Below are 244,827 nucleotides of genomic sequence, written 5' to 3' on the forward strand. Positions count from 1 at the left end.
TACACAGTTGAGTGTGTCTTCCAAGTGTTTAGAAAGAATTTAGACATAACATCTACACAATACATTGTCTAATTTCATTAACATTTTTTAGAAGCTGCTACACCTATTACACCAGTGTTATTATGATTTATAGACAGGGTGAAAGATATCAAATTTGCTTATTGTCAGAGAAGTTGTACTATGAAATGACACCACTGTGAAATTATGTTGTTAATGAAGTTGTAAAATATATCAATGTATATATCTAATACTGTGATATGAAGAAATGGGTTAAGTAAAAGCCACTCAGAGGAAATTATAGCGAGGACAGTCTATTAAAGTAAATCTTTATAGCTGAAACTTATTTGAAACCTATGACCTGACTCCAGCTTGTTCTGTGAGTTTACGCTTGACGAGGATAGCGTGTAAAACTGAGACAGGACAATGCCTAATGATTTCGGTCTGCCAATGTCTCACAAGTTAAGGTCAAACATATTAGAGAGGTTGTAACCTATTATTTAAAGGTCTATATTTTCCCAACAAGTTCATATAACGATTGAACACCATGTGAAATTATAAGCTTATACATTAATTGTAAAAGTAATAACTCTTATCTTTGCTAATGATGTTGGCCTGAACCCAGGGTGAAATGTATCTGCAACTCTTTTCACACAGTCACAACTCTGCTCTGATAAAGGTTGTAAAAAGGGTGTGCAGCAAAGCTTTGCCAAGCCTGGGACAACTTGGACAATATGACCTCAAAAGCCAGCAATTGACTAAATCCACGACATTCTTATGCAGCATTTCTCCCATTCTGCTAACTTCACCAGAAAAAAAACAGTGGTTTCCACAATAATCAATACCCTGAAGCTTGTGGTTTCTTCATCTGGGGAGGTTTTGGGGTGATAAAGTGCAAAATGATACGCAACTATTCACGAGGAAGCCTGAGCACAATCTTCATGAATGTTCCATGAATCCAGCATGGCAATATAATCATTCTGTATGGTCCAAGTAAGTCCCTACATTTTAAAACACAACTTACACACATGCACATTAACACACAGACACACACACATACACAGATAAACTGACATCAACAAGCTTAAGATTTGCCCAGGCAAAAATCTTCTGTGGTTAACCTCTAATTAACTAGCCCAACAGTGAGTGTGCAGTATTAACCACAAGATACTGTATCAAATGGGCTTGCAGCTGAAACTGATGTAACACTATCTAAGGAGAAGTCAACCAAATTTTTGCTCAGCCGGCATATCATGGTACAGCTGATGAAAAATGTCCACCCAAAGCATTCAGGTTTTTCCTGTAAGAACTTAGTGGCAATTAAAACTAGAACATGTATGTGGGTGTAAATCCATAAGATATGTGAATATAAATATCCAAATTAGTGAAGTTGTGAGGCTTTCTCAATATCGTTTCTGGTTGTGAAACCCTGGTGTTCAAACAAACCACTTTAACAAAACAAATTAATCTAAATGAATCAGTGTAGTGCAGTGCAAATGTAGTGTAGTGCTGTGATGGTTTGTTTGGGTCAAAGAGTGTGAATAATAGGGAGATGTAGACGAAGAAAAAGAAAGACAGAGATCTGGAGAACTGACAGGAGAAGACTGGCGGGTCTTCAATCAGGAATTCCTGCAAATAACTGAAAATAACAATCTGCAAATTCTCACACAGTAAGGTCAATGCAACTCAAAAATAGTCCGGTGGATCACACTTACCAAAAGTTTGTTATAGGCTAAGCATATTTAATGGTCATCACTGTTTCATATCATAGAGCAATGAAAGTTCAGGAATGTGCACTTTAGCGTAATTTGGCCAAATGGTCCCACTTACCAATACGAGCTACAGTTACATTCATAAACCCTGATTGCTTCTAATTTCCCGCTATTCCAATTGACCTTGTACACAACCTCAACTAAAAGATGCCCTCTAGTGCAGAGTCCTTTTCTGCCATTAAATATGGACCATGTGGTGTCTAACTTGCCACACACAGAGGAATGATCAGATTGGATATGACACAGTCATTATGATCCCATATTAGCATCATTTGTCATCATTCACATGTGCAAAGGCGCCTCACTGATATCTTATCAAGAGGAAAGGCAAACAAACAGAACTAGTTAGTTCTGAAGTGCTGAAACATGTTGCTCTTTCTTGGAGGACTTTATAGCAGTGACAGATCTGGTGCCTGTTTGAAGGTAATATTTATATCCGCTCTTCAAAGGCACCGATCACAATGACATGAAGTGTTCACGGGTTGAAATGAGGCACGGCTTGACTTGAGCCCTTGACCACAATCCCTTAGGATGCCAGGTCCCGGAACATGTGCTTGCATGGAACAAAGGCCACAAATCTCAACCAGACGTCTACATCTAACGGGTCCTGCGAGGTTTCTACTCGGCCTATTGGTCAAAATATTGCATCCTGATCCTTAGTGGTTTATTCCAGATCAGTCTCTGCCTATACACCAAGACAACAAGTGAGCCCATTCGGAACATGCATTTCCACTATGGAACGATACAGAATTGTGATGGAGCTTAAAGTGCAGTTGGTATTTTTAGTGGTTCAGAGCACTTTCTTATATTTAATTTTATGTTACTATAAACATGCCATTACCACCTACACCACATATTGAGTGGGGCAGAGATCACATATATGCACCATATATCGCCAGTAAAACACTAGTGTGTATTGCATTTGTTGCTAATAAAATGTCAGGTCAGCAAACTCCAAGACTAATAGGCTGCTATACACTGTGCATTAGAGGTAGGCTATTTATATTTCTCTCTTACTCTGTGATGTAAGAGAACTTTGCTACAGTTCCAACAAACCTAACAATATGAGTATTATAATAAAACCTTATTTTTTGATTGTCGTGAGTAATCAGATTGAAACAATATTTTGTGCATCTTAAGTTACAAGCATAGGCCTATCTTGCATCATAGTGCCATCAACTATCAGAGAACTACAGACCATGGGAATTTTAAGCCACACAGTTGCCTGTGAAGGTGTTGACTATACTGTGACTGTCAGATCAAGACCAGACCAGGGCCAAATCAGGAGACAGGAATACAACAGATCAGAGCCAGAGCTATTTTAGTTGTTGCTGAACAGAGACATATTTGTGTGTCGTCATTTATTAAAGGTGAATCCCAACTATCCATGATATATTTTTACTTCCACAATTGTGAAAAATAAGAAACAGGGTCAATTTAAAATACCTTTAAAATCTATATGAACAACCTATTTTCAGTTGATATTTGATTTGTTGATTAGGCCTAGATGATTTTTAGTTGATGATCCACAGCCTTTTTAAATCTTTATTAATTTGATTTTTAATCTGTTTTAATTAAGCCTCGTAGGGTCAGAAGTCTTTCAGAGCCTGTATTGCAGAATCAGATGGCTTAATCCCATCCTGTTGTTCCATCCTCTTATCACCGAAATCTTTCAGGTTTTCATCACACAGGCCTTTTTTTTTTCCTCACACAGGCCTAAGAAAAAAGTTAATGAGGCAACACAAATGACAAGACACAGACCTACTTTATACAGAGGTGGAAAAAGTATGAAAATATTGTACTCAAGTAAAAGTACCAATACTTTGATTAAATATTACTCAAGTACAAGTTAAAATACCGATCTGAAACTGTACTCAAGTAAAAGTAAAAAGCAGTTCATTTAAAATGTACTTTAAGTAAAAGTTACTTAGTTACTTTTTTTTTTTTTTTGAGGGGGGGGGGGGGGGGGGGTACCAGAACAACCAGTTTTACCAGAGACTTTCTAATGAGGAGATATAGCACTCAAAAAATCCTCCATAGTAATGCATGGGGTTAGTTTGTAACGCCAATATGGCAGTTGTCTACACATATCACAACCCTTCCACGGCAAAACGTCGACATGTGAATACATTGAGCCAATCATGTGGTGTGTTGTAAAATACATTGAGCCAATCATGTCATCTGTTGTGATCTTGCCGCTGGAGCAAGATTGGTGTCGTGAAGCCTTACGCACACGCATTTCTGCTGAAATAGATGCACGATAAGTGCCCAAAAAGCGTTGCAATATGGCCTGCCGAGTGGAGGGACTTGCCTAAAAGGACTTGGGTCCTAGCTCGAGTTGCTGCAGCCAGCAGCTAAGGCAGCAATGTTCATGCTCCCAGTATGTAGCGCTGTAGCTGGAGCAACTCGAGCTAGGTAAAATCGAGTTTTGTTCATACCGACAGTACTCAGTGACGTTGAGAAATGGAGATCTATGTGAAAAAATGTGAAAGAGTTCTCCTTTAAGTTTGAGCAGTAGTTGATTTTCAAAGTTAGCTGCACTCATCTTTGATCGCTTTGCAGTGAACAGTAATCCAGCACAACTGAAATGCCTCTCACAGGCAGCTGAGGCAGGCAGGCCAATGTTGAGTTGCAGAGTTTTTTTAGATTGGGAAACGAGCAGAAGGTTCAGCACATTAAAGGGCGTCAGACTGGGGAAAGTGGGAAGTATAGGGCCCCAATGGAGGAGAGGGCCCTTGAAAAGTGGAATACGGGGGGCACAACATTTTCACCAGGCATTGGTAATAACTCAGGTAATCCACACATAAAAAATCCAAACAACTCCATAAGTAGAGTCATGTGTAATGAAGTGGAATAACACAGGGAAAAAGTATATTGAACATGATAAGAAAAAGCACTAAGGCAAGGAAAGGGAAGGAACGAGCTGGAATCTGTAAGTAGTTAGAGAGTAGTTATCCTTTCTATCTGTGCAAATTAATATAAGCTTGGTTAGTAGCCTACATATTGATGGGCTATAAAAAGGTTTTTCATTACCAAGGTGTCACACAAGAAACATTTCATGATGGATAAAAGCAAAAAGCTCCCCCAAGACCTTTGCAACCTTATTGTTGCAAAACATATCAATGAAACTGGTTACAGATGCATTTCAAAACTTCAGAATCTTCTAGTAAGCAGCATGGGAGCCATTATCTGCAAGTGGAAGGAACATCACTGCATCATCAACCGGCCATGCATAGGATCTCCTCGCAATATTTCTGACCAGGGAGTCAGAAGGATAGTCAATTCCAAGGGCCAAGGACCACTCTGAGAAAGCTTCAGAAAGACTTGAAGGCAGCCAATTAAATTAAATTAAATTAAACAGTTCTGGAAGTAACTAAAGATCAGGATTCACAAGAGGGACCCCTGGAATCTGTTTAGAACAATGGGCCAAAATCACACCTGATACTGCGACTAATAAGTTTTGTCATACAGGAAATGTCTTGAAGCTGTCATTACAAACAAAGGCTTTTCCACCAAGTATTGAAGAAATTTCAGTAGGCACGTTCAATACTTTTTTCCTGTGTCATTCCACTTTATTACACATAACTGTTATGTTTGGATTTTTTATACAGTATGTGTTAATATAATGTGTAGTGAAAAATTTGAATAGACTCACTAACCCTAACCCTAGGAAGTTCAGGCTAATTACTGAAAAAAAAAATTAAGTGTTCAATACTTATTTCCACCATATATTTATTTTACCTGAATATTTTAACTTCCCAATTAAATGTCAAAATGACAGGACTGACTGGATTTTGTATACAAAACATAGTGAAAACTGTCTAAGGTCACTCTCACTCTCCCTTGCTAAAGAGCTAAATGGTTCTAAAAGTCCGCCTGCACGATAGTCTATCTTTTGTTTATTTAGTTGAGCATCGCTAGTAGTGGACCGCTAATTGTTGTGCTGCTGGTGCAATGTCTTTCTCCAAGAAAGCCAAGTCAGGTTACCAAAAACAAAGGCCGAAACAGGAAAAATAGACATCAAAATGAGGGGAAACAACTAATAAACTTCTTTCCAAATAAAGGTGAGCACAAACGTCAAAACACGAAATCCCATGGTGTTTGCTTGAATAGGCTATCTCCGCAATCATTAGTGCTAAAACGAACTGAGACAACCCATTGAAATAGCGGAAAATACTGTACACTTTCATAGGTTAGGCCACACATGTAATCTGAGGCATCTCGTGATCCAGCTCCATCTCCATCACTTTCAGAAAGACTGCATGGCGCCAGCTTGATTCATGTCCTGTTGTAGGGCGCGATTTTTTTCTCTCCCTTTCTGTTTTCGTTAGTCTTAACTTTTTTTTTTACTCAAGTAACGGATGGGATTTTTACGACGGAGTATTAGGGCCACACATGAAGAGAAAAAATATTTTTGCCATGGCGAGATTAAACTCGACATGTTGACTTTAAAGTCGACATGTCGACATTAAACTCGACATTTCGAGAATAAAGTTGAAATTTAATGTCGACTTTAATCTCGACGTGTCGACTTTAAAGTCGCCATGTCGACATTAAACTCGACATTTCGAGAATAAAGTTGAAATATCAATTTCTACTTTAATCTCGACGTGTCGACTTTAAAGTCGACATGCTGACATTAAACTCGCAATAGGCCCTACTGTTTAAACATAGCCTCACAGTTTAAGCTATGTAGCCTACACTAATACACAATATGTTACATGAAAAATGGGCTTCAAATAGGTGTTATTTCAGATAGATTGCAGATATTCAGATTGCGTCTTGTCTGTTAACTATCATTGCCGTCATCGTGAAGTGCTGTCTCGCGGTTATGGAAATACTATGCCGTTTAGGCTAAATAGCTAGAAAAATATATGTATCCAATGATATAATGTTTCTATACAAAATGTTATTTCACTCTGTTTTACGTGGTTAAGGCTACTGCACATCCAAATAACTGCCCTTGATGACCCACGGGCGTCACTCTCCATAGGATAACATGGCAAAACTCATTTTTCTAAAACTGCTTTTCCATGTCTCACCTGCAATACGTAGCCTATAGGAGGCTAGAAACACAGGTAGGCCTATAGCTTAAGCATATATACTATTTTGATCCCGTGAGAGAATATGTGTGCATGCACTTCATTTATGCACTTTGTGTGCATATGTGTGTAAGTAGGCTATTAGCCTACATGGGGTGGTCGGGAGGACAGCTTCATTCGTCCCTCCATAGACATTCAGCAATGGGCTGTTTTGCGTCCATTACAAACAAGCAACGTGAAAGTCTAGGATTGGGGAGAGCGCCTAGTATGCCTCTAGTGCATAAGCATGAAGTTGAACATTCAGATGCAACAACTAAATGTTTAGAACAACACTTTAACTAGATGTACCGCAGAGCGGTACAAAATATGACCGCCGCCCAGTCCAGCACATTTTTTCCACAAAAAGAAATCACGCTGAAAGGCCTATATGATTCTGTCTCACTAAATTGCATTATCCACACTCAATTCTCACTGGTATCTGCTAGACAACAAGTACCAAAACATGATTAGTTCATAGATTTCACATGTAAAATTCATTTTATACAACCCCACCTCCATCTTGCCTGTTCATAATTCTGAGAAATTCTTGATTGTTTGTGTTATGTTTATGTTATGTGTGTGGGTGTGTGTGTTTGTGAGTATGTGTGTGTGTGTGTGTGTGTGTGTGTGTGTGTGTGTGTGTGTGTGTGTGCCTGCGTATGTGCCTGTGCATGCAAGCGTACATATGTCTACTGTGTGAGTATGTGTCATACATATGATTACTGTGAATGTATGTGTGTGTGTGTGTGTGTGTGTGTATCTGTTTGTGCACATGTGTGCACATGAAATGGGTTAACATGACCCCTGGAGGCAAACATACGGAAAAAAATGGTCATCCTAGGCCCTACAGTTCTCAAGATATTCACAGAGAACTGTGTCTGCCCTACCCTCATTTCGGGGGGTCCAGTCCAGCGGGGGGGCTACAGATCAAAACGAAAAATGATGGTTCCATGCTATCCATGTGGGGGTACATGCCCACCAAGTTTTGTGTACCACGGTCTTTCAATGTCCCGGGAATCCTTGTTGGTGTACGTCACTAAATGTACACATAAATTATTTTATTGTAAGGCCCCCCATGAACGAAAGTACACAAAACTTGGCATGCATTCGGAGGGAGTCATAATTATCCTACACTTTTAATTTCGTGCAGTTTTGACCTTGTCAGCCAGAGATATTGTGATGAAAACACCTAATTTTTTGCTTTTTAATTTTTAACTAGGTGGCGCTATACATGAAATAAGTGGTAATGGGATGGGTTGACATGCCCCCTTAAGAACAACATACATAAAAAAGGTGGACCTCCTAGGCCCTACGGTTCTCGAGATATTCACAGAAAACTGTCTCCGGCCACCTACAGGCCAGTTGGTGTATAGTAACATAAATTAATTTATTGTGTGGCCCCCCATGAACGGAATTCCACAAAACTTGGCGTGCATACAGAGGGTGTCATAATGATCCTACACTTCCAATTTCGTGTAGTTTTGACTATGTTATGTCACAGATACCTTCAATTACAACACCTCATTTTTACTTTTTTGTGTTTAACTAGGTGGCGCTATACATGAAATGAGTGGTTATGGAATGGGTTGACATGGCCCCTTGAGATCAACATACAAAAAAAATGGTCCTCCTAAACCCTACGGTTTTCGAGATATTCACAGAAAACTGTGTCTGCCCTACCCTCCTTTCGGGGGGGTCCAGTCCAGCGGGGGGGCTACAGATCAAAACGAAAAACGATGGTTCCATGCTATCCATGTGGGGTTACATGCCCACCAAGTTTCGTGTACCCCGGTCTTTCAGTGTCTCGGGAATCATTGACGGAAATTTGGGCATGCGAAAAAGAAAAAAAAAAAAAATCTGACTAAACCTATATGACCGCCGCTTCGCTGCGCGGCGGTCATAATAATAGGCCTACAATAAATAAATAAACCGCTATGACCTTTAGGCTACTTTTGACCATCGCATTTATCGCCTGTAACTCCGTGATAAGGACCTAACAGCAAAGTATTTGGCTGAGCAACGTAGGTTAATATGTTCTATGTTTTGTCCACATGATATAGGCCTATGTCTAATCATTGTTGCACTCGAACACTCTGAATCATTGTTGCACTTGTTGCATTGTTTCATTCGTCCTCCCTTTCAATCGTCCCGAGCGGTCGTTCTCTCTCCAAACTAACTTTATTCTCAAAATGTTGAGTTTAATGTCGACACGTCGAGATTAAAGTCGACATGATATTTCAACTTTATTCTCGAAATGTTGAGTTATAATGTCGACATGGCGACATTAAAGTCGATACGTCAAGATTAAAGTCGATATTACATTTCAACTTTATTCTCGAAATGTCGAGTTTAATGTTGACATGGCGACTTTAAAGTCGACATGTTGAGTTTAATCTCGTCGTGGCAAAAATATTTTTTTCCTTCATGTGTGGCCCTAATACTCCGTCGTAGATTTTTGATGTAGCGAAGTACAATACTTCACTCAAAATGTAATCAAGTAAAATTTAAAATACCAATTTTATAAACTACTTAAAAAATACAAAATACACAGAAAAACTACTCAATAAAGTAACGTGAGTAGATGTATTTCGTTACTTTCCACCTCTGACTTTATATCATAAATAAGATCAAGGTAAGCTATATCTTTGCGACTGTTGTTAATCTTCATCACAAAGTGGTTCACAAATGACACTGCAGATGGTGCATTTAGATTGCCTATCCATGTGGTCATGTTTTTGAGTGAGAGTACCATCTCGTGGTCAAGAAGGATAATGCACTTCTGTTTACAGGCCTTCACATCTGTATACAAAAACTATATAGTGCATTTTCGATAGTTTAGTTGAACGGTCTGTTGCTCTGCATTTTTATGCATGTAAGTCTATAACTACTAGGTCTAAAACTAGCCTAGATAGAAACCCCCTTCACGTGATTTCCCCCATTTGCCCCATTCTGGAAAACACCTGCAACTGAAACGGACCGGGGCCTGATCTGGCACGGACCAGCCGAATTCGTTCCAGACTGCGCCATAGCCTAGTTATCAGGGGCATAATAATCAGGGGCACTGTGCCTGTATTCCACAATTCCTCAACTCGTTGTGAAAAGAAGCAGTGAAAAAGCCAAGCCTTCCAGGGTCATGCATAGACCTCAGAACCGTTGCCATGACAACACCACGCTACATAAGGGAAAGCCTTGGCAGTCCTAAACAAGAACAACTCGCTGCCCCACGGGAATGTATCTGATATGAGACATGTCAAAGAGTAAGGTACGAAAAAACACTTGAAAATCACTTGTTGTTGGCCTCTAAGTAGCAGAACTAGTAGAAATGAGGAACTAGCATTTTTAGTAGAACGTGTTGTTTGCATGGTTCAACCATATCCAGGTAGAAGCGACAACGTTAACGTTACATCACCACCAAATGCTTGTAACGTATTAGCATCTATCAGCTCTAGCTTTTAGGCCTAACAAATGGAGACGTGTCAGTTTTGTATTTCCATGCACAGTAACAAGTTAGGTATTTTGATAATTATCGTAGAATTGAATGGCAAAATACATATTATCCGTGTGTGTTTTAATTATTGTTTCTGCAGGCAGGATACAAAGGTCCTTATGCTCAGAAGAAAAAAGAGGGGTGAGATTTATGTTTGATGGGCGTATATTTAGGTCTACATTTTAAACAAATTCGTTTCTGAGGTGTAAGTTATGTCATGAAAACGGGTTTGACCATACATTTACCTTCAGGGAGTTACGGAGCACTGTAAGGTACAAATGTGGATTAACCAACACAATTCAGGATGTCCTGCGTCAAAGGCCTGGGTGGTTAGAGGTCAAAGAGTAAGTCTATTTTTTTTGTAGATATCACTGCTTACTTCTTTGTGGTCAAACCAGTGGGAAGTTACTGTATTTCACTCAGCCCTGTGGGGTTAATGTACTTTCAGTGATGGTGAGTGGGACTTCAACTGGTGTGATGTTGGATGGCTTAGAGAGAACTATGACCATTCCTACATGGAGGAACATGTGCGAATATGCCATTTCCGCAACCACTATGAGGTAAGAAGTTATAGTAGGCTATAGGTTATTATTTACTGTTTTAGTCATCTGTTTCTTGTTTGCATTGTCCCCACAACTCAAAGCTGTGCGTTCTCTGTTTGAGCAATAAGCCACAACAGATGGGGTCTTGGCCCCCCTCTTGACTTTTCAGCTAACAAGGAAAAACCTCATGGTGAAAAACCTGAAGAGGTACCGGAAATTCCTGGAGCGAGAGTCTGGCCGCTTAGAGGCGGCGAAGTGCGACTTTTTCCCACGTACCTTTGAACTGCCCAGCGAGTACCATCTTTTTGTGGAGGAGTTCAAACGCACCCCCGGCAGTACCTGGATCATGAAGCCGGTGAGGATAAATCAACTGTAAATCAAACCCTGAGAATGGTATGAATGCCTGATCCTAAGAGACTGTCTCATTGTGATCTACCCCAATCCTCTGCTGCTCATAGGTGGCTCGGTCTCAGGGAAAAGGCATATTTCTCTTCCGTAAGCTAAAAGACATAATGGACTGGAAGAAGGTAAAACTGTTATAAAAAATGGTCATAGATGTTTGCTTAATGCACATGTCTATGCATCTCACACTCAACAGTTACAATATATCTACTCAACACTAACACCCAACCAGATGGACACTCACATCTCTCTTGGCCCCATGTCAGTTTAATGCACTATTACTAAATGTTCAGTGTTTTATCATTTCCAGATTATGAAATGATCTTGCTTTTATTTGGAAAATAAGGCCTTTCAAGTAACACATACACACAACTCTCTACCTCTTTCTCTCTCTCTCTCTCTCTCATACACACACATACACAGAGAGAGAAAGAGAGCAAGGACTACTTTTTACTTTCCCATCACACACTTTCTTCTTGAAAGGCGAGTCAGACGCTTTTGTGTCTAAAGAAGGCCAGCTAACTCCCGCATGACTTGTAACTTGCGTCACTACTTATGTTTTAGATTAATTGCATGTACTGAACAGGGCCACTGGGCCCTCACTAAAGTTTATTTTCAAAAAGTTCCCATTCCTCACACTGAAAAATGTACACATCAATGTTGTTTAGTCACACTTTTCACCCTCTTTTGGAAGGATGGAACACGGTCAGAGGAGCAAAGGGACGAAACTCAGGTTGAGAGTTATGTTGCCCAGCGCTACATTGAGAACCCTTACCTCATCAGTGGTACTGTACCATTTCCATTTACACCACACACAGTTAAAGGTGTAGTCAAGTGATTTTTGTTGTGAAAATTTGAAAGACGTGGATGACATAGACCTGAATAAAAGCACTTGACACTTTAATTTAAAAATGTTCTTCACCATTAAGAAATGTTTTGCCTTGTGTGTCTTATTTTGGGTTAAATGAATATGCCACTGATTTTTAATCTGTTCTTAGGAAGGAAGTTTGATCTGAGAGTCTACATTCTGGTGTCTTCTGTAAGTTGAATTACTGACCAATGTCATAGTGTAAAGCATTAAGCAGTTTGCAATAAGAGTTCAGAACATCACCTCTATTGATTACTATGTCCTGGTGCTTCAGCAAAGACTTGGCCATGTCGAGCACAGCAGTAGACTCTTTGAACCTCTAGTTCAAGTTTAACAGTTCACTTCTGAGAAAACTCTTTGATTTTTTTGCTGTCATGAACATGGCCTCTGACTGTGTGGCTGTTCAGTATATTCCTTTAAAGGCCTGGCTGTACCGAGATGGCTTCGCCCGCTTCTCCAGCACACGTTTCTCCCTCAATAGCATCGATGATCAGTGTATCCTTCTGGCAGAATCCTCCCCAGTTTGTGTAACAAACAGTGCTTTTGCCTTGTTCTTGTGTGTGACGCAAACATGTATACTCCTCTGAGGTTATTTGGGTTATTTGTAACTTTAATATTAACATTTTAATGATCACTTTCATCACTTTAATTAATTAATAATTAATTCAATTTAATTCAGTTGATGCTTTTTTTTTAATGAAAGTTATGTGGTAAAGCTGACTTTGGCCAAAAAACATTTTGAACCTTAATAGAACCACTCACAGATGTCCATCTTACCAATGTGGCAGTGCAAAAAACAGCTCCAGATTATGACCCAGAAAAGGTCTGGTAGCATCAGCACATTATTTGATTCATTTCTTTAAAGATGCTTGTTAGTAGATACAATTCACACAATAAAATATGAGAAAGAGAATACAAATCATAAAAAAGCCAATGACCTTACACCACTTCTTTGCCAACACATATGGGAAATATGTGACTAATTTACATTCCTGGTCATGCTTACAGGGTTGCAAATGGGAGATTCAGAAGCTGCGTCGGTATCTGACCGCAAAGCACGGCTCAGAAACTGTAGAATCTCTCTTCAAGGAAATAGACAACATATTTGTGCGCAGCCTACAGAGTGTGCAGAAGGTCATCATCAACGACAAGCACTGCTTTGAGTTGTATGGATATGACATTTTGTTGGACCAGGACCTAAAACCGTACGTTGTCTTGATTTTTGTCCTCCTACGCCAATTTTTTTCTGTCATAGAAAAAATTCCATGGTGGAATTTTTATAACATAAAAATTCCACCATGACCCCTTTAAAACTCAGATAATGTTATCTTTGTTGTGTGTCTTTAACCATTCTTTCTCCTTGAAAATGTGACACAAGTATTAGCAACAAATGATCAGTGGCTGGCTGCATTGCATGTACTGCTTGAGAAGTGGCTGTGATGACCTGAGGTATGGGCCCTTCTCTCTTGGCAGATGGCTGATTGAGGTGAACGCCTCTCCCTCTCTCACTGCCAGTAGCCAGGAGGACTATGAGATGAAATGTCGACTGCTGGAGGACACCCTGCACATAGTGGACATGGAGGGCAGGTATTTAAAGGGGAACTATGCAGGTTTTTTAGCTTAATTTATCCTAACTGAACAGCTACGGAGTCATCGAAATGGCTATATGACTTTTTTCGGGTTGAATGGTGGCCGTGACAGAAAGTCTCGCAGCCTTTCAACGTAATGAATTGCTTTACTGCACTACACACATACACGCCAGGCACCGGCTAGAACAAGGTAGCGATGGAGTTTCTCAGACATTTGTCATGGTAGAGCCAGCGAAAAGAAGAAAGCGAGCCAACCGTCTAAGGAACAGGGAAAGAGGAAACTGCAGACTGACAGATTGAGGAGTGTCGTACTGTAAATCATATATACTCTGAAGCTGTAGGGGGAGCTCTGCAGAGAAACCTGCGAGCAAAAAGCAAGAAAACAGCGAAGAAATTGCCAAAACGGCATAGTTTACCTTTAACATGGACTTCATGATACCCAGAACAATGAAGTGTCCTCATGACTTGATGAAGCTGTCCTCCTAGTTCACACACAGCATGATGTAGCCTTGACTTAAAGGGGTGGTTCAGGATTTGGGACATAGGACCTAATTTCCAAGTTAGCAAGTGTGATATTTATCAGTGGAGACCGTTTTCAACACATTTCCTCCCGTCCTTCTAGTTGCAGAGTTCGCAGGTGCTAAGCTAGCAAACTAAGTCATCAGTATGTGTTAGCCTGCCACTAAAAACAGTCTTACCCACTCCACAGTACACCCGAGGCAAATAAATTATAATGCCAGACTATCGATGTAAATGTCTGTGTTGATAGTTTTATTTCTAACATTATTCTATCCTTGCATGTTATAATTAATTGAAATACATTTCTTAATATGGTTCCTTTAAAGCCTGACATATTTTTCACTTAGGTCTTTGATTTGTTGACTCTATTTTATTTGTGTAAGGTAAAACAAAACATACCAATATCTGCAGGTCTTTACCAATGTTTATTTTGTAAGATACTGCAAATGTCTCTTGATTTAGACTCACAGGCCGGGAGAAGAGGGTTGGAGGTTTTGACCTGATGTGGAACGATGGACCTGTTTACCGTGATGACGTCAACTTGGAGACACTGGGTCTTTCCTGTTTCTCTGCAAATACACATCTAGGTACCTGATAATATGCAACTCCACAATTTTTAACACAACACAAATCTGCTGCAGTGTCTTCGAAATGCAAATGCTGTACAGTACATGCCTGACATAGAACTGAAATGTCATAATAAAGTATAAATAACAGGGTTAGTCTTTTGACACACACACAGCAGTACACTGTGGACTGTTCCACTGTGAGCATTTAAGGTATTTATTTTTATCACCTGCTTCAGGACTTAGGCAAGGTAAAAGGCACTGAGTTTTCCTATTTGGGTCCCTCATAGGCTGCATCAATGACAGAGAAAAACAGCTACGGCAACTTCTGAAGCCCTTTCCTGGACAAAAGAAGACGTGAAGGAAACGGGCCAATAATGAGTTTGAATATACAATATTTAACTATTAGCAATTATAGCATAGCAATTTCAGCATCAGTCTGAAATCATGTGTATTTTAATCAGTATTCCATTGTAAAGTGTGTGGAATCTAAAAGTGAAATCAAGTATTACAAATGCCACGCATGCTTTCAGTATTCTGCAAACTGTTTCACAAATAGTTGTGTAAATATTGCTACATTATATGATAAATTACATGCTGGTTAAATGGAAAAAAATACATGGAAACATGATGTCATGGCATTGTTTTATTTCCGAGTTTGAAAAAAATATCTAAAGTATTCACAGTCCTAGATGAGAATGACACTGAGGTATTGTTCTACAATCAACCACACTGATGACCATGGAGATGTCTAGTTTCCCTGATGAGTTTGACACAGCTACAGTGCATGTACATTAAGATCTCTGTAATAATATGCTGCAATGCAATAGCTTGGGACACCTCAACCAGACAGTATTTTAACAATGCTACTCCAACAGCATGTACATTATATTTCATAATAAAATAAAGTTAACAATCAAATACTAGGAACGATAGAGTCCTGTACTATTTTCCTTACAAAACTGTGTACATGCAAAACACATGGGCAACAATATAGCATTCAATGTAACCTTTTCTGAGACAAGAAATTAGTGCAGTTATTTTCCAGTTTCAAACTGGCATACTGTTAGTATGTACAACTAGTTTTAAAAAGCAAAATATATTGTATTTGTGGGAAATTCATTTTTATCACAATTTACTTACCACACACTACAACGAATACAGAAAAATATACATTTAACTTCATTCTTTGCATCATGTTCACATCTTCTGTAGTGACCAGGTTCTCCTTGCCAGTCTCAAATAAATATAGCATTGTTTATCATAAATAGACTTGTGATGTAGAAAATCCTAAAATATACATTTGGGGCATTTGCAACTATCTACTGAGGAACTCAAACAAGGTTTTATAAATTAAAGTACACAAGCCACATTGAAAGCCCTTAAAATATGAATGCAGTAAATATGAGGAAACATTACTTCAAGGAAACATTATTCATCTTAAAAAAACATACAATTCATAATCATAGCACTTACAATCCTATGATCACTTACATTTAATGAGCTGAAACAAAAATGATACAGTACCATTCTTTATTCAATATGGTTTCCTTATTTCCTTATATAAGGGCAGGAAAAATATCTTGACATTTTGGTAACCAGTTACAACTGTAAATAGTGCACTTAATGCAGCTTATAATCAACATTCATAAATGAAAACATCCAATGTTATTATGCACTACATAAAGGCTTTCACATGTGCAGTTATGAGAAATGAGATCATTTTATTAGACACTGACCGTTCTTCAATTTCCCGCTGGAGCGTGACGCAGGTATCTTCTTCGAAGGTGGACAATTCTCTGGTCGTCTAACACCTGATTTGACCCATCTGGACTCACCACCTTGTCTGTCCTTCTCGCACCTTTTCCCAAGACTCATCTCCTGTTTGTTGGTCGGGGTAGTGCACTTCTCATGAACACTTTTTGTCGCGGTATTATCCCTCTGCCTGTCGAACTCGAGAGCCTTCCCTCCGCGACCTTTTCGGCTGGAAGCAGCCACAGACTTCCCGTTGGCACTGGCGTCGTGAGATGGCCGGCGGAAGTTGCCAGTGGCCTGCATGTGCCTCAGGTGGCTCTTGCCCGTCTGGGGGCTGCCGGGGTCCCTCGGCCCGCGGGCATTCAGCTTGCTGTCTGACGTGGTGGCACGACTCTCGCTGCTGCTCCTCTTCTGGGAGAGAGGGGGCGTGGGCAGCGGGGTGGGGGAAGGGGGGGCCTTGCGTTCCAGGAGGGGGCTGAGGCGGGAGTGGCGGTGGTAGGCATACGAGTAGCAGGTCCCGTTGCAGAGCGGGTAGCGGATGTGGCAGTAGGGGCAGATGGGGCGAGAGAGCTGGGCAGACGAGGGGCTGGGGAGGGAGGAGAGCAGGGCGAAGGGCAGGCCCCGCTGCTGGTTCTGCCTGAGACTCTTCGGGGAGTTCAGGCGGGTTGGGGGCGCCGTGTGGGGCCGCTGGTGACCGGAGCCCATGGGGGAGGAGGACGAACCGCCAGCGTTCCCCCTGGAGCGCAAAGTTGGGGCTACCTGCCGTCCACTCTCAGTCTGGACGGTCTGCACCTGATGCCATTCCAGCTGCAGCAGGCGCTCCAGGTACTTCTCCAGCTGGCCCACTGGTCTGGGCCGAGGAGCGCCCTTGCCCTCCGTGTTCAGGAAGATGGCGAGCTGTCTCAGGCTCCAAGTGTTAAACGGCGGGGGCAGGAAGTCTGGGTAGCTGTAGGGTTGGTCGCTGTCATGATCCACCACCTCCGTCCTGGGCCCCGGGATGTCAGGAAGTAGGTCGACAGAATTGATGACCTCCGCACGCAGGTTGAGCTGAGGTGGCGTGCAGGGCGAGGGCAACACTGGCAGCCTCTCCGAGTCCGATAAATCACTGGCGCTGTCCGTATCGTCCTCCTTGGACTCGAACAAGTGCAGGGACTCAAGGGTAGGAACCTGCTGCTGCTGCTGCTGCAATTTCTGCAGTGCCTTGTGGTGCAGCACAGTCTGGGGGGCCAGAGGCAGGGACAGATCACGACGACTCTTGGCCGGGGCCGTGTGGTTTCGGTCCCCCTCGCCACAGCACGCAGGCTGCTGCTGAGCCTGTGTGAGTCGTCTCTCCTCAGGCCCGGACGCCGGGGTCCGCCTTGGCTGGTGAGACTTCACATCACTCTCTGCCTGTGGTCTGGAGAAACACATCCATGTACATTATTTTAGTCTGTCAAAAAAATTATGAAAGATATGAAAGGACTAGAAAGGACTAGCTCACTTTAAGAGTAGCTCACCTTGGTATTTTTCTGTTGCCAGTGAGAGGACTAAGATCAGCTTTAGCTCTATTTCCACAATGTTGTTGCGACCCCTGTAAAAGTATCACAGCGGGTATTACATAATTATGACATAGTCCCTCTGAATTAGGATCCAAAATCATCCTTAATTTGACCAAAGCAAATGAGCACAATCCCTTCAAACCTACTCACTTTGTCTGTATTTGGAAAAGATTCCTTGTCCTGGCCATTTCTAAAAGAAGTCCCTGTCCTCTTTGGAGGCCTTTGGTTCTGTATCACCTTGCTGCCTTTCTTAGAGCTGTGCAATGTAACAGATTAAGTGAGAAAATTAGTTAATATACACTGCAGTAATCAAAAGTAAAACCACACTGTGAATATAACATAGCAAAATGAAATGACATATTTTGTCATATTGATTTGGAAAAAAGGCATGCTTCATGAAACATATAGTCTTTTTACCTGGAATTAACAGCTCCCGCATTTTCAGCATTTTTCATGCGTATTTTGTCTTTAGCTGTCACCCTTTTGAGCGAAGTTGACGCTTGTTCCTGCAGGATGGGTCCCATTGCGCAGTGATAAGCAGGAGCTGCTTCCCCTCCTCCTTCTTGTACTCCAAAAAAGCTTGTCCTTGCCTATTGAGGGCATGCAGTGCTGCGGTTTACGCATAGCGCTTCTTGAGCATCAGGATACCCCACCATTTCAATAGGCAAAAAGGATGTGCTGTGCAATGCACCTACAAAATAACAATCAGCTCCCATGATAACAGGAAAAAATGAATACGGGCACGGTGATATTTTCCTGGCTTATCAATTGCTCCATCGCGCATCATTGTTAAACGTTCGATTATTATGTTCAGGTTTTTGCTGACACGCTAGAAATAGATCAGAAATATATTTTCCTTAAGTCAGAGATTACATATGTTAGTATTTCTTATCTCAGCCTACCTGTACGCATCGCATTTCTTTTTTGTTTACCTGCTCCTGCTGCTGCGACGTATGTTCGCACACCTCTGTCATGACCGCGTCATATTTGGCATGATGGGATTTGAAGTATCTCCGGGAAAATAAGCTGTGTCAAAAATGCAGAAGTGATAGTACGAGAACCGCAGTTGTTCCCACAGCTGACATGTCGCTTTGACATTGTAACTTGCGTAACATTCTATATAAATGGCAGAAATGTGAAGACATCACAGTCGCCCTTAAAACAACGTTTCCTGTGTAGTTTCCCCTTAACATGACTGCGTTCCCGGGCCAACGCTGAGAGATCCGCTATCAACGTCACAATTGTGCTGCATGCGCACAGTGCTGCTCTTCAGGGCACCGTAGTTTTAAAGTGCGCTTTATTGGCAATCCACATGGTTTGCAATGCGGCGCTGCTTACATGCCATGACTTTAGGTTTTCCAGCGTTTACAAAACGCCCACTGTCCTGAAACAAATGGAGGATTAGCCTACTGGATAGACTAATCTGTTGTAAAAATTGCATCAACAGTCTGATGAATGTGAGGTAATTTGAATACAACTGTCACCGTACAACTATTAACTGAGTGCTACAAAACAGCGCTTTACTAACAAAACATGACGAGTCCGTCCCTCTGTCTCAAGTTACATATGATTTTAAAATAGATCTCATGCGTTATAAAAAATCGCGGTACATTTGATGTTTTTAAATACTTTTGGATTTGATGTCAGTTCTACTGCATATGCTTTTTGGTATTGGAAACATTTTACAAGGTCAAACGAAGTAGAGAAATAATGCCAAAGTGTTGCATTTTCATCAGCTAACTACAACTGCGTGTGTCATTTTGTTGTAGGCATTCAAGGCATGGCCTACTCTGCGGAGTGGTGGCAAAAAACATCAGCGACGTCCACTGCACCCCACAGGGCTGCAGGAAGTGCTCCAACTGAACATGTCACTCTGAGATTAAGGGATGAAGTTGAGGAGAGAAAAAGAGTCCAAATCCGCCCCCCAAGCCCAAGGGTCCCGAGAGCATCACCGGTTCTGCGCCGGAGCTTCTCTTGTGAGCCCAAGCCCAAACCAATCATTCGAAGACGAGAGCATTCCTCACCTCCCGAGAGGAGGAGGATGGCTCAGAGAGCGGGGGTGCGTTTTGTGGACTCTCGGGGTATGCAGTTAGAGGATGTGAAAGTTTTTAAAGCCAGCGAGGGTCCCCTTGTCCCAGACCATGTGTTGTTCAGGATACTGATGAATGCCGAATTCTCAAGGGGAAGTAACCTGGAAATCTCTTTGCCTTTGATGAAGCCAGTGTTTCCTGAGCAACCAGGTGATCAGCCTGGGTACGCAGAGCGCGTCTGTCGCCAGAGAGTGTGCCTGGAGAGAGTTCTGTGCTTTGAGGATGGCATCGTTGGCATCGTGCAAGTCCTCAACCTGGCATTTGAGAAAGAGGTTTGTGTGCGCTACTCCTTCACGGCCTGGAAGAGCTGCTCAGAAACACGGGCGTTCTGGGTGTCCCATAAACAGCCAGGCTGGGACACTTTTCACTTTCACCTTCCAGTGCCCCCTTTCCTTCTCCAGCCTGGGGCCCTGCTTGAATATGCTGTGTGTTACAAAGTGCTGGGGACAGAGTTCTGGGACAACAATGAGGGGCAGAACTATAAGCTGGCCTGCCACAGTTACACGCTGACTGTACCCAAGGAGTGTGAGGATAGCATGATACATTTTATCTAACGACAAACAGAAAACAAAGGACATTCACACACTTATAAAAGCTATAGCCACATCCTGAAATGGATGCACATGCCATAGAAAAGCACAGATTTTTGACCCCATACAGAATTTTTTTATGACCTATTCTTTTCTGTGCTCTTTCAAACTTTAATACAAAATATTTTTTTTTTAGAATTTATAATTTGTTTATCTGAAAAGTGTTCCTGCAGACATAACTGTGCCACTTTATTTTTTGTTACTAACAAAGCACGCTAGGAGATGAAATCTGGTTTGAAAACAGCTGTCACAATTGTGATGTTTGGTTTTAGTACATGGTGAAGCAACTTTTATGTAGTCATTAACTCATCACAATGGGAAATGTCAGAATAAAGTGAAACCAGAGAGATGGGGAAAAGTGGGACGGTTGTTTTGCATTGTTCCTTTGTTTGGTTAATTCAGCAATCCTACTGACACCAATACAGTTACATGATGAATTAGTATGACTGAACAAATGCTTTGAGAGTGTTTAGATGTGTTCATGTTGGACATCGAGTAAAATATTGTAAGATCCACATTATTTGGAGTGATCATGAGCTTCTTAATTGAATCCTTAAAGATCTTGGTAGGATTTTACACCATACCATCTGTTCCAGTGCACAATGACTGAATAGGCCTACCGTTTAGAGGCTTTGCACTTAGTGTCACTGCTGGCCAGGGGTAGATTGGATCGCCAACTGAGGCACAGTTGCAGACACGTCTCTCATAATGAAAGCCATTCATTATGAATGGCTTTCATTGTTTTTAAATGAGTGAAAAACAATATTTAGTCTAAACTTGACATGGTCCTGGAAAAGGGTGATATTATTAGGGTGATTTTTTTTAGCTTATGTTTTTAGCAGAATAGGGTATGGACTTCATTACAAGCAGGCAATAAAACGATGGATACATGCCAAAGCTGCTGCACTGTTGCTCTGCTTACTTTACCAGGTCACACCAAGGCTTATTTATAGTTGTAGTAGGCCTATATGTTAAAGATTCTGCACTCACTGTCACATCTGTCAAAGTTTATGATCTATCTCCTATGTCATTTCACCAGCGTGTACTGAACTAAAATGACCGTAACAACATGGTGCGTTCATGAGCAACAGGGAAGTGGGGGAATTCTAGAGTTTAGGGATGGGGGTACGTCACACCTGAATTGGGGACTTCCCCAGTTTGAAGTGGGAGCTTTTGGGAGAGCCCCCAGGAGAATGTTTTGAAATCACTCAACATAGGGAACGCTCTTACTTCGGAAGTGGGGAGTTTAGAAGTGGGAACCTTCCAATTACCTTCCATTAGGATAATGTACCAACTTAAGCTATTAATGAAAGACCAAGAATATATCTTTCTTTTTTTTAAAAAACTTTTCCCCATTCCCAAACTGAAACAGAAGTCAGCTAGCCCTTCATTTTAGTACAATGTCACAATTAACAGGCTATTCACAAATTAGGCTAAAATAAAAATTTAATTTTTAAAGTTTTTTTCCTCAAAAGACCTTTATTCGCAAACTGTACCCAGGCACGATTGAGCTGCTGTGCTCTAGAATCTTAGGCATGATCATAAGCCCAACCGTGCTACTGAGACCTTGAATTTCCCCTTTGGGGTTCAATAAAGTATATATCTATGTATCTATCTACAACCTCATATACTTTGCCAGCCAAGGTATCACATTCAAAAACAGGTGGTCACATTTTACAAAAATACTAATTATTGATTGGGTGCTGCTAGAGAATATGTACCCCATGTCAAAAAAGACTTTTGGCGCTTCCAAATGCTAGAGGGTTCAGGGCATGCTCCATGCTCCCCTGTGACGGAAATGTTAAAAAAATAACCCCTTAAATGATTACTTCTGGTAAATTTTGTGGAAACTAAAAATTGATTTAAAATATATTATATTATAATATATTGATAGCATATTACAATACAGTCTATAATAACTTACACAGGTATATTCAACTCTTTTTAAGTAAGTCTATTGGGAGTTTTATCATCACATACTTTTCTGCACGCACGGAATTCAATTCTAGCGCGCTTTAGAAGTGCAAGGCTAGCAAGAATGAACAGAGTCTAATAGGAATGAACCATAGAGAGGGGTGACATATAAGGGCTGCATCATCTTGCCTATCCTCCTGTGTCATTGAAAACCGATGGCCAAATATTTACTTTTTTTGGATGACAATGACAACTGGTAGTAACATTAGACATACTGATAGCTTTGATTAAGCCTGAATGACGCATAGTTATGTGGAGAGACACTGTAGCCTAGCCCTACTTGGCCGAAGACACTGAACCAGACAGTCGACTTTTCCCGAACATACAGATTGCCAGTCCGCTCCTCCTGGGTAACGTTACTGTAGGCTACGGATGCCATAATGTGTACGTCCTGAAACAGTTTGACTATTTCACGAGAGATGGGCCTAGTTATTTAATCGGCAAATGTTACAAAGTCTACATTTGGCTAGTACTAAAATTGTCTAGTTTTGTGTAGACTAATGTTCAGTGACATTGACAATCTCTAAGCTCGCGCCCAACATAATTCGCGCGCAAAACATTAACAACAACCGAGCCCATCTCTGACAACAAGCAAACCTTGTCTTCTGAGTCATTCAGAGATTTAGCACTACTTAAGTTACTTATTTTGTGAAGTTTGTAAACATCCTTTGTTAACAGGGCACCTTTTTGCTTGTTTTGATAACTGTGATATAATCAGAAAACAGATGCCTTCAGGTAAAAGGGGAAACTGAATTGCGAGTCTCTTACATTACCATCAGGTAATATATAACAAGGTTACCGTTACATATGACGATATTCTCTATGGCTAACTTTAATTTAGCCAGCTAGCGTTAACCTGCTAATCTTACCTTGAATTGAACCGATGTTAACATTAACAAGGCCTCACACAAGACAGGTATAACTTAAATAAATCTAACGTTACTGTTTAAACGTGAGAAAGCTACCTACCTAATATTACTTATCTTCATTTTCTCTATTACTTTCCTTGAGAACTGTGATATATAGCTACACAGAAAATCACCAGTGAACGAATTTAGACTTCATTGGCTAAGTTAGCTGTAGCAGCTACCTGCTACATAATACTAACCTAGCTTAAATTAACGTTAGCCTACTGACTAACGTCAACTGATAGCATAATATGGAAACGTTACACTGGCTAGGCTAACGTTACTGGCATATTAGCCAAGCAAAGTTGATAGAGAACAATTAGAAACTTAATGGTAACTTATACTGAATTAACAATGTTTGTAACTTTGTTTTGATAACATTACTAGAGTTAGATTTACTAAGTCTAGGAAACATTGTGAGTAGAGATGAAGTGGAACAGATACTTGAATTTCAAAAAAAAAAAAAAAAAAGTAAAAGAATTTCACTGAATTAACTGATTTATTTAGTCTATTTACCAAGGGTTCTGAAATGTACTGAAAGGAACCCTTGTGAAGGAAATTTTACTGGCTGTTTCTGGACAAAGCTCACCTCATGTGACAGTAAAAGCTGATAAAGACTCAAAATCTTGACTCAAATCTTAATTAAGCAAAGACCAATGTAGGTCTGTGTAGGCCTAAACTTTGCTAGTCTGAATTTGTTAGATGTCAAGCCTGCCATGGCATTTTCACCTGATGTTCATCCACAGACACTTCTTTTATTTTATGTAATAATAATTGGCACCATGGTTCCTTTGTGTGGTGCCCCTGTTGTTAATCAATAACTTCCGATGCATAAAAGGAAAGTAACAATCCTGTTTTGAAAATCTAAGGAGTATAAAGAACCAATATTTCTATTTCTGTTTAGATTTGGGGCCTTGGTGACTAGCACATCATGGCACCTCGCCAGGACCAACAGGTAACCCATGTTAATTTTGGACCATCATACTAGAAATTCATAATACCCAAAAACATTCTTGCACAATATATGTGCCAAGTAGTTTAAAAAATTTTGTTCAAACATATCAATGTTAAAAAAAATAAATAAATCTGCTAACGGTTCTTTTTACCTTTTCAGATTGAGAAATTATTAGATGTGGCACTAAAACAGTGTAGGTTTCAAGGCCTGGAAGACTTCCTGAATGATAAAAACAACGAGACACCTTCAAAATGCTCAAAACAGTTTATCACTAAGTTGGACAAATTTATGATCAGGGTGAGACCTCTAGCTTGCTGGTTCGTTACTGGTGGTTGTCAAAGATTTACTAAATTTCATAAGGTTATAAAGTAACCAAGTAACCTTAACCTCATGCTGAACAACTTCAATTAAACAGGAACTGGATCAAAAGCGTGTTAAAAATGCTTGTCTGGGTCTTACAATCCTGCATACATTTGGATGTTGCCTTGTCTCTCCTGGAGGTGAAGGGTTGGCAGGGATGGTGTCTCAAGGGATTGTGGAAAAGATAAGTATTGTAAGGCCTTACCCTGACTTGCATGTTTTTGTTTCTGAGAGGCGCCGTTGCAATGATTGCTTTATGGTTCTTTTTATGTGTGCACATGGAGCAATGGTTTGAGAAAGCCTGTCACTTATGGGTGGAGGACAGAGCTCAGGGTAATGAGATGCTGCTGCATCTAGAAGAAGACTTCTTTGATGCTCTCATGGTGAGTGAGTTCTACTGTCTGACAATTTAATTGCATAAAATCGAATCTCTGATTGAGATTTATTCTGTGAGTGAATGATACAAATAATCAGCTTTGGAGCAGTTCTAGCTGTATTGTTATGTGCTGCTGGAATGTGTTGTGTTACATGTATGTAGAAATTAATGTATGCATAACATGGTTGTTTGTATTTTAGTCAGACTGTAATGCTGACAGTGTTGTATGAATACTAATAGTGCTGTTATTTTTCAGGCTATTCATGACAGTGGAAAAGAGGGTATGTCTGTCCTTAACAGAGCACAGTGTTTTGCAACCATAATATCCCCAGTAGATTACACCCTGTCAATGCAACCAGTCAACAAGTGTAAACGGTTATGACAGCAAGGGTTTGCAGTCTCTGGGGCTGTCACTAAAATTACAACAATTTGAGAGGGAATATATTCTGTTCGCCTGACCCATAGCCCATATTTGTCACTATTCAGTGTATCAACAACATATTTTTTGATGTCCAAAGTATAAATTATGACACCAAGGATGCCTTAACTGTAACTGCTGTATATAGTAGATGATATGGTAAGCATATCTCTATATCTTTGAGTTGGATTTTAAAATCAAACGTATATGTAGCTTCCACCTGCTCTGGATCTTACATTTATTCCTCATTATACCTCAGTTAGATGAGGTGTTATAAGTATTTTGAAAACCATATGTATATTTTTTTAAACCATATGTATATTCACATATGTGAATGTTTTGTAAGCCTGTAAAATGTATGGCATGTTATTGGCCTGATTTACTATGGAATAGCTGGTTGATTTTGAAATGAGATATATATATATATATATATATATACTTACATACTACATTACATTATTTACATACTATAATAAAGGCCTTGAAAATGGTGACATTTATGTAATGTAGTATGTATAGTATAATATGTAATAGTCATGTCAGAGCTAATTTTATATGTGATTTCAGTCACACTATGGCATTATATGTTATTTTCTAGGTTTTTCCGATAGCCAACCAGAATAGAATGTTATTGGAAGGGTTTTCTAAAAGCATAACTGTTGGAGCTTTGACACTTAACACTGAAATCTGTTTTCCTCAGGGACTTCTCAGGTGACCGAGTCATTCCTGCCCCTCATTGGCAGGCTGGCTTCTGATTCCCAAGTCCACATATCAGTGCAGAAGGAGGTTAGAGATTTAGCCTTTTCTATTACAGTACTTATCTAGTCATAACTCTGCTTTTTACTGTAACTGTATTTCTTTTTCCCTCATAGGCAGTCCAAAAACTTAACATAATCTTGGATGCAATGCCGCCTGAACTGAAGAAAGAAAGGAAAATATTGTCAAAAGAGGCTTCAGTTGTTGTGTATGTGTGCACTCAAAATAAACATTTACTCAAAAGAATAGTGTCTCACTAGGATCCTGCAAGCAGTGATAAGAACAATGAAGGATGTTGATTTGATGCTTTTTCTTCTATCACAGAAAAGAACTTGCTGGCAGGATTGTTGAGGGCGGAGGTCAGTTGAAGAAAGACTATTGTGTCTTAAAATAAGGACAGAAAAGGGGTTTCAAAATGAACTGCATCTTTTAAAATCAGTGATTAAAGATGTCTGTTTTCTTGTAGATTATGATCTGCAGGCTGCCATGCTTGAAGCCATTTACAGGATGACAGTTGCTTCCCAGAGAAGAGAATTTGTGCATAGTTGGTTCACCATGGGCTTTGTGGCCTCTGCCTTCCTGAAGATACGGGAACCTCAGTTTGAGACAGTAAGATTATTCCTGTCCGCTTCTGATGAGCTGGTGGATAATAAATAGCATGCCTCACCTGGAGCGCACCACCTGTCACTATTATTTATTTATTTATTCTTTTATTTTTTTTCAGGATTGCAGAAAATTTCTTAACATGGTCAATGGCATGAAAGGTGATATGAGAAGGTATGTAACTTCAGCTGTGTTAAGAGGGCATTGGGCTTCAGTTTGTGCTCCATCTTGAGATAATTTTTTTCTTGTTTGGCAGAGTGTACTCCTACCCATGTCTCGAGGTGTTTTTGGACAAGCACGAGGTCAGTCCCACTTGAGATCCCAATGCGGTAAAAGTTTAGAATAAAATTTATGTCTCTGACTGCTAACACTCTGGGGAATAAATTGTTCCATTTATTAGAACATTATGTAGCTCAAGTGCATTGTGTGCAGCTGCTGATGCCATCTGATGAAAAACTGGAGGAATTCTGGATAGACTTCAATATTAGAAGCCAGAGCATATCATTCTACTGTACCCTAGCCAGCGATGAGACGCAGGAACCCAGCTCGACTGTGAGTCTCTCGCTGAAACATAGCTGGATGCCACAGTGACACTTATTGGTTTTGAGCATGATTGAAGACGATGATTGTAACCTTGTCTTTTATTTCAGTGGGAGACATTTTTCCTGCCCAACAATGAAGTGGAGAGCTATTCAGTGGATGGTAATCAGTTAGCTGAAAATCAAAAGCTTAACCTTACTGTTCAGAACAAAATGTTTGCCGTGGACTGCTTATTATCCAAGGAAACTATTTATTCTAAACTATAAAAGCTTAAAAAGAGACAAAGACACTTCTCATCTGGTAGCTGAGATGCTGGAGTTTGAAGACATGAAAATGGAAAATCCGCACACTCAGACCTGTGCAATATGTATAGTTAATAATGTTACAGTATTATCTAAACGTGCTAATTACCAACCATTTCGTTCGAAAATTCTTAAAACAACGATGATTTTTTAATACTTCAAAATAACATTTGCTAAATTAACCTTACATTTTTCAGTAGCCATACAGTAGGTGTGTAGATTTGAACAAAATCTACAAATCTATCTAATTTGGTTCTTACCGGGGCTTTTTCTGCCTGAAATATCCGATTTTGTTTACAACGCTCTGAGTTTAGTGCTTGGCTGGTGGGTGCTTATTCCCAGCCTTTGTCAGGCACATGAACGGTTAGCCCGAGAATTCTCGTCGGCAAATCAAAATTCCACAGGAGCTCCAAGCGGATTTGTACACGCAGCCTTACAACACTGTTTACAGCTCTTCGAGTCACGGTAAAATGTAATTTTTGGTACATAGCTACTTTAGATAAACTTATGGTGTGGGTGCTTGCGTTTCTTTAGGAATCCGCCGTCTTGGTTTGTATAGAAATGAATATTAAGTGATACATACAAAGCATATGCTCATAGTTCAGCTTTGTTGTTCATGTATAGAGTTAGACTTTTATCAGGTCTGTATGGTTGGTGTTTGTGTTCTTTTCTGTGGTCTATACGCCTCAGTTTGTGTGCTCAGGTCTTGTGTGCTGTTGTGCTTTGCAGAGCAAGAGAACAAGAAAATCCTGAGTGTGCTGCTGACCAGCCCACGCTGTTTAGGGGAAATCTCGGGCTCCAGACTCTCCGTCCACTTCAGCTCCTCCCTGGACGTCCTAGAGGCTGCGCAGAAAGTGTTTGGAACTGCGAAGAGCAAAGTAGGTTGTGTCGCACTACAGGGTACACAGAGATGGGAGCAGGTTTTTTGTTTTGTTTTTTGTTTTCAATTTTCCAAGTGCCAGACCAAACTTATGACTCGGTAATAGACATAATACCAGAAAAGGCTGCATTTCGCATAAACTGATTTTTCGATTAGAATGTCTATCGCGCATGGTTGTTGACAGGTTGTTGACACCTAAACATGTCTGTGCAATAGATGTACTACAGAATAGCCATTACTCTCATTGTGCTTTGTTTTAGTTTTGGGTTCCTGAAACTGTGCATGTGCTTCCTATTTGCAGACGTAGGCACCTATTTCAAAAGTATATAGATATTTTTGTTCCATGAGGTGCATGTCAAGAGGTTTACTGATGACCCCCTTGGCTGATAACGAATATATTTCTTTTTTATTTGTCCACAGGGGGGCATAAGAGGTCTTACAAAAGTTAAATTTGATGTTAATAATGAGCCCCTACGGCCTCAGTAGCAGGTTTTCATGAATTGTAAAGGACTCAATGCAGTGAGATTATCTTTCGCCTCTCAGTGAGTGCCTTTGAGTGGCCCAATGAATAATTTAAAAGGCAGAATTAATTCATGATAAACACTCCTTTCAGAGATTTGTTGGAAAGAAGGGCACTTCTGTGGTGAAGACCACTGTCCAGATCATCCTGGATGAAACCAACTCACAGGTAATCTAGGTGAACAGCTTCAGCTGTAGAGAACTTTATTCCAAAACTACTTCATCATCAATAAACATATTTAATTTACAAGATCCATAACAGTCCCCTAGTTTGATTTGTGGCATGTTTTTTTTTTTGCCAAAGTCAGTGTATTATCTCATTGCAAATGCATCCTCCAACTGAGCTATTCAGCCAACATCATAATCTGTGACAGTCCCTTGATTATTCTCCATCATACCCTACCGACATGCAGGCTGACTAGCCAGCACCTTGATCTGTGGCGTGCAGTCTTTCTTACCAATATGATTTGAGGCAGGCTGGCTACCACAATGGGTTTCATAGCCAGAAAAACAAATCAAAAAGATTTTCTGCTTACAGCTGACTTTTGTTATTGTTTCCAGACAAATTGCACTTGATTGCATTTGATTTGAATTGTCTTGTTTTGGATTTAGTTTAAAGAAGTGATATTTCCATAAACTGAAGTCTGGGGTGGTTATGCTTTTGTGTCAATAAAAACAGGTCCTCATTCCAGACAGCCAGATCTCCCTCAGCCAGCGTTCAGAGAGAGAGCAGCCAGCCATGAACATGTCCACCACCTGCAAGCCGCTTCCCCCTAGTGTCCCTCTGCAGAATAGCATCCCCAAACCCCAACTCCCCAAGGCAAGATTACGGAGCTGATGTCTTTGGCTGGGCTTTCTCTGCACAAACCTACCCAGTGTTTCGGTTTTCATTTGTCCTGCTGTTTCAGTTCTGAACATCACTTTTTTTTCCTTCTCTTCCCTTCGCAATGTTGATCCTCCTGCTTTTTCTCCCCACCTATAGAGTGTGACTCCGGGGAGGCCGAAGATCTCAGAGTCGTCAATGTTTATCTCCAGCAGCAGTGGCGGCCGTAAGCTGAGAGGAGACCCCTGCACAGCTGTAATGCCCTCATGTGGGTGGCCCTGCAGCACGTCCATTACACACCTTTCACACAGATGAAAAAAGAAGGCCGCTTTTGTTTTCAAAGCCGTCAGATCAAAATCCCTCCTCAGAACAGGGTGTACTGTACTCTCCTTCTCTGCCCATCCCACCCTCTCTCTGTGATTCGTTTACTGTCTCCCGTACTTCTGTCTTTAACACCTGAGGATTTAGGGTTGTTTTGTTCCATTCCTCAACAGCAGAGCTGTTCTTTTCCTGTGTATTTCATAACGTGTGTGTGTGTGTGTTTGTTCCCTGACCCCAGCCACCCCCAGAGGGAAGGTGAAGCCAGCCCTGCAGATGATCAGCTCAGTGGAGAGGAAGCACGAGCTGAGCCTGAGAGAGATGGTGGTGACCAAGACCTCCCACAGCATGAAGCTCTCTTCTGAGCTCCCAGACACCAGCAAAGAGCAGGTAGCCATATTGCACTATAACAGAACCCACAAGCCAGAACACAGGGGTGTGATTCTTCCATTTTTAAACGGAATTCCGTTTTTTTCGACTTGAAAAAATAACACAGGCCATTGTTATGTAGGCTATAACAGGCCGCTGACAATGACGACGGGTTTTGTGCTTCACATCTTTCCGAATATCACGCCGCAAGTATTCCGTTTACTAGTGGATTTCATTGAAAGTGAAAGCAGACGGGTTGATCAGCTTCGTTCTGAAGAATGCTTGATTCAAGTGCAGTGTGTGTGGCGAACTAGTTTCTCAGCAGAAGCCATGAAACGGTAAAGGTCAACAAATTGATTTAAAAAGACATGTATGAAGTTGTTTTTTTCTCGTTTTAGCTTTGCATCGGGTTCGCTGTCAGGATATTCCGATAATGAATCTCGTGATGCTGATATTTTAATTTCTGCGCGTGTAAGCTGTGCTTGAAGTTAGCTGTGACAGACTAGCCTAACCTTGCAGGTTTTCATAGTTTTAACCACAAAGCCTGTCTACCTTAGGCCTTGTTTAATTACTTGTCATTTCGCCTTTGTCCAGCCGTTCACCTCTGTAAACCTTGCTTGAACCCGGCTTGTCTATTATTTCAGGATGCCATCTCACCATGAGAAAACGTAACGTTATGGTGATAGTGCCAAGAGATCAAAGCTTTGGCATTCTTAGTAAACATTGGTCTTGCACATAATATTGAGCTGAATATTTAGTGGAAATAGCCTACTGTAGCATTGTGCTGATAGATAAAAAGTCGCCTATTTAAAGGCGCAGTCCGCATTTTAACCCTAGTGCTCCATTTAGTGTGTGCGCTTGTAAAACTAGTGTTGTAGCCGCTTAGCCTACACAATCCTGGCGCAGTAGCTTAAAACAGTAAGAGCCTACCATTTATTTTAGGAGGAGAGGTGTAGGACCTACAGTGTTACTTTGGGAAGAGATGAATCGATGTAATTTGATTCTCTTTGGAACTGAAATATTAACAATCTTCAAGTTGCAACCTCTTCAATCAGCATCAATATCAGTAGGCCTATCACATGATTCACTATTTTGTACGTAGGCCCAGAGGACTGTTAGGGGGCAGGCTATATATTATTATCAAGTAGGCCTATAGTAAATAATTTAGTCAACATTTTAACTCAATATTGGTTTAAGTTATAAACAAAACATGTTATAAATTGAAAAAATCCATGGTTCTGCATCACTGTTGGCAAAATAATCATGATGGCCTATATATTTAAGCCATATTTGGTTTAGTCTTGTGTAGGCCTAGGCTACTTTGCTCTATCATAAATGAGTTGCTATAATGTTTGAAATATATGTATCTCAATGTATCAATACTTCCCATAAAAGTCATCAGATGTCATCATTTAAGGGGTTATTTTTCAACATTTTCTTAGTATTTGGCCCAAATATATTTTCTTTAAGGCCCTTTTCCAGTGCCACCCCTGGGTCACTCCGTGCTACGTATATTTTCCTTTTTTTTTACCTTTGCCAATCACACCCCTGAGAACATGAGAGAACGGACTATACCGGAACAGGCACACTTAATCTGCGTGCACACCTGAAGCAGCGGGGTGTCCAAATTCTCTCTGGCCTCCCTTTATACTTGAACCTATAAAGTATTCCAGATGCTGGAATGTTCGATCATATGTTGCATTTTTAAAGGAACCGTTAATTTCTTTTACAGTTTTTTTCAGTCGCTAACAAGCACTTACCCATACTTCAGATACTTTTTCTAAACTCTTAACACAGACTCACACCGACAAAACACAATTGGCCAAATGCATAATTTTCTTCTCAAAAACACTTTTTGTTAAATATATTACTAACACATCTTTCTCTGCACACACTAACTTTGCCCAAACACAGTTGGTAGGTTACGGGGACGCTGGCGAGACACGCCGCTCCGTCTGGCATCATGTTTTTGTTTGTTTTTATGTAATGTTCGTAATTTTATGTAATGTCATGTTTATTTTTTGTATTGATTTGTCTAGTTAAATGTTTTCTCTTTATTTACGTTATTTTTGATAGTTTTCGTGTTATTCTCTTAGTCCTTTTTACTGCTTTCAAGTTGGCTGATGTTGTTAACGCCTGTCCATTGGGAGCTTGCTATGGCTAGCTTTTGCCCTGGGCCTCTTACATCCTTCCCATCCATCTGTGAGCCGGTGCTGCACTTCGCTGTCTGGTCGAGGGGATTTCTCGGGACTGCAGCTGGAGCTACTCTGCGAAAGATCGATCTGCCGAGGTCGCCGAGCTGTTTCTGACCTGTGAGCTGCCATGCCAACTGCCTGGAGTCTGGATTGAGCAGACTAACGTTAATGTTAACGTTGAAGAACTCTGCATTACGGACCAACAAACTGTCGCTGTTATAAGTCCACCGAGTTGCTGATCTACAAGATCGCCCACGACTTTCGGACTGGTATGCTTCCAGTGATCTCCAGACTAACAAGGCCTAACGTTCACGTTATCTCCAGACTGCCAATGAGTGTAAAGAACTTTGTTGGCGTTGCATCGGTTGTGGAGACAACAGCTGTGTTTCACGCTAGTCATCATTGCCCTTGGACATTTTCAGCCGGTTGGAAATTGGACTAATTCTATTTTTATTTTTTATTTATTAATTTGTTTGTTGTATGTCTTGGTGTCACGGGTACGCTGGCGACTACGCTGCTCCGTCCAGCATCTTTTGCGTTTGTTATTTCTTAAATGTAGTTCTATGTCTTGGTGTCACGTGTACGCTGGCGACTACGCCGCTCCGTCCACTGTTGTCTTTGTTAGTCTTTGTGTCAATGACAATGTCTTATATGTGGAGCGCTTTGGGTTGCACTCTGTGCATGTTAAATGCGCTATACAAATAAAACTGACGACTTGAAATCTGACTCAAAATTAAATTATTCTGTCAAAGAATAACACTTGTTTTCACTTCACAAGGTACATGCAGTCAATCAAAGTACACCAGGTTTCAAAATACTGGCTATTGTTGACATTACAAAAACTGCATAGACTTTTATGTTTCAGTTTTACAGGTATTTGCATGCAATTTTTACACTAAATTTCTTTGTTGGGAACTGTATGTCCACATGTTATGTTCACATTCAAAAGCATTCCAGTAAAAAGCAAAACATTTTTTTTCCTTTACTGTTTACTACAGGAGGTACAGTAGAAATACTGTTTACAGTATGATAGAGCAGAAAAAGTTTTACAGTATTGCTTACAGTGAACAAAATATCCATGAAACACAAGCATTCTGAACAAAAAACAACAGCAAAAAGCCCAGATAAAAAGGGAGGAGCTAAAAAAAAACGAAGAAATTACTGTATCTAATCTGCGATATTCAGGCCATATGTTAGGCCACATGTTTTCATCAACATCGCATTGATTACATGGTCAATGATAGTGGCACGAATTTCATCACTGACAACAGTTCTTGCAGCCTTTGGAATGCCACCACCATGCATTCTTACACCTCTACCTTGCCCTCTCTTTGGGCCTGCTCTTTTCCCTGGCCCTGCTCCTCTCACTGCTCCTGCATCTCTCACTGGGCCTGCTCCTTTGGGCCCCTTGCTCTTACTCTTCCTCGTCCAGACATTACAGTGTTTGTCTTTTTCTGTTTCTGTTTCTAAAAACATCACTCCTCAAAGTCCTCCTTTTACTGAATAAGTGTCAATGTAATAGAAAAAAATAACCCCTGCCACTGAGTCTAAGCCAGACTGGAATCAGCTGTGTTTGGCCCAATTTACCCAACATAAATCACTTGTGTGTGAATTATTCAATTGTTTGTTTATTATCAGCTGAGATATATTGTTTTTGAACTGTTATCATTGCAGAAGCAGAGGTTTTTATACTGTATCTAAGGTTTGGAATATTGCTTTTGCTATTGTGGGATGTTGTGTGTTATAACATTCGTAAATACTGCAAAAACAATCCATAATTTTGTTGGGAGGTATAGCTTGTCTGTTAAGAAAATGTAAGCATTGTGGAAATGTGTTCACTGGCTGCATATCGTGTGAAAACGACATGAAATGTGTGAATGGTATGGCCACAAAAGACCGATGCTGTGCTAATTGTATCTAGAGTTTTGAAAATGTGACAACTGGTTGGACAAACGCTTGTTAGCGACTGAAAAAAACTGTAACTTTTAATTAACTTTTAAGAAACATTTAATTGGGCTTGCCTGAATTTTGATGCATTTTGATTTTGATCACATCGGTGTATCTGATATAGGCGGGTCAGAGGCGAGCTAAACAGATGAGAATCATAGTGGTACCCAATTGCGTTGAAGCGTTTGGTAACTACCTCGGAAGGTACAGCCTGTGTATGGTAACTTAATCATGTATTTTACTCATACAGACCTGGAAAAAGTTTCAAATGACTGAAAACACTTACTGGATCTCTCCTCATTATTGCCAGCACAAAGTGGAACAAATGTTTAATGGGAACTTATCACATAGACTTTGTTTTCTCAACTGCTTACATCTATTTTTGATTTGGTTGCCACCATAGTTAACTGAGGCGTGGCGTGAGTGTGTCAACTGCGTGGTGTGTCCGTTTTCATTTTGGCTCCCATGCTAGAGGTTTGAGGTTAGAGGTTGCACACTGCCTGCATGACATGCACGTCTCAGGCACGGCTAGAGCCGCGCTAAAAACGCGTGCAAGCTTGTTGCAGCCGCCACACAACAGACAGCCACAACAGGCAATCGGCCTGATCAGACTTGATCAGACAACTGTCTACCAACGCTCTGGCTGCCCAAACGCAACGCCAACGGTCTCGCCGCTGCTCACCAGCGGGAGACGCTGGCTCTCACATAGAGCTCTCTTCCATTCGTCAGGACGAATGTAGACGTCCTGCGTCTCATCTCATGTGTCACACACAAGTTCTTTTAGACGTCATATACCCGAAATTGCGTTGTTGAAGTTTGAGTTAGCTCTGCTGAAGCATGCTGTGATGCACATGGTTAGAGTGGTAGCGCAGGGTGTGTGTGTGTGTGTTTATATGTCTAGCTGGAAAAAATCACAGATGTGTGTGTGTGTGTGCTGGTGTATGTTATTTTCAGCAGTCCATCCCGGTATCTGTCCCTCCATGCAGCGCCAATCCAAGGCCCGACCCAAAGAGAGGCCATGAGGCAGAGAAGTTCCGCAGGGTAAGTTAAGAGACTTTTTCTTTCTCCTCCACGTCTTTCTCCTGCTCCTCCTTCTCTCCATCCTTTTCTCCTTTCCTCCTCCTATGTTTCTTCCTTACCCCTCTCGCTTTCCTCCTCCTATGTTTCTTCCTTACCCCTCTCGCTTTCCTCCTCTTCTTCACATTGCTGTTTACGTGGTTACATGTCACCATGCTCCACGTGGTGTGTACTGTGTTTGTATGTATGCATGCACTGATGCTTTTCACACATGAAGTTTCTAACGGAGAAATAAAGTTCTTTGAATTTTAATTCTTTCCCTTCTCTTCCTGCCAAGTTTGTTTTATTTAACGGCACTCTTTTTTCTCGCTCGTTCTTCTCATCTCTCCATCCCTCTTCTGTCCCTCCTCCTAATCCTCCACCTCATCCTCATCTTGCTGAATTTATTTTACTTAGAACTCCTCTTTGCTATCTGCCCCCCTCTCTCTTGCTCAGCTTCATACCCCTCCCCCTCTCTCTCACTCTTTATACTTCTCAGTTTTTTTTGCCTCACGATTCGTGGTGTGTTGTTGTCTCCCCTGCAGCACATTCCTGTGGACAAAGTGCTGGAGATGGTGCAGACACAGGAGCCCTGTGTTGCAGAGGAGCCTCTGGGTACAAAAGCCCTTATTGCTGCTCTCTTTTATAGAAAGCCAGTTAGCTTGTAATGTCATGGTAATGCAATGGTTGTATTTTCATTCAGCGTAATTACTTTTTCTCATTTTCATCCCTCAGATGAAAGCATAGTCCCAGACTCCCAGCCTACCAACAGAAAAGAGAGCAGCATGTAAGACTACAACATTTCTTTTTTTTTCCGCTCATAGCTACAGTAGGATTGTCTCTGTATCTGTTTTCATAGATGTACAATTACAGTTATGCAATTTGTTAATGCACACTGTTCTCATCCTGTCCTCGTGAACAGCCAGATAATTGGTTTGTGTTCAGTCAGTTGGTGTTTGTATGTGCATGTGTGTGTGTGTGTGTCTCAGGCTTCCTGGTCTCTGGAGCAGTGGCTTCTCCAAGCAGAAGTGGTCTGTGTGCGACTCAGTGGTTTCAGGACGGAGGAGCAACTCCTCCCTGGGTGCTCCCAAACCTGGTGATGGTCTCTGCTCCACCCTCACACCAATGCTAATACAAAAAGCAGTTTTTGCCCATCGCTTACACACTAAAAACGAATGCTTAGACCAAAGCCTCAGTACCCAAACTTCTTGTAACATACCTTAAACATAGTGTAACCATAGCTTAAATACATGTTCTGCTTTGCAAGTTGTTTCCAATTCTGCAACACACTTATTGTAAAACACTACACACGGTTTCTTACTGTATATTAAAAAATGAAATTTCCTACTATCATTGGGAAAACACTTCCATTCAAAATGCAAAACACATCTGGTAATGGTAATAGCCAGAAAAAAGAAAAGATATATGCACACTGTCGTATGCTCCCAATTTAATGGTAGGCTACAACGTTTCAACCACTCAGGTCCTGTAAGCTGATTAATGGAGCATTTCTATTTTTGAGTTTCACAAAAGACTGAGAAAATTACAATACAGATAGTAGATCAGAGTGTTTTGTATAAAGCACATCAGTGTGTTGCTGCTGATTTGAAAGAGTAATTCAATATGGTGCATATGTGTATCATTTTGTTGTAAGAATAACATTTTTAGAAAGGATTGTCGATTGCAGTGTTTCTTTTTTGCATAGAAGTGAGTTGTTTATCTCTGTTATAATAAAACTTTATTTTATTTGTAATGCACTTTACATTCACAAGAAATCTCATCAGATCAACAGTAAAAGAAATACAGTAAAATCACATTTGGATTCCATAAAAAGGCAGCATCCATCAGGGTTAAAATCAGCAGCTAGTCAGGTTAATATGTAATCCAATATATTTTTTGTCAGATTCAGCTAATTTTCTAGCTCTTTGTTCTTTGTGTGTGCTAAAAAGTCCTGTATAGTCCTGTGCCATAAACAGTTCTAGACAGTCAACATACTTCAGGAGCATGGAACAGAGGTGTGTGATTTGATTGGCTGTTGACCTAAAATATCAACCAGAATTGTAGACTCTACCTTCAAGCATTAGAAGCATTTGAGACCAGATTACAGTTTTTAACAACTGTTTACACACTGTTTATTTTTTTCAAAACTCTACACACAAACCCCACAATTGCTCACACAAAATGCAAAATGCCTCAAATCCCCAGCAAAATGATACCCTGGAAAAGAGTTTTCGCGGGAGCACATTTTTGAATTTGTTCAGCGAGTCACTCTGGCAATGAGTAATGATGCTCATTACTTATGTCCCTTGCATTGTGGGACACCAATCACATCGGTGTATCTGATATAGGCGGGCCAGAGGCGAGCTAAACAGATGAGAGTCATAGTGTTATCCAATTGCGTCGAAGTCCGGAATCAGTCAGTAAACATTGGTCGTATAGTGTTATCCAATTGCGTGCAGTGAGATTTTCAATGCATGCTTGGTGCCGCACCTGGAGTTGGGCCGTTACATTTTTCATGGCCAGACCATTAATCTTTCGGATTTGGATCTGGAATCTCCAGGCTAGCATAATGACACACAACATTCAAAATGTCATACACATCTCTGAAGCAAAAATTTGCCTCACATTTTAAACACTTTTGTCATAATATGACATTTTGGATACATCATAAACACACTGTTGCTCTAAAACTAAGGCTCTTCTGTCTTTCATGGGCTTCTATGTATATTTCCATGTAAAAGTGAGTCATCTACAGAGAGAAGTTGAATTACACAGTAAACATGTAAGCAATATTGAAACCAAAGATATGGTGTTTTGAAAAAGCTGTTTTTGGCAAAGACAGAAATTAGTGTATTTCCAAAGAAAGAAATGACTGACTACTATCAAATTACTTTGCTTTTTCCAAAGAAAATATATTACTCTGTGTGTGTGTGTGTGTGTGTGTGCATGTGCGTGTGTGTTTTTGGGGGGGTGTATATTCATAGGCCTATAGACCCTTTCAGCTGCAGAAACAAACGTGTTTTCTTAAGGCATTTCCAGAGGCACAGAAAACAACATTGAGCTAATGGTAACTTGGGGACAAAGGACAGAGGGGGGACAAGTAAAGTCAACTTTTTGTAGAACTGCCCCCCTAAAGTCCAATTCATTTTTATTTCAAAGTATCTGGATTGTTCTGAACATTTCAACTGTAAATCCTCTAGGAACAGATTGAAAGGGTCTACTCTATACCTATATAGTATATATATATATATATATATATATATGTATAGAGTATATCTATTCATAGGCCTATACTAATGCAATGATCGGATGGTGTTCAGTAAAGTAATGAGTGTTTGTACAAGTACATTGAGGACTGAGTGTGAATAAGTATCGAATAAGTCTGGCATTACTTCCTGTTAGATTTTTGTGTTGTGTCACAAGCAAAGATTTAATGTGTAAGCAGTTGAAAAAAACTGTAAATGTTTACAGTTTCATAGATTGATCCTACTGTGGAGTGAATGATTTATCAATAGGAGAGATGTAGGCACTTTCTTAGAACAGGTGATTTAGTTCAGGTTTTTATTTACATTAATTCTGTTATCCGAAGTCTTCTTCTTCTTCTTCTTCTTCTTCTTCTTCTTCTTCTTATTACAGTGCATGAAAATGCACTGTACTGTTCTTCCTAGGCTTCTTATTATTATTCCGCTTACCACTTTTTCCACACACAATTTCTCTTGAACAGTTTAACTTAGAAACTTCATTCAAACTTTGTAACGTAGGTCTTCAAACAGATCGGGTTGCTATGTCTTTTCAACTTTGAAACTTTTATACTTTTTAAACTATTAAAGAAAAACTTTTTAAAAATCCCCATAGACTTAACATTGCCGATTATGACATCATAATACGGCCATTAAGCAATTAGAATCCTATGGCAGGTGTTCAGGCCACCTGCAGCCTCAGGCTTTAAGAATACAATCTGGGTCAAAGACTACACATCCTATTCAACTGTTTCCTCTGCCCAAAATTGTTTCAAAATAAAAGTCCTCACTACAATAATCCACTGTTAAACAATGTAACCCATTAAACTACTGAACTTTTTACATTCAACTTAAACGGTCTACTTTTAAACTATCTATTAAACTAGCTGTCTATCAACAACGTTTAAACTATCTACATTCAACTTTTAAACTATTAAACTATATACATTCAACTTTTAAACAGTCTACTTTTAAACTATTATTAAACTATCTATTAAACTAGCTGTCTATCAACAACTTCTAACTTGTCATCAACTATGTCAACACTTGTCATCAACTATGACTCCTACCCATAGACAGTAAAAGAAATGGACGAACAGACTCCGTCGTTTTCAATGGGAGGGCACTGAGTCAAATAGAACGATTTTTCAGTTGGTCCCCCCAGTACTGCGTAGACTCACACTTAACTTCGTGACGTTAGCCATCAAACTGAATCTTGTAACTCATATGATAGATACAGAGAAATTCTTCTCACACTTCCTTCGCCTTCAAAGTCATCAAAGTTAAACATTTATTTATGTATTATTATTAATATCATCCTCACCAAGTCGTGTTAATGTTGAAGCTACCATACATGATCATCTTCAAAAACAGTCATGCTAAAACAAAACAAAAAAGTTACAGCCTTGAAGCTAATCTTCTTTCCACTTTCCGACCTACGGTCAATCCATCGAAAACCTCTGAAATGATTAGTGCCGTTTTTAAAAAAAATTAGGTTTACTTTTTTACTATTATTAGGTTGCCTCTGTGTAATGCTTTACCTTAACATATGGTCGTGTATGCTAGGTTTTGCTTATGAGTTACCGTCATAGACAGTAAGGTGGACTGAGCTTCTTATCCAAACAATACGGTTATCTCCCTACGGCGCGAAAGAGAGATTACGTCAAAGCTAGCTTCCCTCCAACCGAACAAGCTAACCATTCTTCTTACGGGTAACCAACGTTACGGACGAGGTAGTGGAGTCTGTTTTGCCTTTCTAGTGTTTATGTGGATTACACAGAAGCTACAATATCGGTACAGGATATATGTTATATGAAGTTATGGTATTTCAAAAAAATCCTAGAATGAATGGACTTCTATGGGAGTTAGCAGAGAGGTGGTCCCTCCAGCCTACGTCGATTCTTCTACTTCCGGGAATTCGTTAGCTAAGTAGCATGGTTAGCATTGCTAGCACTGCTATAAAACATTAGCTAAGTAGCATGGTTAGCATAGTTAAAAATCTTAGCATAACTGCTAGCAAACATTAGAGCCATTCCAACTTTCAGTTATCGTCAAATATCTACCTATACACAGCCATTAAACTATTTAAATATCAACATTCATTAAACTTCCAGTCTGTCAACAACTTTTAAACTATTTACCTTCAACTTTTAAACGGTCTACTTTTAAACTATCATTAAACTATCTATTAAACTAGCTGTCTATCAACAACTTTTAAACTATCTACTGTCTATCAACAACTTTTAAACTATCTACATTCAGCTTTTAAACAGTCTACTTTTAAACTATCAACTTTTATTAAGCTATGCAACCACCATGTCTATCCTAGCATCACCGTAGTAACCATCTCTGTATTATCTGTTTTAACTATACATGATATTTTACATCACAACTTAAGCATTTTCATGCACTGGTAATTCCTTGGAATTGCATTTCTAGTTATTCTTCCCACCAAATTTCTGCGTCTAATTCAGCTTTAACCGTTTAACGTAGAAACTTCGTTCAAACTTTGTAACGTAGGTCTTGAAAAGGACACGTGGGGAATGTATTTTTCACTTTTGCAAACTTTATACTTTTTGAGATATAATAAAAAACAAGCTTATTTTTCCCCATAGACTTTACATTAGACTATGACATCACAATGGACTAATTAACTTGATTTGCACCTGTATCAACTTCCAGCTGCTCACTACTAGGACCCATCAAAGGGCCAGTTAAACTGATTGCACCTGTATCAACTGCTTTCTGCTTAACTAGGCCAACTCTCTGTGTCTCTCCATTCTACAAGGATATAAGGCACATTCCATCCAACTTTCTATCCATTCATCCTCTTCTTACCTTGTAACATCCACATAGTTCTGCCAAACTTATGCTATCCGTTCGCTAGCTTGTAAACAAATCCATGTGCTTTATCGTTACCTTTTCCCACAGTTTGAAATAGCTTAATGCGCAATTTCTCCAGCAGAGGGGGAAATCCTGCCAAGTTTCCCTTTAATTCAGTCAATACAGCTCATTAAACTGAGCAGTGTCTGTGCACTTACAGTGTATTTTAAAGGTATTTTAAATTACCCTGCCTATTGAGTCAGTGTGCTGTCTGCCCGGGTTTTTTTTATTGACATGCAGCCAGCAACTGTTTATATCTACAGTATAGCCGGTAGTTGATTTAGTCAGTGCTACGAATAAGAACTTGTGAAGTTTCTTCACACTTTGGTGTCTTAGCATGTTCCTGTGTGTGTGTGTGTGTGTGTGTGTGTGTGTGTGTACGCGTGTGTACGCGTGTGTCTCATCACATGTGCTGTCTGTCTGTGCCCTCCAGACCCTGCCCCCAAGCCCACTCCGGAAAAAGGAGAGCTGCAGCCTCAGCAGTGGCGGCCCCCCTTAGCCCAGCGCAACTCCAAGGAGGTCAACCAGAAAGAGCTGCACACTCAGCTTACCCAGAAGCTGGAGGCCCTGGTCAAGAAAAGGGAGCAGGGCACGCCGGCCAAGGGGCCCCTCACTGGCACAGCAGGCTCCAGCCAGTCCCAGACACCCTGCCGAGATGGAGCCGGAGCACCAGGCTCAGGTAAGACCAGAGCTGTGCCTGGGATGGTGCCCGTGCCGAAGTCTCTCAAGCAAACACCAGCCAAGGCTCTGTCAGAGAAAACAACCAATCCTAAAGCTGAAGCTGCTCCGTCGGACGTCACCAAGAAACCGGCCCGAGGGAGTGCTGCCAAAGAGAAGGCGAGTGTGTGTGTGTGTGTGTGTTAGTGTGTGTGTGTGTGTGTGTGTGTGTGTGTGTGTGTGTGTGTGTTACTGGGGTTTCATCCAAAACCGGGAGCCTACAGTGGCCCCATAAACTGCACTCACTGGACAAACAGAAACAAGAAACAATAGTAGTAGTGAACACTGTGGTAACAACGGGCTTCTACCAGCCAACTGGAGGTTTGAAAGCAGAAAGACAGTACAGACGAGGGTCAAAATATCAGCCTTTCAGTCCCTCGTGTTTATAGTGTGGGACCTGCTCTTAAATCACTGCTGTCTTGAGATCTGAACTCAATTTGATGAATGAATGAATTTTAATTTCCTTACAAATTGTCTGACTCGCTGAATTTATTTGATGTGGTTGACTAGAAATCAGAAGAGATGACGGAGAATATGCTGAAGTTTATCTCTAGCCATTACCAAGGCACAGGCTGTGTTACTGCAAAGGATTCTGGGCTACTGTCAGCCAATGCCACCAACAAGAGGTAAGGAACCATCTGTTGTGATTCACACATCGACCCTCAGACCTTTTTTTATCAAATCTGTTTATAAGAGGTATTAACAGTATTCAAACTAATTCCTTTCTTTTAATATTCCTTTTTTGGTTGTTAGGTCTTTATTTGATAAATCTTGGTACCTTAACAGCAGCGTGAGTATTAAGCACAAAGATGAGGCTATACATATTGAGATGTACAGTACAGTATATTATCATATTATGTATATATGTTTTTATGTATGTTTGTATGTATAATTATATGTATATAATAATATGTATTTGTAGATAAATAAACACTTTACAGTCTACACCTAATGGCTTAGTGCCTAAAGACTTAAGTTTTCCCTATATTATTTTTGTAGGTAAAAGGAGACCGTAATGGCTCAGGGTTTTTGAAATCATTTGACTTGTCCAAGAAGACTGACTTCACAGAGTATGTGAACCATTCTTATGTATTACTTGTTAGATGTTTATTAGAAATGTCACTTAAAATAAATATTATTTACCTTCTTTACCTTCTTTTTTTTTTTCTTTTTTTTTAAAGGGATGTCTATGCATTTGAAATGAACAGCCCAACTAGTACAGGAGTAAGGAAATCTTTTTTGCACATTAATAACATACAAGCGTGCCTTATAGTGCCAAATTATTGTTTCTAACTCATATTTTATCTTGTAGAAAAACATCAAAAAAGCCTCTAATAAATCTGTGATGGAGTCCAGGTAATGATATTTCTGATTTAATACTTCCCCCTAGTGGATGAAATATGGTATGACTAGGAGAAAGAAAAAAAATGAGAGTCTGCTTCTGCGATCACAACTTTTCTTCTAAATGTCACTGAAGTTTTGACTTGTCCATATTAATGTAATAAATGTGATAACTGATCAGAATGTAAAAAATAAAGATAACAAATATTGCATTTTCATAACGAGTAATTATTGTTCCAGTGCTATCAGCAGCTCTTTCACCCTTTCTGCATCTGCAAAGAAGCCCCCTCTTGAAAAGGTTGGTTCAGCTGTTTCTGAAGTGGGCTTGCAAGTACTTGTTACTATCAAACAGTAGTATACAGTACATACAATACTTCGGTGTTCCAATTTATGGGATAAAAAGTGATTGATAAAGGATATTCAAACTTAGTTTATGTATATATATCACTAAGTTTATATGGGTCACAGGTCATTGTGTCTGTTACCTGTTGAGATGCCTCCCCTCTCTGAGCCTCATCTGCATCTTTTGCCTCTCAGGTGTTCAGCCGTCACGTGGCAAAGCACCTGTTCAGTGACACGGACACAGACAGGGACAAAGAGAACGCCACGGACGTCAGCTGGCTCAGGGACTCCGCCCGCAGGCCCAAACCCAAAGTGGCCGACTACAGCCGCCAGCCGACCAAAGCCTGCCCATGTGTCTCAGGTGGGCCCACTGGGGAGAAGGGGCAGCCTGGGGCTGCAGGGACAGGGTCTGTGGGCTGTGAGGGTGCCTCACCAAAGGGACAGAGTGAGAGTGTGGATAAACCTTTTAGCTCATTTATGACACTAGTAGAGTCGTTTTTTGAAATATACAATAGGGAATTCAATGCCATGCTCAGATTTAAGATCAAAACTAGAGAAAATGCTTGAAATTAATGTACATGGTTAAAATTGTTGTCTCGGATAATTAATAATTCATGAAAAAAGAGGACCATGAAACAGGTTGATGGCTTTCTGAAGAATTTACTTGAAACATGTTTAGAAGCAAGGTTGATTACCATATTTTAACTATCTTTATATTATTTATCTGTATTTTAACTATTTATTTACCGTATTTTCCGGACTATAAGTCACACCTGAGTATAAGTCGCACCAGTGAAAAAATGTGTCATGAAGAGGGAAAAAACATATATAAACATATATATGTTGCACCTGAGTCACAGGACCAGCCAAACTATGAAAAAAAAAGTGCGACTTATAGTCCGGAAAATACGGTAGTATTTGAATAAAATGTTTGAAACTCTTAAGCTAAATGCCGAACTGTTACTACTAGATTTGCCTACTAATGAAATATTGTACCTGAGGCTATTGTTTTGATGTCCAGTGTGCTGTGATGACATGTTTGCCCATCCCACCCCTACCCTTACCCCTACACACACAAATACCCATTATGTAACCCTGAATGAGGCCACACCCTCTACCTATACACTGAGGAGGCGCTTGTGAATTATGTTGCTCCCCTCACATGATGCTCAGCAGTAACAGGTAAACTATAACATAATATCATAACAATTTGTTTAGGACCATGTAATACGTCTGTAATAGCATGTGAAGATTGTTATGTGAGGATTATGTATAGGCTAACTGAATAATTAATATATAAGAAACTAAAAACACGTTAGCTAGTTAGCCTTTGTGAATAGGAAGAAGCTAACTAGAGCCTCCACTCTCCAGGATGTGGGCCCCTTCTTGACAAGATGTCGCCCACAGCATTCAAGGCCCCCGGCACATGAACTACTCTGAAAGAGCTGCACTGCAAAAAATGTGCACTTCTAACCAAGTGTTATTGATCTTATATTAAGATTAAAAAATCAATTTGTATTGTTTTTAGTATGAAAAGACTTACCTAGCGCCCTCTCAAAAGATAATTTTGACTTAATTTAAGAAGACTTTAACTTATTTAAAGGAGGCAAGACAAATTTGCTCAACGCACTGGCAGACAAATTTGCTTGTTTTTAGGACAAATTTGCTTAACACACTGGCAGACAAATTTGCTTGTTTTCAAGATGAGATGTCTTAAAATAAGTCAATTTTTTTTTTTTATTTAGTCAAATGATTTCACAAGAAAGCGCTAGGTAAGTCTCTTTATACTGAAAACAATACCAACTAGTTTTTTTTATCTTGATATAAGATTAATGACACTTGATTAGATTTTGCTAGATAAGCAGTTTTTGCAGTGTGAACAGGGGATGAGCCCAGAGCCACAGGTCTGTCGCCAGGCTGCAAAGACCTGGAGACCCCAAGCCGCTGTCGGTCCTCACCATCACATGTTGGCCTCTTAGCCACGGTAGAAAGTGCCGGAGGGTGAGGAGAGCGGCCCTCAGCTCCAGGATATTGATGTGCTGGGATAGCCAAGCAAGTCCAGAGACCATTGATGCCCTGACCATCGAGAACGACGCCCCAGCCTACTGGGGATGCGTCTGTAAATACGACCCGGCGACGAATCACCAGTCCCATGGCACTCCCCCTCTCGGTGTTGGCGGGATCTCTCCACCAGTGTAGGGCCCTGTGAAGCCTGCGGGACACAGTCACCTTGGCCTGGGAGGGCCTTGGGGCACAGGCCTAGGCTCAACAGGCACCTCTGGACTGGGCACATGTGAATGAGGGCAAGGGGGACTACCTGCACCATTGCCACCATAAGGCCCAAGAGGCGAAGGTAGAGTTTCCACTCCACCTGGGCGTGCAACGTGAAGCGACTGAGACATGCGGCGAAAGACTGCTGTCTCGCCGGTGAGAGAGTCACGGATGCCCTCCTGGAGTCCAGGACCATGCCCAGGAAGGTGGTGACCTGGGAAGGCTGGAGCCTGCTTTTCTTGGGATTGAGGCGCAGGCCCAAGTCCTGAGTGTGCTTCAACAGTAAGGCCACGTGTAGGCGGCATTGCACTTTTGAGGTTGCACAGAGGAGCCAGTCTTCTAGATAGTTTAATATCCTGAGCCCCCGCTGCCTCATGGGTGCAAGAACTGCATCCATGCACCTGCTGAAGGTTCGGGGGGGCCAGAGAGATTCCAAATGGGAGGACTTGGAACTTGAAGACCCGACCCTCAAACGCAAACCTCAGGAACCGCCAATGCCCCGGCCAGATCGGTATCTGAAAATAAGCATCCTGCAGGTCGATGGTAGCAAACCAGTCCCCTGCATTGATGGCCTGCCGCACCCTCGGAACTGTGATGAATCTGCACCTCAGTAGGGCTTTGACTTTTGCCCAAAAATCATATTCGAAGTTTGTTTGTTTATTAATATTAAAATTTGAATATATTCGAATATGTATTAATCCTATTTTAACCATTAAATGTCTTCAGTAAGACCGATATTGGTATCAAACTTAAGTTCTATTTGTTCTGTCCACCAGAGGGCAGTGTATCAGTCAATGTCAATAGACTATGTGCACGAAAGGCTGAGTATTTATGCGTGTGTCAAAATTGTTATTATTGAGCATAGGGCTGGGCGATAACGATAGCGATATGTATCGCACATGTAATCGATATCAATAAAAAATATGTTCAATAGAACATTCATAATTAAAAGCAACACACACCTCCTGCCTTATGTTGTCCATAAATAAAATAGGCTAAATATATCTTGCATTGTAGTATGTCAAACTCTACCAGAGTAGCCGGTAGAAGTAGGCCTAACGTTACCTCAACACAGACTCTCCTTGCCCCGTGCACTCTCTCTCTCCCTCTCAACAGGCGCATCCCTCCTCAGCATGCACATGTAATCCAAACATTAATCGTGCAAGACGACTGGCTAAATTGCTATTAAATCCGGTTAGCATCATTAGCACGCTTCACGAATTTGTTCAAAACTACTGCATTCAAATTGACTGCTAAATTCTAATCATTTCAATCCCAATGCAAATGGAAAAGTATTTTCCAAGACTCAAACGGGCCTGTCCCAAGGAGAAAAAGTATTCAATTGAAACTTAAACACACGTGGGGAAACTGAACAGTCTAACCATATACTATGATAAACTAGCAAATTAAGCTAACGTTACTTTGTTTACAATATTTCCAGGCTTCAACCAGTGCTGCTTTTCATTCAGACTTATTTATTTATTTGAGTGTTTTTAATGATTGTGTTGCCATTTCTTTTCCCTGTTTGCTTTGATTGATAACTAAGGTGATTAAAATCAGAGGAAGTTATACGTTTAAAATAAAAATGTCTATGTGGGAGCTGAGCTCACTAAGCGCGAACCAGCCAGGATGCTAACCTACAGGAGCCCAGATGGCCAATAATAGCCTTGCTAATGAGCTCGCGATTTCACTTCAGAAGGCGTGAAAAAAAACTCTGAATCTGAATTGAAAACAACGTTTAGGCTACAACCAAATACATTTACAAAAAAATATTTCCATAGGCTACAGGTTCGAATATTAAGAGATCCCTAAAATTCGTTCGAATATCTTTAATTTTTAAAATAATCGAATTATATTCGAATAACGAAGTTCGGAGTCAAAGCCCTACACCTCAGGGACCGGTCTGAGGTCTGAGCGTGCATGGTACTGCTCACCAAGGTAACCGTAGGTGCCCTCGTCACACAGAGTTTGGTCCTGAACTGCAGGCGATACCCATGGGTCATGGTGGAGAGCACCCATGGATCCGCTCCTAAGGCCAGCCAAGCCTTCCTGCATCGAGCTCAGAGGCGAGGCTGGCTGGCCCGCAGATTGTCAGGAACGATGAGGGCGCCTGGAGGGGCCACGGCCACTAGCACGCTGGCCCCCCCGGGGATGCCTGAAGCCGCTGCCTGAAATCAGTCGGCCCCCAAGACGGATGCCCTGACACCTCTTCTGCACAGCGGCGGCTGTCACGCGCCTGCTGCAACAGTGTGGTTGCCTGTGGGCCGAACATGGACCCAGGCTCCACCGGCACTCTCAAAAGACGCTCTCTGACTGCTTGCTGGAACTGAGATTGAGACAGCCAGAGATGGTGTCTAGCTAGCCAGAACGGAACCAAGGAGTGGCCCGATGCCACTACCTGCTCCTTAGACACTGCAGCAAGGCACACAGAGGCTGACTTGAGCTCTCTCAAAAGAGCGGGATCACTGGCACTGCTTTGCAAGAGACCAGAGAGGTGTCGAACATACAGTGACTCAATGGCCGCTGTGTTAGCCAGGTGGACTTGCATCGCTATGGGCCTATGCAGCTTACCCAGCAGAGCCTCCATAGTCCTGCCATTGGCACTGAGGCAGGAGGGACCACCAAAGAGGGAGTTGGGAGAGGAGAAGAGGGGCTCCAAAGCTTGATCCACTGGGAGGAGCGAGCCACAACCAATCAGCCCTTCGTCGTGCATGTTGGAAAGCACCTTAGCCTGTCCAGACCACCTACGAAAAGTAGTTGGGTAGGAAATCGGGCGACAGACCAAGTCACTAAAGTCTGGTAGGAGAGGAATGAGCGCCGCCACTGGGCGCTCAGTCATGTCTGTGTGGAACCTAGACGCAGAGGCAAGGGGCTTCTCTGGAAGGGGAATATCAAAAGCCCTGGATGCCCTGCCAACGACCTCCTCAAACAGAAGGGCCAGCTCGCCTCCCACGGCTTGTGTGTATAGGCATAATAAAACAATTCATGCACGATTGGGGGTGTCCCTTGCCTAGAAAGCATGTTGGTGGCCCAAACACAACACACACTTATCATGGCCATCCAAATGTGGATGATCAGTTAGTGCCACAGCTACTATCTCTCACCAATTCCAAAAGCTTGTAAGGAGATCACCTCCTGTGGCTGCTTCAAGGGATGTCTAAGCCTGCGCTGCAGTTGCAGGAAAAGTGGCATGTTATGCATGGAGTCATGCAGCTGCAGCAGCACCTTTCAGAACACTGCTGGAGAGGAGGAGGAGGAGGATGATTAGGATAGCCTAAGTGTGTAGCCTACCTCTTCATACCAAGAAGTTTCAAGAATTGAATAGAATAGAATGGATTAATTACTAAATAAATAGGAAAATATGCATTATTAAATAAATAGTTAAAATACAGATAAATAGATAAAAACAGATAAATAATATAAATAGATAGTTAAAATATGGTAATCAACTTTGTTTCTAAACATGTTTCAAGTAAATACTTCAGAAAGCCATCAACCTGTTTTATGGTCCTCTTTTTTCATGAATTATTCATTATCCGATACAACAATTTTAACCATGTACATTAATTTCAAGCATTTTCTTTAGTCTTGATCTTAAATCTGAGGATGAACAGACAGCTACAGACACGGAGCGCATAGTAGGCCTACTTTCAGTTTCTGCGCATATTCACGTGAAAGATAATTATTGACTGGACGGACCAACTCTGACTTCAATTAAACCCCATGCAGAGACACACACACGTGCGCGCGCAGGACCACTTTGGGGGTGCCTCTCTCTCTCAGCAGGATTTGTCACCGCTAAAGTCAAATTATAGCCTAGCTTAGGTGCTTCTACATCAACCGCTATCGACAGGAAAGGAAAACAAACGTTTAGCGATCAGGACAGCAACACAGAAGCATGACAGCCTATAATATAACGCGAGAGAACATGGATGTGTTCTCCATTTGAGGAACGTTATAATCGATCGCCCAAAATGCTTGATTGCATTGCATTCTCCACATTTTTAGCTAAATTTTCATGTATCAGCTTTTTTGTTCAGTGAATCTTTTGTAAAATGCTTTACAATTACCGTCGGGCCTACAGGCCTATCGCCTGGCTTGCTTCAGTCAAGTCTAAAACTGCAACTTTTTCTCTCTCGTGAGCATTTAATCTGCTGCCAGCTTGTGACTCCACATCGCCCAAAATGCCTGATTGCATTGTATTCTCTGCATTTTAGATACATTTTGGTGTACCACATGGCATTTTCTTTCAGTGAATCTTTTGCTTTGCAATTACCTTCCTGCCCTCCTCTTGGCTGCCTTCACTCCTTCGTCTTCATTAACATTAATCTTTTTGGCCTTAATAATCCAGTTACATAGTCTATGTTTTTGGTTTTGGATTTTGTATTCAATTTTATTTTGTATTGTATTTTGGATTTTTGCGACCATATAAAGTAGTAAAAGCTTTTGCAGAACTGAGACCTGACTGGTAACTTCTTTCGACTCCAAATGATTACTTGTGCTCAGTAAAACATTTCACTTTCCCTTGTAGATATGTCCCCAGACGAGCCTGCTCCGTCTCCCAAACCCGCAAAGGAGCAAGCCAAGCCAAAGAGGGTGAGTTAATTAGATATCTCTGTAATGGACCTGTTTGTTTCTCCTCTGTATCAAATAAACAACATAATCCAGCCATCTGTGTGCAGCACACCATCTGCTCTGCTCGAGAAGCAGACAAACCACCATGCAGATGAAGTTACACAATGTACCAGAATGCACCTGATTAAACCAGTGATAGATACTTCATTAACATGTCTGGGTTTGCAAATATCAGACTAATTTAAATGCTGTTAAAGCATTACGCATGATCTCATAGTGACGCAATATATTTTTAAGGAGGATTGTGGCACGATACACAACTTATGTATGTAGCTTATCTGAGATGCCTGTGTGGTAAAAAATACACAGTTTGATGTGGTGTGATTTCTACCTTCAACTAGATGTACCGCATAGCGGTACAAAATATGACCGCCGCTCAGTCCTGTGGTGGTGATTTGATGTGGTGTGATTTCTACCTTCAACTAGATGTACCGCATAGCGGTACAAAATATGACCGCCGCTCAGTCCTGTGGTGGTGATTTGATGTGGTGTGATTTCTACCTTCAACTAGATGTACCGCATAGCGGTACAAAATATGACCGCCGCTCAGTCCTGTGGTGGTGATTTGATGTGGTGTGATTTCTACCTTCAACTAGATGTACCGCATAGCGGTACAAAATATGACCGCCGCTCAGTCCTGTGGTGGTGATTTGATGTGGTGTGATTTCTACCTTCAACTAGATGTACCGCATAGCGGTACAAAATATGACCGCCGCTCAGTCCTGTGGTGGTGATTTGATGTGGTGTGATTTCTACCTTCAACTAGATGTACCGCATAGCGGTACAAAATATGACCGCCGCTCAGTCCTGTGGTGGTGATTTGATGTGGTGTGATTTCTACCTTCAACTAGATGTACCGCATAGCGGTACAAAATATGACCGCCGCTCAGTCCTGTGGTGGTGATTTGATGTGGTGTGATTTCTACCTTCAACTAGATGTACCGCATAGCGGTACAAAATATGACCGCCGCTCAGTCCTGTGGTGGTGATTTGATGTGGTGTGATTTCTACCTTCAACTAGATGTACCGCATAGCGGTACAAAATATGACCGCCGCTCAGTCCTGTGGTGGTGATTTGATGTGGTGTGATTTCTACCTTCAACTAGATGTACCGCATAGCGGTACAAAATATGACCGCCGCTCAGTCCTGTGGTGGTGATTTGATGTGGTGTGATTTCTACCTTCAACTAGATGTACCGCATAGCGGTACAAAATATGACCGCCGCTCAGTCCTGTGGTGGTGATTTGATGTGGTGTGATTTCTACCTTCAACTAGATGTACCGCATAGCGGTACAAAATATGACCGCCGCTCAGTCCTGTGGTGGTGATTTGATGTGGTGTGATTTCTACCTTCAACTAGATGTACCGCATAGCGGTACAAAATATGACCGCCGCTCAGTCCTGTGGTGGTGATTTGATGTGGTGTGATTTCTACCTTCAACTAGATGTACCGCATAGCGGTACAAAATATGACCGCCGCTCAGTCCTGTGGTGGTGATTTGATGTGGTGTGATTTCTACCTTCAACTAGATGTACCGCATAGCGGTACAAAATATGACCGCCGCTCAGTCCTGTGGTGGTGATTTGATGTGGTGTGATTTCTACCTTCAACTAGATGTACCGCATAGCGGTACAAAATATGACCGCCGCTCAGTCCTGTGGTGGTGATTTGATGTGGTGTGATTTCTACCTTCAACTAGATGTACCGCATAGCGGTACAAAATATGACCGCCGCTCAGTCCTGTGGTGGTGATTTGATGTGGTGTGATTTCTACCTTCAACTAGATGTACCGCATAGCGGTACAAAATATGACCGCCGCTCAGTCCTGTGGTGGTGATTTGATGTGGTGTGATTTCTACCTTCAACTAGATGTACCGCATAGCGGTACAAAATATGACCGCCGCTCAGTCCTGTGGTGGTGATTTGATGTGGTGTGATTTCTACCTTCAACTAGATGTACCGCATAGCGGTACAAAATATGACCGCCGCTCAGTCCTGTGGTGGTGATTTGATGTGGTGTGATTTCTACCTTCAACTAGATGTACCGCATAGCGGTACAAAATATGACCGCCGCTCAGTCCTGTGGTGGTGATTTGATGTGGTGTGATTTCTACCTTCAACTAGATGTACCGCATAGCGGTACAAAATATGACCGCCGCTCAGTCCTGTACATCCGTTCCGCGAAAATAAATCACACTTCAATTTGTCTCCATATTTTACTCCATCCCCCACTCTTGAAACTTTTGTGTATGCTTGTTTGGCATGCCTGAGTGTGTGTGTGCGGCTGCACAGAAAGTAGCCTACTGGTGCTGAAAAGGTGAATAGATTGTAGAATAGCCAAAGAAGATGTAGCATTGTTATAAAACCTTTAAAATCTCTAAACAATCACAAGTAGGGCAGTTCATCACAGTTCATCCATTGCAACTGGATTGATGAAAGGTCACTTACACCTGTAGGCTACATTGTATTTGGGAAAAGCAAAAGGTATCAGCATAATGTTATTTATTTATTTATTTTTTATGTATTTATAAACAAAAACATCTCTGTCAGTTCCATGCCGTTTTCAACAGCTATCAAAAACAAAGGTCATTTTTGGATGGATGGATTTTTTGTGAATGTTTCTTCTTCTACATAAGATTTGTGTCATCTTTAGCTCATGTAATACTTTATTGTCAATGCACAAATTAAGTAACAGTAGTCTGAAACGTTATTGTTAATGCACAAATTAAGTAACAGTAGTCTGAAACGAAATGCTGTTTTACATCTAACCAGTGGTGCAAATAACTGACATGTCCAAATGGGCCTTGATGAAATGCGTCGCTAGACTGTTCATACACATTTTAACGGGCCAAAGTTGAAGAGCTTTTGTCCGTTATTGTTCGTGCAAATATAGGCTGATTCATGTTCCCTTGCATTGTTTAACTGAGGTCTATGGCTAGTCTGGCTTTCATCAGACCAAGCTCAATCTTTTAAGAAATCAAAAAATAAATAGCGGGCAGATCAGGCTGGGTTCACCCAGCCTAGTCCATAGGCACCCGATATTGTTTAATTTTCCGATTGAGATATACACGCTCTGGCTATTCTAAATGCAAAAATGCATCAGGGAGTTATAACAAAACGGTAACTAACAAACTAGATCCTAATAGAAAGCTGTTAGCTTCCCTAAGCTACAGGTAGGATTATAAGGTAGGCCTATTTACAACATAAATTGTCAATAGGCTATGCTGGCGACACAAATAAAATCTCCTTTGGAAACCAATGGCTTACGCCTTACAGTATCAAGCGGACTTAAATGGTCATATCGTGGCGAAAAGTTGTAATAACATTCACGCAGCTCCATGAGTCAAGGAAAGCGCGAATGAAGTAGCCACTTCTAAATGGGACCCACTACACAGTAGCTTAAGGTGTTTTGCTAAAGCAGCCATAATGAAATGAAGGTGTCATTGTTTGGATACTTCACACACACGTGCTTTTTAATTTCACAGACTACAACTACCAAGCTGTAATCAAAGCACATCGATTCCCCTCTCACACCCTGCACGCACTTAAAACAAAATAAACAGGCGTCTCAGTCTCACGCATGTATAGGCAAAACTGTATCAGACCGGTGTAACGTTGGTAAATCTTCCATTGCACAGAATGATTTTGTAGCACGTGCAATAAATGACAGTCGAAAGATACAAACAGTGCTGCTATACATTTGCTTGGTATAACCGCATTTATAGTTTTCTACAAATGCAATCAATCAAATGCCTCCATCACTCAACCAACGCTAACGGTAACATTACCTAGGTCCTTATTGATATTACAAGATTAACGTACCTGCAGTAAAAACCAAGCATGTCCGATAAACATCCTCAGATTTATTTCGGCTTCAAGAAGAAATGGGAATTACACTTCATGTGAACATCGTCCTATCCTTATTAGATGTTCGCTGCGGTAAATTACAGTCCTTGTAGGAAGCGTCCATTGTTTTTTCCAACCCACTTTTAACTTCCAACAAAATTACGTCTCACTGCAACGATGCGCCATCTAGTGGACAAACGACTACTTCTCGCCAATACTGAAAATGCAGCCATGATGATGATGATGAATATTTATTTTGGCTTTCTTTTAATCCTACTGAATTTGTAATTATGTATCGGCCGTTCTAATACCGATAGTATGTGGGTGCCTGTGTGTGTGCATGTGTATATGTGTGCACCGCCATTTACAGGCCAATGAGTGTACAGTCACTAAATGTACACATAACCTAATTTTTTTAGACCCCCCCATGGATGAAATTCTACGAAACTGTAGTGGTGGTCCCCGGGGACGAAATGAAATTTTTCCGTAAAAGTCTAGTGGGGCTACATACCCACCAAATTTCATGTATCCCGGTGGTTCGGTGTCCCGGGTATCAATGACCAAAAATTCAGGGAGTAGATGACGGGAAAAATTCTTGAATTGTGTGCATGTGTGCGTGTACAAATTTATGTTTATGTGTGTGGGTGTGTGTGTGTGTGTGTATGTGCGTGCTTGTTTGTTTGCCTGCGTATGTGTGTTTGTGCATGTGCATGCATGCGTACATATGTCTACTGTGTGAGTATGTGTCATACGTATGATTACTGTAAATGTATGTGTGTGCGTGTGTATCTGTTTATGCACATGTGTGCACATGGAATGGGTTAACATGACCCCTGGAGGCAAACATACGGAAAAAATTGGTCATCCTAGGCCCTACAGTTCTCAAGATATTCACAGAGAACTGTGTCTGCCCTACCCTCCTTTCGGGGGGTCCAGTCCAGCGGGGGGGGGGGGGGGGGGCTACAGATCAAAACGAAGAATGACGGTTCCATGCTATCCATGTGGGGGTACATGCCCACCAAGTGTGTACTCCGTCTTTCAGTGTCCCGGGAATCCTTGTTGGTGTACGTCACTAAATGTACACATAAATTATTTTATTGTAAGGCCCCCCATGAACGGAAGTACACAAAACTTGGCATGCATTCGGAGGGTGTCATAATGATCCTACACTTTTAATTTCGTGCAGTTTTGACCTTGTCAGCCAGAGATATTGTGATGAAAACACCTAATTTTTTGCTTTTTAATTTTTAACTAGGTGGCGCTATACATGAAATAAGTGGTAATGGGATGGGTCGACATGCCCCCTTAAGACCAACATACGTAAAAAAGGTGGACCTCCTAGGCCCTACGGTTCTCGAGATATTCACAGAAAACTGTCTCCGGCCACCTACAGGCCAGTTGGTGTATAGTAACATAAATTAATTTATTGTGTGGCCCCCCATGAACGGAATTCCACAAAACTTGGCGTGCATACAGAGGGTGTCATAATGATCCTACACTTCCAATTTCGTGCAGTTTTGACTATGTTAGGTCACAGATACCTTCAATTACAACACCTCATTTTTACTTTTTTGTGTTTAACTAGGTGGCGCTATACATGAAATGAGTGGTTATGGAATGGGTTGACATGGCCCCTTGAGATCAACATACAAAAAAAAAATGGTCCTCCTAAACCCTACGGTTTTCGAGATATTCACAGAAAACTGTGTCTGCCCTACCCTCCTTTCGGGGGGTCCAGTCCAGCGGGGGGGCTACAGATCAAAACAAAAAACGATGGTTCCATGCTATCCATGTGGGGTTACATGCCCACCAAGTTTCGTGTACCCCGGTCTTTCAGTGTCCCGGGAATCATTGACGGAAATTTGGGCATGCGAAAAAGAAGAAAAAAGAAAAAAAATCTGACTAAACCTATATGACCGCCGCTTCGCTGCGCGGCGGTCATAATAAGAGAGTGGGCAAATGGTGGAACGCACTACCAGTTCCTACCAGAGCAGGCACGTCCCTCTCTACCTTCAACAAACTCCTGAAGACCCAGGAGAGTACCTCCTTTCCTAGCACTACCAACAACCACACGCTAATTCTAGCACTAACCACTAGACTAGACTAACCCCCCTTCTAGAACTGACATTTGACTCTATCTGAGTAGTACTTATTGCTGCACTAACATGTCCTTGTCGCATTGTACCTTAATTGTTGCAGTCGTTTTGGATAAATGTGTAAGCTAAATGACTAAATGTAAATGCACACAGTCTTTGTCAGATGCTGGTACTACTGACAACAAGATTAACACAAAAAAACAGCAACTCAAACAGAAAATCAGCACAGCACACTCGGTGTATATCCTGTTGAGTTCTTGTAATCACCAAATGGACTTTTAATCACTTGAATGAACTTAAACTGAAGAACGTAAATGGCATTGAGTGTGTGGTACTTTTTCTACATTATTTCCTGGTTGCTCCGTTACCTGAACTGCACATGTGAAATCACACATGTTGCAGAAAAGGCCTCAGAAGAAGCCTGTGGAGCAGAAGGCTGCTGCCAAGCCCTTGGCAGCTGCTAGAGAGACTGCAGCAGTTGCCAAGGCGACAGAAGGGGTTACCAAAGCGACCGCAGGGGCTGCCAGAGCGAGTGGCAGAAGGCCCCGCAGGGCCGCGACCTTGGAAGTGTCCTACAGGGATCCCTCGGACCAGTCGGAGTGTGAGGAACCTCCAGCCTTACCGGTGAGGTTTATACACAAACAGATGCCTCTTAGAGATTGATGCCATTTTCTTGTACAGTACAGGAGAGAAGAAACTTCTATCCTGTGTTATTTGGAGTTAAATTTTGTGTATTTGTCTTGATAATTGTGGGTCTGTAGGAATATGGGTTTAGTTATTTTAGTTTTTTACCTCGAGCATTCTGCTTAGTACTAGTTGTGGATTGCAGACTATGAAGTCAGTATCAGAAAAGTATCACTAGTTTCTTGTCTGATGTTGCTGGTATTCTTTTGAACTCAGAGCAGGCGTTATATAGGAGCAGGCATTATATATGCCTCTCACAAAGTTAGTTGTGTATTGTGTAGACCAAGAAGCGCAGGACCAGTGACCCTCCCGAGGTGCCTGAGAGGCCGCATCCGTATGTGAAGAAGACCAAGAGGGTCTCTCCCCCACTGGAGAAGCCGAAGCCAGTGAAACCTCCTCAAGAGTCCTGGGCCAGCAGAGTGGCCTCCTCCCACTTCAGCCCTCGCCCGATAGAGAGGATGAGATGTAAGGACAGCATGGACGCGCCAGACGTGTTCATGTTTCAGATTTAGGGGTTCCAGGTTTTACACAGAATCTGATCTGTCTAATGAATTGCTTTGTGAAACAACTTTTCCAGTTCAGAGCAGAGGTCTAATAAGAAGTTTAAACTTGACTCATCAGTACTCGCTATATAAGACCATATTTTTAGAGCAGTATGTGTATCGTAAACGTGCTAATTACCAACCATTTCGTTCGAAAATTCTTAAAACAACAATGTTTTTTAATACTTCAAAATAACATTTGCCAAATGAACCTTACATTTTTCAGTAGCCATAGGTGTGTAGATTTGAACAAAATCTAGTTTGGTTCTTACCGGGGCTTTTACTGCCTGAAATATCTGATTTTGTTTACCGCGCTCAGATTTTAGTGCTGGGCTGGTGGGTACTTATTCCCAACCTTTCTCATGGCACATCAACGGTTAGCCTGAGAATTCTCGTCGCAATTCAAAATTCCACTGGAGCTCCAAGCGGATTTGTACATGCAGTCTTACAACACTGTTTACAGCTCTTTGAGTCACGGTAAAATGTAAATTTTGGTACGTAGCTAACTTAGATAAACTTATGGTGTGGGTGCTTGCGTTTCTTTAGGAATCCGCCGTCTTGGTTTGTATAGAAATGAATATTAAGTGACACATACACGTAAGAGGTTGTACATACGTGACGGTTGGTAATATGTGAAGTTCCTATACTTTTTAGAATCAGAACCGAAGAGCCCTTTTTTCCTGTAACATGATATGTGGATTTTTAACGTAGGGTTTTCTGTCACATTTGTTTTGGTTTACAGCTGCAGGGATGTCTCCTCCATTAGCCCTGTCCCCCTCCACCCCCCTCCTTCCTCTCTGCCTCTCCCCGGTGGCCCGACCCTCTCCTTCGCCCACCTTGGAGATGCCCAAACCCATGATGGGCATCCAGGCCTCGTCCTTCTACAAGCCCGCAACGGGAGGCAAAGACAAAGAAAAGCAGAAGACCCCCTCCCTGCCCACTCCTGCCCTACCGACGCCCATCGGCATGACCCCCTCCATCGCCAGCTATCGCAGGTCATGCGCCTCAGAGGTCAGTGCTGGTGTACCAAGGGTCCCTATAGGCGTGTTAAAGGGTCGGGTGATGTGACGTGAAGTACAAGTTTCACATATACGTGAACACAGCGGCTTGTATATTGTGTAAGAAAACAGTCCAAACCGAGAGGTATGATAAGTGCTATAATCATTTTATGTGAGGTAATATGTAGGTAGCAGGGTTTCTGTTGTCTGGTAATTGCCGGACATTGGCCGGAAAAAAAATGAAATGTCAGACAAAATTTAATCTCTCCAGTCAAATTGTCCGATTGAAATTGGCTAATAATCCCGTCCCCCTAACACAATCTGAATTTGAGAATAAGCCTAAAATGTAGGCCTATACTAAAGCAAGAATACATCCTTTGGCTATGTTTTAAAGGAACAGGCTCTATCGTTTGAAAGTTATTAAACAACACGCATGTTGCATTTCAAATAGGAAGCGCGCGCTTAAAACGTCTGTTTTAACAACGATCAACAGTTAAATATGGCCAGGCCCAGGCTGCAGGCAGACTAGCCTTAAGCATTTTTTAGAGGATTTTTTAGAAGCCTCAGATGTCCCGTCAGCTCCACCACCACCAGAGAAAAAGCAGAAGTGTCGAGCGTATCTGTCGGAATCAGTGACGTTGGAAGTGGAGTTGCGGGGGGTGCGGCCGCACCAGACACATTTTCTGTGTAGACAGACCCATGGCTACACTGAACATGCAACTGTGTTCTGTTCCCAAAGCATGCTTTTTTTGTCTATGATCTGCAGGGTTAGGGCCTAATCGACGAGGAGATTGCTGGTCCGCGGATAAATTGCGGCACAATCAAATGGTTTCATTGAACCGTGGACCGAACGAAAAAGAAACTAGTCATTTTCCAGAATAGGAAATATTTCTTAATTTAGTGTTTTCAAATAAAGAGGCATAGCATTAGGGGGTAGCGCTCATTCAGTGTCTGTGCCATCTGCGCAAGTGAAACTGTTGAAACACTGGAGATAACGTGGGTAGCAGCAACAAACAATGTCTATTTAAAACAACGAATGAAGCGGATTCTTGCTGTCCATGAAAACAGCATAGAGACTGGCAAGATCTTTAAAATGACAGTAGTTAAGCATGCTTAAGTTAGGCTAATGAACATGTTGCATTTTATACGGCCTGATTGTGTTATTCTTTAAGCTACTGTACATAGCCTGTCTCCAGTTTTCCTCAACTTGATTAATTAAGAAGCGATAATAGGATATTTGACCGCATATCATCAAAATGTCCGGAAAACTGTGCTGGTCGCTTTGACCGGCACCATTTTTTTCAAGCGGAAACTCTGGTAGGTAGGTAACTGGAAGCAGGTAAAACAATAGCTTACTTGACCTCTATGTGATGTATAAGTATTGTCAACTTTGCCACTTTACTGCTGAACATGTGAATGTACAGTAACTAGTGCTGGGTTGGATCAGGTTTTTTGTGAATAACAGTTGGGTTTGGTTCTGGTGCCATATTCCTTCCCGTATCATTCCCAGCATCCTCCACTGAGCCCGGTCCACTCCCTGCACTCCCCAGCCCAGCCGCTCCTCACCTCCACGGCCCTGGACAAGTCTCCGGTAGGCTCGCTGCTCAAGTCCACTGACCTCGACCAGCAGCTGCGAGACTTTGTCAAGACGCACGGGGGCTTGCTGGACGAGTCAGACAAGGAATCTGTCATCACCATGGCGACCCTGAGTCAGTCCTCACACCTCTCAGTCAACAACGTGGCCATACTGTGTACTGAAATCGAGGTATTAATTGTCTACAGCTGCTTTCCCCTAACTCCCTAAGTCCACAACAATATCTGTGGTCTTTCACATTTAGACAACGTTTAATGTTGTATTATAATGTTTCATTTTGTCATGTTGTAAACATTGTAGAAGACGCCTGCCTCCAACAGGGGATCTGCAAACAGTGAACAGGTGTTGCAGTCAGGTTAGAGTGTACTACATTTCTGACTTTGTTTATAAAGAACCCAGAGGGGAATGGAATGAAATGCCCACAAGATTTATTTGTACTTATGGACTTTGGGCCTAACTCACTTCAAGGTTTACCTGTGCAACAGCAGGTACACATTTCATACCACCTAAAAACGTTGCATTGTGACATTTGTGGGTGGTGTTCCCAGGCCCCAGCTATCCTACTCGCCATTCCTCCCAGTCCAACAGCAGTCATTTAGACAGTGAGAGGGAAGATGAGGATGATGAAGATCAGGGGGAGGAAGAGGAGGTAGAGGAGGAAGAAGCAAAGAGTGCACCAAGGCAGAAGCCCCTCAAGATGAAGCCCAGAAAACTGTTCAAAGAGAAAGGTACTGTATGTTTGAGCTGCTAGAGGAACAGATTCCTGTCTACTGGGTTCTATGTGTAACAGGCCATTTTAATAATTCACTCAGTTATTTTTATTTCATAATTTAGCAAACACTTTTACCCGAAGTGACTTGCTTCACAGACAGGGTGCTTATTTTATTAGTATGTATGTATACCAAAAACAGAAGAGAAGAGGAAATAATTTGAACTTTTTGTAAAGTATCCTTAATAAAGAATCACTTCACCCATCCACCTGACACCTTTCTCAGCATGCTTAATAGTGTATAGCCCTGTGGACTGGTCAGTTTACTAAGCTGCATTCTTGCAATTGAGCAGCATGTCCGAAGCAGCCAGAGCAGAGGCAAAGCAGCTCAGAGGAAGATGAAGAGGAGCAGCAGGAGAACGTCCGAGGAAAGAAGAGGAGGAGAGCGGTCAAAATGACTAATAAGACCTACTACACTACCCAGGGCGAAAGCACCAGCAGAGGTTGGGTCCTAACATAGCTGCTGTCTCGTTATGTAATACACAGATTTAACACCAACCAAGAGTCAACTGTAGTGTTGCACAGTGTGCCAATACTAGAAAAGTATCACAATACCCGACCTTTAAAAAAATAAAAAAGTGTCCCACGTGTGTTTGCAGCGCTCTGCCTCCACTCCCTCTCATGCTCCTTGCAGACGTAGTGGGCGCAACAACCGTTTGTTTTTTCTCTCTCATGCACGCTGCAGCTCTCAGTGAAAGGAGAGGCATGACTGTGTTCATGCGGAAAGTCCTCAGCTTGTTGAAAAACCAGATGCTTGAAGTCTAGAATGAATTTGGGTCCAATGACAATGAGGGCACGATTCAGACCAAGGGAGGCAAACGTTGAACTTTGCTTAGCACTCTGGAGACACCAACATGTATAAGGATTTCAAAGAACGACGTTATCGAATGTGATAGATAGCATATTACATCTTCCAAGTATAGGCTATGTCAAACAAATGTTACTAACAAACGCTTTTGTGATAAACGACTCTTTTATCATCAGAGTTTGACGAGTCAGTGAACGACAATTATCTTTTAAGTTTAGCCTAGTTACCAACATGATCAACATAATTATGCAAATGTGATGTGTACTCAGTACAAAATGTCCTTATTTTATAACGTTAACTTGCAAGCTGCTGGCATGTGCTTTTTTGTCAATATTTTTTTTGATCACTTTTAAACTGCGCTCAGTGGAACCCAGACCTCCACCTAAGAGGTGTATTGATTATAAGCAGCAATGAAAATATATCAAAGAAATTCATATCATGCAACATATGGGTGTGCATGTTCAATGTATCAATGAAGGTGATAATAGCATTCACTGTTTTAAGAAATATGTATTATGGCAGTAATATTATAATGTGATTTGATCAGTGCTGAAGAAGCAAGGCAGAGGCAGGCTGATCTATCTATCTATCTGGTCAGGTAAAAGAGGGTCCCTCATATCTCTTATTCCATTACTTTGCCTGATATTTTGGGTCTCTGCCGGGGAATCGTTTCAGTATATTTATGATAAATAAGATATTTATGGCAGGTATCCTATCCAGGTCATAATTTCGTATCGCCAAAAATTACAATTCAGAAGCCTATTCAAGATTTTTTATTATGTACTATCATAACAACTTGATGTTTGTATTAGATCATAGTATTACCACCATACAGCTCGTAGTCCATGTTCACTGCTTTCAGATGCATATTTTCTGTACATGCCTTTATTTTATTCTCATTTCTGATCATTGGTCTGTTTTTCTGTTCTGGCACTACTGGCAGTAAAGCATGAAACATGTCTGTGTTGTGTTTGGTACTAATCTGTGTGTATGTATATGTCTTTGTTTTTACATGATGTCTATTTCGATGTTTTCCTCTATGTTGTGTTTCACTCTTATGTGTGTTTATCCTATATGCCTATATACAATATTTCATGCATGTCTGATTGTTGATCTGTTTCTCTGTGTGGTGACAGTGGAGAACATGGAGGTGGAGATGTCCTCCCACATGACATCCAGCACCGGTAGCACCTGGAAGACCAGCCTGCAGGGAAACATGGATGTGGACGCCGTACACACGGAGATGAGCAGCTCGCAGGAGATGGGCTACGTCTGCCGCGAGTTCAGCACCGAGCTCACCAGGAAGTTCCAGGTAGGCTACTTCCTCCTGAGAGGAGACTGACTGGACAGACAGACAGACGGAGTGCGGCTGGGTATACTGAAAATAGAACCGCTCTCCCACTTTGAGTCATAAGGTCTCAGAAACTTACTGAGAGTTACTGGTAGACATAGATGATCAGGTGGTCTGAGTCATCCCCAAACACACACACACTCACACACGCACAGACAAACATACGCGCGCGCACACACACATGCACACACACACATACACTTACACACACACAGACACACTCACACACACACAGACTCACACACACACACATAAATTGAATATAAATTCTTCATTGAGCTCAGATATTATGCCGTAACTCAAACAGCTAAGAATACTTGAATGAGATAGTAGCGACTAATTGCCACAGTGCAGTGTACTGTAGAGAGCATTGTCCACCTGTCATGCTTTGGTTAATTGTGGGCTATTAAACGCTTCGGGCCCTATCATGACATTCTAAAGCGCATCGTCACTCGTCAAAAGTTTATTCAAATTTAGTAGGATGTCCAGTTCACATTGGGAGGGGTTTCGTTATCAAACGTGGAGCACATGGCGCAACAAGGTGTTCCTAGGTTTTTTAATCAGTCATATGGGTGTGTTTGGGGCTTAACATCATTTAAACCAATGAGAATGACATCTGTCATTCCCTTTAACGGCGCAAAGCGCAATATGTCAAATAAATGCATCGGTGTTTTGGCATTCAACGGCGCATTTGAAGGAGGCTGCTTGCAAGACCGTATGGAATAGTCATTCCTAAACCATGCTTTACTAAAAACCTAGCATAGCCTTCACGCATTTGCACTTGTCTATTATTTGAACTCATTGGCAAAGTGAAACTAACTTCACCAAGGTGTCAGTCAACGACAAGACAGTTATATGACAATGGGTTACCATCGAAAACATAGGCTGGAAAAAGCAACACTTACCCTAATATTGCTCAAATGACCGAATAAAACAACTTTTCTCCTGCAGAGGAGTTGCTTATATCTCGTGACAGTGCGTCTTCAGCTGTGCTCCATACGTGTCTCTCACCTCTCTCCTAATCACTTTTAACCGTCATTACCAATTTGCAAATGATGGTGAATAACTACTCATTATGATATGTACAGTATTATGTAATATATTTATTCTAATTATGTTTCCCATTGTAATCGTCCAATTTGTCAGGGCCGTTTCAAGGAATTTGGGGGCCCCAAGCAAAATGGACATGGAGGCCCCCCCCCCCCCCCCCCCCACCGCCCGCAAAGACTACAGGAACCACAGCATAGCCATACAGTTTAAGTTCACCCACTTGTCGTTGCACTTTACTGCATTGACTATCAAAGGGGCGCTCACAGTTTGTCGTTGCATTTTATTCTTAACCAGTCATTGTCTTGGGGCCCCTGGCCAGCTCGGGGCCCCAAGCAATTGCTTGCCTTCTAGCGACGGGCCTGCAATTTGTAATGTTTTGCATGGACGTGCGCTGGTGTGCGTTCATGAATGATCGAAGGATGCTGCGTGCACCTGCCAATATGACTGTTGACAATGCGCTCTTACAGTTTTTTTTAATTGCTAACAAGCGCTTACCCATACTTCAGATACTTTTTCTAAACTCTTAACACAGACTCACGCCTAGAAAACACAATTGGCCAAATGGATAATTTTCTTCTCAAAAACACATTTTGTTAAATATATTACTAACACATATTTCTCTGCACACACTAACTTTACCAAAACACTGGAAATCTGACTCAAAATGAAATTATTCTGTCAAAGAATGACTTCTATCAAAGAATTTCACTTCACAAGGTACATGCATTCAATCAAAATACACCAGGTTTCAAAATACTGGCTATTGTTGACATTACAAAAAAAAGCATAGACTTTTATGTTTCAGTTTTACTTGCAGGTATTTGCATGCAATTTTTACACTAATGTCTTGGTTGGGAACTGTATGTCCACATGTTATGTTCACATTCAAAAGCATTCCAGTAAAAAGCAAATCAGTTTATTTTTTCCTTTACTGTTTACTACAGGAGGTACAGTAGAAATACTGTTTAGAGTAAGATAGAACAGAAAAAGTTTTACACTATTGCTTACAGTGAACAACAAAATATCCATGAAACACACAAGAGCATTCTGAACAAAAAAAACAACAGCAAAAAGCCCAGATAAAAAGGGGGGGGGGGGGGCTAAAAAAAAGCACAAAATTACTGTATCTAATCTCTGCGATCTTCAGGGTTAGGCCACATGTTTTCATCAACATTGCATTGATTACATGGTCAATGATAGTGGCACGAATTTCATCACTGACAACAGTTCTTGCAACCTTTGGAATGCCACCACCACGCATTTTTACACCTCTACCTTGCCCTCTTCTTGGGCCTGCTCTTTTCCCTGGCCCTGCTCCTCTCACTGCTCCTGCATCTCTCACTGCATCTCTCACTGGGCCTGCTCTTCTCCCTGGGCCCCTTGCTCTTACTCTTCCTCATCCAGACATTACAGTGCTTGTCTTTTTCTGTTTCTGTTTCTAAAAACATCACTCCTCAAAGTCCTCCTTTTACTGTATACGTGTCAATGAAAAAAATAACCCCTGCCACAGAGTCTAAGCCAGACTGGAATCAGCTGTGGTTGGCCCAATTTACCCAACATAAATCAATTGTGTGTCAATTATTCAATTGTTTGTTTATTATCAGCTGAGATACAGTATATTGTTTTTGAACTGATATCATTGTAGAAGCTGAGGTTTTTATACTGTATCTAAGATTTGGAATATTGTTTTTGCTATTGTGGGATGTTGTGTGTTAACATTCGTAAATACTGCAAAAACAATCCATAATTTTGTTGGGAGGTATAGCTTGTCTGTTAAGAAAATGTAAGCATTGTGGAAAGGTGTTCACTGACTGCATATCGTTTGAAAACGACATGAAATGTGTGAATGGTATGGCCACAAAACACCGATGCTGTGCTAACTGTATTTGGAGTTTTGAAAATGTGACAACTGGTTGGACAAACGCTTGTTAGCGACTGAAAAAAACTGTAAAATAACATATAAACAACTCACCATAGACTTCTGACCAGGTGTACAATAGCGATTTTTAGACAATGCGCCAGGCCCCTCCCTAGGTTGTTAATTGCCACAATTGCTTCCCCACCGACACGTTTCCTCTAGCAGGCAGCTCCCTGCTTCAATGGCCTACAGTACACGGGTCAATCAGGGATGTAAAGTCTGTTTAATCTGGACACGTAGTAGAATGTGCCCCGAGGTCCAGTGAAGTAATCTTCCCATAATTTTTTGTGTTTCCTCCAAGAGTGTCCCTTGAAGACTGGTTCGTCAAAGCTGTCGTCACACTTTGGTGCAACAAAGACAAATGAGTTCAGTGGTCCCGTTGTCATTTAGCCCTCTTAATGATGTGCTTTGAAGTGATCCCCCAGTGCAAGGCCTTTTTTATCACTCTGATGATATGATTAGATCTTATTGCATTGGCTAATAAAAGCCACGAGGTGTTAAACTCATTATAGAGTGCCAGCTGAAGCATGGATGTTTGTGTGTGTGTGTGCCCAGAAACGCTCGGAAAAGATGGAGCTGTACACTAAGCAGTCTCTGAAGACTGTCCAGCAACATATGTCCACTGTCAGCCTGCAGATGCGCAAGCACAGGTCAGTGTCTAAACAGTCACTGTTTTTTGACCCATATTTGCCATATCCACATGAAGGTTGTTCATGTCACATATCACAAAATAGGACATGTATGTTGAGATATTAAAGGACAGAGAATTAATATCCAGTTAAAAGCAGTCACATAAGTAATATAGCAGGGATGTTATCAGTTCATGAAATGGATTAAACCCCATTTCCAGGCCTGGAAAATGTCATGAAAGTCCATAAATGCATTGAAAATTTTGGATAAGTTTCTACTATAATTAGTTACAGTGCATGAAAATGCACTGTACTGTTCTTCCTAGGCTTCTTCTTATTCTTCTTCTAACACAGTTAATGCAGCTTTAGCGTTTAACGTAGAAATTTCATTCAAACTGCGTTGCGTTTAATTAAAAAAGTTTAATTAAAAACTAGCCAAAATTTCCCCATAGACTCAACATTGGGCTGATGATATCAAAATAGAGCCATTAAGCAATTAGAATCCTCGGCCAGGTGGCCAGGCCACCTGCACCAACTGTCAGTTTCTCAGGCTTTAAGCATATAATTTCATTCTCTTAAGACTACAGATCCTGTTCCACTGCTTTCTCTGTCCACAACTGTTTCAAAATAAAAGTCCTCACCACAATAATTTACTGTTAAACAATTCAACCATTTAAACTATCCACCTATTTAACTGTTCAGCCATTCCAACTATATTAAACCGCCACCTACCTAGCAACCAGCATAGCAACCACCTCAAGTACCCTAGCAACAGCCTAGCAACCATGTCAAATACCCTAGCAACAGCCTAGCAACCACTTCCACAGTTACAACCTAGCAACCAATATAGCAACCAATGAGTATAACCTAGCAACCAGCATAGCAACCACCACAACTAACCTAGCAACAGCCTAGCAACCACTTCCACAGTTACAACCTAGCAACCAATAAAGCAACCAATGAGTTTAACCTAGCAACCTGCATAGCAACCACCACAACTTACCTAGCAACAGCCTAGCAACCACCTCAAATACCCTAGCAATAGCCTAGCAACCACCATAACTACCCTAGCAACAGCCTAGCAACCATGTCAAATACCCTAGCAACCATGTCAAATACCCTAGCAACAGCCTAGCAACCACTTCCACAGTTACAACTTAGCAACCAATATAGCAACCAATGAGTTTAACCTAGCATCCAGCATAGCAACCACCACAACTAACCTAGCAACAGCCTAGCAACCACTTCAAGTACCCTAGCAACAGCATAGCAACCACCATAACTACCCTAGCAACAGCCTAGCAACCACCTCAAGTAACCTAGCAACAGCCTAGCAACCATGACAAATACCCTAGCAACAGCCTAGCAACCACTTCCACAGTTACAACCTAGCAACCAATATAGCAACCAATGAGTTTAACCTAGCAACCAGCATAGCAACCACCACAACTAACCTAGCAACAGCCTAGCAACCACCTCAAGTACCTTAGCAACAGCATAGCAACCATGATAAATACTCTAGCAACAGCCTAGCAACCACTTTTACGATGACAACCTAGCAACCGACATAGCAACCAACATGATTACCCTAGCAACCAGCATAACAACCATCATATATACCCTAGCATCACTATTGCAACTATATCTGCATTATTTGTTTTTACTCTGTATGATATTTTACATCATATTTTTTGCATTTTCATGCACTGTATTTCCTTCAGGAAATGCTTTTCTAGTTGTTATTGTGTTTGTAATGTTGCATTGTGTGATAAGAGTTTCCACTTGCCAAACTAACCAGAGATGGGGAAACCTGGCTTCAGACAGTAAAATTTCTACCACTTTTGTTCCAACCATTCAGAAAAAACCTGCGGATTCTCATTAGCTCAACTCTTCAGCCAGGTAGATGAGCGAATTGGTGAAATCACCTATTTTAGGTGCACAGGTAGAACCAATACATGGTAGGAGTTTTACTTTCTGAAGCCAGGTTTCCCATCTCTGAAACTAACCTATTCGGAAAGGCATGGAAAAGCAAATGATGCAGTTTTGTGTACTATGAAAGCTCATGGAAATATTGTTAAGGATCCCTGAAAAGCCTCGACATGTTAACGAAAATAGGTGGGAACCCTGAGTTCATCATGCCAAACAAGTGTGGTAAGAACCTGCTATTTTGGTCTGGTGGCAGGTCACAGAGGCTGGAGAAGATCAAGCATGCGCTGCTGGAGGAGATCAGCAACCTGGAGCAGGACGACAACGGCCTGAAGAGCATGGAGAAGGAGCTGACGGTGAGTGTCACCCTTCTGTGACCTTTTCTGACCCTTTGCGTCCCGTCTGTGTGTGTGTGTGTGATCGTGTCATTCAGGGGCACAGTGCACTAATAAACAATTTCAATTCAATTTGTTGTGCTTATAGAGCGCCAAAACATTACACATGTATCATGGCGCTATACAGAATGTAGGCAATCAGAGAAAAAGGAAAGAAAGGAAGAAAAGAAAAGAAAGAGAGAGGCCCATGGGTAACAGGGGCGAGGAAAAACTCCCTAGAATTGGAGATACATATAGGAAGAAACCTCGAGCAGATCCACGACTCAAGGGCCTGACCCATCTGCCTAGGGTCAATACAGGACAGTAAGGTCTGTATACATGACGTGCATATGATAGTCAGGTGTAGAGAATAAGACATGGTGTTAAAAAGCACTTGAGCAGAAAGTTACAAGAGGTGGGGTGATTACGTATCTGGTTTGATAATTCATTAATCCTGATTTAGTGACAGAAAGTTCAAATAGTCCAGCATTGGATTTGTCCAGGGGAAGGGAGTTGTCATGGGGCATGTGGTGGGTCGGCAGACAGGCCAGGAATCCGGGCAGAATTGTCATAGGCAGGTGATGGGTCGCTAGGCTGTACGGGCCAGGAATCCAGATAGGGGGACAGTAATAGGGCAGTCGAGGATGGGACTTCAGGTGAGAGGAGGGCCAACACATGGATGGTTGATGACTGGTGATGATATACCTCACAAGTGAGGTACAGTAAGGGGAAAAAAAGAGAGATGTAAACCAAATGATTGAGTGTGAGACTGAGATAATAGACTGACACCTGGTTTTACCCATCACATCTCTGTGCCAGAATTGAGAGAACGTTGCTTCCCCCCCCCCCCCCCCCCCCCCCATACCTTCCTTTTTATAGATCTACTGGAAGAAACAGACCCTGGCTTTCCACTCGTACCAGGAGAAAGAATCTCGGAGGTGAGCAGGGGACGCTAGGTTTGGTAACAGTTTGTTTGTGCGTCATTAGGGTTTTTTGGATTACAGCGTTTCGTCATAGACAAATGTCTGTTATTTTCTGCTTGTTCAAATGGCACCTGGGAACAGAGTTACATAATCCTGGGGCCGATTTTGTGGAACTGAGATAGTGATTGTAGCTGAAATGGCAGCCCATTAAACTGGGTTGATTGCCTGTTATTGCATTAAGGAATATTTTCATCAGCCTATCAACACTTCGAGGAAAGGAAGGGTGTTTGCTCTTTTCCTGGAATCCTCGCGGGTAATGGGATTTGGGTGCAGGAGGCACAGTGCCTCGACTTCAGAGGAGAAGTCGAGCTTACATAACTTGCTTTTTACGTCACGTCACAACAAAATGCTCCCTTGTGTTTTCATGCCCTGTGCCAGGCTCCAGCACCTGAAGAACTCCTTTCAGACAAACGTGTGCCACAGCCTGGAGTATGAGCAGCAGATCATTAGTTCTGAGGTGAGCCATTATCACTGGACGTATGGTCAAACTGTACTAGACCCCACTGAATGCTGAATGCGCTAATATTATCCTATCAATTAAAGGAACTGTATGTAGGATTTTGGCCAAAACTGGTACTACAATCACTTTCAAAATACTGTAGAGCGGTGTACACCCCAGATGTGGTAACTAGAGCAGAGCTGGCAACCCAGATGCCGAAACACTACTGACTTTGTGATTACTAGATAGGTGGAGGGTGGCGGATCAGGCTAAAACACAAATATGTAAACATCAACATCAGTTGAGGGCTGCAACTTCACTTTTTTAAATGACGATATCCTGGCCGGACTACTGTTGTCAGCGGCCATTTTATGATTAATTGAATTACATTTCTTACATACGGTTCCTTTAATAAAGATAATCTATCTGTATATCTATCTATCAACAGTTATGCAAGTGTAATGCCATTTTAGTGTTATCACAGACTTTTTTGTTACTGTTGTTATTAACATTATTAACATTTTAGTTGGTTTGGTCGATACAACCACACCTACATTTTTAAAGTAAAGTAAATGTAGTAAGAATGAGAAATTGGTAGTGAAAATTAGAATTTAGGACAGGCACCAAAAAAAAAAAACCCACCCTGGGTCAGTTCTGTATATCATTCAAAGTAACCCCTCTTGACCTGGCCTCTGTCTTTGCTGTCTTCAGATGTGCCTGATGAAGAAGGACATGAAGTCGGTCCAGGATCAATTTCTTCAGGAGATGGTGAGTAAGACGGGACCTAATTAGACCAGGACTGCGTAGTCATTAAGACAAATGTACTTCCAAGGGCACTCATTTAAATGTCGGGCTAAGTCGAAAGTGTAATGTGTCAAACACGTAGAGCAAACATTATCATTGCTGGACGATATATATTTACATATCATTATTTAAATATAAAATTAAATAAAACTATTTTTAACGACTAGCTTACAGTTCTATCAGAAAGACTCAGGGAGGCACAATGAAAGTTAACACGTGTTTTAATCTATCAAAGGATATACAAAATACATAAGCAACAATAAGAGTCTTTGGCATAGGCCAAATGAATGAATGAGTGACCAATTAAGTCTTCCTGACAGAACTAACGCTGACACTTCCATTTCTGAGTAACTTTTAGTAAAAGCATCTTCTGCTTGCACTACCTTTGAGTCACTTGGTAAAAAGCATCTTCTGTTTGAACAAATGTGAACCTGAACAGAGAAAGTATCTGAAACACTGTTGATGTTTTTCTGTTTACCGTGTTGTTTTTAGCGAGAGGAAGAGCTCTCAAGCATGCGTCGAGGACTGCAGAGTCTGTTCTTGTCGGGGGCTCCTCTATTCTAACTCAGAGAAGGATCGATAGAGTTGTTTTTAATCTGCTTCATGTTCCTGTTCACATTCCGATTCCATTAATGTAAGAATTCCCTTTAGTGCTGAATCTGTTTAGACATGTTGAGTAGATGTTATAAGCCATATTTATTTTAAACCAGTATTTATTCAGTTCAATGAGTCTATTTATTTAAGGTTGTCAAACCTCAGTGTGTCAATTCACTCACACAATTTTAATCTAAATAATGAATTCATGTGTAAAATGTATTTATTCATATGGAAAAATTGATTGCCTTATTGTTAATATATTATTAAAACCACATTAATAAAAAAAAGATTGATGAAAAAAAGGTAGTCAGTGCTGTCTTGATTTTTCTCCATAATCACATGTTAACACATTGTGTTGTTAAACACAAAAACATGGAATCCAGGACACATATTCTGTCATTATGATGACAACTGCTACACATGTCTTCATTACCTGTTCTTGGCTACAGATTTTGGTATGTTTGGAACAAGAAGACACCGCATATTTTTTAAAAAGTCTTGTATTATGAAGACAAGTAGTTCTTACAAAGGTTTTTTTTTTTTTTTTTTCAAGTGAAGACATGAACAACCCTGTTCAGACTGATTCTCCATACACCTCGGTATGAAATTCACCCCAAAGACCTGTACTCTCCCCACATGACCCTCAAGTATAACAATATTTCACTTTCCTTTTTTTTTCAACATTTTTTTTTTTTTTAAGTGGAGCTGGTCACACATGCACAACTTCCACCAAAACACTGATGGTCTCTTGAAACAACTGTCCTTTCAAAAAAAGAAATCCTTTCAAAAAGAAAGAAACAAACAAAAATACACGGAATACACTTCTCCACTTTTGCTCATCTTTTCTTTTTCCACCAAAAGTGGATCATCGCCCCCAAAGCTCCTGTTTGGAGTGTCCTGCAGGCCGCTTCTGGCTGATGAAGCGTGGCCTCCGGGTGCCTCTCCAAAAACATCACAGTCGCCCCACCACCCTTCGTGGAAGAAGCCAGGGCACTGGCAGAGTAAGGACACAAGCCCGTGGACAAAACCAGAGGGGGGAGCCCTGGAGGGAAAAAAATCGCCTCCAGGATTTTCACAGACGAAAAAATGAAAATCTTGCTTCATCATTTCTTCATGGAAGAAAGTCCTCTAAGGCCTGTGAAATCTTTACCAGGGGGAAAATGTTGGGTAGAGAGAAAGAGGGGAGAGAGACATTAATCAGAGGGAGAAGAAGAGGTGCCTTTGGAATCACACAGACACAGTGATTATAGCATTTCATCAATCAGCAGGGCTATTTTTAGCTCGGCCTTGAAGAGACCAGCGCGTCAGCCTTCTTCCCGTTAACGGCAGCAGAAGTCACTGTTACGAAATCAAATTAAATAGCTGCTTCCTCCAAAAACATGACAGGTCAAGAGCACACTCTTGTCTTTTTTGGTGTGACTGTGTCAGGCACAGGGTTATTTATGGTAATACTATGTCTGGGGAAATGGGGCTTTGATTCGGAGCAATCTATCTATAGCTCTCAGGAATAGATGTGATGCGCGTTGAGCTAAAAATAGCTCTCTCTGTGGAGCCAGGCTTACCTCGTGAGATGCTTGCTGGATGCGTGAACCTCCATCTCGGTGCTTTTGAACTCATTCAGCTCCTTACGGATTGCAGCCTGTGGAATGGGAAGAGAGAGCACTTTAGAAAATTTCCAGGTATGCGCCCAGGGATGTGTGTGTGTGTATTGTCAGATCAAAGTTATTTCAAGAATCAGAACAACGGATTCTGTCTTTGCTCTGAAATATTAATTGTTGGAGCATATTTGTATTTATTTTAAAGCAGATGACAAAGTATTGATAAAATCTAATAGCCCTACAACTTTGACACTAGTAAAGCCATTTGTTTTGTGACTAAATGAAAACACATGAATTTGAAACACCTAGGTATACGTTTATGAATGAATTTGTAAGACACCAGTTGAGACACCTCATGATCAAAATAACCAGGTTTGCCTGATATTGTGTTTATATATTTACAGATGACAACAAATTAGGTCCATTTGGCCCCTCACCTTGTCGGCTGCAGATAGTCTGGTCCAGGGCTTGTCTGCCCTGCGGTCATAGTCCTGAGCCTTGGCCACCTCCACATAGTCGCTGAAGCGGATCAGGATCTTCCGCTCTCGTAGCTCGTCTACTGTGGGTCTCTGATTGAGCTGTGGTCAGAGAGAAGTGGGGAGGTAAGAAGCAGGCATGGCCAGAGAGGGGTCCCTAACCTCCACTGCCAGTAGGCAAGTGGTTCCAGACAGTTGGCATCGCAGCGTGTGCTTTGAGTCAGCTAGGTGTGCATTCGCCTTTAGACTGTGCTCCCCTACAAGACAACCTTTATGGATCCACCTGCTGCACAACTAAGCCTCTGGTCTAATGTATAGGGATGCTAACAATATTCAATAATGTTTTCAAATGTTTCATGGACAGCATGATTGAAATCATAAATTACACTGGAAAACAGGCCCCAAAAATATGTCAAAATGTTTTAACCATTCAGATTAGACATATTTTATAATTAAATTTAAGCAATTAACACACTCTGTATGTGTGTGTTATATAATTTAGTCTATTAGTTGTTTTTTTATATATATATTAATTGTGGTTTAACACTTAGCATTGACTTTAGGCCTAATGTTCAATCCATTACCAAAATGGAAGAAATAAAATGCTGTTATTGAATAGCCTTTATGGACCACAGTAGATTGAATAATGCATGTATACCTTTCTGTTTAGTCGCTGTTTGATTTCTCTCCTCTCCTCCTGTTCTGTTTGGTCGTTCCTCTCTGGAATATTGGAAACACATTTGCAACTTCAAGCACAAGAAGACAAGCATAGCCTAATCAATCCGTTTCTTGGTTACATTGTAGGCTATTGCATAAATAAGAGTTGGCTATCTAACCTAATCCTATAGCATGCGTAAAAGTGAGCAGTATAGGTCTAGGTAGGCTAGTAAGTAATATAAACTTTGTATTAATGAGGATATAGCCTAACTGAAGACGTGTAATATAAGGGAATCGTGTTTAGTTACTTACGTTTCAAAATATTCCTGCCCTCCAACTCCTCTACCGCCGGCCGTTGACTTAGTCTCCTGCGAAAGAACACCACAATCACGTTCTGGACCATTATCCCGGTAGTGATAGGACTAGGCTACCTAATGACTTCAGCTTTGTTTCACAACAAGGCTATTAACACAGCCAGTATTCTGAAGGGAAACTCAAAATCTCTCCATTTCGAGTTCAAAGCCCGACTCTGATATTTCGATTTAGGTGTTCCCCACATCTGGATACACGATGATGCGCCAACACGCTTTGCTGTGTTGGTTTCTCTTTCTCCTGGTACCCTTGAACTGATAAATGATAGCCAACCGGTATGCTACCCTTCGGTCGTCAAAGTAACAGTTACAATCTAATTCTCTCCGTGAATTTGTGTGCTGTGCCTGTGTGCAAGTGCCGAAGCTCTCTTGCCTCTGTTGTAGTCTCTAGTAAGAGTAGCCTAGTGCAGTATCAGCACGCCTTCAAATACACGAAGGGCTCTCCCTGCTCCGCGCAGCGCCGCCCACTCTGAATGCATAATGATGTTGTGAAGGATATGCTACAGGTTACGGCGCTGACATTTCACTGACACAGTAGCCTACCAAACAAGAAATGTCTATCAAAGAAAACAAATCGAGGTAACCTACCAAAAGAAACTATTCAGGAATTTGGGACAATGGCCTTATAGCCTAAAGAGTAGGATGACAAAGACAAAATCACTCAGAGTGAAAGACTCAGTAAACACTGCCTGCAGTTACGCAATGTTTTCATCTCTTGGAATTTAATGTCTTAAGGTCTTTCTGAGTTCACATTTTGGTCAGCATATTTGGATGAGAAATAGGCTAAACGACGGGGTTCTTAGTGGCTGAAACACTAATCCAGTTAAATATTTGCTGCCACAGCAGGTCTGGTGTTTTCTCCGAACTTTGGCTCTGTTTTGGACCAGCAATACTTTCCCACTAGCCGCTGTCCTATCAGAGCGCAGGAACGCATCTTCTGAGCATCCCAACAGATGTGGCGCCATTAATATTTTAGCAGGTGAAACAGAGAAGCACTCCCAAAGCCCCAAGGGTAGCTGTCTCGATATCATTGACCTCCTCTATCCCATGTTGCCTAGCAACAGAGGTTTCTCCAATGGTACTGGGAAATCTCGGAGACAAAGAAATCTGTTTGGGTAACCCTTATTACTCGCGTCCTCGCGGGACATTGTGCTCTGAGAGAACGCGCCTTTAACCTCCTAAAAGCAAAGCCCAACCCACTGAAGGCATCGACCACGATTTTTATATATATATATTTATTTATTTTTTACACAAAACGTTCCATCCACAGAGTCAGCCAGCTGATATCACGACAAGTGCGACTCTTGAGTGGGCGGCGGCTGTGTTGGTTCTGTCAACACAGCGAAAAAGACAAATTGGTGCATTTTGTCTCTTTAACAGCGCTCCGGCATGTAATCCCCACATCCAGCGCTCGGAGCAAACAAAGGAGCACCCGTGGGGGTGGAGAATGGAGGAGATGAAGGGAGCGAGAGAGCCCCAGCTACCGCAGTGCTTGCTGCCGCGCCTTGCATTATTCAACAGCCTCGGCTCTAAATATAGCAACAGCAGCGTCTCGCTTGAGTGGGAGTGCTGGGCACGACGGGCTAAAGATAGAAAGGTCACATCACGCTCTCATCAGAGGGTATGATGCGCACATCCCCAAACTGATAGCGGTGCAGCACAAGCCCAGATGGCGTCTGACTCCACATCCGCGCCATGTTTGGCCCTGATCCGAGCCAGAGCCAGGCGCAACATAAGAAGGCATCTAGGCATGATGTAATGTGACAGCTGCTTTAAGATCACTGCGAAATGGATCTGATATAAGCCTATGGTAGGCTATGTTCTGAGTAATCTGTGGGAAGACACAGGGGAGTCTGGCTCAGTTGAATCAAGTACCTGCTGCTGCTGGGGCTCCCTCTTCTAAAAGCAGAGCAGTGTGACACGAAAGAAAAAATATATGGAGCAAATCTGCTTACCTCCATGGAAAACAGGCATATTAGTAATTTGCCACTCGCACTGTTATAACTAGATTACACCGACAGAGGGTTAATCCTGGTGTTGTACATTCCATAGTCTCACACCCTTAGCCTGCAAGGAATTTAACTGTTTCATGTGCTGAAAACTGCTGGTTATTTCTTCTCAAGCTAAACAAACCGAGGCAGTGCATGTACTCTCTGCATCTGTGCACTGTCTCTACACCCTTATACATCCTCACTACTTCAGGAGACATAGCTACAGAGCTACTGTAAGAATAGACCTGTTGTCTGCTACTGCAGAGGGGTGGGCATGGCTTCACAACCTATAGGTGTAGCCTAGTCTGAGTCTGAGGGCACTGAAAATGCACAGGTGTATTTCAACTTTCCACGATTTCTTTAATATTTTAACACAAAATCAAATACTTCACCATCTTATCTCACCATTCATCATAAGCAATGAGTTGTGTAAGGACTTTTCAATATGCTGATCTGAGGAATCTGTCATTGCAGGTCACACCATTACACATACTAACTCACAATTCCCTGTCATATCAACAGTTAGTCATAAAGAGTATGACAATGCTGAATGAGGCATGGGATGTTGAGATTTGATTTGAAAAAGCATTCCAAGTCATCTGATAAAACAAATGGACAGGAAATCAAATGGTTTTTAAATGCAATTAAACCTGCTGTTAGAGGACATTTCACTCAGTGTTATGCTGAGGTCTATCCTGATCATCCATATGCCAAACCCATTAATGATCATGCCTCACACTACCACCTCAAAGCTCAGCTTTTCATAAATTGGCCCAGTTGCCATGACAATAACGTGTTCTGCATTTGCTAGGGAGTGTTGAGAGAGAGAGAGAGAGAGGAAGTCTGTGATGTACACCATCTCTGTTGCATGTCTGGTTAAAGAAATGGAAAAGACTGGCTTAGGGAAGCAATGACAACTGAAATTGATTTATGATTTCTGTAGTGTGTGTGCGTGTGTGTTTCTGTGTTGCGTCAGTGTGTCAGACCATGTCAAACTGACCTGTTTTCCCTTCATAATCCAATGCTCTACATATTTCTCATTTCTCACTAAGTGGCTTAACTGAGGGAGCCAAATCTCCAGGTTCAGTTGTTATTTGTTTCGCTCCAAAACTTACATAAGCTTCAACAAATCAGAGCTGTGCCACTCGCACCAAAAGGTGTTTGAGTTGTTTCCACAAACACACACAGACACACACACACACACCTGAAATGCTGTCACCCTTATACACCATGCACAAATCCATCCGATGAGAGAGCTGACAGCTGATCTTCCCAGATCCAATCTCACATCGCTTAATCTCTGTCACTTTTTTGTGCTACAGTACATCACAAATGCCACTTAGATCAGCATGACAGTTCACTGTTTACAGTCACCAGCCTGCGATGGGAAGCTTCAGTCGGTAGGTGGCGACGGAGAGGCAAAAGTTCCAAAGATGGAAAAAAGATGTATTATGTAGGCTACGGTCTATTATTGAGCGGGGTGAATACAGTTAAAACACTGTTTACATAAACAGCAAAGGGATGTATATTCATGATATGGTATACCAGATGCTGGAACACAATGTCTAACTAGTGTCAAAGTATTTTTTTCTAAGAAATAAAATTATTTGTGAAATTGACGCACAGGAGAACATTATTTGATTACCATGCCTGTTCTCTAGTTTATTTCATAAAGAAATCAAGTTCATATTGACTCTTAGTTCCACCCCTGGCGACGGACATGATCAATCAGATGTAGAATAATTTTGCTGTCCATTTGTGTTGTGCTTTGAAAATGTTATCAAGCAAATGTAGCAAAAGGCCTTTGGATGAAAAAGGCCAATTCAACATTATGTTAACAATTTGGCATGAATACATTCCTTAGTTTTACTGGTGTTACATGGTGTCACTGAGACAATGTAATTTCACTGAGATTTTAAATTACTTCAGCGCACTGCTAACCAGTGATAGGCAAAATGTAGTGAGCTAAGCTACAAGCTACTCTAAGAATTGAGCTTAAAGGAGAAATCCGGCAATTTGTCATATAGGCCTATGTTTCTTGAGGTCACCTAGCATTGCCGGATTTCTCCTTTAAGGTTAATTTATAGCTTGTAGCTTAGCTCACTACATTTGCTAAGTAGTTTGCCCATCACTGCTGCTAACATAAAGCAGAGCGAACCATTCCCATTGTTTGACATTGATATAGTTAATAGCAATATATATATATATAAATCAATCAAATACAATTGAAAAGAAATCATCAGTAAAGAAAAAAGACACCAAAAATGTCTGTCTGGATGAGCTACTCTTTTAAAATAGGGGGAAATTATTACCTTTCCCTGAAACAACCAGTGAAACATTCATGGGAGGGACTCAGCAGGGTTTTAGGGAAAGCTTAGAGAGGGAGAGAGACGGATGTCTTACTTTGCAAGCTTCATCTCAATTTGTTGCCTGATTTCCTGACGTTCTTGGTCGCTGCGTGTAGGGAAGATGTTCCTGTCCTCCAGTTCCTGTTTGCTGGGTCGGTTCCGCAGTTTTACCGCCAGCAGCTCCTTCCTCATCCTGCGAGGAAGAGAACCTGAGGAACAGCATTAGAACACTGGCATCAGGAATAGAGTTAGAACACTGCCAGAATAGAGTTAGAACACTACCATCAAGAATAGACTTAGAACACTGCCATCAGGAACACTCATCACATAAGTAATGGTCATTTTCATTACCACAGAGATTGAGACTTAACTTCAGCAATAGCATTAGGAAGCAGACATGACACAAAGGCAAGTGTTTTTAATTAATAATTCATACAGACAGTTAATTAAAAGTTCTCAAGAAATTAGCATCATAAAATTACATAAAAAGGTAGTGCATTAAAACAATTAAAATAACAGAGAAAAAGAAAAGATTAAAAGGAAAAATATATCACAAGATAACACATTAGTGTCTGATAAAAGGATGTGAAGGACAGAAAACAGTGTCCTTTGAAGAGCCTTACACAATGACTGTTTTGCAACAGTGGTTTAGGTGAATTATGGAACTCTGGCCTGCCTGTAGGGCTTACGTACAGACCTCTATTATCTAAGATCACATCGGCATCAGCAATCTTCCACTTGTATCATATCCAATTACTGAAGATGGCTTTCTCCTACTCAAGTGTAGAACATGAGTCATAGGTACAGTACCTCTCCACTATATCAGCTTATACATGGGATTGAGTGGATTGGCCAGGTGATATAGACAAGTCTGAAATGCATGGGATATATCTGTCTCTGCAGCATGCCAGAGGGGGCAATGTCAACATGCTGTAGTTTCATTAAATTATTCTGTTCATGCAAATCTGCATGCTGTGTTCTGTGGAGTGGCATTGTTTTCTGTGTAGTGTGTTCTGAAAGAGACTCACCAGAAATGACAGAGTCGTTCCAGCTCTCCTGGTCGAATATGTGGCCTGAGGCGTCGGTGAACCACTGGTCTATCCGAAGGTTCTCCTTGTTCTCCTCCGAGTCTCTCCGGGTCTCGGCATCACCGCTGGGTTCTCTCTCAATACTGAGGGGGCGGGGGGGGACAGGGGACAAATCTATATCATTATATATCCATACACTACACTAAAGAACATCACATACAGCGCCCTCCACATTTATTGGCACCCCTGGTAAAGTTGACTAAATTTAATAAGCATATCTATTCTGAGAAAAAGAAATATCGAAACATATTTTTAACAAAAACATATATGCCACAATTATTTAGCCTAGAAATCTAAATGTAATTTGCAGCCAGGGTAACAATTATTGGCATCCCTAGAAAATGTAAATCAGGTTTCTAGGCCAAGTATACTTGCGTATACAAGGAATTTGGTCTCTGCATTTATCACATCCGTGAATTAGTGAACACACAGAGCGAACACACAGTGAGGTGAAGCACACACTAACCCAGAGCAGTAAGCTGCCTTGCTACAGTGGCGCTCGGGGAGCAGTGAGGGGTTAGGTGCCTTGCTCAAGGGCACTTCAGCCATTTTCACTGGTCGGGGATCGAACTGGCAACCCTCTGGTTCCAAGCCCGAAGCCCTAACCAGTAGGCCACGACTGGCACTAAAATCTTCTAAACAAAATGTAACAGAAGCTTTTTTCCATTTACCTTAAACATATTTAAGTTAATCAGAGTGTGAACTTTCAGTACTAATTCATGACATTACATTTATGTCATTACATTCAAGATATGAAAAAAGGGTGACACAGAGGTAAATGCCCCAGTAATTTTTTCATCATAGGAAAGACAAGAGAGTATGCTAAATTCAAATAAAAGGAAAGTATATCATCTTGGGGTTATTACCAAGTCTCCAAAAAGTGACCTTTGTGATAATAGATTATTTAGAGGTCATTCCAGATAAAAGCCATTCCTGTCATTAAATTACAAATGCACAATGCTACAGTGACTTTGTCTGTAATCACGGTCTATTGTCAGATTAAATGAAAATTGCTCTCTTTGGCAAGATATAAGAATGACTATATTGAAAAGAATCCCATGCCTATTGATAATTATGGTGGATGGGCTGTTATTGTCGGGCTGGGAACCTCATTATGGTGCATGGTATCATGAACTCCAAAAAAACCTGAACATTTTCAAAGACAATCTGTCACTCTCTGCCAAGACCTAAAAGTGGGTCATGACTGGATCATTCAGCAGGTCAACAAACCAAAACACATGACCAGGTCAAAACAAAAATGGTTTACTGAACACAAAATCAAGCTTCTACCATCTCAGTCCAGTGATCTGAATTTCATTAAAAAAAAAAAAAAACAGTGGGGTGAGTCAAAGAGTGAAGACCTTGGAATCTGGATGATCTGGTGAGATGTTGTGCTAAGGAATGGCCTCAACTCCTTTGCTTTGTATTCTCCAGTGTTTTGGGACGTCATTACGAGCTGTTTTATTAGCAAAGGGATGCTTAACAAAGTATTACATGCGGGGGTGCCATAATTGTGGCAGTTGTCTTTAAAAAAAAAATGTATAGGTATATTTGCTTCTCAGAATAAATTAGCTTCCCCTCTAGGTTGGATTCTTCCTCGTTGTTATTGTGACACCAAAATAGATTGGCAAAAGATACCTCTTTTTACTCAACTTTAACAGTAGTGCCAATAAAAGTGGAGGGCCCTGTAACATCTCACTGTGCACTCTAACACGTCTCCACCCTGTGCCAAGCACTTTGCCACACTACTCATTACTATATGCTATGATGTAGGCTATATTTAGAGTCTAAAAAAGGATCTGATGCTGTGTAATCAGACACTTAATTTCAATTTAACTATACTAATTAACTCACTAATTTCCCATCCAAAAGTGACCTAGGAATAGGCAGGTGAGTCAGACTACTAGGATTGGGTCCTGATCTGATCTTGGTGTGGACATTAACCAGGAACCCCGACACCCTTTTGAAGTTGAAAAGAAATTAGCCTGTGCTCTACCTATGTCTATGATTTCGGTGTGTGACCCCTGTCATCCTCTTAGTATGTCTGTGTAATATTTAGAATTTAGTTCATCCATGTTACCTTACACAGACAAGACTCCTTGAGGACTAATAAACTCGAATACCAGCACTTTAATTTCAGGTTAAAGACCAGAGCCAGTCCAGGTCCGCTTCCGTAGCGGATAATGTCTGGTTCCGACGGGACCACTCACATCTCATGCCTGAGCTTGTTGGCCAGCGCTCGGTGCAGCTCCTCGATGATGCAGCTAGGGGGCAGTGGTGGGTGCATGCTGCCGAGGTGCGGGGACACCACAGCGTTGGAGAGGGGACCCCGCATGGGGAGGCAGGGGCCCTCAGGCACCCGAGGAGGCTCCTTCTGCAGGAAGGAATTAGACTGGTGCATAGGGGCCATGGCTACACCCTGGTCATCTGAGGGGGGGAAATAAATAAGAAAATAGGCTCAGTATAATTTAAAAGAAAGACTCTCGTCATCAAAGTTCTTTTCTCCTCACAATCACAATCCCTGATCATATTTCTTTGCCAATAAATGTATTCTATTTAAATCTAATGCAGGTTTACAATTCTTCATTTTCTGATGATAATATTTTCATGAAGTTCTATTGATTTGTTAGGTATTTAATGTAACTTACTTATATACATAACTTAAATGTTCCATGTTGATTTTGTATATCTTAGGGCCACGATTGTCTATCAACATACTGTCAGAAATCAGTAAACTAATTTCTATCTGCTTGTCAAATAACTTACCAAAACAACTCTCCTGCCATGCATGTGTTTCATCAATTTATTTTTACCTTACTAATTTTAAATTATTTATTTAAAAAGTCTGTTCAAATAAACCTTACATCCTTAGATGTACCATATGCCTTGTTCTGTACATCCTTGATGTTCATTGTAAAGTGTCATTTCAAGCTAAACATTTTCCCCTTCCTCAGTGTTTTCTGTGCCAGCATGAATTCCTAAGGTAAGCATGAACCCAGCGTCCCTTAAGCCAGATGCTCCTGACTACAGTGATGAGCTGAGTCAGGCGTATTATGACAGGGCTCTCGATGGATGCTGCAGGAGGTCAGCCCTCCAGGAAGATTACTGGACACACACTGGGTGATCATCTCTTTCTCCCTCTCTCTCACTCTCTCTCTCTCTCTCTCTTTCACACACACACAAACACACACTCAGCAACTGAATACAAATCTAAAAGTCTCAAACTCATCACAATCTTTGTGTTTTAAAACTGAATAAATAACGATGTCAGAGTTGGTACATGCAGCATCACTGTCTTTCCCCCCAGCACCTGCACCTCAGCTCCTTAGGTGTGTGTGTGTGTGTGTGTGTGTGTGTGTGTGTCTGTGCGTGTGTGTGTGTGTGTGTGTCTGTGTGTGTGTGTGTGTGTGTCTGTGTGTGTGTGTGTGTGTGTCTGTGCGTGTGTGTGTGTGTGTGTGTGTGTGTCTGTGTGTGTGTCTGTGTGTGTGTGTGTGTGTGTCTGTGTGTGTGTGTGTGTGTGTGTGTGTGTGTGTCTGTGTGTGTGTGTGTGTGTGTCTCTCTTCTCTGTCCCTGATCTCCACACACTTCCACTCCTGTTTCCACCCCAGCAGGCTCACCTTCCTCGCTGCCCAGCTGTGAGGTCAGTGGGCCGGGGACGCCGGGAGGCGAGTGACCCTGCAGGCTCTGCTCCAGGCACTCCTGCTCCGCACCCTCTATACATTCCAGCATGCCGTCAGTTGGGTCGCCCAGTGGGCCTTCCTCTTCATCCTCCTCTTCCTCCTCCTCCCCGACCTCATCCTCTTCCTCCTCCTCTGGGTTCGAGGGTTCCTCTAACGAGTCAGCCTCCTCAGGCAGTTCAGGCGCTAAGAGAGATGGATTTATTGTTATTTGTTTATTGTTTTATTGTTGATATTGTTATGGATGCATTGTCAACTTTTAGCTGCAACATTTCAGATATACTGTGAATATGACTGTACTAGTTCTGATATGTCTATGTAATGACTGCTGGGTTACAAAAATAACACTGGCGCCATCTAGTGGGTAACACTGGAACTTCATCTCTCCTGTAACAATGGAATAAATGGACTCAGAGCAGTGAGATCAAAGGACTGTAATCAACAGATGAATATAATGGACTTCAGCAAGCTGCAGATTTTAGATAAACCCAGTCAATGGCATCCGTCTGTCACAACTCTGGTGCCGGCTACTCACGTGGTGGGAGGGGCTCCTGGTCAGAGCCCAGGTACTCCATGCTGCTGACGCTGAGCATGTTGGGTAGTGTAGGCGGCAGCCGGCCCTCCATGTCTGACACACCCTGAATGGGGGGGCCGGGGTCGGTGCTGTGGAGGCCGCATGCTAGTGCTACATCTGCATGGATAGAGATGACACAGTAGAGAAAGTATTTTTTACACAATGCTCTTGCTGTTTCCATGTTTTGGGGTGTCTGATCAGTAACAAAAGCAAAGGATGTCTGAACTCCAAAGAACTCGGGGGTGACAAACATTTCAGCCCAAAAGCCTTCGTCAGTGCAAGTTACTGTATATAATATTTAAATATTTCTGTGTAAATATTTAAAATAAGCAAACCAGTATTTTCTTTCATAAAAGCTACCGAACTGGAGAGGCATTTGAGTGAATATGACATAGAGCAGCACACTTGTTATATAGGCGCATGTGCTTTCCCCTCTTGCTTAATCATCTACAATATGCTCTGAAGCCTGGATGAAAGCTTTTCAGTACTGCTGCATTGTCAAGCCTGCCAAGTAGCGTTAGCCTGGGTATGACACACATGACAACCTGACAAATATTCTCTGACTGACTGACTGACCGCCAGACGAACAGACTGACCTGTGGAGCTCTGCTTGAGCTTCTCCGTTTTTTTTTTCCTCCACTTCCAGGGCCTGAAGATGCGCCCCAGCGTGGCCAGCTTGCTGTTGCGGCGGATGGGGGGCGTGTGCACCCCCGTCACCAGGCAACTGGAGCGCAGCATCCTCTGCTGATCCAGCACATCTGCGGAGAGAGACAAAGACAGATGAGGGACAGATGTGAGGAAAGTGGGCTCCGGGACAGGTTGGGTCAGTGAGGGCCTGGTGGTACCAGAACCAGCTCTGCCATTAGACTGGCCACTGTGGTGGGGTCACACACACACCCACCCACACCCACTGCCAGAGTTTCTACATTCTATCCATAGGCTTTAAGACAAGTATTTTAGGAGATACCTGATGAACATAGTCAGGTATGGATGGTGCGGTGTCAGTAGATACCTACTGATCTATCATGTCTGTGGGGTTGGCAGGGTAAGGGGAAAAACTGGTCAGACATGGTGCATTTGGCCCCAGGAACAGATGAATGGGCCTCAGAAGATGTTGTTATATTGTAGTTGTGTTATAGTGTTACCGTTTTTTTGACATGGCACTTCATTTGTTGTAGTGTATTTATAAATAAGGGTACATCATCTGGCTTTTTAAGGCTTATGGTAGCAGGAAGCTAATTCCGTGGTTTCACAACAATTCTGACAGGTCTTAAAACTGACCATATCAGTTTTTGAAAACGAGTCACACACTGACATGACATCTTTGTAAACCGATGGCACAGTATACACCACACATATGATGTAAACTGGACCAGACATTTCCTGTAATCCATCCACCGGTGTACATGCCAACAGCATACCAAACTAGGTATGTTGCAATGACTACAAATTCATTCCCATCATTTTTGAATGACTTAAAGGTTCAGTCAGCAATTGTGCATGACGTTGCATTTGTTATGTTCATATTTAAATTTCTTAGCAGACACTTTTGTCCAAAACAACATACATTATATTTTAATCAAGGACCAAACAAAACCAAAGAGGTAGAAAAAACACTAGAGAGGTACCACCCCACTTCAGTAATCCAACAATCAAGTGTTTCGTTTTTGTTTGAGGAACAGGCTGCACCCAATTTGTTTGTTTCCCATTTTCGGAGCCTGGGCTGCCTACAGAGACCGTTTTTTTTTACAGTGTACTCGCAGGATGGACAGCTAGTGGATTGTGAGGAGATGTTCGCTGAATGTGACAAAAATGTTATAGGCTTGAAATCGCACACGATCGCTGACTCTTTTTACTAATGAAAATTAAAAATTTAACTAAGCATTCATATACCTGTTCGGATTTGGAAAGCAACTGCAATATCCAGCACACTGAATCACCTGTTTCTCAACACCCATCCCTTTCAATATGAATGTTCTGTGATATACTCTAAAGTCTATTATTTATATTAGCTCTCCCAGCCGCTCTTCCCATTCAAAAATCTAAGCAAAATCAGAGCCAGGCGAGCTCTTGTACTATAAGTGACCAATGGATGACTAGACACACTATTCTATAGTACAACAACCTCTCTATTTAACCTCCCTTCATTGTGTCTGAGTCCATTTCCACTGCATACTAAAAGAGTCTCTAGAGGACATTTCCCAATCCCACAATCAGTCCTTTATCCAAGGCAGCAAGCTGCGGTGGCTAATGCATCAGAATTCACACCAAATAGACTTAGTTTATGTACATTACATCCATACAGCAAAATGGATTTGGTGCACTTCAAGCAGAGCTTAAAAGAGGATAAAGAGGATACAAAAACAGGAAATGGAGAGGAAAAAAGGATTCTGTGAATGAATCAGTGCCACCCACTCCCTCGCTCTTAGCATGTATTTCTGTATTTGCAGGAGAAGGATATTCTGGATCTGTTTCTGCTGCATTCTTCTCTAATCTGAGTTAAGAGGAGCCCTGACCTTGCAATATGAAAGAAACGAAAATCCTACACAATAGGGCTTAATCTGTCAAAGGACAACAACATCAGCAATACGACAACAATAACAAACAATACAAAAGATATGACAGCTTCGACACCAAACCACGCGTTCTGTTTCACCTGCAAGTCAGATATCTCACTTTAAAAATCCACCACCAGCACCAGAGTCATATTCATGGATCAGTCACTGAACCCACAGTGTGTGTGTGCGTGGTGTGTATGCAGGGTGGGGGGGGGGGCAAGTGTGTGTGTGTGTGATGCTGAGCCGACAAGTGATGTTACTGATGCCTGCATGCTCCAGTATATGGCGGATGAAGGGATGGGCTCTCGCTTGACCCCTCTCTGATGGGAAGCAGGTCAATTGAGCATGTGCGTCTGCCCAAGTAACCGTCAGAGAAAGGAATCCAGGTCAAGCCTCCCAGACTCCGCAGTAAGCAAAACCGGGGTCAGAGCTGCTGTTGCCATGGCTACGGCTGCTGATGCTGCAGAGGAGCCCCTCGGAGGCAGAATTTCAGCGGCGTGTATGCGTGTGTGAGCGCATGTGTGTGTGTGTGTGCGCGTGCAACGTACGTGTGTGTGTGTGTGTGTGTGTGAGAGAGAGAGAGGGGCTGTAGGAGATGGAGGAGGAGGCCTGAGAGAAGAGGGGGGAATGGGGTGGAGAGGGAGGAGCCAGAGAAGAGAGGAAGAGAAGGAGAAGTAGAGGGAGGGAGAGAGGGAGGGGGGACTGTTGCTATACGGAAGTGTTCACCAGAGATCCAGCCCAGCCAATCAGAGCCAAGCGCTTTATTATATACATCAAGTATTGCTCAATTTTTAATACAAACAGAGTGGAGAAATGGAGCTAAGAGCATGCTGGATCCATGAAGAGTCAGTCCTTTATCAGAGACAGGCATCTTCAAAAATGAGATGCAAAAGAACTGAGATAGCAGGGGAGATTCAACAGCAACAATAACATTATAGGAAGAATTATAATTATATTGATTAGCTTTGATTGGCATCAATTGTAGCTCTAACATGCTAATGTAGCAGCTGCAAAAATTATTACCGATGTATGGATAAAACAAATCAATAAAAAGACATTTTCTAATACGGTGACAAGATGGTGGAGGTAAAGAGCGAAGAGGGAAAACGCACTTTTCCAGAACGCTCTGGAGGGAAGAGAGACAGAGCTCTGGCGGCTTCATGTTGAGCACATCAAGCCCTGCCTCATGAAATGTCAGCAGCATGTCAGAAAGAGAGAGAGAGAGCTACTGCAGCCAGCAACACCAGCAGCCACACTCACACACGCACATGCGGACATAGGCACACTCACAGTGCACACACATGCACATACAGTGTCAGTGAGAGAGCTACTCCTACCAGCCAATCACCAACACCAGCAGCCACACACACACACATACACACAGAGACAGACAGTCACACACACACACAGACACACACATACACACGCACCCGTTACTCCAACCAACCAATCACCAACACCAGCAGCCACAAACACACACACATGTTCATGCAGTGCATTAGGGAGAGAACAACTCATTTCAGCCAGCCACACAAGTAAACACACATACATGCATCATCACAACATGTAAGTCATCAAAAAACACTACACACACTAACACACATGCACACTTAGCCACACACAAAAATGTCCTTTTCAGTATTACGGCTTACAATGACAAATGATTACATCCACCCACAACACCAGTAGCCGTCCTTTCACCTGAGCAGCTAAAAGAAAAAAATCATTTACATGGTAATGAGCTTGAGCTCGACAGATTGTGAATTTTAATCCATATTCAACTCAAAACCCTGGGAAAGCTACATGGCCCACACCTCCCAGGTGGCACAATGGAGAGAGGGAGGAAAAAGAACCTCTGCAATTATTTACAGAACAGAGGATTTGAGAGCAATTGTTCTCTTGCTCAATGTCACACACGTGCAGCATTTTTGGCCATTCCCTGCCTGCCTTGCCTGCCACCCTCCCTGCCTGTCTGGCTGGCTGGTACCTGGTTCCTGCCCCAATGTCACTGTTCCTGCCTTGTGTCTATGGGCTGTGTGTGGGGGGGGGGGGGGCTGCATTGAGAGCGCAGCTCCACAGGCAGTCTGAGGAGGAGATGGAGGGGCTGGCTAATTGTCTGAGACATTGGAGGGGCGCGCTGGGACAGAGAGACACAGCGCTGTGAGCGCGCACCCCCCCGACTCACCCCACCCCAATGCAGATTACAGCAGCGTCAGCACAGCGCCATGCCAAAAAGCCTCTCTCACGCCAAGGTATCCATTTATCAGTGCACTCTTTCACCCTTTTCAATCTATACCCTTCTTGTTTTTTCTTTCTCTCACTCTCTTTCTCTTTCTTTAATTCCTCTCTGAGGTCAATGCGGTAAGCAGCGGCCATTTTTCACCTGACTGGTTTTGTCTTGACTTTTTGAAAGTGAAGGATGTGTGGGTAGGGGCAGGGTCTGGGGGAGTTACACCACAACATACGTATGCACAAGTCCCTGTGTATTTATCCCTATATTTATAAACATAATAAAGAAGAGTGACTCCAAGCTAGACCTGTATTGAGAGTGATGGAGAAGCCTTTGATGCTTGACTGCCACTAAAAGCAGGAGTGGTAGCTTATACTTCTGTGATGGCGCCTCTGCATTCTCCATATTGCCTGGAGAGAGCCTGTGTGGCGAACAGTCGATTAAAGCATTTCATTTGTCAGTGGTGAATGCAGCTGGCAGTTAACCGTAATGCCACCCTCGAGATATCACGGAGGAGAAACCAATTCATTCAGCACAGCTCGCAGCACAGATCCGACACACCAGGGATGTCTGAGTGAGGGTAGGTTCCACACAACTGCAGGTAGACAGCACGATCAGCCGACATAAGGGAAATATGACAGGAAGCACATCACTCTGACCAATCTGGCCCGAATCAAGCCCAGAACTGGCCTGGATCTGGTATGTAGTAAGGTCAGTCTATGGGCTGACTTGACTAAAAAAAATCAGGTCAGTTTTACTGTCATCTCCACTGTTTGTACCACACAAACAGGGGAACAAGGGGATCGCAACGCCACACATATATGACAACAGAGAACAACAAATACTGTATATATAGAGAACAAACTAGAAAAAAACTAGTGTGTCTATATATCACTATACATCGGTATATAACATAGCATATAAAGAGAATGACACAGAGTGTGTGTGCATGTGTGTGTATCTTTAAATAAGGTGAACACAGGGTACTGTATACTGTAAAGTAGAGTACTGGACTCCATGCACTGAGAGCAACTGACCCTGGGACAGGACTAGTGCTGAAGTGGGGGGCATCCGGTTCTATGTACGTTTGGAGGTGAGTGTTTAACGCTCCACAGCTTTCTCAGACATATGCACGCAGGCAGCAGGGGACTGGGGATGATGGGGTAGATCTGGCCGTGACCCGGTGTGGATTTGGCAGTGTGAAGGCCTGAGGGCGAGCGTTTTACACCATCCGCATCTCACTCGACCGCAGGCAAAATACCCAGGTACCAGCCAACACTGGGATAGCTGTTTCACTGAGCTGGTGTGAATCTGGCACTGAGGATGCCTGAAGATGTCTGAAGCACTGTCTGCATCCCGCCTGAACAACGAAACAAAATCAAACAGTTGCCGGGCCAGTGCTGGGTTGCACCTGGCCCAGTTCTGGCAGCCAGCTCGGCTGCTGCTCTGCCACTTGTGCTTCTCTGCCTGCTGTGAACCTCGAGGTGTACCAGCCGGCAGTCACCTCCATGCCTATCTGTCAGGCTACAGCAAGACGGAGGAGACAAGTAGTATACTCCACACATGCGTGCATACAAGCCAACCTGTCACAAGGCATCAGGCACAGTGATGGACAGAAACATGCTCACTCTGCTCCAACACGACCCGCAGAACAACACATACAGAAACTGCCTGGTACAAAAATAATAGAGGGATAGAATAGTCCATGCACTTGTTAGAGCCGTAAGGTTTTTGATCTGAAACTAGCAAGCGAATACGTTAAAAGGTATGCAAAACTCTTGCAAAAGCCTATGTGGAACACTGTAAAAAGTTTAACGTAAAATTTACAGCAACTTGCTGGCAGCAAATAACCAGCAAGTTGCTGTATTTCACTCTACAGTACACCTACTGTATATGAAATCACAGTACCTATGCCTGATACTGTAAACTACAGTAGTACTACCAGTGCTGTAATGTATACAGTATTGAATTGTCTACCGTATTTTTAATCACAGTACTTATGGATCATACTGTAACTTAGTACAGTAGTAATACCAGTGCTGTAATATTATATACAGTAATTTTGGGAAATTCATATCCTGCTTTATCTACAGCCAGGATAAATTTCACTAGGCCTAGGTATGGTTTAGGCTACACAAACTTGCATAAATAACCATTGACAACTTGTTATCAGTTTGAAAAGCAAGTACATTTATTCACTTTTTTTCCCGTTTAGAAATTCTCGTGTGCTGCATCCTAACGTTAGACCAACGGTTGCAGTCAGCCTGATCCACCACCAGTAGCAGAGTGAAGCAGCACCTAGCAGAAATAGAAGAAAAAAAGATAAACAGTGTTAGATAACAATTTTCAACTGAAACTGAAGGCTACTTACAAGTGAAACTTTAGAATAATCATTTATATATATATATATACTGTATGTTTTTTGAGTTTACTGTCAAAATGCCAGGCTGAAGATGGTGTTAGCATAACTCAGTTTCGCAAGGTATATTTAGCTGCTAACGTTAGCCAGCTGGGTGAGCTCATTGATGATGTTTGCTTGCAGCAACACATAGATATATGTACTGATTACGATGAGTTAACGTTACATAAGTTAGCTGGTAGCAGCTAAACCTCCACGTTAACGTTAACCAGCAGCACATCATCTTCAGCCTAACATTGTGACAGTAACATACTAGGCCTAGCACTACTAGCGAATGTTTTATATAAATTATATGAATATAATAAACTGTAACTTACTGAGAACTAAGGTAGGCCTAATATAAACGAGACTGCCAAAACGTTAACGTAACATAACACATTAACGTTAATGCCACCTTCACAGCAACAGCAACTATGATAGCTAGCCTAACGTTACTTAGTTGATCCAACAAGCATGGATGAGTCTGTAAGTTAGACAGTACAACGTACATAGACTGTACACATTGCCCGAATTTAATGTAGTACAATTTCACAATGAAACATTAACGTTACATAAATAAATGCTTGCTTACCATTAAGGTGGAGCTGCGAACTTGACAGAGTGCTGAACACCGTTGGTCTGACTCTGACTGAACTGTTGCTCAAAAATGATCTCCCGCCGCCGGACAGTTCAAACGTCGTCGCGCGGTGCACGTTTCAATCACCACGTCAAAATTTCCCAGTAAACCATAAATCCATGACTTTTCAATATCTTTTCAAAATGATGATTTGGGTGGAAAATCAACGTAATATCAATGTCACCTTGCTATCTGGGAGCTTAACTTTGTATTTATGTGCAAAAAGAAAACAGAAAACCCCAACTGATTTTCCGCCATGTTTTTTCAAAATTTTCAAAAAGCTGACAAGTGAGGGAGGAGTCAGATTTATTACTGTGTTATGATTCGCAGCAAATTTTTATTACTGTAGTTTGACCATTTTTGACCATAATTCATAGCGAAACTACAGCAACATACTGTATTCACAAATACAGTTCACATTTTTCTCAAAAACAGCAGTGATGCTGTGAAAATCACAGAATCTTGTTACAGTGAACTGATGAAAGCTTGCAAACATGATCACTGGTGGCTTTTTCGTGATTAAGTTGGCAATGTCATGCTGTAAAATCTCTCTTCCGGAAACACTACAGTGCATAATCTGGATGGCTCGCAAACATCACATGCCATTACCTGTCATATTTTCACATAGCATCAAAATGAATTTGTAGCTGACCAAAATTAATTGCACAGTTGTCAACAAAACCAGTAAAGCGTACCTTAAAAAGTGGCAAATTGTTAAATAGTGTTGCTTTGTAGAAGTCACAACCAAGTCATCTTTTACAAGTTTAATTTCTCATTCATGACACGATATATCATCAAAGTAATTATGTTAATAAGATTCTGTAAATTACTTGCAAATATGTATGTAAATTCAATTGCAAGTGTTACAACACATGCACAAATCTTCACCATATTAATGCAAAGTGCTAGATAAGAGAGGACATATCAGATGTGTTTGATAAATTTAATCTGCTATTCATTTGTGTCATTGATATAAAATCTGATTTGTATTAATCTGCTTCAATTGAAGACATGCAAACAAATATAATCCATTTAAAGATATAATAAGATAACCTCTCTGCTATTTCTTATATATACTCCAGTCAAATATCATTACAGTTTTTATACAATTATTCTTTATCTAACCCCAACCATTAAAGTTCATGAGCTGTCTTGCATGATTATTGTCTTGGCCCTACTGCTCTGAACATCTAAAGAAGACTCTGAAACAAGTGACTGTGAGCTGTGCTCCACATTAAAGTTCACATCAAACATTGTGTGCATGTCACCCCTCTCTCTTACCCCCTGGCTCAGCAACTGTGAGGCCATCTGTTCGTGGAGAAGTGCCTCTGGGGCTCTCAGTGCCCCATGCTGCCATCAGAGCTGAGCTCACAACCAATCACACTTCAGAGAGGAAGCCAGCCAACCAATCAGGCGTTGGAGAGGAAACCAGCTGACCAACTGAGGCTCAGAGAGGAAAACAGCTGATCAACCAGGAATCAGAAAGAAAATCAGCTGATTGACTGACCAGCGTACCAAACAGGCCTCAGTGAGTATTAGCCACCGGTGGTGTGACTCATCAAAGCTAATAACCAAGGCTCTTGACAATCACTGTGCTTCACTTCCCACCCACCCACCAAATACCACAGAAGTCAATATTACCTGCCTTATATCATATAACACTGCATGTGAATTCTGACTGGGATTCTATGCAGTGGTATGCTCCGTGAGCTTTCTGGTGGGTCCAGATGTGTGTTATGGGCCTTCACATCCCATCTAACCACTTTTCTATTTCTTGAGTCCTCCTCCTGTACTATGAAGTCTGCTCCTTTTCCTCTTCTTTTAATTGTGTTTTGTATATAGCCACCTTGGTTTTGTGAAAGGTGCTACTTAAATGAACATCAAACTATTTATCACAATTATGATTATTATTACATTACTATGTGGTGGTGTGACAGTCGGCATTTATATCTATATTTATATCATACAAAGAAGAAGATGGCAGCTACATCACAGTATTCATTTCAGAAAACAGTGAATGCTGGAACTCTCACTGCTGCAAACCAAACCACATCCACCATCAGCAACCTAATGGACACTGGTGACCCTGTGGGCAGGGGCCACACATCTGCAGTGGGTTGCAGGGCACAGAAAGCGTCTGCTCTTCAACGCAGAAATGACATCTCAGCCATGTAGAAAATCTCTATGGCTGTGGGCCGTGTGTGTTCACTCTTTTGTTCGAAGAATATTCTGTCAGATGTAATAATGGAGACAAAATGAGTTGTTGTAACTCTTGGTACTGTGCTCTCACAGTTCAGTTATAGGAACAAAAATAAATGAACTTAATTCTAAATATGAGTTTCAGTAAAATGTAATACCACCACCAGTAGCAGTACCTTCACAACACAGTTCTAAAAACAGACTCTGAGTGTGTGTGTGTGTGTGTGTGTGTACTACAGGATATTACAGTGACTACAGTGACACTGACTGCCTATGCTCCCAATTCTCCTCAATGATGCTCTCTCTCTTGTTCAGCTGAATCTACTCACTGTGGGGGCGGGAAAGCGAGACCAGGTGGGTGTGTGTGTGCGCTTTCATGTGGAATGTATTTTCTGCTATTCAGCTCGCGAAAAACGCGATTCAGGTCAACGCCTGGAAGATTTCCGGGGAGCCACAGAGCCGCTGGGAGCCACAGAGCCACTGGGAGCCACAGAGCCACAGCGCGCCACGACAGACTGCAAAAACACCAAACCCTGACAGGCTCCTCCGGACCTCCTGCAGCTGTAGCCTTTTGGGAAGTGACAATACAACCAGCAGGTCTCCAGCACACAAAGGAGAAGTGTGCAGAACAAGCATACGCTGCCATTAGGTAACATTCAAGATGAGTCCTCTCCGTGGAGCTACATGTGCCAGACACGTTTAGAGTTCGTATTCCCATAAGTGTGTATATTAGTGTATTTATAACCCCAGTTATGTGCTAATAGCTCATGAGTCCAGGCGGTTTCGAGCTGCTAAACTCATGACACAGTGCACTGTGAGCTGAACAGCAGCCTCTCGGAGAAGTAATTACTCGGTTGGTCCCACTGTCTGATGTCTGATGGAGACTAGTGATTTGGCCTCAGTCATAGTCTCTGAGCTTGAGACTAGGTCTGGATTTGGATATCTCTCTCTCTCTTTTTCTCTCTCTCTCTCTGGGGTTGAAACCACAGAAGTCCTCTCTGTCCCGCTTGCTTGGCACACCGTCAGCACACCATTGACATGCAGTCCACACAGCAGCCAATTTCAAAGAGCCTTCTTCAACATGTCCAGTCCTACAAGCAAGGTGGCAGACGATACACACAAACGCATGTGTGTGTTTGTGTGTGTGTGTGTGTGTATGCGCGCACACGTGTGTTTAAGCATCCCCAGCCTCACAGCTTGGCTGGATTAGCACATGCCCAACACACTGTAGAGGACGTGGTCTAAACCTCTTTGTCCTCTCTGCTCCAGGTAAACACACACAAACAGTGATACCACACTGAAATCCTTTTTTACACACAAAATGGCTAGACTACACTGCCATTTAAGAGCACATTTCAAATGCTGCACTTTGTCTATGACAGTGAAAATGCATATTGCATAATGGATCCAAAAGCAGCCATTCCCCTCCTCCTGGTTTGAAGAGGGGAAATGAACGCTGTGGGTGTGTGCTATAGAAACAGATATAGAGAAATATTTCCATATGCTGTCTTCCATTACCTTTCAGAGAGTTCCTGTTAGGCAGCCGTATACCTTCCACAGCATGTGCAGAGATCTGATGCTGATTTCTATGGTGAGTCACACAACGTCATTTTCTCAGCCCGGTCTCAGCTCATTGTGCTTCCACATACATCCCTTCCCCCTCTTTTTCTGACACCTTCTTTCTCTCACAGTCTGTCTGACTCTCTCTGTCTTAATCCCTCTGTCAATACTCTTTCATAAAGAGGAATTACTGTATGTGTGTGGTCACACTTCTTATTTAATTTGTTCTGATTAATATAATGTAATAATGTTAATAATGTGCTGACCACTTAACATTTTCTACTAGCAATGTGCAGTGCAAATGTGTGATATGGTGATGCAGCCTGATAAGATTTTTGGGAGCTATGTCCTTAAAGAGAAGTGCATGTACAAACATCTTTCTTCAAAACACCCGCTGACACTGTGGATTAACTGTGACAGGAGCAGTTTTCAAACTGCAATACCTGACATAATAATGTTCTGTACTTTCAACCTCACCATTATCTGTCTCACTGATCTTCAGTGTGTATCCTTTTTCAGTTTCAGGAAAACAAAAAGATGCGTGTAGCTCCGACCTGATGAGTAGAAACACTTTGTCTTCGCTTCACTGTATAGCTTCCCTCGGGTTGCACCACGGACATACGGAGTCCACATGCAGGTACTCGCGGCAGTCTTGTACACGCTTACACAGTCATGCTAGCTCTACGGCTGGCACTAAAAAAAGCCCTCTGTCAAGTGTCTAATGTACTCCTTGTTGCATCTCTGGGGAAGGTTACTGTTGTTGTTCGCTTTTAATGCTTGAGGAGAGATGGAGAGCAGTGAACCGTACTCGACAAGGTCAGGGGAAGTGTCTTCTGTGTCAGTCTCACTGCTCCTGTTCTCTCCCTCTCTCAGGCCTTTTTCAACACGTCCAGCATCAAACAACAAAGCATTTCAAAATATTTGGGTACTTCAAATTCATAATCCCAGTGACACATCCAATAGATATACCAGAAAATCACCATACTAATAATATGACAGTTATAACTAAATAGTAACGGCATAATAGCTGCATACATATGCATATCCATATGCATATACAGTACATATACTTTTTCAACAAACACACACACACACACACACACACACACACACACACACACACATGCAGACATGGAGATACAACACACACACATGCAGACATGGAGATACAATATTTCCCTCTCTGGAGAATAAGACTCAGGGTGAAATGCCTGTATGTGTGAAAGAGGCTCTTAATGTAGCAGACACCGTCTCACCCAGATACAGACCCAGAACAGACCTCTGTACTTCTCGCCACCAGTGAATCAGCCCTCTCAACCCTACAACCCCCCCCCCAAACAGACACACACACTCAGCTATCTCTCACCACCCGGCATGAAACGCCAGTGATGACTCACATCCGGCCGCTGGCATGTACAGAACTCTCACTGGCTCACCGCAACACCACAGGCTGCAGGTGAACACAAACACACATACACAAACGTATTTATATATGCTGTTATAGCTTCAAATAAACACAAAAACACCCACACATACATACATCCATTCAAACGCACAGAAAGACACACACACACACACACACACAGGCATGGATAAGGTGCATACAGAGGCACAAACATGCAAGGAGACCAACGTTCAAGTCTCTTGAACAGTGTGTGCATGCTAGCCTGTTTTGAGAGTGCATGTCTGTCTTTGGCACAGTCAGTACCATGGTCCACCATGTGGTCAGTAGCTACTCTGCTCAGTGATAGCTTTTCCTGTCCATTTTCCTCAGTCCATTTTTTTCCTGCTAAAGAGAGCTAAGTCTAACCCAGGTTGCGGAAACCAGCTCTGTAAAAAGGTCAAAGTGGAGGCAGATATGCATAAATACAGTTGACACTTAAGCTGAACTGGTCATTAGTCTATGAGAAATCATCTTATGGGCTTTGACAGTTCACTCACATGGATGACCGTGGGCAGCCGTGGCCCACTGGTTAGCACTCTGGACTTGTAACCGGAGGGTTACAAGTTGCCTCGGCTGAAGTGCCAGAGCAAGGCACCTAACCCCTCACTGCTCCCCGAGCGCCGCCGTTGTAGCAGGCAGCTCACTGCACCGGGATTAGTGTGTGCTTCACCTCACTGTGTGTTCACTGTGTGCTGTTTGTGTTTCACTAATTCACCAATTGGGTTAAATGCAGAGACCAAATTTCCCTCACGGGATCAAAAAAGTATATATACTTATACTTATGACAATACTCTTGTATATTTTCAGTTATCATGAATTACTTTGTTATCATAAAAATATTTCTTAGCGCTGTGACCTAAAATTGTAAACTGCGGTTGTTCCTCCGGCTCTATAGTGAGTGATGAATCAAAGTATTTACAAAATATAATGAAAGCGTCCAGCAGCCAGGAAGTGCAAGTCTAATGTCAGAGAGTTTTTTTTTCATAACCACAAGAGATTAATCAGTTAAACATCTGAAGTGCTGATGCACAGTTGTTACCTTGAATGTCTTCTCTGGAAAATATTAAAGACTAAAAGCCCCTAAATCAATCACATTTCCCCCATGTGATACGGCACTCTCTTCTAAATGGATCAGGCTCAGGAGAATTCCAGCATCTCAATTGAATTTGCGGCTTAATTAATGATCACTTCGCTGAGGCAAAGCGCTTGATACATCACCAAACAGCTTCTGACGGTATGTGGAGGAACCAAATGTTCTTGGGAATCTCTGAGGACCGCTACGATGACAGTCCATTTCGGAAGACTTAAGTGTGTACAACAGTCTGACAATGCAGTTGGAGGCACTTCAATTATGCACCCTTCATCACAGCAATGAATCTGAGAGTGGTTATTGTATTGGACTGTGTGCAATGGTGCAACCCAGCTATATCACGCACATCTCATGGTTGGCGGCACTTGCTGTGCTGTTAGTATAGTTGATCAAAAATGGGTGAGGAGACCTATATGTTAATAGTATTGAAAGTCTAATGTATAATTTAATTAATGTTTAAGTTTAGAGAATCAGTTGTCTTAGGATGGAATAAAGTGATATCTCTGTGACGGTTTATTGAGACAATGAAATGAAAATGCCCACCCTGTTTTCTTTCCTATACAGGGGTGTGGTAAAATAAGAGGTGGATAAAGTATGAATTCTGTGATCATAAGGTGGACTGCGCCATGCGGTGTCGAATATTTATTACAATAATGTTTGATGATGGTGGAGACTATTGTCCAATGCTTATAACAATACCAGTGGTATTAAATGGTTCCTACAGTGTTGATGAGTGTACATATTGGGAATGTGAATAATACAGTCTGATTTTTGAATGTTAAAAGTTGCAATTGGTGAATAATTTCTCTTGAGAGGTGGATAAACTCTAATAAGAGGTGGATAAACTATATCTCTGAAATTTCAGAGGTGGATAAACTACGCTTACTTGCATTTAGCCTCCACTACACCCCTGTTCCTAAATCAATAAGATGCTAAGGATACTGCAACTGTGACTGAAACAGACTGCTATTTCATCCGAAGGCAATGCCATGAATACAGACAGCACTAACTCCACTGAGCTGGTCAGACCCTTGCCAGTCTAGTAAGTTCCTGCACAGCTGCAGGTCTAATGGAACCTGTTGTGCTAACAGTGCTCCAAAGAAAGGAATCCAAATGTGTTGGAGCAGTTTCTCCTATGGAGAATATGGGAGCAGACTACTGTAGCCTAATCATATGACATTCACTCATCATGACATGTAAAACATACAATAGTATTATTGAATCTAGACAGGTGATTTGAATGATATAATTTTTTCACACCGGCTGTTTTATGGCCGAGCATCTTTCAAAATCTGCCAAGCTGGTTCCTTCGCTTGTAAAAGTAGGGCTACTGATCAGTTATAACCAGCAATCCATTCAAAATATTGACCAAGTAAAGCTGCAAGTGCGCAGTCGCAAGCCGGAATAAGCTAGGTGAGCAAAAAGGCCGTGATAGACAAACGTCTCCCAAACCTTATAACCAACGCTCTCGCTGTTTCGTATTATACGCCTATTCTAGCAACGTGTAACCTATTTTTGGTGATGGACACAGACATTAAAAATGGAGCAGTGGGCCACATCTCATTGACTAGATGTTATGGAATAATAACAACAACACAATCACAACGGCGAAGAGGGAATGTGCGGTGTCATTTCACATGGCTATTTTCAGATCTACGTCTGCACTGATTGAGAAAGCGGCAATTATATCGCCTGCAAGGGGAATACTGGTTATAAATAGCGTTTATTGACTCTCTGAGAAATACTCCAGTTATAATTGTTTGGATTTGTTAAATGAACGACACATGACACTAGTTTACACTAATTCTGAACATTTCTTGAAGGCAAATGCGTCACTGTTTCTTTCAATTGTAAATGTTATAACCATTCCAGCTTTAACGTGAAGACGCGCGTTATCTTCTGGTGAGCTTGAATAGCATGGATGAATTGGGGTTTGGTTTGGACACTCCGACCGTCGCATTTATGAAACGCCTTTCCTGATGGAATCTCCAGACAATAAAACATTTCATTCGCTTACCTGTGCTCTGCGATAGATCGATGCTCGACTCGGTAAGGATGTTCGGGTCACTTTGAGATCTGCCTCGCTGCAGAATGCATGGCTCCATTCCATCCGATGCAGCCATGGGGGCAGCCTATCGTACAAGAATTATGAATAAAATATTGAAAACCCTGTTTGAGACGAGCAAGGTCAGCACCGACCGACTAGCAGCCGAGCGAATATTGGGCTATTCAGTATGACAGCCGCCTTCAGCATCCAGCGCGCGTGAGGGGGGAAGTAAATCCTATGTGTTTGGAGCGTGTGTGCACGCGCGTGTCTCTGTGGGAGGGAGACGTGGATATGTGTATCCGGGCAGTGAAAGGGACGGTGGTACCCAGTGACTGTAGGCTAAACGTAGGCTATGAGCCCACCGTTGACGATTTGTAGTAAATCAGTGATTTCTGATTTCAATATATTTTCCTCCATTGATTAAATAGGTTGCATCCTTCTGTCAGACAGTCTAGGCTCCCATCTGGGCTGTCACCACCACTCTTGCCCTAGCCTTGTCAGCATCTTCCTCGCCGGCGAAATAGGCGGAGGGTGCGATAAAGCAAATGTCTGAATTGAAATGGGGGGTGGCAGAAGCAAATCGGATTGTAGTGCGATAGCCTACCCTCTCCATCAAAACTGCATAGTATGGAGAAGCCGTGCAGCTTTGTGTAGGATAGATGCTTTGTCTATGTGGCGGCTCCTTGACTCATTTGAGACTACAGATTGTTTCCATGTAATGTAGTATGTAGTCTATGGGTCCAATCAAAACAGATTTCAATAAATTTGATGATTCCCAATTATTAGGCTATTAATTGTGCCTAGGCGTCATTTAGGCCCATATGGAAGCGTTATGCTTTCAGGAATATCAAACATGTAGCCTATGTGTATGTCATGCATGCATAGGCTAAGCCACATCAGTTGTGAACAATAAAAAATAAAAACTGGATGTGGAGTAGGCTAGCTTACGTCGAGTAACCCATTTTTATTATTAAAAAGGTTCAGGATAAGGAAACCTGCAGATAATGACGACTTGAATGTTCTCAACAAGAAAGCTGGTTTAGGCTAGATGATAGATAGCCTATATTGCAAACACTTGTTTACGCTAAGATTAGAGATGTCTACAAGCGTCTGTGACTTTTTCACTCAGCCTGGAATTCATGCGCAGTCACCCCACGGAGACGGTCTTAACAAATACAGATGCTGTCTCCGCATTGGACAAGTCAGATCCATGTGACACGGAAGTGCCGTTGCCTCCACAGCAAGTGCCGAAGATGGCAGCTCACAGCTCAATTCTCTTACTACTAGCCTTTGCTGCTATTTGTTGTTTGCAACTTTGCCAAGTTTCTGCTGATGTTGACCAGACAAAGAGGGGAGAACCCTCTACCGAGCCCAATCAAGTTTCAATTGAACGAAAATTAGAGAAACCGGGCGAGGTGCCTCCTATCGTCTCCGATATTGATCCCATCGAGAAAGAACAGGATGACAAGCAGTGGCAATCGACGGAGGAAGCAATGGTCAAACCAGAAACAACCAAGGAGATTGCACCTCCTCCACCGTTTAAAGACGAATTTAAAGAAGAGTTGGTGATTAGGCCTTTGCAATCTGGCGACATCTATGCAAGCTTTCAATTTCGCACTCTTTGGGATACAGATTTTCTCAAAGGCAAAAGAGGTATGCATTGCAATTCAATTCACTTGTCAGGTAGCAGGCTAACTAACTAGCTTTTTTGTTTCATGATGGCGTGAGTCATGGGCGGATTATGAACTTTCAGGCCCCTGGGCCCAGATGTATTAAGGGCCCCCCAGTAATTGTTGCTTATGTGGGAGGGGGGGTTTGGGGGTCCTCCCCCAGAAATTTTTTAATTTGTTTAATGTGATTTCCTGTATTCTGGTGCATTTTGGGGATGGCCAATACTAAATTCAATCAGATTCATAGCCTACATCCTGATTTGTTGATATTGAGGCAATGATTCCATCCAAAAGCTTGGGCTTCAGGGCCCCTGGGCCCGGTAGGCCTGTGCAGTAATCCATCCCTGGCGTGATTTGTTCAGTTTTATTGTAGAACAGCTTATTCCCTATACATAATAAATAGAGTAATTTATCAACTAGCTGGGTAATATGGTGTTTTTGTGTTAACGTTATGATATAGGTTAATGGGACATCATACCAGTCCATGTGTAGGCTACATCTTCAATAGCCTACATCCACTACGTCACACTTACCTTAATTCATCGTGTTTAACAGGCTGCCTCTCATTCTTTGCTTCGTCTCTCCAGTTTCCCACTATCATCTTTTCCCAAAGTCTTTGGGCCAGGTCATTTCCAAGTTCTCCGTGCGGGAGCTCCACATCTCCTTCACCCAGGGTTTCTGGAGGACCATGCAATGGGGACAGCCCTTCTTGCCCTCCCCTCCAGGGGCAGAACTCTGGGTTTGGTTCCAGGACTCAGTCACTGAGTTAGTGCTTTCTTATGTGGTCCTAAGACTAAAAGATGTCTGTTAGAAGAAAGTAACCTCAAACAATTATATATAGCATATAATTAGCATGTGAGAGGCCGTTTTCTTTGCAGTAATGCCATGTAAAAAGATTGAATAATTACATTAGGGCTGTCTGTTGTTTGTGTTAGTGTTGATGGTGCTTGGAAGGAGCTGACCAATGTCTTGTCTGGGATTTTCTGTGCCTCTTTGAATTTCATCGACTCGACCAACACTGTGCAGCCCAGTGCCTCTTTTAAACCCCTAGGTCTTGAGAATGGTGAGTTTGTTTACACACATTATTGCTGAGATTTCCATCTATTCACAAACACACATCCTCATATTTCTATACTGACATTAATGGATGGGCAATAAATATCATCACAATTTCACAGACTTACCTAGAAAATATATGCACTATAATTTCAAATACCACTTACTTACCACTAATATACCTTTAGTCTGTCAAATAACATAGTCTTTTACATTTTTGCCCAAATTTCTAATAAATGAATGGCTGTATTGTGTTCTATGTTTAAAAAAAAAAAAACTTAAAAAGACAGTCAAAACCTGACACTTCAATTTTCACAATAACTGAGTTGTCAGTGAGAGGGTAGAAATTATTGAATCTGTACATTTTTTGTTATTTACTCAACCAGATTGCCATGTACATTTTGAAATGCAGTGAATCTGGCCTTTCTTCCTGCAGTTACAGACCCCCGGTTCTTGCGCTATGCTATGTTGCCACGTGAGATTGTTTGCACTGAGAATCTCACGCCCTGGAAGAAGCTTCTGCCTTGTGGCTCGAAGGTAGATTAACTCCAAATGGAAACTTTTCTTTATTTTATATCAATTTCAAGGAAATAAAATACATTTTGAAGGAATGTGAAATGGGGAATATTGGCGATGCAGTAGTATGGGATATTTTCTATCAATTCTGAGGACAGTCAACTCCCCTCTTACAGCTGCAGAAGGAGTATTTCTGTGCACCCTTTTGTTCTATAATAATGTTTTGCTTGAGTTTGTCGCTGTGTTGTGTTCACCCGACTCCATGCTGTGTATAAACTTGATAGTGTTCTTACCCTCTACAGATCCACAAACCTGGTACAATAATATTGCTGATAAAAATAATGGTTTCAGATTGTCGGGTCTGTATTTAAAAAAAGATGAGGTCTTGCCAAATCTGTGTCTTGCCCATAAAACAAGCCTCGTTTCCCCTCTCCTTGATAGACTAATGAAAATCTAATCCATCTTCCTCTGGTACTGTGTCTCACTTGTGCCATGACAACCAGTGTCAGAGTGTTCTATTCTGTTCCCACTCCTCAGGCTGGGTTGGCGGTTTTGATGAAGTCAGAGAAGCTCTTCCACAGCAGTTTCCACTCTGAGGCAATACATATCCGACCTGTGTGTCAGGTGAGGTAGCAGTCAGACACCGCCATACACTGACATTAGCAATATATTGAATAGCCAATATCTCATCAGCTATTGTGCTCCCTTGGTACTGAAACCATGGGCTTAGAGTTCGCAATAATAATAATAATAATAATAATAATAATAATAATAATAATAAACCTTATTTGTATAGCACCTTTCATACACAGAATGCAGCTCAAAGTGCTTTACATTTGGAGCATGTAACACAATAATAGTCAGTCAGTCATTATCAGAGCATTAGCTCCTTGTGCTACGAAGTGAGTGACAGGAGGGCAGTGTCACATCAGTTTCATATGACCTGCGAGCATTTAAGCCTGTAGCTGTGTGTTAATGGGCTTCATGGTTTCCAGGATGTGGAATGTAAGGCCCTGTCATGGGAGCTGAGACAGACACTAAATGTGGTGTTTGATGTGCATACCTCAGGCCAGGGAAAAAAAGGTGAGTCCAAGATTATATCAACCGTACTCATGTTTTATCACACATGTTACACAAATATACATAAATACTTGCCTTGATGTGCTGAGCGTGTTGCGCATAAGATGCACTCAGTGTGATGGGAAATAATTTGTGTGTGTGTGTGTGTGCATGTAACAAAATATAATCTGAAATAATCCTTTAACTTCATTCCCACCAAAGACAGTCTTTTCTAAAGTCTACCCCGCCAGACTTGTCACCCACTGAGAACCTGAGCGGCTTTATTCCTTTTGGTTTTGTTTGTTAAGTCTTTATTTTTTTCTTATTTCATAAAACGCTGGCTGTTGCTTCCCACTCCCAGTATGAGTCACTTCTCCCACTGTGGCCACAGGTGATTAAGTGTCTTTGAGGATAAGAGAAAAAGCAACACTAACTCCGGCGCACCAGACCAGAGAAAAAACACTCCTTTCCATGGCCCCACATATGACTATGAATGTGTATTTCTAAGGGCTGTCAATCGATTAAAACATTTAATCGAATTAATTTCATACTCTGTGATTAATTAATCTAAATTAATCGCATATATAACTTTTGCTGTGAAAGTATTTTAAATATTTAAATTAAAATGAATCATTGAATAATCAGCATTAGTGACATTAAAGTTCAAAAACTCTGTTATTATTATTTTCACTGTAATTTTCACACACAAATAATGGCCATAATAAACTAAATAAAACTCTTATTATTATTATTATTATTATATAATACTTATTATTATTATTATTATTATTATTATTACATAAATTATAAATAAAACTCTTATTATTATTATTATTATTATTATTATTACTAAATAAAACTCTATTATTATTATTATTATTTTCACTGTAATTTTCACACACAAATAATGGCCATAATAATCTATGATATGACCTAATATGCTGAGGAAATAAATTCAAAAGTGCTTCGGCAAGAAGTTTTTTTTTTCACATACAAGGCATTTCAGGCCACAGATGTAACCTACACAATGAAAATAAATTAACACTCCCCTCAATGTCAACACTATTTCTTTGCATTGATGTGAGACTTAGAGTTGACGAACTCCGGTGATATGCAAATTCCTTGCTGCAGACATTGCAGAGGACTTTATTTTAATCAACACTTTATTTTTATTAACACCATCAGGCTGTTTTTTAAGAGTACATGTTCCAATCAATGATCTAGGCAGCACATTTTCTTCTCTCTCCTTCATTTTACAGTCTAATGGTTACTGACTAGAACGGCTCGGGGTCAACGGTCATACAGAATCGATTAATCTGGGCTATTTTTTTTAATCAGTTATTTTTTCCCAAATTAATTAATCGAAATTCATCAGTTATTTTTACAGCCCTAGTATTTCTATGTCCTCGTCTTTTCTGAGTTTGATACCAGTTGTGTCCTCCGTTGCTTGCCGCTGCTTGTCATATGCTTTATTTCCTGTACTTCTGTTTTGTCCCTCAGAGTGGTCCCTGTTCAAGATGTTCTCCCGCACCCTGACGGAGGCCTGTCCTCTTGCATCCTCCAGTAAAGTCTATGTGGATGTAACAGATAACCCTGAGGTTGGCTCCATTTTCTGTCTTACTACCATTCTCCCATATACGTGCATCATCGTAATTATCTTCACTAAGGGAGAAAAGCTTGTCTTCTGGACTGCTCAACCAAAAAAAAGTCCCTTCTTGCCTCTTCTGTTGTTGACATGTGTTTGACATGACCTTGCTTATCCCACAGGGGGAGCTGTTTGATCTGCTTCCAGTCTCTCCCCTGCTTACACAAGCTGTGGTGCTTGGAGATCGGAGGACCTATGCTATGTATGACCTGACCAATAAAGACACCTTTGGGAGCACTCGATCTCTGAACCTCCTGGTGCGCTGGAAATCGGACGGTGGTGAGTGTCGCGTCACATGCAAAAAATGGGGGGGGACCTGTGCATAGGCCCATTTGATCTCTTTGTCTACAAAGAGGTCCTAGGATTCTTTATCTTATTTGCATCGCTACACTGTCCTAAGACTGTGGTCATTTAGAAGTGTAAGGGAATTTCAGTCGGAATTTAGTGTTTTCTAGTTACCATCTCAGAGGCATACAGACATAGACAATATGCATATTCAATAGCATATTCAATTTTGGCAAACCGTTTGTATTACTTAGAACTTATTATGGTCGGAGAGTTGCGTTACACTTACCACTGCCGCTTCGTTGTTTCCAGTGTGATCCCCGTCTTGAGTGTAAAAGCTTCAATTTCAAAAGTTCAAAAGCAAGTATATTTCTCTGCTTGTGACACCAGGCGAGATGATGCGTCCTCTGCTGCACAGCGAGCGCTACGTAGCCGGCTTCGGCCTGCAGACAGGCGAGATCCACACGCTCATCTATAACTACCACCCGTATCGGGCCTTCCCTGTGCTGCTGATGGAGACAGTGCCCTGGTACCTCCGCCTCTACATCCACACCCTCACCGTCACCAGCAAGAACAAGGACAACAAACCCAGTGAGTGCCTGTCATATTATGTACTACAGTATTGAGGAATGTTTCTTGTACAGGAAACTGACCAATAAGATATTTCGCTTACACTTTACTTGACAGTATCAACATAAGAGTGACATGCCACTGTCATGAAAGTGTCACAAACATAAACGTTTATGACATAACGCTTCTGTTATTAAGTGACATTCGGTTTCTGTCATAAATCAGGGTTAGGGTTAGAGGTTAGGGTTAGAGTTAGGGTTCGGGTTCATGTGTCATGACAGTGTCATGTCACTCTTATGTCGATACTGTCAAGTGTTATACCGATATTTCTTACAATGCTTACAATAAGTGTTAAAACAGTGCTTAATACTATTGTATGTTGGATGTTGAAAACAATGTCAGAAGTTGTATACCCTTCGAGATGGAAAAGGCAAAAATTGATTTCAATGAAATTGTAAGCTACAGAAAGAGACATTTTGTAAAGGTGTTCCTAGCAGTTGTTACTTTCTCATACGTCCCCAAGGCTACATCCACTATCAGCCGTCTAAGGACAGGCTGCGTCCACACCTCCTGGAGATGCTGGTGCAGCTGCCACCGAACTCTGTGACAGAGGTGACCGTGCAGTTTGAAAGAGCCCTGCTTAAGTGGACTGAGTACACACCTGATCCCAACCATGGCTTCTATGTTGGGTAAGTATTCTTTTCCTGAATTTCCCCTTGGGGATCAATAAAGTATCTATCTATCTATCTCTATCTTTTGCTGAAGTATAATATGAGTTTGAGGAATTTCTGACAATTGTATGATTTGCTACACATGCCTTCAGTAACTATATTAATAGCATGTAGGAATTTGTTATTAGATTAGTGGACGTATAAATGTTTTAGCGTTTGTGTTGATTGATTTTTTTTTTGTTTGTTTCGATATTTATAGGTCTTCAGTAATCAGTGGCCTTGTGCCAAGTATGGTGGCCATGGATACCAATAACACCCGGGAGCGTCCTCTCTTCAGTAGTTTGTGAGTTCACATTAGAAAACTGACTTCCTTAAGGACACATTTACAGTAAATGACAGCCACAGCAAAGTGACTTCCTTAATGGCACATCTACATTGCAGGACAACCACAGCAAACTGACTTCCTTAATTACACATTCACTGTACTGTACTGTATTGTACTGTGCTGTACTCTGACTAGTCACTGTTTGTATTCCTCTGTGGCTCCTTCATAGCTTCCCCTGCAGAGAGGAGTCCAGCTACTTTGTCCGCGTCTACACGGAACCCCTGCTGGTCAACCTGCCCACGCCTGACTTTAGCATGCCCTACAACGTCATCTGCCTCACCTGCACGGTGGTGGCGGTGGGCTACGGCTCTTTCTACAATCTCCTGACACGCACCTTCCAAGTGGAGGAGCCTAGTGCCGGCTTGGTCAAGCGCCTGGCCAACGTCATACGCAGGTGGAGGGGAGTCCCACAGCTCTGAGCACTGCTCAGCCAGCCAAAACCAACAGCAGCTCTCCATAAAAAGTATGCATCCAGTTGGAAGACGGAGTTCGGAAGCCCTGTGGCTGAACTCCTGTGATTGATGACAGAAAAACATTAAGGAACTGAGAGTGTGGGGTTGGATGTTTTTGGAGGACTGTAAGCATGGAATGGTGGATAGTATTGGATGTTGTTGAAAGAAGACTTTCAACAATAGTGGGTAATGATGCCTCTGACTTGCTGCGGGAGTGAATTTTTGCCTTGTTTGTCACCACTGATGTTTATTTGGAAAAGGCACGTCACATTGATTTTCTGAGGTGGAAATTGAAAAAGCACAGGCAAAACATATCTTTACCTTATCCATAGTGATATTAAGACACTCGCATAGTCAGTTTATTCACTGATTGTGTGTGCTGAAGAGCTTACCATCACACAGTGCTTGACAACTACTGAAATATGTTACACACCATTTTGCACTGATTTTGTTTTTATTTTTTAATTTTATTTTTTAATTTAAAATGAAAATGGGTGAATGGGATTACTTGTTTATGTTGTATTTAGCTTCTGTTCCTTAAAGTCTCTTAAAAACTCCCCTCAACCCTGCATAGGCACAGCAGGTGGGCACTTTCCAACTCTGTCCTGACCAGTCTGCAAAGAACGTTGTGTACTCAACATCCCATAAAAAGCTTTGTATGACTTCTGACATTGAAAAACAACAAACTATAATTGATCTTAAAGTATCCACGCCAGGATGAAAAAGCAAACACAGCAATTTAGTGAGGTTTCATCTGGCTTTCAAAATCATTTATTTTGGGAGTGAAGTACCCATTTGTGGAAACATTTGGCAGCCACTAGTTGAATGATGTTATAGTCTGGCTATTCAGTCTTAAGTCACACCCCTTGCAACCCCAGATTTAACAAGCATCTTGTCTTAATCTTCATGTCTTTTGTTCTTATGACCTGAAAGCTTTACAAAGTGAGAGATCACAAATTAAAGGGAAATGTGTTTTTTTTATCTGAAGATTTTGACTGATCTCCGTTCTTGAGTCTGGATTCTTGTTCTGCACTGTGGTGTGCTGCACTCGCGTCACTGTATTTCATTTGAACGGCTCTCACGGGAGGCTCGCGGAGGTTCTCGCATCACTCCGATTTTTCTGTCAACAAGCCCAGCCTGGTTGCAGCCAAGCTCCAGGAGGGGGACTCCAGACAGAGCTCCCTTTCATTTCCAAGCAAATTTTACTGCACGTGTTTGGCACCCGAGCATGGAAAATGGGTGTTTGCATTCCAAAATGCTGATGGTCCTAGCTGGCCATCGGGCCCATACCCACTCAGGCACGGGAGGTCCCAGAGGGCAATGGGGCTCCTGGAGCAGATCTGGCTCAGACACGGGCCTGGTCAGGCCCAGATGCAGTCGAGCTGCAGTGTGGGTAGTCTGAGGTGTGCATAACAGCTTAGCGTGGATTAGATTGTGGGGTGTGTGTGTGGGGGGGGGGGTACGGTAAGCCCCTGTGTTTTGAGGTCTCATTACTAAGGAGGTATGCAGATAAACATCAGATTAGACCTCTTGGGCCAGACTCCTTTCCTTTGCCTTAACTCCAGTGGCCCCTGTGATTTAGTCCCAAGAAAATAACACAAGAGTTACACAACAGGAATCCATACTCCTTTACTTATAAGCATAAAAAAAGCAAGACATCCATAATGCACTTTACATTCCAATGGAAGGTTATTTTTGTTTTATGTTTGTCTGCATGTAAAACAAAACAATGAACAAAACTCAAGTATAAAATGTTGAGGTCTGAGCCCCTGTGGTACCAGCATTATTCGATCAGCATGGCTCACTGCAGGAGTGGCCACAGGTTGTTTGACAACACTTCTGCTCCGCTGGACACTGGCCATCATGGTAACAGTACTCTGCACACATCGGGGTCCCCTTTGGCAGACCACAGCGACCAGGTTTCACTGAGACACAGATATGACACAGTCAAACACTTCAATCTCTATGTGATAAACATAAACTACTTCCAAACTGTAAACCAAACTACACTCAAGGCGGATGCCATTTGCTGCCGTAAACAAGAACATACTAAATTGAGGCATTCCATCAGCCCACATACATCCTAAACCTGACCTGTGTAAGGTGGGATACACTCATGGCCACATCCGTTGTGGCAGCATTTCTCGTCATTGGGGCAGTTGCTGTCGTTTGCGCAGAACTCAGCGCACATCCCCGCTCCACGGCTCCGGCGCGGGCACACGCCTGGTTTTGCTGCAAGTAAAAGAACAGGGAGGGATTAAAGTATATCCTCAGCCTTAAGGAATGTAATGTTTTAAGCCCTGGTCACATCTGTTCTCGTTTTGTGTTGTATAGTTTCTTTTTTCTGCTTGCCAAGGAAGGCATGAGAGATTCGAGAATGTCTTACTGAACGCGGGCGGCACGCAGACAGCTCCGCAGTCAAAGATGCAGCATTTATCATCTCCTGGGCAATCGTCATCACAGACGCATCCACGGCCGGACGGCACCACATTCAAGCGCCGCGGGCAGTTGCCCGCTTTTACCCGTACCACTTAAAAAGGGGTGAAGAGGTCACAAAATAAAGGGCGCTTATTGAGTTTAATTGGGTAGTTGAGACACATGATAGGCCTATAACTTTCTCGCAGTGATAAAGAGCCTGACTAATATTTTCCGTCCGATATAACGATATAATGGCCAAGAGTCATTTTTTGACATTACCGGCATGTTACAGTAGCCTAACCTTAGTTGGTCAGTAAAAAAACGCTGACCATTCAAGACAGTAGCTTACAACACCAATAAACCCCATACACGTCCAAACATTTCAGCAGCATAATTTTGTAATAACCTAGGCTATACATTAATTTAAAATTAATTTAAAATAATTGTACTCACCTGTTGAATTATGTTGTGTAGCAGCCTCTGTAAATTCAATCCATATTATCATCATAACAAAGGGAAACACACAAAGCGCTAGCTGTCTCATCTCTCCTTCCACTTGTGTTTTACAATCACAGGACCGAACTTGCTGGACACATACTTCAAATTGCCTGGATTAGCATAGAGGGCGGAGGAAAGGAAAGAATGTGAGCCGTGAATCCACTGGGTCTTGGCGCCGTCGACACAGCAAGCTCTCTGGCCAAACATCCACAAATCAGCTGACTCAGAACAAGCTGCTCAGGTAATCTTATTTAGTTTTGACTAATAATTTTTTTTCTTTTATTATGTTTTTTTATTTTTTATTTAAAAAAAAAAACAGGCAACACAGTTTCTAACTCCTGTGTATTTTATCTTTGACAAGTAAAAACTTATTTTTAAAAGTTTCATGTTCACAAAGAGGACTATGTCATTATCTCAATAGTAACCTTACCATTTTCAGTGCCTAGATAATAAACTGCACTGGCATCTAGTGGTCAGCGATGCAAAAACAAAACAGACTCAGCTCTCAGCCCATGGTCCTTACTTACCCATTCTGCTAATTTTCCGCATGTTTCCAAGTAAGGTCTATGGCTAGAACTACACGCTACCGTGTAAATCCCCATCTTTCTGATAACGAGAAAAGCATGAGAAAAGATGAACTGAAAGAACTGACTGACTGCTCTTGCATTTTCAAAACATTTATTTCCTCAAACAGTATCCTCAAGTCCCTTTTGCAAATCCATGCATCTCAAAACAGTACTTTAGTTCTATATGAAAATATTCCATCCAAGTGTCTAGTATAAAATAATTAAGGGAGCAGCGAGCAATAGATTTCCATTCACATCACAAATATAAGATAGGTCTGTGCAAAGGCACTTTTAAAAAAACTCTAGTGATCAGTTTTACATTTAAAAAAAAAAAAAATCTATATATGTTTCAGCAGACTTAACCAAACTCCTAAACAAAGTGGTAGTTTTCCGTTGAAAGGTCTGTGAAGAATTACACAAGAAAACATCTGTGTCCCACAGGTTAAGCTATACATTTGAGACAGGATTAAAAACTGTAACAAACATAACATGCTGTGTCTGTAAAATAAGCATGCTACAATATAGTGTGTCTTTTTAAAAAAAGCTGAAATGTGCAAGTTAGTCACGACACCAAAACAACTCAAAAACATTACCAAACAGCAAAGTAAAGACAAAACATTAGACTGACAAACACATATGTTTCACTATTAAAATTCAATAAATATGGGCCCTTTAAGTTTATATCACAGGTAATCAAAATGAATTGCAGTAAACTGCAGTTTCATACAATTGAATCAGGCAGACAGATTTTCACTACTATATAAAAAATAAATGCCATCTATTCTTTAGGGGTTATAGGTTGGATTCATAGAACTTAGATACACATATTTCTCTGTATCTGAATGTAACTGTTTACAATTGATTATACTCAAAGTTTGCTTTCTCACAAACAAACAAACAGTTTGTAGGTTGACTTTATGACCTTGTATAATTCGACACAGCTATGCTAAATATATGATCTAGCTTTCTACTAGACAGCATTTATTGACCTGAGAGCTATCGCCTACATTTGACTGCACTTTACTTGCAAAATAGTATGAGCAATAAACAAGCAGCCAGCATATCTAATAGTTGGAGTTGGCCAACGCACTCAGGAAAAGGCCTCAGAGGTTTGCAGTCTACTCAGTACAAATCAGTTGCTGGAGTGTGTGACAGGTTAATGTCCTTGCAATGAAAGAGAGAAAAATGCACATTAAAAACCCACACCCTCACAGCAACCAAACAGTGTGCATCTTCAAGTAAATGATTAAGTGATATCATCTCCTTTGACTTTGGACTTGGAGTCCCCCTCGCTGTCCTCCAGCACTTCCTTGATCAGGTACTCCTTGAGGTTGGGCTGATTCCCCACGTCCACCCCCAGGTCCTGGATCTCCTGGAGCAGGGCCTCCCACTGACGCTTGTCCTTGGAGATCTTCCATGAGAGCCTTACGTTGTACTGCAGGAGGGGGATCAGGAGAGGGTGGAACTGCAGCTGCTGCTGCTGTTGCTGCTGCTGCAGGGCTTCCTGGGAAGGAGCGATGTCCCTCAGGGCCCGGTCGCAGTGCTCCTGAGCCTCCTCTAGCTGTTCCAGGTCCTGGAAGCAGCTCACAAGGGAACACAGGTTGAAGAGCCAGTGAACACCCTGTGGGCTGTTTTGCTGGTGTTGCTGCTGCTGCTGCTGCTGCTGCTGCTGCTGGTGTTGTTGCAGCATCTGTTGGCATCCCAGTTTCTCCTGGAGCCTCAGTGCATTGATTAAGGCACCCAGGGCATCCTGGTAGCGGCCCACACGCATCAGCATCTGCCCAGCCCTCAGGTCGCCCAGGTAGAAGAACTCCAGGAAGACAGGTGAGCGCCGCAGGCCAGCCAGGGAGTGCAGGTGGGACAGGTACTGCTCAAACGCCCGACTCCGCTTGGCGATGGTCTCGGCTGCAAAGTTCTTGCGCAGCTTCTTGCGTGGGAAGCACAGGCCCTCCATCTCGTCACCGTGGCGACGGCGCAAGCGGGCATGCAGACGCTCAAAGTCAGAGTAGCGTCGGGTGATGAGGGCCGGGGTCTTGTCAAACGACCCAGACTGAAGCACCTGAATGGTATAGAGCTGAGAAGAAGGGAGGATATTGAAGCAATGCTGGTCTGTCGTGGTGGACGGCTTTAAACGCAAATGCTTTAAACCACTTCATAAGTGCCTTACCACATATTTGGAACTGCCCTCTTGGACCACACTGGCATCGGTCACTTCAAAAACAAGTCTCTCAGGCACGCTGCGGGTTTTCAAACTCCGCCAGCTCTCCTGCAGTTGGCGTGTCAGCATTGATGAGCCCTTTGGGGACAGACCCACGGGACTAGTGTCTGCAACCCACACAAACAGCTTTGACCAACACTCAACAGAATGGGTTTGCCCAAGAATGTTAATGAGTTGCTAAATCCGTCAGCAGAGGAGCATTGTATTTATATATATTAATTTATCATAAACTTCTATCTAATGTCACTTACAGCTCAGGTTATGTTAACATTTTCTATCAATAGGTGTGGTTCTTGGGTATCAAATCTATAACCTTGACAGTGATAACACCTTGCTCTACCAGTTCAGCAACAGGTATTAGTCTAGCATGACGGCTGAACCTATCAAACAAATAAATACCTGTGCTGCTGCAGGCATTATCCATGGACTCTCCCAAGAAATCGGAATCACTCTCAGGCCCGGAACCTTCTCCGGCATCCTCTCCAGACTCCTGAGTACCATCCCCTTCAAAGCAGAGGGTTCCTCCCAGCCTTGCCGAGATACAGTCAGTATCATCTTCAAGTTCAGAGCTCTCTGGGAAATTATCAATACCTTCCGTTTCAGAGGGGATTTCTCCTTCTTTGAACAGTGTGCGTCGAAGTCTGTCCAACAGCTTGGATGCCATCCCACCAACACTGCACTGTGAAAGCAAATATATCCCAACGGTCACAAAAAATGGACTCACAAAAATATTTTTTCTACAAATTAAGCTACAGTTTTGACTTTCATTTAAGCTATCCAGGAACTCTGGCAAGCTCGTTTTGGCTTGCTCCATAATAGATCAACTGAAGAAACTAGAGTCCAAATACTACCAACAACCTGCAACTGACACCCTTTATCCTTGAAACCAGATAGCCTATGGAAACTGTGGCAGTCACCTGAGTCCGGAAAATGGTTTGTAAATATATAATGGAGTCAATAAGATTTTTTATTCTTTTGATCCAACGTGGTGATTCAACGTAGACTTCTTCCCACCAAGCAGACCTTCCTGAAATAGGCTATACGCTGAACAGCTGAAGCCATGCTCGGCTTCAAAACTAATTTAATGTGGTAGCACATGCATGCAACAGGTAAACAGTGACAGTGCAAACATTGCAGGCTGAAAATGTTCTGCACAATTAGATAGGCCTAGTTATCTTAAAAACAATACAGTCTTCAGTCCTCAAAAGCTGCGAGAGGGTAGGGGGTGATGGACTACCTGTTTATCCTGAAGTCCCCACAATGATCTGTTTACCTTTGTGCTATTTAGGTCTAAATTACTGTTCGAACACCACTTGACCAGAGGTTGGACCTGCTATCTGGGGTCTTCTCATTGCCAGATATGTCCCACTTGTGTTATAAGCCAACTTTACTAGGTGTATAGTGTTTTAGGAGTGAGTAGAGGTCTAGAAGTCATGGGAGATGACAGTGAAGAGAGCTGGACGCAGCCCTGTGAGTGGGAGTAAATTTGTTCGCAGTGGAATTCAGTATATTAAATGACTGATATGACATTAAACCACAAATCCAAGTTTCAACATCTGCAGTTGGGAAAGTGACAATCTAACTGAGTAGTACAGTCTACTCTAAATAGTAGCCTAGCTGTTGTTCAGGCTACTCCACTGATAGTTAACCTGTGGACACCAGCTAGCAGGCTAAAGTATGGTTAATAATAACGCATTTAACAGACTTGTCTAACCAACCATAATATATACAACTGACTATATAATATTTGCAAAAAGCAAGAAAGGTTATTTTTAAACAGCATGCATCAATGTAGATCAATTAGTAATCATCCCCGGGGTGACACTATAAAATAGTTGTTCAATGTTCACCACCTCATTTTCTTCCCAAGTAAGCTCGCCGTTCGAGTATCCCCGTAGCTACGACTTTTAGTCCCACAACAAAAAAAAACATTCAGAGCGTACTTACTGGTATGATGGTGGGTCACTCAGAGGTTTCGTTTCCCATATCTAGATTCTTCGGTGGATTGTCTTGTTGACGCACAATTTGAAGTTATATGGCAGATTCCTCAGTGGGGAATTATATGGGAGTTGTTTTACAGAAGGCGTGTTTTTCTGACACCATTAGCTGGCCATGGATAAGCTGACAGGTCCAACTTTGCTAGACCTAAAGTGGGCTCTCATCGTTTAACGCTACAATGTATCTCGATAGCCAACTACAGAGGCAACGTGAAAATCTGATTCGCTATAATGTTGCCGTGGATAGCTTGACAGTTCGATAGAAATGAGTACATTCTCTGCTACAAGCAAGTTGCAAGCGTTTCCAAGTAGCCGAAACTTAGACATATCGCGATGTTTAGATGACATCACGCACCACGTGCCTTGGGAACTTTGCATGCTTGAAGCCAGCTAGCCTCTCGGACAACGAGGTGCTGCTGAGTAGGTACCTTTTCCAGTTGTCTACACAACGACCAGCAAAATGCCGCGGGTCTATATTGGACGTTTAAGTTATCATGTCCGCGAAAAGGACATTCAAAGATTTTTCAGTGGATATGGAAAGCTCCTAGAAATCGATCTGAAAAATGGGTAAGTAGGTGATTGTGTCGAACTTAGTCATGGCAACCTAGTTAGCTAACATAAGCTAACGGTAGGTTGCTGACTTAGCACTAGCAATCTAGTATCCAGTTGTAGTTACGCTTCATACAACAGTTTACGCTAGTGGTGATCGTAATAGTAGAAAACAATGTTGTAAACCTACATTTGGTGCATGACTGACAGTAAATGTTGCTGTTTACTAGCTACTTGTGCCTTTGACGAAAGGGCACTTCGTGTTCATGTAATGCAAGTTATTGTTTGCATGAACCCATGGCATGAACCGACCATGGACTTCAATGTGCTAGCTACACAAAGCTAATATTAGCTACCATGAACCACATGAGCGAAATGGCCGCTCTGGATGCACTTTGCAGCTTATATAATGCCACCTATAAGCAATGTACGGGAAACGAATTTTGCAGATATGTTGAGTTCACGCGGTTGTAAGACATGTTTGTTATCTTAAATATTAGGAAGATGCAGCTAGACATGTAGCGAAATGGCTAAATTAACTGAGATTGTTTTGTTCACGTTTTTGCTGACGGTCTATTAGCTAGCTAGTTGTGTGTGGCAGGCCTCAATCTCCCGCGCCTCAATCTCAATCTCCCGTCTTAGAGAAGACATTCTGGCTGTATACCACCATTAATTGCTATGGGGATCTAATCATGTTTCCGTAGTAGCGACTGTGTCTCTCCGCTGTGACCTTGACTAAAGCTGCTTCGTGCCATTTTAAGTCACTTGGACCAACAGTGTTGTGTCCATGTGTATATCATGTAACGTTGTTGACTAGCATAATGTGGTTTTGCTTTTTCTTACAGGTACGGCTTTGTTGAGTTCGATGATAACCGCGATGCGGACGACGCTGTGTATGAACTCAATGGCAAGGAGCTATGTGGAGAGCGTGTTGTTGTTGAACATGCTCGGGGACCTCGACGTGACCGCGATTCATACGGTGGGGGTTATGGGGGTGGCGGTCGCAGTAAGTGCTGTCTCCCTTTATTCACTGTTACGGCACTCCTTTTTGTTTAATATTGTATTTTTTGGGTCTGGGTTTGAGAAGGTGGAAGAAGTTAACCACGACCTATCATATCTTGGCTTTGTTAATTCTGAAGTCATTTGATGGATGACAGAAGCTCTGGCCAGACTTTTTAAAATGCTCCCACAGGTCTTCACACGACTTTGTAAGCAGTTTATGAAATCTTTTATAGTATGGGTACTGTGAGGAGTGACTTCTCTCCTTCAGTTTGTAGAGTCTGCTGCTTTTATGTAGTTTGCTCACAGGAAGTACATGATTCAGATTTCCTGGATATTCAAAAGTTTTTTTTTTTTCCACCGAACGGAACATGTGGAGGATTGACAGTTTAGTTTTATAAGTTTAGGTTTATGTACCCATGCAATGTGTATTCAGTTTTATTTCAACATTAACAAAGTCCTTGATGTTTCAATTCAAAAGTGTCCAGTGGGGGCAGAGGCTGAGTCCGAGTCCCTTGAGGCTAAGATGACTGCCTGTCCCGCTTGGCCTTGGCTTTCACCTTTACTATGTGTGTGTGACCTTTGCCCCTTGACCCTTTGGCTGACCTTACCGGAAGCCAAGATGACAACAGCCTTTTGCCAATAGACCAGGGGTGATGGTGAGGATTCCCATTGGTTTTTGTGTTGAAAAGAATGAAAAGGCACAGCATTAGCAAAAAGTGTGTTGCAGCTGTCCTGTTACCTGCATGGAAGCGATTCCATTCACCTGTGCACTCTTTATCACTTAAGTGATCAGGCAAGGATTGGTTGGGGTTTGTTAAAGCAATCTAGGGCTCTAGGTTTCATATCACTGCGGAGTCTTGGAAAAAAGCCTCCTTGTTCTTCAGGATTAAAGGTGACACAGTATGTAGCCTACTTGTGGTGTCAGACTATAGTTTGAAGACCACTTATTTAATGCCATTGCTATTGTCAAACACATTTTAGAATTATGAAATCAATCCATTAAAGGCTCTGAGATGACAATTTGACTCCTTTGTAATTACATTTAAATCCTGACCCACATCCTCTCAAGTTGTAACATCTCTTCTTACAACTTTTTTTTTTTCTTTCCAGTGCTCGTGCCGTTTTTTTCTGCCCTCTACTTTTTTGTGGTGTGCTTAATTTTCCTTTTCTGATGTCTGTATTTTGTTGATTCTAACTTGTCTGTCTGTTTTATTGTTAAAAGGTAGTGGTTACAGTAGCCGAAGCCGCAGTGGCAGGGATAAGTACGGGCCACCCGTCCGTACGGAGTACAGGCTCATTGTAGAAAACCTGTCAAGCCGCTGCAGTTGGCAAGACCTTAAAGTAAGTAAGCTTTAGAGAATTTCCATTTATGAACTTGCGTTTAAACTTGTTTCAGTTGGTACAAGCTAGTTTATTTTCAACAATTTATTTCAGCTAAGTTTAATTTTCAGCAAGCTGTTCATTGTTGCTTTGTATCCGCTACTTCTAGGACTTCATGCGACAGGCAGGGGAGGTGACCTATGCTGATGCGCATAAAGAACGCACCAATGAGGGAGTTATTGAGTTTCGTTCTCACTCCGACATGAGAAGAGCGCTGGACAAGCTGGATGGCACCGACATCAACGGGAGGAAAATCCGTCTGGTCGAGGACAAACCCCGCCGCCGCCGCTCCTACTCCGGCAGTCGCTCTCGGTATGTGTCCGTGGACGCTTTTGACCGTTTTTGTTTTATTGTTTCTTAAATACAGTAAGGTGAAGAAAAACTGCTATTTGCAGCAGTAGTAATAGTTTAAGGGTTGCTTAGGGGCCAAAAAGTTGTTTGTCTGCTTACACTTTTTACCTGAACGTAATACGTTGTTTTATATTGTTTGTTCGTAAGCAGGCATTATACATGAAAATTGGCAAATGCAAATGTTTGTAAATGCTGTAAATGTTTTTTAGTTTGCTTTCAGTTCACTGCAAACATGCATGGTCTGTGAAGGTAGTTTCCTGCAGACAAATGTTGGGGCTGTATTAAATCAAACCATTTTGAATGGTTATACAGAAACATTCCATTTTTAAAGTTCAAAGAAAATGCGTTCAGCTGCTTTTGCTGAAACATATTATTGAATTATCATCTTGAGTTTCAGGCACCTTTTTACAAATGTAATGATGTCCAGAGGAGCACATTTTCTTTTAAATTGTAAGATCAATGTAACATTAGCATGCTTTTTGGTAATGGTGTTTGGCTCTTTGTCCTTGCAGGTCTCGCAGTCGCCGTCGTTCTCGTAGCAGGAGCCGCAGGAGCAGCCGTTCCAGGAGCCGATCCAAATCCCGCTCCAAATCCCGCTCCAGGTGATGTAGCACAGATTAATGCTTAGATCAGGGATTGGGCTCTGCTCTGAACAAAGCTTTTCTCAGCTTTTAAATGTAATTTCAGGGATGATGCATTTTCAAAGCATCTAGATAGAAGTCCTCAGTTTTGACCTGTTGGATAACTGGTTAATATCTCCAAAGTATATGGAATTTCTTAGTAACATCTTGCAAATTATTTACCCCATATGTTGAAATTCTATAAGCCGTCATTAATGTATCAAAACACCATATGTGCTTTGGTATGTTCTATGACGGTCTAGTTTCCAACGTGTGTGTCCTATTATATCTCCAGGTCCCACTCCAGGAGGAGACGTTCCCGCTCTCGATCTGGACGCAAGTCTCGTTCTAGATCAGGACGCCAGTCTCGCTCAAAGTCCGACACCCGGAAATCCAGCTCCCGCGCCAGGAAGTCTCGATCCAGGTCCCGCACCCGGAAATCCCGTAGCCATTCTGCTAGTGGCAAATCTCGCTCTCGCTCTGACAACAGGAAGTCACGATCCAAAAGCCGCTCCAAGGTAAAGTCCGAGAGGGACTCCCGCAGTCGTTCCAACGAGAAGCCTGCCGCTAAGAAGTCCCGCAGCCGATCACCAACCCCTGTGAAAAATGGAAAGGAAGAAGATGCCAAGTCAGCCTCAAGATCCCCGTCCCCTGCTGCCGAAAAGAGCATGTCGAAGTCTCCAGCACGGCGATCAGCGTCCCGTTCTAAGTCCCGATCCCCTGCTCGCTCGAAGTCTCCTTCCCGCTCACGATCCCGTTCTCACTCTCGTTCCCGCTCCAGATCTGCATCCCAAGATTAGAATTGAGAGCTTGCAGTCTTGCTTTGTCCACAATCTCTGTAGGGGTAAATTGAATTTGCTGACTGGTCCATGTGAGGGCTTGTCAGAGCATTTTTTGTTTTGTCCTGATTTCAGTATATTCGGTTGTGTCCAGGTGCATATGTACAGTCTTCGCTTTAACTGGTAATCTTAAATATTTTATCCAAGGCATGGCATTGATGAAATCAGCTCATGACTTTGTTGATTGGTGTATATGTTAGGAATCAGGTTCTCGGTATAGAACTTGCCACAGCAGTACATGCCGACCCCTGCAATATGATCACAGCCTCTGTCTTTTTTTTTTTTTTTTTTTTTTTTTTGATTTTCAGTTTTGATTGGTGTTGGCATGACGCTTGCTTCTTCAGAGGTATTTGATTGTAACATTGTCATTTTTTTATTAAAATTTCTTACTATTATGTCTGCTTGTCCTCATTTGTCTATCCCTTTTAATGCTTTAGCCTCTTTTGACTAATGGTCAATTTATTAAATCCAAATTACTGACCCATGCTGAGTTCATCAGTAAATCAATGTTCTATGTCAATAAAATAAAACTGTTTTGCGTGCCCACATTTTCTTAAGGTCATGCGTCTTTTTACACAAAGGTCTATTTGCACCCGGTTAGGCTTGAAGTGTCCGAGAATTAGGAATCCGGTGTATGTCTATTTGACTGTTGGATAGAACAAGCGTACGGCGCATGCGCACTGCAAATTTCTGAACCGCAGGACGAACCACTGGTAAGGGAGAATTGATCACTATCATACTACTAGCAACATTTAGTATTTGCCATGCACATTTTAATGCAAAAGGTGCAACACTACAAGACAGCTCGACTGTAGGGTAAGATCTGCAGCTAATCGCTTTATGTTAATTGTATCCAATTTAACACTAAACGAAAAGAGGGTGTAATTAGCCTCTTCGACAATTTTCTCTAAAAATATAATTTTTCCAATAATGTGTCACATGCAGTTTCTTATTTTAGAATGCACTAAACCCTGCTATATGGTTGTGTTGACTAGGCAAATTATTTAGCACGCAGGTCAGCGATGTCCATTCATTCAAAATCAAGTCAGGAAGCGTTACAAGGTAGCCAGTGTTGGATTTCAAGCTATTATGTGTTCGATTCAAAGTGCTTCTAAGATTAAGCCACCCCGCCATTTTGCAGCAATTTTTCAGATTTTTACTCTGCTCCCCCAACCTCACTTGCTCCGTGCGATGACAAGAAGCCTGTAGTGGAAAAGGTGTAGTAGGCTATCACAAGTGTTGTAGTCTAATGGAGCCCAGCGTCATCATAGATTATTGGCTTCCATCAAATTCAAATTAGGTCGTAGGCTTAATGTTTTGTTAACGTTTGACAAATTGAAGAGACATTCATTTAACTTGATATAGGGACAAAATTAACAGAATATGGGGTTGTCACGAGAATGAACCTTGTGACATCAATATAAATCTCAGGGGTTTACTCACAGGAAAAGATGCAATCATAATCTATGTCTCTTATTGTGTATCCTCAGTTTGGCTACACAAGTGATGTAGGCTAAACCTAGTATTCATCTTCATTTTGAATGGGAAACGTTTGTAAAATAGACAGTTGCTGAAACCCCTTGATTTTGTCTTTATCTCAAGAGTGGCACAAGTGAACCTTTGTCATGAGTGCCAAAGTGGACCTGGAAGTCCTGCCCAAAGATGCAGATGTTGCCACAGACACCAGCAATGTCCGTTCTTCCAGTGACATCCTGCCACAAAAAGTGCAGCCACACAGTAGCACAGCACTCATTCTGTCAGGTAAGTGTGTTCTGTGTAAAGTGTAAATGGTTTGACAGACTTGGATTTTCAAATGAAAGGATAGAATTCTAACCTCGTCTCTGGTCACCCAACAGGGAAGGTGGACACACCTCAAAATGCTGTTGAGGTCACCAAAGCAAATGCGACTGCAGACCCAGGGACCACAGCACTGTCACCTCAAGTGGGTGGAACTTGTAGTATTGTGCATGTCCTCGAATGGAAAGAGGGGATGGCCATTCTTCCAGGCAGCAATCTCAAGGTAATCAAGCCCGCTCTCATGTCTGTTTTTTCAGTGCCAAGAGGTCCTCTTCATCTGTGTTTGCTTGTATGTTGTTCAGTTACTAGCTTAAGATAGTTCATTGATTGATTTATTGTTAAATCCTCACAGGGAATGAATCACAGTTTGAATATTGTATAGGGTATGAAAATGGCATGTGATATGGTTTAAACCCTTTGCAGTTTTGTGTGAGTGACACCGGAACGTTGGAGGTGATAAGTCAAGGAAAAATTGGTTGTGCTAATCCAGTTGTTGAGGGGCTATCTGCAAAAGTGACCGATGCAGATAACAGGCAAGCTGAAAAAACTGGTAATCTTTGACTTCACACTATTTTAGTACTGACAGTCCTCATGCTGTCTGCATTGAGATTGTGTACATCAGTGATATACTGTATGTGTGCATTTCACTTCTCTGTCGTTTTTTAACATTTTGTATTTGGCTTTTAAATCCATGCATGTCAATCGACAGCAGATAGCACTGCCCTAAATGTTGTTGGTGGAGTTGGTGGAGCACCTGTCAAAGTAGAGCGGCCAGTGAAAACAAGCCCAGAGCCCAAGGAAGGTTCTGTCCAGTGCAAAACCAATGATCCCCCAGCACCCAAAAGGACCTACCCTGAAGAGTTACGCCGAGAGCCACTGCCTGATAAGTAATTAGCCCTCTGCTGTTTTTCATGTTCATCAATTTCGTGAAAGATGTTTTGTGATGCTCCTCTTATACGCTGTTTATAAAAGGCTCAGACGGACTGTTGATGGTTCATGATTCATGATTCAGGGTTTTCAGTGCTCTTGTTCTTTTATTGCTGTTTGACATGTTCAGGAGAAGTGTTGATTTATTGATGTTTTTGTTGTTGTTGTTGTTGTTGTTGTTTGTTTGTTTGTCCGTCAGACAGACAAGTGGAGAGAAGATTCCTGGGGGTCGAGTGATGACCCTCGACCCAGAGCTGCTAAAGCCAATGAAGAAGAGGAAAAGAAGGGATTACCTGAGTCCGTCAGAAGAAGAGTCGGAAATGGACACTATGGTAGGACATTCATGGTACTGGCACAAAGAGGAATATCCACACACAAGAGTTTGTCCTAACGTCCCAAAAAAAGACCTGTGTATGAAGTTTTTTGGGAGGGGTCACAAACTCCAACTTGTGGTCGATTCTCTTTTGTTTCTGTATTGTGGACACCTGGGCCCCACTTTGGTTGGATGTGCACACTAGCTCTTGTTTCTCTAGGATTCACATGACTATACTTGCCATGCACATTTCTCTAGGATTCTCATGCTAGCCTTAATCATTCTCCACACCTCTGCTGCCCAGTTTTGGAAGGCACTCGAATTGAATTTCAAGGACTTTGAAGTAATTTTTCTTAAGTATTGGAAAATGGTTGAGTTTCTTGTTAATCACTGCTCAGAAGTTTAATGATGTAAGTCGTCAGGAGGTGACTGTTGGCAAATTGTCCCTACACTAGCCTTGAGACATCCAGCTTTTACCAGTACCCAGCATTTGGGTAATTATTGTTGAAATGTGGTGAAACTTGGGATCACATCCAAATAATATGATAACCTTTGGTAAGGCAGTAAGGCAATTCCAAATGTAGTAATGTGTAAGTGAAAATGTTCAGTACAGTTCTTTTAAAATGGAAGAGTTTCGCATGGATGTACAGATACAAAATCAAACCTGTGTCTCTGATGGCTTGTTTTAAAAGGTTCTTTGTTATATTCACAGGAGGAGAAAAGCGAAGATTCAAAGACGGAGAGCCGACAGAACAGATCAGGTTGGCATTTAAAAGTCACATTGTGATATTTACATGGTCCTGTACAGGTCACTCACGTTGGACAAAATGTTCATTGACTCTACACTTAAAACATTGTATTGAGTGTTATGGCATTTTATATATGCATTTACAAAATAACAGGGACATTGATTTTCTTTAAGCTGATAAAATGATTAATAATAACTAAATGGGTTTATGTATTGGTGGTCAAGCCGACGGAAAGCTTGAGTCCTGGTCTTGGGGTCAGTATCTGGACGAACAGAAGACAGTGGCAGCTCCAGCCCAACTCTTTCAAGAGGTATGGCAAGCCATCATTAAAAAAAAAAAAAAAACAGATAAATAATTATAAAATCTATTAAAAATGTGTATGCTCTAGTTGCCTGCAATGCGGCTTTATAGCATTGTCTCAATTTAACTTATGTCAAAATGGTCTTACTTAAACATGAGTGGGCAAGGAAGATGGGCAAATCACAGTGTACATTTGGATGTTGTTGCTCAGTTGGCAACTGAATTTGAAGATGCCTGAAGTCTTTCATGATTTTGATGACACTTTGAACTGAAGCTCCTCATTATGTGTTTTTGTTTATATTTTAGTCTCAAAGGGTTCCACAGTGCAAGAACAACTTCCGCCAGGGCATGAAGTTGGAGGGAATTGACCCTCAGCATCCATCCATGTATTTTGTTCTGACAGTGGCCGAGGTAGATAGTAACAGTCAAAAAAAGTTATGCATGTATGCAAAAAAAAGATTTGCGTGTTGTTGTTTAGCATCCTGCTTTTGAATATGTTTTGTTATATTACAGTGTTGGGTTTTGCTGTGCAGGTGTGTGGCTATAGATTACGGCTCCATTTTGATGGGTACTCAGACTGCCATGACTTCTGGGTCAACGCCAACTGTCCAGATATTCATCCGGCAGGCTGGTGTGAAAGCACAGGTCACAAACTTTACACACCCAAAGGTGAGAGGTTATTTCATCGACCATAACAAATATTCTCTAATAGCTTTATTTAACTCATCAACATATAGAGGATTATTCATAGAATAATATAATGCACTGGTATACCCCTCATACTCCCTTTTTTGCATTTTAATATGGCACCTCAGTATGCAGTATTGATCCACATTAATCTTTGTTGACATTGCAGGGTGCAAGGAGGAAGAGTTTTCATGGTCCAGCTATTTGAGGCTCACAAAAGCACAAGCCGCCCCCAAAGAGCTCTTTGCAAGTGCTGGTCGGGTAAGTCTTTTAAATATAAAATGGCCTAGTTCACACAGCATGTGAGCTATTGTCTTTAAAGGAGTTTGTCCATGGAACACCTGGAATCCAATAAAAAAGCTCTAGCTTCTCTTCTATCTTGCCCTTTTTCAAACATGATTTTACTGATTTTGACATTGATTATTTTGGATAATGTATGTGCTGAAGAACTAATTGAATGGAAAGAAACACCACATTCTAACAACTTACCAGTAATTTAGGTTCTATCTACACATTTGTAGTAAAGCTTCAGCTTGCTTTCTCTATTGTTAAATGTATAGTAATATACATTTTAGCATGATGTTTAAAAGTATAAACTCATGCATTGGAACAGCATACACAGTATGACTACGAATACTGGAAAACTGTCTTTCACTCATGTCTACAGAATTATGAAAAATGTTGTTGGTCTTAAGGCATTTGTACCTTTGATAAGGAAAACTGTCAGCTCCACCCTTTGAAGACTAAACTAGGAAACCAAGCCAACAATGATTATGGCGCAAGTGATTAGTGTTACAGTGCTTAGTTATACTTTGGATGACTATGGAGTGTGTTTTTTATGTTTTTTTCTCACTTGGGCTCAAATGAATCGTTTTGTATTTTTCTTATTATTTTAATGTTAGACCGATATGGAGTGCAGATCATCATACCGTATGTGTATAAATGTACTGTTATGACTCAATATACTGCATATTAAATATTTATTCTTTATTTATTTTTCATCAGACGGATATGGAGTGTGGTTTCGAGGTTGGTATGAAGCTGGAGGCTGTGGACCGCATGAACCCCTCTCTCATCTGTGTCGCCACGGTGACTGATGTGGTGGACGATCGCTTCCTTGTTCATTTTGACAACTGGGACGACACCTATGACTACTGGTCAGTTTAAAGGCACCCTCAACAGTTTTTTGACTTTAACATAACCTTTCCAAAATCACAGCGCAAAAGAGCTGCTATGCTACATCAATTTGGAGATTCTATATTATATCCATATAATAACCTATAACATACTTTGTTGCAAAAGACGCATATTTAGTTTGTTTATTATTGTGCTTCTCAACCCCGAGAGCCAATATTGTTCAGGGTGCCTTTAATAGACTATACTAAACATTTTGAATTTCTTTTATTAGCCATTTTTGTCTGGCAAAGCACAAATGTAATTGGACAAATCTGTATTCCCCCTCAGGTGTGATGCCACAAGCCCATACATCCATCCAATAGGCTGGTGCCAAGAAAGAGGTCTGCCCCTTACTCCACCACAAGGTGAGAGTCCGCTAGTCCCTGTATAGAATGATAAGTGTTTTTATTCATCAGTGGCAGTTTTAACTCAGTCTGACTTTGCGTGTGTTCTTTAAGACTACCCCGACCCCGGCAGGTTCGCTTGGGAACGGTACCTTGAGGAGACAGGCTCCACTGCTGTTCCTGCGGAGAACTTCAAAGTGGTCTGTACTCAACCTCACCCTTTCATCTCTAACCTGTCAGCCAGGTACCATCACACTGGTGTGTTTAGAATGTTGTAGACTTTAACTTTCTGAAGAATATCTGGCTCCTTGACTGTAATTTCTCTTTCAAGCTATACCATTGAACTGTGTTTCTGTAGTTCAACTGGAAATGCAATGTATTACCAACACAAAGTGTCACAGGTTTGATACCCAGAGAACTGGGTATGTAAATATATGTTTGCACAAAAATATGTTTACATACAAGTCACTGCTGCTAAGCTGCCAACCGAAAAAAAAAGTCAGTTGCTTTGAAAAACAAAGCTGTTATATGAATTTAAATGCACATTCTGTTTGTGTCTTAAACTAAGTAAAAGTTGTGTCTGTTGTAATCTTAAGTGTTGTTATAAATGTGGTGTGGTGTCTCTGTCCCTGTACCATGCGGCGCATGGAGATTCTGTTGTATTCTTAAACGAACACGGCAACTTTTTTGAAAGTTTTATGGAAAGCTTATCTGCCGTCTACCCCAGAGTAAGATAGAATACATACCTTCTTCTATCTTCTACCTATCTTCTCTATGCGTGCATTTTCCCAGTTTGACACCATTAGCCTAATTGACTGGACGTGGATTACACCAGTTAGCCTATAGCTTCCTCGTAACTATAGGCTAGATATATGTTCACCCTATTCCGGTGTTTTCAAAAAGTGGACATGTTCCTTTAAGTTTGGTGTCCCCTCTGTTTGTGTCCAGCGAGCCGCTCATGGCTTCCAGGCCCAGATGAAGTTGGAGGCAGTGGACAAACGAAGCCCCGCCCTCATCAGAGTCGCCACGGTACAGGAGGTGGAGACTCACAGAGTAAAGGTCCGTCCTCCACAAACCGTGCTTTTAGTTATTATTAGAATCGTTTTAGTCTGATTTGTAGTATAAGCATTGCTAGGAAATTGAGGCAGGGATTTTTCACCTATATTTTTCTAATGGATAAAGCAGACATTATTTCAGTAATTTTAAGTCTGTACATTTGTCTAATTTCTTTGTCACTCAAGGTAAACATGGACACTACAGATGCTTTATGTTACAGTCAGATCTGTATAAAAAAAACTGGATAGTATGAGCACCTTGCATTGATGCAAAAATGTAACGTTCTCTTTTTTAGTTATTATTTTTTAATAAAATAATGTATAACCTCCTGATACTGGCATGTTCAGATTCACTTTGATGGCTGGAGTCATGTGTATGATGAGTGGGTCGACTCGGACAACCCTGACATCCATCCGGCAGGCTGGTGTGAAGGCACAGGGCATCCCTTAAAGGCACCACCATGCCAGTCCAGCAGCCAACAACCTGGTAACAGCATCGCCCACGCCATTACCGCTCTCTTTGGGCCTCTATCATCATTTTCATCATTCTATACTATTATTATAGCGTAGTAGTGTAGTTTAGTATTATGAACATTATAACTCATCTTTATATTGCAATATTTTGCAGTTATTTTACTACTATAGTTTTTCATGAACCATTGTCAATGTTAAATTTAAGTGGTTTTCACAGAAGGATATGCTGTATGCTGTGTGTGACTTTTTGATGACAATGCTAAAAATAATTACCGTAACCTGACTCTCGCCAGATGAATTTCGTTCTGCCTAGCTCCACTTACATCCATCTGGGATCGCTTCCGTTGAGAGTGATTTTGGCACCAGATTTTATGGTAGAGCCAATCAGAACGCAAGGCGGGAGTTTCATAGATGTGACGTAGCGTAGAAGCGACTGTGAGACTGTTCTCAGCGTCACGGGTTGGCTTCGATGGGAGTGGTTGAAGTAGCACGTCAATATATGACAGACAAGTGGCTTATCCAATCATATGCAAGGATTTTTGATAAGGCCCAGCCTTCTGAAACACCACTCCAATGGATCGAGCTCAGATGGATAAGTGGAGCTAGACGGAACGAAATTCATCTGGCGAAAGTCAGGTTAAAAAATAATAGTATCCACTTCAGTTTGCTGTATGTGCCCAGATAGCAAGAGGCTGGCTGACCACTGTCACTCCATTGGGGGCATAGCTGGCGGTCGCCACCAGCGGCATACCACCAGCGGTCCGCTATCTGATTTTGCTATCTGGGTGGTCTTGCGTTTTCTTCTTTTTCCTCCTGTGTTTCTAAACATGTCTATGCTGTTAGGTGCTAGAGAAGTGCCGCCTGTAGGGCAGTCGAACTTCTCCCCGCTGCCCTACAAAGCCATCAGCCACTCGCGAAACACCTCCAAGTACAGCTTCCACCACAGGTTAGCGCCGTAGCACCACCCTGGAGCACTCCCCGCATGCACACACCACACTCACGCAACGTTTCAGGCACGCAAGTATGGCCGTCAGTTGAGTACAGTGTGGTAATTAAGCTCATAATTATTCATACGCTTGATAAATTTGGTATTGATATGATTTCTTGTCATTTCTATCTCTGGCACATTGTATCTTCTGTTGCCTAGTGCTTAGGTCCCTTCCAGACAGACAAAAACTTGGTAACACTTTACTTGACAGTATCGACATAAGAGTGACATGACAATGTCATGAACACATGACACTGTCATGACATATAAACCCTAACCCTAATCCTAACCTTTAACCCTAATCCTAATCCTAACCCTAATTTGTTTATGACAAAAACCGAATGACACTTAATAACAGAAGCGTTATGTCATAAACATTTATGACTTATTTATGACCCGTTCATGACAGTGTCATGTCACTCTTATGTCGACACTGTCAAGTAGTGTAAGAAGTGTAACCCTAAACTTACTGGTCAAATAGAATGCACTATAAATACAAATTTAGCATGGACATTTTGGGCTTAACTGTAGGTGTTATGTGGAATATACAACATTGTCCACTCTTACCTACAGGAAGTGTCCTACGCCTGGGTGTGATGGCTCTGGTCACGTGACTGGTCGGTTCACAGCACACCACTGCCTGTCCGGGTGTCCGCTTGCTGAAAGGAATCAGGGCCGACTCAAAACCGAGCTGTCCGACACCGAGGGGTCTAAGCGGAACATTCTGGTCTTCGGTCAGCGGTCCAGAAAATCACGCTACCATGGCAGGTGACAGTGACACCACTGTTTTTTAGGCAGACACTGTGCTGTGCACGCCGTGTAAGACACTCAACTGTCACAAACTTTGACTTGCTCAGAGCTGAGAGAGGACCTATTTTTGTTTTGCCTGGCTGTGTTGATAAGTTGTGACCACATCCTTTTTCTTTGTGTGTATGTGTTATCAGGATTGGACGTCCCCCGAAGTATAGAAAGAACCAGCAGAGGAACTATCAGAGTGAGCAAAGTATTTTTGTTTTTTAAGTCTTGTGCTCAATTTTATTTATTTAGAAATTCATGCTGAACCATCTGATGACTCAAATTGACTGAAATTATTTATTTATGTGTTTGTTTTGTCTGTGTGTGTGTGTGTGTGTGTGTGTGTGTGTGTGTGTGTGTGTGTGTGTTTGTGTGCGTTGCAGCAGCTGTGACGACTGAGGGTGTGTACCCCTCCCTCTTCATGTCGGCCTTGTCGGCGCACCAGGACCGCACTCTGTCCCTCTGCTGGGAGCAGCACTGCAAGCTGCTGCCCGGAGTGGCCGGCATCCATGCCAGTCAGGTGGCCAGCTGGAGCGTGGAGGAGGTGAGATACTGGGTTCCCCAAAACCATAGTTGCTAACCTGTTAGCAGCTTTGTTGGTTGGCAAGGAGAAATTGCATTGCACCAACGAAGTTGCTAACTTAGTTAGGAACTATGGTTTTGGGAAACGCGGTCAAGACCCTGGTCAAGAACCAACATTATATTTGGAGCCTCTGCTGATCTCCGCACCATCATGTAGCTTTGGAGTGAGAGCATTATCATTGTATCAAGAAACTATACAGGATTGAGGATGAACAACAGTTTACCTGGTACTTTAACCAATGTAGTTTAATGTCGTTTGAGTTGTTTCACCTTGGCATGATAATTTCCATTGTCAATTTGTTTAGGTACTGGAGCCATTCTAAAACATAGAGAATTTTCAAATTATGTTTTATATAACATCAATTTAAATATATTTTGTGTGTTTATAAAACTTTTTTCAGGTTTTCGGCTTTGTACATAATCTAACAGGGTGTGAGGAGCAAGCTCGTCTGTTCAAAGATGAGGTGAGAGGATGTCTTGTATTATTGATTTCTTTTGACATTGTTCTTGTCATATCACCCTGATTAAGAGTTCACTTATTTTCTTCTAGTGTATTGACGGAGAAGCGTTTCTACTACTGAATCAGACCGACATTGTCAAGATCATGAGCATCAAACTGGGCCCTGCCCTGAAGATCTACAACGCCATTTTAATGTTCAAGAGTACTGACGAAGGACTCAAGTGATTGTTCTTGGCATTCTGGTCAATGTGATAACTTTTCATGATGTGCCAATTCATTCTCAAGTCATTTCCCATAAAGCATTTGGTATTTCCCTCAAGTCCCCTCAGAGAGAGAATAATTTTATGTCATATGTTTTCAAGGGGCTCTGCTGTGAAACAAACAAAAAAAACCAACATTATGCTGCCAACTTTATGTACTGATTCAATAATGTGAAATGTTAATAATGCAATTTCACGTTAAGAGGAGAGGGAAACAACCGACTTTAAGATGTGTCTGTACAGCAGCGTGAATATATTTAGTGATGCACTTTACATTTTCATCCACTGGGTGGAACATATACGCATCCCGAGGCAACTGAAGCAAATTCCAAGTCCTGCGAGGTTAGTTTTAATAAATCTAGCTGTTATTAGTATGTCTGCCATATTTCAAACTGTTTTATCGATGTCTGGTTTTCGATAATGGTTGGAAAGCACTTAGGCATATTAGGTCAAATAAACTGTTTGGTATTTGGAAATATTTTTTGGTTTGTGAGCAAAGCCAACTTTTGATGTTGTACATTTGTTAATAGGACCAAATTCTCTCTCTGCTGGAGATATTTTGTCCCGATGCTATATTCTTGGTTTAAAATGTCATTCAATTCATTCATTTCAAGAAATCAATAAATGTTAAATGTCAATTTGTTGTGCATGCCATCTTTGAATGGATATTATTTTTTTCCGAATTCATTATTGGGTTGCTGAACAAAATATTAAAACTGGTAGCAATTATGTATAGCTTGTTTGCTTATTTGTGCAGTAGACCCAGGCTTATTATCAACGAAAGACTAAAAGTGTCATATCAGCAGCCCTCCCTCCTATGGTGGTCTCAGATAACCAAGTCGGAATAGAACGCCATTGCTAGAATTCTAAAACTGCTTCGTGCTGTAGACGAGTTTGAATATTTGGAAGGTAGCAGCTGTTTCCAAAGATGAAGTTACGATGATATAAGCAGGCAGTTACTTTGCGACAGAGCCGAAAGACAGTCGTGCGCCGCACACACTTTCACGCCTCCACCTTCGTCCATAAGCTGGGCTAGGCTGAGGTCGAGAAGTTTCAGGTCTTGCTAATGATTGACTCTGTTGTTGTGGTGGACGGGACAGGTTTCGTGCTGTGTGACGTGACCTTCACCACACAGTGAAATGTAATAATGCAGTGTAGACAGCCGCTCTGCAATGTGAGTGCGAAGTTCTTCTTCCAGCTGTAGAGTAGCCAAGGCTGACTGACTTTTACCTTTCTGAGTGAGTCGTAAACTGCAACGGTAAGTTATTTCATTCAATTTTTCGATTTTCATAGCCACCGCGCAAAATAGCCGTGCGTAATTCCAATTGCGTGCCGCTCCGTGCTACGTCTTATGGAACTGTATTTTTTTTTCCCTTTAAAGGGACTTTGGACAGTTTATACTGTCAGGGTATAACAACAGGTTGCATTAAAGCCAGTCATCAGGACATTAATAGCTTAAAGAGGTCGTATTATATTGTATCAAATTGGAAAATGGCATTGTGGTATCAAATGGGAAAGTGCATTTGAAGCGCAATGCTTCGGCAGATATCAGTGCACCGTCTTTGGCTTTTAGACGTGTCGTATTCTGGTGTAAACACCAGAATGTTGACATGACTTAAATATGATGTTTGGTGAAACCTTTAATGTTGTGGTTTCTGTCTATTTTTCTTTCTAAATCACAAAGAATAAAAACTGAGGCAGATGAAATAGACTGTATGGAGCCGGCGGACCGCCTGACTGTCACTCTTGAAGAACAAAATGACAATCATGACTACTTGCAGATTTGATCAATTCACATCAACACAATGTTTACTAAATATGTTCACTGACATGAACTCTCGAGTTGCCGAAATTTCGTCTTTCATACGTTTTACGTTACAAACCAGAATATCCAGTTTAAGGATAATCTTAACCTCACAGCAGATTTCTATCGGTAAAAGATCCTTACGTGTCATGTTTCATTATAGGTCCTATGTAGCCTAAGTCTTGTCTGCACAACTGGAATGGACCAAAATCATGGCACATTGTAATCAAGTAAGTTTTTTCCCCAACTGTACACCAACAAGTATCCAAGCATCAAATATGTGGAGTTACTGTTACCTGAATGTTTTGCCAAAATTATCTTAAATTTGTTCCTCAGCTTGCACCACCACCATCGCCACCACCATCGCCAAGCGATGTTAATCTAGGGGTTTCAGCCAATCCCCAGTGAGTAATTGTTAGAATTTGTAACACCTTAATCAAGTATATAGAACCTCCATAATGTAATGAGAGATGTAGGCCTACTTCTGATATGTGAAATATTAAACCATACTTGAAAAGGCATCTAGTGAATTAATTTGTATTATCTTGTCATTGTTACATTAAAATGGCATTTTGCTGAAAGCCCCATCTCTTTGTACTTTCAGTGCTAAGCCTACGGACTTTGATTTCCTTACTGTTATTGGAAAAGGGACATTCGGAAAGGTAAAGGAGTCTGCACAGCCTTTCCTATTCAAAGGGCTGCACACAGCTTTCAGAAATGATTAACCTTAAATGGAAGTTTGTTGAGGTTTCATAGAAATTACTAAAAAAGGCTTGAATGAATGCCTTGGACAGATCTCGTTAAGTTTCTCATGCACTTTATTGTCAAATCAATTTCAGGTCCTGCTTGCCAAACTGAAATCAGATGGAAAGTTTTATGCAGTGAAGGTTTTGCAGAAGAGAATTATTCTGAAGAAAAAAGAGGTGTGAACTGAACTAAATCACTGTCACTTGTTATTCATTTACATACAAATAAGCATATGCATACAAAGCCATGTTGCCAGTTTATTAATGCACTCTTCACTTCCGTCTGCTTTGGAGATACAATCTAATCTAATCTTATGTTGCTCTGTTGCTCTTTGAACTGAGACAATCCTCTTTTACAGCTTCTGCTCCATACAGCTGTCTGCCATGCCCCTAAACGCAGGCTGAATATGCTTGAGTAAAACAACACTGTCAGCATTTTATCCAGAGCATATTGATCTGATTCATTCTTTTTGTATTATTTTTTTTCATGAATGTTGGCACCCAATTTGTAAGCAAGAAAATCATAAGGAGATTTGATTATGCTTGCTGATTTGATTACACTGCAGATTTGATTATTTGATTTGAGGATATCAGATTAGATCATACTACCATTTCAATGTTTTGCGCACTATTATGTCAACAAAGGACGGATGGTCAGGGAAGCTGTGGCTTCGTTTTTGTGGACATTTACTGGTCTGAAAAGTCTTAGTCAGATTTCCATTCGCGTTTCTCTCTGGTACCTACCAAACAGTAGCATTGTGTTGGTTGGCTCCTTGTCTCGTGGCTGGTGACTGGCCGGTCTCCACATTCTGCGCCTTGTCCACTGCTTCAATGCTGCTTTTGTCCCTTGCAGCAAAAGAATATTATGGCCGAGAGGAATGTGTTGCTGAAGAGCCTGAAGCACCCCTTCCTGGTTGGGCTGCACTACTCCTTCCAGACACCAGAGAAGCTTTACTTTGTCCTTGACTATGTCAACGGAGGAGAGGTACTGCCAAGGGCCAGGACTCAGGGCAGGGTCATTAGATGTGTAAATTAATGTAGATGATTGGGTACCATATCAAGTCAAGTTAGCAAAATTATAGGTCTTCAGAGACGGTCATTCTGGGCATTTATAAGAGCATTTGAACCATCTCGTGATTTTACAGTTTATTTTTAAATACTTGAATGGCAGGTTGATGCCTTGTCAGTACTTGTAATGATGGAAACTGCATGTTTCTTTCCATTTCTCAGCTTTTCTTCCACCTGCAAAGAGAGCGGTGTTTCTCGGAGCCACGAGCTCGCTTTTACGCTGCAGAGTTAGCGAGCGCCATTGGTTACCTGCATTCTCTCAATATTGTATACAGGTTGGTAATCACCAAGACTGATGATGGCTTTTTGTCATTCATATATGGTATGTTTATAGTTTATATTAAAATATTAAAATAAACTTATTTTCTTCAAAAAGGGATCTAAAACCAGAAAACATTTTGTTAGATGCTCAGGTAAGGACATCTCAATTGATATTTGGGGCATTTTGAGGAAAACTGCAGTATCTGTATTCACTGTTTGCGATTGTGGTTTGTTCCAGGGCCACGTAGTTCTAACTGACTTTGGCTTGTGTAAAGAGGGACTTGAACCAGAGGCCACTACAACTACATTTTGTGGTACCCCAGAGGTGAGGATTCAGACATGTCTGGGAGGAGGATTTTTCTCTTTCTACTTTTGCGACATTTAATGACACCATTAACTTTTAAGAGAACTCTCCACAATGGACCATGAAGGTCTTCGTTTGTTCAATGTTCCTTCGATCCATGACAGCTCAATAAGATTCAGCTTGTGAACGTGAATGTGAACGTGTGACCTGTGCTGACTTGAGCATTGAGTGGTATCCATAGAGATACAGTAGGTCTTGTATTTGTCTCCTTATATTTCCGTACCGCCCACTTTCCACAGTACCTTGCCCCTGAGATGCTGAGGAAGGAGCCTTATGACCGCACAGTGGACTGGTGGTGCCTAGGATCTGTGCTTTATGAAATGTTGTACAGCCTGGTGAGTATAGTTAGACATTACAAAATATACAATTTGATCAACAATTTGCTCCAAGGCGACCTAGTTATGGTGAATGTGGATGTTTTTCAGGGCTAGTATTCCATGGAAGCTGAGTTTCACTTTGTCAGCTCTTTAAATATTGGCTCTATGCATGTGGATACCAGTGTAACAGGGCTAGATACATTGATTGTGTGGGTAACAGTGTACAGTAACTTGGCTTGACACAATATTAGCTTTTTGATTGTGATATAATTTTCACACATCCATCACAGCCTCCTTTCTACAGCCGGGATGTGGCGGAGATGTACGATGGTATTCTGCACAAGCCTCTACGTCTGCCACCAGGGAAGTCTGATGCTGTCTGCCACCTCCTTTTGGGACTTCTACAGAAAGACCAGCATCAACGCTTAGGGGCTTCTTCTGATTTTGTGAGTGATTGTGCTTTTTTTGTTTGTCATTTACCAAAACCAGCATATTATATGCATTATTGTGCATGTCACAATTTGATTAATTGATTTTCAGGTGGAGATAAGAAACCACATTTTTTTCTCCCCCATCAACTGGGATGACCTCTATCACAAAAGAATCACTCCTCCATACAAGCCAAGTGTGGTAGGTGTGGCACAATGTAAACAGTGTACTCTTGATGTGTTTCCTCTTAACCCACTGGGGAGTACAATCTGATGTTTTTTAGAACAGGTTGATTAATTGTTTCTTGTACAGTGACAAGAATGTGACCATATGCACAACGGTTCCATTGGAGATGTAATAATAATGAACTAAAGTGACTGATCAAGTTTAGGTTCAAATGGATTTATATAGAAACATTTTCATACACAATGGTCATTCAATGTGCGCAACATGCTTTTATGCATTATACTCTAGATCAATCAATGATGACAATAAGACATATATAAATAGCAGCATCAATTCTAGACCTCCACTGAATTATCTGAAGAAAAAAAAAAACATTACTTCGGTTCTGCTTCCACAGAAAGGTCCAGCTGACATTCAGAACATCGACCCAGAGTTTACCCGGGAGATGGTACCCAATTCGGTGGGCCGTACTCCAGATCTTGCCTCTAGTTTTGCCACCAGCAGTTCCAATGCTTTCAATGGCTTCTCCTATGTTGAGGACGGCTTTCTCTGAGGGTGCTCATCTCAGAACCACTCATTCACCTGGGCTGTGACATTATGGTGTACAAGAACAGAGGAAAACACTAAAAGCCCTTTTCATTAAACTGCACATTGGTGGACATGTGGGAAAAGGGCTTATGGGAATATAAAAGCTGTTAATTACAAATAGTATGCGTACATCTGTTGGCAGGAATAGGGTTACCATAGAAATTGCTGATTCAGCTTATTAGTGCATAGAATTGTGTTCTTGTGTCACAAAGCAATTCAAGGTTGGCATGATGAAGGAACTATTCCTTTCTCTCACATAATACATTAGAAACCTGAACTGGTTTTATACAAATTTAGTTTAATCAAACTCAGGACACTGTGCAGCCTTATATGAGCATGTGAAGGATTGATATTTTGTCACTTGGTAAACACTGTTTGAACCACATGCTTAGAGTGCAATATTTGTAAACTGTATTGTTGTAAGTATGGCTTGTCTGTCGGACTGCTTTGCAAATAGTGACCAAATTTATTTTCTGCGCACAAAAAAAGTCACTGTTGAGTTGAATGATGATTGTTGACTTCTAAAAGTGTATATAATCTTTTATTAAACTGTGTATTCATGTTTAATAACCATTGCATTTACAATAAGTGACTGTTATTTGACTAATATTTGACTTTCATTTTTGGATAGGAATTTATGTTTTACCTGGATTTTGTACATATAGCCTTGCACTTTATAATTAGGATAACAATCTTAACAAAAACATTGCCAGGGATCTGTACTTAACAATGTTGATGGAGAGTGCTTGTCATGCACTACTCTTGAGTGCCAACAAGCTGAATGTGTTCATCCATGAAGACAGATCTTTCATGAGTGAATGCTTTCAACAAAAGAAAAATCAAACAAAAGACAGCTGACTGTTTTTGATAAAAGATCCAAACACTTAAATCCAGAAATTAATCCATCATGTCTCATGAAACAGTGTATGATAGCTGACAAATCCATTGCCATCCGTGAGGATTGACTCTGCTTTAACATTAGAGTAATATAAATGTATAATAGATTGCATTAAATAAATAAAAAAACACACACACATGATTGTGTGTAACAAGTGCAGTCCTTGATAACTCATTACATTTTTGTCAGCAAAATCTCATTCGTCCTGCTGTCCATCTATGTGTGTACTACTCAAGGTCAAGGTAATTGTATTGTCCCCAAGGGGCAATTATTTGCACAGCCAGCAGACAGACATAAGGACAAGACGCACAACAATACATAAAAACATAAAAGAAATACCCACAGTATCTAAAACACAATAATAAAAATAAATTTATTTAAAACAGTTTTGGCAGACTGTTTAAAATGGAAATTTAGAGATAAAAGTAGAGATAAAAGAGTTTCTGAGTCTATTGGACCTGAGGGGAGTACTAAACTGGCAGGACAGGGGATGGCTAGGGTCAGCTGCAATAGATTGGGCCTTCTTTGCCACTCTGTTAGAGTAGGCGTAAGGGAGAGTGGCGAAGTTGATGCCTGCAATCTTGCTACATGTCCTGACGATACTCTCCAGTCGATTTTTGTTTTTTATGGACAGAGAACCAACTTAAAACAGACTCAATAAAACAGGAATAAAACATTCTCATAAAAGTGGGGTCAATGTTAAAATTCCTCAGTTTGCGATAAAAGTACATGCGCTGATGGGCTTGGCACAAACAACATCAGTGTGTGAATCAAAACATAGCTTGCTATGGGTGCATGGGTGTATGAGTAACAGAATGTGAATACCATGCCTGAGTAAGTAGGACTGTAAATTGATAACGGTTAATATGCCTGTACTGGTATAAGCAATTTCTGTTACATGTATGAAATCAAATAATTATAATTATAAAAAAAAAACAAAAAAAACATAGCTTTTACTGTCTCAACTGGTTGGCCATCAATGATAGTGGGGGAGAACAGGGGGGCACTGCTTCCTAAAATCAATAATTAGTTCCTTAGTCTATGATACATTTATGTTTAAAAAGGAGTGCTTACACCAATCATTAAAATCATCTGCAAACTTAAAAACCTGTCTTCCATCATATTGTGAACGACATTCATTCGTGTATAAAACAAAGAGGAGAGGGGAGAGGACACATCCTTGGCGGGAGCTGGTAGAAGATAAAAGATTGCCAGATAAAACACCATTAACTTTAACCCTTTGGGATCTGGAGGTTAAAAAGTCAACTAATCAGGCTATTAGCCCTGGGTTGATGTGTGTCTTTGAAAGTCTGTCTGCTAAAATGTCTCATACACTGAAATATCATCTATCATCTACCTATTGACCAGATCAAGCACTGTGCCTTTATTACAATTGCTGGCACAATAGACTCAGCTCAGAGGCAGATGAAACCCATTTAAAATGATTTTCTTTTTAATTTAAAAGATTTCAAACTTGGTATCCAGAACCCCCACAGATCCTCATTGGTTATTAAATCCAACAGTAGGAAAATGCCAATACCAATTGCCAGACCTAACATTCCAGCACATTATTTAAAGATTTACATATACATGTATGCCAAACTAAATATTTAAGGTAAAAACATCTCACACCAGTCAATCACAATCTTCTGAAAATACCTACATAGCATTATCCAAGGGCTACTGAAACATCTTCAATGTCACTTAAAGCCGGTTTTCACAAAGGAGATCCAGGTGAGTGACAGAGTTCTACTGCCCACGTTCTACTAAGAGTTCTACTGCCCACGTTTTGACATTTCTCTTCATGAAGTCCACAGTGCAGGTTCACCATAGACAGTGAGAAGAGTGGGTGGGCCCACACCATAGGGCTGGCAAGGGAAATGACCATATGGAAAGACATACAGTATGTGGATGAAATGATGACATTTAAAATGCAATACTGCCCTCTGCTGGTCAAATAGATAGATAGATAGATAGATAGATAGATACTTTATTGATCCCCAGGGGAAATTCAAGATGCATTTTTCCAATTCATACAAGGCTTTGAAACTTGCAACCCAATGTCCTTCTTGTACAATGTACCTCACAGGATAACTAAATATTTGAATGCTCACAGAATTCACTCTGTTGATGACTCTAATAGACAAATGCAACCAGCTGCATTGAATCTAAACTGGGTGAAGTGCTGATGAGTTTGTATCTTAATGTTTTCACGCTCAGAATCAGCTTTATTGGCCAGGTTTGCGTAAAACAAACAATTTGACTCCGGTTAATCTTTGCTCTCAAAGTAAAACACACTTAACATATAAGAATAAAAAAAAAGAGTATAAGAATAAAAACAGGACAGTAAGAATAGAATGAAGGGCAGTAGATATGGCTGTATAAGTAAAAATACAGTATATTTGCAAATAAATAAATAGACACTATGTCCCTGTCAAGGTTGCCAAGTCGTGGACACCTCAACTGACAGCTCAACTGCTTAAGAAACTAAATGCAACGGCCTGCAAAAATACACAATGCTGTCATTTGGGGGAAAAGACCATGCCTGGGTTTTAAGTAAAAAAAATACCTAGACCATACAATGACACAACTAGGTGTTGAATATAAGGTCCAGTCAATGCATTGCTGGAAAGTGCAGATACGAACTTATCATATAGGCTACAAAATACAAGATGGCATGTACGTGAAGGTTTCAGTCTGATTATAGCATGTTCAACGTCATCATAGAGACGCGCACGCAATTTAGGGGCGGAAAACAGCACCAGAGGGCAGCATTCTAGCGGAGATGACACGAAGTTGTTGTGCAGTAAACTGCACCAACCGCCAAAGCGATGGGTGGAAAATGTTCAATATTCCGGGGGGTTCACATCCCTTTGCCAAGAACAGAAGGAGGTTATGGATCCAGGCCATTAAAAGGGCTGATTGGGGCCCAAATGGTCCTAAAGGCGGCCAGAGTCTCTGTAGCGCCCACTTCCTGTCTGGTATGTTTCGTTTGCTGTGTTCTCAACCGATGTGTCGAGGTAAAGCGAGGTGCACCGTTGAATTCTGAGGAACCTAATGTTTTTTGTAGCCTAGCTATAGAGTAGACCCAAATGTTATTTAATTACTATATCAACCGTCTCTTGAACATAGACTGTATAAAAAAACTCTGGAAGACACTTTCAAGGAATTTCCCAGATAGCCTATCTCAGGCATAGACAGTAAAAGACAAATTTAGCCGTCTAGCTCCATAGACCACCATTGTTTTTGCACTTATTCGTGATCGCCCCTAGCGGAACTGCAACAGATTGCAGGTACAATGCAGGGGGAGTGATCCGGCTCTCCTACTGCGTAAACGGGCACTGGAATATCCCATAGACTGTATATATAGAACTGGACAGTGTGGTTGCATTCAGCAGTGTTCTATGGAATTGAAGCCGCCGAGGCGACGCCATCTTGGAAAATTTGCAATCAATTTGAAGTGCTGCGATGTGAGTCGCTACCGGATGTGAGTCGCGCATGCGTCACTTTGCTACTACCAGTGCTGTTAGCCACAGAATGACATTAGCCTACACAGCAGTAATGTATTATTTAGCGTAAGGCATCACATTTTCACGGCATAATCTCTAATGTCAGTTCTAGATTAGAGGCTGAAGTAGCCTGCTAGCGAGAGACTTCTGTAATATCAATAAAAATTGACCTATAACGAAGTTTGTTCACTGCTGGCAAGTAAGTAAGCAATCAAGCACAACAAAGTTTGTCACTTGAATGGCGTTTGCTAACGTTAGCAATCAAACAATCTTAGATAGCTAAAACGTTTTTGAAACAGAAAGGTTAATTATTTTATGGATTTCAGTCGGATCCCTTGGCGTTATGCCGTAAAACCTATCAATCTGAGCATGCGTGACTCACATCGGGGAGTGACAGTGCGGCTGCGCAGCAGAAGTTGAAGCATGCGCAGTGAAGAGGAGTCGCGGTCAGGTACGCCCACTCAGTGAGTTAAACACGCCCCTTGTCGAGTGAAACCCGCCCCCTTCTCCTTTCCACAACACAGGTCGATAATGAGGTCGACTCGGCGCCGAAGGCTAGCTGGCTGAATGAATTTAGCGGCTGTGAGTTAGCTAAACAGCACAAACAACAGTCTTCGGTTTGTTCTTGTCTGGTAAGTTTTGTGTATCAACTGAAAAGTTTTTTTTGTCTATTGTTGTTCTTAAATACGTCTAAGAGAGCTTATTATGTTGATTACAGACTGTGAGAAATTAGTATGGTGAATACTAATCAGCTAACAACAGAAATACGGACAGCGAATTACATGCTAACGTTAGCAGCTACATTACCGTTACTGTAAACGGTAGGCTAAGTTGGTCATTGAGGTGAAGATTAGCAAACAGCTCCCGTAAGAGTCGATGCATGTTTAGTCGGTTTTATTAGTTTTTGCTGTTTTCAAATATCTCAATCTGAATGTGTGCCATCTCAACATGGAGTAACTATTGACTGTACATGGAGATTACAGTCAGTACAGTTTATGATGTGATAAAGCAACGTAAGTTAACGTTATATGAAGCATGGACCTCATCAACTTGTCATATTAATGTAACTAGCCTACTAGCCAGTTTACCAACGTTGCATTTTTTTCTAACGCTAACGACAAAGACACCTCCGTTAGAGCTACACCTGTGGCGGTAGGTCGGTAGTTGTAGACCGCATAAGTGAATGATCGATAAATGAAACGCCTGCATTAAACACAAATTGGTGAAAGTAACACGTCAATTTGTCATCTAACGTCCATGATCAGTCATACTGATAACGTTATTTTTCAAGCTGACGCAAGTTGATGATTCACATATTTAAATATGGAATTTAATATTAACATCGCATGTTTAAACGTGTAGTTAACATTAGGTAGGCAGTGACATTTATTGCACACATATATTTAATTAATTGGTATTACTAGTGTTGTTGAGTGCCTCATTATATGCTTTGTAATATTGTAAAATTGTCTGACTAACTTTATTGTAACTTTCCTTTTTGCAGATAAGGTATGGGTGATGGCTGAATGTACTGGAGGTGGCGGCAAGGAGGTCTCCATTAGTCTGCAAGGGAATGCCTACGTGAAGTGGTTTGGCTGGGGTGGTCTGAGGTGGCATGTCCTCCCCCTTTCTCCAAGTTCCCTGACACCACCCACTGTCACTGGATCAACCTGAAGCCCCTTATACATGGGACATGGCACAGCACCACTACGAAACACATGACTTTCAATAACTTGCGTGGCACCAAGATAGGTCTGCCGCTGCTCTGAACCTTCTGTTAAAGGGGTGGTTCAGGATTTTGGACATAAGACCTTATTTCCAAGTAAGCAAGTGTGATATTTATCAGTGGAGACCGTTTTCAGCACGTTTCATCCAGTCCTTCTAATTGCAGAGTTCGCAGGTGCTAGGCTAGCGCAAGTCAACGGTATGTGCTAGCCTGCCACTAAAGACAGTCTTACCCACTCCAAAGTACACCTGAGGCAAATTCCAGACAATCGATGTAAATGTCTGTTGATAGAATAGTGTAAGAAATACAACTACCCTTGCATCGCGTTGCAATAGTTATACTTTGGTCCCTAAAGTTGTTAGTAGTCATTTTGCAACTCAGCGGCGGACTGATATTACCAAGGCTACTACTAGGTATCCCCATTGGAGTGCGCTTTACTGTTTACTTTTCGGCGCAGTACTACTAACCGGAGCAAGTATAATTCCACCGCTGCTAAGAAACTAGTCCCTCAAAATGTAATGCGAAGGATAGAATAATGCAAGGATAGAATAACGTTAGAAATAACACTGTCAATACAGACATTTACATCGATAGTCTGGCGTTATAATTTATTTGCCTCGGGTGTACTTTGGAGTGGGTAAGACTGTCTTTAGTGGCAGGCTAGCACATACCGTTGACTTGCGCTAGCCTAGCACCTGCGAACTCTGCAATTAGAAGGACTGGATGAAACGTGTTGAAAACGGTCTCCACTGATAAATATCACACTTGCTTACTTGGAAATGAGGTCCTATGTCCAAAATCCTGAACCACCCCTTTATCTTGACATCATTCATACTTGAGGCTGTACACATCACTTTGTTTCTATTTTCTTTATTGATGCCACCCAAACTTCAACTTTCTGTATGCCCCTGAACTCACACAAATTGTAAATTGCAATGTGCCATTTAACCAGTGGTGTAGTCTAGTTAGCTGTAGTGGTGGGTATACTGTGAGCAATCCTTGCCTATTTTAAATGGGTATACTGAGATGGTGATCCTTTTTAAGTGGGTTTACTGTGTAGTCCTGTGTATCACATAGACTATACCACTGCATTTAACTGCCTTGGTATTTAACAGTAGCTTACACACAGATGTAGAAGTTAGAAGAACATTAATATCAGAATAATTATTGGTTGATACTAAATCAATTTTGAATGTTTTTATTTATTTTGTTTGAAGTATCATTCAGAATGCCGCAGCACGCCTGGTCTTCAATCAGCCTAAGAGGACACATGTAACCCCTCTCCTAGTTACTCTCCGTTGGCTCCCTATAGTAGCCAGAATTACATTTAAATCTCACACTTTGGCCTATAGAACACTGACTGGATCTGCTTCTTGTTATTTTGATTCAACGATCAAGATGTACATCCCCAACCGCCCACTGCAGTCTTCTGCTGAGTGTCTGTTATGTCGACCAGTCTTAAACGCTAGGTCAAATTCAAGACTCTTTCCCGCAGTGGTTCCATGTTGGTGGAATGAGTTGCCCAGTGCTCTTCATTCCTGTGATAGTTTTTGGTCTTTTAAGAGGGGTCTAAAGGCATATCTGTTCAACATGCACTTAGTTCATTAAGCGCTTCTTAAGTGTTATGGTTTGTATAGTACTGTGTTATTTTCATTAGGCTGTTGACATTGTTTTTTATATTGATATTCTCCTTAATGTAGTGTTACCATGTTATTGTTATATTATTGATTGAATGGGCATTGTTATTTATTATTGCCCCCCCCCCCCCCCTCATTTTCATTGTTTATATTTAATTAGGCTATTGATTGATCCCTGTTACATTTAAGTATTATATTGTTTTGTATTTGTATATGGCTTTGGACAAAAGTGTAACCTAGCCATCATAATGTGGTATTTTCTTATGCACTTGAAGCAAAAAATAAAAATATGTTTCTTTAAATGTAGTACCACTTTAAACACATGACTCACTGAACAGCAAAGTAGCTTCCTGATTATGTGTAAAATGTCTACAAAGTATCCTGATGTAGTAGGTCCATGTTCTCATATTTTTACAGCTGACATGAAGGCTGCAATATTACATTTTTGATTTATAATGGAGCACCCTCTCTGGCTAGCAACCCTGTGGTAGAGTCATACGATTACAGACATATTGAGAGAGCCTATGATGAGTTGTCACAGTTTAATCTCAAACTCAATTTAGACGTATTGAAATGGGGTACGTCTACGGGAGGATTTACACATCACTGGCAAGACCTGATCAAATCATACCAATGCAAAATGCTTCTCCAGTAGTGCAATCGCAGGTAACAACAATACCTTAACTCAGCATTTTCAGATACCGCTGTTATGAGCATACTAAGCAAATTGTCCATTTGTAACTTTGAATCCTTCCTCACGTTAAGCTATGGTCCAATATGTGTTCACTAAAAAACAAGTAACGTTATTTGTCTGGCTTATTAATAAATGGTCATACCGAGGTTGTCGACCTAGCAGGCTAGGTGACGTTTATTGCCATTCGTGCAAAACTAAGCAAGAGTTAACGTTAATGAAACTTAACATCGCCTTCTCCCAGTGACTTAAGTGCATTCAAATGAAGTTGCAACGGTGGTGGCGGCAATCACTGGTCACATTAAACCATTTGAAACAAGTAGGACTGTAAATTATCGTGACTATGGCTAACGTTACTTCGGATCAATATAGCAGAGCCCTTTTACTTTACCTCTCAACTGGCTAATGCTAGCATGATTTAGCATGCTATAAGCTAATGTACTTAGCATCTACGAAAGAACAGCACATATATTTTTTCACTAAGAATCTGTCACAACTAACAACGATGTCTCTTACAAACAATCACACAATGTATGACTATCAATATGTATTTAATCAGACCGTGATAAGATATAGCCTAATGATAATAACAGCAACACTTATTTAGGTTAGATTAGGTGTCGATATCAGGTGTCCTTAAAATAAGGTAGCGACAAAGCGTCGAGTCTGCTGCCAGCCAGCTGTCAATCATAGATGTAAACACGCCCTTTTTATATTTGTTAAAATAACATTAAACAAATAATTTCAGCGAGAAAAGAAAAATAGTGTGTATTGAAGCATCTTGAAAACTATTTTTTCGAATAAAAAGTTGTAGATGCAAAAATAGTTTTAGGTGAGAAAAGTGACACGGAAAGTTGGCTACTTGCCCATTGAAATACATGGAGATGGGCGGAGTTACGCATTGTACTGCAACCAGCCACCAGGGGGCTCTGGACTAGCGCTCGCATCACTCTTAACAGACGGCACACTGTCCAGTTCTATGTATACAGTCTATGGAATATCCAGATTGACGTCAGCTGTTCCCACTGATCTATAGACCATTTCAAGAGAGTTCCATTATCAGCATCATAGTTGGCCCCACAAGACTTCCTTTTTAACATTCGTTGATAAAGCGAGACGATTCATAAGAGGGTAAATTCTGGCACGTTGTGACGTGGGGTTCGAAGCAGTCACGCCCATTTAGGAGTCTAGCGGGAGGTCCAGTGTCTATGTATTCCTATGGGAGAAATGAACATTTTCACGGAATATGACCAATCCCTTAGCCCTACATTCAGCGATGTAAGTTTTGAATTCATTTTCTAGAAGCCACATGTCTCCCTAACATTTCGACATTGAAATTGTATTTTCCAACGAAACAAATAAAGATAAAAATAGCTTTGTTCGTGATCTGTCACTGTCTCCTCAAAGCTCTGGTGCACAGCCACCTGTTCTCAGAGGCTCTAGACTCAGAGATGGTTGATAAACTAACCTAACATATTTTTTGCTAGAACTAGTAGACTACCACAAAGTTGCTGAACATATGTTATTTCAGGTTTGTTTGCAACAATATATAAGTTTAACCAAAGTTCTTAGCTGCTAGCTAGCTAGCGAACATTCCCATTCACTTTCCGTTTACTATGCTAACGTTAGCTAGCTAGCTAGCTAGCTCGGTTAACGGGGCAAAATGAAATTATTCATTCCGTGTCCGAAAGAGTGTTTCATTGGCATCACACACAAACAATGACTGTAAAATAGTATACAAAATTATATGTATATGTTATTATTGCTTATTCAGAGAAAAGTTTATGTTTTGACACGCCTATTTAGGAGTCCGGAACTAGTGCCATTTCATTCCATTGATGAATCGTCTTATGATTCATCTTAGTTAACTATAGAATCTTTGTCTTAACCCTTAAAGGTGTAGGTTTTTGAACGTTCTAAGTTCCGCAACAATTGAAGGTTCTAAAATTCTATGTTGAATTCAATGAACCCAGATATTCTTTAGAACGTTCATTTCTCAACATTCCCGTCACACCGGTGTGACGGTACTCCTTTAACCCTTAAAGGTGTAGGTTTTTGAACGTTCTAAGTTCCGCAACAATTGAAGGTTCTAAAATTCTATGTTGAATTCAATGAACCCAGATATTCTTTAGAACGTTCATTTCCCAACATTCCCGTCACACCGGTGTGACGGTACTCCTTTAAGGGTTAAAGGTTAATGTAGAGGAAGTAGATTGGGGCCCAAATAGAACGTTCAAGCATTGTTTTTGTTTTTATTGTTGAAAGGGTCTATAGATCAGTGGCTGTTCCTAGAAGGTTTCCGCTTCCGTTAAATACATTTTAACGGCAATGCATCAAAGTGTTTAACGAAAATGTCAACACTAAAACGAGGACCGTGTTGTTCTGTGGTTGGATGTTCCCTTAGACCAGGAACAAATTTACTACCTCAAATTAAGGTGTACCGTTTTCCAAAAGAAAAACATCAGCGCAATGCTTGGATTGTTGCTGTCAAGCGAGATGGTTGGATACCAACAAGCAACTCAAGAATTTGCAGCACCCATTTTATAATAGGTAGCATGACAGGAGACCAGGGATCGTTAGCAACTAGCATTAGTGCTACCACTCCAATTAGGAACAAATCACATCACTCACTTAATACATGCTCATTCCACATGTGGAATGGGAGAGGGACTTAAAATACATAGAACAGTTTCTTAATTTTAAACGGCTTTAGGTAGGCTAGTCAGAGATTTACTTTTTAGATTTCATGATGTGAAGCTATGCAAGCTCGCCACAGTAGCCTATTTTAGGATAGGCCAGTATGATTGTTAGATTTTTTCACCTGTGACATGCATAGCCTACTCCTATGGAAAAAATACGGCGTATGTGAATGTTCGGCTATTATAGCCTATAATAATGTGTGACATTCATCAAAATCGGTAATAACTGTGCTCCTTGACATTTGATTTGACAAATGATTATAATACAGTAGATAGATCATATTCAGTAGATCAAAGACTGGCCAACTAAATTGTCCACTAATCTTAATTCTGATTTTTTTTTTTTGTATCCACCCAAACCAGTGATCCACCATGGTCTCTACTAGTCCATCTCTACATGGTGAAATGGGGGGCTGGAACCTGGCTTCAACCCCAACTGGTTTTCCACCAATTTGGGGACCTAATAGATCAGGGTTCCCACGGGTCATGGAATTTTGGAAAGTCTATTCCAGAGATAGAAAGTCAGGAAATTTTATCATTTTTGGTGCAAAGTCATGGGATATCAGGGAATTTTGTTGTAGCAGCTTAAAATTTACTTAGCCTACCAAAATATATTAATATAAATATATTTCCACTAAAAATTGGTGTTTATCTGGTTATTATCTTTATTGCCTGCTTGAGTAGGCCAACTTTGTTTATTCAATGCTCGTTTATTCATCTCCCGCTCTAAAAAAGTAAATTATATTTGAACGCAACGTGACTGCTCGTCCAAGTCCCAATCTTTTTCAAGTCCTGAACAAGTCATCAGGTACTCTTCACTTAATAATGGCATTATTAGACTATCGATCATAATTTTAACACTTCCATCTAATCCACAGATTTTTTTTTTATAAATACAGATTAAAATATGTTCAATGTTTCTGTCTTGAAATCTTTTACGATATATGCATGCGCATACAATATACACATGTGCATACCTGAGTAATCTGTACAAAACGGATAGCTACATGACAAATATATATATTGTTTTTCCAAATTGCGGAGCCCATTGTAAGTATGAGTAATAATTTGACTGATGGCATTTCACTGCGCTAGGCCACAGATTTGCCTGCAAACTATTTATTAGGCTGTCTGCCAGTGGCGACTCATAAGGGAAGCCAAGGTCAACACTTTTATATTATTTAAATGATAATAATGACACAGTAATTTTGTTTTAAAGTATTCATTTCTTAAGAAATACTACACATTTGATGCTGTTTATCTCATTTGTAAATGGTGCACTGTCACTTTAAGCCCATTGTGTGCCACTGTCCACACATTCTCATAATTATCTTTTTTTTACCAGCTCCATTCCTATGGCTAGTCCACAAACTCAAACATTGTTTGTGCCACATGTATAAGACAATATTAACAATGATAAGCATGATATTAAGTTGGCACAAACAGCTTTCATTCCTTTGGAAATAGATGCATGTATGACATGATGCTTGCTTGACATTTTCTGTTTGCAATTAAATGTGAATTATGAGCCTGGTAGCCAGTAGCCACCTAGCTAGCTGAGTGGAATGCGTTTCAATCGGCATATCAATGTGCTTCATGTAAACAAATTATTGAATACTTCAAGACTCACCAGTTCCATTACACAAAGGCAAAGACAACTCTTCATATTCTTGTCCACTTTCCAAATCACAGTGAGTGCAGCCTATGTCATAGTGACCTGGATCTTATAGTTTATAACAGTAGTGAGAACCGGATAAATCCGCAATTTCCCCTAATCTCATATTTGTTGCCTTCATGATTTCCTTTTATACGTTTCTTATATTTAAAAGAAATATCAATCACCATCAACAATGACAAGCCAGCTGTCACTCGTTTTCTCTCCCTCTCGTGCGTGCTTAGATGGGGTTCTCAATTAAATGCAGTAGGCTAGCATAAGTTCAAGTTGGATCTTAATGGAGAGGACTCGAAAAGTATCATCTTTATGTAACATGCTGTTGGTGCATTTTGACATTGTAAACGTTCTCTAACAAGAGTGCAAATCAGTTTGCAGTAAAGCTACTAGTTATTGGCTAAATGTTGGTCGTTTCTCTGTCTCTTGGTGCCCTACACACAGTGCGTAACGCATGTGGGGGTAGCGGCAGCACTGAACTGTGCTCTGGACTGGCCGCTTGTCTCCGCTATTTTTTTTTTTTTTTTAGTCGCGGAGGGAAAGCATCTCTGGGGTGACTGGTCCACGATCAGGAAATGTAGTTTTTGACTCGAGACATGTCAAGTCATCACAAGTCAAAGAGGCAAAGTCCGAGTCAAGTCTCGAGTGAATAGTATTCAAGTCCAAGTCGAGTCGCAAGTCATGCCGAATTTTATCAAGTCAAGTCTGAAGTCATTAAAATCATGACTCGAGTCTGACTCGAGTCCAAGTCATGTGACTCGAGTCCACATGTCTGCATTATATAGGCTTTGTTGTCAGGGAAAAGTCATGGAATTTCACATTTGATTTAGAGTGACAGATGACGAGAGTACGATTGAAAGGATTGTGTTACTTTAGAATTTTAAACTAGGTGGATGATCAAGCAAAAAAGATACACAATATACATACTGTAGGGTTACGTATGATTGCCACAAAATAAAAAAATGTTGTCCTTCCATAACGGTCAGAGTTGAAACCAAAATGACCATTTTGCCTTCTTCAGTTGATTTTTAGAAAATTATGTTGAAAAAAAGAGAAAAGTGGGATCCAACACTTTAAAGTTAGCTACAATGTGGCATACTATTGCAATAAAAATAAAAATTGGGGTTGCTGTTCTCTGAAGAGGGCAATAAAATTGGGGTTGCTGTTCTCTGAAGAGGGCAATAAAATTGGTGTTTTTCAGGAAAAATGCTATTTAAGTTATTTATGTTATGTGTGATGCATTAAAAATCACTTGAACAAAAATGCAAAACTCCAGGTTTGTTTGAATGAAAAGGACATCAATGGTGGGCAAGATAGTAATTCTAATGTGAGATTAGACATCTACACATGATACTACCTCAGTGTGCACAAAAAAATAGGGTTTTGAGAGAGGAGGGGGATATTTAACAAAATGGTAGGCCAACACACAAACTACTGGCATTTGTTGCAGTTTTCTAGGTAGCGATGGAAAGGCATATCTCAGCAACAAAATGAGGTATCGAGCTGAAATTGGACAACATTTTCTCTATAATTTCTCTAACATTTTCTCTTTACAGTCTGCACACATTCTTTAGTTGACCAATGCACACACCTTAAATAACTAATTCAAACCATTTTGTCAACCCGCTTTATTTTTTGATTTGTTTAATAGCTCCTGCTTTTTAATAGGGATAAAAGCGATCGAAATTGGTTCAGTGTTGAGTAATATCAAACTGATGTTGGTTAAACTATTAACCAAACTAATATTTTCTCTTTCTGTTACCAGGAGAACCATCCATGGATTGTGATAGTCCAGATTTTGTTCCATCAGTTTTTTCTCGTTGCACCCAAGATACAACAGCGAAGATGGCAAGGTCTGTGTCATGTCATACATACACTCACTGAGCTCTTTCTAAAAACCTGAACACCAACTTACTCATGCCATTTATAAATCAATTAATTGTGTGGCAGCAGTACAATACATAATATCATGTAGACACAGAGTTTGTTAAAGGTACTCTAAGCGATGCCACTCGTTTTTTAGGCTAAAACATTTTATGTCACTTACTGCAAACATCACCTAACCAATCGCTAGCTGTCTGTGTCCTGAATACACTGTAAAAAAACACGATCTCTGTGGACACCGCAGGCTCCAAAAACAGCAACAAAAACAACCTGGGCAAACCTAGCCCAAAAAAACATAACAAACTGTTCCAGCAAATCACAGACGAGATGCGCGTTTAGGAGAGTTTCAATTGCATGGGAGCAGCACGGAAGGGAGGGGGAGGAAGTAGCGAGCTAGCTCTCTGTTTTGTTTGAAAGTCAACAGAAGTGATGTTACCCAGCATCGCTTAGAGCAGTGTTTTTCAACCTTTTTTGTGCCACGGCACACTTTTGACACTTAAAATGTCCCACGGCACACTAACATCCTGTGTGAACATCCTGTCACTAAAAATTGATCTCTCACGGCACACTAGTGTGCCCCGGCACAGTGGTTAAAAAACACCTTTAATCTTCAAATCAACCATTAAAATAGGGGGGAAATGTCATTATCTGCTGTCATTATCTGTCATTCTTAATGTTGGTAGCAATTATCTTTATAGTTATTGTTCCTGGTGTGAATGGCCCATTACACTGGGAGCAAGGAGGCTAAAGCTAATGAGTGCTAGTGTATGCTTCTTAAAGGTGTTATGCAGAGTTTGTTTGTCTTATACATTTTAAAATTACCAAGAAATGCTAACAGAATGTAAAGAAACAACTGTTTTGACATAGTCAAAAATGCCTATGCTCTGTGTAGATATCCACTTAACCCTTGTAAGGTGTTAATATTTTTGTTACTCAGCCAATGTTCCCGGGTCTGGTGGACCCACCACATTATTAGGCTTTTAAATCAATACAGGCATAACAATTTATGTAAAATTACTTAACAGATGTTTATGTTAGCTCAATTACCAAAGATATAGACATCACTTATGGTTCATATTTGCTATTTACCCCTGTGAGATCACATTTATGATCATATGCTTTTTGTTTTTTTGTGAGAAAATGAGGCAATTAAATTCTGAACAAGGTAAAACAAATAGAAACAAGATGTTTGATCATTATTGATGCTTATTTCTTAGAACTTAATCAGAACAGGTGTAAGTGCTTGAAATGTAACAATGTTGTAACTTTGTGTGGGAATAGCATGTGCAGAAAGACAACATTCCTGCACACAGACACCTACACTCAGACACGCACACATACAGACACACACACACAGAACCACACACACAGCAGGCCCAGTTAGGAGAACAGTTAGGTACATAGCACAATTATTATTCGGGTCCAGTAGACCTGGACACCACACTCTATGTAATAGTTATGTGTAGGGGGGTTGTACCGTGCAGTCATTAAATCTTAAATTATAAAAGAAATAACAAATAGGATAATTTTCTTTTACCACACTGGTCCCACAGGCCCGAACACCTCGGTTAATGTGTTGTTTTGCTCTTTATGATAGGCTAGCCTAAGTTTTAGGAAGGGCGAGTATTTGTTTGTTTGTTTTAAATAAATGTTTCAACTCACAACATGAGACAGCAATAGGTTACATAATGAACTGTCTTTCCCCCAAGCTTTTTATTTGTTATACTTTTCCCTAGGAAGTCTTTTCAATAACACCACATACATCCTTCACATTTCATACTTTCAGCAGTCTTTAATAAGGCCATGTTTCTGTTTCCAAAATCAGACTTTCCAATTGTCCCTGAAGGTTATGGAAATCTGTCCATAATCATTATGTCCTTGCTAGTAGTAACACTGTTGACTAGATCAGTGTTTCTCAAACTTTTTCAGACCAAGGACCACTTAACCAATGAAAAAAAACCTCACGGACCACCTAGCTAAAAAAAAAAAGAAGAGTAGACGTACTTCAACAGTATATTACACAATAGGCCTCACCTTGCTTATTGTGTCAGAGGATTCATATGATTTAAACTGACGTAGCATACATAGGCATGTTGCAGAACTGTTTGAATTTACATACAAGTTGGTTCAATATTGCAAACAACTCATCTATATTATATTTTACCACGTCTGCTTGCGGAACACTAGTGGTCCCTCGGACCACACTTTGAGAAACACTGGACTAGATAAGCTACCAGGAGGCCTACAAGTTGGTAGCTTACAACTTAGCTGAAACTTTGCAGGCTAACAGATTTTCGTTAGGCTACATAATAGCTACTAAGCTATCCGTTTACCGAATGTAGCCAGCCTGAGTCAAATGTTGTCAGACTAACCATTGCATTTGCAAACGTATGAAAACCAAGTGATCACTAAGCGACAACATTCAGCCTGATGCCTTTACGTTATAACTATCGACAAGCAAAATAAGGAATGGAATGTAGTGCTGGTTTATTTTCCCTCAGCTAAACCAGTAGGCTGAAGGCCCCAAAGGTAGACTACAGAACATGTCTGATTATGGTTGTTATTCGTTTACCTCCCAAACGAGTGGCCTTACTTATAGCCTAGTTAGTTTTAGTTGTATGGAACATTGTTTTTGTTACACGCTATGGTTACATGAAACAAGGCTACAACATTTGCTAGCAGTTGACTGTTGTAGCAGCTAGCAGTGCTACCAAAGAACAGTTAAATTGGATTAATGTAACAAGACTAATATTACTATACTGTGTATGATATTAAAAACGTACACGCGAGTCGATTGCGGTTAAAAGGTATATGGAAAGTTATATGTCGCTATTACATTCGTCGAAGTTTAAACCACACCCTGAATAGCCTATCCCTTTTTACTGGTCACATTCAGCGACACCCTGTTACTCTCAACAGACATTCATTGCGCGGTAATCTATGGGCTGATTCAGTAGGCTAGTGTTTATCATTTGGTAGCCAACTGAAGACGATGTAGCAGACATTCCCTTCCATGTGTGTGCTGTGCATCTGCTAAAGACAATTAAAGGCGTGAAATAGTAAGGCCAAATGAACACCCAGTAGCTTCTGTGACTCCACGGAAGTATTTAAGTTACTGTTTAGGGCAGGCTATTGGAGAAATACTCCTGGAAGGAATACCGAGGAAATGTCCGAGTTGAACGGGTAAGCAGGCTACAGCCTCTGGACTAATATGAAAGTTCGCTCATACTTTAGCCTACTTCGTGACGAAATGTGCTGCTGCTCTAAATTAGATTTAGGAATGCATGATTCTGAAAGCATACCATGGGCGTGTGTACGTTGGTGAATTTCGAAGCATACGTTATTTACAAACGGAAATCTAGTCAACATGTTTCACCCGCCTGGGCCGTTGTTCGGATGCTGCTGTGCAGGTCAGTGTTATCAAACAGTTAATGCTGACTGTTGTGTGAGTAACAAACGGACCTTCAGAACCGACCACGATTGACTTTGGAGCCGAGGTCCTCTGCGATTCAAGTTACACGTGGACAGTACTGTATATTAGATAGTTTATTTTGCACTTCCTTGCACGGTAGCCGTTTCATTGTATTCTTAAGTTAGATTGTCGCGTGCAGGGAAGCACTGTCTGGCTAGAATGTAACCAGAGGGCAGACAGGCTCTGATGTAACCAAGCCAGTTTCAGCACACTAAGGAAACGCTTAATAGCTTCTATGTCCATAATTCTAATAGGCCTAATTAACATTTCGCATATTCAGCTTTCGAAGACCACAAAGACCATACACGCTTTCCAAGAGGTTTAGGTTTACCTTAACGGACATTTCTAAATGGGGGAGGAGTTCCCATGTGATAATTTTTGTTTACTATTCAGTCATATGCCATAGGCTAGGCTATCCTATCACCCTACACAAAAGTATTGATTTTTTTGGCCGATTCCCAATACCAATACGTAGGCTACACACATTTTAATTTCCTTTAAAGCAACACAATGCTGGACTTTTACCGTAAAAGAAAGGCTTTAAACTTGCATCATTTGATTGCAATAGAAGGTGTGCTAATATACAGTTGTGCTTATACTGTAAGTTTACATACCCTGTACATACACATGCTAAAGTTGACTAAAAAGAGGAAAAAAATATATTTTGGAAATTGATCTTAATGCTGTAATTTTAAAAAATGAGGAAAAAATCCAACCTTTAAGGACACCAACTTTCTTTGTGAATGAATAATGTATTGTAAATAAATAAATGTTCTTCCTTAAAATACTGGTGCTCATACACCCATATGTCAAATTCCCATAGATGCAGGCAGATTTTTCTATTTTTAAAGGCCAGTTATTTCATGGATCCAGGATACTATACATCCTGATAAAGTTCCCTTGGCCATTGGAATTAAAATAGCCCCACATAATCACATACCCTTCACCATACCTAGAGATTGGCATGTTTTTTTTTTTCTTTTTTTCAGTTAGCCTTTAGCTGGTTTGATTTGCATTGCATCTTACCCCATGATCACAATTGTGAGACTGAAATGTAATCATAGTCTATGTAAAACTGGTAGGGGTATTATCATGACCCATTTAATTGGTTTTTGACAAACTCTTAGTGCTAAAATGCATTGGATATTAACACCAAGGGGCATACATTTCAATTAGTCCATGGTGTTACTTTAAGGGTTTTTCCTGTACAATAACTCGGTGGTTCTTAAACTTTTTGTCTGGCGACACCCCCCCCCCCCCAAAAAAAAAAAACATGGGCCAAGTCTCGCAACCCCCTTCTCTCAACATTTCTGGTTTCGAAATTTTGTGAGATGGTCATTGGAAGCAGAGACAGAAAATGTCTTCTCTCATAGGTAGGCTATGTCAATAAAGGCATTATGTCAATGGCAGCCTTTGACTAAAAACCTTTACAAAAATGTCTTTAATCCAGACAAATAATTTTGCGACCCCTCCAATATTTTTGGTGACCCCCAGTTTGAGAACCACTGCAATAACTAACCATTTACTGTTATTGTGATGACTTATTTGCTGCAGATAAAGGCACATTTCCTTTCATTCTACAGTGTTTCCCACAGAATTGAATTCCATTTGTGGTGGTTGGTTTGCAGAATTAACTTGAATACAACAGTTTTTAACAATTAGCACAGTGTGGTTATGATGCTAACCAGATTTAAGCACAATTTAGGTCAACCTGGAAAATCATTGTGTGCTGGTCAAAGTTGATATTGTGGTGGGCCGCCACAAATAAGTCAATGTATGGGAAACACTGTTCTACCATAAATGCACACTAGATATTCACTCATGAAAAATAACCCTAATAGTTTGGCCATTGAGCTAAAAGCCCAGGCAATTGAGAATACAATTTTTAAGTTATCTGCCGATAACAATGTTGTACTGATAATATTGTGGCATGCCTATCTAAGTGTGGCTTAAATCTGTTTTGTAGTCTATATACTTAAAGGGATATTCCACCATTTGGGGAATTACACTCATTTTCCACCTCCCCTTGAGTTAAACAATTGATTTTTACCTTTCTCAAGTTCATCCAGCTGTTCTCTGAGTCTGGCGATACCACTTTTAGCTCCAGGGTAGCATAGATCATTGAATCGGATTAGACCATTAGCATCTCGCCTGCTAGCATCACGAATAAAAGTGACTAAAAGTGAATAAAAGATTTCTGGTAATTTTCCTACTTAAAACTTGTCTCTTCTCAAGTTAGAACATGTAATAAGACTAATGGAAAATTAAACATGGCGATTTTCTAGGCTGATTTAACATGGAACTATACTCTAATTCAGGCGTAATAATCCAGTCACTAACCAATTTGTCTGCTGCAGCTCAACCTTGTTTCTGGAAGTTAGCCTACGGGGACTATTTTCAGGTGCTGCATGATTGCATTGTGCTGCTGCGTCCATGGTGTTCCTTGATTATTACGCTGGAATGAGTATAGTTCCACATGCACACTGGCTATAAAGGATTTGAAGAATTAATTTGTTTATGTCCTGCCTGTGTAATTGCTTTTCAGTGTGAAAGAAGAGGACCAGGAAATCCCAGTTCAGGACTCCACGGTTCAGGACTCCACGGTTCAGGACACCACGGTTCAGGACACCATGGTTCAGGACTCCACGTTTCAGGACTCCACGGTTCAGGACTCCATGGTTCAGGATTCCACGGTTCAGAACATCTCAGTTAAGGACACCACGGTTCAGGACACCATGGTTCAGGACTCCATGGTTCAGGATTCCACGGTTCAGAACATCTCAGTTAAGGACACCACGGTTCAGGAAATCTCGCATCAGGAAATCTCCCAGCCTGACACAGACTCTGATTTGGCTGAACAGAGGGATGGTCTCAAAGTGAATGTGAGATGGTCACGGGAAGAGGTCTGTATACTAACTTGAATCCACAGTAGTCCAAGATTGTTTAATGCTTCTCTTTGTCACCACAAATTAGTGTTTGAAATACACTCAGGTTAAGCAGAAAAAATAAGCTCATGTCTGCTCTAGTTATGTGATCATGTTATTTTCGTATTGTTTTCTTAAAAAATCACATCAGGATGAAACCCTGAAAATGTTGGTTCAGAACTTTGGCCAAGAAGACTGGAAGACCATTGCCAGCTTTTTACCTGTGAGTATGAGCGCATTACAAGCAAGGCGACATTCATTTTGATCTGTTCTTTCCTCATAGTCAGTGACTACGTTTCCATGCAATCCATATTCCGACTAAGGACCATATTCTGGTTATGGCAATATTCAGAATAAGATGTTTCCATGTGTAGCAGAAACGGAATATTCCCGTTTACATGTATATCAGCATATGTTGAATAAAGCAGCGAAGTAGTATAGTCATGATGTCTCAATTGTCTCTGTCCATGAATTTCATTCATGACCACAAAATAGGTGAATTTGGCCCGATTAGAGCTGCTATTGTTTTGCAATTTATCCTTATAATAGGCTGCTTTGAGGGCTTTTCACAGATTCTTCATCTGTCAGCAGTGCGTAAGACCTGCATCTGTCAGCAGTGCGTAAGACCTGCGTCTTTGAGCATTACAATACTTTCACCCATGCTGACATATAAACTTTTAGGTTTTAATACATACATTTACCTAATTTTCACTCTAGAAGTACAAACTTTTTGCCACACTTTTTGCTATGTTTGCCAAGTGTCAGGGCATCAAACCAAGCTACCAAAATTCCTTGCACAAACATGCACAGACAATTTAATATTCTGAAAAGGGCATTTTCTGACTAATGTGTTTACATGACACAATATTCCATTTAATTCCATTTCACGAGGCATATGCTAGACCTGTTATTCCAGTTTATTTAGAATATGACCTTAATTTGGTTATGGCAGCTGGAATAAGGTGTTTACATGACTTGTGCACAATTGGAATATTGTCATTATTCTGATTAAAACCGGAATATGGCGTGCATGGAAATGTAGTCACTGCCTTTCTAGCAGTTGAAGTTGGACCTTTGAGATTAAATCAAAATATTTCCTTTCTTTGTCTTCCTTTTTTTTTACCAGGGACGCACAGAATTCCATTGTCACCACCGGTTCAGGAGAGTGCTTGACCCTGAACTGATCAAAGGAGGCTGGACGAAAACTGAGGATGAAATGGTCAGCATAATTTGAGTGCATGAATGCTGCAAATTTAATAGATGTTATGGGATGTTCTTCAACTAGAGTGCAGTATGACATAAAATGTTTCCCTGCACATTTCATTCTGTTCTGTCTAATGCTTGTTATAAGATCCAGCTAGATCTGGTTGGAAATAATTGACACACCATTGTGGAACACTGTATAACTTGACATTACTGTACATTAACATATGTAGCAGATGCTTTATCCAAATTGATTCATAATAGGTGATTTAAAGTAAACTTAAGTTATGAGTAATATTGCTTTGCCTTTAGTTTTCAAAGAGTCTAAATACGTGTAGATAGTGAGTGAAGTACATTAACTAACATTCTGGCTGTTGGTTTCCTACCAGTTGGTGAAATTGGTTGAGATGTATGGAAGTAAGAAGTGGACAGTGATTGCCAGGCACCTTAAAGGTAGACATGGCAAGCAGTGTCGTGAGCGGTGGCACAATCACCTCGACCCCGGTGTGAAGAAGACATCCTGGACCTTAGAGGAAGACCTGACCATCTACAGAGCCCACCGCGCGCTTGGTAACCGCTGGGCTGAGATTGCAAAACTTCTTCCTGGAAGGTACCTGAGATGCAACATTTCTCTGAAAAAATAAAATCTCAGTTACTTTTAATCTATAAGTGCTGGACATGGGCATAAGTACCAAAGTGGTTTAAATTAGCTGTGCTTAATTCTTAATTTTTAACCCATAGCATTTACCCCCCTATTTTGAAAAGCTAAGGGCTTGTACCCCCCTATTTTGAAAAGCTAAGGCCTTGTAGAATTTTTTGGTACCAATAGATTGACTGTGTGATGAACTATCAGAGAGGGGCAAAGGGTAGAATGATAGTTTTTCTTATAGGCGGTTATGTACATCTCTAGAAATGACCACATTCTGCCCTCTTGGTCACTTGTATTGTCTTGAAAACACCACTGAGGCCCACTACCAGGTCTTGTGAATCTGTATCTCAAAGTAGATCCCTATAGGATGAAGTATGACTGTGTGGGACCCATATTTGTGTGGGCATACACATGCGTTTTGCTTTGGAGACTCCAAAAGGACCTTTGGTTACCCAAAACACATACTGACAAAAAAAAAACTCTTCCTATACAAGAACCCCTTTATGTAGAACCATGATCTTGGTGTCAAATGAAAGGTTACACTCTGTGTCATGTTGCTTGCACCTGGAGTGCTTTGCAGTGGCTGTGCCATGAGTCCAGAGAAGCATTATCTGACCTGAAACTCTTACTTTTGCTCCTACACCTTTGAGATTTCCATGAAAAAAGGACAAACAAGGTAATGCAGTGAACATTTGTATTATAAAATGAAACAAAGGTAAAAAATGAAATGCAGTGCAAAAATTCCAAAAATAACAATACCCTGGCAAACGAAACATCAAATGATTCACATTCAATGCAATACAAATTTATTTGTGTTGGCAACCACGGTCAACAAAATGGAACGTGTTATGAACAACTGAAATAGTTCTAATATTGTGTACTGTGCAGAGATACGCTGGGGGCCAGGAGTCCTCATAGGGCGAAACGTGGGCTGTGGTGGTATGGTGTCCTGGATGTCCGTCCTAAGCCATGGTTCTGCGTCTCTACTCTCCTGTCTGCTGCGGGAGCACCCTCTTCCCCTGTTTTGGCCTAGCTCCCTCTGCCTCTCCCCCTGCTTCTTGCAGCACCCTTTCCTCTTCTTGTGCCACTGGTCTCGGCCACCGGCTCCTCTTCCTCAGACACAGGATCCTCAGCTCTTGTTTTTTTGCTTGGCGGGGCCCAGTCTTCATCGCTGTCACTGAAACAATTGTACAGGTGGAAGTTAGACTCAGACTCACTAAAGTATATGAAAACCCTTCCCAACAACTTATTCAAATTATATAAATGTGTATACTCAGGTCAGACCTCCCCCTGCACTCTCTTTTACACACACACACACAGCATTCTCACCTAACTCCCCTCCCCCCCAGGTACCAGAACACTGTTCACACCTCCCCCAGGTCACACTATCTAGGGTACTATAAGGGTGTCACCCTCCCCTATGCACACTGAAGATCCACAGAAATGTTTATGCACACACTAGAACTGCCTAAATAATAACTGAACAAAATTGTTTAGGACAAAAAACAGAACCCATGTACTGTTACAGGAGAAAAACAAATCACTCACACTCTCTCTCACACTTACACACACACGGCACATTATGTTAAATGCTAAATGAAAAACTATGCACTAGCGCATACCATGCACAGGCGATCACGGTGCATATTTAGCTAAATGAAAAACTATGCAATAAACATTACAAAAGCAAACTAAACTGTATCTGTAACTGTATATGGATATAAGTAGTCTACTCACAGCTCAAAACCAGGGTCCTTCCCAGCTAAAAAGTTCTGCTCCTCCTCGGAGTCGCATTCCGAGAAATTGCTTTCTTCTTCTTCATCAATGTCCTCCAGATCATCAATGTCCTCGGGTTCTTCGACATGTGTCGTCTTTTTTTTGTCTCTTTGGCATGTTTTACGAACAAAAACCTTCAAAAACATGTCTCTTGCTTGTTTAGTAACAAACTTCTAAACCACAGCTTCGGCGACTGGTTATGCATGAGCATTGCGCATTGAGTTTAGCCGACAAGGAAGTAGAATGTGACGATGTGTCACGTGTCTAAAGAAAGCTCTCCTCGTTGGCTACACGGACATCTAGGTCCCATCTCATTGACTCGTTCAGACGCAGCGCTATGGCCATTCAAAGACTGGTTGTCAGATTCATCGCTTACGTGACTCATTGGCTTTGATGGCATCTATCTCGACTCTCATTGGTCCTAGAGACATGTAATTGGTATCGATGGAATCAGAAGTCTTGTGAACACGCAGAGTACCGTAAATCCAGCGACAATAATGGAAGTCAAACCAAACCCGGATTTCCGCAGAAAATACGTTTTTACTTCGCTTCTTTCCTTATGTATCTGTTTTGTTTGCGCTGGCGTGTACGACTACGAATATTTTGGCAATAAAACAATGTAAATATTTCACATCTATGGATTCTTAGGAAAATTTCAAGACCAAGCATGCTGGGCTAACTTGGGGCCTGTCCACACGGAGACGCTTTTTAGGTTAAACGCAGAGGTTTTGCTTCGTCTTGGCCGAGCGTCCAAACGAATCCTGTAAACGCACTGCCCGAAACCGCACTTTTCTGAAACCTGGTCCCAGAGTGGAGAAATCTGAAACCGTAGCCCGTTTGAGTTTGTTTAGACAGCGAAACCGCACATCCTGCTTCCGTATCGATGATGTCATCGCCACACCTCAGCTGCCCTGGACTTGCACTTATAGTATTGCCTAACAATACTAGTTTTCATACATGACATTACCTACGATTACACTCCGTTAAGATAAATATCACAACTGATGCTGCGCAGCGCCGATAGCTTATGACTTGGTGGACTGAACACTGTTTTTCCCGGTGTTTTTTTATGCATTCTAGCTACTGTCAGTGACGCGAGAGAACTTAAGTTATTAGGAAAGTGCGGTGTAAGTTTAGGCTACATTTAATTTGTGCGTAGTGCCAGTGTCATTCATTTATTTTACATTTCTTACAACATATATACATGCATTCACAGTCGAGTGAAATGAGATATAAGCATACAAAGACGCTTAGAACTCACGTTAAGCCGATGGTAGCACACTGAATACGAATGCACGATTTGATGCAGGCAAAAGTATTGACTGTTACTAACGAAGGTTTTATAGCAATATTATAAATGTGGCGACAGAATAGCCTAGAACTTGGGTAAGCCTTGCGTTTAGTAGCCTAATTGCGGTGATAGCCAAAACGAATGTGAATCACGGACTATCCTACAACCAAAGAAAGTAAAGGTGATTAGTAGGCCTACCTGCGTTTGCCAAATAAAGGACGGGACTTCACCCTTCACAAACCGTAAAATAAAGTTTATTAGTTTTACAGTTGGCTACAGTTGACAGTTCACCATCAGTCCACACAAACAATTCTGGTTTCCTTGCACTAGCCATTTCGCCGTAGCCTATTCTGTCTGTTTTTAAAGCGCAAGTTTTGCCAGTTTTGGTGAATTTCTGTAAAGACACAGTGCCACCTATAGGCCTGGGGTATGAAGTAACGTGTTGAGTCGTGTTGAGATGGATCCGTTTGGACGCAAATATTCTTGATACGGTTCCAGGGAAGACGGAGGAAAAAAAGATCGGTTTGGTACGTGTGGACTAGGCCTTATTGGTACGGCCATACAGACAAGTGACAAAGTATACGCAGCAACTTTGGGGGGTGGTGGAGGGGGGTATTTGGATATGTTATATATCGGGATAAACTTATATTTTACACACGAAATATATGTTGATTCATGGAAAGCTTTACATTCTTGAGATTCTCAGCTTTAAAATGGTATATAGCATGACTATGGTAGTTAATGATAAGGTGCAAAAAAATGCATGGGGGAGGTGGGGGGCACTGTATTTACCCGAATACGGGTCACCCTTAGTGTACTGGTTAATATCAGTATTCTAATATTTTGAGATACTGATTTTTGTTTTTTTATGAGCTGTAAGCCATAATCGTCAAGATTTTTAAAAAAAATGGGGGGAAAAATGTCTGTCTAGGAGCGCTTCCTGGACTCAAATTTGTTTATTTGAGTTGCTCTTTGGATGGGAAAATGTAGATGAGAAAAAAACAGGGGATTCCAAGGCACTCTCAATTGTCAAAGGTTAAAAAGCCTTTATTTTGTTGGCTTGGTTACATTTAAACCTTTAAAAAAAACTCAGACGCGTTTCGGCAAACAAGCCTTCATCAGGGAGTCAAACGAGTCAAACGTTTTTTTCTCATTTAAAAAAATGGCTTGAAATATTTCACTTTATATCTAATGAATCTAGAATATAATATTATGAAATATTCAAATGGGGGGGGGACTTTTTCATGATATTCTCATTTTTTGAGACCCACCTGTTTGATACTTTCTTAATGCCGACAGGACAGACAACGCTATTAAGAACCACTGGAATTCTACAATCAAACGGAAAGTGGAAATGGGTGCCTATGAAGGGCAGGACATCGCGCCACTTACAGCTCTTGAGATCGGGGAGGTTAGAGAACACCTCTTTTTTTTTTCCCTAAAATTAATTTCTGGGGCCAAATAGGTCTGTTCAATGTAATAACATTGTGTTTGAAAGAAAAACATGGGTTTGCTTAATTTCAGGTGTTGTGGTTTAATAAAACCCTCTTTTCCTTTTTTTCCCAAAGCATATAAGCTTAACTTACATAACATGGTTTTCTCGATTGAAATGACTATTTGAATAGTCTACAAAATAGACTATTATATTTAATTGTAAACAAATAGGACAGTCCTGACTTTTCTTTTTTACAGTGTGTGATGTCATCACGCTATGTCTCAGAAAGTATTTTGCAGGATTTTAAAAATACAAAAACACTGATGTATTTTGATTCAAAATATTTCTATCATCCCAGTCAAATACAATTTACAAAACAATGCTTTGTATTTTGTATTCGTATTTTAAACACATGTATCAGAAATACTGCCCATCCCTGATTGTCTTTATTGGTGTGTTCAGATTGATTTCCGCTGCGATGTTGTTCTTGATGCAGAACCAGCGTCTGACAAAGAGGAGGAAGTGATTAAGGTATTTTTTTTTAGATCTGTTTAGATGACATTTATTGAAATGCCATTTGTATTTACATGCACTGTATTGACTTACACTTGTAAGCAACATGTGTTTTTGGCTCCAGTATGACTTGACGTGTCCTATATCTTTTCTCCCATGTAAAAACGTACACTAGCATCATTGTCATTTCCATTCTAGTCCATATTGATTGTTTGAGTGCCTATGTGTCACTCTTGCTGTTGTGATATTATCGTGAGTGCTGTTTTCCTTCATGTTAATGTGATATGTAAAACTTTGTATTTTGCAGACTGCAACCATTGCACCATTGCAGACTGTGCATGTAGAGCCTGTACATGTAGAGCCTGTGAAGTACAAAGTGATCGAGAAACCTAAACCTGTGCCCAAAGCCAAACCGGCAACAGGCGTTGCACCGGTTTTGTTTGTAAAGAGGGGCAATAGCAGTCCCACAAACATTTGTGGTCAGCCTGGCTTAAGCAACAGCAAGCAGCCAGCCCGGCAGAAGAACATCACAGAGGCCATGCTGCGGATGATCGCCAAAGACATGCTCCCACTGAGCTTCGTGGAAGGCGCTGGCTTCCGGAGCTTCATGACGGCAATCGCGCCACAGTACTCCAGACCCTCGCAGCGTTCCGTCGGGCTGAAGCTGTACGACGACGTCGAGAAGGTCATCAAACCGCAGATGATCCGCAAATTGAAGAACTGCGTTGCCTTGACCAGTGAAAGTGCCATCATCCATACGACTCTGGATCTATGGTCCAGCCGGGGCACTGACCGAATCATCGCCGCACAGCTGCATTTTCTTGATGAGGACTGGAACATCCAGCGCCCCCTTGTGGCTTTCCGACACCTGAGTCATAAGAACCTGGCGGCAGCAGTGGCTCGGGAGCTGGAAGCTGTGCTCCTAAGCTACGGCCTCTTTCCAGACAACCTTGGATACATCCTTTTAAACGAGGCGAAGAACACCATAGCTACCGGTGATCTGTTCTGCAGCTACAAAATCATGTGCTGCCCGCAAAGGAACGATCCGGATGAAGAGGAACTGGTGGCCTATCTGGATGACGTGCCCTCCAGCAACAGCTGTTTTGAAGTCCCATATGGCACGCAGTCGAGCTGCGTCGCAAATGAGTTGAACTCGGTGATCAAAGAAGCCCTGAGGAACTCGAGGGTCGTGGAGAACCTGCTCCTGCAGGTGCACAACGTGGTGGCGTTCTTCCGCGGCAGTGCTTACTGGAACGAGATGCTGGGGAAGGAGTGTGGCCTCTCGCTCGCCACACCGGGCAACCTCGGCAACTACCGCTGGAACTCTGTGTTCACGGCCATCCAGAGGATGACGCACGAGACCGCCTGGAACACAGTGGTGTCCGTGCTGGGGCAGGCGCGCATCGAGGCCAAGGACTCGTCCACCTCCCCACCCCAGCTGAGGGCTAAACGAGAGCAGGTGCTGGACATCATGGGCCTGCTGGAGCCCTTCGAGGAGGCCATCCAAGTGCTCCAGGCAGAGGGGGTGACCTTCTCCCTCATCATTCCATCCCTCATTGGCCTGAACAAAACTTTAGAGACCAGGTCGACCAACTACAGTCACTTCTGCAAGGAGCTGCGTTCTGGGCTTCACACACACTTTCAGCACCTAATAATGCAGAAGGACCTAATTCTGGCCACCATTTTGGATCCCCGCATCAAGCTTCAGCCCTTTGATGATGCAAAGCATGAGGGTGAAGATGCAGGTTTAACTGCACCATCAAAAGCTCAAGTTCGAAGCCTAGTGGCATCTGAGATTGGTGAAGCAGACATGTGCTTCATAAAGGTAGAGGAAGAAGTGAAACAGGAAGTGGATGACCAGGACAGTGGTGGGACCAACCCAGAGGACGGTAACATCAAGCGCAAGAAGATATTCAGTTTTTTACAGCCAGCTGCCAAGGCCATGAAGTTGTCCGAGCTTGATATCTACCTCGCAGAACCCTTGCTTGATGGTGATGCATCCATTTTGGCTTTTTGGAAAAAGGCTACTCATTTCTCGCAGCTCCAGAACATTTCTCGCAAGTTCCTGGCCATCCCGGCTACCTCCGGGGGATTTGATCGTCTATTTCCCATGGCATCTTGTATCGTGCGGGCCAGAAGGAGTAGGTTACCGCCCCACACAACGGAAAGGCTGCTACTGTACAGAGAGTCTCTTAAGTCAAAGAATGCTATAGCTTAGCAAAAGAGCAATCATACAAAACACACACATACAAAAATACCTCAAACTAATGAATGACATAAACTCATCAATTAACTGCATTGTATTTCATTCAAAACATGATTGTCTATTCATAGCTGTTTCTTTTTGTTGGTTTCCATCCTCAGTCTAAATAAGCTGCCATTGAGCTTGTAGTTTCACACTCATGTACCACTACATCATATTGATTATTTTCCTGTAGCGGTAGTAATTGTTGAATTAATAATCAAATCATGAATTATATTAGGACATATTTCATTCATTCTTTGTGTCTTTGATTCATTTTCCGTCACCTACCTCCAGCAAACCTGATATCCACAGTCACAGCGTGCCCTTGACATGGACATTGTACATAAGGCATCTTGTTGAAAATGAAAATACGTACATTCTTTCAATTATTGGAACTGCATTATGGTGAACACAATGACTAATGCTGATTTTGAAGATCACAAACTCTCATATTCTCATTTATTTTTATATTTACAGTTTTTGAGAAATATTTTTTGTAGGCAGAATAAATTATCTGCATCTAATCATGGCATTTTGTTGTTTTTATTCTCTGCATTTATTATCATTATGTTGTAAATATTATTTGAAAATGAATGCTTGATGTCTCTGATAAAATCATGTTACCGGTACTCCTTGGAATTTATGCTCTGTAGGCTAGTGACATGGTCAGAAAGGGCTTTAGTTTTTCAGATACCCCTACCGGAGATAGAACTAAACCCAACAATGTTTTTCCTCATCTCTAAGGTCTCCCATATATGAAATGGATTCTTAGCTAAAAATATTTTACTGCTAAGATTGTTAAATTAACAGATATTGTTATACACCCCAAAACCAAAAAAGAACTAAAATATAGCCTGTCCGTATTGGAGTTAAGGCATATAAATTAGTGCAGATCAATCACACAAGCTCTGAGAGCTTTGAAACTTGGCATGTTTATAGTCAGGAAGTTGCTTTACCTACTAGAAAAGACTGGCTGTGAATTTCTTGATGTATGGAATGAATAGAGACATGTAAACATACACCTAAAATAAGCGGACATGCAAAAAATGAATATCTATGCAGAATGTTTTCATTTACTTTGTAGCTGCTTTACCAGGGATTATCATAAGAACACATATGATGGCTTATGGGAAAGGTGGGGTTGTACTGAATCCAACAATACCAAATATGTAAATATAGTATGACGAATCAGGGTGTTCTGTCACTCAATGTATGAGGTGTCCAAAATGAAAGAAAACGGAACACTGGCAAAATACAGTCTCCAAGTCCAAATTACATTATCAGTGGTGAGGAGAATGTTGACATTCATTGTTACTGCAAGGTAAGTTACATAAGGTAAGTGCTCCTCTATATTTACATTTAATAATGATACATTTCATATGTCCCAGTATTAAACAACAGATCCAATTGAATCAGGTTAACATTGGAATGGAACACCTTTATTAAAATATTTATATTCACTTGAATTTTGTTTTGGTCAAGTCATTACTGAATAATGGAAAATAATATTGTTAGCTTTTGTCTGTCCAGACCAGCAGTGGACAGTAGAGCCTACACTGCTTACTTCACCCCTAAGTAGCTAAACAGTTGTAGAAACTACTTTCCTAAGAAAGTACTTAGCCCTCTGACCAATGTTTCATGTGTAATTCAACTTGATTTGCATTTCGATGAAAATTCTGAAATGTATATCATTTTTCCTTTTCACTAGTCTTTTGAATTATGGAGAATGTCTTACAGGCATTAGATCCAAAACTTTGTATCATTTGTGAGAAACATTTTGAAAAGGGCAAGAAAAAAGATCCCTATGTCCAAAACCCCACAGTAGAAGGCCTCCAACGCATACTTACCCTTGCTCAGCAGAGAGAGAGATGGTGATGTCCATAAAACTCTGGCTCCATATACAGATGATATTTTCTCCAAAATTAAAGTTGCATATCATGTAGAGTGAACTACTGCAGTAAGACAAAAATCGGTGAGCAGCAGCAAGTTGCAAATGTTGAGAGTGAGAGCACATCTGCACCAAGAAGGCTGAGTATCAAATACTGAGAGTTTCAAATACTGAGAGATTGTTTAATTTGTGGGAAGGCCAGCTCTAGATCAGAACCTCTGACAGCCATTTCGACTGGTACAGGGGCAATGTAAATTATAGGCCAAGTATACTTGCGTATACAAGGAATTTGGTCTCTGCATTTATCCCATCTGTGAATTAGTGAACACACAGAGCACACAGTGAACACAATTAGGTGAAGCACACACTAACCCGGAGCAGTGAGCTGCCTTATTACAGTGGCGCTCGGGGAGCAGTGAGGGGTTAGGTGCCTTGCTCAAGGGCACCATGGATGTGGGCATGGGAAGAGCAGTGCTCAACCACTTCCCCCGCCTTTTTCCCTTCTGGGTCGGGGATCGAACCGGTAACTCTTCGGTTACAAGCCCGAACCCCTAACCAGTAGGCCACGGCTGTCCCCAGTACCAGAGACAAGGTCCTTCGGGCAGCTTCTGAAAGGCTTGATGAAGATGTACATTCAAATTCTTTCATGCCCAGATCTCTTTGCATATGATGCCAAATACCATAAAACTACATCTCTAAATGAAATATAACAGCAGCCATAGAAAAGAATCAAAAAAGCAGACCAATGTCTATAACAAAGCCTTTATTAAGCTCACTGAAGACATTGATAAAACAGTATTGTCCAAAGATATAAAAGTGAGATCTCAATTCTTTGACTGATAGCTATGACAGCGTACTAATGACCATTGCTGAGCAAGAAGGTGTGTCTATAGTTCAACACAAGAAATATAGATCCTGGAAACTAAAGGAAAAGCTGATACAGCATTACAAAGACAGGCTTGCATTTGTTCCATGTCCAAGACAGTCAGATCTGATCTGCTCAGATAGTATGACCATATTGTGCACTGAGGGAAGCTGCTAAACTCACAGAAATAACAGTAGACTGAGACTACGCTTCCACAGACAAGTCAGAGTCTTTCCGAAATCCAAATATTACACAGGGCTGCAGACATATTGAGGAAAAGCATGGATCAGGTAGAGCATGACAGTGAGTAATATGTCAGCAGTGACTGTCTATTATGTTTCCAATGCAGCAAGTATGTACCCAACATCCTGTATGACTTTGTGAACTGGTGTGTTGATTAACATGCCCACAGAAATTACCAAACATGTGGTGATGACCCAGCTTCAAAGGAGAATCTGTGTGTTAATTTGTCATGATCTCATTGAACTGAGCTGTCACATCCATACACCAATCACACTGGGACTTCCCATTTTGATACATCATGAGTTTGGTAGTAAGACAGTCATCAATGAGCTCAGTGCAATGGGACACTGTGTTTCCTATACAGAAGTTAGGCACTTCTCACATCTGTTGCAGCAGACCAGATATCAAGGACAGAGAGTGGTGTCTACATCCCAACTGGCCCGACTGGAGTTGCTGAACATGGAATTTGTGATGCAGGCATCAGCAACTTTAACCAAAATGAAGACACCCTGGATGTGAAGCGTAAAAGAATGGACAAAATGTACCTGTAAAGTTTATCTCCATCTATTCATATCAATCGTGTTTAAGGTGGTGAGGGACCTCTGAACCTGAGGGAACCTGTGCTAGGCATTTATCTGCTGTGGAGACTTGGCTTTTTCGGAACACAACAGACGTCATAGCATGAGTTGTACACTTCCCATCCAGGGTGTCTTCATTTTGGTAAAAGTTGTCGATGGCTGCATCAACAATTCTATGTTCAGCAACTCAAGTGAGAACAGATGGGATGTAGAAACCACTGTCCTTGATCTATATTTCTTGTGTTGACACACCTTCTTGCTCAGCAATGGTCTTTAGTATGTTCTCATAGCTATCAGTCAAGGAGTTGAGTCCCCACTTTCATACCTTTGGACAATACTGTTTTATCAATGTCTTAAGTGAGCTTAATAAAGGCTTTATTATAGACATTGGTCTGCTTTTTTCATTCTTTTCTATGGCTTCTGCTATATTTCATTTAGAGATGTAGTGTGCAAGGCATTTTATGGTATTTGCTATCATGCAAAAAGATCTGGACATGAAAGAATTCAAAGATGTACATCTACAAGCCTTTCAGAAGCTGCCCGAAGGACCTTGTCTCTGGTACTTGCGACTGTTCCAGTTGAAATTGCTGTCAGAGGTTCTGGTTTAGAGCTGGCCTTCCCACAAATGAAACAATCTCTCCGCATTTGAAATTATGTTGTATCAGCCCTAATTAGCCTTCTTGGTGCAGATGTGCTCTCACTTTTGCAACATTTGCAACTTGCTGCTGCTCACTGATTTTTGTCTTACTGCAGTAGTTCGCTATACATGATACATGATATGAAACTTTGATTTTGGAGAAAATATCATCTGTATATGGAGCCAGAGTTTTATGGACATCACCATCTCTCTCTCTGCTGAGCAAGGGTAAGTATGCGTTGGAGGCCTTCTACTGTGGGGTTTTGGACATAGGGATCTTTTTTCTTGCCCTTTTCAAAATGTTTCCCACAAGCTTTGGATCCAATGTCTGTAAGACATTCTCAGTAATTCAAGAGACTAGTGAAAAGGAATTTTTTTAGAATTTTCATTGAAATGCAAATCAAGTTGAATTACACATGCAACATTAGTCAGAGGGCTAAGTACTTTCTTAGCTAGGGAAAGTAGTTTCTACAACTAACTGTTTAGCTACTTAGGGGTGCAGTAAGCAGTGTAGGCTCTATGTCCACTGCTGGTCTGGACAGACAAAAGCTAACAATATTATTATGACCGCCGCGCAGCGAAGCGGCGGTCATATAGGTTTAGTCAGATTTTTTTTTTTTTTTTCTTTTTCGCATGCCCAAATTTCCGTCAATGATTCCCAGGACACTGAAAGACCGGGGTACACGAAACTTGGTGGGCATGTAACCCCACATGGATAGCATGGAACCATCGTTTTTCGTTTTGATCTGTAGCCCCCCCGCTGGACTGGACCCCCCGAAAGGAGGGTAGGGCAGACACAGTTTTCTGTGAATATCTCGAAAACCGTAGGGTTTAGGAGGACCTTTTTTTTTTTGTATGTTGATCTCAAGGGGCCATGTCAACCTATTCCATAACCACTCATTTCATGTATAGCGCCACCTAGTTAAACACAAAAAAGTAAAAATGAGGTGTTGTAATTGAAGGTATCTGTGACCTAACATAGTCAAAACTGCACGAAATTGGAAGTGTAGGATCATTATGACACCCTCTGTATGCACGCCAAGTTTTGTGGAATTCCGTTCATGGGGGGCCACACAATAAATTAATTTATGTTACTATACACCAACTGGCCTGTAGGTGGCCGGAGACAGTTTTCTGTGAATATCTTGAGAACCATAGGGCCTAGGAGGTCCACCTTTTTTATGTATGTTGGTCTTAAGGGGGCATGTCAACCCATCCCATTACCACTTATTTCATGTATAGCGCCACCTAGTTAAAAATTAAAAAGCAAACAATTAGGTGTTTTCATCACAATATCTCTGGCTGACAAGGTCAAAACTGCACGAAATTAAAAGTGTAGGATCATTATGACACCCTCCGAATGCATGCCAAGTTTTGTGTACTTTCGTTCATGGGGGGCCTTACAATAAAATAATTTATGTGTACATTTAGTGATGTACACCAACAAGGATTCCCAGGACACTGAAAGACCGGGGTACACAAAACTTGGTGGGCATGTACCCCCACATGGATAGCATGGAACCGTCATTCTTCGTTTTGATCTGTAGCCCCCCCCCCCCCCCGCTGGACTGGACCCCCGAAAGGAGGGTAGGGCAGACACAGTTCTCTGTGAATCTTTTATGGTATGTTGGTCTCAAGGGCCCACATCAACCTGGCTCATAATCACTCATTTGTGATCTGCCCCCCGGTAAAAAATGAAAATCAGTAGGATTAAAAGAAAGCCAAAATAAATATTCATCATCATCATCATGGCTGCATTTTCAGTATTGGCGAGAAGTAGTCGTTTGTCCACTAGATGGCGCATCGTTGCAGTGAGACGTAATTTTGTTGGAAGTTAAAAGTGGGTTGGAAAAAACAATGGACACTTCCTACAAGGACTGTAATTTACCGCAGCGAACATCTAATAAGGATAGGACGATGTTCACATGAAGTGTAATTCCCATTTCTTCTTGAAGCCGAAATAAATCTGAGGATGTTTATCGGACATGCTTGGTTTTTACTGCAGGTACGTTAATCTTGTAATATCAATAAGGACCTAGGTAATGTTACCGTTAGCGTTGGTTGAGTGATGGAGGCATTTGATTGATTGCATTTGTAGAAAACTATAAATGCGGTTATACCAAGCAAATGTATAGCAGCACTGTTTGTATCTTTCGACTGTCATTTATTGCACGTGCTACAAAATCATTCTGTGCAATGGAAGATTTTTCCAACGTTACACCGTCTGATACAGTTTTGCCTATACATGCGTGAGACTGAGACGCCTGTTTATTTTGTTTTAAGTTCGTGCAGGGTGTGAGAGGGGAATCGATGTGCTTTGATTACAGCTTGGTAGTTGTAGTCTGTGAAATTAAAAAGCACGTGTGTGTGAAGTATCCAAACAATGACACCTTCATTTCATTATGGCTGCTTTAGCAAAACACCTTAAGCTACTGTGTAGTGGGTCCCATTTAGAAGTGGCTACTTCATTCGCGCTTTCCTTGACTCATGGAGCTGCGTGAATGTTATTACAACTTTTCGCCACAATATGACAGTTTAAGTCCGCTTGATACTGTAAGGCGTAAGCCATTGGTTTCCAAAGGAGATTTTATTTGTGTCGCCAGCATAGCCTATTGACAATTTATGTTGTAAATAGGCCTACCTTATAATCCTACCTGTAGCTTATGGAAGCTAACAGCTTTCTATTAGGATCTAGTTTGTTAGTTACCGTTTTGTCATAACTCCCTGATGCATTTTTGCATTTAGAATAGCCAGAGCGTGTATATCTCAATCGGAAAATTAAACAATATCGGGTGCCTATGGACTAGGCTGGGTGAACCCAGCGTGATCTGCCCGCTATTTATTTTTTGATTTCTTAAAAGATTGAGCTTGGTCTGATGAAAGCCAGACTAGCCATGGACCTCAGTTAAACAATGCAAGGGAACATGAATCAGCCTATATTTGCACGAACAATAACGGACAAAAGCTCTTCAACTTTGGCCCGTTAAAATGTGTATGAACAGTCTAGCGACGCATTTCATCAAGGCCCATTTGGACATGTCAGTTATTTGCACCACTGGTTAGATGTAAAACAGCATTTCGTTTCAGACTAGGCTACTGTTAATTAATTTGTGCATTAACAATAACATTTCAGACTACTGTTACTTAATTTGTGCATTGACAATAAAGTATTACATGAACTAAAGATGACTAAAATCTTATGTAGAAGAAGAAACATTCACAAAAAATCCATCCATCCAAAAATGACCTTTGTTTTTGATAGCTGTTGAAAACGGCATGGAACTGACAGAGATGTTTTTGTTTATAAATAAACAAATAAATAAATAACATTATGCTGATACCTTTTGCTTTTCCCAAATACAATTTAGCCTACAGGTGTAAGTGACCTTTCATCAATCCAGTTGCAATGGATGAACTGTGATGAACTGCCCTACTTGTGATTGTTTAGAGATTTTAAAGGTTTTATAACAATGCTACATCTTCTTTGGCTATTCTACAATCTATTCACCTTTTCAGCACCAGTAGGCTACTTTCTGTGCAGCCGCACACACACACTCAGGCATGCCAAACAAGCATACACAAAAGTTTCAAGAGTGGGGGATGGAGTAAAATATGGAGACAAATTGAAGTGTGATTTATTTTCGCGGAACGGATGTACAGGACTGAGCGGCGGTCATATTTTGTACCGCTATGCGGTACATCTAGTTTTCCATTATTCAGTAATGACTTGACCAAAACAAAATTCAAGTGAATGTAAATATTTTAATGGTGTTCCATTCCAGTGTTAACCTGATTCAGTTGGATGTGTTTCATATGAAATGTATCATTATTAAATGTAAATATATCAGCACTTGCCTTGCAGTAACAATGAATTTATCATCATTCTTCTCACCACTGATAATGTGATTTGGACTTGAGACTGTATTTTGCTAGTGTTCTGTTTTCTTTCATTTTGGACACCTCACATTGAGTGACAGAACACCCTAACTTGTCATACTATATTTACATATTTGGTATTGTTGGATTCAGTACAACCCCACCTTTCCCATAAGCTATCATATGTGTTTCTATGATAATCCCTGGTAAAGCAGCTACAAAGTAAATGAAAACATTCTGCATAGATATTCATTTTTTGCATGTCCGCTTATTTTAGGTGTATGTTTACATGTCTCTATTCATTCCATACATCAAGATATTCACATCCAGTCTTTTCTAGTAGGTAAAGCAACTTCCTGACTATAAACATGCCAAGTTTCAAAGCTCGCAGAGCGTGTGTGATTGATCTGCACTAGTTTATATGCCTTAACTCCCATACAGGCTATATTTTAGTCCTTTTTTGGTTTTGGGGTGTATAACAATATCTGTTAATTTAACAATCTTAGCAGTAAAATATTTTTAGCTAAGAATCCATTTCATATATGGGAGACCTTAGAGATAAGGGAAAACATTGTTGCGTTAGTTCTACCTCCGGTATATCTCAAAAATGTGGGGCCATTGTCACTAGCCTACTGGGGATTTTCCAAGTAGACTTCTCCTTTTAGTAGGCTCACCACTCACCACTTACTACCAGTTAACTTATCCAGGGGTGCGTTTCCCAAAACCATAGGTGCTAACCTGTTAGCAACTTAGTTGGTTGGCAATGGGGAAATTGCATTGCAGCGAACAAAGTTAGTTAGCAACTATGTTTTTGGGAAACGCGCCCCTGCATAAGTTAACTGGTAGTAAGTGGTGAACCTCCTAAAAGGAGGAGTTTTACAAGGAGAATGGAGCCAGGGGTCTCTGTCGGGATTTACCGCTTTACTCCAAGTTCACTCTCCCAGATTTGTACAACCGGGACAATTGAAACGGGGGACGAATGAAACATTCCGGTTTTCTCCGAGTGCAACGATGATAGACAGTCATCATTTGGACAAACACATAGAGCATATTAACCTCCGTTGCTCAGCCAAATGCCTTCCTGTTACGTCCTGGTATCACAGAGTTACAGGCGATAAACGATTTTTGACGAGTTTAGGCCTACTTTAGCGGTTTATTTTTTTTTAATTATTATTATTAAAGAGTGTTTTTCATTTAAAGGTTTGACTTCATGCTTATTCAGTAGACCATTTAGTGCTCTCCCCAATCTCAGACGTTCACATTGCATGTTTGTTTTTAATAAATGCAAAACAGCCTATAATGCTATGGCGGGACGATTGAAACACCTGTTTCATTTGTCCCGACCAGGCAGTAAACCCCATTTATTCTAAGTCAATGCACACATATCTGTGTTTATACTATATTTTATGCAGGTGAGACATGGAAAAGCAGTTTTAGAAAGATGCAAATATATTTGGTGCCATATGGGTCGAGTTTTGCCATGTTAACCGAGACTGACCCTGTGGGTCATGAAGGGCACTTATTTGGATGTGTGGTGGCTTTAACCACGTACAACAGAGTGAAATAACATTTTGTACTATAGAAACATTATATAATTCGAAACATGCATTATTCTAGCTATATTAATGGCATAGTGCATGCCATTTCCATAACCGCGAGATATGCGCTTCACCATGACGGCAATGAGTTGTTAACAGACATGAACCAAGACATATAGCCCAGCAGCAATCTATCTAAAATAGGCTAATACATACTTTAAGTACCATTCATGATATGTTGTCAAATATTGAAATTGTGGGAAGTTTACATAATTTAAGCTGTATGTTTCATTCGTCCCCCATGCTGTTTCATTCGTCTCAGCCAGGAGGGATGAATGAAACAAAACGCATTTTCAACTTCTACTTAAACTAGATGTACCGCATAGCGGTACAAAATATGACCGCCGCTCAGTCCTGTACATCCATTCCGCGAAAATAAATCACACTTCAATTTGTCTCCATCTTTTACTCCATCCCCCACTCTTGAAACTTTTGTGTATGCTTGTTTGGCATGCCTGAGTGTGTGTGTGCGGCTGCACAGAAAGTAGCCTACTTGTGCTGAAAAGGTGAATAGATTGTAGAATAGCCAAAGAAGATGTAGCATTGTTATAAAACCTTTAAAATCTCTAAACAATCACAAGTAGGGCAGGTCATCACAGTTCATCCATTGCAACTGGATTGATGAAAGGTCACTTACACCTGTAGGCTACATTGTATTTGGGAAAAGCAAAAGGTATCAGCATAATGTTATTTATTTATTTATTTATTTTTTATGTATTTATAAACAAAAACATCTCTGTCAGTTCCATGCCGTTTTCAACAGCTATCAAAAACAAAGGTCATTTTTGGATGGATGGATTTTTTGTGAATATTTCTTCTTCTACATAAGATTTTAGTCATCTTTAGTTCATGTAATACTTTATTGTCAATGCACAAATTAAGTAACAGTAGTCTGAAACGTTATTGTTAATGCACAAATTAAGTAACAGTAGTCTGAAACGAAATGCTGTTTTACATCTAACCAGTTGTGCAAATAACTGACATGTCCAAATGGGCCTTGATGAAATGCGTCGCTAGACTGTTCATACACATTTTAACGGGCCAAAGTTGAAGAGCTTTTGTCCGTTATTGTTCGTGCAAATATAGGCTGATTCAGGTTCCCTTGCATTGTGTAACTGAGGTCCATGGCTAGTCTGGCTTTCATCAGACCAAGCTCAATCTTTTAAGAAATCAAAAAATAAATAGCGGGCAGATCAGGCTGGGTTCACCCAGCCTAGTCCATAGGCACCCGATATTGTTTAATTTTCAGATTGAGATATACACGCTCTGGCTATTCTAAATGCAAAAATGCATTAGGGAGTTATGACAAAACTGTAACTAACAAACTAGATCCTAATAGAAAGCTGTTAGCTTCCCTAAGCTACAGGTAGGATTATAAGGTAGGCCTATTTACAACATAAATTGTCAATAGGCTATGCTGGCGACACAAATAAAATCTCCTTTGGAAACCAATGGCTTACGACTTACAGTATCAAGCGGACTTAAACTGCCATATCGTGGCGAAAAGTTGTAATAACATTCACGCAGTTCCATGAGTCAAGGAAAGCGCGAATGAAGTAGCCACTTCTAAATGGGACCCACTACACAGTAGCTTAAGGTGTGTTGCTAAAGCAGCCATAATGAAATGAAGGTGTCATTGTTTGGATACTTCACACACACGTGCTTTTTAATTTCACAGACTACAACTACCAAGCTGGAATCAAAGCACATCGATTCCCCTCTCACACCCTGCACGCACTTAAAACAAAATAAACAGGCGTCTCAGTCTCATGCATGTATAGGCAAAACTGTATCAGATCGGTGTAACGTTGGTAAATCTTCCATTGCACAGAATGATTTTGTAGCACGTGCAATAAATGACAGTCGAAAGATACAAACAGTGCTGCTATCAATTTGCTTGGTATAACCACATTTATAGTTTTCTACAAATGCAATCAATCAAATGGGCCTCCATCACTCAACCAACGCTAACGGTAACATTACCTAGGTCCTTATTGATATTACAAGATTAACGTACCTGCAGTAAAAACCAAGCATGTCCGATAAACATCCTCACTTCATCCTCACTTAAACTTCATGTGAACATCGTCCTGTCCTTATTAGATGTTCGCTGCGGTAAATTACAGTCCTTGTAGGAAGTGTCCATTATTTTTTCAACCCACTTTTAACTTCCAAAAAAATTACGTCTCACTGCAACGATGCGCCATCTAGTGGACAAACGACTACTTATCGCCAATACTGAAAATGCAGCCATGATGATGATGATGAATATTTTGGCTTTCTTTTGATCCTATTGAATTTGTAATTATGTATCGGCCGTTCTAATACCGATAGTATGTGGGTGCCTGTGTGTGTGCATGTTTATATGTGTGCACCGTCATTTACAGGCCAATGAGTGTACAGTCACTAAATGTACACATAACCTAATTTTTTTAGCCCCCCCCCCATGGATGAAATTCTACGAAACTTGCCAGACCCCCAGAGAATGCCAGGTCAATCATACACATAAAATTTGGTGCAGTTCTGAACATCTTAACTGAAGATAGGGGCGATTAAAGCAGAATGATATTGCATTTTCATTTTTGACCGGGGCGGCGGGGGGGGGGGCAAATCACAAATGAGTGATTATGAGCCAGGTTGATGTGGGCCCTTGAGACCAACATACCATAAAAGATTCACAGAGAACTGTGTCTGCCCTACCCTCCTTTCGGGGGGTCCAGTCCAGCGGGGGGGCTGCAGATGAAAACGAAAAATGACGGTTCCATGCTATCCATGTGGGGGTACATGCCCACCAAGTTTTGTGTACCCCGGTCTTTCAGTGTCCCGGGAATCCTTGTTGGTGTACGTCACTAAATGTACATATAAATTATTTTATTGTAAGGCCCCCCATGAACGAAAGTACACAAAACTTGGCATGCATTCAGAGGGTGTCATAATGATCCTACACTTTTAATTTCGTGCAGTTTTGACCTTGTCAGCCAGAGATATTGAGATGAAAACACCTAATTTTTTGCTTTTTAATTTTTAACTAGGTGGCGCTATACATGAAATAAGTGGTAATGGGATGGGTTGACATGCCCCCTTAAGACCAACATACAAAAAAAAGGTGGACCTCCTAGGCCCTACGGTTCTCGAGATATTCACAGAAAACTGTCTCCGGCCACCTACAGGCCAGTTGGTGTATAGTAACATAAATTAATTTATTGTGTGGCCCCCCATGAACGGAATTCCACAAAACTTGGCGTGCATACAGAGGGTGTCATAATGATCCTACACTTCCAATTTCGTGCAGTTTTGACTATGTTAGGTCACAGATACCTTCAATTACAACACCTCATTTTTACTTTTTTGTGTTTAACTAGGTGGCGCTATACATGAAATGAGTGGTTATGGAATGGGTTGACATGGCCCCTTGAGATCAACATACAAAAAAAAAATGGTCCTCCTAAACCCTACGGTTTTCGAGATATTCACAGAAAACTGTGTCTGCCCTACCCTCCTTTCGGGGGGTCCAATTCAGCGGGGGGGCTACAGATCAAAACGAAAAACGATGGTTCCATGCTATCCATGTGGGGTTACATGTCCACCAAGTTTCGTGTACCCCGGTCTTTCAGTGTCCCGGGAATCATTGACGGAAATTTGGGCATGCGAAAAAGAAAAAAAAAAAAAAATAATAATAATAAAAAAAAAAAAATCTGACTAAACCTTTATGACCGCCGCTTCGCTGCGCGGCGGTCATAATAACTCTTGAACGGTTTTGTTCAGAGCTGTAAATGGAACTGTATTTGACAGAGGATAGATGTAGGTTGCTAGTGACAAAATATTAACTTTCAGTGTTTTACGATGTCTTTGTAAATTACGTTTAATTAAGAAGTGTTTCATTCGTCCCGGTTCTCCCCTAACCACATATTTGTTACACTCCACAGGCCAAGGCCAGAGTACAGACAGTTTGCAATGCTTTCTGAGGACACTCCTGCTTGAGTAGGGAGGCAGCATTAAGAAACTTACTGTTGTGGATGTCTCTTCACCTTCTTGGCATCGTACCAGTCAGAAAATTCTAGTCTTTCTTCACAAGAAAGCATGCATCTATAGGTGCATGCTTTCTTGTGAAGAGGCTTTCGGACCACTAAACTGTATGTCACTGTAAATGTGCAGTGTATACCTGCTGTTAGCTCTTCATGCTCTCTTCAACCACATATGATCACATAGGCTACTTAGTCTCGCTATCACCAGGCCGGCAGATCAGGCTGGGTTTACCCAGTCTATAGCCATAATACTTGCCATAATACAATCAGTTCTTTCACTATTTATTACTGAAATAAAGGGAGCTTATTGGGGAGCTTTTAATATTCTGAATGGATGTGGTGCCTTTCTAGCGTTACTGGTAGCCTATTTGCCTTTCTTTTGAGTTGTTATTCTGTTATTTTATCTTCATCAAAAACACTAGAAAACAAGATACATTTTACTGTTGAGAAAGCAAAGGGCAAACTGAACATAAAATGCACATATAATTTAAAACTCTTATCTGAAATGTTTCCAGTGTGCCTGTAGAATCTCCAGGGGCCATGATTGAGCTCATGGCATTACTACAGAAGAGGAGTTATTGTAGAATTTCCCAATGAATGAGACCTTTATTTGAAGGGGTTGAGTCGGTGGATTTCTGAACAATCTGGCAACCTCATTATGGAATCTTCAAACATCTGAGCTTTTACGGAAGTAACGTCGGCTAAAAATGGCTGCAACGGGTCTGGGTTGGAGGTCGTGTTTGTGTGTTCATTTAGCGATATTTGGGTGGTATGTTTTCACACTACGGGCTTATTGCTCATCAGAAATAACAGATCGAAATCCAGGAGCGCAAACATACGGAGGACGATGGAAATATCTTACTTTTATAAACCTGGTTAGTAAACAGCTAGCCCATGGCTAGTTACATTAGCTGCTACCAATAACCCAGTCGCTGGAATGAATGAACTTCATCGACTCTTCTGTTACCAACATTGTGTTTTCATTTTGATCGCGTTCAGCACAGATTTGGCATTAACACAAAATGTCTCTGAATTTACAGGTAATGCAGACGGTCTTTTTTGGATTATGTGTTGTGACCGATATTGTACACATGGCAGTATCAAATAAAGCTGCTCGTAGCGGACTTCCGTCTCTGCTATTAGGAACGAGAGATTATATCTTTACAGTCTTGGCATTCCCAGTTGGTATGGTAAGCATTATTTCCCAATTTTGTTCTAGTTCATTAGAATGTTGTTGGGTCATTCTATGAAACGGGTGCGTCCAGAACATTTGATGAGATGCAGAAGGGACAAACTAGAGCCAAAGTGTGTTTCTAAAGCCTAAAGCTAATAATTCAAGGGTTCTTGTTAACATAATGAACAAGAACATACTATTAACAGTTTTACTATTTTTTTAAACCATTTGCATATGTGCATGGCCATTTCCGTGTGTCTGGGTTAAACATGACATTTAGCCTACATCTAAAATATCACCACGTAAATGTTATATTCTTATCAGACTTCTGTTATTTTCAGACTTAAATAATCTTTCCTGATGACATTACACATATTTATTAAGAATAATTTCACGTTTTTTTGGTAAATATTTAATGATTTTCTTGCCTCCCCTGGTTTGACTTACCCCGTCACATTAACTTGTTTTGTCTGTAAATAGCATAGCTTACTGTTACTTGAAATGAAACAAAGACAATTTAATGTCTGCCTGTAGAGCACCCAATAAACTAAGCAGAAACATTCTGACATTGTTTTACATTATTTATTTGTTGTTGTTGTTTTCAATAATATTGTTCATCATTTTTTGAAGGGGTCCGTCAAGCTTAATCCTACCACCCTGTCACGCAAATTAGACAGGAATAACTGTCTATCATTACAGTTTCAACACTATCATTGCTAAGCAAATTACATTTCTAATTGAATACATGTATGTTAAGTCAATAACTTGACCGTTATTGAATAACTAGAGCCATTTTATCATGAAATTTACCACCCTTTCACATTTATTATATTTCAATGTAAAAAAAAAAAAATGTATGTCTGAGGAGGGTGATCATGTTTTTAATGCTGTGGATAAAATTAAAAGAAGTTTACTTTTGATGTTATGTTATGATCAGGGATGGATTACCGCACGGGCCTACCAGGGCCCATGGGGTCAGGGGGCCCTGAAGCCCAAGCTTTTGCATGGAATCATTGCCTCAATATCAACAAATCAGGATGTAGGCTATGAATCTGATTGAATTTAGTATTGGCCATCCCCAAAATGCACCAGAATACAGGAAAATACATCAAACAAATTAAAACATTTCTGGGGGAGGACCCCCAAACCCCCCCCTCCCACATATGCGACAATTAGTGGGGGGCCCTTACATCTGGGCCCAGGGGCCCGAAAGTTCATAATCCGCCCATGGTTATAATTTTTTAGTGGAAAAGGCACCCGTTTCATAGAATGACCCTGCTGAGATGCAATTAACCTTATATTGAAATGGCTTCGTAATACACAAGTTTGCTTACTGCATACTTTTTAGTGAATTTGCTGTCTAATTTTATTGACTGAGTTTTGTGTTTTACAGTTTGTCTTCGCATCATTTTGGTCAATCTACGCCTACAACCGGGAACTGGTATATCCAAAGTTTCTTGATGATATTATTCCAATATGGATCAACCATGCCTTGGTGAGTAGCCTAGGCTGTTGGTGCGTTTTGCAACAACGCCCTTGGCCTTATATTGCTTCATTAACGATTGTGGTTTTGGAACAAAGGTTAACATTGAATCATTTTGAATCCAAAGCATTCCTTACCCATTGCAATAGTGTACCAAAGAATCAACGCTTTATATACAACTTAAAAATAATCTCCGTTGCATCTTTGACTTAGCACAATTCAACTTCACTTTCAGTTAGAAAATGCATAGGCATTCACAGATTAGCCAATAATAATTACACTTTATGTCAGACTGAGTTGAACCAAACCACCATCTCTCTCCCTCTCTCTTGTTCTCTCTCTCCGGCCTTCTCTAGCACACCATCATTATGCCTCTGCTCCTGGTGCAGATGTATCTCCAGCTTCACAAGTACCCCAGCCGAGCCAAAGCCATCCTGAGCCTGGCTTTGTTTGCGGCTCTTTACCTGGCATGGTAAATTCCTGCTACTATGCCTCTCCTGTCCCAACACTGAGCTAACTTCTACAGGGTTCCCACGGTTCATGGAATTTCTGGAATATCATGGAATTTTGGAAAGTCTATTCCAGACATGGAAAGTCAGGGAATTTTATCATGTTTGGGTCAAAGTCATGGAATATCAGGGAATTTTGTTGTAGAAGTTTAAAATGTATTTGCCAGAATACATTAATACAAATATTTCTACGCAGAACTGGTGTATATCTGGTTATTTGCTTTACTGCTTCCTTGAGTATCCCAACTTTGTTTATTCAATGGCCATTTATTCATCTCCCACTCTAAAAAGTAAAATATTCTTGAACGCTATACATTAGTAAATAGTATAGTAAGTCATGGAAATTCATTTTTTTGGCTTAGACTTAGACTTAGAATGGGAACCCAGTCACTTTAAGATTCATCTCATCATGGCTCATCTTCCAGGATAGCCATGACAGATTTATGTTTTCTTTTCTAAAGACATCAATGTTTTGATTACCCGAGTCATTATTCCATTATTACAATTAACATATTTTTATGTTAATATATTTGATAGAATATATTTTATGCACAAATATAATAGGACTGTATATTCATAAGATGTGTGTGCTGCTTTGTCATGCTCAGGGTCCTTTGGGTGCACCATGTGTCGGGGATCTGGGTGTACCCCATCATGTCCCACCTGAGTCCCGTGGGGCTGGTGGTGTTTCTGGGGGTGGCCTCGCTGACCATGGCCCCCCTCTACCTGCTGGGCGAGAAGATGCACCAGCTCATGTGGAGGACGGCGGGGGGAGGTGGTGGAAAAGGTGGGTCTGTTTTTTGACCTTGCAAATAAGCTCTTTTTTCATGTGCTGTAAGATCCATTTAAAGCAACACCATGGAACATTTGACTCGGTTTTGAGGTATGTTTTTGCACATCCATGCACAGTTAATCCATGTACAGGAGATTGTGTCATAGTCATTAAGAGGTGTTACTATTGTAATATGAAAGAAAGCAACATTTCCTTGCATTACAATGTTGCTAATAAACATGGGGGGTTTTTGCCTTTTGAAAGGGAAGAAAAAGAAGTAGACAGTTTGGCTGTGAAATAAACCTCAGCGAAGGGGACCCTGCAAGGAAGCCAGGAGTGGAATGGACCAGAACATAAGAAGGCATTGAAAGCATTTAAACCAGCGCTGTCTATGACAGAGGGACTCAGGTTTTCCTGTATTAAGCTACCGGTACATACTTTTCCCAGCACTGAACAGTCATAATGCTCAACTGTAACACAGCAATCAAACATGAAACAGGATGAGGACGGGACTGACTTAGCTTGCTGTTTCTAAATGTATGGTTTGCACATGCATTGTAGCATGTCACATTAAGGCATTCTATACATGCTGATTACTCAAGATGCTGTTTTTTTTTTATTTTATATTGGCCAGTTCAATCAATGTGTGCTGTGTTGTATTTAATCGCCCAAGTACATTTAAATGAAATTCCTTTAATATATTGCTATTGTTGCCTAAAATAGATTGAATGATTGAATAAATATGATTTATTCAATAAAATATCCCTGACTTATATGTTTCTATGCTGCATAGCACAATTTTGTGTTGCACTATAATAACATATTAGTTATTAGTCATTAGGCAAACAGGAGCTGACTGCTCCTACGTGAGGCCCTGGTCATTTCAGCAGATGAGGGAGGCACTTATACTGGTCCTCCATGGTCACATAGTTTAGGCCTGGTTTTACCCAATGTTTTCATTGACTATGATGTTCAAATCACCATCAAAATGTCCTGGATAAGTCTGTTACAGTGTGTGGATTAGACTTGTCAAGTCACATACCTCAAGAAGTTTCGCATTCTGCCAGTGCATTTATTTTTTGTTAAGCAAATTTGAATAGTTGTTGAATAGTAGTTGTTGTGATCTGGAGTAAAATCAGCTGAACAGAGGGGTATTCCAGAAAGGAGGTTTAACAAACACTGAGATAAAACTTAACCTCTGGGTTGTCTGAACCTGTGGCGACTAAACCTGAGCTGTCGGATCCAAAACACCGGTTACCAGTTAGTTCAATTAACCCTGTGTTAGATAACCTAGAGTTGTGCGCGTTCACGGCGAACTTATAAAGGCATCATCTATTGAGAGTCGAAACCATGAGTAAAACCGGCGAAACGAAGAGCACCGTATTTTTCTAAGGCGGGGTAGCAAAGTTATCCTCGAGGCTTACGAGGAGGAGAGAACTGTAATAACTAAAAAAAAAAAAAAAGCAATAGCCTACTTAAGCGTCTGCCTCCGAGACCTTGCTTGGCAGAGAATAGCCTAACTGACCGTGTAAATGCGTACGTTTAGGATATCCCGTTTAATGTCAAAAGCACAATTAAATAATTCAGTGGACATCACGTAGCCTATTGTATTGACTGCTTTGAATGATGCTTTCTTAAACTAGCCTACCTTGTCACAGATTGAGTGGGCCATAGAATTCTTTGAGAATCCCAAATGTAATTTTCTATTTTAACGCGGGTTCTGCAGCTGTGGGCCAAGTTAAACTTTTGCGCTCCATCATCGAAAGGGTGAAGAATGTCGGAAGGCATGGGTAGCCTATTGGACACATTTCGATGCACATTTGGAAAATTGAATAAGTGATGCTGACCTGCCAGTTGGTGAAACTACACTTTAATGATCCTCGTGGGTTTGTGTCCAGGAACACGAATGAAGTTGCACAAGGCAAACTTTACGCACCGACCGACCGACAGTTTGCCGATGCTCTGCGTCTCCAACACTAACGTTACAAAAACTCCCAGTCGGAGAGCGATAATCGATGCATTTAATTTGGAGAGAGGCAAAAAGTGTAGCCTATTGAAAAACTATTTTATCCCAAATTCCATCAGCATTCTTAACCCCCATCCAACACTCCACCCCCATCCCCAACACACACACTTACATCATCACTGTCATCACTTCACATACATACAGCACACTGCTTGCTACAGTAAGCCTCCTCTACATACTTGCTGCACACTGCGCCCCCCCCCCATACACAGCACATTGTCTTCAGGATCTTCTCCAACACACATCCTCTACATACTTACAGCACACTGCCCCCACCTACCCACACACACACACTACACACACACACACAGTCACTGCTCCACTCCCCTCCCGCCCACACACCTTCACTGTCATCACTCACACAGTACTCTGCTTGCAATAGTAAGTCCCTGCGCCCCCCCCCCCCACACACATACACAGCACATTATTTCATCAGGAAGCTTCTCCAACACACATCCCCAACATACTTACAGCACACTTTTTTGAGCTTTCTGGAACTGAAATCCCAGGTTTACCGTTTACTCTGGGTTTACATACAGTTAAGCCAGTAAACCTGCTTTCTGGAATACCCCTCTGTACACAAATAGTGATTGTTGATGTTGATTTTGCACCTAGCATTACAATATCTGATACACTGTCCTTATTTACTGTCCCAAACCTGTGATTCCTAAAGTCCAGGTTGAACTCAATTGTGGATGCCTCATCTGCTGTGGTGTGGTTTTTAGGCTCTACTGAGTCTTCTGTTAACATGTAGGCAGCACACCATGGCTTAGTACTTGTTACATCTTGTTTGTTTTCTGAAATGTCTTGCAATGTATAAAATAAAAGGGAGACTATGATACAACACACAGCTGAAATAATCAAATGTAACCCCTTCATTAATGCATGTAATATCACGCTTGTTCTATTAGCTGTGAATGCCTGTCTATTGATCCATTGGAATTATCCTATAAAGGAACAAGTACTTTTGCATTGGGGCCTCTGTGTTAACCAGAGACCACAAGTATGCGGAGTTGTATTGCATGTGATGTAGTCATCTGGTATGACATTTTTACATAGTCTTTGTTTTTAAGTGTATGCGCTGTCCCCTGAGGAAGATAGTAAAATATGCAACAAACAGAGGTATTACAGAGTAAACAATATAACAATATTAGACATAATATACATACACACACACACACACACAGCAGGGAAAATAAGTATTTAACACGTCAACATTTTTTTCAGTAAGTATTCTTCCAGTGAGGCTATTCGCATGAAATTTTCACCGGACATTAGTATTAACTTATCCACACATATATAAACATCCAAACATTAATGTCTAAAAGTAGTGTTATGAGTAAAAAAGTATTGAACACGCTAAGAAAAAGCAGTACACAAACGCAAAGAATGGCAAGGAACAAACTGGAATCTATAAGTAGTTAGAGAAATTATCCCTCCTATCTGTACAAATTGATATAAGCTGGGTTAGTACATACTGTTAGCTATAAAAAGGTTTTTTGTTAGCAAGGTGTCACAAGAAACATTTCATGATGGGTAAAAGCAAAGAGCCCTCCCAAGATCTTTGCAACCTTATTGTTGCAAAATATATTAATGGAACTGGTTACAGATGCACTTCAAAACTTCAGAATCATCAAGCAAGCAGTATTGGAGCCATTATTTGAAAGTGGAAGGAACATCACTACATCATCCACTGGCCATGCACAGGATCTCCTTGCAAGATTTCTGACCAGGAAGTCAGAAGGATAGTCAGAAGAGTAGCCTAAGAGCCAAGGACCACTGAGCAAGCTCCAGAAAGATTTGGAGGCAGCAGCTACAATTGTTACAGAGAAAATCATAGGTAATGCACTCCACCGCCATGGCCTCTATGCACGCTCATCCCGCATGACTGTATTGCTGAAGAAAAACATGTCAAAGCTCGTTGAAAGTTTGCTACACAACATTTGAACAATCCTATGAAATACTGAGAGAATGTATTCTGGTTAAAATTTAAACTTTTCGGATGTCATACTACACACCATATTTGGAGGAGAAATGGCACTGTGCATCACCCTAAAAATACCCTACCAACAGTGAGGTTTGGAGGTGGTGGCATCATGGTGTGGGCTGTTTTTCATCTCATGGTACTAGCAGACTTCATACAGTTGAAGGAATGATGAATGGAGTCATTTTGTTCCGGAAGAATCTTTACATCCACCAGGATGATGAGGATGAGACATGGCTAGACCTTCCAGCAGGACAATGATCCAAACCATTCAGCAAAGGAAACTCTCAATTGGTTTCAGAGAAAGGAAATCAAGGCCCTGACTTTAATTCAATTGAACAGTTTTGGAAGTTAACTAAAGATCAGGATTCACAACAGGGACCCCTGAAATCTTCAATATTAAAGGACTGTTTAAAAGAATGGGCCAAACTCACACCAGAATACTGTGACTGTTTAGTTTCATCATACAGGAAATGCCTTAAAGCTGTCATTACGAATAAAGGCTTTTCCACAAAGTATTTAAGAAATTTCAGCAGGCGCGTTCAATACTTTTTTCCTGTGTCATTCCACTTTATTGCACATAACTCTACCTATGGACTTTAATGTTTGGATTTTTTTTATATAGGTGGATTATCTGAGTTAATACTAATGTCTGGTATACTAATGTATGCAAATAGCCTCATTGGAAGTATACTTACTGAAAAAAATGTTGAGGTGTTCAATACTTATTTTCCCCGCTGTATATATAATATAGTATATAAAATATGTTTAAACCTCTAAAATAAGTGACATTTTCACTTTCATCTATGATCTCAGTGAGGATTCAACAGACAGCATTTGATATTGTGCTAGCGTCACCACTGTTTGCTTAAACACCTTTACGACTTAGAGATCCTAGCGGTAATCAGGTTTATAGGGGCTGAGCCTATCATCGCATGCGCTAGTTGGCCCAAGTCTGTGTCATAGAGCAACTGACTGTCAATGCTTTGTCTTTTGCAAAACAATACAGGTCACCAAGTGTGAACACAAATAAGAATGAGGGCTCGGTTTGATTGTGATTGATTGAATTCACACTGAGGATGGAGCACCTTTGGAGTCAAATAAGGACATATTGAGTACATTCCAAACATACTCAGCAGATTCTTTTTAATTCAATTGACTCAACCACTGCTATGACGTACACAGAGACTGTGTTCCATTACTAGTTTACACTTTGCCTAAACAATTATCTAAAAAAAAAAAACTGATGGAGTGAAGATAATGTACACCTTCAATTTAGTCAACAATCAATCAATTCAGCGTCATAAATATTTGCCATCCCTGGACTCGGTTTTTAGAATCAGTCAGTCTATAGATGCAAAAGACTACATAGTGATGCTTTTATTTGCCATTAATGACACTATATAGTTTGGAAAACAAACACAAACCTCCAATTTATTAGTATTTCAGGAAAACAATTCTGCTGTTTTTATAAAATGTTGGAGTGCAACTGGCATCCTTTGATATTACTTAATTCATGTTCTATCCCTTCTTAGTCATGCTCTTGTGACCTATAGCAACTGTGTGTCACCATGTGGGAGCATTGAGCGGACTCATTTTTTTCCCTGTTTGCTATTAAGGTCTTGCCCATGATGTTAAATTAGCAAATAAAATTTCCCTAGTTATTAAATTAGCTTTAGTTAGACTTAAGACTTTGCGTCATACCCATCATTCAAAATAGGACCCTTAATGCCTGAATTAACTTTTCTCTGATGTGGCAGGGGGCATCCCAGCCCCCTCAGGAGTCTATTTGCACTAATCTATTGGATTAGGTGGCTAATCCAGGAGGGGTTTGAAATAGCCATATAATTAGTCTCGCCCAATCCACAGGTGTAATGTTTAGGAGTAAGTGTGTATATTAGATGCTGGCCAAACATTCGCCTGGATCTTGTGACATTTCTTCCTCGCCTCCTAAAAGATGCCACAGACCTCTCTCTACCTCCACTCCAACATTTGGTTTCCAATGCCACAACTGTGCGTTTCTCTCCTTGTCCAGAAGTAAAATTGTTAAAAGGGGGAAAACGTGCTTAAAACGTGCATGGATTAGTTGAATGGACGGACAGTTTCTGCTTAATAAAGCCGCAGTGAGTACATTGGGTATGAGGTCACTGACTGAGAGGCTCTGACCAGTGGGGTGGATTAGGTCTATTAGTCCTGCCGTGGTTGTGAAGGCAGGATGATCTCCGTGAATCACTGAGAAACCGGACTGGAGTTCTGGGGCTTTCATCAGGCCCGGGGTGCTTTGATGCTTTGATGACTGGGTCGTCAGATGGACGGACTTCTCTTGATGTCAGAGGTAAGACACCCAGTTGAACTTTCATTTTGTTTAGTGGTTCTATGGATCTTGAAGAGAGCAGTCTCTTAGCCTCTGAATAAGGTTTCGTCATGGGTAGAATGTCTTTGTACATCCTTAAACCTTAATGAAATCATTAGTTAGTCTCTACTGTGTCTCCTGAACCTCAAGCTAAATTAGTGGATTATCACAATACATCCATGTTTTAAACTTTTCAACAAGTAATGGTTGGTTTAGGCTCTTTATCAGAACAAAGTATCGCAGTCAATGGAATGCGGTTCTGATTTTTGCTCTCTAATGTGTTCATCCACAGTCCTTGCAATGGAGGTGGATGTTAATCTCCTAAAGTGTTGCTTGTGGACAAAGACGTGTTTCTTCTCACAGACATGGAATCTGGTACAGAAAGAAAATTAAAATTCACCCATTTGGAACACTCAAATTTTATAATCCCCCATTCAATTTTATGTTCATCACACATGTTTTTTAATCAAACACTGTAATGTTACAACAGTTAGTATTGCTCTTGCTAAATATACATTATCCATTGCAGTGTTTAAAGCAGGGCTTTACTATTTTAGAAGTAGGCTTGCTCTGCTATGACTGGGACAGCATCCAGACAAGGGTAATCTTAGCACTTAATCTAAGACTGATGTAATTTGACGTCTGGTTCTGGGACTACAACGTAGGTGCTTCACCTGGATGTCTTAATTAGACATCAGGGCAAGGGGTTAAGAGAGGATTGTCCTACGATGCCCTGTTGGCTGGTGCCTGATGCATAAAGCTTACACCAAGATCCTTGTGACAAGTCAGTTAATCAAGTTTAATTTATGTGGTGAAGTTCTAGACTAGTTCTGGTCCAAAGTGTTTTCCATTCACATTGACTCAACATGGAAATGAAATGGTAAAAATATGGCTTCAGTTACTCTAAAATCAACATTTTCATAACATATACCGATGGTAAGAAGACAGATAGTTAGACCATCGGCATCCATTATTAAAAATGCTCATTCTGAGTAACTAAATTGTGATACAATCTGGGAGAACCCTTCACATTTTTTATGATTCTGATACCATCCTCAACATCCAAGATTTTGGGAGGATGGTATCCAGGATTTTGCTAGGGGACAGTGTCCAGAATGTTGCCAGGATGATATTAAAATCTTAAATAGGTGAAATTTCACCAGAGAGGGTTGAAACGGAGCAAAAAAATCAAGGGTTTTTGAGTGCACTATGTGAAGGGTTTTTCTAGATTGCATCACAATTGGGCAGTGATTCACTTTTAAAATAAATTCAAGCAGCACTTTTCCCCTAAAATCAAAGGAGAGCCAGTAATACAGATGCACACTATCAAGGACATTCACTCATAGGTATGGAATCAAAGACATTTACTCATAGGTATGGAATCAAAGACATAAAGTGTTCAAACTTATTCTACAGCAAGCATATCTTTCAACAAGCATGTCATTTGCACTTGACCTGTGTTTCCAGGCTTCTTTCTAGCGCGGAGACGCGTTCCCACAGCCAAGTACACAGTGGTAGGAGAGACGCTGAGGCATGTTATCCCCAGTCATATGCAGTGCTCCATTGGCTGTGGAGGCAAGGCCTGCAAGTATGAGGATGCCTCCCGCTGGAGAGAGGACCAGCAGGCCATCAAAGGACTCTACTCATCCTGGTACACTGTGGCTTGATTTGACACTTTAGAACATGTTTTGTTCTGGCACGTAAAAAGCCAGTTTGGAGACAATACAACAAGAAAAAAATCAAGCTAAACACCAACAGATATTCGTATGACCATTTATTTTTCATTTGAGTATGAGTATGAGTATTACGATAGGGGGACAATTAGGGACCTATTGAAATATATCTCATATGGAATACTATAATGGAATATGAAGTAATTACATTAAGAATATTTGTGATGGTTCTAATGTCAGGTGGTATTGATTTACTTGTGAAACCCTTTTTGTATTATTCTTTTAGGGTAACTGATAAATTGCTGGCTATGGCACGACCTTCAACTGAAGTAATTGAGAAGTTCAATATGATTGAGCAGTTTCGCAGGTATCACAAAAGTAATGTATTAAATCATGAATACCTCACAAAGTAAAACATTACACATGACCCCATGATCACTTTTGATATATCTGTTTCTGGGAAAGTGCAATTTAATTTAAGCAACTCTTTGTCTTAAAGTGAGTGTTGGTGACGACTATGTGGGTCACTCCCCAGTGTGGTGTATTGTGCGTGGGCTGGGTGCAGATAACCCTGTTTTTGTCTGCATTAAGGAGTGGCATAAGGACAGTCATAAATCTTCAGCAGCCTGGAGAGCATGCCAGCTGTGGAAACCCCTTGGAGCCAGATAGTGGCTTCACCTACCGCCCAGAGGACTTCATGGAAGCAGGCAGTATGTAACAAATGTTTAGTTCTTCAATATGCAAAGGGCAGAGTACAAGGGGGAAATATTAATACTTTATTCTACTTTATTAATAGCGGAGAAAAAGAGGTTGTTGTAGAGAGAGGCAATTCAAGAAGTATTTAATCTTCCTGCTCTGGAAAGTAAGACAAACACTTTAATTAACTTTAACAGATAAATTAAATTCCAGATGAATTGGCTCTTGTGTATTTTGTATCTTTTCAACTTTGTATTTTTGATTATTCACCATGGTCTGTCATGAGCAGCTCATTATGAAACAAATGATCTTGTCATCTTCAGTATACTTTTACAACTATGGATGGACTGACTATGGCGTGACATCCCTTACTGCACTCCTGGATATTGTGAAAGTGATGTGTTTTGCTGTCCAGGAAGGCAAGGTGGCTGTCCACTGTCATGCTGGGTTAGGGAGGACAGGTAAGGCTATCTGTAAATTGGACTTCTCACTACCAGGAACTAGTAATGAATTTCACCTGGTTAGACTTCTTAATCTTGTGATCACAACCTGATCTAACCTCAGGAGCCTCACTGCGCACTCTGAGTAGTTCTCAAGAAGACGACTGTGTTTCTTTTACGCAAGAGAACTGAATTTTCATGTGTGATTGATCTAATGCCTTTATGTGGATATATTCTAAAGCTGAAATCCTGCATTCTTTGTGCACGGCAAACTTATGAGACAAAAACAAAAATGCTTGACGTTTTTTGTCTGTGTGCTGTGCTGTTGCAGGGGTGCTGCTGGCCTGCTTTCTGGTTTTCTCCACCAGGATGACCGCTGATGAGGCCATTCTTTTTGTGCGTGACAGGAGGCCAAATTCAATCCAGACCAGGGGGCAGTTGCAGTGTGTGCGGCATTTTGTTCAGTTCCTGGTGCCACTGCGAAATGTGTTCTCCTGTGCGGAACCCAAGGTCCGAGCGGTCACCCTGGACGAGTACTTGGTGCGACAGAAGAACATGCTACACGGCTATGAGGCGCGGCAACTGCGGAATATGCCAAAACTCGTCTATCTGGTGTGCAAGATCCTGCCGGACATCGCCGACAACCGGGAGATCATCGCTGAGGAGATCCTGGACGTGGCAGACCTGACGGAAGAGGAGGAGGAGGAGGTGCAGAATGCCATCTACGCCTTCCGGCAGATGACCCGGCGCTGGGAGATGACCAAGGGCCTGAGCGGCCTGCCCCCACGTCTGCCGGGGCTACCCTCGTCCGGCGACCCCAGTCACCCCCTGCACTACTCCCGCAAGAGCCTTAGCTTCAGCGACACGGACATCCAGCGGCTGGCCGCCAAGTTGGATGTGGTAGATAACCCTCTTGAGGTTCTGGCCAACCTGCACAAACACTCTTCGTCCCAGGAGAACCTGTCGGAGCCTCTCCTCGTCACGCTCCCGGGGAACCAGAGCCCCGTGTTCCAGAGCCCAACAGGGTGCCAGGGTTCCGTGTGGGACATCAAGACGCAGATGGACAAGCAGGGAAGCTCGCAGCTCTTGAACAAGCACAGCAACAACACCCAGTTCCAGCGCAGCAAGTCGGTGACCGAAAAGAGGAACGGCACGGTGGTCAGCCCGTTCGCCATGGTATCAGCCTGGAGGGCAGAGCGCAATGGCAACGAGGTGCCAGGTCCGGGGGAGGTCAGCACCGAGTCGGAATGGTCCGAGCGCTCCGAGGTGCCCTTCATCACCCTGCAGACGGAGCTGACCCTGGAGTCACGCCACCTGCTGCTGGCACAAGCCCTGGCGTTGGATCTCGAGGTGAATGGGCAAGACGACCACAAGGAGCGAGTGGCAGCCTGGCAGGTACAGTGGGCGCTGGAATATATTGCACACTGTACATCACACAGAATGGGTGAATTCATTGCTGCTTTCATATAGTAGTAATGAAGTGGTGGTAGAGCATGGGGGTCATTCCACGTCAATTCAACCAGGGCCCACGCACTTAGGTCTCAAAAAATTCTGAAAAAATTACCAGGTGTACCTATGTTACCCAGGAGACACACTGTAAAATTCAATCAATACTTTTCCAAGATACAGCCAGTTTTACTGGGGGAGGGGGGTGTCGATTTTGTTCTGCCTTTTTTTTTTGGTCAAAGTTCACAAGCCCATAGCGCAAGAACTAAACCATGTAGGAGGCTCAAATTTTGCATGCTGGTACATAAATAGGAATAGTATGTAGCGAAATCACCACATTTGGTCTGGGTAATCCTTAATGGTCATAGCTGTCCCTCAAAGTTGATCAAAATTGTATTGGAGTTTTTGGCTGGGCTCTGTTTAGGCCTTCAGAAGACATATTTATACTCAACATAGGCTCTTGATTTATGTTCCTTATTGAGATAAGTAGAATCACTCTCACAAAAAGTAATGAACAGAAAATGAATCCCTTCAGGGTCTGAACAGCAGACCTCACAAGTCTGAAAAATCATTTTGGTTCTCATTTTTAGAGCACCCAAACACCTTGTGGGAATATACAAATATTTTTTAAAAATATTTTTTTCTTTATTCTCCATGATCCCTTCTTTTTAAAAACACTAATTTGACTTTTGCTACATACTATTCCTATTTATGGTTACTATTCCTACATGGTTTAGTTCTTGCGCTATGGACTTGTGAACTTTGACAAAAAAAAGAAGCCGAACAAAATCGACACCCACTCCCCCTGTTAAACTGGCTGTATCTTGGAAAGTATTGATCTTACATAGAAGTAATTTTAAGGTGTGTCTCCTGGGTAACATAGGTACACCTGGTCATTTTTTCAGAATTCTTTGAGACCTAAGTGCGTGGGCCCTGGTTGAATTGACGTGGAATGACCCATGGAGCATGTGTAATAAAAGCAAAGCTATTAAATTGTATGGGGTTTTTATAGGCAGAGGTGTGAAAAGTCCAGCTTCAGAAAGTAAAAGTCCTACCACATACAGTATCTGTGCCAACCATTCACTTAAACCAGCTGATTCTAATTGGCACAATTCTTCAGGCCCCATCTTGGCGATCAGAAATGGATGGTCCGAGGCCAAAGCTTAAGGGCGTGTCCAGTCCACATTCGGCGTGATTTTGCGATCAGACGTCGGGCGCATTGTTCAAAAGGGTTGTGTTTCTTAATCAGTCATGGGTGTGGTTTGGGCATAACATCCTTTAAACCAATGAGAGTGACATCTGTCATTCCCTTTAACAGCAAGCAGCGCAACTTCCCAGATAGCAAAAACAGATTGGCAGATAGCGGACCGCTGGTTGTATGCCACTGGTGGTGTGCCACTCGAGGTCCACCGTTGGACCACCATCTCTTTAAATTTAACTTGTCATGAATATTAAGAAAAGTTAATACAATTATATATGGAGTATAACTGAAAAATGAAAAAGATTTTAGACCAATAGTGGCAAAATATTGGGCAATTTGTCTGCAACCCGCCAGCAGACCGCTTGCCACACCCATTGGAAAATCTTTCACAGCATGACATTGCTCACTACAAATTATGTTAGCAAGCCTCTAGAAGGGCTAATAAGGCCCTGGATGGTGCTTACAAGGTTTGGCATACTTTTTAAATTGACCATTTTAGACCAAAACTACATAGTGATGCTTTAAAAAGAATTGAAGTGAAGGTCTATGTGAGAACTGTAGGTTCTCCTTTAACTACTGCATGTAATTCACCTAATACTTGCACATGTTGCTGATTTTTAAGATCAGTTTTAGTGAAATATATTTAGTGCAAAATACACTGCGTTCCAAAATATTATGCCAATTTCATTTTTCTCAAATTTTCCTAAATAGTTGATGCAAATGACAGTGGGTATAATTTTCAAGTCATCAACCATTAGAGCAGGGGCGATTCTAGACCTTTGCTGGGGCACAGGCCCCCAACACCCAATACATAAAAAAAAAAAAAAAAAAAAAAAAAAAAACATTTAAATGTGCGCGCAATATGAAATAAATGGCTTTTACGTCTAGCCCCCATCATGTCCTCATCCATTTCTTGCCTGTCTCTCTCCTCCTCCTCCTCCTCCTCCTGCCTGGTACTGGACTGCCCAGCCTGTGCTCTTTCTCCCCTCTCTTCTCCTTCTTCTCCTCCTCCTTCTCCTCCTCCTCCAGCACTCTCTCCCTCAATTGTTGTAGCAGCCACTGCAGCAACATCCACACATAGGCATAAGTTGGCCTACTGTACTCACTGCATGAATTTAATAGGCTTTCCTACACAAGGGAAGCTTATTTTTAGTCAAAATTGAGATATACTTTCCTCTCAGGCAAGGGTCCTGTGGTCATCCTGGCAATTCTGCAGTTCTTTGTAGCTTAAATAGCCTACTAAAGCCTTCATACTGACTTTTGGTGATAATTTGCAAATATAGCCTTATAATCTACACAGAAGTCTGATTCTGTGTAGATTATTATAGGCTACATTTACAAATGCAGCAAACCATTAAACCATTGATCAAATCACAGCACTGGCTATTACCAGCAGCCTACACATGGCGTGTGTGTATATTGTGTGAGTGAGAGAGCACAAGCTGCTAAACTGTTGCTAAATTTAGGCTACGACGCTAAGCATTGAAAAACAGATGCTAATTATTTGGGCAACATTCTCTAACAGCGATCAACTTGTCATTTTTTCTGTCAAACAAGTTGTGAATTTGTTGTAACATTAAAACAGGGGACGACTTACTCTGTGCCCAGAGTGATATGACGAGCTCGAGCGGACGAAATACTCGGAAGAATCATGTGAACGATTTTCATAGGTTGTTGCGTTCAATCTTACCCAGCTACAGAGGTGCTATTTCCTGATTGGCTATTATGGCCCCTTTCTTTTTTCCTTGTTTTTTTTTTTTTATTGGCTGGTAAGTGACAGGCTCGAGTCATGACTAAAGCAGGCACGGAGATGCGCTCATGAATGCCATTTCCAGTGAGAGCAGCGCTAGAATTGTACTGGGGCACTGGAAACTTTTACTAAGGCACGTGAAGGCCCCAGTGAATAAGGTCTAGTGACGCCCCTGTCATTAGAGTATAATTCGAATTTTATTGAATAAACCTCCCAATGATAACTAGCCTAGAAATCTAGACGCACCCTAGCGGCGGCAAATTAATTTGCTCAGCCTGTACGTCTAGTATCAAATCATTGGGATTTCTATTGGCTGACGCCGTGGACGTCATCCAATCACAGCGCTCTATTTTGTTAGAGAGTCTTAAAGCGGGCTTAACAGGATAACGACAGTCCTGCGACGGTGAACAACAAGGAAGGTGGCTATGGCGAACGAAGAGCGGTTGTTTGAATCGGAGTTGGCGTCAACTTTAGTTGGACTTGTGCTTTTCTTTGAAAGTTGAGCAACACAATAGTCATTCCTTTCGAAGAAGGATGTATTTGCCGTTTTGCCGACCGGATACAGATATGGTCGTAGCGCTGGCCTATTGCATGCCTAGGCAGTTTGAAAGACAATTCTCTGCCCGCCCCTTGGATTAAGCGAGGTGAATGGTTCGATTCCAGACTATACATTTCAATGATATAGGATGGCCCGCCAGGCTAAATGATAACAGTATTTTTCAAAAAAAAAAAACAAAAAAAAAAAAAAAAAAAAAAAAAACACCTCACAATTCTTGCATCCATTAAACTTGTGAGTTCTTTGAGAGTTTCTGCTTTAATGTCTTTGCAGGATGTCAGAATAGCCTCCCAGAGCTACTGCTTGGATGTGAACTGCACCCACCCTCATAGATCTTTTGCTTGATGATGCTCCAAAGGTTCTCAATAGAGTTAAGGTCAGGGGAAGATGGGGGCCACACCATGAGTTTCTCTCCTTTTATGCCCATAGCAGCCAATGGCCCAGAGGTATTCTTTGCAGCATGAGATGATTTTGCTACTGAAGGCACGGTTCTTCTTTTTGTACCCCGGAAGAAAGTGGTCAGTCAGAAACTCTACATACTTTGCCGAGGTCGTTTTCACACCATCAGGGACCCTAAAGGGGCCTACCAGCTCTCTCCCCATGATTCTGGCCCAAAACATGACTCCTCCTTGCGGACGTCTCGGCCTTGTTGGGACATGGTGGCCATTCACCAACCATCCATTACTTCATCCACCTGGACCATCTAGAGGTTGCACGGCACTCATCCGTACACAAAACTGTTTGAAAATGAGTCTTCATGTGTTCCTGAGCCCACTGCAACCATTTCTGCTTGTAAGCATTGTTTAAGGGTGGCTGAATAGAAGGGTTAATGCACACTAATCCTACACCTTGAGGTTCGCGAGGCACCAGTGGCCTCAAATACCTGTTTGCTTTGCAATGGCATTTTAGCAGCTGCTCTCTTAATCCTATGAATTTGTCTGGCAGAAACCTTCCTTATTATGCCGTTGTCTACACGAACCCACCTCTGCTCTGAATCAGCGAAAAATGTCTTGATCACGCATACCTTTTTGGGAAATATCCAATGTTTTCATACCTTGTCCAATGTCATGCTTTTCAGCAGCAGAGAGATCCTTTTTCTTTCCCATATTGCTTGAAACCTGTGGCATGCTTAATAATGTGGAACATCCTTCTTAAGTAGTTTTCCCTTGATTGGGCTCACCTGGCAAACTAATTATCACAGGTGTCTGAGATTGATTTCAATGATCCAAAGAGCCCTGACACACAATGAGTTTAATTGAAAACAAAAACATAAACGTTTATGACACTTAAATCCAATTTGCATAATAACTTGGAACACGCTGTAGAAATAACTGTTTTGTGTTCCTCTTTGTGTCACTTTGGATGAAGGCGTCTGCTATAATGAAGATGTCCTCTGTTGCCTGTGGTCTTACAGAAAGAGCTGAACTGTGGGGCAGGTGTGTGGGAACAGCTGTGTCTGGAGAAGGACCCCTTCATCCTGGCCGGCCTCATGTGGTCCTGGATAGAACAGCTGAAGGAGCCTGTGCTCTCTGCAAAGGACGTCCTGATACTAGGACAAGGCCACTGTGATCCAAACACCATCCTCAACAGACTGAATAAGGTCAGAGCTTCTGGTTCACGCTGCACTTCTGCAGAATTTACTTATTTTTTTATCAGAGTGCAGGCCAATAGAGTCAAAAAAGAAATAACAATGTGTATGCAACACATGGCAGGATTTCGAAACACTGCTGTTTTATGTCTTAACAGCTTTTCTCTGATCTTCAATTTTCTTTGCTAGAGAAAATAGTCATCTACACATGTATTTCAGTGAACTGTCATGAATATGAATTGTCAGTGCTATTTGCGTGCTCTATCCACTTCAGGCCCCAAAGGAGACTCTCACGTGTATCCTGCAATGTTTTGCCTATGCACTGGAGGTCACTGAGGAGGTGGAAAAGGCCTTTTTGGAGCGAATCACTAAGGCTTTCACAAAGGTGGTTACAAAAGAATCCCACTAGATTAGACTAGAACACATGGAACTGCCTAGTGAACACCAGAACCAAACTTTGTTATTTAGTGACAATTATCTGAATTTGCTGATTGTAAATGTGTTAAAATAACCCAGAGCTCGCTTCCCTTTGAAATGAAATGAAAGTACCTAAAGTAATTTACTGTAAATACAATATATTCTACAAACAATCCTCTTAATTTTTGTATTGTTTTGTGGTTTATAGACTGACAAGGCCTCAAAAGAGGGCAAGCAGGTGTATGAGACGATGGAGTCAATTCTGAAACCTGTTCTGGAGGAGATGAGAAGATCAGTGAGGCTGCAGCTTGAACTGCAGTAAAGAAAAACTGCCATTTCTTGTGTGTATGGACAATAGCCTGGGATACCTTAGGTCAATACAGACTAACTCAATCAACAAATCAGCAGTCAGTGTATTGATACTTAACTCTAGTTCTATCTCTTCCTGGAGAAAAAACGCATCTTCGAATGTCTACTTGTGTTCAGGTTTTGGAAAGAAGATTTTGTGCCATTTTGTTTTGTGAATGCAAATAATTTTCTATTGATTGCAGTTATTTACTTTTTGTACACATTTTTTGTTTATTTGTTCTGCAAGTCCTATTATTGTCTCAGGGAAATTGAGAGGCTTTAGAATAATGCGAAATTTATATGTAAGATGAATGATAAAATAAAACATGAACAATTAAAGTTGTAAAAAAAAACAATGTCAGTTGTCATCTTAAACCTTGTAAACCTTACATGTAAACTTAACTTGATATAGCATAGCTGACGTGAATACAATTTTTGATAATGGTTGGCATCACAACACTGATATGGGGAAGACTATCCAAACTTGATACTGGTGCAGCTAGTGTTTTTTTTTTGTGAAATTGAAAAGCTTCTAGACCCACAATAATGATATAGTAGAGTATAGTATATAGTTGTGTCTTCTGTGATTATTGATACTTTGATCATTTAGATATTCCTGACATGTAAACTTAAAACACAGAAAGTGTGTGTGTACAGTGCACAGTAATACACTGTTAATCTATTATGCCGTCGCAGTTACATCGTCATTATGAGCCCAGAAGCATTCTCAATATCAAAACATCAAAAAAAATACTTGAAGCACCTTTAGATAGCCAAGCATGTCTTAAACCACTTGTGCACTTCCCTAGTCTCAGAGGAATGGTCCCCTCATCAGGTGTTGAAAGAGTAGGCCTTCAGGACGTCTTTACCATTCACAGCCTCCACTGAGCCCACAATACTAATGTAGTCACAGGCCACAACGGTGAATCCTCTGTAGACAAAAATACAAAATTATAAGATCTCGAGACAGATTTCTGACAAGACCTATTTCTTGCCAGAATTACAATTACAGACCTGCCAACCTGGAATAGATATTTTGAGCACACCTTTTTAGCTCATCTTGGTCTATATGTGTGCATTCAGATAGACGCAACATATAAGTATAAGTATATATACAACTCGATTGAATGACATTCAATTGAGTTGAAATATTCAAAATTAAGAGACCACTGCAAATTTGAATATGACCGTCTACTCTTTCGAAAAAAAAATTTCCAGAGCTGTAAATATATTTTGGATAGCTGACTCATTTATTAATGATAAATCTAAATTTTAACTGAGTGTGTAACTGAAAATAAGAACTGAACCTTTACAGTGGTACCAAAGATCCTTGATTACTAGCTCCGCTTTAACCCTCTCTGGTGGTACATTTTAAAATATGTAAATCTTTGCCTGGATTGTTTGCAATCCTGTTTTTTAAATGAGAATTTTGTTGATCTGAAGTACAGATGCCATTAGTTGTTGGTTTTAAACTTTCTTGTGTTTGCCAAACACTGTCTGACCCCCTTAACATGGTTTCTGCAGACTGATAAGCGTGTATGTGGGTGTTATGGGGAGTGGTGGTTATTATTTACCACCTTTCACAGATCCACTAACAAGCATAATTCTACTTAAGCAATATAGCACGAGTGAGAGTGGGGTTGGTCATGGATATTCCCACGGGTGTTCGGCCTCGTGGCTACGGCCGAACAACACCCGTGGGAATATCCATGACCAACCCCACTCTCACTTGTGCTATATTGCTTAAATATTGCTATTTTATTTTCCTTAATGTATTTTTTATCAACATTTTAAAACTGTTCACTGTTCATTTTTAACTATTGTATTGTTTTTATTTCTAAGTCACTTTGGACAAAACTGTCTGCTAAATCATATAATGCATCATGCATTCAAAAGAGTCAAGAGAGACAATGATTCCAAAACTTCCACTAAATGATGCATTTAACTAGTAACAATGGTCTTGCATCAAACCATTCCATTTAGGATCACAAAGGTGGCTAGGCAACACCATGATGCCATAGAACATAGCACAGGGTAAACTGGAATTTTTGTTCACTCTTTCTTGAGCTTGTGTAAAAGTTGGCTAGTTTCAGATTTTTTGATCATTTGATGTTCAAACTGTGATTTCTGGCGATCTGATTTTAATGTGGTTCTGCTGGTTCTTAGCCTGCTGCCTCGCAGCACGGCAGAATGAAGATAAAACGATTAAGGGATGTGTCAAAAAATACGGACTGGAGGAACTAAAAAGAGAACTGGAGGCTTTGGGAGTTAACATTGATGAGGACGTGGATGAAACTAAAAAGAAAAAGAAGACCAAAAAGGAACTACAAAAGCTCCTAATAAAGGAACTGAAGCAGGTTGGCAATGTCAAAAACTGGACAGGACAACAGGGCTTACGAAGACGGATTCATGCCCATGGGGATCCCTGAAGATGTCCTATCTGTTCTGAATGATCTGGACACGTTCTTGGACAAACAGTTAGAAGAACAGGAGAGAAATGAACAGAGGGACAACGATGTGAAAGCCGTGCTTGGCGGTCTCCTGGATAAAGTGGACTCGAATTTGGGTGAGTAGAAGACATCTGCTCACAGCCTTGTGTCACCAGAACCAACTTGAGCTCTGAGCGATAAGTGGACTCAACATCAAAATGGTTCAGCAGCGAATTTAATTTAGGCCAGAGGCTGGAGACAGGAAGGAGGAGGCCGAGCGGGCAGCCCAATTCTGGAGTGCCACGGAGAACCACGAAGACTCCATCCCCAGGAGGAGGCTTCGGGTGGCAAGACGCAGCAGCAGACGGCTGACCTTGTGAACGATTGACAAGAACCGTCAATAAAACCAATACCAGAAGTCAGACTTCTGGGGGGTATTCCAAGTACGTGGTTTAGTGATAAACCTGGGTAAGTTAACTCCGAGTAAGTGGTAAACCTCCTACAACAAGAGCCCTATGGTATTGTTTTGTTAGGAGAATGAAGCCATACAGCTCTTCTATTAGGAGGTTTACCACCTACTCTGAGTTAACTAACCCAGGTTTGTCTCCCTCTACACCCCCTACTGGCCTGAAAGTGTAATTGCAAGAGCGGTTGCACTAGAGGGGCTTCCAAAAGCTGGCACAGACCCCATTACAAGTTGGAATCTATCCCAACACCCATTACTGGGCATGTATTCTAGCAACAAATACTAATGAAGTTAGTAAAAAAAAATACAAATAGACAATGTATTGTACCTTGACATTGTCTGTGAGCCTCCCAATAGATGGTACTGGCTTTCAAGAGAGAGACCCTTCTCATTCTCATGATTCCAAGTCAGTACTCTCAAAGACAGATCACGAGAGGCAGTCACCACACGGAAATTGTCCTGCAGTATAAATAAATATTAATGTATGCATACATAAATCCAAAAAAAAGACATGTACAAGTTACAACTATCTCACTTGTAATGTGGTATACAAGGAGTGAAGCCCATTGGTGGTCAGCCACAGTACTCAGATGTGGTCAGCTTATTACAGTTGATTGTTTCTTTTTTTCTCAACTTGATGGGACCAAAAGTTACAGAAAATTTAGCATTTGGACTGAGGGCAGATATTTCCTTGGCCGAAAGGCTGCGTCATTCACTCTAGTCATTAGTCAATCAGCAGCAGTCTCACCACACAAATGGACATGATGGGCTGTGTGTGGTCCTCCATCCTTTGCATGAGAGCTCCTTTCACAGAGTAGACACTTATCTGGTTTCCTGCAGCCACCACCAGTGTGTTGCTGTCTCTGGCCTGGAGCAGGATGTTTGTGTACGACAGGTCCAGCTCAAAGGACTCGGTCTGCTGAACTGTACACATAATGCACTTATTACAGTGACACTCGGGAGGGCTCTGAAATATTCATATTTATTTATTTTCAATTATTCATCAATTTATATGTGCTAATTACGTATTCATTTAGCAGATGGTGAAGCACTTTACAGTGTCCAAAGCAATTTTGAGTGATATATATACTCTGCCTCTATATATATATACTTATTTGTGGCATATATGTGTAACCCATATGTAACGTGGTATTGTTTCCAACTTCCTCTTCCAGTTGAGTTACAGGAACCCTTTTTTTTAGTGATTATTCAATTTAGTTACTTTACAATTGGGTACGGGTAAGTACTGATTTTGGCTTTCTTTGTTGCTTTGTTTGTATAATCATTAGGGTGATAAAAAGATACTGTAAATGTCCCGAAATGCAAGTGTATTTAGGTATTACAGTAATTTATTTTGTTCTTGGTCTACTTTACCTGTGTCCAGCTCCTGTATGTTACCTACCAACAATCCCACTAATGAGCATTTACCTGAGGGTTCTTCATCATATTTTGTCTTTGTCATGCTGATGTTGAAGACAGAGAGGTATTTTTTCTGTGAGAGATCACTGTGGTGGATCACCGCCACCCTGGCTGAGTGTGATGGCAGGAAGGCTGCAGAATAGACACCACAGACGGACCTTGGCAGACTAACACTGACTGGACCCTCACCCTCAGGGCCACTGGACAAACTTGGACTGAAGAATATCTAAGTAGCAACGATAAAATAGTAATAAATTAAAAAAAGTAAGTAGTAAAAAAATAAAGATGCAAGCATTGATTAAACTGTTAAAAGTTATACATAAAACACAACGTGACTAGCACTATATTTGCTACTCTCAAGACAATTCTTATCAATTAGTAATATTATTATAATTTGCAAGTGTGATGTCACACAGAAATGTTAAGAAGGGGAAGTAAATGTTATTTGGGCTGTTTTTTTATACCTTTGGACTGAATTCAGAGCAATCCTTTGTGGCCGTTAGAATCCACTTTTTGTCAGGGGATGATAGAATCAAGTTAAGTCTGAATGAGTCAAACACCACATGACTCGAGAGCTTTGACAATGATGGACTCGTCAGTGTATGTAGCGCCCCATTATTTGACCCAACCTGGCAAAATAATGTATTTATTGTTAATTATTTGTTAATCCTGCATAACTTATTTATTACATGTATTGTAATTTAAGCATTAACTAAATTGAGCTTCAAATGAAAGAAAACAGAGGCACAGATGGAGAATTCGTATAAAAAGGTCAATTTTAAAAATACTTATTTGCCCACTAAGCTCTGCATCTGTAATCCTCTATTTGTGCCTTCTCTAAAATGCAAAATATTTAAAACAAAAAAAATTCTCATCAACACCCAAATCCACATGAATGAAGGTGGGAACTCACAATGATGACTGGCTTGTCATTGATGCTGCATGCATACAGTGTATTCTTAGGTGAGCCTGTGGAAAAAGAAGCCACTTCCCCACCTGTTGGCCCCTCCCAGGCTTTCACTGTTCCAGTGTTGTCCACAGTGACCACTACATTATTCTGCAGGTCTGCAACAATGTCGCAAAGCGGTCTTTGCTCAGGACTTGACCACAGCTGGGTGGCCTATCGAAAAAAGAATTAGATGCCATTCTCCATATTGTAAGCCAGTGTATCATCAAAGTGAGTTTGAAGCCAACATGTTTAGATAAAAAGAACTACATAGAGTTGCTTTGAAGATGCTGCGTCCATGAATATATATTGCATTATGCATAAGTATTTAGTATTGCAGTGAAACGACTTGCCTTTTGAACATCCCAGGCCCTCACTGTCCCATCCGTGGAGGCACTGCACACTATGGAGGACTGGTTCCAGAACTCAGAGACTGCATTGATCCCAGCCAAATACACAACGCCAATGATTTTGCCTGAGGTTCAAACAGACCATTAGTTACAGGCACACTGACACCTTCAAGCACCCTACTGTGTTCACACAATTACCACAATCACAAATATCAACTATAAATGAGATTATTACACTTTTAATAGCCATATGAACCCTAAGTGGGTGCAAAACATGATACTAATTTAGTTAGTAGTTAGTACTTGAGACAAATAAATTTTTCACTCTCCACTGAATCACATGTATTTCTCTCTCTCTCTCTCTCTCTCTCACATTATGCATACAACCATTCTACTTTACCGTTGTGGCCTCGCAGACTTTGGCAGGTGTAGTCACCACCCGACCTTCCAGTCTTCATTTTTAACTCCAAGAGGGCACGTCGCAGGTAGTAGCTTTTCCAGCTCTGCTTGCCGATGTCAGACAAAAAGTTGCCAATATTGCAGAAACCCCATCTCCGCAGACAGATTTTTCTAAATGGGATGGAGTTCAGAAGTAGAGGAGGAGGGAAAAGTGATGATTGATTGACTGATTAATTAGTTGGTTGGATGGTAAATTGATTGATTTACCATCGGCCTACTTACCGCCAAAGCCATGGAGTCTCTGCTGCCTCATGCCATGCCTATTCAAGACAGAAGTAAACCAGATTCAGAGCATGAAATAGGCCCTCTGATATCCGGCACATGCTTTGACATCTACTGCAACTGCTAAATCAGTGCCTTGTGAGGCTTTCACATACTGCTTTTTCTTTCCACAATTATATGACCCAATAGCCTCTGAACAGTCATGCCCTAAACAGCTAAGCCAAGTTTAACTTGCAATATGAGCAGCAAAATGTGAACACAAGTTTGGTATTGCATACAATAGTATACGCAGTGCTTGACAGAATGTTCACAACAGCATTCAAAAGATGGATTTTAACAAACGCATAACAAAAACGCCAAATGGAAGATGAAGAACACAACTTGAACCATTAAAGTTACCATGAAACCACATTGGTTAAACGATTTGTGACGTTTTTGGGAAGTTTACCCAATTTAGTAATATCTTATAACAACATGCATAAAACATGTGTATCCACATCGCAATTTATAATCTACACATGCCTCCTCCGCCGCCCAAAGAAATATCACTTCCGCAATTGACTATCGACTCACCCTTTGCTTCGCTTACCTTACAAACATATGATGCTATTATTAAGTCTTCGTCATGTAAGTATGAAAAGATTAAAATTAAGCAATCGAGAGGTAGGTCAAGTGGGCCCATTTGTCCAGCCAGTTAACCACTGACTGTATACAGTCAGACTTCCTACAATCGCTCGCTGATCTGCCCTGCAGCTTCTGAAACTCTTTGCAGCAACCTCAACAACCTCCTCAACACTCTTGACAGCGATTTGTTGACATTCACTACGGCACCCATGGAGGGACAAACCGGACCGGAAGAATTATGTGTCATTAGAAAGAGTCGATGTTAAGAAATACTGTAAGCCTATGTTTTTAAATTTCTGTTTATAACGTTCTGACGTTAACTACATTTAGTAGTTGCCTGCTTCGGACGGTTTGTACAGTCATGGTATATTTTATGTAGGCATAAAGATAAGATGTAGCTTTGTGAAGCAAGCAAATCCAAATTGTATAGGCCTAATATTGCGAGGAATATACAAATAAAATATTTAAATACAAGTTTGGTCGCTCTTCAATATAAGCTTGAACAATTATCAGCATACCGATGGCCTAACCTACCAGCATTTACCAGACAAAACAACATACAGTAGGCTACTCCTTCATGTTCATGTTTTTCTCTTTATTTTGACTATTTTTAGGCCTAGAACAAAGCCTACTGAAGGTCATAATTATGAAATATATGGAATCATACAGTAAGCAGGAAAAAAGTGTAAACAAAGCTAATTTGAAAATATTAGATTCTCTAAAGCAGATAGGCTACAACAATATTATGGCAACACTTCAATAATGACAATGGCACACTTTTAGTGTTACATGAAGCTTTTTAACAGTGATTGTGGAAAAACCTTTGCTACAAGGTTGCATCAAGGTGACAAAAATGTTGCGACAATATTATGACTCAGTTCTTTTATGACAAGGTTGCAACAGACTTTTGTGACAGTGTTCCAACAATGTTATTGCACACTCAAACCCGGGACCCAAATGTGGTGTGCTGTAGTCATTTGCCCCACAGTGCCCTGACAAACTTTTGTGACATTGTTGTGACAACATTTTGTGACAATGTGGTGTCAATATTATGGCACACTTCTTTTTCGACAACGTTATGACAAGCTTTAGAGACAATTTTATGGAAACACTGACAATGCTGTGACAAACATTTACGACAATATTGCGAGAAACTTTTTCAACAATGTTAAGACAAACTTTTGAGATAATGTTGAGACACACCGACACTTATGGCACACTTCTGTTATGACAATGTTGTAAAAAACTTTTATGACAATGTTGCAACAAACTTTTGTGACAATATTATGGCACAATATTGCGACAAACGCAGTGTGTTGCAATATTATGCTACAATGTTGCAATACTATGGCATACTTCTTCTACAACATTATTTTCAACAAACCTTTGCGACAATGTTGCAACAATGATGCGACAAACTTGTGCAACATTTTGCATCACAAGTTTGGACATTCTTGTGACAATATTATGGTACACTATTTTTACGACAATGTTACAACAAACTTTTGTGACAATTTTATGGCAACACTGACAGTGCTGTGACAAACATTTACAACAATATTGTGACAAACTTTTGCAACAATGTTGCAACAATATTATGCCAAAGTTATGTTCAATTTTTTAGCGACAATATTGCAACAATATTATGCCAATATTATGTCCAATATTGTCTTGAAATAGGAGACCTATGTAGACCTATGTAGATTCTGCTTAATTAGCCTGGCCTCTATTGTAGTCCTCCTCTGTGTTGTAAGATTACTGCACTGTTTTGCACTGGACTGGACTGGATTAAATGAAAAAGAAAGTGTGAAACCCCAACCTCATATTGATTAACATAAATTTGTTTCTTAAATCTTCATTTGGTCATTAGGCAGTACTATAGATTTTTTGTAGGCCTAGTCGGCCATGCTATTGTTAATACACCATCAGTCACAACAACAACAACGACAAAAACAGTAGTCATTTTTGCATGTTCGCCATGGTCTACCCCAGTGTTTTTCAACCACTGTGCCGGGGCACACTAGTGTGCCGTGAGAGATCATCAGGTGTGCCGCAGAAAATTACCCAAATGTCACTCACTGGTCCAGAAAAGCAACTGTTGCATCAAATATATAACCACATGCTCTCATTGATTGTATGATTGCACTATATTTGTGGTATGCAGGCATTGTAAAACGGGGGCCCCATATCCAGTATTCACAGAATCATCACATGTCCAGTTCATAAAAACAATTAAATTAGATATAACCTACAAATGAAACAGAGGGCACTTGTTTTATTGAGCAGGTCTTGCATAGAAGCCATAATAAGGCCATATCTGTGTATTATTTGAAATTTTAGGCTATGGTATGTTTTATTTTTTCTTCACACAGGATGTTAGTGTGCCGTGGGACATTTTAAGTGTCAAAAGTGTGCCGTGGCACAAAAAAGGTTGAAAAACACTGGTCTACCCAATTTAAAATATCTTGCCAGCAGACTATGAGCATCACACAAACAAGTTAGAAAAATGCTCAGGAGATGGCGCTGTTGTAAAGTGTAAAGGCCCTTTTTATTATTTATTTATTTATTTATTTATTTTTTTACAAAACTGCTCTGAGTTTGATTGATTTGATTTTCATACAGAACTCTTGGAGGGACAAACCGGACCGGAAAAATATATCTACCTGCTGAATTATCAAGTAAAATCCAGTAATTAACCTAAGACACAATTATCCAACTTTCTGAATAGGACAAAATGTTTTAGGCTATGTGTAAAGAGAGGGTACAAGACAATGGTGTAAATAAAATTGTATTCAAACTATTTATATTAATATATAATGTTTAATATGATATATTGACAGTTTGTTCCTTCAAATATTGTCTTTTTTTTAATGTAGTAGCCTGTGCAGGGGTATCGACCTGAGGCTAATGACAGAATACACTTTCATTCCTATTTTGTCCCAGTGAAGGACGAGGGTAGCTATAGACTAATTAGACCAGTTTCACCATCATCAGGGCCCGTGATGTCATGTCAAGGTGTGCAATAGGTGTACATATGAGGCAAAAACCTCTGTTGCTGCAGGTAAATTGTAGGGCACCCCTGCGCCATTCCCCACTATTAATGAACACGTAAAATCACTGCAGCGAAATCATAGCGCTTTTTTCTCCCAAAACACGCCCCAGTCAGTGAGGTAGCTTATATAGATCTCCGGGTAGTCCAAGACGTTTGCGCCGCACAGCAATCTAAGTCCACTCGTACCTGTGCACTCTCGAAATGAAGCCAGACGCGTAAGCAGACTTAAGACGCAGGACAGGATCAAGGATACAACAGAAGTCGTTTATATGGGAACTACAAAGCGTTTTATGGATTCCTACACTACTGATCGGGCATTGCTTGGACAATGATCTTACTTAGCTGAAAAAAAGTCGCGCTATATTTCGCACGCGTAAAACCGAGGATAATCATGTGCAGAAAAACGCGACGCTGGATATTCCGTGTATTTCTGTGTCTTGGAATTATTTACTTGAAAATTGGGTGAGTGGTTATCTTTAATCTTTCATCTTTAAATTAATGAAATTTTCGATCCTTTAGAAATTTTAAACATAGTTTATTATTAACTTTTTTGCCAGTCCCGAACTCCGGTGACAGGAAACGAAAGAGTAGGCTAAAGTGTAACTGCAACTTTGAAGGCTATACTGCTGAAGTTTATACAGAGAATATCCATCTAAAATGTAGGTAATTGTCCCTACGACATGAATAGTTTGTAAAAGTTACTACTGTAACCAAAACAATCCAAGACATATCATACTACCCCAGTCATGTCTACCAGGTGAGCTGCAATCGTTGTAATTGCACTGGAGGACAAGTTGTGTATGAAATTGCTACCGGAAAATGTCCATTGTCAATAGATCTGTCCGAATTTACGCATATTAATTAACCTATTAATTAACCCATGACCATTACCTTACATGTAAGCATTCCTAATATATTTCATTGGCCTGTAAACTTATTCTTGAATATTCAGGACTTTCTCAGATAGGCTACTCGCCATTCACGCATGCATATAGCCTACATTAACCAAGCCAAATCTGCGTTTTTATTAGAAAAGGTTTCACTGGGGTAAAATGTTGTCACTGTCACTGATATGATCTTATCTTGATCTATCACAGTGGCTTCTCATCTGTCGTGGCCCTGGGAGCAAGCATAATATGTAACAAGATTCCCGGTTTGGCGCCTCGACAGCGGATCATCTGCCAAAGTCGACCCGATGCCATTATTATCATTGGAGAAGGAATTCAGATGGGAATAAACGAATGTCAGTACCAATTCAGAAACGGACGCTGGAATTGTTCTGCGCTGGGAGAGAGAACCGCCTTCGGGAAAGAATTGAAAGTGGGTATGTTAACACCCTTTTAACCTTGTCTAAAACATGTACGCTGATCAAAATGGTGATATAACAACCAAAGTTTATTAAATGTGCAATGGCATACAATGGCATTAACATACAACGCTAAATGTTGAACGTCTTTGTCTACGTTGTCAATCAGTCTCTACGTGTCTTTTTGGAGACTTGGCGCACTGTAAAGCTCTACGCTTCAGAGAGTGAAACGCTCCGAGCGTTTAAAGCTTCCTACCTACATGCCTTAGATATCTGCTGGATGAGATGAGCACTTGTTTAATACCTGGGGTCATGAAAGCACGCGCAGACGTGTACAAAAGAGAAGGCTACTTGGATCGCAGCTGGCTGTGTGACTGATCCGTCTCTGGCTCAGGTGAAGGCCGGATCCAGTCCAGTGATATCTGCTATTTGACCACCCCAATCATATTTGAGCTGTCAGTCAGTCTGTGCAGTGTGCGTCTTGAAGAAAACGGCATTGTGTTGTTTGTTTCCCCATAAGTCTCAGGTCATGTGAAAAATGGACCTGGGTAGTGTGGCGGTGACCTAACAGCCAACAGACCTCAAAAGGCATTTCATCTATAGTCCTGAACTTTATGGGTGACTTTAGCTGCAGATGATTACTAAGACTGAAAGAAAGGAGAGAGAGAGAGAGAGAGAGAGAGAGAGAGAGAGAGAGAGAGAAACAGAAAACAACTTTTATAACTCCCTAAAGTCACATTTCACAACACAAGGGTTTTAAAAGCAGGCCTTTGATTCCGGAACTTTTTTTGGTTTTACGCGACGGGGGATCTTAACTTCCTGCTCGATTCAATGCGCTTTGTAAGACAGGTGGAACAGTGTCGTTCTCAAAGGGCTGTGCGAACAGTGCGCTAAAAGTGAGAGTACCCTCTGTTGGCCCGAGGTACGGTATCGAAAACAAGCAGCGTGAAAGAACTCCCATCTATTGAGGCTAGTCTCATGAGGGACCTTTGTTATTTTCTTGCTTATCTCTCTAACCCCTTCTGAGGCTTTTAGTGCCCGAATATTGGTTCTTCCCACGAGTATAAGTTACAGATCATTAGAAGATGACAGAGGGGAAGACAGTATTGGACACATCTCCATGCTGTTGTTCATGCAAATGACAGCTGGGTTAAAGGTGTCAGGCAGTGAGCTGGGTGGCCATCAGGAATCCACCTGACACATATCCAATGAACAAACCTGTAGGCCTACAAGAATCTCCCTTTATGTAGCTTCCTATGTAGCGTCACAGTTAGGTACATTTACATATTTGATTTCAATTCATGATTTATAGGCGACCGAGATAAAGATCCTTGGCTAGGTGAGATGTAACAATATGATTATGAAGGTGCTGAAATGATGAAATTAACTTTCAAGTAAATGGTTGTTCACTGTTTGAGCACGTGCGAATTTATCAAGAGTTCTATTTCTCTGCTCTAGCCAATACAACACAGAAATAAACCTTTAACATTTCCAGCTTGACAAGCACAGTTCTCATGTATCATGCATAAGGAATGGCAGCAGAGCTGTGGAGTATACAGTACAAACTGTACATGAAGCCCAAATATGTTTGGCTTTGTTACTTTTGCAGAGAAAATACAGTTTTCAGTCGGTTCTCAAAGTATTTTATTATGAAATGAAAGTGGTTCACAGTGATTCAACCTCAGTCGTCTTCCACAAATGCCAGTCAAGTGCTGATGGTTATGTTTTCTCTATTGATTTTTTCTTCGGTCCTGCGCCTGAAGTAAGTCTTTTTCCTGGATCTGCATGTTGGCTTTCCACTTTGTTCCACTTTGTTCCACTTCTGCAGATACAACCTCCATTTTGCTACAATATTAATGTCTTTGAAACTCCAACACTGGAGAAGTCACAGATCTATGTGGAGCATACCCAAGAGATGGCAGAAAGTGAATGCTCCTTAGGTGACGACAATCAGATAAACGTTAACAAATTATTGTCAGTTCAATCCAAATAGCCTTTGTAGGTCTTCCTTGCAGTTAACTCAAACCAAGGAGGGTGTGCAAATAATTGATTTGTAGGAGTAAGCGAGAGATAACTTCCGCATCAAGATGGGTGGACTTGACTTGGCAGAATGAGTACACAGAATGTACCAGTCACTGAACTGATCAATAACTCTCCCTCCTCAACAGTCTCCTCATTCATACAGCTTTATCTCCGGCCATGTATCTATTGATTGGCCAGTTCGTAATGGTTGACATGGACAATATTAAATACCATTAAACACACATTGGTTCTTGATATTACGACACAGGCTGCTACATACCATATAATCACTGTGATACTGGAAGTGTGAGTCATGATTATGATGTATCCTACTGCAATTCTTAGTGTCTGTATTGACCACAGAACTACATGAGTAATCCATAATCCAGTTTGATGTCTACAGTACTGACTCGGGCCCTCTGTTTCAGGAAGTAAAGAGGCTGCCTTCACCTATGCCATCATAGCAGCAGGGGTGGCCCATGCCATCACAGCAGCCTGTACCCAGGGCAACCTGAGCGACTGCAGCTGCGATAAGGAGAAGCAGGGATTCTACGGCCGTGGCGATGGGTGGAAGTGGGGCGGCTGCTCAGCAGATGTCCGCTACGGCATCGGCTTCTCCAAGGTGTTCATCGATGCCCGGGAGATCAAGCAAAATGCCCGCACGCTCATGAATTTGCACAACAACGAGGTGGGACGCAAGGTACGTTCAGCAGGAAAATAAAATAAAATATCTTAATTTCTCATGCAGTTTTATTTATTTTTTACTATGAAGGTCTCAAAAGACATGAATGAAAGAACTTATTAGGGAACATTAGTTTCCAAACTAAGACAAAACACAAAGGCATGTTGTGGCTGATTGATGTGAACCACCCCAAAGTCTTGACTCCAATCAAAAGAAAAAGAAGAAGAAAAAGTGAGGAGGAATTGTCTTTTAATAGCCAGGATGGATTAGTGTACGGCTTAGTGGCGGAGGCCCTGGCATAGTGATTGTCATGCTCGGGAGCCTGCAGCGCTTGCCAAGGCCTTGGCCACTGAGGGCACCGGTAAACGGCCAGTGAAAAGAGGGACTCCAGGCTTTCAGGGAGAAAGAAGTTGAAGTGTCCGTCTTCAATTACCAAACACAGTCTCTGAGCCAAAAAACGAGAGGACTGTCTGAAAGCATTAGGTAATGTAGTTTTTATGTCTTGAAACTACAGTTTGTGTTACAGTTATACTTTCTCACTGGAATAATCAATTGTGATGTTTAAGCGCATCATTACCTAGAATTACAAAAATACTTTGTCAGGCACACACAGACAAACTGGCTGTGAAACGTTGATACACAAAACACCTTCATTTGTTCTTTGGTATGGTGCATTATGGGCAGTTTGACAATTCTATACATATATTTGATTGATCATTGATCAACATAGCCTCAATACAGATCATTTATGAGAGGCATTGATCATCCTCAAACCGATGGATGTTAGTATTGTATCATCACAAAGTGATGATGTTTCAGTGCAAGCAATAATGAATCTCCAACAAGTGTTTTCTATCTAATGCACAGTACCATGTAGTGTGTTGAACGAGTGCAAAACACTGTGAGACATTCATTCAGGTTTGTTTAATGAGGGGTGAATCATCCCACCTGACCTCACTCCAACCCTACTACCACAGAACAGTGACTCATTTCAGAACAGCCCTCAGTGCAGCCCACTCTCAGACACTGCGTGATCGTTTCACTTCAGGGTTTTTGTCCGGTCTCATTCAACAGTGCCTTATCTGGCCAACCTGCCTCCATTGCCTTCTGGGGATCCCACTGTACTGAGAGGCTCACTCTGTTCTCGTATCTGTTTGATTCCTATTCTCTTTTCTAAAAGAGTTCTCTGTAGGGATACCCCCCTCCCCTCCCCTCCCTCCCTCTTTTATACATGCAAATCAAAGTAATTGGCAAGGATCAGGAGATTAATTTACATCAAGCGAGGCTAAATACAAGATGCAACAAGTTCAGTCAAGGATACTGTCAAGGAGGGACAACAATGTGTCAGAGCATAATTTTCCACATCAAGCCTATTTCATACACGCAGTTCTACCCAGTAGATTTCATGGAAGCTGTTTTCCTTATTGTATAATTCAGCTGAAATATAAATCAATTAAATGTTTTTTTTAGGCAATTATGATTAAAAAGACTGTAATTCAGGCTTTAATGACACACACATTTAATAGTCCAAATTGTTTCCTCCCCCAGGTTCTTGAAAGAAACATGCGTCTAGAATGCAAGTGTCACGGGGTGTCTGGGTCATGCACCACCAAAACCTGCTGGACTACACTGCCCAAGTTCCGTGAGCTGGGCTACACGCTAAAGGACAAGTACTCACAGGCCCTGCATGTGGAGCCGGTCAAAGCCAGCCGCAACAAGCGGCCCACGTTCCTCAAGATCAAAAAGCCCCAGTCCTATCGCAAGCCCATGGACAGCGACCTCGTGTACATCGAGAAGTCGCCCAACTACTGTGAGCCGGACCCTCTGACGGGCAGTGTGGGAACGCAGGGCCGCATCTGCAACAAGACGCTGCAGCACCACACGAGTGGGTGCGACCTGATGTGCTGTGGCCGCGGCTACAACACGCACCAGTACTCACGCGTCTGGCAGTGCAACTGCAAGTTCCTCTGGTGCTGTTACGTCAAGTGCAACACCTGCAGCGAGAGGACAGAGGTGTACACGTGCAAATGAACAAGGCGTCTTTCTTCTCTCAGATCCCCCCTCTTACCGCGTGCATGGTAAGCATTTTATCTTGCCTGTGGGCAGGTTTTTGTTTTGAAGGGAGGCATACATTTCTGGATGGAAGACGTTTGGCGATTCTTTTAAAATTCCAATTGCACACGTCTGGAACGTCTGGAAATAGATATTTGTCGACCCCACACAATTTTTTTGTTTGTTTTCAAAAAACAGTACATTGAGAGATGGGTTACATTGGAGGAAGTCTGGATCTGAAAGCTGGAACATACAGCCCTCAGGCTACACCCCTGTGCATGTTAAACCCCATGGAAATGGCACAGCCATGGGGTCCACATGTTGTCAGTTTGGTTGTAGCTCCTGGTGAATTGCATTGGGGCTGTCTCAATGGGCACTGACTGCTGGACAGATGGACAGACTACCATTGATATATGCATGTACAGTTGTCTATAGTCGTAATGTTTATAAGTACTTTGATGGGAGAATCACTCAGTGGAAACAGTTGCAATGGAATATAGCAGTGATGGGACTATTTAACTCTTGATGTAGACACTCAAATGATAATTAATTTATTTAACAAGGAAACTACTGATTTCTTTTTCTATGAAATGAGCTATGTTTGAATAGACATACATTATTGCATACAGTCATAGAGAAACACTGGAACTGATAATATGCTACTGAACCATACTGGCCTGTTTGGCCAGTTGACTCCATCAAGGACTTTCGCTCATAGATTTTCTCCTTCTGTTGCTGCTAGTATGGGAGTCTTGCATATGCTATAATTTAGAACCACTGGTTACTGGTTGTCAATATGACGACTTGATTTATCAAACTGGGCGTAGTGGACAAACTCAGACACATTGTTTTTCATTTGAAAATGTTAGTTGAGAGTATATTTTGTGAAAGAATATTTTTATATGAATGTTTTATTTATACTTTACTACTTTGTGTCTCATAACACTACTGTTACTGAGTTTTCTCTCTCTTTACTGTTGCAGCCAAAATTAAGGGTGACATTAAATGCTGGTATTGATAAACCTACTTCTGCTTGGTCTAAGAAATGTTTGCAGTTGATTTGATTTATCATTGATTCATCATTGATACACACTTTCTCATTTTTTACCAATAGTATTTGTAAACCTAGTGTGGCTAAATCTAGCTCAAAATACACTAAACTAAACATCAGGGTTTCTCAATGGCAACAAGTTGAAAACTAAATGATTCTATTTCGCCCCAAGCTAGTAATGTTATGTTTAACCCAAGTTGTACAGATACAGGGATCAGTTACCAGATGATAAGAAATTCACATTTTAAATGGAATGACTCTGCAGAGTGTGATTGTTTTGTCTGCCGTCAGCTTTAATGGTATTTCTGCTCTTTTGGAACCATGTTTGAGACTAGAGAAGCAAGGTCTTGCGTGGAGTGCCTGCGGGCAAAAAAATTGTTCATGCAACAAAGGTGTGTCTGCTATGTCTCTGGCTTGTTAAAACTCTTCAACCCCTTAAATCACGAAGAAAGAAAAATAAATACCTGGCAACAAAGTGAACATGAAGACATGACTACCCTAAAGTGAACCGCAAGCAAAACCATACCAGTCATCGTCCATTTGGAGCAACGAGCGTGATGAAGACAGTGGCTGGAGTCAGGATTTGGCAGTGCCTAATTGCAGGGCACTTTGGGGAGATCTTGCAGCCTGAGAGGCATGGAATAAAAGCCAGGGGAGGGGTTTGCGCCTGTAATGGTGGGGTGTTGATGTAATTGATGAGTTCTGTTTCGGAGGGTGTCACGGTGATGACTTGCTCAAGCTAGGCTGGGCTGGGGATGTGGGGGTGGGGATGGTGGTGATGGTGGTGGTGGTGGTGGGGGGGGGGGGGGGGTTAGTTGGGGAGGTGTGCGGTGATAGATTGCCTTGACATCTGCCTCATTCAACTCCAGGGACACTAGTTGCTACAACAACTCTACAGTGAGCGAGAAAAATGTCAGCCAGTGGCCCAGAGGAGCCAGGCTACCCATCAGCAAAATGTTAACTATGCCGAAAAAAGAACAATTTGGGTGCTGTGTGCACAGTCCCTTACTGTAGACTAGGAATAGGAAAAGAATGCCGTTCACAAGTCGTTGAAGAAGTGAGAGATCTCAGAGCATGACGCAGCAGATTTTTAGCAGTGCCAACATCCCTCCATCCAAACTTCTTTTAAAAGAAAGGCGTTTCCAACAGGGCAAAGAGCCAGGCTCCAAAAGATGGGGTTAATTTTAAACTAGGGGACTTTTGACAACACATGTTGTATTATCTGCTGTTTGAAAAGGCTGGAGAGTAAAAAAGAATGACTGCTCTCACCACAAATGACTCTTCTGAACAACTGATGTGGATCACCCATTCAAACACATTGACTCCTTTATTAAAAGACTCATTTTAACTGGCCGCACTCACAGATATCTTTCTTAAGGTAATTTTACATATCCTATTGTTGTACTGTTAGAGACTGTGTAAGTGCAATCAGTGTTCTGGGCTTAGATCAAGACTGTCCTCAGGCAAGGGGTGGCCTTAGGCTCACTAGCCTGTTGGTTCAAAGCTTTATGGTGACAGATAATGCCTTTGGGGCAGACAGCCTAGATGGAAAGAAATATTTTCCTAGTGCTTATGTGTGTCTCACTTCAGGACGGAAATAAACAATATTTTAGTCCCATCCTGCCACCTGTGCAGTAAAGCTAGTTGGGTCAACAAGAAGAAAGTCAAGAACAAAATCAGCTGAGGTACACAAATAGCAGGCCAGTTTGTTCAGTCTGTTGTGAATCTAGGCAACAGCCTTCTTAGTTTGTTTGTTGCATCAAAATATGGCATTAGTAGTTTCAAAGTAAAATTATATTTATGCGATTTGGAGAGAAAGCAATACAGAGACAGTACAAGTGGTGATAGGTAAGTGATACTTCCAGCATGGCGGATGCCCCCACACTTCACACTAGCTGAGTTGGCATAAGAGTGGCTCTGTCTCAGAACAAGCAGAGCATGAAGACCATGGCGTCAAAAGTAGGTGCTAACCCACTTCTAAATGCTGTGTTGGAATGGACTACTTTAGTGTTGGCATAGCCCCACTTCAGGCCTAGTATCCCTATCTTAGCCTCTTGGCCTCTCTGGTTTCATCTGTGTAAGGAAACACTCCTCAAAATTGGCGTTTTGGCAGGTGCAGATCCTGTAACCTCAATAAACTGCCTCATAGCAGATCCCAGCGCTCCATGCAAAGGCTGCAATTTCCTTTGATATTCTTTGATACCAGAAACGGTACCTGTAGTTAAACGATCACTGAGACGATAATTATGGCCTTATGGGTGTTTCCCTATAAACAAAGACGTTTCTCTGCCAGCACCTTGTTTAATATCTTTGCCTGCTTGAAGTGCAGCTCATCTCTCTCTTTTTTTTTGTTCTGGTGGGGGATGTATATTTACAAACATACAGTACGAGGTCTGATGGGAGCACCTGTGTTATCTGAATCCCTAGTAGAGCTGCAGATTTATGACCGCACTGTTTATGCTGGAGAGCAGCCAAAGGGCTTCGCATTGACGCCTGTGACCTGCTGCTGAAATAGCCAAAAGTTTTGCTTTGCTCCCCAGAATCAGCTGATCCCAGCAAAGACCTGGGCCGGACCCAGTCCAGATGCGTTGCGTTTCTAAGCCGGTTGCGATCCTGCTGGGTCGAGCAGTGAATGACCAAAGATTGCGGTTTTCAAATATTAGACATGGACTCACATCGACTCCTGACCTGAGGACACGACTACGCTCTCAGTGTTTTCAGAAAGTCACAAAGACAAATTTAACTTCACTCTACTGTGTCTAATTCAATATTTAGGCAATAAGCACCGGATCCAGCAAGAGCAAATCAGAGGACCACAATAAAGACAATAATTGGCTATGGAGGCGCGAGGGGGAAGCAAAGGCAGCATGTTTTTCACTCGCTATGTCTATAAATCACCCAGCACATAATTCCATCAGTGCTACTTTTGTTTTTCTTCTGGTTGAGACATGCACAAGTACCTTAGATGTGCTCAGTAAACTGCCGAGTACAAGACGGCCTTTATGCGCCCCCCTGAGAGAGAGAAAGAAAGAGAGAGAGAGAAAGAGAGAGAGAGAAAGAGAGATAGAGAGAGAGAAGTAGGCAGTCAGCCCTGTGGCGAGCCATCTTAAGACCCCAATGTTCAACAACACAACAGAGAAGAGCTTGCTTCAGGGACAGAGGCACTCGAGACATGAACATGTCCCATGTCTCAAGCTGTGCTTTAAGAAGGACATATGCTCATGACATATATGCTCATGATGCTCATGATTTATCACTTGCATGATAAATCTGTGGTAATGAGCTAGTATATGCGTTTCATACTAAAATGGCATAATGCTTCTTATCATGCAAGGTAGGTCATCTTTAGAATACCTATGTATATTTCTGTATTACATATAAAAGGTGCAATGAAACTGTTATCATATATACTGGGTAAAAATGCACATAAATTAATTTGACAGACTTTCTCCACCTGAATTATTCAAAAAGATTTTACAGATCACCCTCTCATAGCATCCTTCAGCTGTCTTTGTCTCAACCCAAGCTTACATTAATCTTCCCACCGCATTTGTACCTTGACGTAAGATGTTTTGAACAAAAACACAGAACTCACTGTCACCCTCAAAGCAACGAAAGACAATCACTAGTCCATTTCCAAGTTGTCTAGTTGCCAACAGTCATTCCAACTATTTCCCGCAATGATGACTAAAAGAAAGGAAATACCTTTGCGGAGTGACAGAAAGAATTTAAATTGAGTTTCTACATCAACAAGAGCAGGGCGATATTTATAAAACATTAATATTGTCCAAGAGCAGAGTTTAACTTCACCTAAATATAGTCATCATCAGAAGCTATCAGGTATTCCTCAGTAATGCTCTGTTGATTTGCCTTTGATCAAAGAGTTTGTCATTCAGTGCACTGCTATGCTTCTGCTTTTAATGATACAAGCTTCTGTCATTATGACTGACAATGTAATAGCTTCTGGAATCAGAGGCAGAAAGGCTGCCTGAACAGGCTGTGTGCTCTTAATGTAACCTGAGTGCATTGTTATCGGGGCATCATCATCATTACACAGTTTAGTTTCCACAGCACCAGGGTCTTAACTAAGGTGACTCTTCGCAGTTATACTTACTTAAACACAAATACAGACAGACACACACACACACTCACAAACACACACACATACGCTCTCTCTCTCTCTTTCTGTCTCTCTCTCAAACACACACACACACACACGCACACACACACACACACACACACACACACACACACACACACACACACACACACACACACACACACACACACACACACAACAGTGAGAGATAAGGTTTATGAAAGATAAGGTACTTTGGCTGTGAGTTCATCAAAGGGCGACATAAGAAGGGAGCCGTTGTCTTTTTTATCATTTAATGTAAAATCATATCAACACAATACAGTATTGTTCCTGACCCTGACTATCCCTGACTATTCCTGCATTAAACGTCTCTAACACTAGAGCTTATGACCTGAACTGCCTGAACAGGATTTCTGCTCTCATTTACTATATTCTATGTAAGGAGGGGAAGGAGAGGATAGGAGAGATGATGTTTTTATTTCCCTCCCACATCTCTCTAGACCTGGTTTTATTACCATGTACTGTAAGTTTGAAAATAAAATAATAGGCCTTTACTAAGCATCCATTTATTTTGTGAACGTGCTTATTAAGGGATAGCTTCTCCCCATGTGTTACAGTAGGTGAGACTCGCCACGGAGGGGAGAAGATTAATAGCATAATGACTGTGACCCCATAGTTTAGTTATTTAAACTGGCAGTATGCGCTGAAATTGTTTCATGACTTTCTGCGATGAAACACTAAAAACAAGTCAGAACAAGTGATCGATGTTGAGGAGAAGGGGGATGGAAAAAATGAGGCTCAAACTCTGCCAGATGCTGCTTGAGAACAGCAAGGACATGGACACGACCAGTAGAGCCCCTTGGTTGCATGTTTTCATATTGTTTCTTGATGATGAGGGAAAGCAATATCTAACCAACATAAATATTTTCCTGTCGAGTACAGTGAGATTCCCAGTGTTTTTTAACATGTCCGTTCCCTTCAGATAAATGACCACGGGTGACTCCAGGGGTCAGCAATAACAGCCTCAACACAACCATAGAAATCTCAGAGGAAGAATTAACACTGTCCACCAGCTTTCTCTTTAATATCCATTTCAACATTAACACATCAATACAAAACACAAAACTTTACCTGAATTTGTCTTGTTTTACTGTGAGTTCCTCTGTGGCCAGAAAAGTGGAACCTCGATTCAGTCCAATTCAGTTTCCAATGTAGTGATTCTGTCAGCATATTTTGAATTTATGTGATTTTGGGCACTGAAATGTACCCTGACATACTCAAACAATGGGACACTGGTTATGATAATAATGTCAATCTCCAATGCAACATTGAAGTTGAAATACAAGCACAAACACAGAATAAAACTTGTACCTGAATTTGCCTTGGTCTGCTCTGACGTCCTCCTTGGTCATAAGAGCGGAATCTCGATTCGGTTCAGACTTTCCAGGTGATTCAGCTGATAGTGAATACGAGTTTGTCCACTGGTATGCACCCTAACAGCAGAGTAAACAATAGGACAGTGGTTGCGTCATGGGACACTGGCTACATCGATCTTCATTTCAACAAAATGCACTGGCATAAATGTTGGGGGAAAAAAACCTTGTAGTAGAATTTTTCTACTGGTTTGGTTCTCTGGGGACAGAGGGTTACAGTCTCACTGGATAGGTCACCAGGTCATCTTGGGGTCAAAGGTTAACTGAGGTGTCAGAGGAACCCAGCTGGATGCACTGCGGTGAGGTCCGGCAAAAGTAATGGTAATGGGACAATTAATGGAACAAAGGCCGTGGCATAAAGGAGGATTGAGAAAATAAGCCCTTTTGTTATCTATTAGAAACAAAACACAAGGGAAAGCCAACTTCACCTCTCGTCAACCCTACCAGATGAGTAATACTAACCCTCCGGCTATAGTGGCACACACTCAAACACACACACACACACACACACACACACACACACACACGCGCGCGCGCGCGCACACGCGCGCGCACACACACTCACACACACACACACAAATATGTGTCACAGCACCCGTACCCTCACTCACACACAAACAAACACATCCACAAAGACACACACATGTTTGGACATGGCACGTCGCACACCTTCCAACACATTTCCACACACACATACACACACACACACACACACACACACACACACACACACACACACACACACACACACACACACACACACAAACACACATATCCACACATACAGTATAAACAGACTTCTCACAGACACTCACATATCCTGGTACATACACACAAGTACAAATGTACACACACACACAGACACACACACATTTATATGTGCTATCAATCCTTTTATAGCCTGTCCAGCTCCGGAGCTGAGTTAGGGCAGTCAAAAGAGGCCTGTAAACAATAGACTCTAACACAATGCCAGACAGAGACAAATTCAGTAGGCGGAAGCATTTGTTGGCTGGGGGACATAAATCCCGGCTCCGTCTGTTCCAAAGACAATCCCTATGATTCTGAAAGGGACCTGTGGCATCCGAGATAAAAAGGATGACTTATCCACGCATTCAAACAGTCAGTATGTGGTGACCCCACATAGATATTACTGTACAAACATGTTTTTATCTCTTTAAAGGAAGTGGGGCATAGCAATTGCATTATGACAGATGTCATTTCATCATCTCAATACATGTTTTTTTTTTATTCACGTAGCTATCATACATCAATCAAAGATCATCTCTTTGGAATAAGGGTGAGGGTGAAGATAGAGTATGAGATTGGCTACGGTGACTGAGAGTGATTTTAGCAGTCTGGTAAGTTACCTCACTGAAATTAAATGCCAACAATCCCAGAATCAGGAGATGACAGAGCCAGTCAGCTTTCCCAGAGAGATTTTGCTTTTGATCATTTCCTCCAAGATTAGGTGTGTCTTCTTCACGTGTGTCCCTGTCATGACTTCCTCCTCTCCACTGTTAAGTTTTACACAAAAAACCCCCACTGGCCCAGCGGACACCCAGATGCAACCAAAATCATAACATCTCCAGAAAGTTCCAAGAGCTCCTGAAGTTGATGAATTAGCCTGTGTTGTGTGTGACAGTCAGAAGCTCAGGACTAGTCAAGATCCCCATCCATCATAATAGACTGCATCACAGCACATTAAGCAGGTTTATACAAGCTAGCTTTCTGCACGCTGCCTCTGTAGCCATCATTCATTAGGAAAGAGAAGAAAAGAGGAGTGGGAGCCAAGGCAAGCTAATACTTTTTGACTGTCAACCAAATCCCTGGACATACATCAAAATGCTCGCTGTTCAGCTGAGTGTCACTCTGACTCCATAATATCTGTTTCTGGAATGTGCGATCTGCTCGGGAATTGGCAGTGAATTGTGCGGTTTTAAGCACTTCTCTTACTTGTTAAGGCAAAATGATGCTGAGGAGACTGGCAAGTAAAATTAAGCTCATTGTGAGATGAAGCGTGAAGTGCTGACTTCCAGCTGAAGTCTGCTTTGGCTCCGGTCTCCCCATGACAGGCGGGAGCATGCTGATGGCAGACTATCAAAGGTGGGGTTGAGATGCAGGCAATCACATCCAAATCCTCAGGTTTAATACGCATCGTAAAGGGGCACTACTGAGGAGCTAACTATGGATTAAGGGTCACATGGGTTTCTCTCTCGTAACAGATGATGCTGTTATGTTTACGAATTTGGATTCCCTTCCATTTTTTTAAAGATGGGTTGTCATCACTGTGAATAAAGACATTTATTGGTCTTCTCTATAAACTATAACTTTTATAGTAAATTTCCAAGCTATTGAATGTGTGATTGAGAAAAAAGAAACCACAACATGCAACATGCTCACAGGCATCCCCATCATGTTGCTGTAAATTCCTCTCAGTTGATCTGTGTTCACCACAGAGACAAAAGGCCCTTGTAGAGGTGGAGGTGGAGACAGGGGCCGTTTACACGACGCCAGTTTTTGTGAAACCGGTGAGGTTTTGTTAACGGTTACGCCTTGCGTGTACACGATGCCGGCAGTTTAGGAGACTGAAACCGATAGTTTTTGAAACCGGCTTCTGAAGTGGGAATTTTTGAAACCGCCGGCTAACTTTCGCCGTGTAGACGCCTGTTGGTGCGAAGCCGGCGATTTTATGACGACATAGCCCCACCTCTCAACTCAGCCACGGCACTCTTGTCAAAACAAACCAAACCATTTATTTATCATATTAAAATGTTTTTTCTTTCCCCTGTTATGATTTATGTGCACAATGTAGCCTATCAGCCTTTTGTGGCTAAGTTAGAAGCACACGTTAGCTTAACTTAGTTAAACATTTTAGTGTTTTCTCCAGTGGTGCTCAGACCTAATGCAATGCGTAGGATATGGAAATTTCACATAGTAGTCACATACCTTGAAAATATACTTTATTAGTTTAACAGTTGACTTGAAAACCGAATTGTCTGTAGTCTCCTTATTTCATGCGACTGCTTAACAAACTGTTTCAACAATGTTTTCTTCTACGCGATTCACACGAATTAAACGTGAGCTGCTGCACGGCCGGCACCATCGACTGGTCTGGCATATGCACTAGCCTACAGCACATTAGGCTAAGCCGGTTACACCTCTGTGTGTGCACGCAAGTTTTTTTCTTTACCGGTGTCGTTAAAGGTGTGAAAGCGGTAAGAGAAAATTCACCCGACGGTTTCGTGTAGACGTAGCCTGAGCCTCCAGCAGGTTAGAGGCAGTCCTCGGCACTCATAAGGCGGCCTCTGCCTCGCCCTCAGGTCTCTCTCTCTCTCTGGTCTCCTCCTTCACCTCACCTCAGCCTCCCAACGTGCGTGTATTTCTCTCAACACGGCTGCACCAACCGCTCCCGGCAGCCCTCCATCCGACCGTATCACCACCCACTTCAAACGGCAGCTACTGGAAAAGGCTTCTTTAATTGTATGATTGTTCAGAGATGAGCCACAAGGGGTAGGCCTACATGGATTATGATGGACTTGTAGCTATTCTTACCTATAAGCCTACACATGGTTTCGCAACTTCGTGGTTTCTGGTAGTCAATCACCTGTTTCATCATCACCACCGCACGCTTTCTATGATTGCCTCATGTTTGCAGTATACCAAAAGAGTAGGCTACTTCTCTAATCACTCAGCCCTCAGACAACCATTGCTCTGTGCTGTCTGTACTATGTCCTGTGCCTGCAAGGATTCTGAGTAATAAACTCAACTGGAGATTTTCAAAGGACATATTTCAGTCCTGTCTTTTCTTGCAGAGAAGGATTGTAATGACTCCAAACTCTGTCTAGTCACTTACAGTAACTCATTAAAGATGATTCACAATCACTAGAGTAAATGTGAAACTGAATCCATTGGAATAATAAAGTAGGGGAGCAGTAGTGTGTAGCGTACATAGACAGTCAGTTAATTAATTTCAAAAGAAACCTTTTCTGGTCCCATTATATTGTGATAGTATGTTAAGTCCAAATTATTATGACAGTACTACATAATATTTTGACAGTGTGATGAACAAATAGTCTCATCTTCAGTGTGTGTGTCAGATAGAGTATAAGGTATGCTATGGGTGTAGTTTGTGGTGTTTGTGAGTTGAGTGTGTGTCAGGGTCAGATTTTGGTTGGGGTCAATTGACAATTAGTTGACAGGTGCTTAGGGGTTAAGGCTATTTTACAGGTATTTGATGGTTTGCAGATGTGCTACTGGCTGTTTGTCAAGTGTGCAATGTAGGCCATCCAGAGCCTCTCAAACATAGCTTACAGAAATGCAGTAAACAGCAAGGACATTTTCTATATTTATGTGAAAGGCTGTAGTATGTTGAGGTCAAATGAGATCGTATACACCACTTAAAGTGTGCTCTACCTGAAGTCGTAAATCATCCGTGAATAGGTTAAGTTTGTCCTTAAATGTTGGGGGCGACATGACAAAACAGAACCATAGGCAAACAAACAAACACAGGGCATGTACAGTACACCGGCACATCCTGTGTGTCTGCTGCTGTGATAGCACAAAGTCAAGAGCCTTTCACCAAAGCCTGTCAGGCAGGTTTGCGGTAATTATGTGAAAAATTGCCTGAGTCCCTCTGGGCTTTTGGGCATAACTGAGAGAGAGAGAGAGAGAGAGAGAGAGAGAGAGAGAAAGTTTCAGAGAACAGTGTGAAGTAACATTGGATTAAACTGCCACTGATTGTTACAGTCTCTCTCATGCCTGCTTTAAACCTGTCTGCCAAAGATGAGTGTAATCATTGCATCAGAACAATTCTGAAAGATTGATCTTGTTTGTACAGTGTGAGAATGGACCTGCAATATGGCAGAGTAAGCCTTTGTCTGGAATTATGTTATTATTATTATTATTATTTTTTTTTTTACTAGATATCAGCTTTATCATCAAATAATTTACAAGCCCAGCTGTAAAATTGCAAGTAATTTCAAAATGATGTCACATTTCATCTTTCATTCTGCCATTATTAAATTGTATAGTAATATACACATTTGATGAGCTCTTTTCCAAAATGTTATATCCTCCATTTTAATGCATTTTCATAAATCACGTTTGTCTTTGTTTTCCAAGTAATTTCAGTGGAACTGTAATTGGGTTATTGTAATAACATGACTTGCATGAAATGGATTCATAGCGTTTTGGAAAAAAGCCCTTCACTTATTTCTCAATCAGTATAGAATTCTATCTGTTTATCACTCAATAGGCCTTGCCACTCTTTATCACCACATTGTTACACTGTACTTACATGCAGCATAACTCTAACTCTTAGGCTACCCCAAATAAATGTCACTGTATGATCTTACTTTTATATTCTTCAGATGACGTTACTGACCACCAGTTACACTGTCATAGACTGTACTTTATAGTGTAGTTACAATGTAACAATACCACTAAACACGCTCAATTAATCTATTAGTATGGTTTATAAATCTATTACTGATAAAAAAAATCTTTTTGAGAGATTCATGAACTTAAATGGTCAGCTGTGCTGCAGTGAGAGTGTACTGAGCTGTAGTGAGAATATGCTGAGCTGCAGTGAGAGTGTACTGAGCTGTAGTGAGAATATGCTGAGCTGCAGTGAGAGTGTACTGAGCTGTAGTGAGAATATGCTGAGCTGCAGTGAGAGTGTACTGAGCTGTAGTAAGAATATGCTGAGCTGTAGTGAGAATATGCTGAGCTGTAGTGAGAATATGCTGAGCTGTATAGACTATGCTGAGCTGCAGTGAGAGTGTACTGAGCTGCAGTGAGAATATGCTGAGCTGCAGTGAGAGTGTACTGAGCTGTAGTGAGAATATGCTGAGCTGTATAGACTATGCTGAGCTGCAGTGAGTGTACTGAGCTGTAGTGAGAATATGCTGAGCTGCAGTGAGAGTGTACTGAGCTGTAGTGAGAATATGCTGAGCTGCAGTGAGAGTGTACTGAGCCATAGTGAGAATATGCTGAGCTGCAGTGAGAGTGTCCTGAGCCATAGTGAGAATATGCTGAGCATAGACTATGCTGAGCTGCAGTGAGAATATGCTGAGCTGCAGTGAGAGTGTACTGAGCTGTAGTAAGAATATGCTGAGCTGTAGTGAGAATATGCTGAGCTGTATAGACTATGCTGAGCTGCAGTGAGAGTGTACTGAGTAGGGCTGTCACTTTACGTTCGAAAATCGATTGCACAATCGATTGGACCAAACAACACAAGTTTCGAAAACTAAAATAGGGAATCGATTTTAACCAAATATTTACACTATTAATTTTAAACGAAATAAAAATAAAAAAAAAAGATAGATGTATTGAAAAAAGAAAATTCCCACCAATTTTACGCACCGGGAACAGCTGTTTTAATCAGCTGCTGTGCTGCTCGTGTTTTGCCAAAAAATGGAGGACAACGCGATCAACCTGTGCGACATGTAGAGAGACGAGTGATAGGCCCTAATAACTTGAGGAGTTCGATGTGGAAGTACTTCAGATTTTTGGTATATCAAACTATGGAGAAGAACAAAGCGGTAGGCTACGCAAACTGTGCAATCGAGTTCTACGTAGGCGAAATTTGTTTGACATTTCTAATCGTAAACACAGACACAGCTACGTTGAAGCCTGCAGTCATGTCACTGATGTAATGGCAGTCCACTCGGCTTACTGGTTTTCGAGAATGTTGCACTTCTGTTTGTCATTGTGCACAAAACTTCACGCCAATAAATCATCAGAAATATTGCTGGCTTGCGTCTGCAAGCGCCCTCTTTACGTTCGTCCTAATGCAGTTGTTTGTGGATTGGCCTATATTTGGCGTTGAAAATGGAAATGTCCTTAGACATAAAAAATCGATTTTACAATCGATTCAATGAACACTTATGTCTCAAAAATCGAACAGGATTTTTTCACAAAAGTGACAGCCCTAGTACTGAGCCATAGTGAGAATATGCTGAGCATAGACTATGCTGAGCTGCAGTGAGAATATGCTGAGCTGCAGTGAGAGTGTACTGAGCTGTAGTGAGAATATGCTGAGCTGTATAGACTATGCTGAGCTGCAGTGAGAGTGTACTGAGCTGTAGTGAGAATATGCTCAGGGTTGCCAACTCTCACGCACACGCAAGAAATGTCACGCCAAATCCATTCTTTTTTTTTGCAATCCTTTCATTTTTTGTTGATGACTATACTAGACCACAGCATTGTTTCTAAATGTCAGGAGACGAGTTTAAGGCATTTATGTCTTTAGACCAACAGCAGGTAGGTCTAATATCTGCCTACAACGTTCTCAGCGCAGTTTGATTGTTGATTCGCTGACTAGGCTATTTTAATCCGGTCCGCGACACCGTCGGAACACGCTGCTATTTAGACATGAGGCAGACGGACACAAAGTGTGGCCGCCCATTCTTCTCTGTTGAACTACTCACGAAGTAGGCTAGCGGATAAACGGTTCGCGAGAAAATTAACTTTCAAGAAATAATCATATTAGCCTACTCTATAGTTCTGCGCTCATCTCAATTCATATAGGTGGATTTATCTCACAAACTTTTTGTTCAACACATGACAAACCGTAAACCAGAATAAACAGCAGACCTTACTGAACACAAAGGTGTAATGCAATCCCCTGTAGCCTACAATAAGCCTCCAGAGTAATCCGGTTTTGAAATGGTAGCAAATTTCTATATGGTCTCCAATTTTGGGCTTTAAGTGTCTTAAAACTGAGCTGTGCTTAAATACCTATATATCTGTAAATATTCAAATCAAAGGATATAGGCCCTACACCTCATGGCTAAGAGTTTGTCGATGTAGCCATAATGATTTATTTTCACAAAATGCTAAGCATGCATGTATTTTAGTGAAAAAAGTGTGCTTAAATTGGTCGATGCATGATTTCAAAACAGGCTAAATAGAAAATAGCCTACATGTTAAATGTTAAATATATCCTAGATATAATATGAAAATTAGATGATGTAGTATAGAGTTAGATAAAGTTGGATGGCTCCAGAACTCACACCAGTGGATTGTGTCTTAAAGGAGCCACACCGCTTTTATGACACTAGCTGTTCTGTTGACCTTTAGTTTTGTTGCTACTGGGCATGAAGGGCAGGCCAATTATGAGTTCTGTCCCATTGATGGTAGGTTTAGAAAAAAAGTCAGCACATTTTAATCATATCGCAATAATACCAATAACCGTGATCATTTTGGTCATGATTTTTCATCAAATGTTCATACTGTATCTCTAGTGGCTGGTAAAAAAAGTTGAGTGGCTGGTAGACTTTGGAATCCACCAGCCACAATGGTAGGTGGGAAAAAATGTATGTATTTCCATCCCTGATACATACGTACATTCATACACACATTCGTATTTGTAAGTCTCAATCTGTCCCTTTCTTTCCAGAAATATGTCCAGAATAATGAGAATATGCTGAGCTGTATAGACTATGCTGAGCTGCAGTGAGAATATGCTGAGCTGTCGTGAGAATATGTTGAGCTGCAGAGAGACTATGCTGAGCTGCAGTGAGAGTGTACCGAGCTGCAGTGACAATATGCTGAGCTGTCGTGAGAGTATGTTGAGCTGCAGTGAGAGTGTACTGAGCTCTTGGTCTCAGCTCTGTGTTTATCACATCCACAAATAAGCGTTTCTGGGGGCTCGCTGAAAGAGGCCCATTAAAGAGCAGCTGGCCGCCGATGTGAGTGCCAGATAAAAGAGCAGAGGAGCAGAAACTGTCAGGCCGCCGTGATGGCACGATGGCATAACGGCACGGCGACAACTCGAGGCCTGCACGGCTGAGGCCTCTCTCGGGGCTTTTTCCTTTTCTGATTGATTTTTATTGAGTATGTGTACTCACTCCCACAGTAACACTGGCTTATTGGAACGTCCTGTCTCGCCCGGGTGAACAACAGTGAGATTCCTTCATAATAGCAGTCATAACAAAACACATTAACCACAAGTACTGACCTGAACGATGTGGGACATCCTACTGAGGTCAGAGAGTAGGTGGGGAAAGTGAAAGGCAACAGATCAGGTAAACCAGCTGACCTGAAGAATGGATCTGACCTGGAAGGAATAAAAAGACGGGGATATGGTAGGATCTAGCAATCCTCCACCAAATATGGCCAGATCCCTACCAAACTAAAGGATTAACTTGTAGTCCTCAGTATGAAATGTCAATGAAAAAAAGATCAGATTTTTTTTTCTTGACTGACAAATTTCTCCATGAGCTTCAAATTATACATAGGGCCCTTGTAGTGCTTCTTAGTGGCTGACCCATGTCCTGTCATGACCTTACAGATTTATTGGCATCCATCAGGAGACTGATGTCACTGTACGATGACCTTTCACCCCATTTACCACTTTTGACCTTCCATTCTGTTGCACACATAGGCTATAGGCCTACACTTCACACTGTATTGTGAAAAAGTATTAGTTCAGCTCTTCTTGTACAAGTACATTTACCAGTACACTAGTACAGTAATATGTTAGTACCAGTAGTGTTTTCTTATAAAAAAAAATAAAAGCACAATTATTATACAGTACAGGCCAAAAGTTTGGACACACCTTCTCATTTGAATGCGTTTTCTTTATTGTCATGACCATTTACATTGTAGATTCTCACTGAAGGCATCAAAACTATGAATTAATGCAGTTATTTGGCCCACAGATGAATATTTGTCAAGTAATGACTTGCTGAATATGGTATTAAAAAAAAACAAAAAATAGCAACTTTGAAGAAACTAGAATATAAGACATGTTTTCAGTTATTTCACACTTTTTTGTTAAGAACATAATTCCACATGTGTTCATTAATAGTTTTGATGAATCTACAATGTAAATAGTCATGAAAATAAAGGAAATGCATTGAATGAGAAGGTGTGTCCAAACTTTTGGCCTGTACTGTATGTAGTTACAGCTCACAGGTCATTTAATTGGGCCTACTGTATGATAAAGCACTTTGAAGATAAGAGAGAACTGCAGAAGAACTCTTCTGCGTCGGCTGCGTCGTCATCGTGATGATCTTGTTGGGCGGACGTGCCCAAACTCTTCTTTATTATGAAACAGCGCGGCGCAGCGTGGCAGCGGCAGACAATTTATGAGCCTCCTGTCCCGTCCTTATGCACCAGACATTCCACTGTGGCCTGGTTACTCAAGGCCGGAACAATGCAGAAGAGTTTGGGCAAGAATGTCTACAGCCTGGCAATGAGAGTAGAGTCAAGCAATACTATAGATGCCTTTGAGGAAAGAGAGAGAGAGAGAAAGAGAAAGCTACACACAGATAATTGTGTGTGTGAGAGAGAGATGGAGAGAAAGAGAGAGACTGACGGAGACAGAATGCAAAGTAAGGGAGGGCATGGGGAGAGAGAGAAAGAGAGAGGGAAAGAGAGAGAGAGGGAGAAAGGCAGCCATGTTCTCGCAGGAACACACTGTAACACATGTCACAGCATTCCTATCAGCACAAGTGGGCCATAAGTGTTTTTGCACAGGCCAAATTGGAGTTTAGCAATTTTGTTTTCACGAGAGGGTTTGGGGACGACAACAACATAATGCGTCGCACTTCACCGTCAAATAACACAACACAGACCTCGTCTTCAGCCTGCTCACTTCCAGGTTGCACTTAAACAGTGTTGGAGTTATCTGTTCCTGTGGGAACAAGTTGGGAGATAGGCAAGAGAGGAAGCCCATATGCCACGCACTCAGGCAGAAGAGGAAAACAGAGCCCTGCAGGTAGTGATTATCTCCCAGCAAAGTCTGACTTTAGTAATCCATCATGGGAGGAATGCTCACTTTTTAAGCTCTGCAGTCAATCAGAGAAATGTAAATACTAAGAAGTAAATATATATATTATATATTATTATTATATAAATAACCATAATAACATAATTGTACTTTGCTATTGGCAACATACAAAAAGCCGCTGTAGCAATGTAAATCATACATTTACATAATGTGAATTTATACATTTTGCTTTTATTAAAGAGTTTATGCAATGCGTTTGTTAATCAGGATCTTCATTGTATTGATCACAAAACCCTGTCAGCTCCAAACACTGAGCACAAACACACAGGCAATGATACACTTTCCATCACCAAACAATAGTCCAAAATTACCACTGGGATTACAACACTTTCAAGACCTGGAAACATCTGGGAGGATTGCCCTTTGACCCCAGGCTTTCATCACCTGACCATGGCAAGTCAGACTGCTGCACACAGCATAATTGTGCTGATGATGGACTGTTGGGGCTGCCTGTATGTCTCCTAGGGCCACGGCAACCAGCATGCTACATACGTAAGCCTGTTTCATCAGTCATTCTGTTATGGGGAAAGTTTGAACTGCTTAAACCTACACCGACACTTCGTTTTTCCACACACAATTGACAAAAATGAATGAAAAGATTATGATCATAAATAATAAAGAAAATAAGTCTTTTTTTGAAAATAAACATTTCTTGAACATACAAGTATGTCTGTGTGTAACTGAGACGATAGAAATTCTGCACATCCAAAAGGGCTGGTGCCCAGAACAGAAGCCAGTGAAACAGATGGTTGGCTAAACACAGGTACGGCATGTCTGATTTTTAATCCCAAATGAGCCTTAAAATGAACAACACTCTGTCATGACATCACATCTGCTGACGTCTCACTGCACTGAGTGGTAATCTTGTACAGCGAGTGCAATGAATCAAAAGATTTTTTGATTCCAGCTTCTGGCTGGGGCCAACATCAAAGCCTTTTACTGAGAAGAAAATAATCCAGATGGGACAGTTGTATCAAAGAACTTTAAGAAACCGCAAAGCTGTCGGGGGCCACCCACAAATATGTCTCTCATAGCAGCTCGCATGGAAGGCAGATAAGCCTAAAGCCAAAGTAAATATGAGCACACTCCTCTGTTTGCCCAAAGAGAACCAGCAAAATCCCAAACAGGCCATTTCGCCCAGCTTTGCTATTCTGCCAGTGCCAAAGCCACTTACATTGACAGCTATCTTGGTTACAGTTTGGCACGGTTGGATGTGTACTTTCCTTGTAACGTTAGTCCCACAAATGAGTCAGAGGGAGAAACACGGTGAAAGGAGTTTTGGGTTTCTCCTTTGTAACGGGGGATAAATGTTTTAGTTACTGTATGCCTCGTTTTCTGCTATTCCCTCCCTGCAATTTTAACAAGGGGCACCAGAATTCCTCTGCACACACACACACACACACAAACACACACACATACACAAACGCACACACACACACACATACACAGAGGAGTCAGCATACAGGTCCTCTCTTCTCTGTCTGCTTCAGTGAAGCACATTTCAATGCGTGTACAATCAGGTGTGCTCATGATCCAGTGTCGGACAGATACGCATCTGCGGCCGCTGGCTGCCGTACAGGTCCTCGTTTCCATGGACACCGGTGGGCTGCGGCAGCACGGCATGCAACATACGCAAGCTGCCACCAGTGACTAAAATGCGCCAGCCTTTAGGAGGCATGTAGAGTGATGACTGATTGCACAACCCAATCAATCTTTATCTTAGCTTTTTAATCATCCGTGTGTTTGTTGTTTTGATTCCCAGTTGCTGCGTTAAGCATCCTTAATAAATCATGACACTGTCTAAATTGGACTGCACTCCTGATATTATCAGAACAGTGTTGTAGGTGATAGCTATCAAAAGCATATGGGTGTATTCTGACTATGTGAACCATGTATGCACACACCAGAAGGGTTTATCATTCTGACCTTAAGTTCACTGAATGCATACACTGTTTTTAAGTACAGGCACTCCGTTTGAGCACATGCAACCATCAGATCTGCATGCTTTGCCACAGTGCTGAATACTTAAGAGAGATAGAACTATTGAAGTGTGTATGGCTTACTTACTCCAGCGCTTGGGGGAAAAAAAGGTTCTGAAGATTTTCAGATCTTCGCACCATTTTCTGTAACGTTACCAACGCACTCCGACACACGGCCTACTGGGTGACTGAACGCTCATGTCTTCCGACATCACGAGCCACTCCACCCTTGTCAGGAGAGCGATCATGTGTTGGCTTTTACTCTTGTTTCCTTGTACAATCACGAAATGCACATTGTTTGATGATGTTAATTCATAAAACGATGAGCCATTATTTAATTCAAGCAGAAAGGAATGTGCTTCGCAAGCTGATGAACCCTGAGGCCGTGTTTGTTCCAAGCTCGCTCCAAACCTTTTGTGGAAGGAAGAACGCTCCACTTAACGCACAGCACCAAACCTTCCAAGTTTCTTTTATTTCAATCAAGAATTTCAGTGTGTATACCACCACAAGGGCACAATGTGTGCTTATTTCAAGAAGACGGAAAAGGTCAAATGTCAAAGGATATCAAGGAGGTGTTTGTTTTGGATAACTGGATACAGGAACTGCTGTATGGAATATGTAGATAACAATAATATATTATAGAAAATTAACATGGTTGGTCATAATAATTGAAAACAAAGGGTTATGGTGATGAATTAACAGAAATAGTACATAGAATCCCAAATAATCCAAAATAGTCAGGGCATTTAGGGTCAGAGCATAATGCCCCTTCAACATGCCTTGAATTCTGCTGTTAATTTGTTGCTTCAAGCTAATCTTTTCTTTACCCAAAGGTCCCTCCCAAGTTAGCTGCACGACACGGTGTTTGACTGCACAAAGACTATACAAGTATGATTCTAACAAACATGCCTAAACAGCCAACAAGAATGAACAGAATATTCACAGCTGTTATGTGACCAAACACATACCAATTTAATTTGTATAGAGACCGTAGAATAAATGTGAAATATTCAGTGTTATCTGGTAACATTTCCTTAACAATTCCAATTATTTTGAATTGTTTTTTCAATCTGTTGGTGTTCTACTTAATGCCAGTAGCATCCAGCATATTGTCAGATAAGGGCAGATGCTGAAAGAAACCTGGCCCTGATCTGGCACAAATCCGTTCCTCAGTCGTCCGCATTCTGGAAGGCTCAAGTCCCTTTGAATAGAGTCATGATTAAAGTCAGCATTCATGAGATTAATTTATCAATATGTAACCTGGGTTGTGTTTTTTTAGTTGTTCAAGGAAATCCCCATGTGTCACCATAGCCTTAGACCAAACTTTTACAATTAATGAGGCTTCGCACCTGGCAAATCGTAGAGTAAACATCTTGACTAAAACTACTGAAGCAAACAGTGTGGTTTGAGGTTTTCCCTAATTGGACTTGGGAATTTCCTTTAAAGTTAATTATCAAGCTTTACTTCACCCAATAAGCTCTTCACCACAAACTCTGATGGATGTCAGAAAGAAGATGTATAAATTAATGTCTTTGTCAAGTCTTCGGGAAAGGGGATTCACTGTTGCTCGTCAGGCCTTAAAGGATAAGAGTAAATCTTGAATTGAAAACACAATATAACATGAAATGTCATTCCAGTCAATCAAAGTGTATGAATAGGGTGGTAAAAAGTAATAATTCTTTTTTCAAAGTTTTGAAAGAATTATTCTAGTAAGACCAGCTTATTTTTATTTGTTACTTCTCTTCCACACTAGTGTTATTTTGTTTTCTCAATTTCATCATATTCTTTGGTCTTCTATGTGTGGTATTTTTACTGGTATGGTAAGTATTATTTTTAGAGTCATTGTTTTGGCTGTATTAGCTGCTAGATATAGCAGTGTAAATGTTTACATAAAGTATTTGGTATAAAAAAATCATGAATATCATGCCTCTGCTTGTGGGTATGGTATTATGGCAATTGGTCAAAAAGGTGCTCTACATAAATAACAAAGATCTCATAGGTCAAATACACACACACACACACACACACATGCTCACTAACTCACACACACACACACACACACATACACACACACACACACACACACCCACACACACACACCCACACACACACACACACACACACATATTCATACTGTATACACATACAAGACACACCCTTCCACACACCTTCACACGCTTTCACACACATACACACACACAAACACATGCACACAAACCTCAAACCTCTCAGTCGTGAGATAAAAGAGTGAGAATAAAACTGAGTGACAAAACCATGCCTTTTGGTCGCAGTGAAGCGTGTCAGTGGGCTGCAAGATGCGAATCACAGTCTCCGCCACCTCTTATCAGCAATGGAGCAAAGGCTCATGGGTCAACACACGAGTGCTGATAGAGGAGAGTGCAGTCGCCGCAGCCAGCGAGCGCGACGTGAGCAAGCGAGTCAGTGCACAACAAAAGCAACCAGAATGGATCTTGGGAGAAGCTCAAACATTGATGTGGCCGCATACCGAAGGGTTTATGATGTGAGACTGCAGTAGGCTAAGGTGGAGGGAGGAGGATGAGGAGGGGAGGGGGGAGGGGGAGGGGGGAAACAATGATCACATTCATGGGATGTCATTTTCTTTCCTCTTTTATCTGAGGAATGTTTTCTTTCATAGCGTAATACGCGCACCTCAACCAAAGTCTGGCCTTTGTTAAAACGCAGTGGCTGAGACCTGACCTCATTTTCACTCCGACAGGGTGAGGTAGTCCCCCAGGTAAATAATACCCACACAATGGCCGGCTAATTCAATACGACAGCAACATTTACCAAACCAAATGAGACACTGGCTATTCTAACTATATATAAGGCACCAGCAACTACACTAGTAGCTACAGTGATGTATAGTCACTTGAGTCTATCAGTTTGCCATATATTCATTGTCCGAATCATTTACAACGATTATCTCAAATTACTCCATATTGGTTTTGGTCTCTGGGTGTAGTCATGCCTTATTGTCGTAATGAACTGACAGCTGTTGATTTGTCCTCTCAGTGAATCCTGTTCAATTCCTCACACATTTATTGCCCAATTCATAGATTCACTTCAAATGATAAACTCAAATTACACCACATTGGTTTCAGTCTCTGGGTACAGGCATGTTTGATTGGCGTGATTGACTGACAGCTGGTGTCCTGTCCACCTGATGGACACGCCGACCAGTGAACCCTCACAGTCACAGCTGCTGTGTGTGGTCCTGCCTCCTGGCCCCATGGCCCTGTGGTTTCAGCCCTCGGTATCAGGACAGCACCATCTGCTGCCGGCGGTGCAGCATGGTCACCCAGAACGGCAAGGTGCTGCTAAGGGACATCTCTACTGGACCAGTCTCACATCTTGAGAGGCGTAAGCACAAATATATTTAGATGGCCTGTCGTTAACAGACAAACCATTGAATCTTATTTAAGTATGAGGATAAAAAACGTATAATATCATAACATGATCATGCCACATCATCCAATAAGCCTGTCAGGTGTCCATCATGTTCTAACCCTCTTTATGGGCTATAACTATCAAAACCAAATTCTGTTAGATCTGTAGTTAGGGTGAGGGTTATGATTACAGTTATGCTATGGTTGTACGGTTAATTTACTAATCCAACTGACAGGTAAAAGAATTAGGCTCACATGATATGAATTATTTTTGTTGCATATTTGTTTCTACAAATTGTTTGTGGATAATCGTTTACTGGACCATTAGTATACCTTCATTTCCCTGAGACAGTTTGGAGTAGCTGTCTTACAGCACAGGGAGCATGTCTGATTTCACTCGGTAAGATAATGATCATCCATCTCTTTGTCAACTAAGACAGGCATTTTGTGCATTGTGCAAGACAGCATTTTGTGATTGATATGTCATTGGATATTTGTTTCTGGCATATATTCTTATTAATATGTTTTTTTAGGCCTAATTTGGTCACAGTAAGTGTATGCTTTCAATACAAGCTTTATTTGCAGATGTAAATATGGGACTACCAACATCTGATATATCTTTTTGATATCTAATTTTAAGAATCGCTGAGAGATTTACTGAGAATATTGTCCATATGATTCTATTTAATGCCATGCTTGCCTTGATTATACCTTTGTTTGTTGTCTTAACTAAATGGAAAAACATCACTCATATCCACTATGGTTGTAAACAATAACACGAAGGAGCAGCAAATATCAACAAGTTGACATGTTTATTTGTCTTTGTGATGTTTGAAGATTCTGTGGCTGATTAGGATTACTTGAGGGTAGCAATTTCTTCCTGCTCACCATGGAAAACAAGCAAATGGTTCTTAGACGATTTGGCAAGACTACCAGCAGAACGCAAACTGCTCCAATCAAGTATATTTGTCTGCCAAGAGTTTCTACAAATACAGTATCCCTCTTAAATTGTGTTGAAAAAAACTTGCTTTAGGGGTAAACACAAACAAATCAATGCATATCATGGAAGTTGAGATCTTTTTGGAAAGAGTACACAGGATATTATCACTGAGCCTTAGGGGAGAGATGAAGGGAGTAATCGTTAGACTGCGGTCACCATGGTATGCAGGCAGTTGTGAAAAGCGCTACCTGTTGCATCTTGCAAGTGTAGTTTCTGGAATATGACATGCAACATCCAAAGTTTTCCATAAGATACCCCCATTCTGTTCTCTATCTCCCTCCTGAAGCCACACAGACACAGGACGTCCAGTACCTGAAATATTTCCCTGCGAGGTTCCCATCATCAGTAAACAGAACTTCACATTGGCCAAACTATACCTAAAAGTAATTGATCTTTAATAAAAGCCCTCACGCTATAATGTACAAATAAATCCTTCTAATCATTAGTTGTGCGGTGGTGATGTCTGAAATATTAATGATCAGTATGTATCCTTAACTATGCATCTTAAAATACTTAAAGTTTATCTGTTCACCGTGTCCCAGTGGGAATGATGGATCTCCATGGTGTATTATGGGTAGTCAATAAACCAATTAGGGGATGCTATAGAGTGTTATTAGTCACTGAGTCACAATATGAAGAGATACAGAGAATGCACTATTCATACTCCCTACCAGTAGGTGGCACTAAGTTACTTGACCACTAACGTGGAAAGATTCATTTTGCAAATAAAACTGATTGATTACAGTTTTTCTCGACTTTTGTTGCTTTTACCTGCTTAAGTAAACTAGAACCCACTTGGTCTTCATGACTACTTTCTTTGCACAGCAGAAGTCATCTCTTGCGAATGTGTTCACACATTTTCATGGGGTTCACACATTTCTCACACCCTTTTGCAAAACAGTTAACACAGGTGTCATTCAAAAGCCCCAAACTCTATTGGTTTTCCCATGCTAAACAAAAGGAAAACATCTTTTCACAGGTGGTATAGATTCCTTGCATAAGTCTGAATCTCTGATACACCTGTGTGAAACTCCTTTGCACAATTCTTCAATCAGCAATCATTCATTATACATAAGAGATGTCTGTTCTGTGTTGCTATTTGCAAGTATGGATCTAATGCACATTCAGACAAAGTACTGTATTGCCTATTTGGTGGAGAAAACAGTACAAAAGGTGTTTACTGTAGGTCTATTTCAAAGAAAAATGACAAGTTGTAGTTCAATGAAATTTACTGTATCTTGCTAGGTATTTACTGTATGTCTTACATGTCAATGGCAGTTACATCTTGGGAGGAATGAATAAATTATTTTTTTATTTAGTACATTTTGTCTTTTCACAGTTTTTTACTGATAGGCCTACCAGAAAAGTGAGAAAGTAATGGAACAGACATA

General features: G+C 41.2%; 16 protein-coding genes and 1 long non-coding RNA gene across 36 annotated transcripts; 12 read left to right on the forward strand and 5 right to left on the reverse strand.

Annotated features, from left to right (window-relative positions):
- Window positions 1-9,985: 9,985 nt before the first annotated feature.
- Window positions 9,986-15,753, forward strand: ttll9 (tubulin tyrosine ligase-like family, member 9). Its single transcript, XM_042097223.1, has 14 exons — window positions 9,986-10,112; window positions 10,438-10,478; window positions 10,589-10,681; window positions 10,786-10,897; window positions 11,049-11,234; window positions 11,338-11,406; window positions 11,976-12,066; window positions 12,280-12,320; window positions 12,557-12,644; window positions 12,914-12,972; window positions 13,158-13,354; window positions 13,623-13,736; window positions 14,720-14,844; window positions 15,114-15,753. Exons 1-14 carry the CDS (start codon window positions 10,098-10,100, stop codon window positions 15,182-15,184), a joined length of 1,302 nt encoding a protein of 433 aa, XP_041953157.1. The 5' UTR covers window positions 9,986-10,097; the 3' UTR covers window positions 15,185-15,753.
- Window positions 15,754-16,333: 580 nt separating this feature from the next.
- fam217ba (family with sequence similarity 217 member Ba) lies at window positions 16,334-19,296 on the reverse strand. The gene is made up of 5 exons (XM_042097221.1): window positions 19,049-19,296; window positions 18,534-18,706; window positions 18,267-18,372; window positions 18,075-18,148; window positions 16,334-17,974 (listed from the first exon to the last, which is right to left on the reverse strand). The coding sequence occupies exons 1-5, from the start codon at window positions 19,088-19,090 to the stop codon at window positions 16,543-16,545; spliced, it is 1,827 nt and encodes a 608-aa protein (XP_041953155.1). The 5' UTR covers window positions 19,091-19,296; the 3' UTR covers window positions 16,334-16,542.
- Window positions 19,297-19,411: 115 nt separating this feature from the next.
- Window positions 19,412-21,158, forward strand: ppp1r3da (protein phosphatase 1, regulatory subunit 3Da). The gene is made up of 2 exons (XM_042097224.1): window positions 19,412-19,578; window positions 19,886-21,158. The coding sequence occupies exon 2, from the start codon at window positions 19,897-19,899 to the stop codon at window positions 20,758-20,760; it is 864 nt and encodes a 287-aa protein (XP_041953158.1). The 5' UTR covers window positions 19,412-19,578; window positions 19,886-19,896; the 3' UTR covers window positions 20,761-21,158.
- On the forward strand, window positions 20,355-73,181 carry sycp2 (synaptonemal complex protein 2). 7 transcript variants are annotated; one of them, XM_042097218.1, is made up of 46 exons: window positions 20,355-20,478; window positions 24,583-24,633; window positions 24,793-24,930; window positions 25,049-25,177; window positions 25,272-25,376; window positions 25,626-25,650; window positions 26,488-26,573; window positions 26,660-26,751; window positions 26,868-26,902; window positions 27,010-27,152; window positions 27,268-27,320; window positions 27,403-27,448; window positions 27,579-27,698; window positions 27,797-27,848; window positions 28,718-28,866; window positions 29,482-29,556; window positions 30,067-30,207; window positions 30,370-30,478; window positions 30,770-30,918; window positions 35,994-36,080; window positions 36,641-36,710; window positions 36,831-36,882; window positions 37,085-37,197; window positions 42,651-43,054; window positions 43,445-43,560; window positions 43,688-43,724; window positions 43,934-44,004; window positions 44,116-44,158; window positions 44,247-44,290; window positions 44,516-44,573; window positions 44,813-44,978; window positions 51,420-51,484; window positions 57,870-58,091; window positions 58,433-58,616; window positions 59,436-59,704; window positions 61,202-61,456; window positions 61,586-61,640; window positions 61,834-62,013; window positions 62,348-62,497; window positions 63,999-64,174; window positions 67,737-67,831; window positions 69,993-70,092; window positions 70,990-71,048; window positions 71,472-71,550; window positions 72,244-72,300; window positions 72,829-73,181. In XM_042097218.1, the coding sequence occupies exons 2-46, from the start codon at window positions 24,610-24,612 to the stop codon at window positions 72,898-72,900; spliced, it is 4,950 nt and encodes a 1,649-aa protein (XP_041953152.1). In that variant the 5' UTR covers window positions 20,355-20,478; window positions 24,583-24,609; the 3' UTR covers window positions 72,901-73,181. The 7 variants fall into 7 exon arrangements, with proteins under 7 accessions (XP_041953152.1, XP_041953150.1, XP_041953151.1 ...); XM_042097216.1 differs by lacking the exon at window positions 20,355-20,478 and adding an exon at window positions 22,881-23,154; XM_042097217.1 differs by lacking the exon at window positions 20,355-20,478 and adding an exon at window positions 22,881-23,120.
- Window positions 73,182-73,209: 28 nt separating this feature from the next.
- Window positions 73,210-102,209, reverse strand: phactr3a (phosphatase and actin regulator 3a). Its single transcript, XM_042097222.1, has 12 exons — window positions 101,847-102,209; window positions 86,310-86,471; window positions 85,675-85,830; window positions 85,080-85,325; window positions 83,673-83,889; window positions 81,403-81,545; window positions 80,430-80,583; window positions 75,977-76,032; window positions 75,666-75,727; window positions 74,969-75,109; window positions 74,496-74,572; window positions 73,210-74,077 (listed from the first exon to the last, which is right to left on the reverse strand). Exons 1-12 carry the CDS (start codon window positions 101,950-101,952, stop codon window positions 74,062-74,064), a joined length of 1,536 nt encoding a protein of 511 aa, XP_041953156.1. The 5' UTR covers window positions 101,953-102,209; the 3' UTR covers window positions 73,210-74,061.
- Window positions 102,210-103,078: 869 nt separating this feature from the next.
- Window positions 103,079-111,172, forward strand: pigt (phosphatidylinositol glycan anchor biosynthesis, class T). Its single transcript, XM_042098605.1, has 12 exons — window positions 103,079-103,529; window positions 104,134-104,311; window positions 104,482-104,609; window positions 105,039-105,139; window positions 105,656-105,742; window positions 106,114-106,201; window positions 107,678-107,775; window positions 107,945-108,101; window positions 108,498-108,698; window positions 109,201-109,366; window positions 109,608-109,691; window positions 109,903-111,172. Exons 1-12 carry the CDS (start codon window positions 103,130-103,132, stop codon window positions 110,150-110,152), a joined length of 1,938 nt encoding a protein of 645 aa, XP_041954539.1. The 5' UTR covers window positions 103,079-103,129; the 3' UTR covers window positions 110,153-111,172.
- Window positions 111,173-111,869: 697 nt separating this feature from the next.
- On the reverse strand, window positions 111,870-113,287 carry wfdc2 (WAP four-disulfide core domain 2). Its single transcript, XM_042098606.1, has 4 exons — window positions 113,057-113,287; window positions 112,572-112,715; window positions 112,280-112,417; window positions 111,870-112,110 (listed from the first exon to the last, which is right to left on the reverse strand). Exons 1-4 carry the CDS (start codon window positions 113,145-113,147, stop codon window positions 111,977-111,979), a joined length of 507 nt encoding a protein of 168 aa, XP_041954540.1. The 5' UTR covers window positions 113,148-113,287; the 3' UTR covers window positions 111,870-111,976.
- Window positions 113,288-113,762: 475 nt separating this feature from the next.
- On the reverse strand, window positions 113,763-132,113 carry snx21 (sorting nexin family member 21). Of its 2 annotated transcripts, none has more exons than XM_042097465.1 (4): window positions 132,001-132,113; window positions 116,285-116,564; window positions 115,835-115,992; window positions 113,763-115,741 (listed from the first exon to the last, which is right to left on the reverse strand). In XM_042097465.1, exons 2-4 carry the CDS (start codon window positions 116,547-116,549, stop codon window positions 114,914-114,916), a joined length of 1,251 nt encoding a protein of 416 aa, XP_041953399.1. In that variant the 5' UTR covers window positions 116,550-116,564; window positions 132,001-132,113; the 3' UTR covers window positions 113,763-114,913. The 2 variants fall into 2 exon arrangements, with proteins under 2 accessions (XP_041953399.1, XP_041953398.1); XM_042097464.1 differs by lacking the exon at window positions 132,001-132,113 and adding an exon at window positions 117,833-118,201.
- On the forward strand, window positions 118,240-123,018 carry srsf6a (serine and arginine rich splicing factor 6a). Of its 2 annotated transcripts, none has more exons than XM_042097466.1 (6): window positions 118,240-118,449; window positions 119,277-119,437; window positions 120,656-120,774; window positions 120,923-121,125; window positions 121,677-121,766; window positions 122,080-123,018. In XM_042097466.1, exons 1-6 carry the CDS (start codon window positions 118,343-118,345, stop codon window positions 122,582-122,584), a joined length of 1,185 nt encoding a protein of 394 aa, XP_041953400.1. In that variant the 5' UTR covers window positions 118,240-118,342; the 3' UTR covers window positions 122,585-123,018. The 2 variants fall into 2 exon arrangements, with proteins under 2 accessions (XP_041953400.1, XP_041953401.1); XM_042097467.1 differs by having other exon boundaries at window positions 119,277-119,410.
- On the forward strand, window positions 123,115-134,168 carry l3mbtl1 (L3MBTL histone methyl-lysine binding protein 1). Of its 6 annotated transcripts, none has more exons than XM_042097457.1 (22): window positions 123,115-123,336; window positions 124,226-124,384; window positions 124,480-124,643; window positions 124,844-124,970; window positions 125,130-125,307; window positions 125,547-125,679; window positions 126,373-126,421; window positions 126,634-126,719; window positions 127,016-127,120; window positions 127,243-127,378; window positions 127,566-127,657; window positions 128,402-128,553; window positions 128,861-128,937; window positions 129,031-129,116; window positions 129,865-129,975; window positions 130,320-130,458; window positions 131,289-131,391; window positions 132,007-132,201; window positions 132,378-132,427; window positions 132,612-132,772; window positions 133,212-133,274; window positions 133,361-134,168. In XM_042097457.1, the coding sequence occupies exons 2-22, from the start codon at window positions 124,249-124,251 to the stop codon at window positions 133,493-133,495; spliced, it is 2,478 nt and encodes an 825-aa protein (XP_041953391.1). In that variant the 5' UTR covers window positions 123,115-123,336; window positions 124,226-124,248; the 3' UTR covers window positions 133,496-134,168. The 6 variants fall into 6 exon arrangements, with proteins under 6 accessions (XP_041953391.1, XP_041953394.1, XP_041953395.1 ...); XM_042097460.1 differs by having other exon boundaries at window positions 132,615-132,772; XM_042097461.1 differs by having other exon boundaries at window positions 125,133-125,307.
- A 247-nt stretch (window positions 134,169-134,415) lies between these two features.
- On the forward strand, window positions 134,416-139,866 carry sgk2a (serum/glucocorticoid regulated kinase 2a). Of its 2 annotated transcripts, XM_042099193.1 has the most exons (14): window positions 134,416-134,788; window positions 135,215-135,346; window positions 135,498-135,564; window positions 135,671-135,738; window positions 135,939-135,996; window positions 136,174-136,257; window positions 136,934-137,065; window positions 137,311-137,423; window positions 137,525-137,561; window positions 137,648-137,734; window positions 138,013-138,108; window positions 138,381-138,536; window positions 138,631-138,720; window positions 139,103-139,866. In XM_042099193.1, exons 3-14 carry the CDS (start codon window positions 135,547-135,549, stop codon window positions 139,256-139,258), a joined length of 1,095 nt encoding a protein of 364 aa, XP_041955127.1. In that variant the 5' UTR covers window positions 134,416-134,788; window positions 135,215-135,346; window positions 135,498-135,546; the 3' UTR covers window positions 139,259-139,866. The 2 variants fall into 2 exon arrangements, with proteins under 2 accessions (XP_041955127.1, XP_041955126.1); XM_042099192.1 differs by lacking the exon at window positions 135,215-135,346.
- Window positions 139,867-142,951: 3,085 nt separating this feature from the next.
- mybl2a (v-myb avian myeloblastosis viral oncogene homolog-like 2a) lies at window positions 142,952-170,024 on the forward strand. Of its 5 annotated transcripts, none has more exons than XM_042098709.1 (9): window positions 142,952-143,172; window positions 153,888-153,975; window positions 160,024-160,381; window positions 160,554-160,625; window positions 161,529-161,621; window positions 161,995-162,215; window positions 166,621-166,732; window positions 167,219-167,287; window positions 167,577-170,024. In XM_042098709.1, the coding sequence occupies exons 1-9, from the start codon at window positions 142,977-142,979 to the stop codon at window positions 169,485-169,487; spliced, it is 3,120 nt and encodes a 1,039-aa protein (XP_041954643.1). In that variant the 5' UTR covers window positions 142,952-142,976; the 3' UTR covers window positions 169,488-170,024. The 5 variants fall into 5 exon arrangements, with proteins under 5 accessions (XP_041954643.1, XP_041954644.1, XP_041954647.1 ...); XM_042098710.1 differs by lacking the exon at window positions 142,952-143,172 and adding an exon at window positions 147,697-147,729; XM_042098713.1 differs by lacking the exons at window positions 142,952-143,172; window positions 153,888-153,975 and adding an exon at window positions 156,445-156,535.
- A 13,867-nt stretch (window positions 170,025-183,891) lies between these two features.
- adtrp1 (androgen dependent TFPI regulating protein 1) lies at window positions 183,892-187,924 on the forward strand. Of its 2 annotated transcripts, none has more exons than XM_042099295.1 (6): window positions 183,892-184,099; window positions 184,265-184,414; window positions 185,792-185,893; window positions 186,238-186,353; window positions 186,999-187,177; window positions 187,432-187,924. In XM_042099295.1, exons 1-6 carry the CDS (start codon window positions 183,932-183,934, stop codon window positions 187,461-187,463), a joined length of 747 nt encoding a protein of 248 aa, XP_041955229.1. In that variant the 5' UTR covers window positions 183,892-183,931; the 3' UTR covers window positions 187,464-187,924. The 2 variants fall into 2 exon arrangements, with proteins under 2 accessions (XP_041955229.1, XP_041955230.1); XM_042099296.1 differs by having other exon boundaries at window positions 183,894-184,099; window positions 187,427-187,924.
- Window positions 187,925-193,425: 5,501 nt separating this feature from the next.
- ptpdc1b (protein tyrosine phosphatase domain containing 1b) lies at window positions 193,426-203,655 on the forward strand. Its single transcript, XM_042098642.1, has 10 exons — window positions 193,426-193,507; window positions 193,818-193,900; window positions 194,993-195,176; window positions 195,485-195,565; window positions 195,790-195,908; window positions 196,218-196,355; window positions 196,666-197,729; window positions 202,702-202,887; window positions 203,150-203,260; window positions 203,501-203,655. The coding sequence occupies exons 2-10, from the start codon at window positions 193,891-193,893 to the stop codon at window positions 203,612-203,614; spliced, it is 2,007 nt and encodes a 668-aa protein (XP_041954576.1). The 5' UTR covers window positions 193,426-193,507; window positions 193,818-193,890; the 3' UTR covers window positions 203,615-203,655.
- A 188-nt stretch (window positions 203,656-203,843) lies between these two features.
- Window positions 203,844-210,722, reverse strand: fbxw12 (F-box and WD repeat domain containing 12). Its single transcript, XM_042098643.1, has 10 exons — window positions 210,521-210,722; window positions 209,932-209,969; window positions 209,651-209,820; window positions 209,254-209,375; window positions 208,868-209,074; window positions 208,419-208,583; window positions 207,964-208,180; window positions 207,284-207,459; window positions 206,864-206,994; window positions 203,844-204,571 (listed from the first exon to the last, which is right to left on the reverse strand). The coding sequence occupies exons 1-10, from the start codon at window positions 210,611-210,613 to the stop codon at window positions 204,472-204,474; spliced, it is 1,419 nt and encodes a 472-aa protein (XP_041954577.1). The 5' UTR covers window positions 210,614-210,722; the 3' UTR covers window positions 203,844-204,471.
- Window positions 205,447-208,252, forward strand: LOC121713753. Its single transcript, XR_006032936.1, has 2 exons — window positions 205,447-206,206; window positions 206,314-208,252. It is a non-coding gene; the product is annotated as an uncharacterized LOC121713753 (long non-coding RNA).
- A 3,054-nt stretch (window positions 210,723-213,776) lies between the features above and the next one.
- On the forward strand, window positions 213,777-220,695 carry LOC121713277 (protein Wnt-7a). Its single transcript, XM_042097788.1, has 4 exons — window positions 213,777-214,069; window positions 214,705-214,931; window positions 217,364-217,635; window positions 219,166-220,695. The coding sequence occupies exons 1-4, from the start codon at window positions 213,999-214,001 to the stop codon at window positions 219,646-219,648; spliced, it is 1,053 nt and encodes a 350-aa protein (XP_041953722.1). The 5' UTR covers window positions 213,777-213,998; the 3' UTR covers window positions 219,649-220,695.
- Window positions 220,696-244,827: the final 24,132 nt, after the last annotated feature.

This window comes from Alosa sapidissima, chromosome 7 (genome assembly GCF_018492685.1).
Source record: "Alosa sapidissima isolate fAloSap1 chromosome 7, fAloSap1.pri, whole genome shotgun sequence".
In the NCBI taxonomy this organism is placed as follows: Eukaryota; Metazoa; Chordata; class Actinopteri; order Clupeiformes; family Clupeidae; genus Alosa; species Alosa sapidissima.

What these genes read in the sequence shown, in the direction of transcription:
- ttll9 (XM_042097223.1), top strand. An exon ending in ATTTCCGCAACCACTATGAG is followed by an intron (nt 10,898 to 11,048) that starts GTAAGAAGTTAT and finishes TTGACTTTTCAG; the next exon opens with CTAACAAGGAAAAACCTCAT. An exon ending in TCTACATTCTGGTGTCTTCT is followed by an intron (nt 12,321 to 12,556) that starts GTAAGTTGAATT and finishes GTGGCTGTTCAG; the next exon opens with TATATTCCTTTAAAGGCCTG.
- fam217ba (XM_042097221.1), bottom strand. Translation starts at nt 19,090, where the DNA reads ATGACAGAGGTGTGCGAACATACGTCGCAGCAGCAGGAGCAG. An exon ending in GCGGGAGCTGTTAATTCCAG is followed by an intron (nt 18,373 to 18,533) that starts GTAAAAAGACTA and finishes TACATTGCACAG; the next exon opens with CTCTAAGAAAGGCAGCAAGG. An exon ending in GGCAACAGAAAAATACCAAG is followed by an intron (nt 17,975 to 18,074) that starts GTGAGCTACTCT and finishes GTGTTTCTCCAG; the next exon opens with ACCACAGGCAGAGAGTGATG.
- ppp1r3da (XM_042097224.1), top strand. Translation starts at nt 19,897, where the DNA reads ATGGCCTACTCTGCGGAGTGGTGGCAAAAAACATCAGCGACGTCCACT.
- sycp2 (XM_042097218.1), top strand. Translation starts at nt 24,610, where the DNA reads ATGGCACCTCGCCAGGACCAACAG. An exon ending in CTTGGTACCTTAACAGCAGC is followed by an intron (nt 43,725 to 43,933) that starts GTGAGTATTAAG and finishes TTATTTTTGTAG; the next exon opens with GTAAAAGGAGACCGTAATGG. An exon ending in ATCAATTTCTTCAGGAGATG is followed by an intron (nt 72,301 to 72,828) that starts GTGAGTAAGACG and finishes TGTTGTTTTTAG; the next exon opens with CGAGAGGAAGAGCTCTCAAG.
- phactr3a (XM_042097222.1), bottom strand. Translation starts at nt 101,952, where the DNA reads ATGGCTGCATCGGATGGAATGGAGCCATGCATTCTGCAGCGAGGCAGA. An exon ending in ATTGAGATGAAGCTTGCAAA is followed by an intron (nt 76,033 to 80,429) that starts GTAAGACATCCG and finishes GTTCTTTCGCAG; the next exon opens with GAGACTAAGTCAACGGCCGG. An exon ending in AACAGCGACTAAACAGAAAG is followed by an intron (nt 75,110 to 75,665) that starts GTATACATGCAT and finishes CTCTGACCACAG; the next exon opens with CTCAATCAGAGACCCACAGT.
- pigt (XM_042098605.1), top strand. Translation starts at nt 103,130, where the DNA reads ATGGCAGCTCACAGCTCAATTCTCTTACTACTAGCCTTTGCTGCTATT. An exon ending in TTTTCTCAAAGGCAAAAGAG is followed by an intron (nt 103,530 to 104,133) that starts GTATGCATTGCA and finishes TCGTCTCTCCAG; the next exon opens with TTTCCCACTATCATCTTTTC. An exon ending in GCGCTGGAAATCGGACGGTG is followed by an intron (nt 108,102 to 108,497) that starts GTGAGTGTCGCG and finishes TTGTGACACCAG; the next exon opens with GCGAGATGATGCGTCCTCTG.
- wfdc2 (XM_042098606.1), bottom strand. Translation starts at nt 113,147, where the DNA reads ATGAGACAGCTAGCGCTTTGTGTGTTTCCCTTTGTTATGATGATAATA. An exon ending in TACACAACATAATTCAACAG is followed by an intron (nt 112,716 to 113,056) that starts GTGAGTACAATT and finishes CCCCTTTTTAAG; the next exon opens with TGGTACGGGTAAAAGCGGGC. An exon ending in CTGCGTGCCGCCCGCGTTCA is followed by an intron (nt 112,418 to 112,571) that starts GTAAGACATTCT and finishes TTTTACTTGCAG; the next exon opens with CAAAACCAGGCGTGTGCCCG.
- snx21 (XM_042097465.1), bottom strand. Translation starts at nt 116,549, where the DNA reads ATGGCATCCAAGCTGTTGGACAGACTTCGACGCACACTGTTCAAAGAA. An exon ending in TAATGCCTGCAGCAGCACAG is followed by an intron (nt 115,993 to 116,284) that starts GTATTTATTTGT and finishes TGTGGGTTGCAG; the next exon opens with ACACTAGTCCCGTGGGTCTG. An exon ending in AGGGCAGTTCCAAATATGTG is followed by an intron (nt 115,742 to 115,834) that starts GTAAGGCACTTA and finishes CCTTCTTCTCAG; the next exon opens with CTCTATACCATTCAGGTGCT.
- srsf6a (XM_042097466.1), top strand. Translation starts at nt 118,343, where the DNA reads ATGCCGCGGGTCTATATTGGACGTTTAAGTTATCATGTCCGCGAAAAG. An exon ending in GAAATCGATCTGAAAAATGG is followed by an intron (nt 118,450 to 119,276) that starts GTAAGTAGGTGA and finishes TTTTTCTTACAG; the next exon opens with GTACGGCTTTGTTGAGTTCG. An exon ending in CGCTCCAAATCCCGCTCCAG is followed by an intron (nt 121,767 to 122,079) that starts GTGATGTAGCAC and finishes TTATATCTCCAG; the next exon opens with GTCCCACTCCAGGAGGAGAC.
- l3mbtl1 (XM_042097457.1), top strand. Translation starts at nt 124,249, where the DNA reads ATGAGTGCCAAAGTGGACCTGGAAGTCCTGCCCAAAGATGCAGATGTT. An exon ending in CACAGCACTCATTCTGTCAG is followed by an intron (nt 124,385 to 124,479) that starts GTAAGTGTGTTC and finishes GTCACCCAACAG; the next exon opens with GGAAGGTGGACACACCTCAA. An exon ending in CAGCCCAACTCTTTCAAGAG is followed by an intron (nt 126,720 to 127,015) that starts GTATGGCAAGCC and finishes TTTATATTTTAG; the next exon opens with TCTCAAAGGGTTCCACAGTG.
- sgk2a (XM_042099193.1), top strand. An exon ending in GGGGTTTCAGCCAATCCCCA is followed by an intron (nt 135,739 to 135,938) that starts GTGAGTAATTGT and finishes TTGTACTTTCAG; the next exon opens with TGCTAAGCCTACGGACTTTG. An exon ending in CATTTTGTGGTACCCCAGAG is followed by an intron (nt 137,735 to 138,012) that starts GTGAGGATTCAG and finishes CACTTTCCACAG; the next exon opens with TACCTTGCCCCTGAGATGCT.
- mybl2a (XM_042098709.1), top strand. Translation starts at nt 142,977, where the DNA reads ATGACACGAAGTTGTTGTGCAGTAAACTGCACCAACCGCCAAAGCGAT. An exon ending in TAGCGCCCACTTCCTGTCTG is followed by an intron (nt 143,173 to 153,887) that starts GTATGTTTCGTT and finishes TTCTGTTACCAG; the next exon opens with GAGAACCATCCATGGATTGT. An exon ending in CCATTGCCAGCTTTTTACCT is followed by an intron (nt 160,626 to 161,528) that starts GTGAGTATGAGC and finishes TTTTTTTACCAG; the next exon opens with GGACGCACAGAATTCCATTG.
- adtrp1 (XM_042099295.1), top strand. Translation starts at nt 183,932, where the DNA reads ATGGCTGCAACGGGTCTGGGTTGGAGGTCGTGTTTGTGTGTTCATTTA. An exon ending in ATCTTACTTTTATAAACCTG is followed by an intron (nt 184,100 to 184,264) that starts GTTAGTAAACAG and finishes CTGAATTTACAG; the next exon opens with GTAATGCAGACGGTCTTTTT. An exon ending in GCGGCTCTTTACCTGGCATG is followed by an intron (nt 186,354 to 186,998) that starts GTAAATTCCTGC and finishes TGTCATGCTCAG; the next exon opens with GGTCCTTTGGGTGCACCATG.
- ptpdc1b (XM_042098642.1), top strand. An exon ending in AAAGGACTCTACTCATCCTG is followed by an intron (nt 195,177 to 195,484) that starts GTACACTGTGGC and finishes TTATTCTTTTAG; the next exon opens with GGTAACTGATAAATTGCTGG. An exon ending in ATGATTGAGCAGTTTCGCAG is followed by an intron (nt 195,566 to 195,789) that starts GTATCACAAAAG and finishes GTCTGCATTAAG; the next exon opens with GAGTGGCATAAGGACAGTCA.
- fbxw12 (XM_042098643.1), bottom strand. Translation starts at nt 210,613, where the DNA reads ATGGGCCCACTTGACCTACCTCTCGATTGCTTAATTTTAATCTTTTCA. An exon ending in GCTCTGAATTCAGTCCAAAG is followed by an intron (nt 208,181 to 208,418) that starts GTATAAAAAAAC and finishes GTTGCTACTTAG; the next exon opens with ATATTCTTCAGTCCAAGTTT. An exon ending in GGCTCACAGACAATGTCAAG is followed by an intron (nt 204,572 to 206,863) that starts GTACAATACATT and finishes TTTTGTCTACAG; the next exon opens with AGGATTCACCGTTGTGGCCT.
- LOC121713277 (XM_042097788.1), top strand. Translation starts at nt 213,999, where the DNA reads ATGTGCAGAAAAACGCGACGCTGGATATTCCGTGTATTTCTGTGTCTT. An exon ending in ATTATTTACTTGAAAATTGG is followed by an intron (nt 214,070 to 214,704) that starts GTGAGTGGTTAT and finishes GATCTATCACAG; the next exon opens with TGGCTTCTCATCTGTCGTGG. An exon ending in CGGGAAAGAATTGAAAGTGG is followed by an intron (nt 214,932 to 217,363) that starts GTATGTTAACAC and finishes CCTCTGTTTCAG; the next exon opens with GAAGTAAAGAGGCTGCCTTC.